Below are 285,671 nucleotides of genomic sequence, written 5' to 3'. Positions count from 1 at the left end.
GATCTCTGCATTGCCCACAGACCTCTTTTTTTCTCTCTAGTGAACAGCATTTTTGGGTCCCGCTGGCCCAGTGCAACTTGAGGTGATCTTGTGTGCTCAGGTACGTGTTTGTCCCTGGGAAGCCATCAGCTCTGGAGAGGGTCCTTGGAGTAGTGGGCAGCTCTGGGATGCCCACCTCACCTAGCAGAGCTTCTGTGCTGAATGCAGAGAGGAGGGGGCAGTCTTGCAGTAGTGGGGCTCTTGTCATATGCTGAAGCTGAAATGCCTAGAAGGACAACTTAGCTTTTCTTTATCTTCTTTTTTTCTTTTCCTTTGCCACACTTCAAATAATTTGATATTGAATATTTAAGACTGTTTTGATGCCCTCATTTCACCTCATCTGACCTTACAATCTTCAGGAGAATAACAGATGATGATGAGGATGATAATATTCTACTGGTTTACAGTACCACTTTCCGAGGCTCCACAAGCCCTTTAGCAACAGTTTCTTGTTAAGGCCTGCAAGCCATCTAAAGTAGGTTAATTTATTACTCCTGCTCTGTGTATGCTAAGAAGTTGTGACTTGTTCAAGTGAGCTGGAAGGAGAGGCAGAACTTGTGGGCCTGAACCATGGGGCATGCTTTCTCCCCAGGCCAGGAAAGAGAATCTGCCCTCTCTCAGCATTTAGCATGGCTTGTATAGCTATGTGTCCCAAGAAAGGTCTCTGCCGGGAGTAATGGAACTGAATGCATGCAGGAGATTAGGCTAAACAGGGAGGAAGGAAAGTCCCTAAGGACCTGAACAAAAAAGCTGCATATTGTAGATCACAGACTGCCAGACTTTATCAACCGAAAATCTGTGTCGACTGCTGTGAAACGGATGGTGATGGAGTGATATATAGATTAGAGGTGAGGGTGCTGAGTAGGAGGTTGGACCCCCGAGGGGAGCAAAATCCTCTAACCCTAAAATAAATGACGTCTTCCTGTCACTGGCCTGGGCACCCCTATAGGGGAGAAAAATCCTCTAACCCTAAAATAAATGAGGTCTTCCTGTCACTGGCCTAGCCACCCCTCCAGGGCTGCGGGTTCTACTTGGCTCTGGGGCTACAAACCGTCAACCTCAAGAGCCCCACACCCACACTGGATGAGAGGCAGGGGCTGCATATCTGGGGAGGAGAGGATACCCCTGGGTGCCAGAAACCCAAAGGGAACAGCAAGGCTGGGCGGAGAAGGCAGGTCGCTCATATTTTGTCTGGTATGCTGGAGGAAAGAGACAATAGATATGGGAAGAGAAGAGCAGCAACACGGTTCTCATAACTGAGCACGGAGCAATCTGTTTCTGCTCCAGCTGCAGAGCAATGATGCCTGGGCTGTGGCATCAGAGGCTGCTGCCTACCAGCCTGCTGCTGGAGATGGAGGTGCTGCCAGCTGGGTGGCTCTCCTGGGGGCTGCGTACTTGTTTTCCTTCTCTGTGACATTACATAATATGAGGTAGAAAATGTTTGTGCAGTAGCGGTATCGGTCCTTGGGGCGAGGAGGGAAAGCAAGGAGGCAGCAGATAATTTGAGGCTCTTTATTAGACCAATAAATCATATGTAATGCACTAGCTTTCATGCTGGTCCCTTATTGCTCATGTCAGCCACAGTACGTTACAAGGCAACTGAAACTTGCAGAGCATGCGCTGGCTCCCCTAAATTAAGATGGGCAGAGTCAAGCTGCACAGGGCACCGAAACACCGATGCCAGAGGCAGGACAGGGGCTCACCATGCTGGGGCATGGAGGAAAGGACAGCTTATTCTTCACAGTTCTTAGGAATAAATCCAGTGCAGCTGGAGACAGGCACTTGGCCTTGCATGAAATGTATTGTAGCAGCCCTGGTCCCCCCAGGATGAAGATGAAGCACCAGGAGTTAGTGCTAACTGAGGGACGAAGTAGTGGCTGTGGGCACCTGAAGACGGGTGGCCTTGGGCATGTTACCTAGCCTCACCAAATTATCTGCAAGCAGAGATAGCTGGAATGATATAGGAGTAAAACAACCTAGTGCCCTTGAACTTTGACTGGTGGGGAGCAGAGGGCAAGACAGATTTTCCTGGTGGCACTCCATTACAAAAATATCCTATGCCTGGCATATTTGTATTTTTGCGTTGTGGTGGAGCTTAGTCCCTGAGGCTCATTAAGCAAAATTCTCTTGGGTTTCTTGGGTACTCTGAGTGCCAGTGAGGTTGCTGAGGTGGAACGTCACCCAGTCAGAAGCAAGGACTGTGTACTCGCCTAGTCACAAGTGGGTGATTTTCCAGTTGTTTGGGGGTTTTTTTGTGGGCATTACTTGTTTGCCACATTTCACAGTTGTGTCTTATTCCATTCTAAATAATCAAATTCTGCAAAACAATTCTTTTCAGTAGTCTGCGTATATTTCCAAGTGCTTCGGAGAGCATCAGTTGGCTTACTGTTTTGTCAAATGATTTCCCTCCTCCTCCTCCTTGTCCTTTCCTCCTTTCCTCCTCCACGTTTGATTGATAGCTTATCTCTGGAGCTAGGCAAACAAAACAGAGGAGACAGATAAACTCTCCTTCCAGGTGAGTTCACACCAAGGTGGGCTTTCAGGGCATCTGAACAAACATGCTTCTCCATTAAACAACCAAATGCTCTTGAAAGGAGAACCACTGAATTGGCCAAGCACGTATTCCTGCCAGTGTGCTCGGATTTGAAACCCATCCCCAAAAAAGCTGAGCAGCTTCAAAGGAATCTAATGGCTAGAGATAAATACAAAAATCCTAACAAATACCATCCACTGTTATGAAATAGATGTTTGGAGTGGGAGGGAATTGCATGGCACGCCTGTTTTTGTGGGATCTGATTTAACTGTAAGGTCATTAATACGTTCTCTGCATCCTTGTGGACTGTTTGATGGAAGGAGTAGCTACAAGCAAATTGTAGGGTGACAGGGTGAGCCTTGCTGGCGAGAATTAGCAGCGTCAGGAGAGAAATATCGCACACCTAACTGAATTATGCATTATGCTGCAAAATCCCTAATGTCGACAAACAAATGCTATTCCCATTGTTTTGCTTGTGATGATTTGCAGCAAAAGAATTCAAATCGCATCCACACAGCAATTGTTCTGCTTTAACTAAGTCACTCTTATATAGGTGGATACACTTGTAGGGCCAAAATCTATACAGAATACTAGGTGCTTTAGGAAGATGTTAAAAAAGTATGCTGAAAACATTCTCATATGTTCAACAATAAAAAATGTTGTTGCTTTAACATGTACCCAGTGTTGCACCTTCTCCTTTTTCTCATGGGCACTATAGGCTAGATATTATCCCAGATCCTGGAAAGAGTAGTTGAAGAAGTCCATACTCAGGTGATGAAAGTGATTTGAATTCATTCTTCCATGGAATGACTTTCCTCTTTCCAAACAAAATACAAAGGTGGGAAGCAGAGCCAAACAAAAAGACATCCTCAATACAAAGGACCAGTGGGATCAGCAACTTACCCTCACCACATGACAGGACTAAGAGGATTGTGAAAATATGTGTAATAAATGGTAATAAAATTATTATTTTATTGAACACAAGATTATTAAAATTCCCTTCTATTAGATCTTGCTAGTATGTTTGCACAAGAGCAGATAACAAAGATAGCAAACAGAATCTGCTTTTATTTTCTGCTTGTTGTCTTTGCCCTGCTACCAGAAGACATGAGTCTGTTAGTATTCACGTTCCCAGTTTGAGATGCTGTGAGCATTCATATGTTCAATCTGTCCTGGGTGCTTTTAGAAAGACTTGCACTAAAGTGACGATGTAAGTTGTGCAGAATTGTCTTGCCCCTATTAACACCTTATCTTTCACAGAACAATGCTGTGTGAAAACCAAATTATTTTTTTTCTTATTTGGTGACCAAATTAAAAATTTGGACTGAAGAAAAGTGGATATCTGAGGTTTAAATTAACATTTTCTTCGTATTCTTTGGGTGTCTCTCTTTCAGAACAGAAATTTGTCTTGAAACAGCACCACTTCAAGATGTTTGGGAAAAAACTAAACAAATCAGAACATGTTTTACCAGTGAACTGCTGCACTGGAATAGTTTCTGCAAAACGGCTTTTTATTCCCCTCCCTCTCCTCCACCCCCAAGTGGAATAACCTATCTGCCTAAGGAATGTAGCCCATCCCAGCTCATGAGGTCCTTAAAGTACTGTGTTATGGAAAACAAAACATGCATATGATTAGATCAAGAGCAAGACCTCAGCCCCCTGTGCCGCTACTGCTGCCTGCCTTCCCAGCGCCTGAGCCCGAGGGCACAGGGAAGCTGGGACTTGGCTGGGAGCTGGGAGAAAATGTAGCAACCTTTCTCTTTGGGGATGGTGAGTCTGCCACAGGGCTGTCTTCACTGTGGGACTGACGGGACCCCTCTGCTGCTCTGGAGCTGCCTCAGTGGTGGCCCTGCTCTCCACAGGGAGAGTGGCTGCCAGGAGGGTGCATGCGCTGGCCCCTGGCAGGGGGCGAGGGTGTAGACAAGGTGGGAGAGTGGGGAAGGGGAGAGAAAAGAGAACTGCAGGTCTGAGGATGAATCTAAACAAAAAGGACACGGAAAGTGGAAATGATACCTTCTTGTACCCATCCCGAGGTGCTAGGGGAGCCAAGCTAACAGAAGACAGGAGAGTGTGTATCATCCAGGGGAGCTTCAGTACCATTTATTTTTTTTTTTAGCACTGCCACACAGACGACTTAAAATGAGCCTTCTGTCAGGAGGAAAGAGTTAAAACAATTTTGAGCCTTGTGGGACTCCCAATCTTAAACTGTAGCTGTTGAAGACCAGCAGAAGATGATTGTAAAGATAAGAGCAAGAGAAACATGCAAGAAGGAGCTGGTTGGAGAATCAGGCCACAGAATAATAATGACAACTCCTCCCAGGGCAAAAAAAAAGTGGGAGATAATCCCTGGACCAAGGAGTATGGAAATTTTCCAGTGCCTTTGCTGAGATAGAGAGTATCGTCAGTCTGCTTTCCTCCCTGAAAATGTGAGCATTAGCTGTTGGGATGACAGTGGAGCTGGGGGAAGCCCCTTTGCAGCTGCCCTCACAGGGCTTGGTGCAGGAGCAGAAGTGGAGTCACTTGCTCCCCTGGCATCAGGCAACAGCTAGCTGCTGGCACTCCATAGCACGGTCACTGGCTGCAGTGCAGGCAGCCGTGACTTGGCAGCCTCTCACACATGGCTGCTCCAGGTCAGAGCCGTCTCCTCTCATTTCAGCCACTTTGCAGCATGTCAGGTGTGCTGAAGGGCCGGGGTAATCCAGGTTCACTTCCCAACTTCCTACCTCAAACACTCATCTGTCCTCAGCCATCACTGCTTCAGCGAGTGCTCTGCCACATCCCTGCCACTGGGTTGCCCTGGAGCTACCCAAGGGGTTGTGCTACCAGCAGGTTCTCCAAGTGGGCAGTGATGAACTGAGGGCATGCTTCAGGTCTGTGTTTGTAAGCAGAAGGTGATTATAAGGAGTGGAGTGCTGGACCTGGTTGTTCCAGGGCAAAGTGACCTTCGTGTTCATGCTGCCCTCTTCCAAAAGTGCCAGTCCTGCAGGTGTCCCACCACAGCCTTTTCAGCTCACTTTTCAGTCCTTGAGCTGGACCCTATCTTCACCTTCTGGAAGACGATTGTTGACTCTGTAGGGAATCTGATCACATCATAAAGATTTGTGCAAGGAGTTGTGTGGCTTAAATAGGGATGCAAAATGACTGACTGCATTTATCCAGGCTGTCTCTAGATCTGATTTGTGCTGTTAAAAGCTGAGGGGTTATATGGATGTTCACATGACCCAGTGAGAGAAACTTGTCAGTCTTCTTTTAGGATCTGAACTGACTTTCCGCACCTTTCAGATGCAGCTTTAAGAACTTTATTATGGAAAGATTGGAACATGGCTCTGAGCAGAGGCAAATCTGCAGGCAGCCTTCTCCTGTGGCCACAATAAGGGGGAATCACGTCCCATTTCCCCAGGATTTGACAGGTTTGTGATTTTGGTAGCACCAGGAAAGCGAAGGAAAGCCAGTAGACCTGTGCTTGGAGGCAAAGGAAGAAGCAACCAGAGATGAGTTTTATGCAGTTCAAGGATGGAGAAGAAAGGATGACCGGAATGAGCTGCCCCCTGCTGCAGGTTGGCATGTTCATATGTGCTATTCCCTCTCCAAACTGCAGGATTCTTAGCCGCCTTGTTTTCTCATCGGGCGAAACAAACCCAAAGGGAGTGAGGCTTTCTGGATGCAAAATCTGGGTTGTGCTGGCAGACCATAGAAGTTCCTGAGATCTGCCTAGTCAGGGCCAGGAAGAGGGCAGGCACTTCAGGAAGAGGTTCCTTATCCCTGCATCATACACCAGGAACAGCATGGGATTTGTGCTTTAGCATTGGAGCAGCTAAGGTCTGGAGCTTTCAAACAAGCTTAGGGTAGCTGGCATTTGCCCCTGTGTTGTCAGCTAGGTACTAGTGCTGACTGAACATGTCAAAATCATGGGGCAATACCCTGGATTTTTTACTCCATTGCTTCTTGTTAGGAGCATTTTTTCTAGAAGTGCATGACTGATGTAGGTGACTCAGGGTCATGGTAAATGCTGGAAGGGGCAGAGTGGATGTGTTTGGAAAACGCTGGAAAGATCCGAATTGTGCATATAGCTGAGATGCTTTGATCCAGGTGCTTAGTGGAACAGCCCTCAAGGGCTGTCCCACAAAGCAGCGCAGAGCATGGATGCATATCGAGAGCCTTTTCCAGCAATCCCTTTGTGGAAAGGCTCAAACCATACAATACTTCCCTACGACTGTTATCTTGCAGCAAAGATTTGCTGTACACCACTTCCCTTTTGCAATGTGCTTTTTTTGTCTTCACAAAAGGCTTCCTTGGCAAAAGGGAGCTGCCAGCTGGCCAGATCTGGCCAAGGGGCTAACGGAAGTATTCAGCTCTATGCAGTTGCACCAGCAAAATTATGTATTCAAAGGAAAGTCATAGTTTGACTCTATTTTTTCAACATGGTTTATTACTCTAGGACCACTGCCAATGTAATTTTTTTTTAGCTGAAATGAAAAAGAATCCTAGCGTGTTCAAGTCATATACTTTGAAAGCATTCCCTCATCCTGGCTGGTACCACTGCTGATTCCCCTCTCTTCATTCTTTATGGTCCAAGTGGTCATCATCTTCTCAGCGTCACTTTCCTCCTTTCATCCCAAGCGTGGAGAGAAAGAGTGGCTTATCCATTTCATTGAGCTCTTATTTTTAAATGATGAAAGCATTTTAATTCCTGATGGCTTTAATAACATCCCTGCCTCCTTTCCTCTTTCCTTTTTTAACCACCTCTAAACCTCGGAGATGGAACTGGTTGACAGGATTCCTTTAATTATCCTCACTCCCAACACTCATGTCTTCCATAGTGCCTTCAAGGGACACCACTATGAAAGGTGCTATACACACAAGCAGTACATCCAAATTGAAGCAGAGAGCAAACCCAAAATGTCAAAAACTCCACCTTTAAAGAAATTAATAACAAATACAACCAGGCTCATTTTGTACGCCCCATTAGTCAGTAGTGCTCAGATACCATGGTGATGAGGCTCCTATGAATATTTCCACAGCAGCAAAACTGTCTTAAAGGGACCACACAGCAGCTCATATGCGCATGGACAGAATGCCTCTCCAGAGGCACCTCTTGTCCTGTACAGACTGCATGGCTGGCACCTGAGCCACACATCTAAGGAGGAAGCCAGCACCATCTGCTTTTCTTTTGCCTGTCACAAGCACCAAGAGCAACACAGCCCTGGCTTTGTGCCCATAATTCTGCGATTTGACCCCAACACATTGCTGGGGACAATGGTAGTCTACCCTTTACTGTTCAGTGGTCTCTCAAGCCAAGGAGCCAGGTGAACACTGCACATCACCCAACCCGAGCCTTCGATGGAGCACAACCAGCACAACAGCAGCTTGAAGATATAGCTCACCTGAAGCCAGACTTATGCTTGTTTATCACCCCAGGGGCAAATGTTTGAGAAGCAGGACATCACCTGATCAGGTTGTTAAGTTTTTGGGAGCTCCTGTTCACAGATCCTCCAGAACAAAAAGGAGCTGAGCAAGAGGGACTGGGAGGGAGGGGGGAAAAAACCACGCGCTAAGATGTTTAGATTGCAGTCGCCAACTTCTTCCCACGCAGCAGGAGAGCTTTGAGTTTCTTGGCCTTGATGTAACTACCACCAGAAGTTTGTTTTCACAAACCTTTCTTGTCTTGAAAGCTACAACTCACACCTCTGCACTTCATCTGAGAAGAAATGAGTAACCTTGTTATTAAGCAATGGGCAACATCACCTGGAGGGTGATTCTTCACACACCTGCTGCTGCTCAGAAATAGATGGGAAACTTCACATTGCAAAATAATTTTCAAAAGGCAGCAGCTCCAGTGGAATATGGGACATAAAAACAGATAGGAATAGTGCTGTGAAAAAAAGCTGACATAACCTTGATGCTGTGGGCCCAGCGCATGATTGCACTGAGTGTCCACATAAAGGAGCTAGAAACCACCTAGAGCTGCTCCTTTGTAAATGTTCCCAGTAGAAATTCTAGGGGTAGGAAGAAAACCATGCTATTTCTTGCCTATTCTTTAGTGCATCCCTTGCAGCAAGAACCAGAAAAGGGTGGGAACAAGAGTTTATTGGCCTTCTGCCCTCCCATGACAGAAAGGATAACGGGAGAAGATAAGGCAGAGAAGGGCCATGAGAAGGGTATGTACACGTGCCTTGTTGCCTGTTGTGAGTTTGTTCCTGGTAAAGTCCTACAGGAGCACTTAGGGTGGGGATCAAACTCATTTGGTTAAAGTATGGCAGTAGCTGGTTGGACTGACTATAACATGAGTGGCGACGAAGAGACCTTCAGCCCTATTCAGGAAACTGCTTCTCACTCACCCCGTTGCTGCAGGCGAGTCTTCTGTCTTCCCTCCCATTTCCCCAATGCATCCAGCATTCTTTCCGGCTTTCTAGCCTGCTGTTTGTACGGCAGTTTGCACAGAGTGTGTCCTGGGTGTACTTTCTTTCCCTTAATTACACTTTTTAAATGATATCTTGAGGTCCTCAATAAATGGTGGCTGTCTGGGTGCGCAAGCAGTATGGAAACTCAGTGCTAACCCCCAGGTGCTGGGGTATGTTGATAAGTTACTTGTCTGCCCTATTTACATAGAGGCTAATCAGCTCTCGGTGGAGTTTCTTTTTGATCCTTTGGCCTATCTCAAGGGAAGCGCAGCACTAACTGACAAAATATGTATATTTTGGCTTTCAGAAACTATTACACTTTGCAACTGTCACCCAGACCTTGAGCTTTTTGGTTGCCAGGGAAACATTGCGGGAGATAACCTGATCGCAGCTGCAAACTGCATCCCTTCCTCTCCTGGTACTCAACCCGTGCTTCCAGAAATGCCCTCTTTTAGCTTGGGGTATTTCATCTTTATGAAGGAGGGGACTGAAAAATAAGGTTATTTACAGCCCAGAAGATATTTCTTTCTGAAATGAAACTATCTGGTGAGATCTTGCTTTGTGGGTTTAAAGCATGTGCAAGGCAGTGGTTCAGCAGCAGAGGGTTTTGTTGTGCTCTGATAATATCAGTAGCTGCTCGAGCAACCTTGACCCTGTCCAGATAACACGAGATGGAGTCAATGGGGGTTTTGTATGATGCCAGCTCTAGGTTTGAAATATTCAGTCTCTGTGGAGCCATCAGCTCAGAGCATCACAAGCTGGAGTCAGTGCTGTATGCTCCAGATAAGATAGATGAAGCCTCCTCTCTAAGACCCACCATAAAAAGAGGCGTGCTGAGTTGTCCAGAAAGCTGTCAGGGATTGTGTGCCTTTTCTTGCAGTGAGGGAACCTCATGCTGTTTCTCTCACCAGAAACATTTCTTCTCTTCTCGTACTCTATGCAACGTGTAATCAGACAGAGATGGGATGTTGGAGACTCACTCTGAATTTCACCCTGCGCCATCCAGGGCCAAGCCAGTAGGGAAGGCAAAAGCTCATGCTGCATTGTAAGCAATAATACTACCAAGCATCCCTGCCTATTTCTCCATCTCTTGAAAAGGTACAGTGCCCTTGGATGTAGCTGGTGATGGGTTTTCTCTTGGGGTTGGACTGAGAAGAAAACAAACATGCTGGGGCCAGGCTGCTGAGTGGCTCAGGGTAAACGGGCTGTGGGTCTGCCATAGGCACTGGCAGCAGCTTTGGTGAGGGAGCAGAGAAGAAAGGCACGTGGCCCTGGAAAAGCCAGGTGTTTATCTTCCCCTTTCGGTGTGGCAGAGTGGCACTTAAAAGACACGAGATGTAGCTCTTTTTCCTGACACTCAAAGAACAGGTTGACAAGCTGCTGTCAGGGAAATGCTGTCTAACTCGCTTTCCCCCAATAATTTCCCTGGTAAAACTGCAGTGCAGTGGCATCAAATGGTGACAGAAACCGAGAGGGAATAGATATGTTTTCCGTTTTCTTTTTTTTTTTTTTTTCAAGTGTGCATCTGTATTGGGAGCCATGTGCGCATTGGTAAATCTTGCCAGTTCAAAGAATGTTTTTAGTTTTCAAATTCAACCCTTAGTGCTTCCACCTCTGCTAAAGAAACAACAAATCCTTGAAGATGCTCCCAGCTTGCATGGTATTAAAAAGACATCTTGGTTGAAGTGGAAAATAGCATCTCATGCTTTCCTTTGGGATACACGTGCAGAAAGCCCCTTTGCTACTCTTTTAGGTGATGCCGTGAAAAGTCATCTCTGCTGAGGAAAGGTAAACTGTAAGTGGAGGCAGAGGGAGAAGAGAGCTAAGATTGTAAAACTACCTTGCAAGCAGACAGCTTGTGTCCTAAATTGTGCCAAAATAACTGGAAGCAAACCTGGGAGTAGGATGGGCAGCTTTGGAAAGGTGCTGTGCATTTGGGCATCAGAGTGAAGTCTGGCTCTTGATGGACATATTATCACTCAAATCTCCCAGGAAGTTCCTTGCCCCAGCCACTATACTGAGGTGGTTGGCTGAGGTTCATTGATGGTTCCTCTCCTTATCTCTGTAAATAGAGAGGATTTCCTGGGTGCACAGGCAGAGAGAAAGAGCAAGAAGACTGCAGCTTCCCATCAGCTCTGTGCTGTGCTGCTGGTGCTTCCCCTCATCACCTGATGCTGGAGTGGACGTGTGGCTGTGTGGCTCTTCCACTCAAGCAGAAACTGAAAACTTTCCTGAAAATGGTGCATGATTCAATTTTGTTTGAAACTTTTACTCTAAGAGCCTGCATTTGCCATCCTAACTCCTGCCAGTCTTCAAAGGGTGTCCCAATAAGAGTTTTTAGAAGGGGCTTTCCTCACTTGTGTGTCTTTAATCTAAGCCCAGCAGAGCAAAGGAAGAGCTACTCGCATCCCTCAGAGCTGTAACCTTGACAGGCTGGCCAGCCCTTTGTTAATATTCAAAGCAGACTGTTTTACTGTGAGGATGGATGTAAATTGCTTTAAGGCAAATACTTAGGATTTCATTTTGCTTTCCAAAAAGTAACAGCTGCTCAGGCTACATTTGCTCAAGAGCTGGAAACCCAGTAAGGGGTTATCCGTGTGTTCTGGCTTGGGTCATTAGGATTAATCTAAGCAATTGCCTCACCCTTTACTTCAAAGGGCTTAGGTCCGTTTCACTCAAAGATGAATTTGGCCCCAGAACTTTTCTGTCTACAGGTCTGGTATTCTTTTTCACTTCCAATGCTCAAAAAAAAAAAATAAAAAAGAAAAGAAAGAAAAATCAGATGTCCTCTGGTAGAAGGACACTAGTCTCTGCATAGAGGAATTAAGGCAAAGGGACTTAAAATACATGAAATGTTGCCTTTTTTTTTTTCTTTTTTAAAAATAAACTACAACAAATTCCTTATCACTCAGTCCTTAGGAACTGCCTGAACGGAGTGGAAGAATTGATTGCATAAATGCCAGCTGCAACTCTCTTATTTTTGGTAACAAGGCATTACTAAAGGCAGATTAATTCAGTGCCATGCTCCAGTGAAATTAGCGTCCTTATGTCTGGGACTGGCTTAGGAACCCTCTGCTACCTAGCTTTTGTTTTCAGTCGTATACATGGGGAAGCTAGTAGTGGTTCAAAATGCACACCTGTAATACAGAAAGAAGTCATGAAGGTTATGCACATGTAGGTTAATTGTCAAGGGACACTGACTTCAAGTAGAGTCAGACTGTTTTCAAATGTAATCATGACATCTAAGAGGATGATGTTTGAGAGATCAGAGAGAGAAAATTATTCTCTTGCTTTGCACATCTGAATGCAGTTTGGCTACAGTCAAATTAGCTATTTCAGCCTACACTGTCAGTTTGCTCTTATCTCTCCTTCCTCTTGTTGTATTATTAATAATAATAGAAAAACAGTTAAAGAAGAGGGTAAAGACCTATCTACATGGGGCAGGGATAGAGCCACTGATTGTTTGTAAGTAATTGTGGATGGCACTAGAGTTTGAGTGTCCCTCCCATGGATGTGCTGGCCCTGGGGATGGCAGGAAGCTCTTTGCCACACTGCTGGGGTGTGTTTGAAAGGCACAACTGCTGAATTTGAGCTAACTCATTTGCTTCGTCTTCCCTGCCTGCCTTCTCCCCCCACCTCTCTTCCCTTGCACAGCTGCATTTAGTAATGAAGCTGGCAGCATCGGAAAGTCACTAGAAGTAACCCAGCTGCCTCTGTCGGTTCATGGGGAGAACGACTTTGTAGCTGCTCTCAGTCAGTCCATTAATTGCACATAATAAGGCATTTAGTGACAGAAGGATGGTTGATGAGCCTTAGCTGAAATAACAAGGGCCTGCCAAGAGCTGTGTTTCCTTTGTCAGCGAGGAGTGTGGAGCGTCCTAGAGCTGAAGTGTGAAGTTCGAGTCATGCAGGGGTAAGAGAAAAGGTACCCTGCTGCTCCCAGATCTGGAGGGCACACAGATGGCCCAGTGCTGAGCAGGGAAGCGCAGTCCTGCACACCAAAGCACTAGCATGACTTATCTGCTCTAGGGAGAGCAGGCAGTTGCATTTCCAGTTTGCATGACAGTGTTTGCCTGGTGAAAGCCATGGGGAGCTCTTTGCCTGCCAGAGGGGCAACTAGTGACTGCTGTCTGTCTGCCCACAAGAGTCTCACTTTGGCAGAGTACTGCCTTCCTCCTCACACTGCCAAGCACCTGGTGAGAGATGCGTTGCTCAAAAAGGACAGAATGTTACATCTTCATCTTTGCATGAAGGAGCAGGGCTGGATGGATAGAAACCCAGTGTGGTCTGGGAAACAGGCTCTCTAGTCACCATGCTGGTCCTATTGGGTTTGATAAGAAAATGAGTAATTGGGTCAGGGGTTAAGGGTGCTGCCCCAAGCTATTAAAGGGATGGTAGCCCAAGAGGAGGAGGAAGTGACAGGAGGATGTACTTGGCAGCTGTCCCTTGCAGGGTGGAGTGTGAGAGGTGTCATTGCAATGCAGGCAGGCTTGCGCAGGGCAGCTCAGCTCCCTCATTAATAAAGCAGCTGTTCCCACAGTAGCAAGCCATCACACCAGCCTCAGCTCCCACTGTTATGGAGCTCCCTACATATCATCGCCAGCTCAGCTCCATTGGGAAGCATGTCAAAGAGCTGTCAGGCCAGAGCCATGAAGCTCCTGTTGGTCTCAATATGGGAACCAGTAGCAACAGCATCGACGCTAGGAGAAACTGGCCCGTGGAGGTGACTGGCCTATGGCAATACCCCACAGCCAGGGAGCAGGCAGTACGTGTCTGATGACACAGACTGCTGCTGCAGTGCCTGCCTTCCCTACAGTAGGGGTCATCCTGCAAGGGGAGGCAAAAATAGCCTCCCCAAATAGCCAGCCAGACTTTGCAGTGGGTATGCAGGCAGTTCCTCAAGGCCTGCAGCTGGAGCATCCACCTCAGTTTGTGTCTGTGCAGCCACATGACTGATTGGCACATCTCTCACCTGCGGGAAGGCCTGTGCTAAGAACTGGCAGAAGGTGTTTCTTTGTCTTAACGAGCACTTGGGAATGTTAATATTTCTCCAGGCTAGTTTGCTGTTCTCCTTACCTGTTTATTTTGTTTCAACGTCTTGGTCCTGAGCAGCACTACTTCTTCTAGAGGATCTGGGCATTTCATAAAGAAATGTAAATATCACCTCTGCATGCAGAAACAGAGCTACAGCACAAGTGGTTGGTTCAAGTGCAGGTTTTCCAGGTCTGGCACAGAGCCTCACCTGATCTCCAGGAGGGAGGGCAGCATGCAGCTGCACTGCAGTTTGAAGGAAGAGAGGGAACAACAGTTTTCTGGGTCAGGATTTTGGCTCGTATAAAAGGTCCTGGGAAATGCAGAGGATTGGCAGCTCTGCTGGCTGTGAGACTTGTGTGGTGGGTATTTGATGCACCCCTTTGCTATGGTTGAAGAAGGGGATATTATCCATCCCTTTGCTCAGACATGCACAGCCTGGGTGGATTGTGGCATCTGCCCCACAAGTTGAGTGATTTTGTCCATTCCAAGTAGTCGGTGAAACTGCTGCCAACTTTATTACTATTTTTAATTGTCACTCTGTCATGACTTAGCAATCGTGCAACCTGTCTCTGTGCCTCAGGGTATCTGGCTGAGGTCTAGGTCCCTTCTTCACCAGGGCATCCCTGACAATGAGGCCAGAGCTTAGAGGCAGACAGATCCTCCATGCCACAATAACAAAGCACGATGTTTAATATGTTGCCCTGTGCATGCTTTGTCCTCTCCTGTGTTCCTCCAGGGAGAGAAGCAAAGACTTGGGCACAGCTGACAAGAGTCCCACTGCCAACAGCAATCCTTGTGCTGATGCTTCAGTGGGGAGGAGTAGGGCAGCCTTGCTTTGCCAGTGTGCATTGCTCGTTGCAAAACTGAAGGGAGCAGACATGGGCTGATGTCAGGTCCTGATCACCTGCCCACAGATTTTATTTTTTGCTCTGCTTGCCTCCACCTGTGAGGAAAGACAGAAAGATCTCCTTGTTTCTTTCTTTCTTTCTCTGCCTCCCTAAAGGGTACAGCCTCTCTCTTCTACTCACCTAGTCTAGGCAGCCTTGCTCTTATAGGACTTTTGAGATTTTGCCTTAAGCCTTTCAAAATCTGGAGACTTGAGGCATACACTGCTCATAAGAGTGAGAAGCTCTGTGGCTGGGGCCCATGAGTTTCATTTCTTTTTCCGCAGGGAAGCACATCTGCACATCACCTCACAGCATAAATCCTGGGTACATCTTAGTAGCTTTTTGGCAGGATGCAGGGAAGAGGTATGTATTTATGCACAGAAAATGCAATTTTAGCTAGCAAATTATTTCGGTTCCTTCTGAAACAGTTTTGTCAGTTGTTTTAAGGGACTTTGAAGGTTTGGGTGAAAGAGTGAGATTTGTCACACTGCTGCAGCCTGGATTCAGAGGGGAAGGTCTTGGCTCCACTTCCAATATGAGTGAAAAAAGGCAACAGGGCTGGCTTCTCCTATTCTCACATCCCGGTCCGGCTGGATGCAACATGCATCCAGTTGCATTGCAGCCATGTGGTTGGAGGTGCTTGTTTGCAAGGTAGCAATCTAACTGGTTTTCTACATTTGTACTGCCATCCTGGCTTTCCCACCTTTGCTGGGTAGAGGAAGAGCCCCCCAAATGTATGAGTGGCTAAATGAAGCTCTCAGACTCTGAGCTTTGACCATGCTCCTCCCAAAAGGGAGACGAGACATGATTGTGAATCACAAGCAGATGGGTATCATTAAAAAAAAAAAACCAACAAAAAGCAGTACCCTGCCTTAGAAACCACTTCAAAAGAGCTCTGCCATTCCTACCCCCAGCAGCATGGACTGCCAAGCAAATGGCTGTAAACTCTTGGCTCTCTCCCACTGCTCCACCTCCTGCATGCCCAAGAGGCAGGGAATGAGAGCACCGTACCCCCAGACTGCCACAATTGTACTCAGCATCCCTGTCTCCAGTGTGCTGGGACAATGGGCTGTCCTGCACTGCTTTGTGCTGCTGTAACATCTGAGTTTAAAAAAGTGAAGAATGGCCAGAACAATGTTAAATGTTCTGGAAATTCAGATCCTAATGCCAATGTTTGGAGCCCAGAGGTTCCTGGTGGGAGGCTCCTCATTGTGAGACTGGTCCATTATGGAGTGCTACCTTTTGTACAGAGAGAGTCAGAGTGAATTCCTCCAGGAAATGATCTTAATCCAATAAGTAGTTCTGACCTACTGATCAATGCTGGACCTCTGCCCTCTCACAACCATGTTGCTGGAAATGCCATTATTGAGGCAGAAGGCAACACCAACACTCTGACAGCTCTGGTCTCAGCCAAGGAGCATGAAAGGGCAAGTAAGTCTCTAGGCTTGCAGTGGCTGCACAGTCGTGGTGGCACTGAGCCACTCCTCTGGGCAAATCTTGGGGGTGCCCCCATTAATACCGGAGACAGACACTGCTGACCAAGGCTTTCCCCTCAGTTGCTCATAGTATTGCCAGACCCTGAGTGTTGTAGCTGAATATTTCTATGCCAAATGTCTGCCCTAGGCTAATTTATTTTTTTCCCTTTAAACAGAAGCTTCAGCAAAATTGGTTCAGTTGTTTCTCAGAGCGAGACTAAGGAAAAATATGTTTATAAAAAGTCTTGCTATGTTCGAGAAATGCAAGCAAATCCAGCCCCAGTGGAGACCTGCCATCAGCCCTGCACCTGCTTCCCATACAGAGTTGTGAAGTGATGCCCAGCTGGCTACCTCTGCTGCGTGCATTGCGTGCCTCTCATGTTTTGGATACTGTGAGATGCTGGGATCTCTCTTAGAATACAGGTTTGCCTGGGCATATCAAGTGTTAGGTAACAAAACTCATCACCTTGGCGTGTTGTACTACCATAACCAGTAGATAACTCTGTGTCTTAGTCTCAACTCTCTCTCTGTCTGCTCTGTATTACAAGGTTGTAGTGAAAATCAATTCATGAACCCAGATGCTGTAAGTATGATCTTGAGAGAATAGCCCACAAAGAGATTAATGAGTCTTTGGGGAGACTACTGGGCAGCATGCAGAAGGCAAGGGATATGGCTCCACGTTGACTAGCAAGGTTAAACAAATGTTATACCTGTGCATGTTAGAGACTCCCAGCCAGCCCAACTCTAAGCAGGTAGGAAACTAGTAGGGAAAAAGCATGATAATGAACCCAAGTCTGTTTCCCCTCTCTGTCTCAGGTTCTATTCTTTTACTGAGTGAGAGGAATTCAAGCTGTTTGTTCCTGGCTGTCAGACTAGCTTCTGGGCTGTTGTCTCTTATTTGGTTTTACTTGCCAGGCTCATCATAGTGATCTGTTCCTTCCTGTGTATTTCAGGACTCAACCTTATAAGCAATGCCCTCCTCTTTGTCACCAAAATATTGCATTAGCATAACCCCGGGTTCTTTTGTGTTAAGGTTGTTTAAAAAACATGGAACAAGAAAACCAGCAGGCTGAAAGGTGTTTCATTCTGTCCTCCTTTCAATGCTGCCCACCACTATCTCCTTTCTAGACAAGTTGCTACTCGTCTTCCAGTTCCTGCATTAATCCTCAGCTTTGCTGGCTTAACTGTTAATTTTCCACTATCAGATGTTTTCTGTGAAGTCCAAATAGATAAGATCTACTGCCTTGTCTTTATATGAGAAAGTATTTCACCAAAGCAGTATCATTTCTGCAGAACATGACTTAGCTCTTGTAAAACCCACCTTGCATCTTAGTTTTATGTACCTTAGTCTTCCATCTAGGCCTTCCTTTCACATGAGGTATACAAAGCTTTAGCAGTTATATGCCACTTGTTTGCACATCTATGCATCCATTACATGCTGTTCTTCAGTCTTCTGGTGCCATATCTCTCCCTTCTCCCCTACTTGATAGACCCTTTAGAAACCTCTTCTACCAACCCCTTGTTTTATTCTCAAACCTCCCTCTGATTTTTGGTCTGCAGCTTTTCTGGCTGTCCCCTTTGCCCAGCTAAGCACATCAGATTTTCACTGGAAAGGTCCAGGTCCAAGTTCTCATCCCTATCAAAGTTTGCATCTTTCCGCTTTGGTTCCCCATCCTCCTCCTCACTGAGAACTCAAGCTGGTATTTCTTTCCTTTGAGGTCAACTCTCAATTTTCTTTTTGATAAACAAAATAATTCGAGGGTTTTACATGTTGCTGGAAAACTTTGGGTTTTTTCTCCCTGGAGCGCTGAGGTCATTTGGCTCCTTTCTATATCCACTTCTTCCAGCAATCTTTTCAGAGTGTTGTCACCACATTAGAGGCGGTGAACTGGGATTTGTCTTGCTGATGCACGCCAAAGGTGTATATGACTTACTTTCTCATGATTCCCAGAGCCTATCTCCATTATCATCTTCTTGCCACAACTTTATGCTATTAGTTCATATTCTGTCACGATGTCTAAAAACCTTTGCAGAGCTCCCACTTCCGAGACACTGCATCCCTGGGAGTCTGCCTTATTCCAGGAACAACTTTCTGCAGTAAAATGCTGCTTGTTTAAGTGGGCTTTGCTTGCTGAGCTGTAGAGATTGCTTTGCATGGTTGCCCTGTGCTCCTCATTATTCACCACTTCAAATAGCTTTGTCATTTATACACTGTAACAGCACTGAGATTTGCATTTGTTCCCGGTGATGAAAATGCTGGAAAGCATCAAGCCTCAAGCAGCTCCCCAAAGAACCATGCTAGAAACACTCCCATCTGAAGATGATTCACCACTGACAATTACTTGTTGAGATCTGTCAGCCAGTGCTTAATCCAGTTAACATGTGGTTTATTGATATTATATACTGCTAATTTTTTAATCAGAATATTGTACAGTCAAATGTCAAATGCCTTACAACAGTCCTCCCTAAAGTTGACTTGGAGTCAGCCTTGGAGACAAGTGGTAGGTGTGATATGTGTCACGTAGATGTGTCATCTCAGCAGAGAAGGCCCACAAAACTATCAGAGCCAGCTGTTAAATATAATCCCATCCTCTGATTTGCCATTGGTTGAGACTTACCATGAAATTCTTGGGAACTTCATTCTACTCTAACTGGGCCTGTTGCTGCCTCAACATGTCCTGCCCCATGTCCTTCAGTGCAGAAGGAGTTTGGCTGCCCTCCAAGTGAAGCATTCCCTATCTGCCGCTTTCCTTCACGCAGCATTAGCACGTGGTCATCTTTAGTCAGGGAGCATAACTGATGTACATGCCTGTGTAGTCCCTGGGGAGAATGGACATACTGTCTGTAGTCCTCAGCTCCTCTGTCTCCAAAGGCAGTTGAATGTGTAGCCATTCATCTAACCCCCTTGTTCCTTCTGGTGTGTGCAAGGCAGAAATCTGGGCACTGGAGGAGTAAAGAGGACACTGAAGAGCGCTCAGTCCTACAGGAGATGTTCACTCTTCCCCAGGCTAAACCTCAGACTGATGAACTGAACTGAACCTTTCCTCTCTGAAAAGACCAGTGATGCCATGTGCTTCTGCCTTTCTGACTCGTGGTGAAGTCTGATGAGATCCTGTGCTGCTGGGGGATTCTGGGGGCCTGTCCCCTCCTCTCTGCATTGCCACTGGCCTCATCATAACTACAATTTAAGTCAGTTTAAGTCAGCTGGTAACATCCTATGGTGATAAACAGTAGGAGAAAAGAGTTTGTCACAAACAAATGAGCCTCAACTAACCTCATTTCCTTTTTTGACAGGATAACAATCTTAGAGGATAAATTCTCCCCTACCAGAATGTATTTATTCTCTGCCAGCCACCTCAGCAATTAGCAAAACGCTGTCCTTCCTCTTTGCTAACTTTCCAGCTACTTAAAGCAAAGACACATTCAAACCACCGTCCTCAAGTTTTGGATTTGATCCCACAAGCTTTTCCTCCACAGCCTGGTGAAGTTGTTCCCTACCCTCCCACCCTCTCCTCTGGAGATGCTCGAGACTCCCCACCACTCACAGCTGCCAAGAGCGCTGCAGTTCCATACCGTTGGGTATGCTGGGCTGTCTTGTGCTCCTTACTGGGCTGGCTGGGCAAACTTACCTAAACTCAGCCTGAAGCAAGAAATCTCTCAGATTTCTCTCCAGGTACTGTAGGGCAAGTTGGGAATGCTAAGCTGAGGTGCCATGCTAGGGAGAGAATTGCCCAAACCTTGTCCAGGAAAGGTTGTGGCAAAGGAGGATGTTGGGCACGCACACTCCTTACCTGAGCTGCTTCAGGTTATGCACTGTCTCTCCTTATAGCCCCTTGGTGATGCCTCTGGAAGAGTACTTCATCCCTGGTTTCACTGCATGTTCTTGCTATAGTTTATTGAAGACCACAGCCCAAAGTCCTCAAACCCTCTCTAGGACAGTGTAATTTGAGGGTCTTCTCAATATCCAGGACTTCTTGTGCTAGCTTAAGACACCAGTTGGGACAGAACTGGGAGCAGACTCAGCAGGACCCCTCTTCCTTCCCTAGCGCCAAAATTGCTCTTGAGAAGCGACCCCAGCTCACTGAGGAGCCACACACCCTCAATCAAAGCTTTGCATTTCATACCCTCCATTGCAGCAAGAATGGTGCTCAGAGGCATTGCAAGGTGGTTTTTTCTAGGCCAGAAGCAGACAGTCGTATGGTACAGGGTTCTAGGGCCAGGTTTCCACTCTGGGCAGTAGCTTGCAGGGAAAGCTAGCACAGGGAAGTCCCTCGTTGTCAGCTAAAACTGAGAAACATCTGCCTTAGCAGGCAAAGATGTTTGACTTTCAATGAGGAGCCAGGGCAGGACAGCATGGAGCCCACATTTGCCTGAGATCCTGTGGCAGAGCCACTGCTTGCTAGAGTAGGGAAAGCCAGGGGGGTACAGCAGCAGCAAGGAGGCTTTTCCTTACGAACCCTTACAAGATGTCTGAAGAGATTGATTCTGGGGAGCTCAGCAGCATTAAGTAAATCAGCAAGAGAATGATGTTGCTGGGGATCTTAGTGCATCCCTTGAACGTTGCTTGGTTTTGAGCCAACTTGTCACTGTCGGGCACAGAAGGTGTCTCCTTCCCCTCTGGAAGCCACAAAGGCTCAATTGTGTGCTGTGCCTCTAGCTAAGGGATCTTTGTCTCAAAAGAACTTAGGAGGCTAACTGCATGCTCCAGTAACATGCTGTTTAGCAACAGTCCAAAAGCACCTTCTCCAGTCCTCAAGTGCTGGACACGATGCTTGTCTTCTGTGATGGCCCTTTCTACAGTACCTTTGTGGAAGTAAAAGCCTGGACCCTTGCCTCCTGTTAGGTGAAAGCACCATGTATTTAAATAATTAAAAAACACTTTCCTGCATTTGTTGCTCAGCAAGGGCACAATGAAATGACACAGTTATGTGTACAGTGCTAAACGGAGCCCTTTGCCAATTTTTCCCAATTGGTCAAGGGCTCGAAGAGTGAGATTAGCAGCATTCAAAACGAAGCAAAACTCTGCTGGCATTAGGTTTTGCTACAAAGTCAAATTTGTCCATGGTTTATTTTGAGGATTTGTTAGGGTGCGTAATCTAGGCCCAGATCTACGTGGTGCTGGCAGGACTGAAATCTTCCCTGCACCATGGAGGCATACATTTCTGGTGCACTATTTGCAATGTGGTGGTCCTTCTGCGTATGGAAAATAGCAGGCTGTTTCATTGTAGGCTGACCTACTGCCTCCTAAGAGATTTACAATACTTGCCTGTCTTTCTCCAGAAGTGCTGAGCATGTACAATTCCCACTGTCTCCTTTGAGGGCAAGTTGTGGGTTTGACAGTTTAGATCCAGAATTTGGGGGATTTTTATCACGTTTAGTGACATCTGAAAAATGACAGATTAAAATACAGTTCAATCTTAACCCTGGCTGCAGATTAGCATTTTAACCAAGTTCCCACCGTGCTGGATGAATGGCATCAGAGCGCCCGCCTTATAAGAAACCACCGCTTGAGTGCAACTCTGATGCAAGAGCAGATCAATCTGCCCCTTTAGATTGCAGTTGCTCTGAAGTTTTGGACTTGTCCTGAATACAGAATTCAAAACAAAGCTTTGGAGACTTGAAAACCTGAGCAAACTGAGAATAAGGTTTGTGCAAACCCCTGTCAAACAATAAGGCATCTCCCCCTGGCTCTGAGGATTGAAATTTCCAGTGATGCTCAGGTGTGAGAGGAAGATGGTGCTTCTGTGAAGATGTTCAGTCTTGCAGCTCTGGGTTAAATGGAGGCTTTCACATAGTGCTGCATTGAAAGTTTTCCATCTATGTTTTTCTGGTGAAAGGGGATGTAAATGAACAATTTTCTCAATAAAATATCTTTACAATTCCACACATTTGTTATCGTATGTGTAACCAAAATACACCAGGTCAATTGCTTGGCAGGTATCTGGGTTTTGCTGGTTTTTGTCTGGCTCCACAGATACAACCTGGTTTTCTCAAAGCTTCTTCCTGCTATGTGTTTGCCTTGGGCTTAGATGGGTCGCCAAGGCTTTGGATTGCAAAAATCAGATCGGATGCTCCTATCTTTGTTTTTAACAACAGGGACAAACTTTACCCTTTGCAATGCCTGCAGGGCACTGAGTAATGAATGTTTATGGGAATATCGGTTAGCTTTGATGATAACTTGCCTGACCTTGCTGGGGAGAATCCCTTTTGCCCTTGCAAGACAGAGTACATCTCCATCTCTGTAGCTGCAAGTCACCTGCCTTCGAGGCGTTTCACAGCAGAGGACATGGGGAGAAGGTGTAGGCAGGGGAGGCTTTTCCTGCCTGCTTGCTCTAACCGTACAGAGATGCAAGCTGTGGTGGTTTTGTTTGCTGCTCACATGCTGCTGTGAGGATAGGCCTGGCAGTCCACAGGCTGTTAGCCATGTAAAGCTTAACCTTAAACCAGGCAAATTTCCCTGTACAGCTGGCAAAAATTTGAGCTCTATCCTGCAGCAACTGTACTGCTATCTGCTTTCAAACATGCTCCTAGCTGATGCTCGTCTTGTTGCTTCCTCTGTGTCCCTTCTCAGCCGAATGCTGCTCCTGTCCTGAATTCAGCAATACTGTCCCTTCTGCAGTGAAAACCTTTTGGTCTCCAAATGGGGAACTTGAGGTCCTCAGCCTCTGGGAGAAGGCTCTCCTCCTTGAGTCTGATGAACTGGGGACAGCCCAGCTCCTGCCTCCATATCCACTGATGTACTAAGGGCTTTTCCTGCAGAAGAAGCGAGGAAAGCCACAGGTGACTGGCAAGGGTGCTTAGGCCTCACCAGCACTAGAAGGAGCATAGTGCTTGCTGGGAGAGGAAGAGAAATACAGTGCATGCTTCCTATTCATCTCTCAAGGCAGGGCTACCAACCCATCACCTCTGCTACTTCTCTGCCTCTTCCGTCTTCTGTGTTGAGTGAGGTATATTCACAGAATGGGTAGTTCAGCGTATCTCCACATCTTCAGGGGGTCTTGGGAGGTTTCCATGGAAGAAGAGGGTTATGAACCTGGAGCCCAGTTTCTCATTCTGAGTCGCTCAAAGTCTCCCCGCTGACAGAGAAGGCAGGAACTGGTTTCAGAGACTGCATGTGTTCATTTGTCACTGGCCCCTGGGGTTTAATTTTATAATTCCTTTCAGGTGCCTTGCTTTCCCTGCCCATCTCCACAGGGCAATGTCACGCTGTACTGCTAGATACGGTAAGATCTGTGACAACAGACAACAGAGCTGTGACCTCTCTCATAGAGTCCCAGCCACTGGGCTACCCCAAAGGAACTAATCAGATAATCATAGCTGACACATGAACAAAATATTACCCTCCAAAAATGTTTCCCTTGTCATCTTCCTGCATATGTTGGTGCTCTTTGCAGTTTGTTTGTGCACAGCAGCCTGTGTACACTTTTTCTGATATGGTTTGTCTTCCTCCATTCTTCTTGCTTAGCCCTCCCTGATTGAATCTGATTGACTCTGAAGCCATTGATTATAAATAAGGTCTTAGGGGAAAGCCGGACGGGTTTAACTCTGTTTTTATGCAGCAGGCTTTGAGTTCTGGTTGGGAGCCATCAAGTATTGCTGCTATATTAAATGATGGTCAGTGATAGGAATGCAGTCATGGTTTAATACCCCAAATTGCTGCTTTTAAGTGGGCAGGTTTTGGCTTTTGGCCAGATCTCTGTGCCTCTGGCAGAATGATTCATTACCTTGTTCTGGCAAATGTATTTTCATCTGCTAGTTTAAATCTGATTTCTAGTACTCTGTGTGGTTCTCACAGCTGAGGAGTTTCCTGCCCTTTTTATCCGCCTGTTTTCTTCCAATCTAGGCTAAAATCAATACACTTAAATAAATAAAGCCATTGGGCTTGTGAGTACCTCCTGCTGTGTCAGCAACAGAAGTTAAGCCCAGTGACCAAAGATTAGTTAAGCTGTTTTCTTCTACTTTAAGTAAATTTACTGTTGTTGAGGCACACCAGAGGTGCCTGGGAGATGGCATTTCTTTGCTTGACCGCTGCAGGAAGAGTTTACCCTCTGGCACATCTGAGATCATACCTCAGCTTTCCATGGGTTACACCTGCCTTCATGAGGAAGAGTGCCAGGCTTACCCCTTAGGGTTTGCTCTGCCATTATATTTGGGGATGGATGTTTTGCAACGAGGATGTTCTGCCACTGAGTTCAAGAAGATGAATGTCACAGAGGGCAGCCCCATCCTTAAAGCACTTCCTGGGTTTAGCTTTCACTCTTCCCTGGCAGAAATGCTTTTCAGGACTGCTTCTGAGAGGGTTCTACAGTGCACAGGAGAGACTCCTTCCCACAGCTCCTGTGTGTCCTTCAGAGGGGGATGATGGCAGCAGCGTCATCCACCAGGATCTACAGGTAGCCCTTTCTTCTGAAGCCAGGGGAAGAGGTGAGGGTGGTATAAACTTGATATCTTCTCTTTCCTCCCTAATGCCAGGAGTTACCCCTCAGGCACATAGTTCAAGATGCAAAAAACTAGAGGGATGACTGCAAACAGATCTGGGATTTCTAGACCATGCCTTCGGGTTTCTGCAGCCCTGCTCTTGGGCATGGGACATGGAGAAATGAGGGTCTTGTTGGTGGGTAATGTGCCCTGCCCTGGGCTCAATGCACTGCCATGCCCCAGCCAGGGAAGATGTCAATGCAGAAGCAGACAGATCCTCCCCTGCCTTCCCAGGCAAAGGCCCCAGTTTTCCATAAAGCCCAGTAACTCAGCTTTGCACTCCATATGAAGAAGAGTGGTGGTGTTCCTGGGCCTGTCTGGTACCAGCTTCCAAATCACAGTATAAGACCTGCTCCAGAGGTCCTCCCCTGATGCAGAATCATTCTCTATGTAATAGCTGTGATAACACATTGAGGGATGAAAGGAAACTGTATTTTTGTTCATGGTGGTTTTTGGGGGGTTGTTGGTTTTTTGGAAGGGCAATTATAATATTTCAAACTAAATTGAAAATGTTAGTGGCAAACATCAAACTTTTTTTGTTCCCTCCCCACACCCAGTATGTTGCTTTGTTTTGTGTTTCATAAAAAACACCTCCCACTTTTTCTTCCTTGTCTACCCAGCTCTGGTTGCAACTCACTCTGTGGGAACAAGTAGGATGTGTTACAACCCAGCGGTTCAGCACAGGCAGAGGAATAGAAGTGCAGCATGATGCCTTCCCTCCCTCCTTGCCAATAATTGCAGGGCCTGGAAATGAAAGTGATGTGCTGTGCAGCATCGGACTCTTGGCTCAGAGGCAAGTGGGATGTCACATCCCTACTGCAATCTTGTAATTCCCTGCCATGACAGTGAGCTTGAAGTCCTTTGGTCTCACTGGGCTGGGATGCCCTCAGATGCCTGGAGTAGTGAGGGCACCATGCAGGGAGTCATGCTGTCTTTGGCAGGGCTGCCCACAGAGTTCCTCTGGAGGTGAGTATGGGTATCACAAGCTGTGCCCCAAGCTGGAGAGATGCAACAAAGTGGAAAGGAGATAGGCTCTGTTTACACACAGATACCTGTGCAGCCAGCAGCATTAGTGAGAGAAAACAGAAAAGGACATGACAGCTACACTGGGTTTTCATTAAATATTAAATTAAGTTTTCCAGAGTGTGCCTGAGCTGTTTTCAATTGTCTGTCTGACAGCAACAGAGAGAAGCCAAGTGGGTCTGGAGAACTGAAGAACCCTGGGCTTGGAGGTGCTCAGGTGCCATGATGACAGGCATCGTTGTATGCTGAGCTGCCTCCACAACCCTCTTTGCAAGCTGTCCCACCACTGGTACGACTCAAGGAGAAGAGTTACCTCTCGTGGGCACCTCCAGTGAGAGATCAGGGAAGGGAAGGGAAACAACACAAATCCTAGGGCCAGAGTGTCACCAGCCCAGGCTGAAGCAGTGATTGCAAGCAAGAGACACCTCCCTGCTAGCTACAAAATTAACCGCTCATGTACCCCTTTCTGCCAGGTTTAATACAGAGGAAATTTCCTGTGCATAGGAAATACCATACAGGTGCTGTAGTCAGTTTCGTATGTTTTCTTTCCTCTGCTTTACCCCTGCTGCAGGAGCTGTGCAGCCATGATCCAGCCTGAGCAGAGCCCTCCATGTCTCCCATCCCCACTGCTCCCCCCATGTAGCCTTGCCTTTCCTTGTGCAGGAGCTTAGCGGGGCAGCAAGAGGAATTCTCCTTAACTTGGATTGGGTTAATAAGTTAAAATGCAGAGCCTTAATCCCTGCTGCTAAATCAGAATGTAATTCAGCTTATAACCACAGCCCAATCCATGTGAATTACAATCACTTTAAATACAGCCAGGGCTAGCTGGGATTTAACAACCTCCCAAGAGATCCTGAAAATGGAAACTGGGACAGAGTGCTGCTCTGGATGAACCTGCCATCAGAGGGAGCCGAGGAAGTGGGGCAGAGGGATTTTGTTACCTATGAAGCCCCCTGGCAAGAGGCACCCATGGGTGGAACCCTTCATCCGAACACACAGCAGGGAGATGTATGTGTGACTCAGGCAAGAGCTTATCCCCACGGAGGGAAACAGAGGCTGCCAACAAACCCACAGTGCTTTTATCTTTAATTTAGGATGTTTATCTCAAGAGATTCTTCAAGCTTTAAAACAAACGTAAGGAGATCTTCGTTTGCCTGGCAGCATCTGGTCTCTGAAAGACTTGCAGTCCTGGAAGCGGGGCTGGTAGTAAGGGCTCGTTCTCTGCCTCCTTCCACGCAACTCTAACCCCGGTCAGGATGAACCTTGGTCTTCCTCTGCCTTCTCCAAGAAACCAGTAGGGAAAATGGGTCTTCCCACAGCTTGAAGCAACAGTGGGCACCTGACAAGTGGCCCCATAGGTACCTGGGAAGATATTTTACTACAACTAGCTTTCACAGTTACATTATTCAGTCCTGATGTGGAAAGAACAATTGTTCATTGTCTCCTTGCACCACCCCAGCCTGGGAAAGCAGAGATATGGGAGCAGCTGTGTCCTGCCACCACTGACCTACAGGCCTTCCTGGGAAGCCTTAGGCGGTATCTGGGAGCATGTGGATTCAAAGGCTCTGCAGAAATTGAGAGTCTTGATGGAGGCTCTCACAAGCATTGAAGTGGAAAGTCCCTGTAGGAACAAAGCATTACTCTTGAGGGCTGCTGGGCACAGCTATACAGTTCAAGGAGTCCAAGTTACAGCATTGGTGGGAAGAGGTTAGAAAATAAGATCTTCCCAGAATGGTGCCTATGTTTGGACCTTTTTTTTGACCTTTTAAGGAAGATTCTGGGGTTTTTTTATGTCACTCTTTTTTGTGGTTTCCTTATATTTCCTCTTTTACCAGTGATGAAAGGCTAGTGCTGTTGTGCTAATACCTAGCCAAAATGAGAATTCCTGGTAATTTGTCAAAGCCTTGCATGTATACTGCATAGTGTACTGAGCTGGAGAGCTTGTGAGTTTTCTGTGGGTGTGATGAGAGAATGGAAATGATTTGAGTTCTTGGGTGCTTTCCCAAACCCAAGCTAGCCAGTGTTCTATGTTTAGATATGGTTTACTTAGCATGGGTAGAGCGGCAAGGAGGGCAGAGAGTTTGCAGGCACCAGCAGAGCATAGCCAGAGTATCATGGGCTGGGATAGATCAGCAGTGGTACGACAAGGACCTTGGGGCCTCCTTCCTGAATGGTTACAGGGGCTTGCTGGGAAGTGAAAGCAGTGATGGAAAGGGCTTTGAATGGACCCCAGGGGGTACAGCTCTTTCTCCCTAAAGAGAAGCAGCATACCCTGAGGACACTTGGAGACCCTCAGACCTTTTTTTCAGAGCTCCCAGTTGAAAGTTCCTGAAGTCTTTCTTCCATGCCAGGCTGGAGCAAAGTGCAGAGCAGGACAGATGTGAAGATCTGTGCTTCCCATGCTCCAGAAAGCACGCTCTTGCAGTGGGAACTGCCTGCAGCCACACATTTTCTGACTGTGCCTTAGCACAGATCTGTCCCCACACAGAGAAATGTGGATCTAAGGTAAGCTCCCTCACAGGCCCTGAGATTTTGGGGTCTTAGGTCAACAGTGCTGGAGCAGCCCAAGACTGCTTCTGCTCCAGCTGGGGCTGGAGCAGCATTGGGATCCTGGGCTAGAAGACAGTGAACTTCCCAACTCTTCAGACAAGCTGTGTGTATAGCTCCCATCTGCACTGCTTTTGGCTCAATACAGAAATACATGATCAGCTGACGAATCTCTTGCCAGGCAGCTGGGCCAGCTTGGCCTCACAGCCATTCTTCTGACATCCTCCCTGCATCAACCAAGATGTCCACGTGCATCACAGATGCTGCCCCTCTCAGCAGCAGGATGTAAGGACTTTTGTTTAGCTAAAGGCATCTTAATATTTTGAATTTTTCCAGGGCTTTACAGGCACATTAGTTTCCCCAAAAGCTTTCAGAGAGTTTTGTGAACAGTACTCCCTCTTCTTTTGCCGGTCTTACCTGAGCAAGGCCAGGATGGCACTGCCTTGGTTTCTGAGGTAAGGATCACACCACTTGCCACCAGGGCTGCCCACTCATGCATACTGCACATCTATAAGGAAGATCTCATCTCTCTAAGGCTGAACTACCCAATGTACTCTGAAAAGGGGGTGGCCCCAAGACCTTGCCTTGCATGAAAAGGTAAATCTGACCCTGAAACTGGATATGTTTCTTAGCTTTGGCCCACTGTATTTCTTTTTTACACCAGTCCCATCAGCAGGGATCTGTCTGTAGTGAAACAGGCAGGAGGTATGATAAAGTCCCAGATAGCAGGCTGATCCCTTCAGCCATCTGCTGTCATTGCTTAATGTGATGGCCTAAGCCAGAGGGATGCAATCTCTGTGCTGGTGCCAGAGGAGGCACTAGGTAGCTTGAACTGACCATTCACACCTCCTGTATGCAATGGGCTGGGCTGGGTGTCCGCAGTAATTGCAGTAGCGCATCTCCCTACCTCAGATATGAGAGGCAATCTCCCATGGACTCACCCCAGCATGTGATGTCCCCATAGCCAAGCCAGGAAGCATAGCTGTTTCCACTTTCCAGGCTAGGATGAGAGAGGGCATGCTCAGTTCTCCCAGGAATGGTGGTATCTCAGCTTAATCAAAACATTTGCTTTTAATGGGTATGCTGCACTGACTGGAGGTTCACACTTCCTGAGGAACTTCACCATACAGGTCCTGGCAATTATTTCTTTATGAGATTGCTGCTTCTGTGCATGCCTGAAGATGCCTGGATGGAGAACAGCCTACAGCAGCCAAAGGGCAGATTTGTTGTTGGTTTTCTTTATAGGCTGCTTTGCTAAGTTGCTCATTTTAAAGTCTCTTCTTACTAGGTTTCCTCTCCGGGCATATGTTCAAGGGCACCTTTCCCATTGTGAGGCTGCCCAGCCCCACCTGCGCAGAACTCACAGCCTGGCAGCAGGCAGACTAGCTTTAGCGAGGGCATAGTACAACATCCCTATCATACAGCATGAAATTATCCCTTATCCCATGTGCTGCCATACATAATTCGGTAATGACAAAACAAGGCTTCCGAGTGCTCCTAACGAGGAATTACAACAACTATGCCATCCTTCACGCAGGCTGCAATATTGGGAACGTTAAGTATTTCATTTGGGAGTCTGGCCTCAGCTGCAGTTTCGCCCTTGCTGGCAGAGCCATAAAGGCCATCATAAAGGCTCCAGGGAGATTATCGTAAAAGAGGAGGAGGCTGGAGATAACAGGACCCATGTGTGCTCATTCCCTCTCTCTGAAGTGGAGTGACTGGAGTGACATCCCCAAAGATGACCTCGGGACCAGAGCTCACTCATCAGCAATCACACTGGTCCCTGATGATGATGAGACACGGATAGGTCCAAGACTGGATCAGGGCTGGCTTTACTCTCCTCTGCTCTGGATGTATCTCCCACCTCTGTCGATGCTCAGCACTGAGATACCATTTGAGAATAACAAATAACCAAAATGCTTTGTCAGCGTGGAAGCCCATCACGCCAACAGAGGCAGTGTTTGAAATACAGAAGCAGCATAGTTTTTGCTGAGGAACACCCCCAGAGACAAGCGGCTTCTGCATTATTAACAACGGTGCTGATGAATCCCTGTTAATGAGACGCACTCACTCAGTCAACCAGCCAGCCAGCAAAGTAGCTGTGGCCCTTCTGCTCTCAGCCCCACACTGCACTGTGTGTGTTTGAGAGCAAGAGATGACTGCTCTGGGGAGCAATTGGCAATGCTGTGCTGTAAGATTTGGCTACTTTCCCTAAAATTTGCTCATGTCCTGCCAAAATTGAACTAGATAGGCATGGAAATCCAACATTGGTTCTCTGGTGACTGTAAAAAAACAAAATAAAGTGCCGCCTTCCCAATGATACCGGCTTGTGACTAAAGAAAAAGATCTGTTCCATGGTGTATACTCTCTGCTATGTTCCACAGGGCAATGTGGTCTGTATCCTCCAGTCTGCTCTTAAACAGCTCAGCCAGGGAAACTTTCTTTTCTGGCTGAACAAATTTTGCTGTTAGGAAAACCTTCATTTTTTTAAACTCAAGTTCATCTTGCTCCATTTATCAATTCTCCTTTTGATTTCTGGATGCAATTACCTTCCTGCTGTGGTCATTATACCTCCTAGGATACTTGTATGATAGAATAGGATCTTATACACCCTTAGCTGACATCTGGCCAGGAGAGACACCTTAAACTCTTCCAGTTTTTGCTAAGTCAAACCTTCTCTGAGCTTTTCTGGCAGTATAATATTTTTCTGACAGTATAGCACATTAAATGGTGTTTAGCAGCCTATGTGGATATAGAAAGACTAGTCATCCTCCAGTGCATCATGTATACGTATCAGTGCATAGCTGAAAGGAGGTTGTAGCAAGGTGGGTGTTGGTCTCTCCTCCCAAGTAACAACTGATAGGACAAGAGGAAATGGCCTCAAGTTGTGCCAGTGGAGGTTTAGGCTAGATATTAGGAGATATTACTTCACTGAAAGGGTTTTTGTGCATTGGAACCAGCTGCTCAGAGATCTGGTTGAGTCTCCATCCCTGGAGTATTTAAAAAATGTGTGGTTCTTAGGGACATGGTTTAGTGCTGGAGTTGGCAGTGCTAAGTTAAGGGCTGGACTCAGTGATCTTAAAGGTCGTTGTCCAACCTAAAGGATTTTAAGATTCTGTGGTTCTACATAATGCTTCCACAGTCAAGCACATCATTGCCATCATGCTAACATTTTGCAAGCAGCGTAATTACCCCAGCAATGCTTTGCACTGTAGATGCTCTGATGTCTTCCAGATGTCACAGATGATGTCAAACTCGTGATATCATTGCCCAATGAAGAATGAATACGATAACCTAGTGTGTTCATGCTACGCCTTTCTGTCTGTTGATGGATTTCTCCAATGAGAACAGCGTTGAGCTCCAATTATTATCTGTGCAAGCAGAGGGCAAAGCAAAGGAGCTAAGAAGGTTGGTTAAGATCACACTGGACTAGCTGGAGTAGTTCTTTTTGTTTTTTCTGCTTTTAAAGCAGAACTTGCAAATCTTGTGAGCAGTCTGTGAAGTAAGGGCAACGTGGACCCAGTGGAGTCAGAGCAGTGAAATGAGAGGGGCAGTGGTGGGAGAGCACCAAGTCTCCCAGCAAGAATCTTACTCCCCCAAAATTATTGACAAAATGAAAAGACCGAAGCTACTCTCTTATACTTCCAGGTTTTAGGTATGTGAAAAGAAGGAATGCTAAGGTAGCCTTTAGGCCCTGATTGTGGCAGCAGACTTTTGCAGATGTTCCTCTAAGCTCACGTAAAAGGCCAAAAATCCCTAACAAAATGTTGGAACAGGTCTTGGAGATGCCTGCAGCACTGGAGATCAAACCCAGAGGTGCTTAGGTTGGAAACAGTGGGAGGTCAGAAGGTTTAGTTTGGCATCAAGGAAAGCAAAGCTGAACCTTCAGAAGGGATTGCACAAGAAAAGATACACTGAGGAGGCTACCTGTCTCCTTAGAGGCAAAATCTTATCTGCGTGTGAAGTGGTGCAGCTTTGGGTAAAACATTACTAGTGTACAAGTTGAAGAGATCAGAAGTGTAACAACTTAAAGCAGAAATGCTCGCCCCTACTGTGTGTCACCGAGGCAGTGGTGAGCACATCCTTGGAGCAGCCCAGGGCCAGTATCTTTGCAACATGGAGGGAAGAGAGCCTGAAAAAGAGACAGGAAGTCCCCAAGTGTGGGATTGGGAGATGGTGGAAAGCAGTCTTCCCTGAGCAGGAGACCAGCTTTCCTTGTCGCTTTCTGACGTTGTACTTCTAATGATAGTCTGTGCTACAGGCTGAAAGTCCTCTGCGGAACGGAAATATCTTGCTAATTGGTGGCAGCAGGTTACACTATCTAAATTTTGCAAGTCTACTGATTACACTTTAATCATCCTAAAAAAAGAATGGGTTACAGTAAAATAAGACCTATCACTGATCCCTATAGCACCCCACGAGGCACCTCCTCTACCACTCCGTCTCTCTAATTACCATTCCCCTTGTGCTGTGGTTATCCTTCCAGATTTTTGTCAGTGTGGCATAGTATCTTGAAAAGCCTCACTAAATTCCTCTTACAAGCACAATTTCACCAGAGCGGGCATGAACATGGGGCCATGCTCAGGAGGGCTGTGTTCTTTTCTCAGCTTGGCTGCTGACCCTGGGCATGATCTTCACCTCTGTAATCTAAATATTGCTGCCCACAGCCTTGTGCATCTTGTGCATCTTGTGCAGTGGGGTTGCTGCCTGCCAAGGGTCACTGTCTCTCCACTGTCCTTCTCTTCTTGTGGACATGTTCCCCAGGCCTCGCACTATGATGGTCCTCCCCTCTGGGCCAGGTCACGGTGTGGGCAAGCAACCCTAGTCTCCAGCACATCATCCCATGAGGGATGCTTGAGTCTGCCCAGGCTGTGAGGAGGTTTCGGGACCTGTGAGCCCTGCTGGTGCCTTTGCAGCTCAGTGGCAAAGCAAGCTCCAGTTGTGCCTTGCCGGCAAGGACAGTAAGCCTGCCTAAGCAAACCTTGAAGTGACAGTATGGAGCCCCTGTTTTCATTAACGTTGCTATTTCAGAAGGGAATATCTGCTGCACAGAGGTAACCCATGGCAACCATCTGCTGAACCGACGTTCCCACTGCTGGGTCTAGTGAGGGAGGGGGTAGTGTGCGTGAGATAGGGGGGCCGAGGGTGATGCAGGGGGAACCTCGTAAGTATTGAGAAGGCAACATCTCCTCCCTCTGTGTCCCTCTCCTGCTCCCACCAGCACAGAAGAATCAGAAAGTGTCTGTGAGCCCCTCCACAACCCACACAGCTGGATAATTTATGGGCAGCAGCAGTACACCATCGCTTTGTTTGCAATTTGCCTCTAAATATAGCTGTGTTTTAAAGGAGGAAGGCGAGCTCCCGCCCGCCTCTCTGCCCATGTCTCCTACTCTCTGACAAGGGGTCTCTCCTTACTGAGGACAGAAGGGGCCGTACAGGTGGTATCAACGTGGCAGTGTCCACGCAGCACCTCCTGGATCACGTGTGCTCCACGTGCCCTGCCTTGCTGGAGAAGGGAATCCACAAGACCCAAGCCTCTTCAGCTGGTGGCTGAACCCCAGCCCAACTTGGTTATGGTGTCCTGCCCAGTTGAGGCTGGTGGCTTGACTGGGTGCGTTGATCCTGACCAATGAGGGGATTGGGGTTTTTTTCTCTCCCTCTTTTTTTTTTTTCCCAAAAAGTGTACTTATTGCCTTAGTCCTAATAGAGGTGTAACACAAAGAATGATGGAACAGATTGCCTCTGGACATCACTTCAGCTGGTTAACATGCTAAGAAAAAATGCTCTTATCTCCCTGTTGTGGATGCCAGCCTCTGAAGGGAGCATAGTATGGCCTGGGCTAGGCAGAGATGCTGTAGGACACCTTAATAGGGATAGCTATGTGGGCACCTCCCAGTTCTGGGATGGGGAGCCCTTCAGCAACCATGGGGCTGCATGCTCCTCATCTGAGTTTGTGCAGGTAAACCCAGGGATCATCTCGCTGGGTTATGAGTTACCTTCACCCTTGCATTAGGGGTGCCAGTGTTGCCAACCGCAATTTTGACAGGGGCTAACACATCAAGGGTTGAACCCAGCTCCAGGGCTGATGGGAAAGTACAGAACAGCACTGAAGTGCTGACGAGGCTTTATAATAAGTAGTGAGCAGAAATAAGAACCTACTTATGTTTTAAACATAACATTAATTAATAAAGAAAAGGGTACACTGTAGGTACTAAAAGCCCTCAGATACTGAGGAGAAAAATCTCTTTCTCTTATAATTTAGAAACAAGCAGAATATTGTTCCCTAGACCTGGATGACAGCAGCTCTGTGTCACATCTTGGGAGAAGACCCCTCTGCAGTGACATGCAGACCAGCTCTGTCCCCTCAAAGAAGACCTTTCAGAAAATAAACTTAGAATAAATGGAAAAGGTCATTTTCAGACCACACCACTCCATCACATCAACGTTAATTCGTGTTAGTCTGTTACTTTGGATGAAGCCGAATGCAATGAAAAATTACTCCAAGATTCCCTGGCCCAATCTGGCAGTATACTTCAGCAAACCTATCTAATAGGTTTATTATAGTTTATTGAGCAAGTGTCAGCCCAGAGAACATCAGAACAAACACTGAAATGCTAAATGGCCTCAGGAATGATGGCATTTTGGGAAGAATTATTGTGGCAGGATGAGTAACTTAGTGTCTAGAGCCCCATGCTACCTCCAACCCTGTCAAAAGAAATAATGGCCAAATTTCCTTCTAAGCCTCATGGCCCATTGGACTAATATGTAGGGGCCAGCCCGTTCAGCACAAACAGTGCCTTCAAGTCCCCCAGCCTGGAAGATCTTTTACAGCTGCTTTTTACAAGCAGGTTATTCTCAGCATCAGAGGCCATGCTTCTGCGTCTCCTGCTACACGCCAAAGGAAATTCCCTTCTCCCAGTGTAGCAACAAATGTTACTGGGCCCCAGCCCTTGTGGGAAGATGTAAAATTTGTGTCCCTGCACTTTAGAATGCCGCAATCAAACCTGGATGGGGAAAACTTGGAAAATACTTCATTCTCCACTGAAGAAAAATCTCTAAGCCCTGTGAAACAAAACAAACCAAACAACAAAAAAGGCACTTTCAAATCTGCTTTATACAGAGACCACATTTTATTACCAGAGTTAATAACAAGGTTAGTTTACCATATCAAAATAAAAGCTAAACATCTGATTACTGTCTCTGGAAACAAGGTTAGGAAGAGAAGAAACAGCAGAAGGCTCCACCAACATCTGCCTGCAACTTTAACTCCATCCTGCCTGCCAGATCCAGATTGCTTTAATTAAAAACCTAAACAAAGTATTTATTTTAGCAACACTCTCCCTGGCAGAGGGAAGTTTCAAGAAGCCACCCCTCCTTTCTTTATAGTCCATTATTTATGTTTCTATCTTTTAAGGAGAGTTACAGAGTGAAAATAGAGTGTTGAAGGGTATCGCTGGGGATTTTACAGGGACTTCTAATGTTACAGTGCAGGTCTCCAGAATCCGCTTCTTTTACGCTAATTGAGAGTCTCTCTCTATAGAGTGGCATCGCTTCAGCCATCCGGCATTTGTAAGACTACTAATGGAGTACTTGCAAGCTTATTTGAAAACAGACGGCTCTGCTGAGAAGAGGGACTGTGCACTTCTGATTCTTCAGCCTCTGCTTCTATTTCTTCTCAAAGTGAGTCGAAGAGTAGCCATAAACTTCCATTGCCAAGTTCCTCAGCACCCTATAGCAGTTTTTCTTTTGGACCTCAGCAGAACGACTTGCAGCATGCTCTCTTAAGTGATTCCATAATAATCTGCAGAAAAATCCTGTATTTTTTTTCTCATTACAACGCCCTCTCCTCCACAATTAATGCACTATTTCCGACCCCCACAACCTGAGTTACCCTATGGCACTCCCACCGAGACCACACCAGACGTCTTAATGATGCTTCTGACTGATTCAGCCTCTGGAAGCCATCTGCCGCTGTTGTCAGGTTATAAGGAACAGAGATTTCCCTTATATTGTGTTGATGAACCAGCTGTCAGCATCAGCCTGGAGTGAGCTTTAAACTTGCAGTCCACTTCTGTGGCTGTCTCCATTCCATGAAAACTCCCTCTAGCATAGTCCCACCTATCACCTCAGGTACCATCTTTCTCCCAGCCTTTTCACGACTCTCAGCCATGCCCCAGGTCCTCACTAGCAGAGCATGTCAGCATTCAGTTTTCTGACACCTGCTTGCCCCCACCCTAGCAGGAATATAGCCCCTTTCTACAGCGCACTTTATAAACACCACTGTTCCACACCACAGCTCCTTCACAGCTCACATTGCAATCCACGGGCAGTGAGATATAAAGGCAGACCCTAACAATGTGCAATGCCACCATGATGCCGAATAGGACCATGAAATATTTACCTGCAATAGAAGACCAATGTGAGGTTCAGGGGGTGGAAACAATGTTGGCACAGTATTGATCTGGCTCTTTCAACAACTGACCACCTGTGCATTTGGGAAATTCCACTCTGACTCTCCCAGTAGCAGGGACATGGTGTGCGTGTGCTACCCAAGAGGGTATCTCTCTGCCTTGAGAAGTTTCCACTTGAAATACACCAAGATGAGGCATAGGTGTACACTAGCAGAAATGCAAAGGATGGTAGCAGCATATGCATAGCCCTATAAAAATCCCAGGTAATGAATTGGCAGGACAAACTCAAATGAGATTTGTGCTCAATATCTCTAAGGAGTGCTGCTTCTGCTCTTTGCAGAACTATGGATGCCAACAAGGGGTGTAACAGAAGTAGAAGAAATAGGAAAGAAAAAGCTTGGTGAGCTTTTCTAGGGAAGCAAAGGACAGGGACGAAGTCCAGAAGAAATCAAACATGACTATACTTTTTCCATATATGAGCGTAATGCTTAATGTTACTTGAGTGATGTGATGATAGCACAGGGGCCTGGTGACTTCTGATGCAACTCTGTGTTAACAATTAAATTAAAGTTCTTCCAGCCTTGTCTCATTATCCCTCATGTTAACAGCTAAGGGTCTTCTTCCCGTCATTCCCATTTTTTTTCCTACGGGTAAGCAGAGGAATTGTCTTTTCACCCTGTTTTAATTACAGGAGCCACATGACCCTTCCTGGAGCAGCTGTCAGATAACATACAACTGGAACATCACCAGGCCAGCAGGCTCACAGAAAATATGTAAGTAGGTTACATGGGGGTGGGGCAAACCATTAAACACAGCAGGACCCACTTAACAGAGCACCTGTTAGCAGAACAGAAAGTGGTATGAGGACAAATCGGATGGAGAGTGCAATAACTGTATGGCTTTACTCTTTCTAACAAATGCTGGCTAGGCTCAAAGAGGAGTGCATGAAGCTGGATGGTAAGGGAGGCTGGGAGAGAAGGAACCAAGGATGTTTTGGTGCTTGCTGAAGCTACTGCTCCTAATGGCTGCTTAACAAATAAATAAGAGAGCTCAAATGTACTTTTACAGCCATTGCTCTGGGCCAGCTGGCTGGAGGGCTCACATAGCTAATACATTTTCTGCTGTTGGTGGAAAGCTTTTCCTCTGCTCTAGACCTTGGAGCAGCTTGCTCCTGACCCCATCCCTCCCCCATGCAGAGCCTAAGATGGGTCCCATAGCCCTTAAATATCAGAGTGAAGAATCCCTGCCTGTATGCCCTGCTTCTGCAGATATAGGGTGGTAGTATGTGCTGGGCTACATGGCCCATCCATCTCTCTCCTCCTAGCTGGACCGGGTCCTTGCAGCTCCGACCATGCTCTGGGCTCTGTGGTGTTTCAGAGTTTCCACTGCTGTGGCCAAACCAACTCACTTCTTCAAACAGCCTGCCCTGTGCAACATGCCCAGGGCCACTGCCTGTCCTGCCCTTCACTGCAGACACCGTAGGGGTCAAGGCTATGTACCCACCAGCCCTCCTTCCCCAAAGCCCACGGAGAGCACCCCTCCAGACAGAGGCTCACCTGGAAGCTAAAGCAGCCTAATGCTGCTGCTGAAACCCACCTGGCTTTCATCTGACCTGCTTGGGTCTTTAATCTAGCAGATAAAGACCCCTAAAAAAGCAAGTGGATATTTTTGTGGAGGTTTCTTGAAGGGAAACAGGTCAAGGAAGAAGCCAGAGAGATGCCTCTGTCAGGCAGGTTTGGGGGACCTGGGCAGGCAACGTCAGCTGTTGCATGTGCGTATGCCAGAAACTGCAGATTCTGCTGGTGGCCCATGAGTGAGAACAGATTTTGCTTTTACCCACGTTGTTGTGCCCACTTGGGAGGAAAGTGTCCCCAAAGCAGAGGACAGTGGCAGCAAAGGAGGAACAACACTCTGGGTTTAGATCTAGTCTCCTTTGTAAAGAAGTGTTCAGTTTTGGGAGTTTAGGCAGATTTAATCTTTGCTCACAAAATTAATTTCAATTCTAAGTTATTAAGGGTGGTGTTTAGACATTGTGCTATACAGATTAAGGACTGCTGTATCTTTTGGAGATAGGTCCCTCTGGCCACTTGGAGAGCATCTTCGGTGTTTGACTAGCTGAGTAATGCGTTCTTTTTCTTGACCAGGCGTAAAACTGCACTTGGTTCTATTTCAATATGAGGATTTTTTCATCAAACCTTGTATTTATATAATCTGTCTGCTGACAGATATACCCAAATCAAACATCTAAATAGGATTAATGCAGGCAGCTTATTACTGACTCTTGAGGAGTACTAGGAATTACGGTTATCAACCATAACAGTGAAGTTGGGGTGTATGACCCCTACAACTTATCCTTGAAAAATACTATACAAATAGCTTCTGAACCAGTGAAAAGTCATTTCATATTCACTGAATAATAGAGAAAAGCACAAACTAAAATAGCCAGAGCTGAATATCAGAATATATTTTGGGCTCTTTCTTGGTGAGAGGAGGACTAACATAATAATAAGCGAAATAAATGCCGAGCCGTATTTAACCCCCTCAGCAGTCCAGCAAGACCAAACATAACTGTCTCAAGCTTTTTAAAGATAAAAAATTGCCTTACTACAGAGAGCGATACACTCTGTTCAGGTTTGGGTCAACTTCTCTGTTGCAAAAGAAATACTTACTTATGTCTCCTGCTCTTGGATGGGGTGCAGACTACTGGTTTCCAAAGAGGTAGGTGTGGTGATGTGTCCAGGACTCTCTATATTGGACTTATAGCTGGATGTGATAGGCTTGTACAGTTTTGTTCAGGAGAATGTGGTGCACAAGGGCATGGTAACAGATATACATTTTTCCATTCCAGATGGCTAATTCAAATTAATTCCATAGAGACAGTGTGCAAAAGTACAGTTCTTACCTCCTGGTAGTTACCAGCCGCCGTTTTGAACAGTGTTGATGAGTCCCAGTGGAGTTCTTGATGGGCAGTGTCTCCATCTTTTAAAATCATCCTTACAGACAGGTGATTATTTCCCTTATTGGCACTTTCACCTACATAAATGAGAACAGAATGGGCTGGATGATCATTCTGAACAGCAATTTATGTATGTAGTCCAATATAGCTCATATTAAGGATTAGTTCCTCTTTTATAATTGGGGCAAATTCCATCTCTGGAAGCTCTTCTTCCAAGAGAGGATGAATAATCGAAGCCATCACCTGTCTAACACCATTCAGCTGCTATTTATTTCTGACATGTTCGTGTCAGTAGAAGGCTTTCCGACCTCACAGAGATACTGGAAGATTTCATTTATACAATACTATGAGATTGTCTGATCAAAGGCATACAAGTGGAAATCATTACTGTTATTTTCAGACATGTCTTTAATCATAGACTCCCCCTATTCATTGCAATCATTGCAATTGTGAATCAGAAGTGGGTTCCCTCACCACCTGGCCACTTGGTGCTCTTCTGATCTCTGCCTGTTGCCTGTACAGTGAGATTTCTTCTGCATCCCCCTCCACCTCTCCGTGATGTAAACATGTTCACTGAAATTTGCCAGGAAAGCCTCAATTCATGTGGATTTGTTTCTGCAAACAGAGGTGATATTGAACACTCTAAATCTCCCCAACTAAGAAATGTAGATAATACTTAGAGTTGTCAATACGGGGACCATTCATGGTGCCTGACAACCTTGCTGAAATGACTGTATTCTGTCCCTTTTGGCAAAAAGTATGAAATGAGCGAGAGTTAATTAAACACAGAAATAGAAGAATTTGCACTTGTAGCTACTAAAAGGAATAAACTTGTTAATGCTCTGTCTTCTTAGCAATGTACATCTTTTTTGTCTGATGATGCACTGGGTCCCAGTGCTGTAGCAGCTTCAGAACAGAAGAAATTACATGTCTACTTTCTGTTGTTTCTATGCGATTTGGGTACCTGATATCATGATGGAGCTGGTTTATAGTCTCTCCCATAACCAATGCAAGGCTACTTTTTCTTTTCTCCCATCTCTCTTCCATCTGTAAAGACTTCGGATAGTGTGGCAGATGAGGGTGGAGCACCTGTGCAGAAAGGCCTTTGTGAGGGAGGCTCGCTAGACTAATCTGAGATCTCTGCTAGGGATCCTTCACCCACTAGGGTCAAGGAAGCCTGTCTTACTGCACTTCAGGGTTTTGTTTCAGAGGCTAGATCTTTTCTTCCCGTAAAGGTTACAAGCACACAGCGTGGGGTAGCTTTGCCTAGTAGCTCAGGTCAATCCAGCATGAAAATGGCAATGGAAATCTGGTTGGGTTTTGAGCACCGTGATTTGAGGTATTGGAAACCATTAGAGTGCTAAGAAAATGTTGATGTTGCCAGCTACGTCAAGTGACAGCACGTCTCATACAGCCCAAACAAGGAAGAGCCTCCAGCAGCTGCAGGTAATGACTCTCTTTACATGTGTTTGCCTCGTTTGTCCTAAGTTCCGTGTCTAGTACCTGTTGCTACTTTTATAAATGCCGAGGTGTTTCTCAGTTCCCATGCTAGGACATTGGTGCCTCAGGAGAACAGGAATGGGAGGTGGAGCCTTTCCATGGGAAATCATAAATTCTAGTCTGGGCCCAGGTCACCTGAAAGTTGTCATCACCTAGAATTTCAATCTACTTATATTTGCCCTGCATGATTAAATATTCATGCAAGGATATACTGCCATGCACGATGAGAATATTCAATATAACCTCACTGGAAAAACCATGATGCAGATGCAGTCAACGTCCTCCAGTTTTCTGAAATGAATTCTGTGTTTGTCAGTTGTACAGCTTCCCTCTGATGGACATCATTCTAGTCCCAGATGTCCACATGATCATCCCATTCCCAGAGATGGATTTTTTTACACACAAAACCACACAAAAAATAGCCCTCCTTATCTTGCCTGATAAGGCAAAGGGCCTAACAGGCTAAATAGCCTTCTAACTGCCAGATGTGGGTGATCCATCTGAGAATGAAGAGACTGCTTGGGAGCAGACCTTTTGCTAAGGATCACAGCAGAGCAGCTTCTAGTGCAACTAGCTGATGGCTAATATCCTTGGGGTTGGCAGCCTGGTGCTTTCAACAGCCTGAACTTCACTTAAAAAAAAATTATAGTGATTAAGTAAACACAGCTATAATGGAAATCTTTACTCTGCATATTACAAACCAAAATGGCCATGAAGGGAGCAATTATGAAATCTCAGGACTGTGGTGAGGGGAGGAATCATTTGAGCTGTGCTGTTGTTTGTTTTTGTTCATCATTTATTTCCCCAGGGAAGCTTGGCTCTGAAGCAGTCTCTGCTGCATTGAGAGATTCTTTACATTTTTGTTAACCCAGTTTTCCATCCAGTCTTCAGCAAATGGGAGCAAATATAAGGCTTTTACATAAAGTCACAAGACATGATGAACTGTCTTGGGGAAGGATTCCTAGATCCAGTTTCCAATTCCCATTATAAGTCCACAACACAAGTTGCACATCGATTGCTCTCTCTCTCTGTCCCTGTTAGTTTTCAGTGACATGACTGATTTTACAAAGGCTTGAGAGAGTAGTGAAGATAATGCAGGAGTGGCAATGTTAAAGCTGTAGTAGTAATGGGAACTGTAATGATGGTTCAGAGACTGTGGTCGTCTTTTCTTTCTGGAGATACATGATTGTTCCTAGTGGGTCTTCGGATGTGCCTGATTCAGGAAAATTATACTGTGAAGCAACACCGGGTTTTCAGCTTCAGCTGATTTTTGCTGATGTTTGTTCAAGACCAGAGGGAAATTAGCTGGTGGACTAGTTGGCTGTTACTAGAGAATTGACTGAGAAATGGAGAACACAGCAGAGAAGTAGTTGGTGAATGATGGGATGAGTGATAACCTCTAGGCAGTAAAAAGATTGATACAGCCCACAAAATCAATGCCTTTCCCAATTGTATATAATAATGCAAGTTCAGGAGCTGCTTCAGGGGCAGAAACCAACTTTGAGATCCTTGATTTGACCAATCAGGCTTAACCACAGAAAGAGGTTCTAGTGTTTCCTTTCAAGCCCTGCTAAAGCTGCAGCTCTATCAGCACAGGTGCTCAGTGCTAGAGCCAAGTGAGGTACAGACATGATAGCTAAGCAAAGCAACTGGCCACCAAATGATGATTGTTCATGTTCTCCATATGAGGACAAAAACTTATGTTAATGGCTCAGCATGTTTTAGGAATGGAGAGCAATCCACATAGACTTGAAAGAAGGGAAAATAAATGTTTGGCAATTCCTATCACATGGCAGTAAATTAACTAAGGAAGAAGAGTGTCCTGGTAAGTGTCCAGACTTTTCCCCACTGCCATGCTGACCACATCCCACAGATATGCTCTGTGAAAGAAAGGACTAACTTTCTCCTTCCCAGGTGAAACCCACTCAATTCAGGTACAAGATCTCAGAGCTGAGCTAGCTGGCTGCCAAGATAGTCTGAAACAGTAGCAAAGTGGGTGGTGTCTAGGGAAGAAGGGATCAAGTCTGGAGGAAGAGGGACTGTGGACTGAAAGGATGGACTGTGTTTGGAGGGATAGGAATAAGTACAGCAGGGTTTTGACAGCAGGCTACAGCTATTGCCTCAGCAAGCCAACCAAAGCAAGGGAACCTCACACATACATTGAAAAGGAATTGTTACTATTACTCCTATTCCAGGGTAATAATCAAACACATACCTGCAGACTGGTATGAAATCATCTCCCCTGTTCATCCTCACTTCTTCCAGAAGCCAATTAAGTCCTTCCTAAGGAGATGCTACATGTAACAGAGGCTTTTCTGAGACTGGTAATGGTTGTCAACCCAGCAATAATCATAATGAATCACACTCGGGCTCCTGTTGAGCTCATATTTTCAAAGAGATGTTGGTTCTCGATCCATTCATTAATATTAATTAGCATGGAGTCACGTTTCATTTCCCACTTATGTGTCCAACCTGCAGCATCCTTGTGTGTCCCGTGCTAATGAACCAGATGCCATTTATGGCTGGCACAAAATAATTAGCTAATAGTTTAGGATCCGTTTCTCAAGTTAGTTAAATATTTATGCCAGACGTTTTCCATTTTGGCTCCCAGCCCTCATCTAGGGATTGCAATGCAATTTAGGGAGGATATGAGAAAGTTTTCACAGTTGTATGCAGCAAGCTTTAATTATACATTCTCCATATGGATGCAAATGTTTGATGTTCTACAGATGTTGGCAATGCATTGACCACCAGGTACCAAAGTAGAAATAGCAAACTTCAGCAAGTGGATCAAAATCTAATTCTCTTGTTGTGACTGCATGTTGCATAATGTAACAATCACTCTTTCACTTCTGATCCAGCCTCTTTCACTCAGTCAGAGATCTCTGCTGCAAAATACTTCCAGGCAAATAAATAAAAAATATGGCCAGGGCTGGAGAGAGGGCACATGTGGCTTGAAAGTAACTGTAAGTCACATCCTGCATCTTCCCTAGAGCTGATTTCTGGCAGTCAGAGTGGTGTCTCCCTTTCTGAGTCTTCAGATTTTGATTGTGACATCCCCATGTCCCCAGAGGTACGTAGATCTTTTGCTTCGTTTCCTGGGAGCGTTCTCACACAACCCTGTGCTGTAACATGAAAGAGCCAAGAATATGAGCCGGGACCATGTTATGAAAAGCAGAATAGCCATGCTCAGGAATGAAACAATAACTCAGAGATGTTGCGTGGAGTGTTTCTGCCAAGCTGCTCCCTTGCTGTCAGAGGAGGTAGACGTTTGGTACAGTGCTGCATGAAGCTACAGGTCAGAGAAGCACACTGCACTGAAAATTAGCTCCAGCAAAGATGTTTACCACCCTGCTCCTCCTGACTGCTAAAGGAGGCTGGGACCAATGAGATGTTTTCAGGAAGAGTGAGGACATCCAGTGCTCCTCCAAGTTGTATAGGAGCTGGGACTCCCAGTGTTGTGTGAAGTCAAGGAGCATATTCCCCCTTCTGAACCCTCGTGTCATGCAGAGGTGTGTCTGTGTGTGTAATTCCTGCTGTGTCTCCCACTGAAGGAGCAGAGAATGAAAGTGGGAAGATGCAGGGCTGTTAACTGGATTCCTCCTAGAGAATAAGCACAAAACATCCATTCTAGTTACTACTGTACACATGAATGACATTGATATATGAGGTCCTGCTGAAGGCTGATTTTTGCTTAACTAACTTATCTTTACTGTGTCCTGACCTTCCACTCTTAGCAGCGTAGAGAGGGTTTGGTTTTGCCCGCTCAGAACCTCCAAATTATCTGCAATGTCTTGAGCACATAATTATATTGAGCTCTTCACTTAGATACCTAGGCACTTTAGCTTACTGTGCTCTCAGTCAGGTGCAATCCCTAATCCAGACATGATGGGGCTAAAGTTCTGCTGAAGCTTTCATTTTGGAGCACGTCTGGTCAGGGAAATGGTAGGGGAGGAAGTGGTAGTGCTGGCTGCCTACCTGGTGATCAGCTCTGACACAAGTATCACGCCCTCTAAACAGATAAGAGATGGCTGCCTTGTGAGCCCCATCTGGATCACGTGAAGGAGCAGAGACCCACACCTTTCCTATTTCACTTGCAACCCTCGTGCTTCTGCCTTTCAGCTTGCCTGGTTTCACAAGTAAGTAGAAATGGGCTTACTCAGTGAGTAGATGAAAAGACTTCTAAGAAATACGTGGGTGCTACAGTAGATAGTGTTGTACCCCTCTACACAGAACCTTTCCCTTCGAGTTAGCCTGTGCTTTGGTGATCCAGCCTTTATAGGCAGTTTTTTTCTTAGGGCTAAATTATGAAAACCGTGAAGGATTTCTCAAGGTTCCAGTTAAATTGCAGTTTTTGCCATTCCAATCTGCTGTTCCATCTCTGTGGGCAAAAACAACTGCATTTTCCCTGCCACTCCTTCTGTGCTGTGAAATAGCTGTCATGCTCTACCCCAGAGTTAGCTGCATTGTTGCGGGGGAAGAAATGTTTTTTCTGTCCATGCACGACACTGAATAGATAAATCTCTTGAAATGAAGAGGCAGTTATTTTGTCTTTAAGAGTGGGTAGTGGATGGAGGAAACAGAGAGGAGTCTACAGTGAGCTACAGCTTAAGAATCAGTGCAAGATATTTATTCCTTGCAGAGGCAAAAGAGAGCAGTCCCACAATTTTTCTTCTCTTAGGTCAGGAACACAGGACTGACACCACAGTAACTCACTTCTTCCATCTTGAGAGATGGCTCTAAAGGCAGCGGTTTTAAGTTATTGTACTTAATAAGGATATGAAAGACAATAAAACAACAAAATGAAACTTCTTCCCACAGCACAGCAGAAAGGGGAAAGGTTAGACAGAAGTACAAATGCCAAGTCTGAAAAGTGGAAATCAGGACTGTACTGGTTACAAGGCACTTACTCCACAAAGCTGGCCCTGAACATGACAAATGTGTTCTCTCGTTGGTTACCCACAGCTAACTCCTCTGCTACTAAAGTCTTCTGCCATGGCAAAAGTGCTCCAGTACTGCTGGGACAAGGAAGGAGGAAACCGAAGTAGTACTGGCTTAGGGATGAGACAGTCCTGTAGAGTTCATTTCATAGGGACCTTGTTTGTACACTTTAATATGTCCATCAGTAATTTGCAGGTCCTTGCTCAAAGTGTTCCTTGTGCTGGAGCACTCACCAAAACAGGGAATGATTCATAGGCAGGGCTCCTTGGGTCTGGAGAGCTATTCTCTGGTGAAGGAGGTAGTTAATAAGTAGGGAGTGCAAAAACTGTGATTGCTGATAAGGCAGCTACTTGCTTTTCCATTGCTCTGTAAACTTCAGTAAAGGTGCAAGAAAGGCATTAGACGGCTTGCTGCCCACGGCACAAGGGGTCAGGCTCTCATTTGCACTGGGGCTGACTGAAGGCCTGTTCACATTTCCACCATCCAGGCACTGTGCTTGAGGGCAGAATAGCTTTTTCAGCCCCATGACGATAATAAAGAGCTAAACTGAAGGTTTGCATGGGGTTATGTGCTTTCCCCTCTCTTCTGGAGAGTGTCTCCTCCATTCTTTCCTGAGTTGTCAAGAAGAAGGCATGGAGGGCCAAAAAAAGGAGGTGAGCAAGCAGCTCTGTAGAAAAAGTTCCTAAGTAAAGGAAAAATCCTTTCTTGCAGTCTGGTGTGAATAACACACGGTGCTCTAGTTACTGGGGGCATGGGTGAAGGGAGCTAGTGAGGATGCCAGAAAAAGAGTACAGCAGGCGTCATTGCATGGTGGTGATCTACTTTTAAGTGATACCAGAAAAACCTATTAAATATATAACCTCAGTGCCCAGAAAAATGTGTTAAGAGGTTTATTCGTGTAGGAAAAGCTTCATCTTATAAATATAGATAAGGGCTTCTTTTTTTTTCTTTCTTCTTCTTTTGGATTTTCTATACAGAAAACATATTTGGACTGTAATTTCCTTTCTGGGAAGCTATACCTAGTTATGCTACTTTCTGCCTGGCAGGACTGCAAGGTCCATGCTGCAAATGGGATAGGTCAGTGTGATGAGTCCTTCCTAACACGTATCCCACTACATCCTGTTCCAAGCCCCATCCTGCAAAATTTTATGCATATTCTGCCCTACAAGAGGGATGGTGGACTGCTGTCTGCTGAAGGTGAAGGATAGGTGTTCTTTCCAGGTTGTTCCTGCTGCTGCTGACTGACCTGTGAGGGAGGAAAAGATACACAAAATATGGAGCTGTGGGTCCCACTGTTTTAGCTTCTAGTTTTTCCTTCTCTCTCTCAATATAGGCACTTTCAATTCAGGCCATGCAGAATACCTCAGGTGGAAATACTGTCACGGAGATGAAGCAAACCTGCTATTCTTCAGGTTGCCACCTTCCTTCCCCAGCAACTCTCTTGCCTCTTTGAGAGGGTAGAATAGGACCTGTCTTAGGTCCCCAGCCACATCTACCAACAAAAGTCCAGCCACCACCTTTACGCTGAACACAAGTCAACATGTGTCTCATCTTTTACATTCATCTTCTTTAGTCCAAGAAGTTTCTTTATGGATGGCTGTCAAAAGCTGAAGCTCAGCAATGCGAACACCTGCCCATTCTTGTCAACAGTCCTCTCCACTGATGCCTTTCACAGTTTCCCCACACCACACCACAAGGCCTGCACTCAGGGCCACCATGCATCTTGTCCTTCCACTCAGGCTGCCTTTCTGTCTTCCCAACCACACAACTTTGTCTTGTATGACAATTACTGATGTGCAGTCTTCTCTAGTCATCTGCATGCTGAAATGTTTATCCAGACTCCTGACTTCTCATAAAGGGGAATGCCCTTTCCTCCAGCCTTGACAGGGGAGCTCTGCAGACACCCCTCAGCATGATATTGGACTGGGTGATCCCTCTTGTGCTTGGCTTTTTGGCTGCCTCTCATTTACCTTGACTTCCTACGTCTTCACAGCTCTTCAGCTGTTCCTGAGCTGCCATTTTCCAAACGACTTGGGAGGCATGGAGCTATACTGGCCTTCCCTTCACAGTTGTTCAAACAAACATTATTAGGTTGTATCTGTATGACCATTCTTGCTAGGGAGGGGACTTCTGTGGACATCTGCGCTACTCTGTTGTTATCGCTTCTCACATCTCCTTTAAGTTTTTGTTGTGTGTGTCTGCAAACAAGTAAACTAAATAACTGCAAATGTAGACACTCTTGTGGCTTAATCATGATGACTAATGTTGCTTCACGGCTTCTTTATGCTCCTCTATCCACATCCATCTGCTGTTGCTTTGCTTACCAATCCATAACTGTGAATCAGGACATTTCCTCTTCCCCACCCCACCTGCATGTGGACCCTGATCCATTCCTGTTGATCCTAGACACTATGACAGCTTCCAAAATCACCTCATTTCCCAGAGACAAGGTGATTCACACCTGCTGGTACAAGGAACCTTCCTTTTATGAACATTAAGGACCATCCCATGCGTGCAAATTGTGAAATAACATGATGACACCATGCTTGCATTATAACGCCGTTGTATTTTGCTGCTGAGGTGAAAGTGGAGCTAGCTTATAACCAGGTTGCAAAACTCCTGCCTTGCTCCTTCTCAGGAGCTCTCACTAGTCTGTGGCACACTTACAAAAATCCCATCTTGCTGTATTTCTACCAGAGTGCTTTGGGTATTTTTTCTCAATGGTTTGGGTTTTTTTTCTCTCATCAGTATGATGACATAAAATCTGGTCTTTCTTGGCTTTGTTGAGACCTTTCAGGTGAGGTCTTTCTCTGTGTCCATGCAGCCTGATCCAAGTGCTAGTGCAGGCACTGTGCACTCTTCCTTCTCTGGCGGGGGTTCTTGCTGGAAAATGCAGGAAACACTACAGTAAGTGTTACTTTTTCCTGCTGGGGTGGAAACCAAAGTGAAGAGGGATGCAGTAATTAGCTGATAATCTTAATGCAAGCCAGGAGAAAAGCCAGTCAGAGCACAGGGGTCATGCCGACCTGCTGCTGGGGCCGGCTGCTGACATTTCTGTTGTACCCTCTGGGGTGGCGGCTGGTGCTGGCAGACACACAGCAGATGACACTTCTTCCTCAGCTCTGGCTGCCCGTTGCAGCATTAGCTCTGGTTTGAAATGTGTGTCTACAGAGGAATTCAAACCGTGCTTGAAAGAAAACAAAGCAGAGCAAACGGCACTTCTTGAAAAGCAGCTGGTGAACTCCACTGGCTGAAGCCAGAAGCCTTTTTAGGGCAAGTGACAGTTCCCCTTCTCCCCTGGGAAGAAGGCTCTGCTACAGCTTATCTGTCAAGGGCGGTTAGCAAGGGAATCTGGCATATGTTTTACCTGAGCAACGTCTCAGATTTTCAGTTTGCAGCCCTGCTGTAAATCACATCTCCGTGTGGGCGGGATGATCTGGACGGCTCCAGCACTGCAGATGAAAACCTGTCCACACTGGCTGGACAGGGTGATTTGGCTGACAGCAAGTCAAAGCCAGCATCCCCTGGGTGTTTGTGAGGGTGCCACAAGCAGGTCTTGCCTCAAGGGAACCCATGACCTCAGTTGTCTCCTACTCTGTCCCTTGAGCTGTATTTTCCACCAGGGTAAAGTGGGAGTAAGATGATATTCCTAGGATTTGGTAACCATCTGTATCAGGGCCAGCTTTAGTCACAGCAGTTTCTTTCAGGCAGCAGATTGCTGAGGACAGCAAATCTGCGTGGCAATAAGCATCTTGCAAACCTGTTGCCTCTTCTCCCAGCTTTGCCCTGCGCCCATCTCATCTCCAGCGGCACAGCTTCTGCCAGGGCAGGAGGCAGAGTGTGGCAAGAACAGCCACAGAAGGCTGCTTGGGCTCCCTCCTCCCTCTGTGTAGAAGTGACAGGGTGCAGGGGAGGATGACACCAAGCAAGCTCTCAGCCGTGGGGAGTTATTTTTGCCTCATTCTTGAGCAGCAAATACGTGTCAACCATGTGGCAGAGCAGCTCTTCTCAGCACACAAGTGAATGGCATTGGGAAGTGAAGAATTGGCACAAAACTGTAACAGCCATTGAAGTTTCATGGGGCAGGCTCAGGCAAAAAAAGGGCTGGGAGAGGCCTGGAGAAGGATGCTCCCTTCACCTCCCCCAGGCATAATGCCTCTAGGGGTGCAAGATGTTGTCAGGTGGACAAAATACAAAGTGGTGAATAAAGCTCCCCGCTGCTCCACACAAAACCAGCGGCTTCATGGTCACAAAAGTTTCTTGTTTGCACAGACTTTAAGGGGATGACAGTAAAGAGGAGGGCGAGGGGGGTATTCCTAATTCCCCAGAAAGAGCTTTTGACTCCATTTTGGTTTAGAGGCTTAGGTTTGCTTTTGCATCTGCAGGCCTGCCTTGTCTATTGCTGCAAGGGTAGCACAGGGCAAGTTCACTGCAAGGAGAAGGGGCAGTGTTTGCTTTGCTGGTGCGTTAATTTAAATTACCTGGCTGCAGCACTAATGCACAAAACCTGTTGCCTCCCTTGGGAAACTCTGGGAGCTGAAAAGTCTGAGGCGATGAGTCATTTATAGTGTAGTAGAGAAGCCATTCATTGCCTGCACTTGTGTTGCAGGAAGGTATGTGACTGCCTGTGCTGCGTGCTTTCAGCTTGGTTTGGAAGCGAGCAAAGCCCGCCGTGTTCGAGAACGCTGGCCCCATGGAGGTGTGCTTCTTGGAGTGGGAGATGAAATGCTGAGAGAGAAAGAGAACAAGCTGGTGGAGGGGATGAATTGGGGAGCAAGTCTCAAAATTTAACATTCAGGAGCCTCAATAGAAGGTGAAACTCCTGGGCTTTCATTCCCACTGTCATGAATATTTTAGGGTTTATATAATTATTCTTAAATGTGAAATGCAAAGCATTCCTGGGAGAAAGGGCACAGTGTCCTGGACTTGTCCCTCCTAGATGAGTCCCAAATAATTTGGTTATTACATAAAAGTGACCAACACCCACAGCAAAATTCAAGCAGCTTTGCTGCTGTCTTCCAATATCAGCTGTTATCTTGCTGTCAGGCCAGTATTAAGAGAGGCATGAACTGGCTTCAATCACAGAAACGAAGGTGTGGACTCCGAAACATAATGATTACATATTTCTTCTAGAGTAACAATCAAAGTGCTTATCATATCTAACTGGATGAAAGAAATTATTTAAGATAAATGATAGCAGCTGAGAGAGCTGCATTTTTTTTTGTAGAGTTGCCCAGGAGTGATTAGAAAAAAATCCAGGCACACCCAAATTGTCTCACATTGTTAGATTGGGCCAGGAAATAGATTTTCTTTCCTCACAATGATTCTGTGGAAAAACGTGAAGTGCAACTAGAAGCGGAAAGTATTGCAGGAGGGGAGGCTAAAGGTGTATTTGGCAAAGGTGATTTTTTTTTTCCCCTTTTGCTGCTGAAACACTCGTTTGTTGGTTGCCACTGGAAAAAAAAAAAAGAAAAGTTGATAATGGAAATGTCTGTTTGCCCATTTCTCTGTGTCACTTTTCTTCACGGGGAGGGAGTAGGGAGAAAACAAATATAAACTGCCGCTCCATCAGTAATCATGAGGCTTAGAGTCAATCTTTTATGCGCTTGCCTTATTCTGGCACATGCTCAAAGCATGGAGAGATCTGAATTAACTGGCAAACATCACAAAACTGGGACTTGAGGCTGATTTCGGTGAGTAGGATTAAAAAACAGAAAAACAATGTGTTCATCCTTTGTGTACTTCAGACAGAGCCTACAGAAGCTTGGAAGGTCCCAGCAGCAGCTGCAGGCCAGGCTGGCCACAGCGCAGAGCCTACAGCAGCTTGCCGAGGAGTACCTGGGGCCTTGCTTGTGTCATCTCTGCTTAATGAGCCCTGTTCTCTTGTCACCAAAAGGCTCGGCCCCTGTAATTTGTGCATCCCCATGTCAGGACCAAGACATTTCACCACTGCAGTATAGAAGAATAGTCTTATGGACTACTTTCTGCCTGCCCTTAGCAGATGAATGATGCAACAGCTCAACTCCTCAAAACACAGCATCTGAGAATTAGATCAGGAACAAACAAAGCTTTGCGTTATTCTAGTTCTTCACCCTCGCAGATCCTGAAGTGTGCAGCAAGTTGCACTGCTGCGGCAGCTGTGTCTGGAAGGGATGTGCAGGAGGATTTCTGCAGCTTTCTGGCAGAGGTTTGAAGCCAGAGCTGACCACCAGCCCAGCCCTGCAGCACCAGCCCTCTCTCCCCTGCGCTGCCTTTGCCCCGCACCAGCAGGAGTGTTGGAGAGGTGAGAGCACTGAAGATATCTAGTCAGGTAGTTGCCTTGCTTCTGGCCACCTTCATCTTCAGAAAACAACTTTTGCTATGCACGTACTCCAAAGCTTGAAGCTGCTGCATGTTTCCTAGCGAGATGTTTCCCTAATGTAATTTCCCAAGCTAGTAGTGTAATGGTTTTCCTCGCAGATAGATGGTAACCTCAGGCAGAGTGCAGCCTCAGACATGGGGACGTTTATGAAAAAATTGGCATACTCTTCTGTCAAGCAACAGTTAAAAGAAAATCTGCAAAGGGATTAACTGCCATACACTCTGGAGCTTGCTGACAGATGTCCTGAAAATCTGGAATTTTGTCAATCTATCTTTACATGGTGTTTTTTTCTTGTTCTCTCTCCTTCTCCCTCTCCTCATCCTTCTTCTCAGGGCACAAAAATGGAGATTCCTTTACATCCATGGGACTGTTTTGGCACTGCCTTGGTGCCTCTGTTGACTGGCGTACTGGTGCTGGGGTGCAGTCTAGGCTGAGCTCGACCCCAACCCCCACTATAGTTACTCACAGATACCAGCTTCCCTGCAACGGCAGCACTGCTGCTTTGTGTCAGGGCAGTTAGGATTTTCTCTCTGTTCCAACTGCAACCTCTCTGCTCATTTTAAAAGAGCTTAAATGTTGGCCATTAAATATAAATATCTTCTTTTTCCTCTGGGTGAAACTGATGTTCAAAACTATGCAGTGTAAATAAGGCCTGGAGAAAATGTTTTAGGCAATGCTTCGGTTAAACTAAATGGCTCTGGCCATTCCTCCCCACTTGGGACCTCTAGGTATGCCTTGTGTCCTCTTCCTTTTACAGTGTGGCAATGGAGCTTTGACCTGATTGTGACCTTTCCCCAACACATCTTCAGGGCTTCAGGGAGCCAGAAGACCCAGCGTTCTGTTGATTGTGTGGCATCATCTTGGGCATATCACATAGGACATATTTTTTAAGCATTTCCTCCCACGCACACCCGTGCACACCCCCACCCCACCCCACTCACCCACCTGCGACGCTTATGAGCAATACATGCTTTTAAAATGTTTCCCAGCTCTGTCCAGTCACCAGCCTCAGGAAGGGTGTCACTCCTGCAACTGCAGTTACATCTCCCCCTCCTCTTCTTGCTCCCGCATACCTCTTTTCCTCCCATATAGGAAGGAAATCTCTCCTCCGTACTAGTGGAGGAGTCAGCAGACTCCTACCTTGCTTGGCTGAAGCCCAGTCCGCTTTTTGCTGTACTCTGTTACCACTGCCCACACAGGTTACTGCCTGCTCCAAAACCTAAAGGTTGCAAAGCTGTCTTGTGCCTTGCTCCCTCCCCTGCCTGCTGACCAGAGGAGTGGGATGAATACCCATCGGACCCAGTACTTGAGGGTCTGCAGTGTTTTGTCCTGAAGAAGGACCAGCATTCTTATTTCATGATGTACGTATGTTGCATTTCTGCCAAATCGGGGCCTCTGAGGGCCAGAAAAGAGTCTAACTTCACTCCTCGTGTGTGGATCACAGGAAGACTGTGCATATCGGGTGAGCAGTGTGTTTGAAGTCTGGATGTTGATGTCACTTCTCTTCCCTAGGGCAAAGGATACAGCTCTGGGTCACAGCTGTTTTATTACAGCAGCTTCTGGCAGCCCAGAGGTTTGGGAGACTTCTACTCTGATGGCCCTTATCCACCCAGCAGCTGCCCAGTCTCGCCTCTCACCTGAGCCACAGGCACCCATTGGTTGTACTTCTGCTAGAAAACGCAGGGCCAATAAAGTACCTGCGACCTGGTATGAGTCCGGAGCGGTTCAGCAAATGGCAACACGCAGGACTGTTTCCCCTTTGGCCCGAGAGCAAGCTCCGGCTGTTGGCCCCTACCCCTGACTGCCGAGCAAGCCCAAGCAGACTGCTGGCAGTGACTGAGCAACAAGAAAGACAGCAGTGTGGGTTGTGACCTAATGAGTATATCATCAGCATCACTTAAGTCACGCCTGTCTGCCTCTAGCTATTACAGCGATCCCTCTGCCAAAGAGCAACCGCGCAGCCGGACCAAAATGATCCAGCTGCTGCTGAGAACGGCGCTCCTGAATGACTCAGTTGTGTTGGGAGTACAAGGCAGCCCAGATCTGTCTTCCTGGAAAGCTGCTTCACAGTAACCTTGTGCTTGAAACGGTTTTGTCTTTGAAGAGACTGTGACATTCATTCCCATTCAGCCAGCATGAATGAACCACGTGGATGGACAGACGTCCACAGGGAGTCAGAGCCCCACCACAGGAGTTCGAAATGCCAGAGCCAAGCCTGAGGGAGGGCTGGCTGCCTCCCTAGGTATTGAAAGCTGCTCTGCCTGCGCCTCAGTTTCTTCACTGATGCAGGAGTGAGGCCCAGATTTTCCTCAAAAAACCAGAGGGTGTTTGTGAAGTCCTCTGAAGAAGGGCACTCTCGTGAATGCCAAGCTATTTTTATTATTGGGGTCAGGGAGGAGAACACATGCAAAGGTGATGAAGCTTTTGAAACACAGGTTCCCATTAATAGTCTTTAGCACACAGAGTTCTTATTATAATCTAATTTGACTGGAATTAGATTAATCTTATAATGCTATAATGTCATTTCCATGGTCTTTTTATATTTTTATTGTTACTATGCATTAATGCAATACCCTGCAAAAGCTCTGTGAAGAGGATGTGAATGTTTAGTGAATCTCTCATAACATTTTTGCAGGGCATTTTTATGCACCTGCTAGGCTTGTACACTTTAAAGTCACACAATGCCTGGAAATAGCAAGAATGCACACAAAATCATCTTGAATTATCTGGCTCCACTGGTGAAAGCAAAGTTCAGAGCCAAGAAACCAAGGGTCTTTTCGCAGCTCATCCCTGACCTGTTTCAGAAGCTCACCTGAATCATGCCAGTGTGTTCCTCCTTGTCTCTTCAGCTGGAGATGGAAATAATTCGTCCTTATAGGAATGTAGTGTGTCCGTGGTCTCTTGCCACTCAGCAAAGCTTTCTTGCATCACCAAACTTTAATGTTTCTTTTTTATTGAGTTTGTCCTGAAAAAAATGCTTTTTCCTGCCTCTGCCTTCTATTTTTAAATTTGCTTTTTTCCCCCTTTTGCTATTATTTATTTTTCTAGCTATACATCTTTTGAAGCATCAGAGTAAATGATCTTTATCCTGCATCCACTTAAAGATGCTGGAAGTTTACTTCAAAGTAGCTCCACAGTGCTCACTCTAACTACTAGTGGGCTTGTCTGTGAGGACTTGTAATAGGAGAGTGCACGTGAAAAATGTTAAGCAAGCTGAGTGATATTACACCCGCTGACGTTTCAGCCCTCAAATCACCTAAGAGAAAAGGCAAATAGACTGGTATTTCCTATCAACTCTTATCATCACCTCTGTTCCTTTTCCAAGTCTCATTTGAAGGCAGTCTTGATGTAATTAAAGCTTAAGGGCCAAAGCGCAAGTTTCATTTTCAGTGCAAATACAACACTAACCCTTTCTCTCCCACATGTCTCTGGTTATTTTGTTCTCTGGCCCCTCCATTCAGAAACCATTACAAAGCTGCAAATTAAACCTCCGCTCTGAAAACGGCACAGCTTAACATTATCAGCCTGCAGAAACAGAATCTGCTGGGTCACTAGGAGCTGGCTACCAACGTATCTGCCCCAAAGCCATGTTGGGAAGTGAGTCCACAGAGTAATAGAGAGCTTCTGACTTCTGCTGCATGCAGCTTCAAAGGACTTTTATTAGGTAGCTTCAGATTGTGCTGGCTTCTGCCTTTCCGTGGCATAGAAAGGTAAGGCTTCTACACTTGCATCACCAAGGCTTCATTGGGCACTTTTGGTGTAGGCAGAAGGGTCTCCTGCAAAGGGTCCTTGTGGGTCTGGAGCACTAAGAGGGTACCTCACTCCGCTATTGCTGTCACTCCTGGCCTCTTTCCTTATTTTTGTGAGCAAACAAGCAGCTTGGGGTTTCATTTCCGAAGACATTTGAACATCTGTGCCCTCGAGAAGGGCTTTCTTATTCATTTTTTATTTACAAACAATGTAACCCCCAGTCCCCAGTGTTGCCATAATTATGCATTTCAGCGTTTCCTGGATGTACTTTTGATAGATGCATTGCTGGCGTTGACACGATAGTGTTGATTGCCCGGGCAGCATCCCAAGCGCGGCAGCGGGGAGGGCTCACATCTGGCAGCCTGGCATTAGTACCAGCTCCAGATTCAGGTCTCAGCAGCGGTACAGTCACGAGTTGGTCAGAACTAGAGTTGGTTGAGCTGGTCAAAACTTAAGAGAGCCCAGCTGTTTGGTTTGCACGGGAACCAGAAGGGGCATTTATGCCATTTCCCAAGAAGACCGGTTTCCTTGGAACGCCCTTATTTTTTTTCGCTTAAAACAAAGGAACTCGGTTTACCCCCGCGCTCTACTACCACCCCAGCTTCACCCTCTCCCCCCCTACCCCACACCGCAACCTCCCCCCAACATTCCCCCCTCCTCGCCCGTCCCGGCCGCCCTCCTCTCCGCCGGGGCGGGCCGGGGGGAGGAGCTTGGCGGCGCGGAGCCAGCGCCGGGCACCCCGCGGCACCGGCGCCAACCGGGAGGACGCGGCGCCGCGATTAGCTTTGGAACTTGCGGGCTGGGGGTTATTTCTCTTGCTGCTTCGCGCGCACACGCTCAATCACTCACACTCACTCTTCCTGCTTCGTGCACACACACGCTTTTTCCTGCTGTTTCGTGCACACACACACACTCTCTTCCTGCTTCGTGCACACACAGACACACTCGCTCTTTCTTTCGCTGCTTCGTGCATACACACACTCGCTGGTTTTTGCACACACACACGCTTGCATTTTTACTTGCTGCTTCGTGCACACACACTTGCAACTTCGTGCACACACACATACACTCGCTGCTTCGTCCACACACACACTCTCGCTGTTCCGTGCACATACACTCGCTCTTCCTGCTTCGTCCACACACACTCTCTGGGTGCTCCGTGCACGCACACACACACCTCCACCCACCCCTCCCCGTCTTTTTTTTTTCCCACGCCTCGGCCGCTTCCCCCGCGCCTCCCGGGGCCGGCGGGGAGCGGAGCTGAGCGGGGAGCGGGCGGGGAGGGGAGGCGCGGCCGCCCCGCTGCGGGGGCGATGCCCCCGCCCGCCTTGGCGCCTCCCCGTGCCGGCCCCGCCGCTTTCCCTTTGTGCCGCCGGGCCCGGCGCGACGCCTGCCCCGGGAGCCGGTGCCCCGCGGCGCCCCGAGGCGGGAGGTAAGGGCAGCCGCCGCCGCCGCCCCGTGCCCCGCAGCCATGCGGACCCCGCCGCTGGGCTCCCTGCTCCTCCTCCTCGGTGAGTGCCGGCCGGGACGGGGCTGCCCTCGGGCGGGTCGGGACCCCCGGTGGGTGTCCTACCTCCCGGGAGGCCGGAGATGAGCGGCGCCTTCCCCCGGGAGTTGTCGCTGCGATGGGGGAGGTGGGAGGGAGGGAGGGGGGAGGTGTACGCGCGTGTGCTCTTCGATATTTATCTATCTATCTATATGAAATAAATCTTTATCCTGCGTGGGTTTCGCCTGCGGCAGCCTCGTGAGCATCCTCCGGGGCGTGGGAGAGGTGGGAGCGGAGGGACGGGCACCTCCGCCGGGCGCCGGTCAGTGGAGCGGCCGGCAGGGGCTGCTCCGTGCCGGGCTCGCAGGGGACTCCTACGGGCAGGGAGTTTGACGGGTCGGTGTGGAGCCTTGCACAATGAAGGCAGAGAAAACGCCCGGGGTTCAGGCAGGCTGCGGAAACAAAGTCTTCTTCTTGGTTCTCGAAGAGCGCGTTGAGATGTAGACGGAAGGCAGTCCCTGCTGTCGCGAAATGCGATTCGATTGCTTTGTGCTGTCTCTCCGAACTCCTTCTGTAGTCCCTTCTCTTTTCGTTTTGTATCCCGCGAACCATTAAACGTGTGTCTTTTGTCGCATCCCACAAGTACCTGCCCAGAGGAGAAGGGTACACGATTCTCTGAAGTCCTTTGGGACCCCACTGCTGGGTGAGAGAGATGCTGTAGTAATGCAAGAGTCCTTCCTGCAAAATCGGGAAAAGCGGGGCACAAAACATTGAAATGCCTCTTATGCTTTTTTTTTTTTTTTTTTTATTTTTTTGTGGCAGCCCATGTGCCTGGCTTAGTACTGATGAGTCGGTAGGAACATTTGTGGAAAATACAGCACAGCATCCTCGTGCTGCTTTCTGCCTGTATATGTACAGAGCAACCTCAGAGTTGTTTTGATTTGCCTTTTCATTGGTAAGATTTTTCTGCTGGCATTAATGCTGTCGAGGGAAGAAGCAGCACGGCTGACAATTTTACTGTCTTGAGAATTGTCACATACCTGCTCTGCCTATTTGGAAACATCTTTACTTGAATTGCAGTCATGCTTCCATGTCTGTGATTTGTGTGTGTGTGTGTGTGTGGTTTTTCATGCTCCCTGTCTGTCTTCAGGAAAGAGAAAGAGACATGACACTTTGAAATGGTTTTGGAGAAAGTTCAAACTTCCTTTAATCACTATCTTTCTTCCTTGGGTTCCCTGAAAAAAGCCATCTTGAAGCTAGGTTTATCCAGGGTGACTTTCTTCCATGAATACAGGCAGTCTGTTGTAGCTCACAAGATGGGTGTAGTAGACAAGCAGCAATCGCTTGCTGCCTTGGCTTCGCACACTCAGTCTCTCCAGTTGAAGAACAATAACACCATTCTGGATTAAGTCTTCCTAATATGGAGCGAGCAAACCCTTGGTTGCTTGCGCACCGCTCTGAAGCGCACAAAGCTTGATGCTGCAGTGTAGCAGCAGAGGGCATAGTCTTGCCAAAGGCTTCCCCCGTTGGTATAGAAGTGGGACCCGCTAAGTCTGCACTGTACAGATCACATCGGGGTTAACCCGGCGCCTGGCCAGCTGCCAAAGCTGCCCCAGCTCTCTGCTTGCAGGAACTGGCTTTCTGAATTTGACCTAAAACTGGATATAGCGTGCCTTCGCCCTCACCGGGAGATGAGCTGCGAGGTGTCTTCTGTCACCTGGAGAATCTGTTGCTTTTCAGAGTTCCCTACATCCTATGGATGTGCCTAGTTTGTAAAAATACTGCGCTGGCCTCCCTGCATTAAAAGTGAGGCTGGCTTCAGTGATAGGAAGCCTACCATGCATATCCTTGGAGTCAGTTTTCTTTTGGTGTTTTTCACCTTCATCTGCATTGGCCCAGCTGCTGGTTTTAACAAAGCCAGGGATGTGTGACCATGCCTCAGAGTTGAACAGAAGGGCTTTAGGTTGCTGCTTGTAGGACTCAGACATCATTTGACTTAGTGGGGAAGAAGCTGGTATAAAAAGCCCTATTTCATAAAGCAAGTCTCTAGCTGCCTGGGAAAGGACTGTTGCTTTCCAAACAAGTAATGTTAATGCTAGAATATGTGGATAAGGTACTATGGGTTGCGTATGCAGGAAAAAGAAATGCTACTCAATTTTTCCTTGCCCATTTGCAAACTCATTAGAATTGTTGAAGGAGGAGCGTGGTTATGGAAAGAGTCGATGCATGATTTAATGCATTAGCAAGCATTAACTAGCTACGAGAATCCAAGTAACTGCAAAACCAGGGTTTGAAAACTCACATCTGGCACGTGGGTGTTACATTTGTAGAACTCTGCTGGTTTTTCCCCTCTTGCTTCAGTGTTTGTTACAGGGTTCTTTAAACAAGTGGCACTCCATCACAGCAAGTACAAAATGGGAAAATAGAGCAAGTGCTGTAAATAATCCTCATGCACCGATGAGACCATTAATACTTGTGCCAGCCAGTGCTAATCCGATGTGTAGTTGCAAGATTTACCTTCTTTTTTGCAGGGATGCAAAGTCTGATACTCCTCATATTTATAGTGTAATATATAGGAAACACAATAGGCTTCTGGGGAATGGTGAATTCATTCATGTCGGTGACTGGTTTATGAATAGTTCTTCTTTTGAGTCTCCTGTAGTCTCCAGAATACCACCTGTGAATGCAATTTACAGCTCTTTGTGTTCAAACATTGCATATGTATATATGTACATAGGCTCATTACCCTTTTCCTCTCTCTATTCATGCATAGTAATTGGTGATTTATTTGCGATTCCTAGAGGGGAGTAGAGCCTTGGTAAGATCTCGAAACTGCAGCTCACTTGTATATGGCGTGTTGGAGGGAAACAATGACGCAGAGTCGACTCTTGGAGAAAGAAGGGATGCTCTTAAAGGCCTGTCTCCTGTCGAGGAATGGGTGCTGGCTGAGGAGCAGTGGTGTGCGGTTGAATGCTGCTCAAGTGTTCTGCTGTCAACCCTCCTCTTCTTCTGCTGCCTGCCTGGATGCAGGGGTTGAGGGGCTCAGTGGCTGCCATACAAGCCTCGATGTGATAGAGCTGAAAGCTGCTTGGCTGGAGGAGAACAGGCAGAGAAAAGGGCAGAGTGGGTATTTGCACACATGGGGTTTGGGATTGTTTTTGTTTACTGAAGCTAGTGGCCCAGGAATGTTACTTGCGCCTCATCTGCTCTCGATTCATTGTTAGCAACAGTGGCCAAGATTGTCCTTTCTCCATCTGTGTCCGCCTGAAGTCCTCTGCCACAAGCTTTGTTTTGCAAGCAGATTGTGTTGCCCTTACCTCTGTGTTTGCTGCTTCTGGGTCACCGTGATGTGTGGCACTGGACTTGAACTGATCCTGAGTGTGCCGGGGTGGGCTGTGGCTCTGCTGCTTTTGGGCAGTGTGTTTGACAGGGCTTCTGCAGGTGGCCCTGGCTGTTGCCTCATTTCTGCATATGATTTAGCCAGCTCTCTGGGTTTCCCGAGTGTGGTGGGAAGCTGCTGCGACCATTGGTGCCGGGCTGGCAGGCTCCACTCTTATATATCCCTAAATGTATTTCTTCGCAGGGAGACTCTCTCCCTGCAGTCTTGGCCAGACAGCCTGACATCCTGAGGCTCCTGCAAATCCTGTTTATTTACACTGGAGGTTTTGGTTTATGCGAATTGTCCTCTTTTAGTTGACCTTCCGTCAAGTTAGATGTCTTTATTAAGGCAGGTTTTATTGTAAATCGAATGTGTACTTGGAACACTTTTACCAGACCCATTATATAAACTGAAAGGCAGAATAAACAGCGCTGCAGACCACAGGGAGGGGTGCGGGGGAGAAAGGGTCATAGGAAGAGCATCACTTCTGTGTTGGGAGGCTTATTGAATTTTTTGGACCAGGAAACTGCTTTTATTTTTTAAACTTTTAACAGAAAGTTCTTTCCTCTTTGTTTCTCTTGACTTCTTTCTTAGCCCTACAAAATCAGTCATGGATTCAGCCATTGACCTAAAGATTATACAGTCTAGTATGAAGCCAGAGGTATTTTCGTTGGCTTAACTGATGACTCGGAGTTCTATAACCTGGGAGAGTACTCCTCACTATCTGGCAGTTAGCAAACTGCAGACCCTGCCCAGAAACTTAGAGCACAATAAAAATTGCCTGAAAGGAAGCTTTTCAAGCACAATTGGGTTTTCTTCTTGTTGCTAGGGTTCATCTGCTCATGATTTGACTTGTCTACTGGTATGAAGGATGTTTAGGGCCTCCAGCCAGTGACTGGAAAACTGCAGCATTTTGGTTTGCCTCTGGCTTTTAAGTTGCTAAATACTCTTTAATGATAACCTGCTAAATTGGTTTTGACTCCGTTTTTATATTGGCATATCTTTCCTAGTCATACTAAACTGTTTTAAAAATAGTTCTCTGGTCAAATGTTAGCAGGCCTTTAGCATTCGTTTCTTACCAGTTGCAGAGAGGCTAAAATGAAGCCTTTTCTGACAAAGTGGCGTTTGATGAAATTGCAAGACAAAGAAATTGGGTCTGCAGCTGCCTCCAGTGGGTCTAGGATGTCTGCATGCATATATGCTATTTCCAGCTCTGACCTGTTGCTCACCCTGTCTCCCCCAGCATACTAAAAAGATGTTTCCAATAATATAAGTTAGTAAGCTTTTTGTCATTATGAGGTTTAATTAACAAATGGCAACAAGACAAGAGGAAATCTTACCTTTCTAGCTGCTGCTAAAGTCACATTTCAATAAGCAATTTAACGTGAGTATAAAATCAAACCACCCTAGCTAAGTGATGGGAAGCTTTTCTTGACAAGGGAGAGGCTTTGACACTCGAGACGCACTGTTTCTGAATAGTACCTGCACGAATGCTGAGAGCAAGGCTGCTCCTGAAAGCAGTTACTTCAGGCTGGCTCCTGCCCACCGTGGGGAGGGGAGGGTGCATGACAAGATGCTCATGTGAGGAACTGGTTGATCTGAACATGGACGGACTTGCTTGATCTTAAAACTAACTCAGCAAGACCAGTAAATACATAGAGGGAATGGAGAGGATTGCCTGATTTGAAAGTAGATCCGTTTTTCACATGGTCCTGCAGATGTTTATGAGGGCCCAAGGGGAGCAGAGGTGCTGGGAAGGCAGGTGGCTGGAGGGCATAGTGGATTCATTTGACTGATTATCCTGGTTTGTGGTTCATGCACCAGGACCTGCGTAGCACGGGTCTGGGCTGTGCAATCAGTTGCTTGGCTCTGCTGGATCGGTTAAGCAGGTCCACTGCAGCCACTCTCTTAACTGTTACCTCCTCCTGACAGAGGATGCCTGCTCTGCTCTGTGTAGTGTTTATTCTGAAGTTTCTGACTGAAGCCACTGTCTGTACCCTCCTATGGCTTTTTCTACCTGATTTTACTCTGAACCATGGTGGTTTCTTGGTGTTTCCAGGTCCATTTCCTGCTCTTGTTGGTCAGTGTTCCACAGGGAAGGAGAAGATGTCCCACTGTTATGTGGAGGAATACGGAAAATGTGAGCCAAGTGAAAGCACTAGGAGGAGAAGGAAGGTGAATAACCCAAATGATAAGAAAAATAGATGAGAACAGGCTCTGGAGGATGGATCTTACCAAATGTCAGGCCTTCCACCACACACATAGCTTTTAAAGCGTCAAAAGTACTCACGAGTACAAAAGAAACTGAAATAGTGAACATCCACGTATGTATGTTCTCATATTTCTGAGCAATGTACTTACCACCCCTGTTGACTGACTCCTCCTTTCCTACCAAGGTTTTGATTTTATCTGGGACTCAAAACATCATCTAGCACTTCTCCCATCTCTTCTGATCTTGGCAGCCGTAGGACTTTTGCCAGTCAGGAACGGCTGAGGCTGCCACTAAAGTGCAAGAATAAGTATATTCCTATGAAGTTTCTGGCGACAAAGCTGACCCTATTGGGATGGCAGAAACCATTGGGATCCAGCTCTGTGTGCCGCAGGGCAACAGACAAGGCAGCTGCACGGCCCTTAGCACTCTGGGGTGTTACACTAATGTTACACTTTTTTTTGGTTTGATTTTTTTTGGTATTCTGGGTTTTGTTTTTCTGGCCTTCGCAAAACATCTAATGGGGGTCTGATGTCATCCTTGGTGGTGATGTTGCTCAACAGCTGTTGTGGCATTACTACTAAGTTCTGTTTTGTTTTAACCAGTGGCATGAATCTGGAATTGGTGTAGTTTACCAGGTGTTCTTTCCTCGGCAAACAAAAGTGGATAGCTCTGCTTCCAGCAGATGCGTTCCCCTCTGGAATCATTGTATTTACAGGGGAATAGAACATGCATCTGGGTTTCTTTGGAGGGTGGGGTTGATTGCTTTCTTGGTGTTTTTTCTTGCCATGCTGTATCCCTGGTTTCTCTGCCTGAGGCACGCTGTCACTTTTATGGCTTTTCGGCTTTGTATGGAAGTTCATAAGCTTGTTAAAGGGAGCAGTGAGTGCAGAGTGAGGTAGATATATTTTTCTGCAGATTCTGTAGTGCTAAATGTCTGCTCTCTTTCTAAGAGGAGCCCAGCACTGACCCAGGCTACTTTGTGAAGTGGATGGTTTCCAAAGCCTTCATAGAAATAGAGGCATGAAAATGAGCCCCACAAAAAAAAAAAAAAAAAAAAAAAAAGGTTTTGTTGGCCTCTGAGGGAAACAAGGGCTCTGATCTTTCATTACAGTGTGAGTATCCAGATATGGCTGCTTAGATGAATTACAGTTTTGACTACTTAGATGAATCTTTTTGCTTCCGTTCAGCATCATCACCAGGGACACAGGAATCTTCCCAGTTTCCTTTAAATCTCTCTGAAGCTGGAGCTGGAGCAAGAGCCACAGGAGAAGGCAGGTGCTTGTTGTCAGAAGTAGTCCTAGAAGCTCTTTACTCTGGAAAACCTGGCTGCTGGAATCTGGCACTTATTAACTCAAGTTATCCAGTACCTAGGATCTAGCCAAAGGGCTGTGGCTGGCTGCCAGGCTGAAATTACCAACCTGGGTGTCAGGCCTTGTTGGTTCTTTCTTGCAAGTTTGAAATGGAGCTCACAATGAATGTGTGTGCCAGCCTTTCTTCTAGTCATGTTTCTTCTTACAGCTTTGTAAAGTGTTCGAGGTAATTATAGTACTTACTAATATTTATTCCCTTCTAAGCAATTATCCGAATGCGTTTATCTCCGGTGTGCTTTCAAAGTGCTCTGCCCACCTCACCATATCATTTCATCTCCCTGGCTCAGCGCTTTCTGCTCCCTCCCTCCTTATACAATCCCTGGTCCTCTGCTTCTCTCTCCTCGTGAATATACTGTCAAGTTGTGCTTTCCTCTGCTGGAGGTTCCTATACCGTGTCTTCCTACTCTAATCCCATTACAGAGGAGGGATGTTCGTACCATCTTGCAGGGGATCATTGTTTAACTGCCCTGCCAGGTGCTAGGGCAATTTGCAATGAAGGACATGGATACCAAGAGAACTGCACTGGCATTGTGCCATCTCCCAGCTTTTTGCTGACTGCCTGTGGCCTGCAGACAATATCTTAAGAGCTCCTGCTGAAGGGTTTGACCTTTATGCCTGCAGTGTTATCCGGCGCCTACAGCAGGAGTCACAGCATGTAAATTCCGTGTCTTTCTTCTGACTTGTGATGTAACTGTAGGCAAGTTGCTTTGCCTCTGCTCTGGGTTCCTTAAAGAAGAGAGAGTGCCTTAAAAGGTGACATGGGATAAAAGTATGGTGTTAGGGATGAGGTTTTGCTTGCTGTTGTTAAGCAAGCAAGGCTGGGTTTTTTCTTATACATGCTGGGAGTGTAGCATGGAAGAGATTGTTATGCCCTGATTGATTTCACTCTTGGTGTTGGGAAAAGAAGAAAATTGATTTTTACTTTGAGCTCTGTGGTATTACTTACCTGCGTGAGCTCTCTTGCTTATCCTCTATGAATGGGACCAGCATCTCCTTGCCACTCTGCTATGCTTGTGGGGCATAGCCCATGTGACTATTACTTGGAGCTGCTGCGATTCATTCCAGCCGTCAGCAACACAGTTAATCTATGGGTCACTAGCATGCAAGGAGCTGTTATATCTAATCAGTCCCATGCCATGAGGCAGTCAGCAGTTAAATCTAATCCAGAGTGTGTAGCTGCCAAGTGCTTTAAGTCACCAAGCACTTGCTCCTTTCTTCTGTAAGTAAGGCAGACTTGAACGAGATCAGCTTCAGGTGCCCTGCCTGTGAGCAGCCTTGGATGCCTGTGCTGCAGAAGGAGAGAGGTTGTGCAGAGTCTGAAATGCTGCAAGCTGGGTGTAATTCTGCCTTCTCATCTTCATGTGTAGATATCAAAACACCTTCCTTTTTCCATCACAATTTGCTTTCTCCCACCCCCTTCACCTTACTTAAATGTAAGAAGTGTTCTTATGTACTGCTATTATCATTAGGGTATAGAGGGATCCTGTCTGCATTCTTTCATGTCTTTAAGTCTTACCTGAGATGCCTTGTTTTGTTTTGTTCATCTTTGTTTCTGCTGCTTTTGCATACCATCCGCTGTTCTTGATTTTTTCACTTGTGCCTGCAGTGGAACCTTCTGCCGCGCCAGATTAGCTGCTTTCTCCTCCATAGTGAGAGCTTTCCCATGGTGAGCTTGGAAGTGTACCTCCTTCCACTGCTGAAGATGGGAGAGTTGAGGCTAAAAACTTGCTTCCGACGAAGCTTCCTCTTCCGTTGTGGGGAAAGTCATGGGAGATCATCGCATTTATATTTTAAATGGAATAACTTAGCAGAAGTAAAGTTTGAAGACTTGCCAGTTGCTGTGTGCATGGGTGGGCCGTTGTTTTGTTTTGGTCTGGGTGCTCTCAGGGAGCGTGGCAGGGAACCCTTGCTGTGCTGCGACCACCACGTGAAGGAAGGGCAGCACTTTGTGCCTGGCCCTGGTGCTCAGGCTGACTTTTCAACCTTTGTAGGGGAGAAAATGGCAGTGAATGTGTGGTGGGAGGGAGGCTGGTTTCCTCCTGGGGTGGGGGGTTATTGTGTGGCCATGCTATCTGAGGCCACTGTGAGCTGTGTGGGGTGGCATAAGGCAGTCAAGGGCTCATGGGGCTGTGCTTTGGGGAGGTTTGCTGCCTCTTCTTGGAGGCCTGCCCACGCTGGGCTCATGCCACCCTGCTTCTTCTGGCTCTCATCTGGGTCACAAAGCTGTGTAGTTCAGCTTGTTGCTGTCTTTTGGCTGGCTTGTTTTGGGAGAGAATGTAGGAATGAGAGGGTTGAGTGCAAGTGAAGATGTATTGTGCATCGAATACCTAATAGCTGCTCTGGTGGATCCACTGGGATACCTTACTAAAAGCATCCTAATGATCTTGGTGTAGTGTGTTTGAGCCTTGGAAACCTGTTTGGCCAAGACTTTGTGCACTGCTCCTGGAGGAGGAGGTCTGGGCTCCCAGCAAAGGTCGGGGCAAGCAGCAGGAGCTGGCTTTTTAGAGTACCAGCAGGTACCCATCCCTCCATGAGGAAAAGCCAAAGAGGAGCCATATGCAGGGCTTTTGCATGACAGGGCACTGATTTGGGAGGTTTGGCCAAGCACTGACTACCGTTGTTACTTCGGAAATGCAGACTACCAGCGATTGCTGCTGTGTGGAGGCCAGCTAAGCCTCTAAAGAGATATAATCTGGGGAAAGGGTAATTTCCTTTATAAAGACATCTGGGTGTTGGTGGAAGAGAGGGAGATGTGCAGAGCAGCACAGCTGTAGCCAAGACCATCTGCCTCTAAGCCTGGCCACTGGCAGCACATGTGAGATGGAGAGGTGCTGGGGGATGCAACTCCCACCCCCGGCTATTGGAACAGTACATGGCTTTGCTGCTCCTGCTTCTTCTAACTATTGCTGTTGCTGAGGTGGCAACATCTACCCTCTTTCTCCAGGCAATGACAATGACCTGGAAAGGAGGTGGGCCATTTCTTGCCTACAAAGTGCTGGAAGCAAGAGTGATGTGAGAAGGGAGAGTTTGACTGCCCTGGAAGTTGTCAGTGGAGCGATGAAGACCCCTGAGGTGGATGGAGATGATGAGGAAGGGGTAGAAACCGGGGCGAGAAACAGCAGGAATTCAGTTTTCCAATATGTGATCCTAGAAGTGCTGTGGTGATCAGCATCAGTTTTTATATCGTTCTCTGTACATGGATATGAGTCTTGAGTGTGGGTAGGGTGAAGCGAGGCTTCTGGGGAAGTATGCTAACAGGAGGCCAAAAATAAATTATCAAAAGAAAGATTTGAGAAATTAACGAAGCTAAACAGATGCATGCAGCTCTAAGAAAAAGATGTCGTATTTGAAAGCGTATTTTTGAAAATCCATTTGCTTAGTCATCTCACAGATAACTTTGCTATTTTTACTATCTTTGCTCTGATGACACTTCACTGCCTATATAATGGGTTTAGCATCTGTGTTCTTTTCACGTGTACAGGCAAAATGCGTTTGCTAATGTTGAGTTGGCTTTATAGAATTTGCCGTATCTCTTGGCTATGAAATAAATAAAATACTGTTCTTAAAACTATTTTAAAGAAGCATATTGGCAGTATTTTCCTTCTAACCTATTTTTTAACCCATCTCCCGTATCTGCAATCAAATTTGAATAAAGAATATATTCCCTTGCCATTTAAAGCGTAATGAAGACCATGTCCTCAACTCCCCAAACCAGAAAAGTAGTAATGTCTGGGTTAAGCACAGTAATCTACTGGGGAATGAATGCGAGATCAAGGGAATTTGCAGATTTTTATTTCTGTGTGTTTGCAGGAACCGTGGCATTGCTAGCAGGTTGCTCACAAATGGTAACTTAGATTACCTCTCTTGCAGGCAGCAAGATTTGCATGTTGCCATTTCATTTGATCTGCAAGTGGTGATGAGAGCTGTATACTTGAATTCAGATTTTCTCAGTAGCAGTCTGCAGTCATTAGGGCAGTGCTTAGACCCCAGAGGCTTTTTCTGTGTTTTTATCCTGTTTCAGTAACTGTGTCTCTTGTTATCTTGTTCCTGAATATTTTCTCTCATAAGAGGAGACTGTTTGTTGCAGCTGTTAAACCTCAAATGTCTTGAATCTCCCTTACGGAAGAGGAGGAGGAGTTGCTGAGGTTTCTGCCTGTGTAGACTATAGAAATACCTACGTGTCTTTCACGAGTATGGAGCCAGGGGGTTATTCTTGGTGCTGTCCTGACCAGCTGATGAGTTCTGGCTGGTTCAGCCTATGATTCCATCCTTTCACTCGCTCGCTGTGTTGAAGGGATTCATTAAGGGTGCTGGAGTTTCTTTGCTTTTTGGCATGTGATGGTACTGGATGACTCTGGTTGTTATTGTCAGAGCAGTGTAGTTAGGTGGTGTCAGAGGAAATTATGGATGTTTGTTTGGTCTCCTGGCTGGATATAAGAATGCGGGTTTTAGTGAAATGTGCATTGAATAAACATTGGATAAATCTCTTAGGACAAGAGCTGCCTGAAAGCTGGCAGCCATGCCGTACATATCTTCATGGCAGCATTTTAAAAAAAACATTTGCATGAGAAGAGTTTTGCACCCTCTGTTTGGTTCCCGTCAGTTCAGTGATTTGTAGTGTTCCTCCTCGTGTTCTCTTTAAAGTCAGCCAGCCAACCTTAGGAGAGGATTATCAGAGTAAGATTCTCCAAAGCCTATATTGTCATCAGAGTTCCTTGTTCCACTTATTTCCACGGTGCCAGTGGCTAACCCGAGACCAGGTGTGACCTGTTGCTGTACTAACATGCTGGGGTTGTCCCCCAGGCTTGCTGGAGCCCCTTGATCCCGTCTCGGGATATGGATTGTGTCCGATTCACAGCACTTCACTGGGTGGCAGTGAGCGAGAGGGTTTGGCCCCAGCAGCAGCTCAGCAAGGCTGGAGCAGGTGCAGCGTGGCAGCCTGACCTCCTCTGTGTGGTTGCTGCTTTGATTGGTCACTGCTTTTGGGTGGTCGCTGCCGATATTTTCTCCTTTTTGGCTCCTGCGCAGTGGTTGGGGAGTGATATTGGGGGTCACGCTTTGCGTGTGTTTTAGTGGCGTGGGAAATGTTAATTTTTTAAGTGAAACTACAAGCACACAGCCCCAGTCTCTGTTGCAGCAGTGGTTTTGGTGGCTCTGGTTTTGTCTTGCCACCTGACATACTTGATCCCCGTGTCCCTGCAGCTGTGCACGCTTGGGCAGACCCTTGTGGCAAGGATGCTACCTTGCACACTCACAGACAGCCCTTGAAGGATGGCACCTGCAACAGCACAGCCAGCCGCCTGCCCTGTGCCTTGGCGGCCTGGGTCACCCATTCAGCATGGGCACAGCTGAGCAGACAGCTGACTTTATTACTCCATCATGGGTGCAAATGCGGCCTTGCAAAATTTATTTCAGTGCTACCGTCTCTGGCTGCAAATCACCGCCACAAGGCCCAAAGCCATTTGGGGAAGGGTCTGAAGAGCGGGCTGTGGTTGGCACAGAGTGCATGAATGGTTGCTGTGCTGTGGCTGTGACCCCCTTCCCACCTAGGTGTGGGGGGTAGTGGTGGTAGACCATGCCACGTCCCCTCCTGGGCCCAGCTCCTTGCTGCAGAAAGTGTGGGAGCTGTGTCAGGGCCACCAGTGCCCCTTGCCCACATGGCAGTACTCTGTCCCAAGTGGGTAAAACTCAGTGCCTTCTCCCTTGTGGCGTGGCCTGAGAGGGAAACCTGGGGCAGTATGCGCTGCGATCTCTTCATTCCTACTGCCACCTTGGGTTGTCCTCTCTCCTCACAGGAAGACACAAGGGATGCCATGGAAAGGAAGGAGAAGCAGGTGGCTGTGGTGAGCCTGGGAACACCTCCCCAGTCTGGGATGGCTGCAGCTTTGAGTGCTAGGGTGGCTTTTGTGTGTTTTGAGATGTTTACCAGAAACAGCCACATACCAGTGATGCCCCAGCCTTGCCTTGTAAGCTCATGAAGGACACCTAATTTTGCCTCCATGTCTGGAAGTGGTATTTCATAGCTGCCGTGGTGCGACTGTACTAGTAGGTGCTGAAGCGCAACCAGTGTCAACATGCACCTCTTGCAGTCTGCTGCAGTAAAACAAGGGGGTGGAATGGTATCAGCAGCTCCTTTGGGCTTGCTCTTCCCAGCTTCCTAGCCCTCCTCCCCCTCCTTCCCTCTTCCTTCCTCCCTTCTCCCTGGCCTTGTGCTGATCTCCTCCAGTTCTGTCATTCCCCAGCAGGTCTGGAGCCTGCACAGCATTTTGGTGTGGTTGCTATATCTGTTCAACTTGCATCAGTCAGTTGCTGTTAAGGCTTATAATCAGTGTAAAATCTCTGGGGCACAGCTATTTAGAGAAAAAAAAAACCAACACCCTTCCAGACTTGCATCAAACAAGAGTTTTATTCTCATTAATTGAATTCCTCTAGAGTCTGATAACTTCGGCATGTTGAAATCAGATAAATAAAAAGCCTCCCTCCCTGGTAGCTATGTAAGCCTTTCCTTAACTCCCTGATCAGAGGGGACTAGGCTCTGCTAAGTAAGTAGCTGAAGATCAAAACTTCTACTTACGTCTGCTCTTTGGGGAGTGTAGGCAGGAGGACACACAGTGTAGTGTATCGATAGAGGAAGGGTTTGCCTCTCCACACCCCCTTTGCTCAGTTGATGGGGAAAGATATTTTATTTAATGACAAATGCTGTTTAGTCACCCTGGGACATTTGTTCTGTGTCTAGAAACCATGACTGTGCCTTTTCCCAGATCTTCAGATAAACCTGCAGCCCTATGAAGGGGCAAGTCTGCTCTTGCTGAGGTCAGGGTGTATCACTTTTAGAGCATCTCTCAAGCCATGCACGGGTGCCGAGATGTATTGCTCTAAGAGGCAGGAGGGGGTTTGGACTTGTGCCGGAGGTGTGGTGTTGTTGAGCTGATGCTGTAATCCCAAAAAAATCCAACTTACAGCTTTTTCCAGACTCCATACATCAAGTGAGACTTGCGGTCATTAAGGGCAGGTCCCTTTCTCCATTGCATCTCTCATGTGTAGTTCTTGTGATGCTGAACGGTGGGGCCCCTCTCATTCAGTGAATGCTATTGGTTAGTCCAGAATTAGTGCTATAGGTTAGTCCTCCCTGTGCCTCGGTCACCCGTACTGTGTTGAGTTATCTGGCTTGCCAGCCAGGCTTTTGCTTGTCTTGGTTTTCAGCCAACACTGCTCTCCCCCTTCGGGGTCTCTGTGTCCCATAGCTGTTTACACCACCAATCCAGTGGCATCTGCCCCCAGCCCCTGGGAGACTTTTTCCGCCCTCTCTCCTGTCTCCTGGCCCCACCATCTGCTGCCTCTGCTCCTGCTGTCATGCAGTGGCACGCCACTGGCATGAATCCCCCGACTGCACCGACCTCACCACCTCATAGAGCACTCTTCTCTACTTTGTTCCTCATAAACGCTTTAACTTCTGCTTTACTGAATGCCACTAATGATACTTCACCCCTGAGCCTGGATAGCCCCTTCTCCACCTTCTGATTTGCTCCTCGAACTTTAGTGATTTCACAAAGAGGACTAGCATACAAATAAGGTCTTGCCTTTAGCTGGTGGTTTGCCCTGTGCCGATTGTCTTCTCCATGCTTTTCACAAAGGTAGATTTTCTAACCCTTTTGCTTGCCTTAAGGGTCCTAGCTCATTTTCTGTTATCTCTGTCATTTGCTTTCCTACTCATAGCCTCTCTCCCTCAATGCAAAGCTGCTTTATCCCCTCCTCCTTCAGCAGCTGCTCTGTCCTCTGCAAGCCCCATGGGATGCTCTGTCTGGAGCTCTTGCCTCCCAGCTCTCTGCCTGTTTAGTCTGTCTCTGTGATTTACTTTGCAAGGGTTTTCTTAATAGCCCCCATTGCTTTACATCTCAGTCGTGATCCAGCATTACCTTCCTTGCCTTAGCAATTGCCCTTGCGATAACCAGTTTTGTTCTCTTTCTGGAATGGTTTCCTCAGAGTCCTGTTGTTTTTTTTCTTTTTCCTGCCTTTCTGACAGAGCTTTTCTTACATCCTCATGAGCATACCCTGCCCAGCTGCAGGGTTTGCGTTTTCTGGGGCTTTTAGGGGCCTGTTATGTGGTGCTGTCTACCTCTTCCTACAGTCCCTTTCTCTTGCTAGTTTTATGCACTAATAAAAATTGGACTGACCTCTTTCTGCTGATGTTGGAATTTCATACTTCTGTTCAAATTAAAATCTTGACCTCTGTCTCTGGTGTATACCTATATGTACATGCATGCACCTGAGGTTTTCTGCTTAAGAAGTGTAAGCTGCGGCACTTCCTATCCATCTTTGCCTCTGAAATTTGTTCAGCTTTTTTTGTTGTTTGCTCATTCCCTTGAACTGTCAAATTAGTTCTTCCTCCTCTACCCTGCCAAATGCAAGATGCTTGTCTTCCCTTTAAAAGCCCTTCTTAGCCTTATTCTACCTTGTCTTTTCTAGCACTTTTTCCCTTTCCGTGGTTTTTGATTCCCAGCCTCTGCCTCTCCTTGGTTTTGCTCAGGCTGGGTTCTCAGGGAAAGGTGGCTTATCTCATCATTCTGCCTCGTCTGCTGCCCCTTCCTGAATAACCTGGCAACCCCTTTGGCCAATTTCACGCAAATTTTGTGGGAGTAGAGAGCTTGGAGATAAATGAGTTCCGGCAAGTCCTGTGAAGAGTAGGTAGCCAAGCTGGAGAGGGTGGGGGCAGCGGGTAGCAGTGGGTCTGCAGGAGACTCTCTTCTTCAAAGGCTCTAACAGTACGTCCAAATGACTGTGCCAGCTGTAGGAAAAGCTCCAGCTGAAGCTTGCAGTCAAATCATTAGTCTCGGAGACAGCTTCCCTCCTGATGGTGTAGGAAGCTAAGCTTCATTAAGTCTCTTGCTTTCAGGGCTGTGTGCAAAAAATGATTGCTTGGAGCCCTTTTATTTTCTTCCATGTGCTTGGGAGTAGCGTGCAGCAAGCACCTGCATCACTGCTTCACTTGATGCTTTGCCACAAGGCTTGTTAGAGACATCAGGATCTCCCAGCAGAGAAATACCACAGCACTTCTCTCGCACTACCTCACCCCTCTGATGCTCCATGGCCTCCCTGAACTCATCTGCCACCCCTGTCTTAAGATGCTGTTCCACAGTATGGCTGAGCTGGTGGAGTGTCCCAGCTGCTAATGAAAAGGGTTATTTGGCCCCCATCCCTGAACCCCAAAGAAAATTGTTCTTGCCGTCTTAGTAGAAAGAAATAAATCTTCCCTTGGGTCAGTCTTCTTTCAGCTCAATAGGAGGGTCAAGCAAAAGGAGAGCAGTCTGTATGTTGATAAGAGTAAAGCAAGTGAGAAAGCAAGACTGCTTTTTTTTTTTTTTTCCATGTAGCTAGTAGCTAGATCAGCTTCACTGCATTGTGAAACCATATTTCAAAATTTAATGTCTGGGGATGAGGGTGGTTTTGCCACTGTTTTCTCTGTAGAGGAGCTGGCACAGTATGTGCTTGGTGCTGAACTAGGGTAAATAAGGCCCTACGGCAGCAGCAGGTGGAATCCTGTTGGAGTGTCCTTCGTGAGAATGGTTGAGGTTGGAAGGAACCTCTGGAGGTTATCTAGTCCAAGCACCCTGCTCAAGCAGGGCTGTTCAATATCATATCCAGATGTCTTTTGAGTATCTCCAGGGATGGAGGCTCTACAGCCTCTCTGGGCAGCCTGTGCCAGTGTACAGTCACTCTTCAGTTTATTTAAAAAAAAAAAAATGCACAGAAAGCATTTCCTTGTGCTTTCCAGCAGATCAGTCCCCCGTGGTATATGGGGTCGATCCTCCCCAGGGAGGGGAATTGCATTTGATTGTCCTTCTTATTCATTGGTAATAGTATTGTTACGAATGAGCATAGAGGGAGCGGTTGTACTTTGCTCCCTCCCAGACTGGAAGCAATAGTAATGTAAGTGCTTCTGCATCTTTCTTTTTTTCTTTCTCTCCTTTCCAAATAGAGGAAAGCACCTGTCCTCCCATTTGAAATGGGAGCCTTGGTAATTTGGTGACAACTGCTGATAGTGCCTGTAGCATGTCAAACTAATAAACTACAGTGTATGAATTCTGACATCTTAATTAGCAATAAAAGGCAGCAGGTAGCTGAAGAATCTCCCTGGATCTGTGTCTCTTTTTTCAGGGATGGTGTCTAAGTGAATCGCAGGGGTTTTGAGAGGCAGCATCTTGCTAGTTCTTAGTGAACAGACAAGAAAACAGAAGAATTTAGGGGGGAAATGGAAACTGTCTACTGTTGTACAGCCGTGCTTTGTATTCTTGTGATCCTTAATGTGTGGGGTGGGAAAATTGTTTGAGAAATGCATGCTTTTAGCCAATACACTTGATTTTGGGGATAACTTAATTTGTTGTTTACCTGAAAGCTCTTTCTGCTGAAGATGTACAAGATGGCAGCTTTGCATTGCAAATTGGATGCCCTCACATGCTAATGGCTGTGACTGAGGAGCACAATTGTTTCTTTAGCATGCCAGAAGGAAGCGGGAGAGGTTGCTGGTGGCTGCATTCATTTCTAGATATTGCACTTCATACCCTTTTGCTTTGCCTGTCTTACAGACTGTGTGCTCAAAAGGAGGTGGGGAGCCGAGCACGTGCCTAAGGATAAAGCTGGAATGCTAGTGGAAGACGTGTGCTTTGGGAGACAGGGAGAGGTGTGCAGCAGTGCAGCTTGCCATCAGCTTTTCAAAGCTGAACAAGCATGCAAGTAAAGGTCCTAGGGAAAGTCAAGGTCCTGAACACCTAAATATCATCCTTGCTAAAGCAAGGGAAGACCTTGAGTCACTAGAAGCAAGGGGAAGGGAGCCAAATAAGCAGCTTCTGGGAGTATGGAAAGGTAGGCCAAAACAATGGAGGTGAAGGGGAGTACTTGTGTTTGCTCTCTTCCTCCGTTTGTTGCAGATAGAGAGAGTAAGAAGCTTTGCTTTCCTCAGGAAAAGCAAGTCTGAGGGAAGATAAGGAACCAAGCTTTCCATGGATCAGAAGTATTTTGAGAGACCTATTCATGAAAGAGAGGGAATTCCTTTAGTGAAAGACTGGGTAGTAAATGCTGTTTTCTTTTAGCAAGGAAGATGTGAAGGTGAGATTTGGGACTCCATGCTCTTCTCTCCTGGGAGAGTATTTTAAGCATCTCTGATATTATGAGGTGAATTACAGCAATAATACAGGCATTCGGTTGTTCAATATTAGGAGGGATTGCAGAGTATGCAGGAAAATGAAAAAGGAGCGACATTAAAACATTATTGACTGAAACAAAATGAAGTTTCTTATTGTCTGAGAGTGAGTGATCACGCAGGGAATAGCATTTGACAATTCTAAGAGTGACCCTGGCTGTTGAGCATGTAGGACCTGAAGACTAAAGAACGATAATAAAAAGAAATACAGAGGCTGCAGGGCATAATGAACTATGTCAGAAATTTCCTGCCTAGCGTTGTTGGTCGAACAATTTCATTTCCCCTCCTCCTTTTGATTGGTTGGGAACACATACCAGCTAAGAGTGCAGCGATCTGAGATGTCTGTTGATGCTCCATAGCTTTGGTACTAGCATGAGAATGCTGAATCTTTTAGAAGTCTGGTAGCAGTACTAGAGGCACTAGGGTAAATGGTGTGTCCTTACATGTATTTTTAAGAGCTAAAAGAACAGAAGGAAAAGCACACATAGAAATCTTGGGAGACTTCAATTTTTGTACAGGTCTACACTAAATCTTACAGTGGAGTACCTGTGGTTACAGCTTCAAAGCTTGGGCTGGGAAGGCAGTAATGAAGCCGTCACTACTTTTCATTTGAAAATGTAAAAGTAGGAATTGCCTTGGGCATTCAAGCAGGCCGCTGTAAATGCTGCTGTGTATTGTAGTGCATAACCAGACCTGAAACCAGCAGTAGTAATATAAGTTATTAGAGCATGTATTCAGAGGGCTGTAGGAAAGAAGAAACTCCTGAGGATAAGACACAAGGAGCAATGCAAGTTAGAAGTAGTACACGGGCAACTAAACACTTCTTGCTTGCGTATTCCTGATATAATTTGCCAGGGAGCCTCTGCTTGTGTATTTTTTGCGTAATGATAACGCTAGCGATGGTACAGTATATGAAGAACATGCTGATCTGAGAATTGGAAAAGGGCTGGGAAGGTTCAGTTCTGACCTTGGAGGAAGACAAATAGTTGATTAAAGAGATTCACAGAATGGTCTCTGTTAATAACAAAAAAGAGCCTGTGGTGCTACTGGAGCTCTCTGCCATTCTGTGGCGTTAGTCAAAACTGGAATCTCCTTTGGGGAATACGAGGATTATAGATTATAAGGAACTCTTTTTCTAGGCATATTTGCAGGAAGATAGTCAAACTATAAGCAGTAGGTGTGTTGCACAAAGGTATTTTTGCTCCAACAGTTATTGGATGATGAATCTGAACTATCAGGACAGTCATCTCAGTCTGTCCTGTGTACATGAGCACATATTGTTATTCACCTTTTGCATCAGCTACGCCTTGTTCCACCAGCTTTAAAGCTGGTGTGAAGTAAGGAGGCTGAGCATCATGAGATGCTGGGCTCGGGGACCCGTCTGAAGAACGGCTGCCCTGCCATCCTCCTCCCTTTTGTTAATAAGAGTTAATATGCTCTTTTCTCTAATCACAAGCATGTCTGTCTGGCTTCTGGACACTTGGCTCCGTCACTTTTCAAAGTAAAGCTATAGTAGGTTAAAGACTGCTTTCAGAATTTAGTGCAGCCAAGTAACCTTAAACCTCTTTCTGATGGGATGATCAAGTATGATAGTACTGTAAGAGCAGGGAAATCTCATGTACATCCCCAAGACAGGTTCATCTCCACCTGTGGTATATTCCTGAAGAAGGTAAATGTCTGTCAGAGGGAGCTGTAGTGGGAGAAACTTCAAGTCTTACAAAGCAGTCTCTCTGGTGCTTCGCTTTCCTCACTGCTGGGAAGTTAAAAATATGTCTAGCCCCCACATCCAACCTGAATCTCTGCTTTTCATGTCCAAGCCTATTGTTTCTTGTCTTCTCAGTGTTCAGCATGAGTAATAAGTTATTCCTTCATCCTTCCGGCATTTGTAGAAGTTTAAAGGTTGCAGTAATAGAGATGATCTGTGGCTCAAGAATATGCTGTTCTAAGGCAGTGTTAAAACTAGTGTATTTTAATATGCCTAATTGTAGACACAGAGGAGGAGCAGTTAGAGGAATGTGACATCCATATAGTATGAGGTTTGCTTAAAAAAAAAAAAAATCACAAGGGCAGATCACATTGAACACAGCTGTGGAATACCAATGCCGTACTGGGGAAAGTAAGGAAGTCGTCTGTCAGTATAAGGACCAGATCTGAGAAGAACCGAAGGATGAAAAATGGCTCTGATCTTGGTGAGGGGGTTGGATGTCTGACTAGATGTGTAATTATAGCAGAGGTACAAGACCTCTTTTGCTGCTAGAACTTGGGAAGCTAGTCACAGGCCAGAGCAATCTATGGTGATTAAAAGAAATGTCACCTCTTTCATATTTATTGAAAACATTTTTCTTGAAAGACAGTAAACATCTGCCATGGAAGTGAGCGGCTGTGAGACAGAGCAGCTAGCAGAGATGAGTGAGAGCAGTTGTGTTGGAAGAACAAAGAGCTTCATTGGCGGCTCCTGTCTCGTTTGCCCGTGCTTTGATATTTCCCTACTGATTGTGATATTTCCATACCAATTATTGTATAAATTGTTCCTGGCTGACCTCTCTACTTAGCCATCCTTAGTTGGTTCAGCAGTGGGAGGAATTTGAATGAGGAATGAATAGCTTTTTGAGTTGGTTCAGGAAGGACTGTCCATGTACTGGAATAGGTGGGTTGGTGGCAGGAGTGGAGGAGGGGGATAGGGGATCGGGCACCCTTGGTAGCATGATTTAAACATCAAAGCAAAAGGGTGGAGGATAGGGACAGAGTTGTTCTGCAGGTGGCTCCAGCCAGCCTTTCAGTACAGTGAACTCTATTGGCATGACAAAAAATACGTCAAGCAAAATACTGTATTTTCCCAGAATGAGGCTTCACAGTAATAAGGGGGGGTTACCACATGTTTTCTTCTGATAGCATTGTTTTTTCCATCTGGCAGCAGGTTGCAGTGTACAGAGATTGTCCCTGCTGTGGCTCGTATATGCAAAAATTAAGCTCGAACCTCATTTTGATTTGTGCACACTAACAGGAGACTTCACAGATAGCGGGTGCGTGTTGCTAGATTGTCTCCCTTTTGGTGTTGGGGCAGGATCTCCCATAGAGATTACATTAGTCTTCAGCAGATGAAGAATAAGACTGATGCTTGGGGAACTGTTTTCAGTGGCTACACAATGGTGAGCTTGGAAGAGCCTTCTTGAAACATAACACTTTTGTTGGATATCAGTCCTTGCTTTTTCCTCCAACTCCACAGCAGGGCTAAGGGGCTAGTCTTGGCAAGAGTTGTCTGCATGTTTTCCAGGAGACAGAAGGGAGAGGGGAAGGGCCATCCCTTGGGAAGCATTGTGCCTAGCGTAAGGGGGACTGAAAAGTTAATCTGAATTAAGACGGAGCATGAGCTTGGAGGATGGTACCCGTCTCTGAGCAATTTGCTGAAGCAGAGGCCTGTGCAGTGCGTTATGCTCCTGTTCGGGAGTAAGGGAATGGAAACACAGGAGAAATGTATTGCAGGGGAGCTCTGCTTGCTGGACTACAATTAATCGTGTGAGCCTTGTTAATTTTTGAAGGTGGCTAACACGGGACTTGCTGCAGCTTAAAGGCTGCTTCTACCTGCCCTGCTGTTCTCTGTGGCATGCTGCCCATGAGCTGCATGCTGTGGCATGCCCTGCAGTGCTGCAGCCCATGTTTGCTGTAGGCTGCAAGTGTATGGGCGTTGAGGGGGAAGCAGCGAATTAACAGCAGGCTAATAAAGCAGCAGCGCCCTTGGACTGGATGAAAACAGTTTCCTTGTTGTGGGCATGACATCCTTTCTTCTCCCTGTGGTCAGAGCAGGGTGCAGGTATGCCTGCTGTCTCCTGTGGCATTTGGCCAGGGCTGAAGGCACTGAGCACAGCAGGAGGAAGAGTCTGCTGGCACTTGCCTCACCTCAAACCAGACTGTGCTGTGCATTGGAGAGCAAGGGCCAGTTGGGTGGTGAGCCTGGGCTCCTGTGCCACACTTGTTCATGCCCCAGACCTGCAGGAGGGCAGCAGTTGCCACAGCCTGTGATGCACTCAGTGCTTGCACCTGCTCTTGGGTTATACATGCCTGGAGCATCTCTTAAGCTAGGAAGTAGACGCTCTTGCATAACTGCTCTTTAGCACTTGTGTCTAGATTGTCTTCATTACTGTGGACTTTCTACCAGGTCTTGTGGTCCGCTGCAGATGCTAATTTGTCATCGCCAAATAGAATTTATGCCGAGTTCCCTTCCCTGAACAAGAGCACAGGCTCCTGCTTCCATTCTGAGGGAACCAGTTCAGTTAACCACGTTCAGAGCGCAGAGACATGTTTCTAGAGAAGAAGCTGAAATGGTGCTGGGTTTAGCTTCTGTTGTAGTACAACCAGTGCATAATTTGCAGACCAGGTGTGACTCATATGGCTGAAGAGTATAGCCTACAATGACAGAGGTTGTGAGGGGGTGTGACGACAGCTGTACCAGTTCAGACTAAGTATCCTCTACTGAGCTTAGTATCCTGTCTCAAAAAGCTGTAGGCAGAGAGCTGTGCGACTTTATCTTGTTTTGGGAGCCTCCCAAACCTGATGTGATCTACCTGTTTAGTAGTCCTCTTTAAAGTACTTTTCTCACCCCCATTTTGACTCTTGTAAACTTACCATATCCACAGTATCCCTTCTCAAACATGTCTCCAAGTGTGCGAGGGGTAGCTGCAAGACTGCCTCACTTGTTATAAAACTGGATTTGACCAGTTTCGGTGGCTACCCTTGGTTTGTAAACTAGAAGAGATGATAAATGGTTGATTCTTGACCATCCTCTCCATGGCATGAGTGTTTATATAGACCTTTACTATCCTCTTAAAGTAATTTTTTTCCCAGCCCAGAGTCCTCGCCTGCTACATAGAAGCCACTTCCTAGTGCTTGTCATCATTGTTGCTTTTCTCTGACACTTTCTCAGGAGCACCTATAAATTGAACAAATAATAGTGACAACAAAAAAAATCCAAATGCGCGCTGTGTATTTGTGCAAGGGACAGGGAGAGGAGGGATCCCTCTGGAAATGTTTTCTAATAACTGTAGTCAAAAGCACAAAGTAATTGTTAAAGAAAACTTAGGATTAATATTATCAGTTATTGACAAATACAGCTTTAGACCTTTGAAGTGAAGGAAAACTGCTGTAAAGCTGCAGGAGTAGAAACATCCCCTCAAGCTGCATAATCCATTTGCTGCTCAGCACTGTCAGCCCTACACTTCTGGAAGATAGGGGAAGGTATAAAGACTTTTCTTTTAATTGCTCTCTGATGAATAGAGACTCAGAATAATATTCCTTCTAAGAACTCAAGTTTCTCCTTTAGATTAAAGGTCGACTGGAAATGATTATTGACATCTAAGCTAGCTTGATACAACTTGCTGTGGAGCTTTTGGGTGCGGTGTATCCCACACTCTCAGAGATGGGAATGTGTTTGTGCAAGAGGTTCCTCGTCACTCTTTCACTAATTTTTATTTATTCTTTTGATGTGTCAGTGCTGTGGCAGAGTTTCTGTGTGCACAGCTATCCTTTCTTTCATTACACTCATTATCCCTTGTTATAAGCCTTGAATCAACGTTCTCATATATGATTTTGCATGCCTGTTCTTCTGAAAGGGATGTGAAGGTCCACCATCTTCCCAAAGAGTGAGTGTTTGACACTTTCTGAAATGGGGAATCTTCAGAGTCTTTCAAATCAGGCACCAGTTGTGTCAAGAACACCTGAGCTCTGCATGTCTCCCCATGGAAAGGTCAGATCTTGGTCTAGTCAACTGATGTTGCAGAGAGGGTGCAGATTTTGCAAAAACAAGGTATACTTAAAAGCTGAGCTACAGCACTTCTGCTTGAGATGCCTGGCTGGCAGAGATGCTTGATACTCCTTTCTTGCCTGTAGGTTGGATGGAGAGGCATTAAAGTCCCATTTGTGATATGACAAGGGAGGCATGAATGGCCTGGTCGCTCTGATATTGTGTTTCTCCTTTTTTCACCTGTCTTTCAGAGCTGCTTCACATGACATTGGCCATGGTCTTGGAGCCTGCTGGGGAGGCTGGCATAGGGGAGGTGCAGGGACTGGGCATCTGCTGGTGTGTGGGTCCTACTTGGTCCCCTTGCTACGTGACCTTGAGTCTAATCATCCAGCTGCACCGTCCCCTCTTGTGACTATCTCCTCTTTCCCCTACGCACCTCCTGTCTCCCAGATAGGGCCTGGGAGATGGGTAACCAGCAGAAGCCTTCCTTGAGCACAGCCTGGCTGTTGTTTTGCCTGCCTTTAGCTCAAAAGGGCAGCTGGAGACAATAGCTCTCATCTGTAGGAGATAAAGATCAGGCAATGCTTCCTCCTTATCATTAGAGATTTGCTGCCTTTTGGAAAAAAGCAGATGCACAAACCTATCATTTCTTATTAATTTTAAAGTAGCTCTTGGCTCACTACCTCCTCCGTATCAGCCCTTGCATTGTCAGTAAATTATATTGGATTTGCAATTAAAAGCCAGCTGTGCCAGTGAAATACCAGCCAAATGCCACCATAACTGTCTCCTGGGTGTCCTAGGGGAGGTGTGGAGCACACAGCTCCTCCTCCAGTGAACTCTTCTCTCTCCTCAAGAGGGGAAGATAAGAGTTGAAAGTGGGATCTCAGACACATTTGCTCTCTAAGAAACGCAGTTCTTTTCTTGATACTGTGCATTTGTGGATATAGCAATTCCCAGAGCTTGAAAACTGCTGAACACCCTTCACGGTGCAAAAGTTAACTGTTGAGGAGAAAACTTGTAGCGGTGGATGTCTGTCTCGGGCAGATTGTTTTTTCTCCTTCCCATTTTCAGTTAAAAAGATTTATTGGAGAAGTATCCCTGCTTCTGCTGTGTGAGGTTTTTTTTAAGTGTTGAAAAGTCTTTGTGCCCATCTGTGCTGGGGAAGGAGTTTGTGGCGAGGTGGGGGGACAAGCACTGTGGATGTGCCACTCCCTGCCCTTCTGAAGATCCACCCCATTCAAACAACTTGATGAGCCTTTGTGTCTCACCTCTCAGAGGCTGAACAGCAACTTGTTGCAGGTTGCAGCAGAACCTCGACTTTTTTGTCTTATTTCTATGCTGGAGCTGAGCAGGGCTTTTCTGCACTGGCTTCTTCTGTCCCTCAGCTGCTTAGGCTCCTGGAGCTGGAATGGGAATCAAGGACCTCTCTGACTCTTACCTTTTTCACTTTTGGCTGGATCAGGAAGGCACAGCCATCCAACACAAGAGGGAATATGAGAGGAGAAGTGTAGAAAGTGTGTCTCTTCTGAACTTGGAGCAGGCCTCCAGGTTGTAGGGTTGTAAGCAGGGTCCCAGAAACCACTGGTAAGGGAAGAAGGAAGACCACATTAGTGTTGGCTATAAGGGCAGTGGGATTTGACCTCTGCCAAAAAAGGCTGTGTGCATCAGATCTGTACTGTGGATCCCCAGGGTCGTGATCTTGCCAGTGAGCTTTGGGAGGGTCAATACAAATCTCTGATAAAATCATGTTTTTCACCTGATTAGCTGGGAAAACTCTTCAAAGAATTCCTACATAAAAACAACACTGCATTAAAAGCCTGTGAAAGAGGGTTGTGTGCTCAGGTCAGAAATACCTGAATGAGCATTGTGTGTGCAACTTTTGATTCCTACTGCTGCATGTTTGCCTAGTGGTACAATTTTAATTATGTCACTGCGTGCAGGGTATCTGTGTGCTGTAGCAAGGCTACATGTGCATACAAAAGTTGTATTATGGGCTATCTTTAGGTGTGCAATAAAGATCTTGCTCTTCCTGCTGCTTTAAAAACAGTTCACTTGAAAGGCTGTAGTATTTGCTTTGTCCTTTGGCCTTTATGGGGTGAGAGAAGAGGATGTCTGCACCTTAGATGTGTTAGTTGTCTCTAGTGGTGTCGTTCCCCAGGATGAAGAGATTGGTACAGCAAACAGTGGGGGAGTGTTTGCCTCTGTTGTTCCTCTCCCTATGCTTTTTGAATGCTAGCTTTTCCTGTCCACCCCTTAAATCACATTGTTTCATAAAGAGTAAAAAGAAGTGTAATTTGGAGCAGCAGCAAGCTGAGCCCAAGTTAATAGTTTGAATTGCACTCCATCTGTTCAGCTGCATGGCCTGATGGATGTGCTGAACCTATTTTTCACAATTTGTCTTAAGCTGGTAAGAACCATCTCTCCTGGCTCCGGTCCAGGCTGGCTGTGGAGGCAAACTTTGTATCTGGACATCCATGTCCAGAGGCGAGGATTGAGTCAGTAATCCCCAAATGCCAGGCTACGTCTTCCACCTGCAGGTTGCTAGTTTTTGAAACTTAAATTATTCTCTAGACTTGAACATTGTTGTTGAAAATTAGAGAGGTGGATGGAAAACCCCAACCTGCACATGCACGCAGAGGATGAAATTTTTGCAAACGTGATTATGCAGGAGCGGCTTTAAATCGGCTTATTGCTGTTTCATGATGGCAAGCGAGCAGTCACAGAAGCCAGGGTGATTGGCCTCGCCATGTGCGCATGCTGCTGGTAACTCAATAACCGATGAACACCCACTGTGGTCTCGAGCCTTTGATGTAGCAACAAACAAGACAGATTGCTGTAATTTATCTGGCCCCTGGAGGGCTGTGCTGGTAATGTGCCATGAGCCCAAGGGCCAGCCATCCATAATCTGTGTAAAAATACAGCAGATCGCAGTCACCGTGCTGTGGGATTGTCTTTGTTCCGTGCTGCAAGAGTTTGCATGTGTACAATACACAGTACTAGGTCTTGATTTCCAGCTGCCAGGGGCGGTAAGTCTTAGTGTAATATGCCCACTCCCTCCATTAACTTTAATTGTTTTTGTTATATACTAAGTATACTCCTTGCAAATGGACTTGGGAAGGCAGTTCTGGAAACATGGGTTTTGCCCGTATGGTTTTACAAGTGTAACGGAGAGATTGGAGAAGGCATGTTGGGTTTGGGGGAAAAAGAATGTGGTATTATACGAGCCAAAGCTTCCTCTGGGTTTTCCATTTGTGGATGGAGGATGAGTGCTCATGCCGGTGCTGTTGAGTGGCACAGAAACCCAAGAACAGGAAGCATAGCCTCCTGGCTTGCACATGGGCCTCTCTCCTGGTGGGAGATGGTCCTGGTTGGGCTGTGCCACAGAAAAGAGGGAGTCACTGCTGAACTGGGGAGCCCCACCAGTGGCATGTGGCACTGTGGTGCTGCAGGGCAGCTACATGCCTTCTAGTGCCCTCTGGCAGCAACCCTTACCTGGGATGGCAGGATGATGGGACTGGAAAATAAGAGTAGTACTGAAAAACAAAGCCCTGTCAACTTGAGCTTTTGATTTGTTGCCGTCTGGTGCACTACCTTTTTGTGACTAGATTCTTACTGCTACAATAGAGAGGGTTTATGTTACCTTAACACCACTTTTTTTCATTGGGCTTTTTAAAACACGCTTCACTTGGGTCAGTAAGAAAGCTGCATGTGGCTGGAGGTGTTCTGTGCCCAGTGTGCCAGTTGTAAAATGGGTTGCAAGGGCTTGTCTTGCCGAGAGTGGCCATGGAAGGGGTAGGACTGGTATATCGGGGAGGGAGAGATGTGTGGGCTGCCTGCCGAGAAGTAATGCTAGGCTCCTCTCTTCCCACAGGCATGGCCTTGGCCCAGCGGCAAGTGACAGTGCAGGAAGGGCCCCTCTACCGAACAGAGGGCTCCCACATCACACTGTGGTGCAAGGTGAGCGGCTACCAGGGCCCAGCAGAGCAGAACTTCCAGTGGTCCATCTACCTGCCTTCAGCTCCTGAGCGGGAGGTGCAGATCGTCAGCACCGTCGACTCCTCCTTTCCTTACGCCATCTACACCCAGCGTGTGCGCAGCCGGGGGATCTACGTGGAACGGGTGCAGGGAGACGCCGTCCTGCTGCACATCACCGAGCTGCAGGACCGAGATGCTGGGGAGTATGAGTGCCACACGCCCAACACCGATGAGAGGTACTTTGGGAGCTACAGCGCCAAGATGAACCTTGTGGGTAAGCTGTCGTGCTAATGGCGTGGCTGGGGCAATGGGGAATCTCCCGGCTGGTGTGCAGCAGAAACCCGGGAACCTGCCATGTGTGATGTAGTCCACATAAGCCATCAGAGAAAAACACCAGTGAGAACAGGAGCAGAGAGTGAGTAGTGCAGTGATGTAAATTGTAGGAAATCACAATTTGTAGTATAGCAATGTAGGAGAAATCGGGCATTCTCCAATAATAAGACTCCTATAAAGAAGAGAAACCAGGCAGCATAGCTGGAGAGAGGAATGTGTGAAGCAGTGGCTGAAAGCAAGAGAGACATGGCACTGATTTACACAGTGGTAGGAAGGCTGCTTCAGATGGCACAAGCTGCAGAGGAGAAAGCAGTGTGCCAAAGGTGGCAAAACAGTGGAGTGCAGAATAGAGGAGCAATAACAAGCAGCATGTAAAGGGAACAGGAGAGACAGTCATCTTCAGGCTCTTACAGAGGACAGTGCTGAATGCATCCTGAAAATAGCACACTGATCAAATTGAGCTGTCTGTAGGTGAGTGTGGGGGAGTTGGTTTGTTGGTTGTTTTATCTGTGTTAGAGAAATTGAAAACACATTCTTTAAAATCTGGAGTATTTCCACAGCACCTCTCTGACTAGCTGATTTGACCTTTTCAAGCTTCAACTTGCCTTTCCATATCACAGAATGGGATTAGATTTGAAGGCTCTAGCTTGGCTAAGAGTGATCAAATAGCTTCCATCAAACTCTTTGGCTGAAGGACTCCTGAGAGAGCTCTTCTGCAGCAGATAGACCACTCCAGCAAATTTAAGCCCACAGACAGCAGGCTTACTTTCTTGATAAGCCTGCGGGTCTCAGGTTTGGAAACCACTTAGGCATTATTGAGGCATGCTAGCTGGTGGGGGTGTTGCCAGTCAGGCTGTGTTGATGTGGGAAACCTGTGAAAGAAGCCAAAGTGTGAATTTAAATCACAATAGCCCTTCTTTGGGCTGTGCTGTTGCCTGCCACTTGTGTGCACCTTGGTTCCTTCTCTTTGGAAGTGCCAGCCTAACCACTCTCCCAGGTGAAGCCCCATGGCCTGAATATAGGCACTTATTTAGTTGCCTGCTTTCCCATCCAACATTCATGAGCAGTTGGGAGGTAGGCGCCTGAATACTCTTTCCTGAATTTTTTTTTTTTTTTTTTTTTTTTAGTTCTGTGATGTCCTTTGGGTGTCCAGATTTGCTGTTCCCTCTTTAGTTTAAACAAGTCTGAGTCAGTGCTGCAACTGTAAAGTCACCTCAGGGAGTGAAACCTTTTGAAAGCCAACACCCAGTGAGAAAGAAATGCCTGGGGGCAGGGTAGGGTTGTGGCAGTTGGGGTTTGCAGCTGGGTTCCTCTGCCAGGGAGCTGCACCCCTTGGAAACCAGCCCATAAGCTTGGGTCTTTACAGAAGAGCTTTTAGAGCAAGTGAGAATACCTATGTTAGTCCCTGGTATGGTGTGGGTGAGTGTAGTGAGCTCCTCTGATGGCTGGACAATGGGAGCTCCTCTGCTGCTCTCCTCAGGGCTAGGGGTCCAGTGGCCTCCAGATTCTAACTGTAGCTCAGCACCTTCTTTGATGGCCAACCCAGGTCTTGCTGGGTAGAGATGCTTTTGCTCTGTCCTACCGTTATAACTGGCACAAGGCACATAAGATTTGGGACTCTGTAGACGCTCATGAATAGTGCTTCAAGGACACTGGCATTGGGGATGTTCACGAAAATTGATTTAAAGTAACTTTTAATGGATTAGTTAAATTGCATTGTGCCCTTTCGTGGATGATTGTGCTTAGAATTTGGGGCCCTAATTTGGTTTAGCTGAATTCATTTCCAAAAATTCACTTCAGAAGTGAATTAGGGCCATTTGCATTTTAAATGTGTGTATTACATTTATATACATTTATATTACATTTATATACATTTATAGTAATGTATATTACTACATAGGTGGTTTGTGTTGTTTAACCAAACTCTGACAGAAACTGAGTTTTCTGGAGTTCGCCCTGTGATGACCTGTAGACAACAAGTCCTTATGGAAGGCCTCCCCTCTGTCTCCCATTCATGTGATCTAGTGCTGACTTCAGCCCCATCAAACCCTGAAGTCCTATTGGGTAGATGAGCTTCTCTCTGCAGGGCTGGGCAGAGCACGTGCTTTTTTTTTTTTTCACTGGTGTTTTAGCTCTCAGCTACTGGTTGTGAGTCTTCAGGCTGGCTTTGTTGCTGCAGACAATATGCAGGAGGTACACGAGAGCTAAGTAAGAGTTACTGTTCTCATTTTCTCAAAAACAGAACCAAACTTTTTTTTTCTTTAATCCAGTTATGAATTTTTAATTGATTCATTAGATTGAGTGGCTCTTTTTTGGCAGCAGCAAAGCCTGGAGGGAGACAAGTTTGTTAGCATCTCTATTCTCTCTGTTTATGTGTGAAATGGATGGGTTTGGAGCAGTGTTGACTTTAGACTTGCTGCTCTGGGGGCTTTGAGGAGTTGTGTCCTGTGATCTGAGGGAATTGCTGAAAGAAGCGTTTTTTTCCTTTTCACACAGGACATACGGCCCTGTGATGAGGGAGCTGGGAATTTTGGGCGAGCTGGATGGAATACCAGTGCAGCAGCACAGGGGGCTGCAGTCTGCATTGGGGTATATTGGCTTGCAGCAGGGCAGCTGGGATGTGTCTGTGCTCCTGCTGTCAGGGCAGCATTGAGGACTATATATCCATCTCTCTGTGGCTGCTAAAAAAGTAGTCTTGTTAGCTCCAAATAAGTGCTTGTTGGTCTTCAAAGTACACTGCTACCCACCTCACAAACAGCAAGTGTGGTGGGTTGTCCCTCTCCCATTTTTTGGAGTCTCCACACAAGACAATGTGTGGAGACAACACTTTTTGTTCATTGAGTTCTTGGCTGGGATCTAGTACCACTCTGTGGACCTGATGTCTCTGATGGCCTGGAGTAAGAAGTATTCCCCAGGTACTCTGTGAGACTCTTGTCTTTACTGATCTGAATTTAGGCGTGCAGCACAAGCGCTAATCTCACTGAAGCCAGGAATGAGGCCAATGATGTGGTTCAAGGGCCTGCTGCTGTGGGGAAATGTGTATCAAACCTTAATGTTTTTCAATAGTCTTCACTTGCTTTAAAATTAAGTTTGTCTTTCTGTATCTTGCTGCCCTTCTTCTCATCTCCTCCTGAGCTGCATTGTTGGGAAGAATGAGTTACACCTGGGCTGCAAGATGTGTTAAGAGGAAGACTTTGGGACATCTCAGACTGAGTTACAGGTGCTGAGGGAGGCAGCAAAAATAAAGAATAGGTGCAGCCCTTCAGGATGTTGTGGAACTATGGCCTTGTGGTTGACTTATGAGAAAGGATTAGCTCAAGTACAAAGTCTGCAACTCCATTGTTTACCTTCAGAGTTCGGTTCCCCAAGACTAACATGAAATTGCTGAGGCTAGTTCATGCTTCTTTACTCAGGGTTTAAATTAAGTGCATCCTTCTCTAAACTGGCTGAAGGGAGATCCTAGATGTTAGACTTGGCTTAGACAGCTAGTTTTGAGTGAAATGAATTCTTCTACTAGTGGCCCAAAACTTGGTTGCTTTTGGAAACTTCCACTATGAGGCTCCTAATGAACTGATGGAGATTTTGGCTTTGTGGTTGAACTGAGAAGACGCTTTGGCATAATGGCGTATTAAAAAACTGGATAGATTAAGTGGGTGATTTGGGGACCGTGCTTACCTGACTGGCAATTGTATCAGGGTCCTATCCTGCTGGTTGCTGGCTGTGAGGGGTATGTTGGATGCTCCTTTGCTTTTTGCACAAGTTAAGGATAGTAAGGAATTTGCAAGTGAAGGAAAACAGCATCCCATTAACATAATGTCACCACTGGCAGGACAGCAGTATTTTCCAGATTGTCGTTGAAATTATCGCTAGTCTTGAAATATGGGCAGAAGAGGAGGTTTTGGTGCAGTAATTCAGATGGTGAAGCTGCAAGGGAGCCGTGCAGTCCAAGATGCTGGTTTGTGCTACTCGTATTGATGGGTAAATAAATTTGTGTTTTGCTGTGGGATAGAAGTGAGCGTGTGACAGTTACTTCAGAGCGCGCAAGTCACTGCAAATTTGTACTCCACTATACTTCTGCGAAAAGTTGTTTGTGTGCCTGTACCCTTTCTTAGATAACAGCAAAGAGGCCCAGGTCTAACCTCTTCAGAAGCTTCATGCTTTTATCTCAGTGGTTTTTTATCTTTGCTCCCAAAAACGTTGAGCTTTTTTCAGACTAAGTGATTTGAGGGAAGAAATCAAGCTTTGAGGCTTTTCTTAAACAGATAGTGACAGAGCAGGAGAAAGGGTTTCAAAGCACTTGAGGAGGTGGCAGCTTTTGTACTCTTTATTTTGAAGGAAGCAGCTATACAGAATCAATCCTAAACAAGATAAAGCAAAAAAATGAAAGGGATTTGAATGGTGGGAGAGACCACAATCTCCACGATACCACAGAGTGGGAAGAAGCAATTTCAGTGCAGACTTCAGAAGCAAGCAGCACTCAGGCATAGGTGTCTTGATGGCAGGCAGGAGCTGCAGTGGAGCTGGTAGTGCCTGCAGGGACAGTCATTGGTATCTCCTAGTGCTGGGCTTAGCTGAAAGAGAGGCACAGAGGATTAGCACTAGCTGGGTGCTATTCAGTGGCTACCATGTCCATCCTCTCAGCCTGGCTACACTTGTGCTCTTTGCTATTTTTCAGTGGTCTCACCCTGCCCAGGTAGGCTGCTGCCTTGGTCTCTGCCCTATTCCCCTGCGTCCTCCCTGGTTGTGACAGCTCCCAGGGTCTTGGTGTGGTTTTTTTGGCTGGCAACCTCATTGTGAAGTTTCGGCACCGTGCCAGGCCTTGGGAATGGTGGTGGGCAAGGGCGCTAGTGGGATGAAGAACCAGCTGCCTCTCTACGTGAGGTAAGTGCTGGCTGTGACTGTACTTAGTGAGGTCTCATCTCCAAATTCTGAGCTGCCCGAGTCACTTGCAGCTCTTTGCAGACCAGAACTCAGCCTGTGGGTACTTTGACTATACCTTTAAGAGCATGTCTCATAAGAGTCCTCTGTGCCCCTGAACTGTGGCATTTAACTGTGTGTCCAGCTGCAAGCCCATGACTGGGGTGGGAAGGCTAGCTGTAGGGTATCTGAGAGGCTTTGGTGGCATGAGAGATGGAAGAAAGATTGATGTAGGCCAGATGCTCAGCACTGGAAAGGAAAGAGCTGCATGTGTCTCATGCAAAAGTATTCAGGGGAAGAAAGCAGGTCTGTTTTGTTGAACTTGCAACTAAAACTCTGCAGAATCTCTCTGTGGAGAGCTGAAGGGCATAGAGCAGGCAAAATAGAAAAAAAAAATGGACTTTTATTACCCCATAGCAGCTGCTGCTGCTTGTTGCCAGCAGCTTCCCCTCTTCTTCCTCAATTGCTACCATACGTGATGTGTCTGTGCATGGAGCAGAGGGAGAAAGTCATGTCACAGGTTTGCCATGTTTGGGAGAGCACAGTCTGCTTCTGGGAACCTGAGGGGACTTAGGGCTACAGCAGTCACTTCTGTTTATGTGAGGTGCGTGGACCTCAGTGGCTGCCACTTTATTCTAGCCATCAACTGGGCTGAAGGTGGCTTTGCTTGAGGGAGGTGTCAAAGAGAGAGATAGCAATCTTGCTAACAAGTATCTCCTGGTTTTGATACAAGCCTTTCGGGGCTTTTCTTTCTATGCTATCTTTTTCTTCTTCTGAGAGACAGTAGAAAGTGTTTGTCACTGTACAAAAACAAGCAGCTTGTATCCTGGGGAAGCCAGGCTTTTTGCAGATAAGCAACAACAGGCAAAAATCAAACAAGAGGAGTTAAGACTGCCTTGAGAGGTTGCACGGGCTCAGTCTCTGAAGGGTTTCAAGGCCCAAAAGGATCAAGCCCTGAGCAGCATGGTCTGACCTTATAGCTGCCCCTGCTTGACCCTGTAGTCACACTACAGACCTCCTTGAGGTCCCTTCCACCCTGAATTGTCCTATGATCCTGTGATGAACCGCTTGGCTGCTGTACAGTAGAAACCACTATTAGGCAGCAATTTGGAAGGAGAGTGTGTAAGAAAGAGTGTAAAATGGTATATAGTGGTGTTGTCAGTGCTAAATAATGCCATAACATTGGTGATCTCAACCAGGTGAGAACAGCAAGGACTTATTGTACTTCCCCAAATTCCTTTTTCTGGCATATTTTTTGTATTTCATGTGTTTCTTATTCTTTTAGAGAGGTTGTGGAAGTTTGTTTCCATTGCTCTCTTCTGGTGTACAAAAGTAGAATTTGGAAATCCTGAGCTCAGGTGTCCTAATCTCTCCTAGGTCATCTTGGTGGCTTTGCTATCTTCATGAAGCATATGCATTTTTTATTTGGTAAGGCTGTCAGTTAACCAAAGTGAGTTCCAGGATTGGTGTTGTTGAAATTACTGCTTTGTGAATTATATTAATCTTTGCCTGTTTGGACCGTGCTTGTTGCAGTAATTAACTCCCCAGAGGAGTAAAATGTCCTTCACTTTCAAATTCCCTTTTAGATGACATTAAAAAAAAAAAAAAAAAACCAAAAACAAAAAACCTTCTCCTAGGTGGTCCTTTGCAACGAAATACAGTGTATTTTGTTCTTACTGTCCTTTACACACCTAAATCTCTTTGTAGTAGACTTGAAACAAAATATTTGACCCATACTGCTCTGCTTTTTTTCTGTTCCTGCTATGGATGGAAAGGGAGTGTTTGTCTGTTAATGGAGGAGGGATGAGGAGGGGTGAACATATTTACCTCTGGCAGTTCCTATGGAGAGAGAATTGCACCAGCAAACCAGAGTACCTGGTTTCTAATGCTGCGGAGCAGTGGGGGGCTGCAGGCACTGGGTCCTGTCGTGCTGCTGACTCGCTGCTTGTCCCTGGGTACAGAGCTTTCTGTCTCCCTCACCATTTTCCAGCTGGTAAAATTAGGGATAATAGCATACAAGCCTTTCACAAAGTCTAAGCTAAATAATTGTGAAGTGCTTTGAGCTCCTTAGATAGCGGGAGTTAGAAACAAAGGCTTATATTTCAGCCCTGCCTGGTAATGATGCTGAATAGGATTCATCTCCCATCCTGCTTAGTCATTTCTAATGTCTTGAAAGTATAGCTGCTTAAGCTCACCCAATTTTGCCATTGCAGAAGCCATGAGGCTAATAGGCACTGCTAGAGTGAGGGGGCAGGTGCGTGGGAGCCTGCTGCAGGTAGCCCTACGGCCAGGGGCTCTGGGGCTGGCAGGAGGGGCAGCTTCCTTACAGCCTGCTGTGGTTTGGGTGTGTGTTGTGAAACCAGTCCATAAGCTCTGTGCTCCTTCTAGATTTAGAACTCCTGCTTATAAGAGGAAGGCACTAAGACCCCTTATGAGGAACAGCTGGGAGACCTGATGTTGTTTAGTCTGGAGGAGAGGAGGCCAAGGGGAGACCTTATCGTCCTCTACAACTACCTGAGAGGAGGTTGTAGAAAGGTGGGTGTTGGTCTCTTCTCCCAAGTAACTTGCAATAGGACCGGAGGAAACAGACTCAAGTTCTGCCAGGGGAGGTTTAGATTGGATATTAGAAAAAAAATTCTTTACTGAAAGAGTGGTGAAGCATTGGAAGAGGCTGCCCAGGGAAGTGGTAAAGTCTCCTTCCCTGTAACTGTTCAAAAACAGTGTAGACATGGCACTTTGGGACATGGTTTAGTAGACACGACAGTGTTGGGCTGACAGTTGGAATTGATGATCTTAGAGGTCTTTTCCAGCCTTTATGATTCTGTGATTTCTATGATTCTAAATTTCCAGTCTTTTTTTTTTTTAACTCCTTTTAAAAATATTGACTTTGGTCATATACAGTCTGGCAATAAATTGCATGGGCCAGTTCTTCCTTGTGCTTTTTAAAACAGTTCTTTTGTAGATACCATTCAGGTTATATCTGGAAGCTTGTAACAGAAATCTCATACATATCCTCACATTGCTAGGCAAGGTTCACTCATTATTTTGTGTATGTTTATCTCGTCCCCTGTTGTTATATTTTCCTGCTAGACACTTCCAATTACTCCTGTTTTGTTGCAGTATGCCATCTCCTATTCTTTCCCATTGGAATCATTTGCCTGGTTTTTATTTTTTTTTATTGTTGTATTACATGACATCCGTTCTCCATCTCTGTCTGCACAGGAGAAGTGGAACCAATTCAGGCAGACCATACCAGAGAAAATGGATAATATGTTGTATATGCTTTGTCCCTTCTTACCTTTTGGTGTTTTTCTTCCGTCACCTTCCTGTCCTGTCCCTCAAAACTGCAGGCAACTGGATGGCGTGACATGCTTTACAGATGGGGCCATCATTGTGGAACTAACTCTTTCTTTTTTTCCCTGTCTACCTACCCATTTCTCAAAAAGCTGACATTAGACACATTTGGGGCACATCACTGTATTCCATACGTTTTTTCCTGCATTGTCCCTTTCGAGGTAGAGGTACTTTTTAAAATTTAACTGGTATTGGAGAAGTCTTACAATAAGAAGATGTGTTCTTTTTTTTACACGTGTCTGTACACTTGTACCTGTGCCTTGTAAGAAAAAAAAATTTATTCTAAAATGCATTTCTAAGAATGGAAATGAATACAGCCTCAGGCAATTGCACAGCCCTCTGCTTGCAAATCAAGGCTGGTCTTTAAATGAGCCCTCTCGCTTCCAGACTTTCTATGTCTCTTACTTGTCAGGAAGGGAGGTGCAGAAGCCCAAATGCTGACTTGCCTTCATACTGTAAAGAGATGCAGTGTTTTGCTTGGGTAGGTTTCTTTGCAGCACTGAGCCTGAATAGTAAAATCAGACCAGTCAGTTAAAATGATCTTTGAAAGCTAAAGCAGTCTTTCCTGCAAAAGCTCTTTTCTGAAGGCTCAGAGTCTTGCCCTCTTGTCTGCTCTCTCACTGGCTCCAGCCATGTGTGGCTCCACTCAGGCATCTCTCAGGTTGATGAGACTGTGGTGCTTGCTCTTCCCCCGAGCCTTTTGCCCCTTTGCTCTCAGTGAGGCTGGAGGCTGCGAGGCTCAAGGGTCCTCTGCTGCTCTTCAAGGAGTTACTGCAAAAGCAACTACCTGCTCAGCCCACAAACAACTTTGCTGGTCCTGCCGGCTCATCTCTCGTATGCTTTGCCAGTTCTTGGTGAAATGAGTTATCTGGTAGTCCTAAATGTGTTGTTTATTTATAGGATGCCTCTCAGTCTGTCCGTCTGGGAAGAGCTGTGGTGGTGTAGGCTGTTTGTGTAGATTGCCGTAATGCCTGGGTGTTAAGTGCTGATAGGAGGTAAATGATGCAAAGGTTTTTGAGTAGGATAGAAAAATACTTAGCCAGAGAACCTGGTGCATTTGAAAGCCAGCTCTACTGCAGGTGGATTACTTGGGACCCTGAGTTCAAATCTTAGGCCATCCTTGCTTTCCAAGAAATTGAACTTGGCGTGCGAGGGAGCTCTTTCAGGTTGGGCTGTGCTTGCTAATCATGGGAAGCAGAAGGTCATCTGGGGTAAGAAATAGTCTGATGCTACTTCCCATCCAGAATTTAACATTTCCTCGCTATGTACTTTGGGCAGCCCCCAACATCTGTTCTTCTCACCCCAAATGATTCCTTTTTCACTACATACACAACTGTGAGAAGCTCTGGAAGATGGAAAAAAAAAATAAGAGCACAAAAGAGAGAGCCAGAAGGAGCCAGTCTGGGTCAGGTGAGCAGGTGGTGAAGCCAGCAGGCTGTAAAGGGGAAGGGCAGTTGGTACCTGCCTCCTACCTCCTGTGCACAGCTTTCCAAGTGCTGCCTCCAGCCATATTGACCACTTCACTGGTAGGTGGCTGAGGGACACCCACCTTTTCCGCCTGTGCCTCCCTGCTTGTGATGGGTACTGGCAGGGCTGAGCAGCCAGCACTGCCTGGTGACTCCCTGGCACGGGGACAAGCTCCCGGACTTGCCGGCAGAGCCTGTTGGTATTTCAGGCAGCTTTGCCAGAACACCAGGTGGTACAGGAGAAGCACAAAGTGCGCAGGTTTCTCTGCTTCTGTGCCTCCAAACAGTCTCTCAGCATTAAATGGGGAAAGCTGTAACTGTGAGCGCAGCTGGTAACATATGGCACCCGTCCCCTGCCTTAGCAATTGCTCAGTGAACTCTGAAAGTGGAATACGGTCCCCGTGGCTCAAGCCAGCTGCAGTGCTGAGAAATCCTGTGATGGAGCAGCCCGTTATTCGATTAGCAGCAAAAATTTCACATTCCATGTTGCCTATTTTTCCCGCTGCCTCCCTGGGGAGGTTTTTTACTATGCTTACTCCTTCCTCCCACTCCTCTTTTTTCTTTTTAATTTGTTTCCCCTGGAGGCTTACTTTATTTGTTCTCTAGTTCCAGCCTCTTAGACTTGGTTGCTCTGCATTTCTGTCGGTCTGCTGCCCTGAGAAGCAGAGGCAGCTGTTTCTGCCACTGATGCCAATGCTTTTCTCTGAGTTGTCATGGGGAACGAGTAGGTCTGGTGGCAAATGATTGAGTCGTGGTGTAGCAGAGAGGAAGCGCTGTGCCCATTGCTGAGCCAGTCTGTTTCTGTGCCTCAAGGCTGCATGCTTGTTGTGGTATGGATGCATGTCTTTTTGTTGAAGAACTTCAAAATAAACAAAATAAAGTCAAACTGAGTACTAGTGCTCGGGCAAAACACAGAGCAGCAACAAACCCCAAAGCCCCTAGCAGCATTACCAATCATACCTCAGATAGGATGGCACAAAAGTTGAAAGCCTGCTGTTTCCATCCTGACCTCTCAGAAACATAAATAGGTCCCTCTCTGGTTTGGGGTCTTCACTTGCTAATATAGAGTGGTTGCTATTGAGAATCCTGGGAGGGGCACGTTTCTTCTGGTTTTAGGCATCAGTGGGTCCCTGCCCTGCTTCTGCAACGTGATGAGGGGATGAGAAGGGGAGAGCAACAGTTCGGTGCTCCAGAGGGAAGCTTTGCGTACCGAGGCTGCCTACCTCTTCCTCCAGCCTGAAGGCCTGGGAGTACTGGCCTTTCCCGCTCCTCTGTCTCCTGCCAGGCAATGCAGGGTTCCCATGCTACTGACCTCTGCAGCACAAGTGTTCAGCTTCATGTGCTGAGAAGGAAACTCCACCTGCCCTGGGTTAGAGCTGCCCCTTGATAGGGAAAAGCTGGGTGGAGATATTTTCCATCTTGATCCTATGGCTGTCCTGTCAGTTTAGCCCTATAACAGTTTTACAATCTTTATCTGATATAGGTTTAAGAGGATTTCCCTGGGCGCAGTGGGATTATTATAAGTCAGAGAGCAGTCTCCAGCTGATATTCTTTCAGCAAGTATTTATTTTAAGTGGGTTTAACAGTATTTAATTTTTTTTCATTTTTTTTTGCATGGGTTATAAGCAAATTGTTTACATTATCAAAGGAGTAAAGCCTGGATGAAATGAAGAAATGTATTATTGCTTTCCAGGCTGGGAGTAATGGAAGAAAAGCAGCAGCTGGAGGTGGAGAGGAAAGAAGATATAATAAAATAGTAATGTTGAGGGAAGTGTAATATTATTCCACACAGCACTGATTAGTAGTACTGCCAAACAGCTGTTTATAAATAAGCGATGTAATGGGAAGGAGAGCTGCAAGGAATGTGAGAGTGCTGCTGACGGTGCTGGCTCATCATTTGAGGAGGACATGGCTTCTGTCAACCACATATCTGCCCCCTGGGTGTACCAGAGAATGTGCTGGTGCAGCCCCTAGGATGGACCTCATTGTGGAATGGTGCTCAGTTAAGTTTACACTAACGTGCTCCTGCCAGGTTAAGGTTTTCGTTCTGCCTTCACAAAAGGAAGAGCAGTGGCACCTTTTGGCATTGGGAAAGCTGTACCTGTAGGAGAAAAGTCTCCTTTCAAGCCACATGCAGGCTGTTTCTTTATCCTGTCCCTCCCCCCCAGCAGGCTTTATTGATGGCAGACGGCTCCGGGGCTGTGCACACACATCCAGAAGTCATGCTGGCTTAGTGAGAGCTGAGAGCCGCCTTCTGGCCGCCTGTGCCCGGGCAGCATCCACAGTCCTTGGAGTATTTCAGAGGATGCTAATGGGATGGGATTAGCCGCCCCACTTGCCCTTGCCATCAACAAGGGATGTTTCTAGAGAGCCTACAAAGAGGAGCAAAGCCAGAGCTAACCAGCGAACCTGAACAAAGGCGCTTTTGAATGCGGAGAGAAGCGTGATTTCACCCTCTAGCCCTATGGAGGCAAAAGGTGGGGCTGCTCTTCTTCCCATTTAAAATCTCCTTGAGCCTCTGCCTTAAGGGATTGTCATTTTCTGAGTTGGTACTAATGGGATGGATGCCCTTCAGTGCCCCTGCTCAGTCCTGCTCCAGTTCCCTGACACTGTATTTCAACATATTGCACCCTTTAGGGCTTTATTCTGTACTGCGTACTAGTTGAAAAGATAACTTAGGGCTCTGCAAAGAAATGCTGTATCCAGAGATCCTTGCCTTGGGGAAGTGTGTCATGGCAGGCAGGGTTTTCCAGACAGGGATGCCTCTGTCTTAGGTGTGATGTGCTCTGAGTGCTTGACTTTCTCAGACATTGTTGTTCTTCATTTTTAGCTGCCTGTACGAGAGAGCAATACTTTTATAAAAACATTCCTTATTAAATGCATTTCATAACTGTAACCTGTAATGCCAGACTCACTGAGAGTGAGAAGATTTAAAGAGACCAGTTTTTCACAGCTTTCTGCTGCTGCATGGGAACAAAGGGCAGATCCCAAAGCAGTAAGTTACTTATCAGAGGGTTAATGTGAGGCTCTTGAGCCTTGCCGTCCACTGAAGAATTGCATCAGCATGTCACAGATGACCACAGGTGCTCTGACAGTATGTTGTCACATTTTGAGTGCTCTCACGTGTACTGATGCCACCTGTCCATAGACAGGACTCCTTACAAAACTGCAGGTGATGGTAGTGCACGACAAATGGCCCACCTGGCACTGCTGCTGTTAGATGGGAGCACTGGTGCAGCAACGCTAGCCTACAGGGAAGGGGAAGCTGGTGGAAAGGTGGCATTGTCAGAGCCATAAGCTGTTCATTTGGAGAAACTCAGTGCTTCAGAGGATCTCCCTTGCGGTGATTGGCATTGAGTGCACCCTCAGCGAGTTTGCAGATGACACTAAGCTGGGAGGAAGTGTCGAACTGCTGGAGGGTAGGGAGGCTCTGCAAAGGGATCTGAACAGGCTGGACTGCTGGGCCGAGACCAATGGGATGAGGTTTAACAAGGCCAAATGCCGGGTCCTGCACTTGGGGCACAACAACCCTATGCAGCACTACAGACTGGGGGAAGAATGGCTGGAGAGCTGCACAGAAGAAAAGGACCTGGGGGTGCTGGTTGACAGCCGACTGAACATGAGCCAGCAGTGTGCCCAGGTGGCCAAGAAGGCCAATGGCATCTTGGCTTGTATCAGAAATGGGGTCACCAGCAGGTCCAGGGAGGTTATTCTCCCTCTGTACTCGGCACTGGAGACCGCACCTCGAATCCTATGTTCAGTTCTGGACCCCTCACCACAAGAAGGATGTTGAGGCTCTGGAGCGTGTCCAGAGAAGAGCAACGAAGTTGGTGAAGGGGCTGGAGAACAAGTGTTGTGAGGAGCGGCTGAGAGAGCTGGGGTTGTTTAGCCTGGAGAAGAGGAGGCTGAGGGGAGACCTTATTACTCTCTACAACTACCTGAAAGGAGGTTGTGGAGAGGAGGGAGCTGGCCTCTTCTCCCAAGTGACTGAGGACAGGACAAGAGGGAATGGCCTGAAGCTCCGTCAGGGGAGGTTCAGGTTGGATATCAGAAAAAAATTCTTCACAGTAAGAGTCATTGGGCACTGGAACAGGCTGCCCAGGGAGGTGGTCGAGTCACCTTCCCTGGAGGTGTTTAAGGAACGGGTGGATGAAGTGCTGAGGGACATGGTTTAGGGAGTGTTAGGAATGGTTGGACTCGATGATCGGGTGGGTCCTTTCCAACCTTGTGATTCTGTGAGTGCTGGCCTGAAAGGCCGCCCTGATAGGGGCAGTGGCTCTGTGGCAGCACAGAGACCTGTTATGGCCACAGGGATGCTTCCAGCCTCTTCCCTTCTGCAGTGATATCTTAGGTCAGTGTGTCATCAACAGGGGATGCTGGTTAGGCCACTCCTGCAGTGCCATTGCACACGGCTTATGTATTGAGTAAAGTTAGGAGCACTCTACTCATCATCCAAAAAGCTCCACTCAAGCTCTTTGGCAGCTGAAGCCATGTAAGTATATGAGTCTATCTGGAGAACCCAGTGGTTGGTGCAGGTGGCCCTCGGGGATAAGCATCTCTTTGCATGAGGGGCTTCTGCTGAGGTCTGGAGTGCAAGGTAAACTGAGCCAAAGATGGAGCCCTTTGGCTGCGGTGTGGTTGGGAGGAATTGAGGGACTCCTGCCCTTGCTGAGGAAGGTTGTAGTAATCCCAGTGCTGGACTGGGGAACATGAAGAGGAGCGAATGGAGGTGTGCAGAGCAGAGAGTGAGCAGACTGAGGGAGACTGGAGGTGAGAGGTTTAAAATCAAGCAAAAGGTGAGGGGGAAAATGAAAGCAGGCTGAAAAGGAAGGAGGAAAGAGAGCAAGAACAGCAGCCCTGGGAAGGCGAGGGGAGGGGAAGGAGTGTGGAAGTGGCAGGTGGAAAGGCCTTGGACAGGAAGTTTTGTGTTGTGAAGAGTAGTTGGGCATGTGTGTGTGGGGGGGGGGGTTTGCAGAGATGCTGGAGCAGGGAGGGCTGCACATGGGGATGACTGCCGAAGGACTGTGGCTGGGGTGGAAGGAATGTCCTTGTTCCCTCCTGCAATGGGAGGAGGCCCCAAAGATTCTGAGACGTGAGCCTTGGCTTCCTTCTGCACATGCCTCGGAGGGAATCTTTTACCACCGTTTCCGGGTGTGCTTTAAGTGCTGTTTCAGACTCTTGACCCCAGAACAGGCTGTGGGGGTTTCAGTGCTGGGATGCAGTAATTGCCTTTGTGCTGCTCCCTCCTGCTCTTTCTTCCTCTCCCTTGCAATTGGGAAGTCGGAGGCAGCGACAGCACGCTTTGAGGAACTCCTTTTGAAGTGACTTTGTGAGTCACAGGTTCTGGTAAGCAGTGGGGAGTGTGATGCCGGTGCTTGGCACTCTCAGATCGTTTCTGCTCCCTTGTGTCTGTGGACAAAGCAGCACATGCCGCGTGCCCATCCCTGGAGACACCTGGCTTTTCAGATCTCATCTGTTTCAAGAAGCTCCTTGCCAAGGATCTGATGTGTATGGAGAGAAGGGAAGAGGAGAAACTGGGACAGCAGAGGCATGCTGGGCTGAGCAGTAGCACAGTGGCTTCGCTATCATCCATGAGGTTAGGCTTAGCCAGAACCTGTTGCTGTAGATAAGCACAGTGCCCGTTCAGGGTGCTGCTTGGGTGCTGAGTTGTCCCATGGCAGCAATGCAACGAGTTTCTGCAGGCAGCCCTGTCACAGACCATCAGTACAGCAAGATGGGCTTTTCATCTCCGGTGGTATGTTCAGGACACAGGGTACTCTGATCTGGCTAAGTCTAGCTGGATGGCTGGACGGTTTGCACTAATAAGATGCTTTAGATGACATGTGTGCCCAAGGAGCCACCCCATAACCCTTTGCTCCTTAGACCTCTTCCCAAAAGGCTAGAAGATGCTTTCCATCGCTGCTAAAGTGTAATGGTTTCAAGCCAGACACCGCAGTCCTAGTGCTATGACTTGTCCACTGAGCTGATGCCCAAAGGACCAAATGTCCTGTCTCTTATTATCTGCTGGCTGAAGTTGTCAAGACTGAAATGTAGATCCTCGTGTTTACTGCCAGGACACAATGCTGCTGCTGAGCATTTGGGGCTGCTGTCTAGAGGAGCAGGCCAGCCAGCCTACCAGTAAAACCCTGGTATGCCATCTGGAGCAGAGCCTGATTAAGCTTATGAAACCTGACAAGATCACAGCCCAAGGTGGTATTGCTGGAGGCTGCTTGACTGGGAACCATGTTCCTGCTGCAGCAGCATCAGCTTTAGGGATGTGTCACTTAAAGCCTGTCATGACACACATCTCTAGCTGTTGAGTTGGGAGCAAGTGAAAGTCTCTTGCAGTTATTTGCCTGCCAGTAGCGTGCAGGGCGGGCCCCCTTCCAAAAGAGGCACTATCTGCCTCTGCCTGCAAATGAGGAGCAGCCTCTCATGTTGCGCTGCGTGATGCCTTGTCTCAGCTTTGAACAGGTGACCACATGAACAAGCCACCAGTGGCCAGACTCTGCTCCTCCACCTCTGCAGGTGCAGTGTGACCTTTCCACCTTGGCTGGTCTGTTGTGTGTAGCCCCTCAAATTACCAGGCTTTGCAATCTGCAAAGGACATCCCCTTAGCCCTGCTACTCCTTTGTCAGGGCATGGCAGTCAGTGCCCAAGGGCACAGTGTGCTGCCTGCTGTGGGTCTGGCAGCTGGTGGAGCAGGGGCTGGTGCACAGGGCCCTGTGGCCCGCTCAGCATCGGCTAAAATAATCTCTAATGCAGTGTATCCCATGGTACAAGCTGGGTCGGAGTCTACCTGACTCACCATCTCTGCTGTAATAGCTATTGCAGGGATCTTCCTGCTGCTCGTTGTGGATCTGCATAAAACCAGAGGCTTATATTTCCTAGTAATCAGTATTTCTTTTGCACATGCTGCCCTTGTTCGTGCTGGTCAGATTTGTGTTCGTCTAGGAGAAGTAGGCACAGCAGCTTCTTAAACAGACCAGCTCTTATGCCTTTGTTTCCTTCAGTCCCACAGGGTTAATCTCCTCCTTGGCACCTGATTATTTGCTGCTGTGGGGAATGCACATGGTTTTTCTGGATGAGTGTTTGAAATTTTCATTTTACTGGCTTTAATCCCCATCTGGGAGCTGTGGTCAGGTTCCGGAGGCTGGGGCTGGATTAGTTAATACCTGAGCCCCCCCGGGAATCCGCTCCTGAGCAGCTCTGTCGCCTTTGCTTCTCCCTGCTGTGGGTAGCTCTCACGTATCTCTGAGGGAGGTAACATAGTGAACAGACCACTTCCCCCCAACAGTCATTAAGTGTTTCATGTTCCATGCGAGGACAGTGAGCGTTGGTATTACCAGCTTAGCAGCAGGCCGTCTGAGAGACAGGGATGGGGGCTCACAGAGCTGAGCGATCAGGTGAGGGATGGAGCTCCTTCTGCTCTTGCCATAGGCTCCTCTCCTCTACCTCTGAATCATGACAGGCATTGACGCAAATATCCCTATGAGCCCTCTCCCCTTCCTGCAGCCACAACTCTCTGTGCAGAGCTTCTACAGGAAACAGTGCCCAAAACTTTTCAGGCCAGTTCTTCATGTTGCTGCTGTCTCCTTCTGCCAGGAGTCCCGGGGATACCTGCAATTGCCTTTTCAGCATTCCTCTGCCACCTGGTACCACCTCTGCATTGATGCCTGCACAGGGCTGTCATACTGTCCCCTTCCCCTCTTTCAGCGCCCTTGCTGTTGTGGTGCAAGACCATTCCTGGTGGGGCTCTCTCCCCCTCCCCGTGTTACCCATTCTCCCCACAGCCCCGTGGGAAGCAGATCTGGGCTCCCTAGATCCTAGCCCCCCTGGTAAGTTATCCATTGTTTTTTAGGATGCTTGGTTTCTTCTCTTTTTCATTTTCCCCCCTCTGGGTGCTTTTGTCGGTGTGTAATTAGCTGGCACAGCACTGAGGCGTTGATCCCCGGAGTGCTCTCTCACTGACATTAGCAGCAGACGGTGACTAAAACAAAGAGACAGCTCAGCGCACGCCACACGTTCGCTTTGTACATCTCGTACTCCTCATTGCTGTTGGGAGCTGAAAAGGGATCGCAGATGTGGAATAAACGGGAGCGCTTTGAACAAGTGGCACCATAATCCCTCCCTGCCCCCGCCCCTCTACCCCGCTTTTTGCAGACATTAGTTTGATTAAAATTACATGAGCCCACACACGGGTGTATTTTATTTTATTTATTTATTTCCTCCTGGTGAGAGACCAGTTTAAGATCCACACTGTGGGAAAGCAGCCGGGGGGGTGCTGGGGAATTTGGGGTGTTTTCAAAAACTTTCCCTCTGCAAAGCTTACAGCCTGCTGCTGTGGGGCTGGTTCTACTGGCGAGACCTGCTTTTCCTGCAGGACGCTAAATGTGAGCAGCTTCATGCACGGATGTGCACGGGGCAGGCAGAGGCCCCTTGCAGTACTGGTGTGGAGCAGCAGCGCCTGGAAGGGTGGGGTAGGCTTGCTCTAGCAAATCTTCACCTGAGGCTTTCTGGGTTGCAGAGGGCATCTCTATAGCTGAGGGTGAGCATAAACTGCCAATTTAAAACCTAGCTCAATAAGAATTAAATCAAAATCGTGATAAAACAAAAATAGATGTGTTCTGTTTTCTTTTTCAGCCAGGTTTATGCACCCACATTGGCAAGAAGTAAAGTCGTCACTACCATTTGGAGCAGCCTTCTGTCTCCTCTAGAAATGGGGAGATGGCACACAGAGTTAGGAAATGACTTTGTATTCTAGTCCCATTCTGCTCTTTGCAGACACAGTATTTTTGTCAATGCTGTGGCATTGCTGTGTCAAAGCTGTCATTGGTGCGCATTTATAGGATGGGCTCTGCCTTACCTCACCTAAAGGCATGTGCGATTCATTATTTTCTTTTTTTCTGTTTTTCCCTGTTTTGGAAGAGGAAGATTACTTTTATTTCTCTTGAGGATGACTTAGTTTTAATAAAATGTTTGCAAAGTACAGTATGGCTCTCCAGCAAGGGCTTTGTTATACACCAGATGTGATTTCCTCATCTGCATCCTTGTTGTGCCTTCCTTGTGGCTCTGCATTTTTGGCCAGAAGGAGCAGCAAAAGGGGCTGTCAACTCCTGCACCTGCTTGTCCCAGAGCACTATAAGCTGTGTGCAGGTTTAATATTTCTTCTCGGGACATCAGCATATGACATGGGGCTCTGGGATGTTGGGCCGGGGGGGCTGGCATCTAGGGCACCAGATGGCTGCTCTGCCCTAAGCTCCTCCAGCTCAACCACTTTGTGGGCTGTCAGGTATGGCTTGCAAGCCCGTGTGCTCTTCAGAAGTTGGAAATCTGGTAGGAGCTGTGCCTTGCCAGCAGGAGAATGCTTCGTATCCTCCTCCCTGACCTCATTGGTGAGATGGTTGTTCATACTGTTTGGAGGATAGTAAGGATGTGTGCACTAAAAGCGCAAGACCCTGCTGAGTGCTCTGTGCAAGGGATTCAAAACCCATTGGGTCCCTACCTAAGGCAAGAGGAGCCCTTTGCAGCCCTTCTTGTCAGCTGGTGTGCAATGCAACCGTTGCCTGGTGTCCTGGCAGTAAGGCCAGCCTGTAGTGATACACCTGTATCTATCCCCTTTTAGGATGTTTGGCACTTCCCTTGGGTAGTGAGATGGAAACACACCCTGCAAGAAGCTGTGCTAGTGCCTCCTTTAGCAGGTCTTGCTGCAGGTCACAGTTCCCTGGGTTTGATGGGAGTGCCTGGATTTGATGAGTGTGGTTGCTTGCTTGCACCATGGACTGGAGATTTTAGACCAGCCAGGAGAGGTTAGCATAACAAAGTGGCAGGTGAGAGGTAGGCATTGAATTTCAATAAAACAGCATCTGGGGAATGAAATCTCCTCGCTTATAATTCAAGCTCCTGGCTCAGGCATCCCTCTTGCTTACCTTGGAGCAAATCTGCTGTAATGCATAGGAAACAGCTCAGCAACTGCAGTTCTGGCTGCCATCGAGACGGAGGCTGAGGTTTATTAAAGACCTGCAGAGCTCTGTTAAAAAAAAAAATATGATCTTATTGGACTTAATCATTACAAGTCAAATATTTGAAAAGGTAGGGGCAAGCGTTTTGCTGAAATTGGATGATCCCTTTCATATTTATGCTTGGTTATGCTTGCTCCACATGTATTTGGATGCTTGGCCGTGGGCAAGAGGGAGGTGAGGGATGAAAGGGACTTAGTACGGGGGGGGGAGATGGGAGCAGGGAGAGATGAGAAAAGAGAAGAAAGCAAAGGAAACTACTGAAGGTTAAAAATAATAACAATTAGGCTGGGGGAACCAAGAAGAAGCAGAAAAATAAAGCTGGGCCTTTGAAGAAAAAGGGGATAGACAGTGAGTCTCTTATTAAAATTTAAATGAATGAGTCTGAAGATAGACGAGGAGCCAGCAAAGAAACAATGAAAATAATAACAACCAAAAAAGTGGAAGTCAGGAAGGAGGGAAACATTTAACAGGAAAATGAGAGGTTTTCATAGGTGTATGCTGTTAAGCATGTCAGCAGAGGTGTTCCATAATCTTCTCTAATAATGTGACGGGTACTGGGGACTTTGTAAAAACAAACAAAGCCCAAATCTTGCAATTATTTTTTCAGTGAGGTGAAGTTCCCTGAGCATGTAAAGCTGTCAGTGTCCTCCTTTTGTGGACCTCCCCAGCTGTGAGTTATGACCCAGCCTTTCCTTCCCAGGGGACTATATGCCAGGAGATGATGATGATGCTGCTGCTGCTGTAAATGCAGCCTCTATTGGGTCACTGCTGGCTTTTGCTTCAGATGTGGGGAGTCTAGAGAGGCAGAGGTTCAGTGCTTGCGTGGGGTTGCACAGCAAAGGCACTCTGCACCAGACAGTGAAGGAAAGGGACTTTGATCTTACCTTCGAAAAATGCTGCCGTTCTCCACCCAAGGATGTTGGGCTGTGAGGGACTCTTTGTCATGGTTTGGTCTGTTTTGCTATGCCCCAGTGGAGGTGGTTGAGGTTTTGGGAAAGAGGGCATGTGACACTCTGCATGCTAAGGAGGAGCCAACCTCTTGTTGGGGTACTGGGAGGGTTTGTAAGATGATCACCTCTTCTGTCTGTAGTTAGGCCTGTGGCACCGTCAGGAGTTTCTTTGCTTGGTGGGATATGGCTCTGATAGATGAAGACATCAGGCTGCTCGGGGAAGGTGTGATACTGCTTGCACTTGTGTGTCACTGGGTCTTACCCTTAGACAGGCAGATGGAAGAGTATCGTTGCTCCAACCCGGTCTGACATCTTCAGCGCTGACTGACTCCGTGAGTAGCTGCACATAGCAAAATGGGGGAAAAAATGAGTTCACTGACTTTGCCTTTCCTCCTGTTTTGGTGGAGGAGTTACTTATGGTGTGCCTGACTCCCACCAAGGACAATCTTGCTGCCATATGCGCTGTGCACGCCTAGATGAGGCTATGTGTGTCAGTCTCTCTACAGAGATAAGGTCTTCAGGAGGGAGCTGGTGCTGCATAATGCAGTGGAAAGTCCTATCTCAAAACCTGTGTGAACAGCCCAGGGTTAGACCACAGTGGTCACCTTGAGCTCTAGAGGTGGAAAGCAGATGGATGACTCTTTACCTGAAAGGAAAAAGGTTGAATCTCAGGGACCTAATTGACCATAGCTTAAAATTAAAAAAAAAGAAGCAGGAGACTGGTGGAGGTGAAATTTGGGAAGGCAGTCATCACTCTTGGTCCCTGTTAGGCTGCACATCTATCCCCACAGCTCCACTACTGTGTTCAGGGTGAACGTGGTACACTGGTTGTGGGGATGTGGCTGCCACTCAGCCTGTGTTTCCAGGGTACAAACTTCCCATGGGTCATGGGACAGGTCTCCTGCATCAGACTTAACTGAAACCAATGGAAGGCCATGCTCTCAGTGTTCTCAGGGTGATGGTGTGCACCTCAGCAGCCCTATGGGTAAAAGAGGAGCATTTGTCAGCCTTCTAGGAATTTAATCCTCATATTTCTCTCATATTGGTTTGAGGCACTCTTGGGGGTTGAATTTGCATTGGTGGCATGAAAGGAATTAGCTTTTCACTTGCAACGTATGAGGCAGTGAGATTTGCATTTGTCCTGTGTGTCTCTTCCACAATCTTATTGCCCCCCACTATGTGGACACCCTTTAATTCCTTAAATTATCAAAGTAAACTGCGTGGTTTAAAGTCTGCTGCAAAACAATATTAACAGACTAGTATAAGTGGCAGCATTAGTTTAAATGAAATCACTTTTGTGGATTTTTCTGGCATAAACCAGTCCTTAATAGATCCAGAATGTCTGAGGATGATCAAGTACTCGAATAAACTTGTAATGAATTTTAAGGGGAAATAGCTTTCTGTCTCTTTTATGTTAGTCTTTTTTTCAGTGATGACTAGAAGAATGAACATTTTTCTTAAACAAGACTGTTTAGGGTTTTATTCTTTTTTTTTTTTACACCACTTCCTTGCTTGTTTATTTTGGAGACTAGTGTGCAGTGTTGCTTTATAATTCATTTTGCTAGAGTGGTGACATTTGCAAGAATGTGCCTGGGAGGACTGCTTGGAGCCTCAGGTGATGAGTTGGGAGTCTTCTCCCTTCTCTGCCAACAGGCTGCAGGTAGCAGTTCTTTCCCAAGGAAGTTTTTTTTTTCCAAGGATGCCTGTTAATAGAAACAAGCTGGGATGTGGGAGCTGCAAGAGTCCAGCTGAAGCTCCCTTCCCTTATCGATTTTCCCCCACTCTCCCTTCTGTGCTTGTCGTGATTCCACAAGTTCTTCAGCCTCCCTTGAGTCTGCTAGGGCACAGGAAACCTGAATACCTAATGTGCTCGAGCAAGGGTTTTGGAAAAAAAAAAAAAAAACCAGGCGAATTAAGGGGGAAAAAAAAATCTTTCTTGCCATTTTAATGTGCAGAAAAAGAAACAGGCTAAAGTTCTTTTCTTCTTCATTTTTGGTGGTTGTGTTTACAGGAGTTTAGCTGTGATCTGATACGGTAGCTTTTAAAACTGTTCTGCTTTGTATGTCTAGGTTACAGGGAACAAAATGCTGATAGGCAAGGAGGGAGGGCTTATGCTATCTGTGCCACAAAACAACGCTCCTGAGTCTACCTTTGGTGGGTTTTTCATTCAAGTGGATGACTGAGGCTCCCATTTTAGACAGGATAGCGTGATGATACCAGTGCTGAGTTTGGAGAAGATTTCTTTTATAAAAGAAAGAACAATAAATGTGAACAGAGGAACTAGTGAAGCTTGCTTTCCTGTGGGTTTTGCTTCATGGTTGAATTCCTAGGTGTGTAATAAAGTGCAGTTATTACTGATGCACTTGTTGATTGGGGTATCCCCATGGCTGGCTTCCAGGTGACTTCTTTGGTGTATAAGGGTTGACCAAACACTGCATTGTTCCCTGCAGAGAAATATTAATGTGTCATGGGTATCTCTTCTATTTCTCCAGCAATTCATGAAACCTGTGAGACTATTACTGAGACTACTATCCATCTCAATGTTTGTACGAGAGCTTTCGCCACTCTCAAAGCAGTAGCCACTTGCTAAAGTGGGAGATGGGCACAGACACTCAATCTGTAGTTGCATAGTCTCATTTTGTCGATGCAGACATACACCATGTCCTGCTCTTCTGTTGTTTAAGACAGAAGGGCGCTTCTGCAGAAGTGTGCAGCATGAAGTGAACCTCATGCCTGGGTGCTAAGCTGTGCACAAGGACTGTGCTGTAGCAGACTCCCAGCCTCCACAGTGGTACTAAGAGGGGATCAGCTAGTCTCCCACACTGGCTCCTTTTGTGTGGCAGGAGGAAAGCTATTAAATGGGTTGTGGGTCTTTGCACCTGCCATGAGTTAATAATATTCTCTGACCATTTGGCATTAGTGTGCTCTGCTTTTGGTAATGTAGTGGTGACTTGCATCAGCTCATTGGTCATAATTCTGCAAGCTGACCCATCTTGATTTTCAGTTCTACTTGCTTGTAAGAAAAGCCACTGGGATTAGATAGTTGTGAGTTTATTCCCCCCAAAGACAGCACAGAGTGAAGGTGATGAAAGAATAAGTATTTTATTAGAATCCAAATATGTTCTTTATTTGCATGCCATAGCTCATCTGCGTGAGAGATCTTGGGCTTTCAGACTTTACAGATGCTTGTGAGACAAGCTGTTATCATTGTGCAGGAGAAGGTCAAACAGGCCCTGAGTGAGTTCAGCCTGAGGCACAGATCAGGCAGAGCTGGTGGCACTTGTGGATGTGAAACATAGGTGGCTGAAGCTTTACTGGAAGATTTTTCCTGTTGCTTTCTCTTCTTGAAGCCATAAGTGTTTGTTGGAACAGGTTAACCTGAGGATGCCTACCAGCCAGAGACTGATACAAAACGTAAAGATGCAGGAAGATACTGTCCAAAAATACTGCTGTGGTGAGAAGCCCATCCTGCGGTCTCCTCTCTTTCAGCAGTCTCCAAGTGTTACCTTTGGGTCTTGCTCCCTTATGTTTCTTTCATAGGAGTCCAGGACATACAATGACCCCCTCTTCTTGTTAACTGATGAGAAGAGCTTCCCTGCCTCTCCTTTTGCTCTAGAGTCTCTTCAGGCTGATGCAAGTTGGTGATGCTTCCATTGTGCTGTACTTTCTTCAGTCTGCTGAGCAGGCAGCAACCAGCAGAGTATCTGCTGCTATTCCTGGGTGTGCCTTTCTTGGTGTGTCAGCCACTTAAACTCCAGAGCCTACCGCTGCTGATGGCATTCCCAAGAAGCAGCAGTGAAATGGTTCAAGCTGGTCATTTTACCATTTACCTACTAGATAGTGAATACTAGCTGGGAGGCTGGCAGCTTGCAGACCCTTTTGCTCTCGGATGCAATGGTGAAACTTGGAAAACTGAAGCTGTCTGGAGACCTGAGGACAGCAGTGTGTTGGCTGTGCTTGGCTTTCGCTCAGGGCCTTCCAGACAGTAGAAGAATTGCTATAAATAAAATCCTGGATTCTGTTGGAGTCGGTGGTATTGATCCTGCACTGAAGACATCATGAAAACTTCCTATTTACTAGTTTATTTCATGACTTATTTTCTTTACCATTTTGAGTGGGTTTTTTTAATGCACTGCTCTGATACAGTGTGTGCTTTTGGGTTAATGGTAGGTGAACCTAAAGCATCTTCTTATTTTAATGTGAGATCTGTTTCCTGAACATTTACTTTCCAATGCCTGCTGGCTTCTGCAAAGAGTTTGGTGTATCCTAGAAAACTTGGAGCATTGTGCCCTAGAAAACCTTCCTGTGTTTTGCAAGACTAGGACTTTTCCCTTTTGACTGTAACCATCAGTGGTGTGCATCTGTGCCGCTGCCTCCGAGTGAGCCATCTTCCTATGGGGGTCACTTGGTGAGCAGGACAAGCAGCCAGTGGCTGTAATCTGGAAAAAGTGTCCATCTCTTTCTGAAATGATGCTGCCATTCAGCATTTAGTGTGTGTCATGGAAGGCCACCCAGTAGCTTCTCTGCTGTTTGTCGGTTGATGTTGTGTGGACCACTCACTGCAGGGGACAAGCAAAGGTGCTCCTGGATAGTCATCGCACTTCTTCCACGTAAGAAGTGCGAGTGTCCAAGGGCCATTGAAAAAAGACTTGGAAAACGATATATATGGCAGGAACTAACTATTGAGTGATTACTTTCCACCTATCTGTCTGGTTTAGGAGCTGCTGCCTTTATTGGTGGTGAGCAAAAGGATTTCTTTGTGCACCTTGCCAAGGCAGGGCAGAACTTCATGGTGGAGAGCCATCAGTATTTCCATCAATGTGATCCTTGTTCACAGCTCTTCTCACTGCTTCAATGTCCTGTCATCTTCCTCATTTCCTTCAAGTGTAGCATGGTTTGTGGGGAAAAGTGATGTCCCCCTCTGTAAGGACATCTGTGCTCAAGCCTTGCAGACAGTGTGCCCTTTTGCCAGGAGAGCAACTTTATGGTGGCCATCTGTCATTTAGGTGATTAATCAGAGAGGTTCACAGAAATCTGAGAAAGAGTGGACTGGGAGAAGGGGGAGAAAGGAAGGGCACTATGTACTTTGAAATGCCCAGATCAATGAATATAAAAATAAATACGTTTATTAAAAGATTTCAATATAAAGATGCCAAGCAGTCTCATACAGAAAGTCAACTGGTTGTGTGTGCCAGACTAGCTTTTTCCAGGGTAGCTGTTTGCTACACTGGAGCAAGAGAACACCTTTTTTTGCATGGGCTTAAAAGCCCTTCCAACTACAGCATTTCACCTCCCTTCTTCTTATCCTCTGTCCTTCAAAATGACCACTACCAGAACTAGAGGAAGCTTGAAGCATAGAGACCTTAAAGAGGAGAGATGATGAGATGACTGTAGTCATGTGTATAAGTGACGAAATTGCAGTAGAGTAAAAAAAAAAAACAAACTTCTATCAAGAAAACAGATTTTCAGAAGTGGATGTTACCTGGCTTTGTCTGTGATACCTTGATCAGGCGGCAGAAGTCTGTCAATGGGCTGAATTTGCATTACTTCTTTTAATTTCTACTTTCATAGTCTCTGCTGCAGGAGGAGAGCAGGTGGTCCTCGTGGTTGGAGAACTTGGACTCCATCCTACAAGAGCCAGACTGTGCCTTTCATTCATCACAGGAGTGCCAGCTTTAGAATAATGACTCTGAGCTGCCAAAACCTTGTTGGAGGGAAGTAGCTTGGAGATATCCAAAAGAACCAGCATCCTTCATTCCAGCTCTCAGAAATGCCTCCAATTCATGCTGATTTCATGGCTCAGTAGATGGTTGTTGTCTGGTGAAGGTGTATCTTTGTATAATATGTTCTGAACAATTTCCATGCTGTAAACTGGACTTTTAGGGAAAGAAAAAATTTCCAGTGTGTTAGTTAGTGTGCAGGATTTTTTTGTTCTTGGATTTCAAAGCTTTTTCTCATCTACTTATTAGCCTCCCTATGTCTCTTAGTAATCTGCATGTGAAGATAATGTGTTTCTGTTCTCTCATTCCCTGTCTGTGTGTCAGGATGCCAGCATTTTCACTTTGTCTTCCCCTGGAAACTTAAGACCCAGACCTAGAGTGAACGGGAATTTGGGATGTAACAGAGAATAAAGCCTAATTCTGTGCTTCCTTCAGTACTTTGCTTGTGAGGGCTGAAATGCGCTGTTCTTGTGTGTTCAGCCATAAGGTGGGTTTTGATGGGGATGGACACAGGCTCTCCATTTGGGAGCCTTTAGATTTTTTTAGTTTAAAAAATGCTGCTCACAAAAACTGTCTCCCAAGATATGTTTATATCTTGGTCTGTGTCATCTTGGCCCAGAGGCAAAAGCAAATCCTTGCTGCTGAGCTTAAGGAGTGACCTGCCAGAAGGGGTAGTTGGGAGTTCTGATCCTGGGCTTTGCAGCTCTGAGGACAGGTCAGGTCCCAGAAGGCAGATGGGAGAAAGGCACTTGCAAGGTCTTAAAACCTTCGTTATTGCATACATGAAGGAAAAACAGCTCTCGTGCATGCTTTGACCTCCTGTGTGATCTCAGCCAAGCTCTTGAAGCAGGGGCACTAATCTTTGAAAGCAGCTCTGGTATCTCCAATGTTGCTCCTGTTCTTGTATAGCTGAAGTACAAGAAAATCCTTGAAAACTTGATTTTTGAGAAGAGCGACTCTATAAAAAGCACCACAAATGGGGGATTATGGCCTGAAATGTGTTTTGATTGTTTTGAAACACTACTATGGGACTTTTTCCCTGTTCAACTGTTTGTATTGCCGAGTTGTGCTAGGTTCAGTGAGGTAAGGCTTTTTAAAAATTGCAGAAAAGAGGATTTTTCTAAGCTGCAAATTTCTCTGACTTCTTAACTTCGGCTTCAGAGGTGTTAAACATCAAAACAGCATTGCATGCACAGCTTCAGAGGAACTCAGGTTGCATCAGATCCTCAGCTCCATGTTTGCTGTGTTTTGGGAGTTTCTTGCTTTCCCAGGCTGTCCTGCGGGCTCTGGGAGTCTGTGGCTTAGCAGGTTGCCCTGTGCTGGCTTAAGCCACAGCAAATTCCCATGTCTCTGCTCTTAGCTCACAAGTGCTGTTAAGTAAAAGGCATCAGCTTAACCCTCGATGGAAGAGGTGCGTGCTGATGTGCTCTGCCCTCGAGTTTGCAGTGGCTTAGTCTTGCGTTAAGCTGCGGTAGCTCACTGGTGGCACTCGGACTCAGTGGAAGAGCTAAACCCTCACAAAGATGAGATTGTAGAAGAGCAAGGGTGATGGAGAAGGAGGGATTTGTGAGCTGATTCACCTTGGCTTGCTGCCAGAGGGTATTGGCTTTACAGGTGAGTGGTCAATGTGGTGGTCTGAGAGCCAACTCTCACAGGATCTGTTTTGGAGGGGTTCGATGGGGTACTTGGTAGTGCTGTTCTGGGCTGTCAGCCTGGCCAGGTGTCACTGAGCAATGCACCCATGGGACCGAGGTCGCACGATGGGGAAAACGCCACGCAGAAGCCAGAGTGCAGATATCACTCTCAGCAGAACTGCAGGAGCCGGGTGGTGCTGCAGTGTGCTTGAATACCATCCAGGTCTACCTGGAGCTGCTGGTCTGCTGGATGGGGTGTGCTGCGATCACAGAGCCCTAATACAGACCCCACCAAGGAACTGTGTCTTCTCAGGCATTGGATGGCAGAGCAGGGACATCAAGGGTGTCGCAAAGCATGAGTTGTCCCACTACAGGAAAGGGGAAACCCTTGTCCTTTTAGATGTCATATCTACTACCACCTCATGCCTTTTTTTTTTAACTTGAAGGCTGGTTTGCACGCTCTTCCTTACAGAGAGCATCTGCCTCTCAGAGCACTGTTGCAATAAATGTGTGCAGGTGCAAGGGAGTACAGGTTTTCCTCTGCCACAGCTGGGAGATGGAGGTAGACGTGAGGCTCACTGTGCTCTTTTTGTGCCTCTGTGTCCCCCAGCGTCTCTGCCCCTTGGGCCGCCTGTCATCAGTGTTCTCCACCGATGCTTCGGCTAATTTTTCCTTAATGAACAAATGATGACTTTCCCTGCTGGGTGCCGCCTTGTCCTTTTACCACCCCTTTCCTCATTTTTTTTTCTCTTTTAATGAGGTCACTTGAACTTTTCCACCTAAATTAGCTGTGCTAATAACCAGATGCTCCTTGGGGTGCTTTGGGATGGGGTGGGTGGAGAGAGAAGGAGCTTGTTAGTGGGCGCCTACATTCCCTGATGCATCTTTAGTTGAGGACAGAGAGGCGATGGGGCACCAAAATAGGAGCAGTGGATGTGAATGTGCTCTTGGCATCCAGACACACTGCATCTGAAGCAGTTGAGTGAAGGGCAACAGCAGTTTTGGAGGAGCATCTGCCACTTGCCAGCAGGAGGAGGCTTGGAAAACTGCTCTGAACAGCCCTGTGCTGGTGGGTCTGAAGCCCTGAGCAAAGCCCATGGGAAAGGGGGGGGCAGGTGTCTGTTCTTCTGGAGCTAAAGTATTTATGGGCAGCTGGGAAAGCTGTGGTTCTGAGTCCATCAAGGACAAGCCAGCTGTGGCTGAGCAGGTCTGTTACCCTTGCACATCTGTTACCCTTGCAAACCTGCCATGGCCTCACAGGGGATGGGTTGCAGACGGTGCCACAAGGCATCTGCTACCAGTCTCTGTGGGTTCATGCAAGGCTCGGAAGCTGTGGGGGAGCATCACTGCCCCATGTATCTGGGGTGAGCGGCTTCGGTGCACAGCTTTAGCTGAGAAGCTCCTCTTGGAAGACATGTTGTGGAGCAGGGTCCGGAGCAGGTTGTGCAATGGGATTTACTACTGCTCAGGAAGGAGCACAGTGACAGCCTTAAACAGACATGTGGGACAGACTGGGTGTGACTAACGGAGCCTACAGCAAGCGTGAAGTTCAGGCCCTGAGTCAAAAAGCTGACCTAATTTCCAGTTTTCAAGTTTTCTTTCTGATTCTCTTTCCCCCTTTCATCTACATTATTTACTTTTTTTTTCCTGTGCCCTTTCCCACTGGCTGCATGAACTCACCCAGCTGCTTTGAGAGATGTCTGTTGGCATAATCCTTCCAGCCAGTCCTTAATGTAACAAACAAGGATACTATTGTATTCAGAGAATTTATTACTACTGCTGTGAAACAATTGCCATGCCCTCTTACTTAACTCTTCAGCCCCCCACTTGGCTCCTGCCAACTGCTGAATCAGTAACAAACTGCCCTTTTATAAAGCTGCAAGCGTGCTAACTGGGGATGTGTTATTTTATTTTATTTTATTTTATTTTATTTTATTTTATTTTCCTGCTCTTACCTCAGAATATTGTGGTGATACAATTGCAGGTGACTTCAGTGCTTTACCCTGTATTTCTTGATGGTGCAGCAACTGAAAGAGGCTTCATAGTTCAACATCTCATTTGAAATAAGGCTTAAATTTTTGCATGAGGATTAGAAGTATGTTCTAACTGCTTTTCTTTAGACTACACTGTCAGTACTGCTCACCCTTTCAGGAGCTTGCAGTGAATTCAGACTAACTCAGAAAAGTCTATGACTTCTTTTTTAATGTAGTTAAACAATTATTAGTCTTTTAGCTGTCTTTCATGTAAACCTGTCTTTAAACATACTTATTTCTCAGTACAGGTGGAGTTTTACTGAAGGAAAGCCATCCGCAAACCAGTCAGATTATTAACACTTGCTTTACGTTTTATCCATGGTACCAAGAGCCTGTTGCTATATATTGGTGGGTGAGGAAGAGGAAAGGGAAAGTTTTGCACATAAACCCCATGCATTCAGTCACTGCAGAAGTACATCTTGGTGGCGTAGGTTTGCCTCCTCAGATTCTGGTCCCAGGTAGGACCTTAGGCAGTGGGAGAATCATACAAGGAGCAACAACAGGAACACAGCTCTGCCTGCCCCAGGCTACCTGTGAGTTTTCATTTGGGACTTAAAAATAAGAGAAGTAAAGGACACTACTAGCAGCATGATCTGCTCAGCTTTCGCTTGCAAAGGTGATATCTAAGGGGCTTCGTCAGTTTTGCAGCATGATACAGCATGTGTTTTCCTCCGTGCTGAAGGCATTAGACAAGTTTTTGATTGACGAGGAAGAGCAGTGGATGGTGTGCTGCAGCAGGTATGGTTTGTCATATACAGCTAATTGCCAGGCATGAGGGTTTGAGAGGATTACATTGCTAATCTAGGTATCTTTCCTGCCTTATCACCACCCCCTTTCTCCTGCCACACGCATGCACATGTATTTGGATCTTGTAAGGAAGGGAAATCAATAGTGTAGTGGGGGAGGGATATAAGGAGCACGGCTCCATGAGAGCTTGCAGTGACTGGGAGAGGACAGGTCTGTTCCAGCTGTTTCTGTGGCATTGGGGTGGCTCTGGTAACAGACCCTCCTTCCCTGGGGTGGCATGGTTGGCCACAGGAGAGTTGGCAGATTACAGAGGCTAATAACAAAATGCTCTGTCCTCATGCTCCTGCCCACGGTGCTGCTCACGGTACCTTTTGGTACCTGCCCGTGCTCATCTCTGGAGTGGTGGCACTGGCATTGCGGTTCCTCTTGAGCAGCTTGTTTCTGTCTTGCATGCAGAACCAGAGGTATTGGCGGGGGGAGGTTCATAGTGCGCAGCTGCGATCCCTGCGGGGCAACAAGATGTCGCGGGGCAGATGGAAACATAACTCTTGCACTAATTCTTGCAAAATCCAGAACAGCATTTCTCAGCCAGAAGCAGCTCCCTAGGAGTAGGGAGTACATGTATTTGTTCTTCCTAAATGGTTCACAGTCGACACCTGGTGAGCTTCGCACTGGCCAGGTAGTATGAAGTGGGCAGTTGTGGACACAGGTAGCACTATAGGGTGCATCTAAAGCATATCAGTGAGTAAAAGCTGTAACGAAATCCAAGAGAAGAGGCTGGTGGGTTTTACTTGTCCTACAGTGGCCCTGAGGTGGTCCTGCTATGCTGGGTAGACTATGTAAGTTGTTTTACTTTTGAAGGGCCTACAGTGTAAGTAAGGCTGTCGTGGTGTTAAGTGATTTTCACAGTGGTTTTTTTACCAGCTCAAGTGAAGAAGCCTCTGGCTCCCAGCCTGATGCTTCTCCTGCATTGCTTAACAAGGAAACAGCACCTCAGGCAGGTTTCCTGTCTTGCTTGGGAGTAGATGAAATGTTGGTAGCTCTCTGGTTTGTGCCTGGCACATAAAACCTTTGATAGCCTGCCCTTTGGGTGTGGTTGAGGTTTTGGATATGCAAGGATGAACCAGAACCAGCCTGGGGTGAAGGAAGACATCTGGGTTGTCTTTGTCCACCTGAGGCAGTGTTCAGCGTAGCACCGGGAGCTGCTGGAGACAGAGCTGGTCCTGGGGCTCAAAGGAGAGCGCATTGGAGAAGTTGAGCTGTGTGCTGAGGCCAGTCTCTGCTCCCTGCTTGTTTTCTAGAAGACTGTAAGCCATTCTTTATCCTAAAGTAAATGACCTTAATTTTCCATTTGTACTTTATGTAGCTCACTCAGTGCTCATCACTTCAGATGTATGCATTTGAGGTGGGCTTGTCTGGAGCTGTGTGTGCAGGCTTCCTGAGGAAGAATGACTGTGGGCACCATCTTGGGGGAGAATCCTCAGGCTCCCCTCTCCTCCTCCTAGCAGCGGGGCCCTGGGACTCTCCCTAGCTGTGTCCCTGACACCCTCTAGTGGCATTATTTACATTTAATATCTGAGGAGCTCTCAAAACTTGGGAGTGCTTTTGAGCACCCTCTGCTTAGCAGCCCACCCACTGCTGAGTACCTGTTCCATTGCCTTGTGCAGTAACCTGCAGCTTGGGGACTAATAGGAAATGCGGTATGTCTTCCTCTTTTTTTCAGTGCTATATGTACAAGCTCAATGCTGTCAGCTGTATCCAGGGCAGACTGACTTGGGGATGGCTGTAGTACAACAGGTTTTCTCCCACCAAGTGCTTTCCAGCCACTCATCTTCCTGTGCAGCCACTCACTGCCAAGCATAACCTTGATGCTGGGAAGAGGGAAGCTCCACAGATGCCTCCAAGGGGTCATGACAGCTTCAGGGGTGAACTTGTGTTGGGGGACAAGAAGGAAGCAAGGCTGGATGCTGGGAGAAATGCAAGGCAACTGTCTGGATGGCACATTAAAAAGAGGGGAGAAACAGGCAGGAGCTGGGTAAGAAAAAGAAAACGAGGACATGTCCTGTGACATCTCTCTCAGCTCTGATTCAGGTGTGGCCCTGCTCCGTTTCACACAGTAATGACTCTCATCTAAGCTTACTCTTGCTTTCAATTGGAGCTCAGCTTGCAGAGTGCTCCCAGAAACTTTGGTGCTTCCTGTGGTGAGTGGCTGCAGGATGAGTGCAGGCAGATTGTCAGTGTGATGTCTGGCAGTGGAGCCAGGGCACAAGGGTGGACGCTATGCAAAGAGTTACTCATGTCCTGATACACAAAGTGATGTCCTTAACGCCTGAGCAAGGCGAGTGGCTTGGAAGGAAATTCTCTTCTGATAATACACGTCTTCGCATGTGGTATTGTGCCCTGGCAAGTGCCATCGCAGCATTACCCGCTTTGCTTTTCTCTCCATGGATTCCAGGTCTGATGTGCTCAAGCCTGATGGGCTAAGCTGTGTATGCAGCCCTTTTGTCTGCACAGACCAGCAGGTTCTGTGCCTTTGGGTGGTGCGTGAGTCCCAGCAGACCTGTGGCCATGCTGTGGGAGTCCCCAGTGCTCCGCAACACTCAGAATGAAATGCAAATCAGGCTTCTGAAATGAACTGTGACCCGATGCTGCGTTTGACTGCCTCTTGAGAATGATATTTTCCCCTTTCTCCTACATGCTCCCCCCAACTTTGTACACAAGGTGCATCTTACAGCATAACTAAAAAAAGTTGTCTGTGCATTGCTGGCCAAGCGCAAGAGCAGTGGTATGAAGCAGAGAGCCTTCCTGCTGGCCTGGCCAGTTCAGGGTTCTTGTCTGTCCCTCCTCACATATAATTCTTTGGAAATTGGGCTTTTATTTAGCACGCGGGTCTCCAGTCCTGCTGCTTAGGAAGGTGACATCAACTGAATGTGTGTTTATAGCAGGCTGATTTAAGATAACAGCCTGAAGGCTTTGTGCAACCCAAAAGATCTTAACTGGGAGCATCTGGTTGGCTTTTTAACCAGGAGCAAGAGGAATGCAACACAGCATGTCAAGCATTACCACAGTTAAATGACAGCCTTCAACAGCGTGCCGCTGCCTCCTGTTTTTCCTTCAGGAATGCATTTTGCAATAGCTTGCCCGTGTAGTGTAAAAGATGCTAACCCTCCAGCGAGGTTATGACCTGGAAATACGAAGTTGTGGGTCCATCTGGTGAAACAGTGCCTGTGCCAGAATAACCCACTCAAGGAACGACATAGCAAGCATTTGCGCAAGGCCCGGCCTTTGGACAGGCTTCGCAGCGTTACTCCCAGGAAGAGGGCAGCTCCACACTTGCACCCAGGCCAAGTGCCTGCCCTGTGCTCACACCGTAGAGTCACACAGGCTCCCAGAGTGAGCAGGGCACTGCCTTGTGCTCAGCCAGTGAGCAGCTGTGCTACTGAGCAGGGGTAGAGGGACACGCAGCACCCCATGGGGTACTCGGGGCTCTCAAGTCCAGGGAAGGAGGACAGGCAGGTTTTCTTCACAGATACCCGCTTTTGCCCCGTAAGCTGTTGCGCAGAGGCTGGGGTAGCAGGGAGCTCTGCCTTTGAAGCAAATCTGCAGAAAAGTTACTCCAGCAAGATGATGATCAGATTTAATTTATTTAAATAAATGTAAGAAAAGTTACAAGAGCCCATGGCTGGAGGGCGTAGAGAAAGGACTTGCACGGCTCTGGAAATTATTCAGAAAGGTTTGAAATGAGAAATTTAAATCTCATTGTGCAGATAGTGTGAACCAGCAAGATTAATTGCTGCTTGCACCACTGATTTGAGAGTTAGAGGGAAGGGAGAAAGGGGAAACAAGGTGGGCTCCGGCCATGGTCTGCCAGAGGCCATTGTCAGGGTGCAGGGGATGGGAGCCCCATGGAGAAGGATGAGGGGAAAGGAGGGAGGAGACCGCGGCTACAGAGACAATGGCCTGGGATGTAAATAGCCTTACCAGGTACTATCCCTGTCAGGGGCAGCAAATTCCCTGGGTAATGAATGCGTGGTAAAGCAAATGCTCCCATCGAGACTGGAGGTGGGAAGATCTTCCTCTTGTTTACTCCATCTCAGCATTTTTCTTTCCCCTCTTCTGCTTTTGACTTTTCTGTCATAAATAAACCCGGTGGTTGTCTTCACTGCAACTCATTGCTTTCTGTAGCCGTTCCTGAACGAAACAGATGCGTCTTTCAGCAGCTCAGCTAATTTTGTCAAACCTTTCAGTGCTGTCAATGAAACTGAACTGAGATATGTTAATTATATTCCACTGGTACGTGGCAAAACCGTGGGCATTAACAGGCTCGCTAACTCTGCCTTGTCTGCAGAGTTGGGGAGAAGGTTTGCATTCTTCTTTCCAGATGAGGTTTCATGAGACAACAAAGTCTAGAAAGGCTTCTTTTTAAGAAAGTCTATCTTCTAGTGGAATAACCTCTTGCTAAAGTTAAGATGCTTGCTAAATTCAATCAAGGTTGGGGGCCTACAATTGATTTTTATCCTGATTTTAGCAGCTGTACTTCCTTTCTTCTGGTTAATCGACTGGAAAAGTTGCCAGCAGTTATATTACCAAGTGCCTTGACATGACAGTGTCCCTGCAGCACGTGCCGGGAGGGCTGCAATTGCATTGCTGCCTTCAGAGGAGCCACAGCCTTCCAAATGCAATACCCCTTTGGTTTGGCCTGAGGGAGTGATTAAAACATGAAGCTATATAAAAAAAGGAGGGGGATCTCCTGATGTTTTTGAGAGAAGATTGAAGGAACTAAATATATTTAGCTTCGCCCCACCAGTTACTGAAGGGTGAAGATCATGCCAGGGCTAAGGAGAGGGTGAAGAATATGGGCAGGAGGGTTTCCTGAAGCATGCTGGGGGGGCACGTGATGAAGGGGAGGGCACCTGTGGCAAAATGGAATGCAGAGGTATTAAGCTGTGCTGCTCTGCAGGGTGGTTGAAAACCCTGTGAGGTCACTGGGGCCATTGAGCAGGAATTTAAGCACAGCACTGGAGTACGTTCTGCAGGTCACGATCTTTTCAAGCTGCAGGTTTTGGGGATGATTCTCCAACAAGGCTTTGGTAATACTTAGTGATTAATTACAACTGTTAAAAGAAACCTCTTCCTGTTTCTCCTTTAACACGTCTGGGCTTTAGACTCAGTGTATTTAGTGTATTTGCATTGCTAACTCTCCGGCTGTGTTTCCCTGTCCACCTTTGTTGCAGTCATCCCTGACTCGCTGCGCGTGACGGCAGTCCCACAGACGCTAAACAAAGTGGAGCACGACTCCCTGGAGCTAAAATGTGAGGTGTCCAAGAGCACAGTCCAGCACAGCCACGTCTCCATTGCCTGGTATCGGCAGCGAGGAAGCGAGGTGCCCGTGGAGGTCATCTCCCTCAGCCGTGACTTTGTCCTGCGGGCTGGCAATGTCTATGCCCAGCGGCAAGCCACGGGGGACGTTCGCTTGGATAAAGTGGGAGAGACCACCTCAAAGCTCACCATCTACAACCTTCACCCATCAGATCAGGGCGAGTTTTACTGCGAGGCGGCGGAGTGGATCCAGGACCCAGACAAATCTTGGTATGCCATGACCCGCAAGCGTTCCCAAGGTGCCATTGTCAACGTGCAAGCCACCGGTCAGTGTCTCTTCTGCCTTTTCTTGTTCGTCTGGGTGGTGGGAGGAGGTCGAAAACAGTGCTGCACGGTTGCTGGGGCTTGGCTCCTTCTTTCACTGTGTGTCCTGCTCGGGAGGGTGCTGGCAGGGTGAAGCGTCGAGGCCTGAGCACTGCCTGTGGGCAGGGCAGATGCCAGCAAATAGCAGCCTGGTGACACTGGGGCAGGAAAGGGGCCTGGGTGGCGGTCCCCATCTCCTGATGCAGCCAGCTGTCTGGGGCTGAGACAGGACCTAAAACATACATTTTAAGCACTTGGTGCTGGCACAGGTAATGAAGATTTTGGTAAATGAGGTGGTAAGAATGACACAGCAGAAAATAAAAACAAAACTTCCAGCAATGCTTCTGTATTACACGAGGTCCTTTTGCAAGTCAAAATACTTCTCCCAGAGCACAGCACAGGTTCCTGCTAAGGCTCTAAAGACCCTGCTGAGCTCTTTCTTCCTCTCTGATATCCCCAAAGGCCCTGCCTCTCAACCCTGGCTGAACAGGGGGCGACTAAGACTAGGCTCCAGCTTGCACCCTGCAGTGCGACTGGATGCTGGTGTAGCAGTAGAGCTGCTGCCAGGATTAGTGGTTAGGGAAAAGGGTTATGGCTGGGGAGACCTTGCAGCTCTTGGACCCTGGACAGCAAGCTCCGTCTCCTGCAGTGCGGCCGATCTGGATTCTCACAGCAAAAGCAAGTCCTTTGCCTCTCCACCTGCGGATACGTGTGTCCAAAGGGTGTTGACTATGCAGACAGTGACAAGTTGTAAATACCTTGCTTGAGATGTGCTGGCTATCCTGGTGTGCTTTGCCACACTGATGTGACTTTGTCTGTCTCTCCCCAGATAAAGAGTTCAGTGTCCGGCTGGAGACGGACAAGCGGACATACATCATCGGTGAGCCGGTGGAGTTTCGGTGCATCCTCGAGGCACAGAATGTCCCAGACCGTTACTTCTCCATCTCTTGGGCCTTCAACAGCTCCCTCATTGCCAGTTTGGGGCCCAATGCTGTACCGGTGCTCAACAATGAGTTTGCCCAGCGTGAGGCCCTGGGCCAGCTCAAAGTAGCCAAAGAAAGTGACAACATTTTTGTGCTGAAGATCTACCGCCTCCGCCTTGAGGACAGTGGCAAATACAACTGCCGGGTGACTGAACGGGAGAAGACCGTGACAGGGGACTTCATTGATAAGGAGAGCAAGCGGCCAAAGAACATTCCCATCACTGTCCTGCCACTTAGTAAGTAGAGATCTGCCCGTCTCTTTCTGGGCCCATTCTCTACTGGGCAGCTAGCTGGTGAGGTTTTGATTTGCGCAGGCTTCAGTAGTGGGGAGAAAGGAAGATAAGAACTTGCATGAGAAATCCCAACTGGCAAGATTATTTTTTTTATAGGAAGAGGATGGTAGGTAACGACAGATGTATATCGGGTTCATAGGTGGGGAAACATGTCCCCACCTTGGTAATGGCCCCAAGCTGGCAGTTTTGGCCGGGAGCTGAAAGTGTGTGTGACAGCCTCTGACTTGCTCCTCACACCTCTCTCCTTGCCTTGCTCTGGAGGGACATGAGTGCTCTAAAGTACTCAGCAGGCATAACGGGGAGACCGGCTTGGCCCTCTTTTATCCTGAGAGCTGCTAGGTTTCTGCAGACCATTCAGTGGCTGTATTTCAGCAGTCTTGCAAGACAGCTGTACTGGAGGAAAACAGAGTTCATGTGCTCCTCAAGCCCCAGTTTGCTCTTCAGCATGGAGCTCTGTCGTGGTCACTGTGTATCTGCCAGCCTTGGTAAAAATAACCCTGCTGGAGGCATGCCTGAATGCTTTTTATGTTCGTCAGACAAACGTGAGAAAGAAACAGTGGGGTGAGAGGAGGGACTCCACTGCATTGTTCTGTGTTTTGCTGTCTTAATCTCAGGTAGCTGTGGAATGATGAATCATGCACATGTTGCCCAGGCTACCCTGGCAATGGGCTTTGATTAAGCAAAGGGTAGCTGCAAGAGGATTTTGTGCGGTGTTTGTTTCTTATCTCTTAGGTTTGTAGGGAAATGCAGTCCTTTCCTCTAGCTTTTTTTCCCCTCCTCATTTCTCCAGAAGATATTCTGTTTCTTTTCTCTACTACCAATGTTTGGTCTCATATGCTTGGCTCTGAAAATTACTCTACCTAGAAGTCTTGCACTTGACAAATGTCTAAAATGTGGTACTTTTAGGCACAGCCACCTTTCAGCCAGATTTCTTTCTTGTCGTTTGATAAATCACCAGCTCTAGGAATGAATGTGATGATTTTTCAAGGGTGCTAAGTGTCCATAACTCCAGTGGAAGACATAAGGAGTAATCAGCACTCAGTATCTCTGAAAAACCAGCTGTAGAGCCTTGCATCTCTGGGAAGCTCAAGATACCAGGTGTATTTTTTTGATGCTACCAAACATCGATAGCTACTTCTAGTGCTGCTAGCAATGGAGGTTTGGGAGTGCTTCTCCCAAAAGCTGTTGTAGGAGTGGACATGGCAAGAGGGTGATCAGGATGGCATGAATTTGAAAGCCCAGGGAGCTGGAAGCCTTTTTTTTTTTTGACAGAGACAGTTGCATGCAGTGCATGTTGTAGCAACACAGATTCCCTCAAGTTTTGCTGAGATCCCGTCCTGGACCTGCAACCAGAAGATGCAGCAATCTTTTGTGAGCCATAGGCAGAAAGATTTTTGAGCTACGCATGCTTTGAGTGTGCCAGTCACCAGGAGCAGCTCGCTGCCCACAAGCTAGTTTTGGATATGGTCACGCACGAGGTTAAGACGTGCCTGGGCCCAAATGCGTGGGCAGTTTCCTGCACCTGGTAGAAAGCCTCTCTGGCCGGCAGCGTCCTTCTTGCAGACTGAGGAGTGGCGAGTGTGTATCATCTCCCTTGTGTGTATACGTTTCTCTCCTTAGAGACCAGCATCTCCTTGGAGATTATCAACAACGCCAGCAATGTGTTGGAGGGGGAGAGCCTGCGCTTTGGCTGCAACGTGCGCTCGGGCTTTGGGCCCCAAAGCCGCCTTTCCATCGCCTGGCATCTGGTGGACAAGCTGAACCGGCGCAGCGAAATTGTACGTCTGGATCGGGAGGGGACCCTGCAGCCAGGCCCCTCGTACGCCGAGCGCAGCAGCTACGGGGGCATCCAGGTGGAACAGGTCCGTCCTGGCTCCTTCACTCTGGAGATCTTCAACAGCATCAAGGCGGATGAGGGCCACTACGAGTGCCGGGTGGCCGAGTGGACACGGACACTGGATGGGGAGTGGCAGATGGTTGGGGAGCGTCATGCAGGCACCCCGGTGTCCATCACTGCTCTGGGTGAGTACTTGAGGCGCGGGGGCCATGGGGCCATGCTCCCTGCATGCCCAGCCCTCCCCAGGAGGTCACCTGCCAATAACCAGGACTGCTCTCAGCACTCCTGCCCTTGCTTACTGGCAAAATGGATTTACCCATCAACTCGTGCACAGGTTCCAGTAGGTTGGTGCAAAACACTTGTATGCCCCATTGTGTTTGAGTGGTGGCTGTGGCAGGACCAAAGCAAGGGTTGGCTAAGGAGAGGGTCAGTGCTTCCAACATCCTTCCAAGGAGAGAGGCTGCCAGTCCCATGACGTGTCCCCCAGCCCTGGAGCTGGACTATGGGCAGTGCAGTGGGGGTGCTGCATTGGCGGCCCATAGGCATCAAAGAAGCTTCGCCTGCCCTGGGTTAACCTTACCTCCACTCACCAAACCTGCAAAGCAAAACTCTGGGCCTCTGTTGTCCTGGCCACCAGAAACAGTGAGCATCTCTGACAGCAAAAGAAGCCTGCAGAAGACATGCGTCAGGAATGGATGGTCCCCACTGCTTCTGCAAGGAGATACTGAGCTGCTGGCCTGGGACCACAACATTGTCTATGACCGAGCCAAACTAGGACCTGGGATCATTTCAGCTGGTGCTCTGGTCTGCCAAAGAACTCCTCCATTTCAAACACAGTGAAACCACATCACTTCAGGAGAGGGCACGTAGGGCATTAGGGATTTTTCATAGAATCATAGAAGGACATTTTTCATGGATTGTGGATTAATTTGATCCCACTTAGGCTATATTAAGGCCTGGACTAGTTCCCAAAGTGCTCTGCAGGAGTCTGAAGAAGGGATGACAGGTCCTGTGAGGCTACTGGTTTGCAGAGTACCAGGGCTATAAACAATCGGGCAGCTCTACTGAAAGGTCGAAATAGAAATTTTTGAGGTTTTTGAAGGTTCCTGAGAAACTCAAGTGGAAGGTGCTAAGAAAGAGCAGGAGAGGTTTATGGCTACAGAAATTGTTAATAACAAAAAAAAATGCAGTAAATCTAGTGATACATTTCAAGTTAAGGTCTAATTGTTTGTCAGTCTGCTACAGTAAGAATTCTTTAGCTGAACCAGCACAGATGATGTTCAAACCCATAAATCTATCTACAAGGTGGTTCAGAAGCAATAGCCAGAAGAGAGATGTGCTGTCAGATAAGACCAGATGTCCCTGAACTTCTGAGGATTTCAAGTGCCTGGCAGGGACTTCAGTCCCTGGGTGTCTAGGGGAAGGAGAGAGTAGGCAGGGTAAGGAGCGACTGCTATATTCTTGTAAGGAGTTCTTGCAGAAAATCTGCCCATTTTTATGTGTGTCTTCTCTCCTTTTGTACCAAGTCCCAAAGGAAGAAGGGCCTTGGACCTAAGAGCCATGAGTGTGTTGGTTGAGCTGAGGACCTGAGAAATACACCTGGCTTTTGCACAGCAGTCAAGAGAGGTCCCTTCTTGAAGATTCTTTGCCCAAGCCAACTGGAGATTTGAACTTAGGAAGTCAGCTAGTCTTGGTGAAATTTAGTTGGCTTTCTAGGGCCTTTTCTGGGTCAGTGATGCTCTGAGCTGGGCTCAGTAATACACTTGCTGGGGAAGGAAGGCTGCTGCAGGGTCTGAAGGTAAAGGGCTTATATAGGTATGAGATGCAGCAGTCTTGCAGAGGAGACAGTCTGGGTCTCGCTCTCCTTTTCTGGGTAATCACTGAACATATTGCAAGAAGCTGTAATCCCAAAGATTGACCTGTTTTCTCAGTAATTACACGTCCCAGAGCTTCGGCATGGTGTAGCCATTGGGCTGCAGAGGCGCTTGTCAGAAGTGTGCAGATAAGGCAGTGTCTGTGCTGCGGCCAGTCTGGTCTGTGGGTTGTGGCGAGATCCTGGCTCATCTCTTGAACTTGTACTTTGAAGCTGGTGGCAGGATGAAGCTGTGTGCTGATCCAGAAGATGTTCCTGTTTCTGCGGGCACTGACTTGGCTTTACCCTGTAGCAGTGGCTGTGCTGGGTGCCAGGACAGTCAGTGCTGCAGAGGAAGGGAGAAAATATACCAGGTGGTGTGGAACACTCCATGGAGTCACCCAAGAAGGGAGCGCTTCTTGGGGTTGTCAACAATTGAAAACAAGGTCCCTACTAAATCTGCTGGACGCAGTGAAGTGATTGGAAGAGAAGAAAATATTTTCTCTCTGCAGCTCAGAAAAACTGAACAGTGGAAATGTCCTGACCCAAAACATAAGCCAGTTGACTGGGAATATGTGATCTTCAAATTACTAATAGGCTCCTGGTTTTAAACTCACCTAAACCAACAAAGCGCTAGGGTTAGGCAAGTCAAAATGTATTGACCAGCTTGCAGAGTGGTGGATGTGCAGGGATAACTGCATAAAGATGTCCTGGAGCTGTGATCTGGAAAAGAACAAAAGTCATGCAGGACTTCTCTCTTTTTCACTTGCTTCCATCCTGGGATTTTGTAACCACTGGTACCTCTCTGATGCATGAACAAAGGCTGCTACTTCTTGCTTTCCTCATCTTTCCTTCACTTGCTGCAACGAGCCACAGACCTGGGGTGGGAGACAGGGTGGGGACCCGCTGTTGGAGAGATGGATGTGAATTGTGGGGTCTGCAACCAGTCAGGCTGCTGCACTGCTGTATTTCTGTACGGGACTTTGTGCAGAGGCTGGCTGCTCACCCTCCAGGTCTCAGGCAATCTTGCTCCTGTGGGTAGAAATTGAGCACAATCCTGCTGCCACTCTAGCCAGTGGTCATGCAAGCAGTCACCACTTACGTGTGCTTTTGCCACTGCTTTTCATGCCACTTCACGATTGTAAATGTGGAGCTGGCGCAATGTGAGCAGCTGATTAATCCAGGCCTGCTACTGGATGGCCTCAAGCTTTTGCATGCTAGCAGCAAGACCTCATTAGGCAGGTATCTCTCAAAACCCTCTTCTCTCTTTCTACAGAGGCTGGTTTTGCTGTCACAGCTATCTCCCGCACCCCTGGGGTGACCTACAATGAGTCCTTCGACCTCCAGTGCATCATCAAGCCCCACTACCCATCATGGGTGCCAGTGTCGGTGACATGGCGTTTCCAGCCAGCAGGCAGCACTGAATTTCACGACCTAGTCACCTTCACACGCGATGGAGGGGTCCAGTGGGGTGACAGGTACATGGGTTTCCGGACGCGCACCGCCATTGAGAAGGCTGAGTCCAGCAACAATGTGCGCCTGAGCATCAGCAGGGCAAGCGACACGGAGGCTGGCAAGTACCAGTGTGTGGCTGAGCTCTGGAGGAAGAACTACAACAGCAGCTGGACACGGCTGGCAGACAGGACCTCCAATCTCCTGGAAATCAGAGTCCTGCGGCCAGGTGAGTGCTGAGAGGATATAAGAGGGGCTGCCTTGTGTGTTGTGTGTGTACCAGTGCTGCGGTGGTCTCTAGAGAGTGAGGATTGCTCTCATGGCTGTGACTGATGTCTCACAGTTGTGCGTGGCTAGCGCAGGACAGCTCAGCTCTTTGGCCATGGATACCGGCCTCTTTATCCACCCCTAGGGAGATGGGCCCTCTCTTTGCTCCTCGTGTGCTACTCATGGGGTTTTCTCCTGGGAGTTAAGGTGACTGCAGCTTGGTCTAGTCTAGTCTCTGGGTTGTTCTTGTGAGACGGAGGTGGCTTTCAGGTTCATCAGAGCAGACTGTCCTGGGGAAGAGAGGAAGGGGACGGGCAAACAGGATCAAAGAGGAGAGGTGCTCCCACCAAAGCCTGCATGTGCACACACACCGTAGGTGAGGTGCTGCAGCTCTTGTCTAGTAACTGGCTGCATCTCTCACTCTGCTGGAGGCATCTTCAAAAGCAGCTAGTGATCAAAGCCACCAGAAATTGAACCCATGGGTGCCCGTGCGGAGCATGTAACATCTAGGTAACAGACACCTGTCTTGGCAGGGAGAGTCAGAAAACTTACAACGTGTTTATGCTCCACGTACAGCCAGTGGAGAGAGTTAGGTGCCTTCTTTAGGCCTTGACACTGATATTTTGGTGGTGCCTTCTGTTGTCCATAAAGGCTCCAAAGATACATGGTCAGGGCAACTCTGGGCCATCACTGAGACAAGTGGTTTATTGTTGCCTCGGCCTTAGGGTTGGAGTTCATGTTTGGAGTGAGGCTTTTAGCACCTTCAGAACTCCTAGCTCAGGTCCTTGCAGCATGGTCAGTCCTCACTTCATGCTCCTGTGCAGAGGAACTCTTTCGCAGGGTCTGTCCCCTGGCTTTGTGTTCTTCCTCTCAATGGCCCTTTTCGTACTCTCCTCCACCTTCCCCAACACTGAACATGTCTTTGCAAAAGTCAGGGGATGCTGAGAACTGCAGGCACTTCGTGAGCTCTCTATCCTCTTTTTTCCCTCCCTCCCTCCCTCCCTCCCTCCCTCCTTGCCTTCATCTCCAGGTTAATCTTCTCCATTTATCTTGATTATCCTGCCTTGTAATACGTGTTTTACTGCTTGCAAGGTCAGGCTGGTGATGTTCATAATTTTAGCTTATTTCCCTAGGAAACAGCGCTAACTGAATATGGCCCCTGGAGTAATACGTTTCTTCATGGCACATCTCTGTGCGTGCATATGTGTGTGAGACAGAGAGAAAAAGAGAAATCCTTGACAACAGCTTCCAGAAGAGAGCCTCTGTGTCACAGCTCAGGGTGGCCAGGTGGACATTTAAAGGACATTTAAACCATGCTCTGACAGCAGGTTCTTCTTTACTGGAGCAGTAACTATCCAGCGATGCCTCAGCAGAACAAGTCATCTAGACCTCCACATTTTTTACTTCTCCCTATCTCCCTGCAGCTCAACAAACCACTGATACGCAAATCCTTAGTTGTCAGTCCAATAAGCCTTGCATAATGTTTGGTTTTAAGGCTCACAAGGGGATGGAGGAGAAGAAGAGGCTCTTCAGAGCATCCCCAACACCATGATTACACTCTCTCTCTGTTGTATTCCCATGTCCCAGGCAGCCTCTGAGTGTGGGTGGTTGATGTTCTCTATAAATGCAGTGCCGACAGTCGTACCAGTGACTGCTATGGTTCTCTCTGGCTTTGCCAGCTGCAGAGGGTCTTGTTGCTTGGTAATTTCCAGAGAGGATCCAGGGTGATGTGGAAGACACCTTCCTCAGTCACCTCTGAATGAACGTCTTAGTGTTACCACAGTCAGATAGTGCTGATAAAGGAGATACTGGTTTTCAGATTAATATCCAGGGCTTCTTCAAAAGGGGTCATTCAAGACCTCTGAATAATTGAAAACCTGAGAGTACTATCAGTTTGTTTGTAACTCTGTACTCACCTTCACCTGACATAGCTTCTGGCAGCTATTGGATGCTTTAGTCCTAGGGTTCTGCTTTCCTTTGCCGCTAGCTCCTACCTTGACCCATATGTCAGTGCCTTTGGGGTGAACTGTCTCCACTACCAGTTCACTAAGGGACATTAAAGAAGGCTTGTCTGGAGGTCTTCTGGCAAATTTAGCCAGCGTGTGTTTCCAGATTGTAGGGTAACTCTGGGATTCTAGTTTCCTCTTTAAGCCCTGCTCCCTGTTTCTCAGAGTGACCTTTCTATTTGACAGGTTCCAGGTGCAGACATGGCAATTGATGTTTATCAGCCTTTAAAGCATGTTCAGGTGAGAAAGGTAAAATAGTGGCTGCCTGATTGCTTCATTAATCTCTTTGCTTTGTGAAATCCAGCATCCCCAAGGGACAGGGTGTTGGAGCTTTTCCTGGTGTGTCAGTTTGCTGTTTCGGTGCTCAGGCTGTCACTCCTTGGCACTCTCGCAGTCGGTAATCTTTGTAGTTGTCATTTGTTCTGAGTGGTAACTGCAGAGGTGGCAGCGCTGGGTTTGAATTATGTGCATTTATGTAGCTGCAAAGTAATTTTATCTACAGCTATCTTGTGGCCAACAGGAAATGCTGAGGAAATGCCAGCAGCTTGAAACACTCCAGTCTCTGAAAGAAACAAGCAGTGTTTGATAAATGAAACATGTAGAAGGAGTGAGTGAGTAAGGTAATGGCAGCATTAAGCCAACTCTGAAGTTAACATCTGTTGGTGGGATGGCAGAAATGCACTACAAGGCCAGATTTGGTCTTCAAGTGTGACATTCCTGGCCCTGTAGGCATTAAAGTATTATAAAGACTGGCAATGTGAAGAACAGCCCTGTAAAGGATACTGGCTGTATGTGTGAGAGCCTACAGAGAGTTTAGGTGTCACGAGGACGTGGTGTTTATCCCTGGTGCTGCGTGAAAACTCACCAATAGCAGCAGCAGGATCTGAAGCTCCAGTATTTCTCTGTTTCATGGGTTGTTCCTTGCTGTCACACCAAGCTGGCACACACTGGGTTGCAAAGCACAGGTACAGGTATGCAGCCCCAAGTAGCTTGTGTGTGCTTTGCAGGGTGAGAGACTTGCACTGCTGAAGGGTGAGTTCTGAGTTTTAACTTCTGCAGGCTGGAGCAGAAATCCAGGCCGTTAAGGGGTGCTGTCAGACAAGATTGTGGACCACACTGGCAAGTGGATAGCCTGTGGCCATTTCATGTCCTTACAACACAGTGCTCTCCTTTCTCTTCCATCTCTTGAGCTGTCTGTTGTTTCTATCTCAGTGAGCTCATGTTGCAGCAGAGGGGAGGAACAATAAAAATATGGCTCAGTTCAGGCCAGCTGCTTCCCTGGAGCCAAAACTGGCAGGAAACCACACAGAGGAGCGCAAGTGGAGCTTGGAGCAAGGCCCAAGTGCAGGGGTTGATATTTTTCCCCACCTGCAGCCTTGTGTTTGGGGCTCCCCTTCCACTGCAGTACCTGGCCTGCCTCTGAAACCTGGTGCTTTCCAGCAACAGGACAAGAGGAAATGGCCTCAAGTTGCACCAGGGAAGGTTCAGATTAGACATTAGGAAAAATTTCTTCACCAAAAGGGTTATTAGGCACTGGAACAGCTGTCCAGGGAGGTGGTGGAGTCGCTGTCCCTGGAGGTGTTTAAAAGATGAGTAGATGGAGTGCTCAGGGATATGGTTTAGTAGTGGACAGGTACAGTTGGACCCAAAGGTCTTTTCCAACCAAGCAATTCTAAGATTCTGTAAAAAGGTGGAGTTTGCCCTGAGGGCTTACCATCCCTTTCTCTCAAAGGTTCACCACTACTTTTCCTTCTAGAGACATTGTCTTGACCTTTGAGCACTTGTTCCTTTTCCAGGTGGAGAAAATCATGCTCCATGCAAGCTTTACCAGGCTGATCTGCAAGAGATCAGTCAGGACGGATGTATCTTGTCCTTGGAGGGGACAGGTGTGGTGGCTCCTTGGCACTTGCTCATCTTGGTTTTTAGGGGAGGCAGAGGCACAGGCAGTTCCTTTTGAATCCAGGTGATTCTGAAAGCATTTGAATTTGGGCTGAGCTCTCAGCATAAGGATGTCAGCTGAGCAGTACACCCTCACTGCTCTATGCCCCCTTCCTCACACAGCGTGGAGGGGGAACAGTGCCCAGGCTCCAGATCCTGTTCAATGGAGGATGGTAGTGGATAGATGCTTGTGGGTCGAGGGGAGTAGTGGATAGATGCTTGTGGGTCGAGGGGAGATCTCAGGACTGCCAGGCAAGCTGTTTCCAGCTCCTTCTTGGATCTTGCTTCTCCCTGCCAGGTTTTCAGGGATGGAATGGCTGAGACAGGAGGTGCTGTCTGGGAGTGGCATGTGTCCATGTGGTCTTCAGTACTCAGACAAAGGCAGCAGACAGTCTCTGGCGGCACTGTGCATGATGAGGAGTGTTGCGATCTGGGCAGTCTATGATGTCTGGATAGTACTCTTTTGGCAAGGAGGCTTGAGCAGATTTGTGCTGGTGTATTAAATTGCCATTTTCCTTGTACGCATTACTGCACTTATCTTTCTCCTACAGCACAAGCAAGGGGGTGGTTCAGCAGAGCTTTGAGAGGGCCTTTGGTCTGAGTGCTGGAAAGACCTTCTGGCAAGAATAAGAATGAAAAAGCATAGCTTTCACACAAGCAGGAGGTTTTGGCAAACCTCTCCCCTCAAGCACCCACTCATTCCTTTCATACTCAGGCACAGACCTGCCCATCCTGACGTGCAGGGCACCCACTTCTCTGTTCTTGTGTGCTCTTCCCACCCCTCTGTCCTCGCATTGTCCCTTGGATGGTTCCTTCATGGCTAATCCTGGAGCGGGTGCACAAGGAGAAGCCGCGATTGCCTCTATAAATCTGCCCTTTCGCTGCTGAGTTTTTGACAGTAATGAGCATGGGAGGATGGATGGGGAGGGGTGGCGGGGGATGATAACCAACTAGACACCAGGGGTGCTGGGCTCCTTGCTGCTCTTTTGCAAGGCGGGCTGTGGCAGATTGATTGACCTGGGAGCCGTCGAGCAAACAAGGCAGTCAGGCTCTTCATTAGGGCATTAATTAGTTTCCAGGGGCTCTCCAGGGACTGCTTCATAAAGTTTGGTTTATTAGGAGCTGTCGAGTTGGAACCATTGGGGGGGGTGGAGGCTCCTCAGCTGGCCTTGAAGAAGGGAGAGACTTATGCCTGAACTTTACTTTGGAAGCAGGGTGAGTGCAGAGCGCTCTGCCACTCTTCTGCTGTCTGCAGGAAACCACCACTGACAGCAGCAGCCTGGTGGCATTGGGGTAGCAGTGGCCAGAGAAACTTAAGGAGTAGAGCAGAACACACTTACCTCTTGGTCCAAGCCCATCCCTGGCATCTGCAGAGAGACTTCTCACTACCCTGTTTGTCCTTCCTTCTGAAGCCTCAGTGATGGTTGTAACTGCACAATCTGGGGACTGTGGGAGCGTGAGGAGGGGATGAGGCAGAAGAGAACTGGAAAAACAATGCTTTATAGCGGACAGATTTTCAAACAATTGCTTAGACACTTGCAGAGGATAAGGAGAGACTTTCCCTAACAATGAAAATCAGATATTACTGTTAGTGTCTTCTGTCTCATTTCTTAGTTATCTCTGCATGCATCCTCATGGATAGATGCAAAAGATGCCTTTTCTACCGTGGGTGTCCAATGGGATGTTGATCTCTTCCAGACTCTTGAATGGAGGTTCAAACAATTGTTTTCTAGGGCCACAAAGTGCCTACTTAAACACTTGACACTATTTGCTGCTGGCAGGATCCAGCAATAAAGTTAAACAAGGAAAGCTAATGAGCTGGAAACTTCCTTACCGAAGTTGAAGTCTGGAAACTTAAGTTTGCTGCTTGCTTGATCCCAGAGTGGTTTTGCTCTGTAGAATAGCACTGTTTCCCTGCTTTACAGCTGCCTGCTCCATCTGGCAAATAGTTGTGCTCTTGCTTGAGTGATGAAGGAGTTCAAGGAGCACTCAGGAGAGACAGGAGGTGGTTCAGCAACAGCCACAACTGCAGCGCAGAGCAGTCTTTTCTCCTCTGGGTGCTCCAGGACTTGCTCCTTTCCCTTCATCATTAGTGCGGTAAGATCTGTTTTGCTGCAGAGCTACTGCTCTTTGCTATCAGCTTTCAGCATGCTGAGCAGATGAAATGAAGGGGTTCAGTGTTGCATTGACGCAAGGCAATATATCTGCATTAGTGACCCATCTGGAGCCCTTTTTCTTTTTCAGGTAGCACAGGTGGGTTTGCTTCCTCCATCTCGTACTACGGGTAGTCTCCTACCCCTGCACAATTGCTGTGCAAAACTCTGTCCCCACACTTGCCAGGTCCCTTGGGACAGCTTGCTGCCACTTCCTTGGTACGGTTACTTATCACAGAGTGGCGCTCCAAGGTACTTTTTCTCTGCACTTAGCCATCATGCCCTCCCTGCATCCTCGTCTTCTCTTTTCCATGTACCATCACTGTCACACACACCTGAAAGCCACCACTGTGGTGCATAATATACCCTCTAGTGTGTGGCTGCCGGTTTGTAAAGACAGATTTGAGGAGAGGATGCTCTCCCTGCCCTGCTCCCAGCTGGGTGCTTCCTGGCTAGCTTTGTCAAGCTGGCTGTGATGATCAGAGAGGTGCTCTGCCACATCACTCAGCTAATCAAATCTGGCCTGATGCAGGTCACATGTGGGTATTAGTGTCAGCAGAGCCGAAGCACCCAGAGTAAATGCCATCTTGATCTCACAAAAAGACCACCATATCAAAACAAATCCATTGGCAGAGGAGGGAGCTTGTGCTGGATGCGCTGCAACATTCCCAACCCCGTGCTGAGGATGCTGACATTGGCCTTGCTGGTTGGAGATGTGATTGACTTACCTCTGCCTTTGGTTTCCTATCTGGGAGCAGTGATACCTTGCTCCCCTGCAGGTTTGCCCATGAATGTTTCTCTCGGACCCAAGAATGTTGAGCTGACTGTGGTCAGCTGTGTTCAGGGTTTCCCTTGGGGCCTTAGCCTGGAAAATGCACTCAAGGATGTAACCTGAGAAGTTGGATTTTAAACATGTGAAGCATCTCGGCTGCATTTCACGAGGGTGAAGGGGCTGGGAATGCACCTAGTAGGACCCTAACCCAGCTCAGCTTGCTCTGTATGTGCCTTTTGATCTTATTGTGGGCAGTCTTGCTTTCCAGCCCCTGAACAAGACTGGCAACACCAGGAGACCTGGGCTGTGTTCAGAACATGCTGCTCTGTTCAAATTAACTCTCTTCACAGTTACTTTTTTAGGAGCAATTTTTTTCACTTTGATTTCAAAGCGCTCTCTACTTATTTCTTTGATATCTCCTGAGCTGTTTTCCACTCCTATTTGCAGCACCCTTATACAGGACCGTGGTGTCAGCCTGTTCACAGTCTGTGCACATGCAGCTTCTTTGATGTTGTCTTGAACGTCTTCTCTCCGTACACTTTAGCTACTTATAGATTCTTTATTTGCTCTCCATGGATTAAAATACTCTGCAGTGAACAATACTCAGACATTGTCTAGCTCTAAATCTTTGTGCATCCTTCATGTTCTTGACGTCCACAAAAGCAGAGTCAGCAGGGCAGCCCTTGGGGGAAGAGGGATCACTGGTGATGAGTGGGTTTCCATCCAGGTGTTGACCACCATTCTCCTTCCATGGTCCATGCATGGAGCCCCAGCCCTTCAGCTGCCTGCTGGCCTCCACAAGTAGCAGTGTTTTTCTCTTGCTGCCTTCTCTGCCTTCCAGTCAGAGCGGTACCCAGCCCAGGTGTCTCTCCCAGCATGCACGAGCAGAGCTTTGGCTGTCCATCCTTGTGCATGGGACCGGTATTATTTTTCTGGCTTCTGTATTGCATGGGATGCTTATCATCAGAATATAAAATACATATTCTCCATCAGTCCTTTGTACAGGCAGGCTATGTCCTGTTTTGTGAAGAACAGTGATGAACAGCCAGGCAGAGAAATGGTCCAGCCCCAAGTACTGTAAATTCCCTGGCTCCGGCCCTCATGAGCGTTGGTTGGATTGATGATCTGGGCATGTCTTCTCTTGGTGGGACACGTCTGGCTGAACACAGTGGCTTTGCTCTTCAATGTGAAGCTATCACCTGCATAGCCAGGTGGTACAGCAATGCCCATGTAAAGGAAACGGCTTCAGTAAGATAAAGTCAGCCATTTTTTCCTGTGACTGTTTACCTTTTGTAGTTAATATCCGTGTCAGTAGAATAAGCAAGGGCAATTTTGAACTGAATGCTTTTCCAGAATTTTAGTTCATAAGGGGCTGATTATTTTGTGGTTTCTACCTGTTCCAACATTAGTCAAAGACTAAATTCCTGGGTTCACTGAACTTGTAGTCTGCTTCCTTAGAGTTAACCGGCAGGCTGTGGACATGCTGAGCCTATGGCTCAGAATCTTTTATCTTAACATATATGCATAAAAGTTGGCTTCCAGGGCTGTCTTACTTCCTTAATTAGGAATTTGGGATGCTGTTAAAGAAAATTCCTGCAGTTTTCCCTGTCTCATGTAACAGAGAAGCACGGAGTCCAGATAATGATGGAACTGTTAGCCCATCCTGCTGTAATACTTCCTCTACCCGTAAGAAACTCAAGAAGACAATTTATTGAGAAATGACAGATGGCTCATTTTGCTTGGTTGTTCTTCCACACAGTAAATGGATTTGTCAGTTAATTTATGGAGGCAGCAGCATCATGAGCGTTTAGGGTGCAGGTGGAGCTGATCTAGCACTTGGTTGCACAGCAGGAGGTGATCCTCATCATGGACGTGTGCTGCCAGCTGCCTGGTCCTGTTTCATTTCTTGTGCCAGCATTGATCCCACTGTGTGCCAGCTCAGTTTACTAAACATGTAGAAAATTAACCCGACGGAAAGGAATAGTTAAAAGTTAGTGGAGTGAGCAAGCTCTTGGATGGATTCAATTGAGTTCTCAGGGGACTTTATCTTTGCACGGAAGGCAGCACTGACAACCTCGGGCTGGCAGGGCTGGTGTGGACAATGTCTAAAAGGTCTCGTGCTCCTGCCTGAGGTCTGTCTGGAGAGCTTGTGCTCTGGATGGCAAGAAAATGACATTTCATACCACCTTCAGCATATCATATCTCTCTCTCTCTCTCTCTCTGTGTCTTTCTCTCTTGCCCTTTGCCTGCACCTACACAAGCTTCTCAAGTATTTTTCTGACACCCTGTTAGGAAATTTGGCTATTAATGGCCAGCCTCCAGAATAGCATTAAAGTTTGTGTGTGGTGCTGCTGTATGTGTTATAACTTGCTCTTTAGGTACATTTAATTATGTTTTTCCTAATTTTCAGAGCTTTCCTTTGTTTGAATTCTTTCTGATTAGGGGTTGATTAAGTATCTCAATATGTTATTTTTTTCTTCTTTATCCTCTGTGGCTGTAACTTCGTACTGAATTTGTCTTCCAGTGATCCTATCTCTTTATTTTAATTTACAAGTGATCAGTGAGCCATATATTGTTTTCTGACAGCAGGCACAACTCATGCTGGGAATCTTTTATTCCTCCCCTCCTCTCTCTCCTGCAGAACTTTTACATTCATTTCAGGGTTTGGCAGGAAGGTTTCTGGGTTTAGGTTTGTGCTACACTTTGCTTTGGGATATATTTGTTTATTTCTTAGCTTGACCTTTAGTCCTTTTTGTCTTTCAGAGAGACTTTCTTTCTGCTTCTCAGGGAAGCTCTTGCTTTTCCCAGGGCAGAAGAATGTCCCAGCCGGTGATCTCTGGGTTTAGTCATGGCCAGACCTGGTGGTGTGGGCTTCCCAGATTTCTCCATCCCTGCAGCTATGCATACAGCCTCCTCTGTATATGCTCACATATGTATGGCTTCTGGGTTTCAAGGAGATCTTTTGGGTCACATACGCGTCCTTCCTTGAAGCCCAGCTTGGTAACCTACTAGTTTGCTAGCTGTTCCGTCGGCTACGGTGTGACATGGCTGGTAAACTCAGGTTGTCCCCTAGCTGAGCAGATGTCCTTGTCACTGCCTGCAGTCTTGATGCCATAATGCGTGGTGTGCATCGGTGGACTTGACCTGCAGCCTGTGTGTTTGGTAGGTCAGCAGTCTGACTGTGCTGGCTTTGGGGAGAGGGCAGGCATCGAGCTGCTTGGCAGTAGGTTTGGCTGGTGCAGTGCTCACCTTCTGCAGGGTTGAAGCTGGTGTGGGTTCAGATGGAGGTAGGTCCAACACAGGGTGCGAGAGGAGGTGCCCATTCTGCATTGCTATAGCATGCACCAGCAGCATTTTGAGTGCATCTAGCTGCAATTCCACGAGTTACAGTAGTACAGCATGTTTTGGGGTACACGACTGTGCTTGGGGCTCAGTTTGGGGCTGGGGGTTTTGAAATGGGGGATTGTTCATGTGAATGTGCACAGCTACTTAAATACCTTCTCACCTTGCTGCAGCGTGGGGCTGTGAGGCAAAGGAGCGTCTGTGCCTGCTGGACTATGGACTTTGCAGGAACTTGCTGAACATGGTGAAACGCAGATCACTTGGTAGTTTATTCCCAGTCTTTTTGTGTCCATAAGAGGAGGCGGGTCCCAGCTAGCTCCTAGTCTTGTACTAGGGCTGGGAGCACCCACCAGTCCGTACTACAGGAGGCATTATTTATGGCATTTGTGTAAGGAACTGTAAATTTCAGGAGGAAGCACCATGTAGTTGATTTTTAGCTAAACATAAGCAGTATGTGTAGGGAGGAAGAGACTAAAAGCAGGCAGGAATAAGCCTCTAGAACCCTGGGGCATTTGGGTGGCAGCTGGAGTGATGCCAAGGGGCATGGCCTGGGTGGGGGAAGTCATGCCTGCTCCTTCTCGTTCTGTGCAGGGTCTCTGCCCTGGCGTAGACCTCTCTGGGGGGACCATCACGCCGTCTCTCCAAGGTAGTCAGGTAGGGGAGAGCGGATTCGCATTAACAGCTTGCTTGATTGCAAGCAGACGGTACTGACCCTGCAGGGGGGAAGGGAGGAAGGTGACGTATATCCATCTAGACTAGGAGTTAGTCGGTTTGGTGGCTAGTCCAGCGACTGATCTCTATATGAGAAGGAAGCAGCATGAAAAATGAGGATTTAGCTTTATGAAATTAGTACGCTATAGAAGTTGTAGGAAGACCTACAAAGGTAGAAGAGCTCCAGCTATGGGGTTTTGATCACTGCTGCAGACAGACATATATTCTGCTTTTGTTTGCATGTCCGACCCAGAGCAGCCCACCTGCAACCGGCACCCGAGGGTTTTGGGGACAGTAGAAACTTCTGGCCTTGCTCTGAAACCAGCTCTGCTGAAGGTCAATATGGCAGGTTGGTGTTCAAAGTTGAAGCCTCAGCTTGGGAGGGGGCAGCAGCTGAGCCTTCCTCAGGAAAGAGTTAACATTGTCTCTCTTTCCCATGGAGCTGCTCTCCCAGTAATTCAATCATGTCAGCCTGTTTGCAGGCAATAATTCATTGTTATAGGAACACTACAGTAAAGTGACAAGTTAATAATGGCAGTAATAATGGCAGGCAAAGTCTAATACTATTTCCCTTTCTCTTGCTCCTGTTGCACCAGGAGCCTCCCATGTTGGCTAATGCAATTTGCAACCTTGCTAATCCAGTTTCAGGAGGAATTGTGTTCTGTTAAAAGAGAATAACAGGAGTCAGGAGCTGTGCTGCCATGTTCCTGCCATCTCTGGGGAGGCTGCCCGGGCGCTGAAAGTCTTTGTCTTTATTTTGCTGTGATTTCTATGCCACAGTTAAGACTAATGAGCAAGGTCCTCCTAGGAGCATCTCATCTTTTTCCGTTCTGTGAATGCCTTTGCTCCTCTCTGAAAGGGCTCCAACATTATCCCTTTCGAGCATTGGTTTGCTTTCAGCTAACCTTGTAAACCTGAGTCACCCACCCTTTACCATGCTGAGTCAGAAGGCTGGTGTGTATTTGCATGACTCCCTATGCCCCAGTTCCCCACGGTCATGTATGCTGGTGTCCTTGCAACACGTGTGGTGTGGTGAAGGTTTTCCAGCCCTGCTTTGTGGAAGGAAGAAAGGTTGGCAGAGGGCTGAGGACTAGTGCGTGTCTAAGCTTGTGGCAGGGCAGTGACCTGCATGACCCTTGAATCCCAGGCTGGCATCCCCAGCAAGAATTTGGGCACTGAGTGCTTTTTGGGCCCTAATGAGGGAAATCATGAGGCACTTCTGAGTTGTGACCGCAGGCTGTGTGGTCAGTTGTGTTTTTCCCAAAAGCCCAGCCAGTGCCCTTCAGGGTTGTACACTGAGGGTGTTGGGGAGAGATGGGTTCCTTGCAGGAAGGAGGCCTTAGGGCCATGCTCCTGGAGATGAGGATGTCCATGTGTGGTGCTAAACCATGTCTGGGTTCAGGTTGGGTTGGCCTCATTTCTGCTTCCCTCCGCCTACCACCTCTCAGCACAGTGAAATCCCAATGGAGGCTTTTAAAAGTAGGACGTTTCCCAGGAAAACTTTTTGCCACACTTCATCAGTTCTCTCCAGGCAAGAGCATCTTCTGGCAGAGCTCTCTCCAGAAGGCAGCGGCTTCCAAAATGGGACACCACTTCCCTGCTTCTGGTAGGGCTCCCCAGGAACTCTGTGGACTGCAAGTGGCTGTCCTGCCCGCTCCTGCACCATGGCTGCTGGCTCGTGTGAAGCTAGCTCCTTCTCTGGCCAGTGACTCCCTCTTCTACTGCATGACGGGGTTATGCATGGGGCTTTTTTGGGGGGAGGGTTTCTTCAGCTGGAATTAACATTGATATTCCTGGGACTTGGTAACAGTGGCTCCCAGGTAGGAAGTGAACTTCTGCTGTTGTATTTCCTTGCTGTCTACAACAGAAAATGATGTAAGGAGTCAGAGAGAGCATCTTTTTATCACAGCATATTTAGGTGCAGATTGCAAAGTGCTTTGGTGAAAATAAGTGTTGTAACCTCTGCTTGGTGATTAGGAAACAGAGGGGAGGGAGCAAAGTGGCTTCACCATGTCAGCAAGTCAGCAGAAAAGCTGTGAATCACATCGCTGCCTCTGTCCTCCTCCTCTGATGACTGCTTTTACTTCCCCCAAATATTTGTATAACTCTGCTTACCACATGCCCAGATTGAGGAGAGTGATTGCCTCCTTGATGATAGCAGAAAGCAGTGTAGAAACCCCCAACTATATATATCAGCTTGCAGAGCACCTAGCCATGGCGTAGCCTGCTGTGGTTATAAGGTGAGTCTCACTTGGCTCCCCAACCCCGAGGTGCAAGCTTTGAGGTCTAGAGGCTACTGCAGGTATCCTAAGACAATGTGTGTCTCCCCAGATGAGTGAAGGCGTTTTCCTTAGCTTGGGAATTATTTTAAATTCATAAACGGTTCGAGTTGGAAAGGACGTTAAAGATCATCTAGTTTCAACTCCCCTGCCATGAACAGGGATACCTTCCCCTAGGTCAGATTGCTCAAAGCCTCATCCAACCTGGTGGACAGTCTGTAAAGTGAGGTGACCAGTAAGTGTGTGGGCTCGCTGTGAATGCATAGCATCTTTGCTAGCCTTTCCACCCTGAGAGGCTAGTAATGTCCCATTGTCCTGTCCGGGCTTCAGCATGAGCCATCACCCATTTAACCTCCCAGAACTCCTCTGGCAGATGTGGCCACATGTCCTCAGCGGTGCAGGAGAGTGTGTTTCCATTCCATCAAAGAGCTGTCTTCTAGCCTGGTGCTGCCTGCAGGACCCCTGCCTGAGCACCACTGAAGAGTTTGATGCCTGCATATATTCTTCACTTGGGTTGCATGGCTTCACAGGGGCTGGGAGGCCGGGCTGGCTTAAAAAAAAAAAAATGAAGGCTGTAACCATGATTGCTGCCAGTATAAATTGAAAGCCTTAATAGCATATGTAGGGCAAATTACAGTGCATCAAGGTATGATATTCTTTTTACTGGCACCCTCCAGGGAGCCAGGAGACATTGTGGCAACGGGATTATTGTTTGCAGATGATATGCACGATAACTTCACCTAGACACATGCACCTGTTTCCCTCACTAAGCAGATGTTCAGGAGGCTGTTAAAAGAGCATCAGCCTCTTGACAACACAGGAGAAAATGCCATGTAACTGCCTGTTCAGATTGCTGTGCCCACCACCTCTGCTGCTCCATGGAGCACTGGAGCAGCCCTGCCCTGGCACATCAAAACCCAGCCCCCGGGGCAGATTGGGTCAACTCAGCATTTGAAGGCTGAGCTCTTTTCTGGTTCCCTGCCCAGGCGAATCCCCAAGCCAGGAAAGGGAGTTTCCCCCATGTCAGAAGGGTGAGGTTTGGCTGGCTCGGTGCCTAGGCTGTCAGTCTTCTTGCAATCTCACTCATGCACCAGCAGCTACAATCATTTCTGTCTCGTACAGGCATTGTTAAAAGTGGCCTGGGAAGCTGCACAGGGCATAGCGAAACCAGCATTGTGCTGGAGTAGACATACCACCAGGATGGAAAGAGATAGACTCCTTGGCATTTTGTTGTACTGGTACCATCACACTGGACCACTAACTTCAGGATTTGCTGCTTGGTTGGGTTTTATTCCTTATAAATTGTTTTTCCCAAATGCAAAATGCGCCTTTTGGAATAGTTTGTACATTTGTGAATGGTGGCTGATGGTTCCTCTTCCTCCACTGCAATGGGAGAGCAGAAGTAGGAGCAGCCCCACAAAGCTTCCTGTGTCTTGACCAGACTGCGGACAGAAGATCTCTGCTCTGCATGAAAATCATAAAATCACTAAGGTTGGAAAAGACCTCTAAGATCATCTTAATCCAACCATCAGCCCAACACCACCGTACCAATGTACTATGTCCCGAAGTGCCCTGTCTACACATTTTTTTAACACCTCTAGGGATGCTTCCCTGGGCAGCTTGTCCCAATGCTTCATTACTCTTTCAGTAAAGAATTTTTTTCTAAATTCACAAAAATGAGCAAGCAAACCAGCCTGCAACCTGAAGGTGAAGCTGCCCCAAGGTAACCTGTGTGCCACAGTGTTTCCAACTCAGCAGTTTTCAGCCTGTGGTCTGTGAAAAACATGAATTATTTCTAAAGGATAAGCAAAAGATAACAAAGGAGAGGTGGGTGTGCATTTACTGTGCAGGAGCCAGTGCCTGGACAGGGAAGCATTTGGTATTCACGGATTGGAAAAGACTGAAAATATCCTCTATAATTCTGTGGGAGGGAAGAAAACCTTGCATCTTCTGTGATGGGCCTCAGTTAGGAAAATAAGTCATGTTAGATGAGAAGTGCATTGGCAGGGGTGTCATTAGATATCATTGATACCTCTAATCTATATGAAACTTCACACACAGTGTTACGAACCTGTGCAAGTGTGTGCAGTCTAGCAAACAGAAGACCTGTAATTCCCTGTCAGGACCTGCTGCTCCAGCTGGTAGCAGCAGTAGAAGCAATCATCTCATTAGGATTTGGGGGATTCTCTGCATTCCTGAATGCTGGATGCAGTGCCTGCCAGAGAGGGCTTGGAGGACCGGAGTGCATGCTCGTAACAAGATTTCATTTCTTCCAGAGTTAATAACATTTCTTCCCCATCACGCCTACAAAAGATGTTTTCTTCCCAAGTGTCAAATGGAAATAGGAAGAGCCACACAGAGGTCATCCAAGGGCTCTTGGGTGACCTCAGGGGTCCATGCTGTTTCTACACAGTGAGAATTGCCATGGTTATGCTCCAGGAGCAAGGCCTCACTGCTTCAGTAAAATAGATCTGTTATGTTCGAGGTGTGGGTCCCTTGCCTTGAACACCAGGCTTAAAAATACTCCATTCCCGTCCTCCTCGTTTTCATCTCCTGGAGGCGATGTGGGAAGAGCACTGGGAGGGACACTTGGATCTCAGCAGCTCTGGTCTGTGCGTACCCTGACTCACTCTGTGTATGTGTGTTGATATTGAGCAACCCCGCCACACACAGCATGTGTATATACTGCATTTTAATAGATATAGGGCTACTGACTTAACATACATAGTTGCTATAGTAACAGAGGTTTCCTTAGTAACGGTTGCAGAAAATAATCCAGTACCAATTAAAAATAAACTGTTTGGAAAGGGGGCTGGGGGAGAAAGAAAACTGCTGAGAATCACCTTCCCCTTTATTGGTTCATCTCCCAGGGACTCAGAAGATTGATTCATGCTTGAAATAACCTTTCTTAAGCAACAGCGAGTCAAAAAGGTGGGACGAGTGTGGGTGAGGTGGCTCAGGCTGCTGTCCTGAAGCGAAACAAAGGGGGAGGACTGTGTCTGGGGTGCAGCAGAAATACAACAGGGTGATGCTAAATCTCTCCATTAGGTTGAAGTCACCGGGGAGGAAGATCAAGGGACTATTTCCCTCCTTTCCTCCCTGCACTGTCTGTGTGCCCTACCCATAACACAGCCATGGAGTCTTTATTAGCATACTGATTAAAGCCATGGGCAATCCAGGCTCCAGGGGGATGTCTAATGTGATACCAGGATGCCTATCAGATGCTGTGTTAGAGCAGAAAGCGTCGCTGTGGTGGGGGTTCCTCCCTCCCATTTGATGTTGTTTTCCTATGCCCATCGTTTCCCTTAGCTCCGTCGCTCATCATTTGTGCCGACAGGCATCTGAGACCCTGGGACCCAAGGGAAGCTGGATGCAAAGTGTGATGCAAAGTAAGGAGCCCATGCCTCAGTGAGAGAAAGGAGACAACATTGCTTCCTCAAAAACACAGGATGCGTGGGATGAGTTTCCAGGGTGCGGACGGGCACAGTTCCCCTGGCAGCCTTTAGTTGTTCATGCCTGTGGTGCCACACTTCAATCATGCTACTCATGCCCAGGGCTCGTGCTATCTTTCATTCAGAGATTTACCAGTTGTCAGCAAAATCGCATCACGCGACAGCAAGACAGCGTGCCCCCTTTCAGAGGGGAGCTGCCACATGAGATAGCAGGAGGCGCTGGGATTAGCTGGGCTGGAGCAGGACTAGGGTACCCAACGTTCCGACTCTTGGCCGTTGAAGATCCACCAGTTGTCAGGGAACCCTTCGTAAACCATGCCTGAGCAGCAGTGCATGCCATTGCAGGGTGCACCGGGAAGGGGTTCTTTGTGTAACGGTGCTGGGGAGAACTGGTGCCTGCCAGACCCCCTCACATGCTGCCTCTGTTCCTTGGAACCTCACTACCTCTTCTGACTATGCTCCAATGTCCTGAGTAATATGTTGTTCTTCATGCTCAGCCTTAGGGCTGCCAGATCTGGGCACTCTGCATCCTCATGTTGGAGAGGAAATGTTGATTGGACAGGAGAGGTGAAGGAGGGGAGATGGTGGCAGAGTTTCTGAAAGGAATGGTGAGTCTGGCTGTGAGACGCTCCTCTCCTCTGGTCTGTAGCTGGTGGGGCTCGAGGGCACACAGGCACAGGTGTCACAGGAGGGCGCTTCATGTCCTCCCCTGCAGATGGGTATGCCCTGGGTCAACAGGCACAGCCTGAGCACACACACTGAGCGAGGTTTTGTCTCCAGCTCCTGCAGAGAGAGAGGATTTGGAAACTGTTGCGTCTCTCTGCATGCGGGGACAAGAGCTAAAGACGCCGCCGTATCATCTTTGAGGCTGTGTGACCACTTAGCTACCTGTGTGGAAGCTGCAGTCATTCTTGGGAAGCCGAGGAAGGTGATATGCCTCTGTTTGTCTGTGGTGGACTTGGAGCTAGATCCCCTGACTGCTGAAGCAGAGCTTGATCCCTGCTGATCCTTTCTAGTCTGGCACTCTTTTCTTCTTTTCCAGTTGCACCCATATTTGCTCCCTTAGCTATTGTGTGTCTGTGGGTTACATGTCACTGAGATGGCTGGCATGTGACAGTGGGAGAGTCTCATTTACTTTGCTCTTCCTGGAAATGATTTTCTCTGGAACTGGTCAACAGCTCATTGCCGTAAGATGCAAGTAGTATAATTTCACTGTGAAAAAAACCACTGGGTTTGGGTGTAGCCTCTTGCTAAGCTTGGTGTCTTAGACCACAGTGAATTAAGAAAGGGAAGCTTTTAAAGGACAAACTGTGAAAAAGCAGCTTCTTGCTGAGGGACGCGATGGGAAGATCTGGGATTAGAGAAGATGTGCAGGGAGAGAAAAGATTTGATAAGAGAACATCTAAATGCCTTTATCCTGAGGGTCTTGTGCAAGTGGGATTCAGGCATGAGCATCCATGCCTGTAGCTGGGAAAGGACTCTTTTGTCCCTCTCAAAACAGATGAGTTTCTTTTCCATGTTAATGACTTGCCTCATCCTTGTCCATTCCTCCCTCACAGTAACCAAACTGCAGGTCAGCAAGTCGAAGCGGAGCATCACTCTGGTGGAGAACCGGCCCATCCCCCTCAACTGCTCGGTGAAATCCCAGACCAGCCCTGACTCGCACTTTGCTGTGCTGTGGTATGTCCACAAGCCATCCGATGCTGATGGCAAGCTCATCCTGAAGACCACCCACAACTCAGCCTTCGAGTATGGTACCTACGCAGAGGAGGAAGGGCTGCGGGGCCGGCTGCAATTTGAGCGCTTGGCGTCGGGAGGGCTCTTCAGCCTGACGGTGCAGCGAGCGGAGGTCCGAGACAGCGGCAGCTACTACTGCCATGTAGAGGAGTGGCTGCTCAGTCCCAATCACGCCTGGTACAAGCTGGCAGAGGAGGTGTCAGGGCGGACGGAGGTCACTGTCAAACAGCCAGGTACCACATGCCATGCCAGCAGAGTCCTCTTGATATTGGTTCTTGTGCACAACTTGTGAGCCTACCAAGCTTTTTTAGGGCAACTGGGATCCTCTGCTCTTCTTTCCACTGCAGCCTTGTCGCCCCCTCCTTGTGTCCTCATGCCTTGCACAGAGGGACGTTTTCCTGCTTTGATGTGACCCTCCTCCATTTAGTCTGGGTTCGTGTGCATTTCACTGTCCCCACATGAAGGCTGTCTGTCCCCTATGATCTGGAGAGCCACTGTATCCAGCCAGGTTTATTTATCCTCAAGAGCATCATGTAGCAAGAGTGTCGACTAGCGACCTACTGAGAGACAACTGGTGTGTGCCTGCCTGAGAAAGCATTTTTATGTTTTGCACACAGTTTAATTTTACTCTGTGCCTGTATTCTGGCAGGCGCGGGGAGCCCTGTCTCTTTTCCCTCTGTGTTATACACATGAGATGCAAGTAACAAGTTTAATGAGGTGAGGAGCTGCCTCCCAGGAAGGGAGAAATACTCTCTGCTGGTGGTTTCTGTGGCAGAGAATATCAGTAGTGAAGGTGGGCTGGTGGAGGAGCTAAAGATAGCCCCCACAAGCTGGGGACAGAGCCCTCATTTTGTGCAGAGTAGGGAGGCAGGGAGACAAACACCATCTCTGATAGCCACCCAGACCACATGTGTGCTGCTAACGCAGAGCATCAGTACTTCACGAGGAAACCTGCCTTTTCCCCGCTTGCTCCAGGTGCCTGTTTCTGGAGGACAAAATTCCTCAAGCAGGAGGGATGTACCTGGATAGCAGGGCTGGACTAGGATGCTTAATGCATTTTCTTTGTCTGGGTGTGTCTGGCTAAACACAGATCCTGTGGATGGGGGTGTGAGAGGGATATTGAGTATGATGCCTGACGCAGCTTTGCCTGGTTGCAGTTGCACGGGGAGCATGGCAGGCCGGAGCGTGCTACTCACTGCCAGTCCCAGCTCCTGGTTTCTTTCTGCAGAGTCCCGAGATGGCTGTAGGATGGTCAAGGATGGGGAAGCTGTGATCTGCCCCCTCCTTTGCATTGCCTGCCACTCTCTGGGAAGTATGGCGCCCATTGCTTGCTGCAGCAGCCATAGCAGGGAAGTCCAGACTGTGCCCCTGGAAAGAAACTGTGAAGGAGTCAGGAGTGCAAACACGTCATTTCACATAAAAGAGCTGATTACAGTCACCCCCCTGTGTATCAATGAAATTGTGGAGCAAAAACCAGGGACATTCCCAAGGCAGCAAAACACCATGTGTGACTTTGCCCTCATGCCACTTCTCGTTTCGCAGTGGTGGTTCTCTATCATTGGCTGGCCGTTCTCAACCTTGTTTTTTTCCCTTTTCCCATTGCACGATGACTTGCTAGTTGGGGTGTGACTGGGCTAATGCCCTGTCGCAGGATGAGGATAAGAAAAGATTGAGGTGTGACCTCCCTTCATAAGGTGTCTATGCACTTAGGACCCCTCAGATTCTACTGGAAGATAGTGGGTTTCCAGTTCCCTGTGCTGAATGGGGCATTGTTGGTAGCTAGCCTGAGATTTTCAGAAGACCCTAAAAAGCACAAGTCCTATTTTCTTTTCCTCCTCTTTTTTTTTTTCTCCCATCCTTTTTTATCTCCCTTTCCTCGTTTCTTTCATTGCACCCCAGGGCTGTGACCATTCAAGAAGGGCTTGTGGGTGCACAAAGGATGCTTGCAGCCCTCAATCACCTTGTGTTTCTAATGGCCTTTTCCTCTAGATAACCGTCTGCAGGTGAACCAGACCCACAAGAACATCACGGTGCTGGAGAACCAGTGGGTGACACTGGAGTGCCTGGTCAGCAGCCGGACCAGTCCCTCATCCCAGCTCTCAGTGGAGTGGTATGTCTGGCGGCCAGGCCACCCAGAGAAGGAGGCAGTGGCCCGGCTGAGCCGTCAGAGTACGCTGCGCTATGGGGACCTGGTGGTGCAGGGTGACCTGCGGAGCCGGCTACACATGGAGAGCCCATCCCCAGGTCTCTACCTCCTCTCCATCCAAAACGCTACTGTGCGGGACAGTGGTGTCTATGACTGCCGTGTGGAGGAGTGGCTCCTCGACCCCAGTGACCGGTGGTACAAGCGAGCAGAGGACCTCTCTGGACTCATCACCCTCGCTGTCAAGCAGCCAGGTGAGGAAGATCTCATGCCAACAGCTTTGAACAGCAGTCTGCCCTCTTGGACCAAACACAAGTCACCGTCTCTCTGTCCTCAACAGCAAGTCTGGACAGAGGGCAGAACCATTGCCCTACGGACCATACTAATGCCTTCTTGCATGTCTTCTTGGGTACACTCTTGCTTTTCTGGAAGGAGTGTGGAGCAAGCCCTGCAAACACAGCTAGATGGGCTTGGCATTTTGTCACCACTGCATATGTAATTTTTTTTTTTTTTCAGCACTTTTGGCTGACTCAGTAGGATAGGCTTCCAATTGTATTCATGTTTTGATTGAGAATGAGATAGAAGAAACGTATCTGTGCTTCCCAGATGTGCACTCTAGGGGCAGGATCGCTGTGTGAAAAGACGGCAGCAGAGGTGATCAAGACCCTTGCTGGTGTCCAGGCAGTTTCTCATGATGCTGCTCCGTGTTCTGCAGGTGAAGAAGTAGATGAGAGTGTGCAGCTCCAAGGGTTCATCTGTTGGCTGGGACAAGAGCTCGGGCTTCATGATAGTGCAGGAGCTGGCTGTGAAGAGCCTGCCTCTTTATGGACAAGGGCATTCTTACGGGCCTCCTGGCCACCCTCTTGCTGGTGGTAGTGGTTCAGGTAGATCCTGCTGCCTCACGCCACTGTTTTGGCTGTGCCCAAGCGTAGGAAGGCAGACATCAGGGATCGCCACAGATGCTTCATGTTCCTTCCAGGGTCTAGTAGGGGAAAAATGCTACAGAAGTTCAAACCAGGAAGGAAATTTTACATTTAAAGATTTGTAAATTGATGAGACTAGACTAGAATATTTCAGTTGAAAGGGACCTACAACGATCATCTAGTCTGACTGCCTGACGCCTTCAGGGCTGACCAAAAGCTAAAGCACATTATTAAGGGAATTACTGAAGTGCCTCTTAAACACTGTCAGGCTTGGGGCATCAACTACCTCGCTAGGAAGGCTGTTGCACTGTTTGACCACCTCTGGGTTAAGAAATGCTCCGTTGTGTCCAGTCTAAACTTCCCCTGGTGCAGCTTTGAGCCATTCCCAGGTGTCCTGTCACTTGATCCCAGGGAGAAGAGATCAGCACTGGTCTTTCCGCTTCCCCTCCTCAGGAAGCTGTAGAGAGAAATGAGGTCCCTCTTAAGCCTCTTTTTCTCCAAACTAGACTAACCCAAAGTCCTTAGCTCCTCCTTATAGGAAATGCCTTCCAGCCCCTTCACCAGCTTTCTTGCCCTCCTCTGGATTCATTCAAGGGCTTAACATCTTCGTGAATTGTGGGGCCCAAACTGCACACAGTGCTCGAGGTAAGGCTGCACTAGTGCTGAATGCAGCAGGATAATCATCTCTTTTGACCTTCTGATTGTGCCATGTTTGATGCACCTCAGGATACGGTATCTCTCTTGGCTGCCAGGGCTCACTGCTGACTCACATTGAGCCTGCTCTCCACCAGCATCCTCAGATCCCTTTTTGCAGGGCTGCCGTCCAGCCACTCCTCTCCCAGTTCATATTTGTGCACAGCCTTACGCTGTCCTGGGTGCAGAATCCAAATCCAGCATCTGAACTTGTTAAATGTCATCCCATTAATGATTGCCCAATGCTCCAGTCAATCTAGATCTCTCTGCAAAGCCTCTTTCTGTCAAAAGAGTCAACAGCACCTCCCAGATTAGTATCATCAGCAAACTTGCTAATGGCACAGTTCAACTCCTGCATCCAAATCATTTTGATAAGTATCTTGAACAGAACTGGCCCTAGAATTGAGCCCTGAGGAATACCACTGGTGATTGGTCGCCAGTCAATTGTAGCTGCATTCACTACAACCCATTCAGCCCAACCCTTCGGCCAGTTGTTCACCCAGTGCACCATGAATCCACTGATCTCACAGTTGGACACCTTGTCCAGAAGGATGTTGTGAAGGACAGTATCAAAAAGCCTTGCTTAAAATTCAGAAAAACTACATGCAGTGCCTTCCCTTAATCCAGTGGGAAAGTGACCTTATAATAGAAGGATATCAAATTAGTTAAACAGGACTTTCCCTTTGTGAACCCATGTTGACTGTGCCTGATGATAGCATTATTCCTTATATGCCTTTCAGTAGTACCCAGTGTGATCTTCTCCATAATTTTTCCAGGAACTGAGGTTAAACAATAGCTTTGTAGTTCCCTGGGTCTTCCCTCACACCCTTTTTGTAAATTGGAATAACATTGGCTAGCTTCCAGTCTGCAGGGACCTCTGCAGACTCCCAAGATCAATGACGATCAAGACGGGTCCTGCCATAACATCCGCTAGCTCCTTCAGTGCTCTGGCCCCTAGGACTTGCGAACATTCAGCTGATACAGCTGGTGCTTTACAATTTTAGTGTCCGCAAATGGAAAGTCATGGTTCCCACACCTGTGGTCCCCTGACATACAGCGCAGTGGAATTGCCCGCTCCCGTGCTTCTGAAAGGTGGATTTTAAAAACTGGCCAGCACTTGTGGACTTCTGAGCTCCCAAAAGCACATTCCCAGGGTACTCTTAAGTTTCATCTGCTCTAACAACAGCTGAGCTACAATGACAATTTAGCTTGGAAAATATAGATTGCCTGGTTTTTGAGGCATATAACTCAAGATTAAATAACTGTCTTAGAAGCTGAAAGTCAAATAACAGTTATGGTCCTCATTAGCGGGGTGCTTTCCAGCATGTGAAGCAACCCCTCTGCAAGTACCGCTGTGTTGCTTTATGCCTGCCTATTCAGGTGTCAGCCTCGTAACTCTGCAATGGAGCTGGCAAAAGGGTAAGATTCTGGAAAGGTTTCAGACGTCATTCCTGGCTGAGAAGATCTGTACTGTAAAGGAGAAGCTCTCTTGGGTGACAGAACAGCTCTTACCTGCTAGGTACTGGTTTGGAAGAGTTTGCAGGCAAATATTGCTTGAGCAGAGATTCCCCCCCCCGACAGTCCTTGTACCCTGTATGCCCACATCGTTGTAAGTGCAGTTCTTCATCCAGGCTGAGAATTGCCAGCCGTGATGGAGGGGGTAGTGAACAGCAGGGGAAATTCTTGAGTCTGGTTGTGGATTGCAGAAGGATGTGGAGTGGGAAGAAGAGGAGGAGTTGAGAGTGCACTAATTCAAGATATTTTTCTTCTGAAGAGTGCTTTGTTGTTGTTTGTTTTTCTTTCATAGCAGCCAGTACTTAACAAAATGACTAAACTTGCTTGTGCCTTGTGCCTCATTAGTGAGGATCTCCGTGCTCATCTTTCAGGACTATAATCACAAGCAAAGGTGGGGGGGAAGAATCCTCTCAGCACCTTTAGACAGCACTTCTCCTCTTGCTGCTTAACCTGCTGAGATGGGGGAGGCTTTGTGTTGGTTTTGACAAGCCATTTCCTTCCCTTTCTCTTTTTTACCTCAGCAGTCCCCAAAATCTTGGGACTCCCCTCATTCCTGTTTCTGTTCAGGAATCTTCCTAGGGAAGATGTGAACTGAAAATATTTGTGTTGCTTGTGGCCTGAAGAACTCTGGCCTTAATGTGGATTTTTCTTATGGGACCATTTAAAAAGTGTTGGGCAGGTGCTATAATGAGGAGCCTCACTGGGCATAGCAGTCCTGTGGCTAATGAGAGCTGGGGGGCAGCAGCCTCCTCCCGCAGGAGTACCTGGGATCTGCACAGGGGAGGGCCTACCCAGCTGTCTTTGCTGGATGAGAAAGCACCTCTCTCTTCAGTGAGCTATTGACTTGCCCTTCCTGCTCAGCTCCTACATTGGAAAGGGCTTTTTAATCTTTAAATGAATGCTTAGATCCAGACTGATTGTGATCCCTGGAGTATGCGTTCCCTGGCAAGATGACTAAACCAAATGTTAATTGCTCTTGAAGTCAGCCTTTAATCAACTCATCTTGGGTTCTGGCCGCTATATCTCAGTTAGGTAAAAACATCTCTTTATCCTTGCAGCAAACACTAGAGGGGAAAAAAAAAAACACAAGAAAGGGAGATTTTTGGAAGCACCCTTGCTGTGTCTGTTGTGCTGAGGACATCTCCATGGAGGAACCTCTTACCTAAATAACTTCCCAAATTGCTGGAAAAAATCCTCTCCTCTTCTCTCATACCTATTTTCAAGTCCTTTGAGCACTGTCAAAGAAATAAAAAATAACTATGGAGTGCAGTGCTCTTCGTACTAGTAGCTGGGGAGCAGTAGTATCTTGCTCCTCAGCAAACGCACAAAACCTTGGTATTTCCTAACATGTTCTTGTAGCACGTCTGGATGAGCCGCAGCAGCTTTCTCCTCTTGCACACATGCCTGTTAGTAAGTGCTACGTGGGCATGGTGGTAGCGTGGCACTTGCATCCAAGCTCCCATTTGACACTCTGCCAGGCAGTGGGCGGTGAGATGAGGATGGTGCACCTACAGGCTTGACCACAAGATACCTATGGGCCTTGGCAGGCTGCATCAAGCCTTTGGGTTTTGCTTGGATTGCCCCTTGCACCGGAGTTGTGATAGTCAGTTTGTGGGCAGGGGTGGCTTTGACGATAGTATTTCGCTCGGCACTCACCTCTCCCCTTTTGTTATCTCAGATCCCACCTTGCAGGTGGACACAGCCACTGCCAACCTGACAGTGCAGGAAAAGGAGTCCTTCCCGCTGGACTGCAGCATCTTGTCCCGCTCCAGCCCAGAGTCCCACTTTGCGGTGACGTGGTACAACCTGCGGGCCAAAGAGGTTGGTGGCCACACAGAGGACAATGAAGAGGAGGAGGAGGAGAAGGAGGCAGTGCTGAGCGTTGGCCCTGATGCCGTTTTCAGCCCCGAGGCCAGTCGCTGGGAAGGCCGCCTGCGCTTCCAGAGGCTCTCGGCAGTGCTCTTCCGTCTGACTGTGCTGCAAGCCGGTGGTGCTGACACAGGCAACTACTCATGCCATGTGGAGGAGTGGCTGGCAGACCCCAACGGTGTGTGGTACCGGCTGGCAGAGGAGGAGTCAGGGACAGTCGCCGTCCATGTGCAGGATGCAGGTGAGAAGAGGTGACAGCCTTCTTGGGGGCATCGCCCTGGCATCCTCGGTGTCTTTGGTTCAGCCAAGATGAAAAGGCCAAGGAGGGAGTGGGGTCAGGTCTCGCCTGCACCAGAGCGTATCTGTGGTGCCAGTACTTTTCAGCTCGGTGGCTTGAGGCCAGCTCTTGGCTGGACTTTTACATCTGCACTGTTCTTAGCTCTGTGCTAGGGCTGCCTGTCCCACAGCACTTACTGCCTGGTGTGTCCCAGGTCAGTGGGGGGCAGACGTTGACCTCCACACTGGGGTTTAGCCTTTCCCTTTAGGAAGCACATAGAAGGTGATTTAGCTCTACACAGGGGTACAGGCCATAGTATAAAGGTCTCCTCCTGAGCTCCTAGTAACTCCTGAAGCCACTGGATGGTCTAGAAGCCCCAGAGACAGCTGAGGTCATGACAGTTTTGAGAGCCCTTACGGGAGATACCCTGGGGTGCTCCCTCCGTGTGCCATCACTGAGAGAAATGATGATTTGCAAAGCTCCCTGCTTTATAAAATATCAGAAAATCCACACCAGGGAGGACTCTTTTTAGCACTCATGAAACTCTTGGGGAGAATAAAGCCAAACCATGCCTTGCAATAGCTTTTTCTGCTTTTCTGTTTACTGATATTGGTGTTTTTCTCAGAGCTGCACTTCCTGTACACACAGATTAATGGGCATCTGTTTTTATGTTTCTGAATAAGTTTGTAGGCCATGCGTTGTGGAGAAGCTGTGAAATGTGACCATCCTGTGTCTCTTTCTAGGCTCCACTCTGCAGTCTGTCATCTGCTCCAATGACGCACTCTTCTACTTTGTGTTCTTCTACCCCTTCCCTATCTTCGGTATCTTGATCATCACAATCCTCCTCGTGCGGTTCAAGAGCCGAAACTCTAACAAGAACTCAGAGGGCAAGAACGGGGTTCCCTTGCTGTGGATCAAAGAGCCTCACCTCAACTACTCTCCTACTTGCCTAGAGCCGCCAGTCCTCAGCATCCATCCAGGAACCATGGACTAAAGACACAGAGGTGCCCGAGGGGGATGCACAGAGACAGAAAGCAGAGACACACCAGAAACACTAAGGAATAGTGTTTTTTGTTGTTCTTGTTTCATTTTTTTCAGTGTCTGTGTGCCAGTGCAGCAGCTGAGCTCTGCAGAGTGCCCAGCCAGCAGGGATGGGAAGGTCCGAGGCTTTCTCCAGTGTCTGTGGGAACACACTCCATCACCCTGATGGACGGAAGGTCCCTGCACTTGCTGTACATAGCGGATATTCCTCTCTGATTAATTTGGCTTCCATCAGTTGCTGTCTTTTGGGCCATTACTTTTTTATTGTTGTTTCTTTTTCATTCACTCAAAGAACTGTAGGTGTCCCCTGCCCTCCAGACAGTGAGAAGTTCCCAGGGGACTCTTTGTCCTGGGACAATCTCTTTGGAAGTACATGTTTTCCAAAACAGACTATAGTTTTCCTCCTGAGACTCTGTGCCACAGTGAAGAAGATCTTACCCAAGCTGCGCTGAGCTAGCTCCTCCCTCTTCCAAAGCAAAGCCAGGTCCACTTCTGGAGGGATTAGCTGGGCTGTTGGGAGGTCCATCTCAAAGACTGGCTGTAGCCTCAGCATCTCCTTGCCTCCATCTTACTGTTCCCTCAGGAGAGGGCATTTCACCTTCTGGGAGCATCCCCAGGTCTTGGAGAGACTGGATATTCAGTGTGCTTGTGGGTATAACGAAAGCAATTTAATTTGTCTCCAGGAACTGAAGCAGGGGGATGGAAGGAGGACACCTGGGAGCCCTGACTTTGTTGGTAGCGGAGCGTTCTCTTATGGTCCAGCTTACCAGATAGGTGCTCCTCCCTGGTGTCCATGCTGTCACCTCTGATAAGGTGGGCCCCTTCTGTGCTCTGGTTGCCTGGTGACGAGTGGCTGAATCCAATTTCTGAAGACTTCAACATGACCAAAGTAATGACTCTAGAAAGCGGGAAAGGGGAAGCTCTACAGTTGAGTCCACAGCCCCTGGATGGTTCAGCCAAGGAGCCTGGTCACAGCCATACCACACGGTGGGGATGTGCAATTAACCACCACATCACGAGTTTTCCTATGGCGTACACTACTTCCCAGTGCAAGCTTGGACAAGGCAAGGAGCCTGCATCAGCACCCTTGGGTCTTCCCTGTCCCCTTGAGCCAAGAGATATCTTCTTCTGCGTGTGTGCGTGCATCTGCCGTTTTTCATTTCTGGGGCTTTAGGAGGAGAAGCCATTCCTGCATAAGCTCCCCCTCCTGGCAAAGTCACCTGCTTTTGTCATAGGCAGACGCTGTGGCAGGAAATACTGTTCTTTCTGTGAAAGATATGGCTCTTGTGAACTAAATCAGGGCTCTCTCTGTGTGGGGCACCTGAGCTGCCGTGCTCCATTATGCCAAGTACCCCTGCCCTGTGTTGTTGTAGGAAACCGCCTCCTCCCTCATATGCCCTAAGCATTATGTCTGGCAGAAGAAAATGTTTGCCAAAAACGGCCTTTTGTTGTCTTCCTTGATGTCTTCCTGCCAAATCCAGCCATTTGGTTTTTGCAGTATGGATGAAACCCAACTGGGGCGGATGAGTGCAGCCACAAGACTCACCCCGCCGCATGCACATGAGGTGCCATACCCACAGCTATCATCCTCTTCAGAAGGGTCAGACTGCTCTTTGTGAAGAGAAGGGGACCTCAGCAGATGCTCTGTAGCACTAGTCAGTTAGACCCTGATGCCTTGATGTTTCAGAGGTGGTGAAGCCTCGGGTGGTGGATCTGCACCGCACATCCTCTTTTCCAGCTGGGAAAGGACCCACATGGCTGCAGACCATGCTATGCGAGGGTATTGGAAGTCTGCCACTTCTGTATCTTCACCAGACACCAAAATGGCATTGGTTTCTTCTTCCGCTTGGAAGCCCAAATTTCACTCATCCCACTGTGAAGTCTGCCTCCACGAGTCATATCTACCTACCCCCAGCATATGCATAATATTACATTCCATATATATATATATATAATATATATACGTATGACACACCCACACGCTTGTCTTCCCTTTTTGAATAAGGGTGTCTGCAAATAGACGAGTGGGATGGGAAGTGGATGGAAATGAAGAACCAGGCGCAAACAGCAGCAACTGCAGTCAGTGGGTATTGTTTCATAAATGTAGTGTCTCCTGTACATACTGCCTCCAGGCAGGAACTGCAATTCATTTCATCTTTAAAGCAAAGAAGGAAAATTAAGTTGGCGGGAGCTGTTCTTTCCTGGAAGAGCACTGCGCTGCGTTCGAGCCACGCTCCTCCTCGCCAGCCTGTCTGCCCCCATGCAGGCTCTTCTGGAGGGCTGTCCCATGGCCCTGTCCCCCTGGGTGAAATGGGTTCCTTCCCAGCTTGGCAATTCCTGTACCAAGCCCAGGCTTTCCTGGGAAGTGGCTCCCAGGGTGGTCCCTGAATGTACCTGGCCGGTGACATTTCGCTGTTGCTCTGGCAGTGCATTGCCCAGTCTCAGACTTCTCTCTGTTTTTATAAGGCAGACTCTTCCCGTAGCGAGTTATAACATGGAGCTTTTCAAACCACTCTCTCCGCTGTAACTTTCTGTAACAATCCCAAGAAGAAAGAGAGATACCCTATCCATGCATGATGTGGAAATATGTTTGGGACTTTTTTTTAAAAAAAAAAAAAAACAAACAAACAAAAAAACTTTGTACTATGTTGCACTAAAACATGTTTTATACAACACACCTGAGAGCTGTAGTAAACTGTGTTGAAATTGTGAATCTTATTGCTGCTGGTTTTTGTCATGCTTGGGCTTTCATTACGCCTTTATGCACACTCCCTGCATAAAGGTGTGCTGAACTCCTGTCACAGTTTAGTCCCACCTGGCCAAATTCGGCAGCTAAAACTGTACAGTTGAGCATCCAGAATCCCTTCCCCCTTACCACCCCACAGGGAAAGGGAAACGAGAGTAAGAACACAGGTTGGAAACTAAACCTTCAGCTTCAATGAAATTATAACAACAATAATAATAATAATAATAATGAAAATAATTATAAAGTAATAAAATATATATGAGTTTATGAGATCATGCACCTACCCTGCCCCTCGATGACTATACATCACCACAAATGCTGCAGAGCAGACATGAGGGCATGGGTCCATGGCTAGGAGGGGGCTGGACTCAGGAACTTGATTTAGGAACGCACAGGTCGAGGATCGGGAACAACCAGACAGACGAGGTCCTTACTGGATGTTAGCCATCACAGAAGAGAGAGAGACCCTTGCGATCTCTTGCATTCATACTGAGTATGACTTACATGGGATGGAATATTGTGCTGGTCAGTTTAGAGTCGCCTGCCCTATTCGCTCCTCCTCGCAGGCGCAGCCCCTTTTCTGCCAGCTTGAGGATGGCCTTGGTCAAGTATAAGCATTGGCCTTTCTGCATACCAGTGTCCTGTGTTGTCAGATGTAGAGAACGCTGCCTCAAAAACATGCAGTTAACTTTCAGAAAAACAAAGTTACTGACAGCAACCGAGCTAGTCGCAGAATTGACTGTAATTTACCTGGAACTTCAACAACTCCTAAACCCTCTCCCCTCTTCGGGCAGCCTCTCCCAGCACCCCTATTCCCTGATGCATCAACTCTCCTTCTGCCTCGGCAGCACATCTCTCTTGCAGGCTGGAGCTTGCAGACCCCTTGCACCCTCTTGCTCTTCATACTACTCCCTCTCATCCCTTAATTCACCCCATAATAGAATGTAACATTCAACAGAAGTATGTCAGGACTCTTTATTGAATGGGATACACAGTCTTTGAAATTGCTCTGAAAGCAGTAAGTTCTTTGCTGCATCATAGTCTCGGTTTGAAGAAAAAAACATGCATTTATTTAAATTGAATTATCTATAGCAAATGTTAAGTAAATAATCTTTAGGAACGGTGATGTAAGCAGAAGAATATAGTTTGCTACAGAAGTTGTATACGTTGACATAAAATGCAAACTTTTTAATTCTCATTACCCACTTTTAACCGAAATAAGGGTTTATTTAGTAGTCTTGAACTCTCCAATTAATTGAATTAGGGAAATAACATGAGCGTTCTTACCTGTATTGCAAAAATGCTGTGAAATGGTGCAAAATGCACCAACATTGACATGCACTGACAGCGCTCGAGTTGGGTTTGGGTTTTTTCCATGCTCATTTAAAACAAAAAAGTATCCTCTGCTAAATGCTACTGTATAAGAAAACCACTGTCCCCAGACACAACTGACTGTTTGCTGTTTGCTATTATAGCTGTACCTGCTATAATACCCATGTTAAGGAGCAGAAGCTTTAGCTTTACACATGCTCAGTGCAAGATGGCAAGCAGTGTCCACAGCACTCGCTATCAGTGGTACAAGGCAGCGAGTATGGGCTAGACATCACGGTTTTGCCAGGAGCTATTTCCACCAGCCCATTTCTGAATGGCCTCTGCAGCCAAGTGTGCATCCCTGAACCCCTCTGGCATGCTCGTATGGACAGGACACTGATTTGGGGCAGCCCATGGGGGTTTTGCTGCCTGTCCTGCTGCTGGAGCATCACTGGCAATCCTACAGTGGGTGCTCCTGCTTCCTGTGAGGACCAGACCACGTGCAGCTGCCATGCTGACAAGGAGGGATGCCTCAGGGCTCAGCTGCTCAAGGGACACATGCATGGTTATGTGCTCCTATCAAACCCCCTTGTAACGTTTTTCCCTCACCCACTGCCCACAAGCCCCAAACTGCAAGCTCAAAAGTAGCCTCCCCACTGAAGCCAACACACAGAAAGAGCAAAAGCAGGGCTGGCTCTGGTTTACACTCATGCATTACTCCAAACCAAATCTGCAAAACCTTCAGTAAGCAAGGGGTGACGGGTGGGGTCAGCATGCCCCTGGGGGGCCCGGCCACCTCCCGCCTAAGCGATGCGGTACAAGTCCTTGGCCACCCGCTCCAGGCGGTTCCTGTACTCCAGGTGGGAGTAGAGGGACGGGCTGACCCCCTGGAAACCATACATGGCTCCCCACCAGCAGGCTGCAATGGCAGCGGTGGAGTCGCTGTCACCCCCATGGAAGAAAGCCCGGTGAGCCAGCTCTGCCCAGGAGTCGCCTGCACCCAGCAGCGCGTCGTAAGCAATCATGGGGGCATCGTGCCCACTGCTGCCTCCCCAGCCGCTGTAGCTGAGGGAGGTGTAGAACGAGTCTCTCTCTTCCACGCCGTAGTTGGAGGGGAAGGTGGGCAGCGAGACCCCATCTGAGATGCCTCTCTCTGCCAGGTATTTTTCCCATTTCTCTTCAAAGTAATGCCTGCAAAACAGGAGACGAGATGGATGGGCTCTAAGAGACGTCCCACGGCAGAGGCATACACCCAAGCTCCCTGCATGTGCTCCAGGCAACAGCCGAAAACATGTCATGGCAAGAGCCCTGAGCGATGGCTTGGTACAACGTCAGGCATCGCCTGTTTATCAAACTAGGGACATGATTTACAGTAAGAGGCAAAAGGACATGTTTCAGTGAGTTAAGATTTCCCCTTCCTCCAGCCACATGGGAGAAGGCAGCCCAGCACCTGCTGCTGTTGTGCAGCACAGGATTCAAAGGCTCAGAGTGAGAACTGAGTCATCCTCCTGAATGCAGAGTACCTCTGCCCCTGTAGTGTGTGTGTGCCCCTGCACACAGAGCCACACTGAATCTGCAGTCAGATTTGGTTATAACTTTCAAACTGAGCTCAGCTCTAAGCCTGTTGCTGTGCCCCAGCCTTGCTTCCCACCTTTTGTCAGATCACAGTTGCTTGAGATGACAAGCCCAGCAACCTCATACTGGATCCAAAAATGTCACGACTATGTGACTCAAAGACAATCTGAATTTCTTTTTTAAATAAGTTAGAGAGATTTTTCCCTTGGGGGACTTAACAGACTTTCTGAATTGATTTGATCCTACAGCAGGCATGTCCTGCTCTAGGAGTTTACCATAATGTGATTATTGAAGCTTAAGTAGAAACACAGCTCGCCCGCTCATACGTGAGGTTTCTTTTAACAAAAACTAGTTCTGAGAGCACAGCTCACCATTGGCCCATATTCTCCTCCACAAAGAAGCCGCTTTCCTTCACATAGACTTTTGCCCGTGGCAGCAGCTCCAGCAGCTTCTTCCCCCAGGCTGGGGGCGGCACGCGGTTCACTGCAAAAGCGGTGAAGAGGGATGAAGCCAAGGACCCCAGGTAGCCGGTGGGATGGTGGTGGGTCATTCGGCCGCTCTCAATGCTGACTTGCATAAGGGTGTCCAGCTCAGCAGGATGGCGGAAACGCAGCCCAATACACATGGAGCGCATGGCAGCTCCGCAGCCTCCCGCCTGAGGGCTGAATGGGATCCTCCAGCCATCTGGACGCCCCGGATCTAGCTTCAGTGCATTCACCTCACATGTGCCACCTGGACAGGAGCGGCAGAGCCCAAGAGAAAAAGGAAGGAAAGAAAAGAAAGAAACATAAAAATCCATCAGTAGGTGACAGGGTCACATAGCTCAGAAACCAAGGGACGACAGGCAGGATGGCAGGGAAGGAAGCATTATTCTATGTAAAGGATTCAGGCTTCCCTGTAGAAACATCAGTTGTCTGCTCAGGTACATTTCTTGCCTTAAATTGCTAGTGCATTCTGCATATTTCCAAGCAGATCTTGTAATTCCTGTTTGTGAAAATAATTTAAAAATCTAGGGGAGTAAAAACCACTCCACTGATGATTTATGTAAATTTACATTTTTATATTTATATTTAATGTTATTTAATAACTTATCTATAAAAATCTACACTATATATATATTAGCTATATTATTTACAAATATATATCAGATATTTATAAATATAGAGGAGGTTTGGAGGGCCATCAGATTGCATTGATCCCTGAGCCAAGGCATGCCTAAGTACCTCTGCATTTTTCTCCTGACGTTCGTTCATTGAACTTTTTTACAGGACTTTTCAAAGACAGTGACCCCCTGCGCTCCCAAGGAATCCTTCCCATTGCCTTGCTGATATGAAATGTTTTCCAGAGCTCCTTTGTTGCAGTTTAAGTTTGTCAGAAAGCAATGAATGTAATATCTCCCTCACCACAACATGGTCTGCGTAACTGGCTTTACTGTACTTCAGTAAGCTGAAGAACAACTGTAATAGGTCAGACCAAAGGTTTGTCCAGCTCACTAGCTCATCTCCAAACACAGTGACTAGCAGATAACTATGGAAAGACTATTAAAAATTAGGCAAGTACGATGTTTCCCCAAGAACACCTGCTTCAGTCAAAAGACAGATCCAAAATGCTGTATTCAGTAACACCCATGGGCCTAGGCACCAGAACTGCTTAGCTTGAACACATGCATTCCTTCAGTTTCCCTAGCATCCCATGGCAGAGCCATGATTTTGTTATGCAAAGCATTTCCTTTTGTTTTAAACTGCTATTTGACAATTTTCTTAATTTCCCCTTTAATTCTTACATTACAAGAAATAATGACTTTTCAAGCTCTGTGCACTCCAAGACTGTGTATTACTTCAGCTCTCTTCTTCAGTTTTCTTCTGCTCCAAGCTGACACCCGAGTCCAATTTTGCCTCTCTTCTGGTGGGAAGCCACACCATAACTCCTCCTTGCCCACCTTTATCTCTTTCATAATTCTGCTATTTACTTTAAAAGAAATCACTCTACTCCCTTCAGTGCTGTTTCTTCAGAAACTCACTTCTTAGTCCAGCACATTCATAGGATAAAGCCATCTGCAACAGCACTCCCAAACTTCAGAGCCCAGCCAGGCTGGCCAGCCAAGACTATAAAACAAGTCTTGAGAGCTAAGCCCAAATATTTGTGTACAAGGAAGAGGAAACAGGTTTGAAACATTAAATTATCTTTGATTCTCTTCTACCTTGCTTTTTTTCTTCTGGTCTTCTTTTCTGATGAAATCTTAAATACTTCTTTTCCGATGAAATTTTAAATACTTCTTTTCCGATGAAATCTTAAATACTTCTTTTCCAGCAGAAAAGATTTACCAGAAAGGTAAATCAAGGCCAGGCTTCAAGCAGCTTCATTTAAGTTTTAATGTACTGGACAACGGCAAATGTGGACGCAAAATGCTAGTCTTCTCCTAACCAGAGTGTGCCTAGTCCTCTCTCAGACACACAGCGTAACACCAGCTGTTGATATGCTCATGCACCCAAAATGAGCTTCTTTACTGTGCTGCCTAAGTGGGACAGGTAGCTGATAAACTTGCATGTGCTCTGCTGCTTTGAAGGTCAAACTAAGTAGCACAGAGTAGCAAGGAAGAAGACTGGTCTAGAAACTTCACATAGCTCTACAATTAAATTACCTTTGGTGCAATTCAATCACTGTGATCTAGGAGCTTGCTAATCACAGCTAGGTACTGCACTAAGTACTCTGTAGAGCTCTTCTCTTCTGCAGTTTCATGAATATGTTTGGCAGTAGGATTTGGTAAATGGCAGTCTGTTTTAACTGCACATGGTATTTATAGCACCCTTGTAACCGAAATACCTCCACATCCAAGCACAGCTTTAAGACCGGCTTCTGGACATGTGCTAAAAATAAATAATGGCTGGCCGCTATCAGGAATAACATCATGTGGATCCTTTTATAGTTCTGGTCTAAGTGCCTTCAGCATATTGGTTTTCTGGCAGTGTTGTTACATTATAGACTTACCAGGATGCAGCCCTCTGTGTAGTGGGAACAAGTGGACCAGCTCACCCAGACTGCTTGTCGCAAATGAAAAAGCAACTTGGTCCTGTGACTGTCGAGCTATTTGCCCCGCAAGCCTGTCAACTGAAATAAACTTTGGGAATAGAAACAGCCTATGCAAATATCCTTCATAGGAAAAAACAGGCTGCTGATCAGTGCAGCCCACAATGCCAGGCCACTTGAGCTCTCATGAACTCCCCACAGCATGACCAAGGCACAAACCAGACCTGCTATGTCACCAGCCTCACCCAGGCCGGCTGTGCTGGCACAGCAGCCTCTTGCATGACACTACCGTCACCCTTACAGAGTGAAAACTGCCGGGCTGTGTTTCTCTGCTGAAAGAAGCATTAGGTTTCTTTCACCATTTGGTGTGGGCAGCACCAGGCTCTGCTGGGACCGATCATCACTAGCCTCCAACAGAACTGCCTGGGAGTTTGCTTTTGTGAAGTCTCAAAGTGGGAATGTCTTCAGGCCCTTAAACCTCCTTTTCACGTAGTTTATTAATTCAGTGCTGGCTGTTACGTATCAAAATTGTTAAGAGGGATATCAGTATAGTTTTCAGCTTTAAGATGACTGACAGAAAACTGAGGCATTTTTTCAAAAAATCTAAATTATGCACTTATGATCTGTAATAGGACATTAAAAAGAATCTGTCCAACAAAGCTACATTTTTAAAAAGCTCTGCTTCATATGTTCCTGGTAGAACAGACCTGCTGCCTGAAAGGCAAGGGAAAGGGAAAAGAGCAAAAGGATTAGGTTAGTTTAAATCAAAATCTGCATAACAAAGGCAAAACCAACTCTGTAATCTTGCTGGGATTGTGAGAAAGGCATTTCTTCAGGACATGCTTGGGCAAGTTGAGAGCAGATAACTCAGTTCCTGATAAAAAGTGAGATTGTTCTTGCATTAACTGTAGTCAAAAGAAAATGAGGAAGATGACAAGGTTTAAACTGTAAGGAAAGACTGGTTATTTTGCAAGAACAGTTTATTTGCAGCTTTAAATCTGCACTTATTACTTTAGGAAATGACTACTCATTAGCCTGTAAATGAAAACAAATTGTGTAAAACAAACAGAATACAACAGCTAACATTCTTGTGATTGATGAAGTATTACAAGTGTTATCCTCATGCTTTTAAACAGTTAAAACATTTGAAAGCTAATTTAGGAAGATTAAGTTGAAATCATGTTGTCAGTCCTTTTTTAAAAACAGGTTTAGAAAAAAAGTGGTCTAAGAGTTTTTGAATTGGGAAATTCCATCTTGGAAATCCACCAAATCCTGGCTAGGAATCCTTTGTGCTAACAATAAGAAACTAAAAGTAACCCGAGAAGGATACTGGTGTAATAAAAGAAAAAATACAAGCAAAAAGCAGCAAGTGACAAAGGCCAACCCGAAAAAAGTTTCCAGTACAACTGAACGCTGTTTCTGGGATAGGCTCCCATTCAAACTATATTGGCTCCTCATGAGTAACAGTTGTTCGGGATCCATCAATAAACATTAAAAAGGCAAGTTAAAATCACATAGTTACAAATAATTCCACAGAAGAGGACTTGGACCAAAAGACACTGAGTGAGAGGCAACAGTTTTGAATCAGGAAGTTTCTTGGAGAGCTGTGGAGGCAGGTGTAGTTGTACCATGAAAAAAGAAATATGGCTATGCTTGTGCCACTTAATTCATTGGCTTCGGCATCTGTGACGAACAATGAATTTGGGGCTGTGGCACATCACAAAGAGCAATAATGGATACAGGGGTTAATTTGGCATTGAATTAAGACAGTGAGTTCTCTCCTGGGGCTGCATACGTGAGAGACTTTGCCATCACCACCTGGTGATTCATAAGGTTGTGGGAATTCCTTTGTCACTGCAGGTTTTGGTTTTCAGGTCTGGACTCCCTTGTGTGGGTGAGCAATGTGATTTTTCCTCACTGTTCTGTGAGAATTTCTTCTCTTTTGGGTGAAAGTTGCAGCAGCAATTTTCCATTCTCAGCCTTAAGGGCTGCAATTCTCTGGTGAGTGCTTTGGCCAGAACAGCATCACCTTGGGTTATGTTCTCAGCCAAAATCCATCTACTCTGAACTGCTGAAAGAAGTTACTGACATGCAACTTCCATCATTAGGATTTATCAATATGGCATGGAGACTTCAGACTGCAGACAGCTTTTCAGGATATGGATTAGGTATTTCCACTGCTAGTACATCAGTGGGCATGATACTCTTCAGTATCAGGATATAAGCTCCCAAATCCAAACAACTTTCCTGTGGCTGCAGCAGGAGAGCTCCAGAACACTATTGCAAGAACATTCCCAACAGAGTTCCATTTTTTCCGTGTTATTTTCCCCACTTCTCCCAAAATTTCACAACGTTATGTGTCCATAGACCCACTACAGAAGTTGCTCTCATTAGTGTCCACAGCAAGCTTACTTTAACATCCTTCACTTTCAAATGGGAACTTCTTTTGGGCATATTGCAACTCAGTTACTCACAGAAGGACTGCACCAGGTGTGCTATTATCCTTAGCTATTAATTACTAACATTTAAATGTTAGGTTCTTAATCTTTTTATCTCAGGTTTTAGTTGCTAAGCTTAGACAGCAGAGGGAAAAATAGCTTTCAGGTGCTGGTAACACTGCCAGCTGTGGTAAGTCCACCCTGGCAGACCTCATTAGCTGCGGGAACTACAAATGCTCCTTTGCCAAAACAGCACCCTCTCAAAATTCAACCTGCCAACTCCTACTATCCTGGAAACCATCATTACGCCTTCCTAAACAGTTTATTAATTAGGCTACTTCCAACAACCGAGGCTGTGTTAGAAAATAGTGATAGTTTAATTCTTTACGCAAAGGTAGAAGGACACACCAAAAAGGTAAGGAGAATAAATTCCTGCTGAGTTTCCAGTGTGGTTTACCTTGGAAACACGCAGCTCTGTCACACTGTGCTCGGTGACCCTAAGAGGAGCAATGCATGACTTGGCCTTTCACACATTTAATTTCAAACCAGAACATCCTTGATCTATTCTGGCCAATCCAAATAGGCAAGCCTAGGCAATTTCTTTTTAATGTACAGACTTTGGATAGGATGCCTGACTGTGTTTCCTGGATACTTCCCACTGCCTGAGCTACTCAAATTACTGGCCCAGCCTCAGTAGCTACAATTTGAGTTTAATTCAAGCATCCAGAAGAGGCTCGGCCATAAAGCAAAGAGCGATATGGAGACCTTGCGGAAGAATTGGGTCAGCAGGGCCACTACAGGAATAGTTCCTTCAGGAGGTACAGGAATACGTTGCATATGGTTTGGCTACTGCAGCCTATCAAGGTGCCCTTCCTGAACATTGCCACACAGTGCCAGTCCTCACTGCCTGTGACCCAAACTCAGCACCACTGTGTCTATGCAGAAAAAAGAGGGATGATGGAAGTACAAGGTTCAGAAAATACGATTGTGGCCTGACTGTCCTGGCACAGAAAGCAGACACGTGGAGATAGCCAACAGGAAACTTTGGGTTTAATAACTGTAATTCTTCCAAGCAAGGATCCTTGTGCCTTTAAATATATTTTATGTGTAATTTATTGCATTTATTATGAGAAATTACATATTAATTCTGTTTAAATGTGTTGCTTTAACACAGCATCTCTGGGCACACATTATACACAGCTGAATTTGCATTTTTCCTCCGCTGAGTATAGGAAAAGATATATCACCAGTGCAAAAGCTAGCACCCTTTCCCTGAGTTCAAGGCCAGGCCTCAACCACATCTGGAAAATTTGATAAAAGTGGGCAAAACAATATCTTTTTCATCTACTTCAGCGAAGCCCAAGCCACTTCAGTTTGCCTTAATCAGTTCTCTTTAGTTATCTTGAAACAGCATTGGAAAACTTTTGCCATTACATAAAACACAATTAACACTATAAACAGACAAATGCAGAGCTAGGGCCAGCCTCAGCTCCAAGCTGCAGGAAAGGCAGAGAGGTTAGCAGGAGGACAGCCCTGCCCAGACACCATTACAGATTGGTTACCTGGAGCTCTGCCCTCCATGTCATTCATGCACTCTTTGTAGTTCTTTGCAATCAGGGAATAGAGATGCTCTAAACTTGGCTTTTTCCCAGCAGCTACCAGGGCTTCAGCTGTGGCCAAGTGCATCACTGTATCATCACTGACTTTCCAACCTTGGATGCTGAGGTTGCCGAGTCCCCCCATCTCTGCCAGCTCTTTGTGGATGGCTGGGCCACTCCGCAGAAACTCCCATTTTCCATTGTAATAGCCCAGAGCGTCACCAACTGCACTCAACACCATCGACGCCACATACTTTTCCATTGCTTTTGGACACAATTTTTGTCCCAGGACTGCTTCAATGAAGAAAACACTATGAAGAAAAAAAAAAATAAAAAAAAAAGAAGAGAGGGATATTGAAAATAAGATCTTTCCCAGTTCAGTACAAGCTTCTACTGCTAAGCTTCAGTAGGCTGGATACCCAGCCCAGCACCCACATCTCCCTCAGAGGATATATTCCTTCAAAGGACATGCCTCCCCATCCGCCAGTGGATGCGCATCAGCTCCCAGGCAGCCCAGTCCCAGGCAAGGGCAGCTGACTTTCAGGGTGGTTGCAGTAGCCCTCATGTCCTCCCAAGGCGGCTGCAGCAACCCAAAACAACACTGCATATCATAGTGGGGTCAAATACTGAAAAGCAAGGGCAGGACAAAAGAAATGTGCACGGGTTGTGTGACTGTACCCACTATCATCACTTTCGCCGAGTGCAGCTCACAACATGTGCAAGAATAGATCGAGCACCCAGTGACTCCTACTCTAGGGATGTAAGACTGATCTGTCCATTCAAGCAGGGCCTGGCAGATGATGGAAATCATAAAATCACTAGGTTTGGAAAAGACCTCTAAGATCATCCAGTCCAATCATCAGCCAACCACCACCACGCCAACTAAACCATGTCCCAAAGTGCCACATCTACCCTTTTTTCAACACCAGGGAAGTACACTCAACCACTTCCATAGGCGGCCCGTTCCAATGCCAGAGGAGGTTTAGATTGGATATTAGCAAAAAAAGTAAAAAATAATTTTTCTAATATCCAACCTAAACCTCCTCTGGTGCAACTTGAGGCCGTTTCCTCTCAGCCTATCACTTGATACTTGGGAGAAGAGACCAAGACCTACCTCACTGCAGCCTTTCAGGAAGTTGCAGAGAGTGATAAGGTCTCCCCCAAGCCTCCTCTTCTCCAGACTAAACAGCGCCAGTTACCTCAGTGGCTCCTCCTAACACTTGTGCCCCAGACCCTTCACCAGCTTTGTCGCCCTTCTCTGGACATGCTCCACTGTCTTTCTTCTAGTAAGGAGCACAAAACTGAACATAGGATTCAAGGTGCAGCATCCCAGCACGCAGTACAGGGGGACGATCCCTTCCCTACTGCTGCTGGCCACACCATTTCTGACCCGAGCCAGATGAACAGACTCCCTGTGCAACATCTGTCCTTGTTCAATGCGCAGTGGGAGCTGCTCCAAACAGAGCTGGCTATCCCAGCAGGAATCACAGAATCATAGAATAGTTTGGGTCGGAAGGGACCTTAAAGATCACCAAGTTCCAACCCCCCTGCCATGGGCAGGGACAACCCCCACCAGACCACCAGACCAGGCTGCCCAGGGCCCCATCCAACCTGGCCTTGAACACCTCCAGGGATGGGGCAACCACAGCCTCCCTGGGCAACCTGTGCCTGTACCTCACCACACTTACTGTGAAGAAATTCCTCCTTATGCCTAGTCTAAATCTGCCCCTCTCCAGTTTATACCCCTTCCCCCTCGTCCTTTCACCACAAGCCTTTATGAACAGTCCCTCTCCAGCTTTCCTGTAGCCCCTTCAGGTACTGGAATGTCCCTATAAGGTCTCCTCTGAGCCTTCACTTCTCCAGGCTGAACAACCCCAACTCTCTCAGCCTGTCCTCGTAGGGAAGGTGCTCCAGCCCTCTGATCATCTTCGTAGCCCTCCTCTGGACCTGTTCCAACAGTTCCATATCCTTCTTATGTTGAGGATTCCAGAACTGGACACAATACTCCACATGAGGTCTCACAAGAGAGGAACAGAGAGGCAGAATCACCTCCCTCAATCTGCCGGCCTCGCTGCTTTCGATGCAGCCCAGGACACGGTTGACCACCTGGGCCGTGAGCGCGCAGTGCCGGCTCATGTCGAGCTTCTCATCGACCAGCAGCCCCAGCCCTTCTCCGCAGGGCTGCTCTCCAAGGCATCACCCCTGCCCCGTACGCACTGCCCCGCCCCAGGTGCCGCCCGCCCCTGCCGGTCCCGCCGGGGCTGCGGTGGTGTTCGGGACGTGGGACCCTGCGGGTACTCACGCCGCCAGCCCCGCTATCAGGGCCCAGGGGGGGCAGCCCTGCCTCGGGGGCGGCATGCCGGGCGCCGAGGCCGAGGCCTTCCCCTCCCCCTCCGCTTCCCGGAGCGGCGCCACCGCCCCCGGTGGGAGGAGGCTGGTCGTAGAATTATAGAATCATAGAATCACCAGGTTGGAAAGGACCCAGCGGATCATCGAGTCCAACCATTCCTAACACTCCCTTACCCATGCCCCTAAGCATTTCATCTACCCGTTCCTTAAACACCTCCAGGGAAGGCGACTCGACCCCATCCCTGGGCAGCCTCTGCCAGTGCCCGATGACTCTTTCCGTGAATTTTTTTTTCTGGTATCCAGCCTGAACCTCCCCTGGCAGAGCTACATGCCATTCCCCCTCGTCCTGTCCTCAGTCACTTGGGAGAAGAGGCCAGCTCCCTCCTCTCCACAACCTCCTTTCAGGTAGTTGTAGAGAGTAATAAGGTCTCCCCTCAGCCTCCTCTTCTCCAGGCTAAACAACCCCAGCTCTCTCAGCCGCTCCTCTTGAGACTTGTTCTCCAGCCCCTTCACCAGCTTCATTGCTCTTCTCTGGACACGCTCCAGAGCCTCAACATCCTTCTTGTAGTGAGGGACCCAGAACTGAACACAGTACTCAAGGTGTGGTCTCACCAGTGCCGACTACAGAGGGAGAATAACCTCCCTGGACCTGCTGGTCACACCGTTTCTGATACAAGCCAAGATGCCATTGGCCTTCTTGGCCATCTGGGCACACTGCTGGCTCATGTTCAGTCTGCTGTCAACCATTACCCCCAGGTCCTTCTCCTCCGTGCAGCTTTCTAGACACTCTTCCCCTAGTCTGTAGCACTGCATGGGGCTGTTGTGCCCCAAGTGCAGGACCCGGCATTTGGCCTTGTTAAACCTCATGCCATTGGTCTCAGCCCAGCAGTCCAGCCTTTTAAGGTCCCTTTGCAGAGCCTCCCTACCCTCCAGCAGATCCACGCTTCCCCCCAGCTTAGTGTCATCTGGAAACTTGCTAAGGGTGCACTCAATGCCTTCATCCAGGTCATTAATAAAGACATTGAACAGGCTGGACCCTCTCCCTAGTCCTCCTTTTCTTGTTAATGTATTTGTAGAAAGATTTTTTTATTATCTTTCACAGATTTAGCAAATTTGATTTCTAGTTGGGCCTTAGCCCTCCTGATTTTTTCCCTGCACGATCTCACTTCCTCCCTGTAGTCCACCCAAGACGCCTGTCCCTTCCTCCAAAGCTCATAGACATTCTTCTTCTTTTTGGTGCATCTCAAGATCTCCCTGCTCAACCAAGTTGGCTTTTTCCCCTCCCCGGCTCCTTTTCCGGAACACAGGGATGGCTTGCTCTTGAGCTGCTAGGATTTCGGTTTTTAAGAGCGCCCAGCCCTCGTGGGCTCCCTTGCCCTGAAGGACTGTCTCTCATGGGACTTTGCCAACCAGCCTTCAGAACAGTCCAAAGTCTGCCCTCTGGAAGTTTAATGTGACTGTTTTGCTAACCCCTTCTTTATCCCACCTAGAACTGAAAACCCTATCATCTCATGATCACTTAGTCCCAGGCATCCTCCAACTGTCACATCCCCCACAAGACCTTCTCTATTCACAAACAGCAGATCGAGGAGGGCACCCTCGCTTGTTGGTTCACTAACCAGTTGTGTGAGGAAGTTGTCTTCCATGCACTCCAGGAACCTCCTAGACTGCTTCCTTCCTGCTGTATTGTACTCCCAGCAGATATCTGGAAGATTGAAGTCACCCACGAGGACAAGAGGTAGAGATCTAGAGACTATCCCCAGCTGTTTATAGAAGAGCTCATCAGCTGCTTCTTCTTGGCTGGGTGGTCTGTAACAGACTCCCATCACAATGTCTGCCTTCTTGTGGGCTCCTCTGATTTTAACCCATAGGCACTCAGTCCCTTCCTCACCGTAATCCAGCTCAAGGGTATCAAAGCACTCTTTAACATAGAGGATTACCCCTCCTCCTTTTCTATCCTTCCTGTCCCACCTGAAGAGTTTATACCCCCCATAGCTGTACTCCAGTTATGTGAGTCATACCACCACGTTTCTGTGATGGCAACAGCATCGTAGTCTCCTTGCCCTACAACAGCTTCCAACTCCTCCTTCTTATTGCCATGCTGCGTGCATTGGTGTAAATGCACTTCAGCTGGGCTGACAAACCTTCAGCCCTCATAAAGGGAATAGAGTTCATTCCCAATTGACTGGTCCTTGGAATAACTAACTCCACAGTGCCAGTTTCATTCTTGCTGTTCCCAGCTGTACTCGCCCCCACTTGCTCTGTGGTGGTGTATTGGCGGTCCTCTCCAGCACACTATATCTCAGTTGCTGGAGTCCCACTTCCAGGCTCATTCCCGACTAGCCTGGTCTCCTCCCCCTCCCCCTTCACATCTAGTTTAAAGCTTTATTTAAGAGCCTAACTAGATTTTTAGAAAGTACTTTAGTCCCCCTAGGAGACAAGCGTGTCCCATCCCCAGTAAGAAAGCCTGGGGGTGGGTGGGTCCCTCCATGATCAAAGAATCCAAAGCCTCTCTCCTCACACCAGGCTCGGAGCCAGGCATTAATCAGCTGTTTGTCCTTGACCTCCTGTTCCATATTCCTTAGCATTGGAATGGAACTAAACACCACTTGTGCTCCAGAACCCTCTATCATTCTCCCTAGAGCCCTGAAGTCTCTCTTGATGGCTTTCAGCTTTCTGCACTGTATGTCATCATTGCCTATTTGAAATACTAGTAGGGGGTAATAATCTGTCTCCTTCACCAAGGAAGAAAGTTTACTAGCGACATCCTTTACTGATGCCCCCAGTAAGCAGCAGACCATCCTGGGGTCTGGTCTGCAGAAGGGTCCCTCGCTCCTTTTAGAAGGGAATCCCCTAAGACAATCACTCTCCTCTTTTTATTTACAGAGGATGTTTTTAAGGTCCTCTGAGAATGCCGGAGCCTAGGAAATGTTTCTAGGCTGTGGGAGCCATCTTCTTCATCCTTGGGGATAGGATCCACCTGCAGCACTTCATATTTCTTCTTCACCAGGATCTGGAGGTTTGTTGTCTGGATGGGGGGAGAAGGTTTCCTGCGCCGGACAAGAACTTGCTGCCATTCCCCATCTCTTGTTCCCCCAGCCTTGCAGTTTGCAGGTGGGAGTTGCTCAGCCGCACTAACTCCAGCAGCCTGCTGAGTTTGTGAGAGGCTGCTGCTCCAGTGATCTCTCCCTCTCACATTCCCTGATGGTCCTTAACCTATTCACCTCCTCCCTCAGCTCTGCCACCACGTGAAGGAGTCCCCCTACGTGAGCACAGCTCCCACAAGTGTAGCAGTACCAGAGGTGTGAGCTGGTGTGGGAGGGGGGCGCTGCCTACAGCCCAGGGCCTGGAGAGCTGCGTGGACCCACTGAGGCTCTGCCTGGGTGGCAACATCTATCCTGCTCGCTGTGGCACCCGGAGCAGTTTTAATCTTCTGCCTGGTAGCCACCACAGTCCACAGCCCCGTCTGACCAGCCACCAGCCCCTCCCTGAGCCTTCCTGCTCGAACTGCCCCTTTATACTAACGTGCCCCACACCTCTTTGCTACTCTCCCCCCCGCCGTGCTCCCAAGGGACCGTTTTAAATCTCCCGCGGTATCCGCCGGGACCGCCCCCTCCCGTCAGGCACCGCGCGGGACCGTCCGCTGCCGCGTATCAGGAGTTGAGCACCGCCGGCCGGGCGTCCGGTTGGGTTTTGCTAGGCTTTTCCCGTCTCAGGGAAGTGCCCACCGCCTCAGACGGCTGCCCCACCGCAGTACTCACTGTCCTGCCGCTGGATGTCGCCGAAAAAGCCCGCCCGCCGCGGACACGGCGGGTCCCGCAGCGCCGAGTGCGGGCACCTCCTCCCGGGGCTGGGGTCACGGCCGCTGGGCCGGGAGTTGGGCAAGGAACGGGGCGTTTTCTTTCGTTTTCGAGAGAGCTCGCTTTTCTTTGGCGCCTTCGGGGACACAACAGTCAACTCGGGAATGAAAATGAAGTCATAGAATCACCAGGTTGGGAAAGACCTCTTGGATCGTTGAGTCCAACCATTTTTGTCTGCCACTAAACCCTGTCCCAGAACACCTCGTCTGCCCGTTTTTTAAACACCTTCAGGGATGGTGGCTCCACCACCTCCCTGGGCAGCTGTTACAGTGGTTGACAACCCTTTCTGTGAAAATTTTTTTCCTGATGTCAAGTCTGAACCTCCCCTGGCACAGCTTGAGGCCATTCCCCCCTGTCACCTGGGAGAAGAGGCCAGCGCCCTCCACTCTACAACCTCCTTTCGGGTAGTTGCAGAGAGCAATAAGTCTCCCCTCAGCCTCCTCTTCTCAAGGCTAAACAACCTCAGTTCTCTTAGCCACTCCTCATAAGACTTGTTTTCCAGCCCCTTCACCAGCTTCGTTGCTCTTCTCTGGACATGCTCCAGAGCCTCAACATCCTTGAGCTTGTCGAGTCCAGCCATACTTGTCCACCACTAAACCATATCCCTGAGCACCTCATCTATCCATCTTTTAAACACCTCCAGGGATGAGGACTCGACCACCTCCCTGGGTAGATATTCTGGTGCTTGACCACTCTGTCGGTGAAGAAATTTTTTTGATACCTAATCTAAACCTCGCCATTTCTTCTCATCGTATCTCTTATTACTTGGGAGAAGAGAACAATGAGGTCTCTCCTGAGCCTCCTCTTCTCTAGATTAAACAGCCTCGGTTCCCTCAGCAGCTCCTCCTAACACTTGTGCCCCAGACCCTTCACCGGCTTTGTTGCCCTTCTCTGGACACGTTCCACTGTCTTTCTTCTAGTAAGGAGCAGGCAGTTGTAGAGAGCGATAAGGTCTCCCCTCAGCCTCCTTTTCTCCAGACTAAACAACCCCAGCTCTCTCAGCTGCTCCTCGTAAGACTTGTGCTCCAGACCCTCCACTGTCTTTGTTGCCACCCCACGGAAATGAAATACATTTCATTAAAAAATAAATAGAAGAGTAAAAATGAAAGGCACTTTCAACATTTCCCCTGCTTTTTTCTGTTGAAACCTGTTCATGACCCCCTCTCCTGCGTGACCCCTGCTGGGGGCAACCACCATCTGCTTGGGAGCACAGCCAGTCTGTGGCCCCACATTGGGGTCTGTGCCGCTGGGAAAATCAGGAGACCCAGGATGGCTTTCCCCAGGCTTGTTTTTTTTCTTTCCCTTCCTTTTTTGGCATTCATCCACTGCAGTCTGAGTGGAGCTTCCTGCCTTTATCAGGAGTCTGTCTACATGCCTGCCCTATCCCTCACTCCCACCTCAGCCACCAGGTGACCCCAGCTGCTTCCAAACCGACTTAGTCTTTTCTAGGTCCAGTGATGCTGCTTTATGTTTCTTCTTAAGATGCTTCATGTTGCCATTGACTTGTTTTATCCGTTATTTTTAATGATGATGGTGGTTTGGTGGCTGAGGGCATCTAGTGAATGGGCAGGGAAAGAACAGCAGCACGAAGCAGGAGGAAAATAATGGGATTACGCATGGCTCAGGTTGTGTTTTGTGGAGGCCAAACGGTCACTTGACCTGCCGTACACCAAGTCTCCACTGCCCCAGTTCACCCCAGGAAGATACCAATGTACAGAAAGGGGGGAAAAAAAATTCCCCCATGCCTGTGAGAGAAAGAGGTGAGCTGCAGTCCTGGGGGATTTCAGGGCAATCACAGATGTAGCAATGGGTCAGAGCAGAGTCCCTGGGGAATTTGGGGGCAAGTGAGAGTAGGGTGCTGGAGCAGGGCCATGGGGGATTTCATGTGGCTGAGAGCACAGGGCTGCGCAGGAGCATCCATCCTGGCACCAGCGACAGCTCAGTGTGCAGTGCCCATTCACTATCTGCTGCTCCTCTGCATCCCGCTGCTGACATCGAGTTTGAGAAGTGTCTGGTAGAGAAAATAGTAAGAGAAAAGGAAGTGGGAAAAGAAACTGCTGGTGTCTCAGCACTGCCAGTAGGGCCTGCTGACCTTTTCTGCTTCTTTGCTCGATTCTGTTTTATACAGAATGGCTCTGAATTTACTCAGGTTGACACACCGCTTAAAAGCAAAGCAGGCATTTTCTCTCCTAGGATTTGGGCCCATGAAAGGGAAAACCCTTCCCATGTTTGGCTGGCTATCTGTGAGGAAGCACTTCTGCTGCAGCCTAAAGGAGAGGGAAGTTGCAGGGTTCCCCAAAAGGACAGGAAAATGGGAGAAGACCTCTGCATCAGCACAAAGTGCCTGCAGCACTGAGATCTTTGGCTCTCATCATTTCTTCTGGGTTCCTGAGCTCTTTCAGCATCCTAAAAAACAAAACCAAGATGTGCAATGGAATTAAGTAACATCTGAGATGTGTCATAGAGAAACGTCAAGGGCTCCTCGCTGACGTATGGAGCCAGCAACAAAAAAAGAGCACTAGGATCCTGCAAACATGGGGTGGAGAGAGCTGCAGTTTTCAGGCTTGAATTCATGCATTGATCCCAAAGGGATTTTCTTGTGCAAGTCCCATGGGATGCCCACGAGGTGGGCAAGGAAAACGCTCTCTGTCAGGAAGCATCTCCATCTCTGAGGTGGTGCAGGGCAGCATTGCCCTGACTTACAACTTTCTGGGGTTTTTGCTGTATTTTTTTTAAAGAAAATTTAGGCTGCGGCAGACCAATGGCTAGGATATGCCTTCTGGAAAGTACCACCTTGGAGCAGCTCACTAATATGCCCCTGCCATGTATTGGACACTGTGGTTAGCACTCGCTTAGACTCAGAATTTTCCTTTGTATTCATCTGGAAAAAAAGGGTAATTCTTTCTGACTAAAAAAAATGTGCCTTTCTAGATAAGCCTAGGGTTGAGGGCTCCTATTCGGAGAGGCTGTGAAAGGTAGCATGGCAGCGCTGGAGCTGTGTACTGGTTCAGATTCTGTGGGACATTTCCTGACAACTATATCGGGCATTCAGGCCAAGAGCTGGAAGAAGGTGAACATTAGAAATGCATGGTGCGTCCTCTTAAATATGTCGGGAACCCTGTTCTAGATCCTACGGCTGTCCCCAAAAGGAGATTGTAAGGGAGTTCTCATTTTTCACCTCTCCTATTCTGCTCTTCCTTGCCCCCTGACTTCAAAGGTCTTTCCAAAGAATCTTCTGGGGCCCTCAGGCATGTTCATTTTCGACCAGTGCCAATCTCTTCACAGTCTCTTGTTCTTTTAATAGCACTTTTTTCTCTGTAATAACAGCAGGCATTTTTTTGAGTGGGGAATATTTCTGGGTTTACCCTAATGCTCAGTCCCCAGGTGCGTGTCTTTCTTTGTTACTCGCCAGTAAATAATAATATGTTATAACAGGGACATTCAAAACAGGGGCAGCAAATGCCACGTGAGGTCTGCTGGGGACCTGGCCAGCTCACTTCAGGGAGCCCCGGCAGCGATTACTGGTGGGACAGCCGTGCATGACCCTGCCTGCATGTGTGAGGGAGACACTCACTGCTGCGGCATCCTCAGGGCTGCTGCATGTGCCCTGGTTGGATGATTGCAGCAGGGGATTGGCATCCAGCAGCGGCGCATGCTTCTGTCTCTGTGCTTCCTTCACCCTAGGCACGGCAGGGTGTTTTCTGCCTCAGTTTCTCCAGCAACCCTTAATGGGGTGGTGACCCTCACTTGTTGCCTGACTTCTGTGGTAATGAAATGGGGGGCCCTTGCCTCCTTCCGTCCTGTCCAGGGAAGTACACTTGAAAAACAAGGCGAGAACCTTGGCTACAGACAGAGCCGGTGCCTGAAGAGAAGCCAGCTGCACAGGTGCTTTTGCCTAGACATGGAATCATACATGGGCATATTTAAGGAATATTGGGTGACATTTTGAAGGGCTTGGCTCAAGCAGGTTTTAGAGATGGCAGCAGAGGAGATGCCTTCTAGGTGACCAACTTGGTTTCAGGTAATACTGGATTTCAGCCTCTTAATCGAGAAATGGGACTTCATTGCAGAAACGTCTGCCTCTTTCTGTCCACTCTTGCCTCCTTCCACAAGAGAGGGTCTGGCTCACTTCCCAGGGCAAAAGGGAAATGGTGGAAAATTAGCATGATCTGTGCATTGTGTTGCATGCCGCTCTACTCAAGATGCTTTAAAAGTCCTCTTTAATACAGATTTTAAGGAGGAAAAAAACCCCAAAAAACAACAACGTAATTCTGCAGGGTGGCATATAAACAGGATAAGGGCTTTACCACAGAGGGAGGTACTGCAGTGCTGACTTGGAACAATCAGCAAGGTCAGTGACACAGGGAACATCTCGGTGAGCTAAGGGCTGTGGTCACCTCTCCTACATTCACATCTAGGAAAAGGAACTGCAAACTCATCTTTACTTTCTCTCCATTAGGTTTCTAGTTGGCTTGTTGGTAAATGGGAGTGTGGAGGGACAAGGACCTCCCCAGCAGGCTGCAAGTCCTGCTTTCAAGCCTGGGGATATCAGTGAAACAATCCTGGCCAGCTTCTGTGGACCTGGGGTTTGGCTCAAGCAGTGGAGCTGAGGCTCCAGGGCTAGCAGGCTGTTTGCTTCTTGATGAATGTCAATGATGATGAAAATGTCAAGTGACATTTTCATTTTCAGTTATGTGCCAGTGCTGGCACTGTGCTCCCCACCTGCAGGGTGAAGGTGTCTGCAGGCCTGCGTTGTTGTTTCTTCTGTGCTTTCTTTCCATGAGCTGCTGGCAGTTGTGTCCATGTCCTTCTTGAGTATATCGGGGAGACCAAGGGAGACCACCAGAGGGTTGTGGCGACTGCAAGCAGAGGGGCCCATCAAGCCTGCCTTATAACCAGTCTCAACTCACAGCCACCGGCAGGCTAAATTTTGAGGTTCTTGGCACCTGCCAATGAAGATAAGCCTTAGAAGGATGTAGTGGGTTAAACGTGACCAACTGCTTGGCAATGGGAGGAGGTTTCATCATGCTATAGATTTTGAAATGTTATGCTCTTCCTGCATTGCGGAAGTAGCAATGTTTAAACTGTTAAATCTACTTTCTGCTTTGAGAGCAGGTTTCTCCTTTCTATGTGAAAAGATACAGTCTGGGGAACATAATTGCAGGCTGCGCTGTAGAAAAGACGTGTCAGATGCAAGGGATGTGAAGAACAGCCACAGGAGAAGTTCATCTTTCTGGGACAGAAGAGCTCAGTGCATCTCACAGTCCTGATAGTAGCTCAGCTGAGGCTCCTCATGTTGCAGGAGCCGCCAAGTACATGCAGTTCACACAGGCAGTGTGTGCTTCCACACTAGAGCGAAGGCAAATTAACTACTGCTTAAAAAACTACTGGGATTGGGCCCCCTCAAAAACTTCTGCTGCTCCTCTTTCACTCCAGCTTTTCCTCCTGCCAGCTGCCTGCATCCACCTCCTGCTATGAGTGTCAGCCACTTGCAGTGTAAAGCCCGCTTGACCCTCCATCCTGCCAAAATAGAAGTGGGTGAAGGTGAGAGATGGTGTAAAAAAGGTAAGGGTAAGGAACAAAGCTGGGGATTAGGGTCTTCTCATTCTGCTAGCAAGTTGCAACTGTTTTCAAGCTAAGGAAATCACAGGTTGTTTACTGGCATGAGAGTTAAACTTGATTGACAAAGATGTGGAGGCACCAGCTGAGGTCTAGGGAAGCAGGCAGATGGGAATGGTGCTCAGAAATTACTGTTGTCTTGTTGGGGAGCGCTTATAGCATCAGAACTTGCCAGGCTGAAGGATGACTTTCCTCAGCTTGAATGACATAAACTGAGACTAGGCAAAATACTGGGTTTGATAGGTTAGGAAAAGCCCTGTAGTAGCTTTGAGATATTTGTTTGGGTAGTTATTTTCCACCACAGTGATTTCTCTGATGCTGAGTTGGGACCTGAGCCTTCTCTCCTTGCTGTTTCTTTTCCAGAACTCTAAAACACTGCTATTCCTAGGAGTGGCTCCTGCTTTTGGCCACATACCAAAAGAACCAAAGGGCATAAGAATTAGTGGGAAAGGGCTTATCAACAGCAAAATATGACATTTGAAATGTTACTTCTGTGTTTCATTCTTCATGAATTAGATTTCAGAGAATTGGGAAGTGCTAGTGTGTGACAGAAGAAGGAACATATGAACAAGACCAGTGAATGTTCTTTTTTATCCATTGATCTAATGTGGCTTAAAAATATCTGCCTGTTTCCTTTCTGTACTTACGCATTTTGTGTGATGCAGTTCAATGGCAACACTGATCTGGAGTTAATGCATGGAGAAGTCCTCCTGGAAGGAGGAGTGGGGAGGGGCTGCAAGAACGTCTACTGCTGGCCTCCCCTCTTCCAGCTTTGCCCTTACCCCATGTGCATACTCAGACTTGCAAGGGAACAAAGCCTTTGGAGGAGGCCACCAAAGACACTGCTGTGCTGTGGTTAGCCCTCTAGTGTGTTCCCACAATGGCCCTCATCTGGCAGAAAGGACAGGGCAAGCAATTGACGGCAACTGTGAGGCAAACGAAGCTTCTAACTGTGAAACCTCTTGCTCTTAAAACTGAGATAGCATTTCAGATCGGGGAGAAGATGGTCTGTCACTGATCTGCCAGATACATGGCTGCACAAAGCTGCAAGACAGTATAAGAGGATCTGACTTGGGGGAAAAAAAAACCAAACATATTTGATTGGTGATATGTGTCAGACCACATGTTGTCAAAAGTCAGATGAAAATTAAGAAAATCATAACTCCAAGAGACAGAGGGAGGAGTGGGAATAAGGATCCTGCCCCTACTGTAAGTCCGGTATTGTTGTGGTCCATAGCTCTCCAATGAGAGTGGCTCTGCACTACCTCTGAGCAGACACTTCTGCTTGGAGCAGAGGAGAAAATAATTCTTGCACTTTCATTCTGTATCAAAGACTCCTTCACTGTGTTCCACCACAAGCCCTCAGCAGCAGGAGCGCATGACAGCTTCTTGTTTGACATGCATGTGGCAAGAGTGTAAGCTCAGGGATCAGGCTTTGTGTCAGAGCAGGCATTTACTGAATGTGGGAAACATGTTGATCTTCAGTCTGTCAAAGCCGCCTTTCCGCTGTAGTAGCTGGGGAGCTGTAAGAGGCAGAGGAGTGTGAGATCTTTTTGCATGCTGTTCAGTCATCTGCTTGCAGTGAGACTGGTGCTTGGGAAGTGAGATGTTGCCTATCCCATCCTTGGTCTCTGGAGCCTTCTCATTTTTTCCACTGAATATCGCTGACATGTCAGCCGCTTTGATGTAACCTAGCCATGCGTGGCTTAAGTTATCTTGAGTATGATAGTGAAACCTGTGAGGCCATGCTTGGACTGACACAAATGTGTCCAGCCATAAATGAGGCTGGTATGAGCCGTGTGCTTTGGCCAAGAGGAAGCAAACCAAAAGAACTGATTGTATTCCTTGCTGAAAAAGAGGCAGTTGTATGTGTGAGTGGTGGTAGAGGGAAATGAGGGTAAGCATAATCCCCAAGTTCAGGAACTGGCATGTGAAAAAAAACCATAGTCCAGTAGTAAGGATTACTACCAGCGTAGCAAAGGTCATTGCTATCATCAAGAAACCAAGGCTGCAGACATATGTGAACTGGGATCTCCAAGAAGCCAACTAACTTGAGTTCAGTAAATGGGAAATGAGATAAAGTGTGTAATTAGTTTACCAAGGCTATCTTATGCCAGGCTATCATACTAAGTTTATTTTGGTAATTGACTATGTAGACAGGGGACTTCAGAAAGGCAGTCCTTAAGGCGCTACTGGCAAGGCCATTAAGCTGGAAAAAGAGGGGATTAATGTGAGCATTGTAAGAATTTACCTAAAGAAAGGATGTCAAGAGGTTGTGCCTCAAGGGAAGTGAGAGTAGAGTGGAAAGAGGTTATTAGTGATGCTCCTCGATGGGGTGATCTTGTTTATCCAGCAGGAAAACAGGCTCTGATCAGATTGGGTCAGATTTGAAGGGCCAGTCACTGCAGAGATTGCAGTGACTGAGGGCTTCAGCACAAGAAGAGCTGATAGCACCAAGGACTGAAATAAGATGAAATTCAGCAGCATGAAGTGTAAGCTTGTGTGTGCAGAGAGTAGGTGTAAAATATTTTGCTCCCAGCTTGATCTCTGCCATTCAGAAATTACAGGTGAAGGGGAATTTTGATTGATTGATGGTGAGTTCTGACCGTAGCATAACCGAGAAAAAGAAGATGACCATAGGTGAGATCTCCCCATTTGACTTAAAGGCAATTTGGGGTGACTATGGAGGCACAGGGACCCTGCAGTAGGCATGCAGGGTGGTTCTGGGCAGCCCTACCAGGCTGACAGAGGACAGGGCAGAGAGAACCAGGCTAGGAATAGAGATAGCTGTGTAGGGAGAGACCAAAACGGCATGGCCAGAGGTGTGCAGAGACATGGCTGCTGGGTGGGAGAAGCTCCATGGCAGTCACATCAGGGTGCTGATGCTGGGAAATACACGGTGCCAGTGTCTCACCAGGGCATGGGGACAGCAAGTCCAAGCCTGCACCTCTCTGCCGAGCCCACTACAAATCCACACTCACTCAACAGGGCTGGTGATACCGGCTGTCCACTGCTAAGTGTGCCACCTTAGCGTGGGGAGGATCTTTCCTGTGGCAGCAGGGACAGGGCTGAGTGCTCAGAACTATTCCAGACAGGTTTGCTTCAGGCTTATTTGCAAAGGTTGCTGGTGGTGCTTGCAACTTTCTAAAAGTCCTCGTCACAGTCCTGGCATGTGAAAAAAACCACAGTCCAGTGGTAAGAATTTCTACCAGAATAGCAAAGGTCTTTGCTATCATCAAGAAACCAAGGCTGCACATATCTGTAAACCAGGGCTCGGCTGTGGGATGCCAGAAAGAGAACCTGTGTATAGTTAGGCATGGGCAGCACACCTGCTGAACAGGCTGAACACAGCACCTGTGCTGTGGGATCACTTTGTCTCTTCTCATGGCTTTTCATGAGCACATTTAGATCTTGGATCTCCTTTCAGTCTTCACCCTTTCCCAGTGCCTGAAGTGGAAGACAAGATATATCAACGAAGGAGATGATTTCAACAGACAGGCTCACTTGGACCTCACAGCAAATGGATGGTGCCTCTGAAAGTAGGCATGACCAAGTGAAAGTTACTCGTGTCGCAAAGATCTGAGGATTTCCATCAAAACAGTGTGATGCCCATGTAAAGGGGAAAGTCCCATGGCTTGCACTTACAGAAAATCACTCTTAGGTTTGAAGGGAAAAGAAACAAACTAAAGCTGGACACCACATCTAGGTTTGAGATTCATATGTTTTCAGGTTTGGTTCTTGTTTTAGGCTTTGGGGGCTTTTGCTTTTGTTTGTTTTCTCCTGAACTCCCCCTCCCACCTTCAAATGTCAACCTGTCAGGTTTCTGGAATTGAGTCCTTTTGAGATTTGCTTCCCGAAAGCCCTGAATTTGCACTTCCCATGTTGCCATCTGATTTGTGTGTACACTAGAGTGATCTGTGTCTGCAGATACATCAGCAAGGACAGATACATAGCTGTTTCTAAATAAGCAAATCTGCCAAAAAGTGTTGTGTTTGGCAAGAAAAATACTCCAACATCAGGAGTGGCAAGTCTGCAGGTTGCCAGCACAGCCTTGCTACAGATGGAGGTTTTGGAGGCTTTCTGTACTGATCCCTCTACTGAGCACAAGTAAGCTGAAACCAGGTAATGCTTTTTAACGCACGTATGGGAGTATTTTTCCATAGGGTTGGAAAAAGCAGAGTCCTTAACAATGCCCTTCTCTGATCCTTTAATTTCTTATTGCAACACAGAAACGAACCAGAGCCCTGTAAGGATACAGAGGCACAACCTCAGCGCAAGGAAAAAAGCTTCTTATTTTCTTACTGGTAATCTTAGATGGATGTTTCTCTTTTTTGGTGGATTTTTTTAAATAGATCAGTCTAAACTGTATCTGGTATATAAAATTTCATCCCAGCAGAGCTAATGCTTTTCAAATGAAGCCTAACCACAACCAAAGTGGAGGATAACAATGCCTAGCAGCACTGATTACAGGTAGTGCTTTCATCTCTGCTTTTAACAGAGGGTATAATTCTGCTCTTCAGGCATGATTCCTATTGAAATCAGTGTTGCATTACATGTACAAATCTGTGTCAAAATGGTGTTCATACTTGCAAATACTGTGCTTGTCCCGATGGGGAAATGGCAGGTAGGAAACTGAGCTGCAAGGCAGCAGCATGCTCATTAACACCTCATTTATATGCTCTTAGTTGGCATGGAGGGTGATTTGCCCTAGTCAATTCTCAAAGACAGGAGAGGTCCGACCACAATGGTATGGGTGAAATTATACACAGCCGTCAGGGCTGATTCAAGAACTGGGTTTTGCCAGCAGGGACCTGCCCCTTCTTTCTGCCCTCAGACAACTAGATCCTGCTGCTGACACTGGTTCTTGGGCTCATCTGATATTCCAGTGAACTGATGCAACTCACAAAGATGGCCAAGAAAAGCAAGTTGATTTTATTTATTTTCTTTGCTGGGTTAGCATGCTGAACCAAATTCCAAGGGGGTACTGAGGGATAAGTGTTCCAGGGTGAGATCCGTCCATCTCTCTGATCAACCCTATGGAAGTAATTCTTGGGATTTTAGCAAGCTTGCATCTTAGAAACCAAGGACCATGTGAATCAATCATGGATTACTAAAATCAAAACAACACTCTGACATGCAGAACTCACTTACAGCTTGTCAGCCCTTAGTGAGAAATTCCTCAGGCTGGCAGGACAAAGGCCCAGCTGACCTCATGTAGAAGGCAGATCTAAAGAGCCATTTCTCAAACATGCTTTTTCAGACCTTGATTCATTCATTTGACACATATATTGTCATATTTGCACATCATCACAGTGACACATACATTTGAACATTTACTTGCTTACATTTAAACATTTACTTGCTTACATTTACACTATGTCAGTTTCTCGTTGTCGCTGTGGTTTTGTGATTAGGACAGCTCGAACTTCCGTGGACCTCTGCAAAACCTCTAGGACCGGAGTCCTTAGACCTTGCCTCCATGCAGTTCGTTCTGAAGCTGGCTCGGGGCTATATACTTTTTTTCCCTAGTGAATGCAAGGGTAGGCTCCATTCCCCAGGTGACACAGAGCAATGCTGTCCTATCTGGATAGGAACCAGGTTGAAAATCATCTTGTCCATGATGCAGTCACTTGTGCCAAATAGCAAAATGCCTGATTAGGCAGGCTTTTCAGGGACCTGGCTGTCCTCAGCTGCACTCCAGCACTGCTAACACCCAGAGCAGCAAGCGCAGGTGCCCTGCCTGCCAGGAGAAGCAGGGCTCCAGCAGCCTTCTGAGGCAGGAGAACAGGGCAGGGAGCATGCTGTAGACGTGCATACCATACAGAGGTTAGGCAGGTCCTTTTTCAATGTTTGGTCATTGTTGCATTTAAAACTCTTCTGTGTAATAGCACAAAAAAAGGGAAAATACAGCCCATGTGCTGCATTTCAGCAGTGTCTACCTGATCGCTCGCCTGGTGTGTCAGTCAGTGCTGCTGCATACAGTGCCACGTTCTACCCACTCTCTGTCCTGGAGCTACAGTGAGGGTAGACAGGACAAGGCCATCTCAGCCACAGTAGTGCTCCCCCCAACAGAGCTGCCATGCCTTGGCTGCCTAAGCTGCTTGTGAAACTGGACCAAGGCTCTCAGACTCTTCTGAGCCAGCAGAAGCCTACAAAGCAACCAGCACAAATAGTAACATACAGCAAAGTGCAGCCAGCAACTGAGTTTCAGCCACCCATACGCTGAAATAGCTGGTGCAAAACAAAAAAATCAGCCCATGTCTTCTTCACAACCTGCTACTGCTGAGGACTGTGACTTCCTGGCAGGGAGAGGCCTGTTCTTCTGAGGAAAAATAGTTTGTCTGCTGCTCTGTCTTCACACACTGGTATGGAAACCATGGGAGATTGGGGGTCTCCTTTCCGAGAAGATGAATCACCTCTGCTCCAAGGAAAGAGCTTTCAGGAACTACCCTGGAGGGGTGGGTGGAGTGGGTGGATAAGGGCAGCTATGACTGCCAGCTTGCACGGTGGGCAGTGATCCACTCACTCTTTCCTGTGTGGACCACGTGAGCATGCTGGACTTCTGCATGGTGGGTACACAAAGAGTGATATCTCACAACAACAGTGTACAGAGATCAGGTGAGTCCCATAGAGCAGTTTGCATGGCATTATCTGTCCAGCACCAAGAAGTGCTGCGTGCCCTAGGCATTGCTGGACTCTGCTTCCAGCTGGGCACTGTTCATGTGACACTTGTTCTGTCTCCAGCACACTTTGATAGCAGTGGGTGACTCTGCCTTGGTTTTATGATGGCAGAGTTTGGCCCTTCAGATTTCTGAGCTAAGGAATCTACGGATTTGACTAGCTGAGTGATAATGGGAAACAGACTTTCTCTGGTAGCTTGGATGTCATCTGATTGCAAAGCTCTTAGTCTTCTGAAAGGCCTGCCACAGCATACCAACCACTCTTGAACACCAGAGAGCCACTCACCTCTGGAGCATGCATCACACTGGATGGGCTGCAGAACAATGGTGCATCAAGCCTGCCCGGAACACTGTACAGGGGAAGGGGACAAATGCTGGCTCTGAACCCATCTCCCAGGTTTAAAATGGCTTTTACAGGTCCAATGAGGACTTCCTTGGGCCCAGGGTAGTGGAGGAGCACAGTACCTAGGGGATAATGCCAGAGGAGGGATCCCCAACAAACACGTGCAACCTATGCTGAACACAGGGAGAGGACTAAACCCAGCATAGGACACTGCCCTACGCTTCCTCATTCAGTTGGCCCAAACACCACTGCACATCAAATACCAAGCCCCCAAAATGGGCCATCACCCAGCAGCATCTTGGGATTAAAGTAGTTTTAAGACCTCTTGGTGAATGGGACACAAGAGAGGGAGGCTCTGTCCCATGCTCTGAGGGGCTGGTGCCATCTGGAAGTAGGTTGTACGAGTGAAATCTGCCCTTGTTTCCTGAAAGTCGTCTCCCCCGGCCCGTTTCATTTTTTTCTGTAAACAAGACCATACTTGGGCTCTAATCTGTGTTGAGATGAAGCATTTAACTTCTTCAAATCTTACCAGCTTTACAATTTGGAGGTTGGTGATGGCTAGGGGGAAAAATGAGAACGAGAAATCTCTTGAGCTGTGGGGGTTTTGTTATTGTTATTTTCCTTTGTAAGATGAAAGTGATTTTCTGTAACCTGAAACTGCTGGATTTTCCTCTTCCCCCACAGAATTTTTTCTTTTGTTATTGACATTGTGTAGGAGACAGTCTGTCTTTATGCGAATGACTTAACTTCTCAGGATGCTGGACCCTCTTTGGTAAGGCTGCTTTCTGCCCTTCTCTTACAGGATACCTCTGGTGAACAGGTAACCTCTGGTGTCAGCTGAATTTGGTTCATTACTCTGTATACCTTGTATTCCACATGCTGGTATTGGAGCCATCAAATGCTGACAGGACGAGAGGAAATGACCTCAAGTTGTGCCAAGGGAGGTTTAGATTGGATATCAGGAAAAATTTCTTCATTGAAGTGGTCATCAGGCACTGAAACAGACTGGCCAGTGAAGTGGTTGAGTCACCATCCCTCGAAGTATATAAAAGACGTGTAGATGTGGTGCTTGAGGGTATGGTTTAGTGGTGGACTTGACAGGGTTAGATTTACAGTTGGACTCTATGATCTTAAAGATCTTTTCCAGCCTAAATGATTCTATGAATCTATGAAAAAGACTTCCTTAAATGTTCCTCTGTTTTGCGATGGGATCGTTTCTCTGTCAAAGATGTTTTTAGGACATTTCTGCACCCATTTTTTGGTGATGTACATGTCTGGAAACACATCTTGTATACTTCACATTCAACCTCGACATTCAAGTTGGTCAGAGGGACTACAGGAGAAATCTAGCAGCGATATATTTGAACAGCCTTCCCTTTGAGTGTGAAGGACTTATACCACAAGTGCTGATTACTGAAATTAATTTCCTTTACATAGTGCACAGGCTGCAAAATTTCACTTGTCTTTTCTGCTTTTTTCCTAATATTTTTTTGTGAAAGCAAAGGAAAATTTTGGTGTGTGTGATGCTCTCACATCTTCCTCTTTTCCACAATTGTTTTTAGCAGAATTTAAACGCCTTTTCTTATTAAAACAAAGTTCCCTTTTCAGGCTGCCGTGCTTCTTCTACCCATTTAAACATGTTTCTGGAGCACTTTAGGTGAAATGCTGAAAGCCTATTAACGTGTGCAAGAAAACTTATTCCTATGGGGATTACTCTGTGAATTAGTGGGTTTATAGTACCTGCTACAGTGCTCACACAAAGGAATCTCTTCTGAACTGTGACTTCAATATGTATGAGTCCTTCAACTTCATTAGCATCCTAAGGATGCGTAATACTGACCAAGAATCAAGGATATTGCTTAGGGAAGCTTTAAGTGATGGAAAAATTATGACTTCCGCCTATGATCAAAGCTGAACAAAGCACTTGGCTTCTACACTCTCTCTGTTATTGCAGTCTCCTTGCAGTCACAGAGTTCTCCGAAGGAGAAGATACCAAGAGCTGTGATACCTAGAAAAAGAGAAGGAGCTCTGACTGAGAATAGCATCCGTGAGATCAGCTGCCTAGGATCTAAAACCTAGGCAGCCTTAATGAAGCAATTAGCTGCTCTGGGTTTCTCTGTGGGTAAAAAGGGTATGATGCCTCCTTGCTAGAGGCTGACAAACTCAAACACTTCACTTGAGACTGCTCATCTAAGAGCAGGTTTGAACCCCAAGCCAGAAATGCAGATGTGACTGTAACAGGCTGGAGCTTCTTTCTAGTTGTAATATGCTAATGGCGGAAATAGTAAAAAATAAAATAAAATCTTGATTTTAAAATGAAAGTAAGGCAGTAAACTGTAGAGCTATTACAGGGTTGCCTGTAGCTCTAATAATGCAGGCCCATCTGACTTGCAGAGAGGTACAGTCCTGGTTTGCCTAAAATGCTGCACAGGGACATGCAGGGACAGGAGGATGGATCACTGGCCTGAGAGCTGGGACTATAACGTGGAGAAACAGTGGATGAATGACTATAGTCATGATATTTCTCTCTTCTCCGAGTACCATGAAAGCACTTCTGTGCAAACACATGTATTTGCAAACCATGCTGGTGGCCCTGTTCAAAAATGCATGAGTAGAGTACAAACATACAGGATTTAAATCAGACCCCAAATCACCAAACACATGCACTAGAAATCCCACCACAGAGAGACACGGAGTCCCAGTCTGACTCAATGGCAAACTCATCTCTCCCGTTCAATACAGAATGACATTGTTCTCTGCAGAAAAGTTGTAACCTGTTCTTGTTTTGCCATTTGATTTCTTCATAGAATACCACCTAGTTAATTATGTTAAAATAAAATGCTGATTTGTATTACAATTACAATAAGCCTGATTCAACTCTACATCAGGTACATCTATTCCTTCTAATCCAAGGCAGCTATGATGAAGAAGATCTGGAGCAACATAGTGGCGAATCATTTCTGATAAGAAGGATATATTTGCTTTAAATCAAAGTAATTTAAATCAGCAAGCCAGAAATCTGCATTTAAATAAATTATTTTAATCTTGGATTGCACTTGCACTTTATTTTTGTTCCTTGAAGAAAATCAGGTTTTCATTGGTATGTAACCTTCTTGTTGTGATTACGACAGCTAAATATACCCCCCTGCTCTATACTGTGGTTTGTTTTATTTTGCAGGAGGCTGTACAATATCTGTACAAACCTACACCACTTAGCACGTGTTTACTTCCTTGGGCTCTTATTTACCAAGCAGGGTTTTTCTGTCTAGTATTTGCTTCAGACTGTTTTTGATTGACCAGTCGGGCTCATAAGAACTCTGCCCTTCCAGGCTTTAGAGCAAGGGCAGCTCATGCCTCTCCCCTGTGCTGCCTAGAGCCAGGGCGAGCCAGGGAACAGGGGGAAGGGGCTGGCAGTGAGTCCGTGGGCACGGGTTGGGTGCCTCGTGGAGGAGGAGGATTTGGGGCTGGGAAAGCAAGTGCTTCTTCCACACCCCCTCCACCAGGACTGACAGATTCTCCAGAGTCCATTTGGTCCTGGTGACGTGTTCAGTGGCTGCTCCCTGTCCGAGTGCTTGACCGTGACAGCTGACACATGCAGCTTATGTGGTCTTTCTTAAATTTTCTTTCTGTAATTGAACTTGATGTTTTGCTTTTTTTTAACTTCAAATACGATTGCATATAATTATTCCCGCAGTATCATCAGGTGTTTAACTTAGTTGCGTTTTAAGCACCAATTTGGGAAGCCCCACCAGAGCCAATGCTGCCTTACACTTGATACCTGCTGGCAGAGGCTTTTTCTACCCCCTCAGACTAAAACCCTCCTTGATCCTTGCTGGAGTGACAGCCAAAACATCACCAGGCTCAAAAGCAGCACCCATGCCTGTCTCTGGGTGGCAGGCGCTGCAGGCTGACGCAGGACCCACAAGGAAGCCGTGGGCGGGTGTGAGGTGACTTATGAGGCTGAGCGCACTCCCGCCTATCACACAGCCTTCTCCCTGCACCCTGACAAGGAGCGATTGCCTCGGTGGCCCTGTGGCAGGAGCTGGGTGCCTATGGCTGGGCACTGAGACCCCTGCCTCCTCCCCACTTCAGGGGGTGGCCTCGGGGCCACTCGCTCAGGAAAGCCGCAGGTACCCTGGGGCACCAAGGAGGGAACTGGGGCTGGCTGGGCTTATGCATGTTGTTTTTTTGGGGTGGCAGCAGGCAGGAAGGATAGGGGCATGGTGGCGGGTGCTGTGGCTCCTCGGATGCCATTCCCCTAACTGTGTGCCCTTCTCCCCCTGACCAGGAGCTACAGGAAGATGGCATGCCTGCCTGCCACCCCACTGGCACTGGACTTGAGGAAGTGGCTTGGGCTTGGGCTCTTCGTGCTGCTTTGCCTTCATTTAGGTAAGTAGGAGCATCCAGCGTGGGAGCATGGGGTGGAGGGGAGGCATGCTGGACCAAGTGGGAGGCAGCACCCACCTGCCCATCTCTGGGGGATAGCAGCCTGCAGGGCACTTGTTTTGGTGTCTTCTGCCAGGGATGTGACTGGGAGAACAGTTGCTTGCTAAACCTGAGTGCGGAGGAGCGAGGTGGTCACCTACCCCAGCCAGAGTGAGAGCGAGGAGGGGGTTTTTGGGGTGCCTGACATCTGCAGCGAGCAGGTGGTGCAGCCTGTCAGCCTGCAGCGTCAGTGGCAGGGCAGTTTCTGCAGCTGTTTGGATGGCTAAAAGTGAGTGTGCAGTAGGAAAAACAGGGCAGGGTGGTGGGTCTAGAGGGCTATCCTCTGCCCTGGCAGTGCAGCGCACAGCAAGGGTTTGCTCCAACAACATAATTCCCTGTCAGAAGACTGCAAGGTCTGTCCCCGTCCTTCCCCAAGGACCTGCTGCAAAGCTTGCTGAAGTCCACAAGTCCCCTCAACTTCAAGAGCCTCAGGATGAGTCTTTTTAGCTGTGTGAAATCTTAACTTTGAAACCATAGAAAACTCACCTCTCAGCTGGGATTCATTGCGGGTGCAAAATAGGTTGTGCTTATTGGCAATTTTAGTCTTTCATTGCAGCTAACGATACTCTGGAGCAAACTTGAGCTGAACTGAGGCTTTGATTAAAAATCAAGTAACACAAAATTAGGATTTTTTTTCATGCTGATGTTGTGAAACTGGGAGATATTTGATGCTGAGTTTCATTTTGAGTTTTGGTCTCAGAATCTTGAAACAAAACTTTGGGAATTTAGCAGGGATTGAATCACAGAGCTCACTTGTAAAAAAAGCAGCCGCCAAAATGCCACTCGTGAGATCTCTGCTCTCCTGTTTTCCTCCACAATCCTTCCCCTACCTATGTGCTTGTGAAACACATCAAGCACAGATGTATTTTGCCTGTACTGCAATGGGCAAACAATCCATTATGTGCAGAAATGTTTCTTTGTACTGTAAGAGCTTGTGCTATGTTATCAATGTAATTATGAGCACGCAGTAATTAGCTAATCATGTAGTTTCTCTAAAAAGGGTGCTGATTCGAAGATCAAAGATAAGCAATACTTGGGTATATGATCTGATGCATGCTAACATCTAGTACTAGAAATAGAAGCGTAATAAAAGAAAACTAGGTGTTCTTGTAGTTGTACTTTTTGATATGGCTCACTAAAGGAATCACAGTTTATCCTGTTTTCCATCTCTCCATCTCTTTCTTTAGACTCCTGCTTGTAACTTTGAAATCGCCTGCCCAGCCTCAACCAAATTTGACAGGGGGTAGAGCCAGCAGACATGTGGCATCCTTGCCCACTGCATGGACACCCCTAGGCAGCCATGGGCAGCACCCGAACAGCCAGAGCCCACATTGCTCTCAGACAACAGAAAGAGAAGGAAGCAGCTGTGAGGGGGCTATAAGGACTTTGGCGGCACTGAGGGCTTGGGAATGGGCTGGGAGGTGTGGAGAGAAGTGCCTGGGCTGGAAAACACAAAGCACAGGTCCATATGCTGGCAGGGTTGCTGAGAAGACTTGCTTCTCTGAATCCGATCAATCACAAAATTCTGGGGTTTACTTCTGCAAGAGGCGGAGTGGAAAAAAGGCTTTTTTAAAAGCATTATATCAGCTTTTGGAGCGTAATTGATAGATGCTTCCTACACAATGAGTCTGTGAAGTTCTGGTGCCTCAGGAGCAGGTTATTTGGCAGGCTGACAAGGACTGAACGTCTGATGCTCTTTCTTTCTCCCTCTGTATGCACATGTACACACCCTGCCACCTTTCTCTCCAAAACGAGATATTCCTACTTTAGTGAGCCTTGAAAATACATGCTACACTACCCACAAATGAGTAGTTTTTAAAAGCTTTACTGGGACTAGTATGCGATGCCTTCCCTAGGACACCTACAGAAACCACAAGGACCAGCTCGCAACCTTGTCATGGCAAAATGGCAAAGCCCAGAAAGGGAGTCTGCCATGACCCTGCCAGTGACTTCCCATGCGTTATTAAGTGAGTCACCAAGACCAGCGTTTATTGAACTGACCCCATGTGGGACTGGTCATGACCACATCAAGGCACAGTCAAAGCTGGCACCCAGACTCTGTGGGTACATCTTGCATCCTAGGGCTTAGCCCTGAGTATTCTGATGCTTGCACATCTCCGTTTTGTAGTGCTCCGAAAAGTCATGTAGCGTGCTAGGATGAAAGTAGGTGCTCTCCGTATGCCCTACATAAATGAAATAGTAGTCTAGAGAATGCCAGGCTGATTTTTTGCCTCATAGTAGCAGAAGGCTTTAAGAGGGCCTTAATTAAAAAGGATGATTTGAAGTTTGTTTTTAGTAGGAAATTGTGCTTTCTCAAGCTACATAGATATATTTATTTCCTTTTGATTTTAATTTTGCTGCTCTGGGGTTCACCTGCAGTGACCCACTGAAATGCTGCTGTAATTTACGGCTGCTTCTTAGACATCATCTGCTGCTGGAGACACTGGTGTGCACAACCACCCTGCTGCCTCAGCACAGAGAAAAGTGGCAGAACAGCCTTGATTGCAGCACAAACTTTTTTATTTAGAGTCTGAATGCATTGTCAGTATCACAGAATCATAGAAAAGACCTGGGTTGGAAAAGACCTTTGAGATCATCAAGCCCAACCACACCTGTCCACTGCTAAATCATATCCCTAAGCGCTTTGTCTACCTGCCTTTTATACATCTCCACGGACGGGGACTCACCACATCGCTGGGCAGCTGTTTTGGTGCTTGATAACCCATTTTGTGAAGAGATTTTTCCATGGGCTTGTTTTTCTCCTGCGATTGCACCTTCACACCTACCTACAAATATCAGGATGTTCTCAAGTCCCAGTTTGCTGTATTAAGAAAATGTTTCCAGCAATCACTCAGTATGACATTTCTCTGCTGTGTGTGTAAACATGGTGTCAGCACTAATTATGGGGCACCAGCGAGCCTGGGTTTTGTCCACAGAGTATTCCTTTTAGGCTTCCCTGGAGTCTTTTAATCCATCTGGGGACTGTTTAGTTCTTTGTTTCTTCCCAGTGGTGAAAATTTTTGGGATGTTTTGAGGAAAATCCCTGCAGCTTTTCTGAGTTATGGGAGAGTTGAGAGGACGGAGGACTGACACTGCCCTCCACATTGCGAGCAAGCATTGGCTCACAAGTAACTCATTCTGGGAATCCCCTCTTGCATTTTACTGCCACTGAAGATCTCGGAATGGAGCTGGGTTTCAGAAAGGGACAAAGAGGGTTGAGAACAAGAAATGTTCCCTGTTTTGTGACCACTCTCAAATATTGAAGTGTCTAGCAATGTGCTTTAGGTGCTTGGTGGCTAATTTCTGTGCCAGCTCTGGCATGGGTTGTGCCTAGGTCAGATTGCATGGTGGAGATGGCAGAAATTATTCTTTACGTGCCAGATTTGCCCACTTGATCACTAAATGCAAACTGAGTTTCTGCCTTATTTATCTTGCTGCCTTCAGCAGTTTCTTTTAATTTCTTTTTCTTTTTTTTTTTTTTTTTGGATGAGTTTCTGTCTCCTCCTGTTCCAGGCATGCAGAAAAGTCTTTTGTTCAAAAATAGGAGCAGTGGGACTAAGAAACTCTTTTTTTTCTCTTTCTGTCTGTCTCTATCCAGAGTGAAACTTGCTGTAACCACTTGTCTGGGGAAACAGAAACCCAACTAAAGGCTCCTGCTTTTGCCTATAGACTCTGTTTTACTTTTTCCGTAGTATTTTTTTTAAAATGAAAGAATTGTTTAGGAAAAACAATTAACAGAAAATTAAACATAGACAAGCTGTATTCCTACCTAGTCAAAATGCATTTATATGCCTGCTTACTAAGTTTGTAAAGCTATTGGTCAAACATTCCTTTCACTCACATTATTTCCTTTTCCAATTAGATCAGAATGAACCCAGATAACTCTGGTGACCTCACATTACTCTGAGGGCAACAGCTTTTTCGCATTTCTTGGATCACAGAGACATCTGTAACCTTTTTGCAATGTGAATGTCAGACAGTCCTGCCTTGAAACATGCAAAGTTTGGGGCTGAAGTTTTTACACACTGCAGTTGATTACTGGCAGAAGTTGCTACCCTATACACCCATACACCTTTCCTGCTTTTTGCTGTCTCAATTCTGAGCTAGAAGTGTGGTTTAATGGGTGGAATTAATCTGACATAAATGAAGGCTGCCACTGATGGAGTTATCCTCCTGCCTCACTTGCGATTAATTTGTTTTTTGTGGAGGTCCACTTACTTTCTTTAGCGCCAGTCTGCTTTTAAACCCAATACTGAGTTCCTCGGAGGGGGATGCAGATGAGCAGTACTGCTGAAGGGGCCGAACAGTTCATTGCCACCAAAAGATGAAATGCTCTGCTTCTGGATACGTGATCCACCTCTCCTTTGCACTAGTTCTAGTATGTGTCTGGTCCTCGGATGATCTGATTTGCCTTCCAACTTACCAGAAATTAGAAATTTTCTTTTCTTTTTTTTTTTTACACATCAGTGTGGTGTATTGAGCCACTCTCTGGAGAGATCTGCAAGGAAAGCAGTGAGAGCATGTAGAGCTAGAAGGGAACGGGGAGCCACATCCCCTCTGCTCATGTGAGGAAGGCATGAGGTCAGTGCCAGTTTGTTGTCTGGCTGTACTCCCAAGGTCAGGTCATGTTGGAGAAGAATTTCTGCTTTTCAGAGAAACTTTCCTTCCTTTTAAACATATGTTCCCTCCTATAAGCGCTGTGCGAATGTAGATGTGGTATTTTTCATGAAATGGCAAGAAAAACGTGCTGAAGGCAGCCAAGTCTGTTTCCTTGGTGAAAGGATGTTGGGTTTGTTCCTAAATAGATGAACTTTATGTTTAATTGTAGCTGTTCTGTCCCCTTGAAGGAACATCACCATCGGGAGTCTCAGGAGGTCATTTGAGAATATGTAAATCTTTCCCAACACGGAAATGCCACAGGCTTTGCTTCTGCTTTTTCACTGTTATGCTTTTAAAATATCATTGGTCCCAGGGGACTCCCTGGCTTAAAATAAAAGTGCTGACTGCTGGCTAGTGGTGGCATCTCTATCTATACTGCACTCAAAAGATGTTCACCTTCTGGCAAGCCCAGTATGCTACCATATCATATAAAAAAATTGTTAGAAAAGACCATCGAGGCAAGTCTCTGTTCACTGCTACTCTTACCATAGCAGGTACCCTGCAGTGTGGTTTTAAATGCCTGGCAGAAAAGCATTTCATCCCTGTGCCCAGGGGGAATGCTTCAGTCTGAAAGACCTGCCTGTCAGACACCGCTTTCTACCAGCCAAGAGAGCAGTTTCCTATCCTGCCCTGCCCTGTGATGTTCCCGGCTGATGCCTCCAGCAGTCCCTGCCCAAGTCTCTCATTTCACTCCCTCTGCAGCTTTCTAGCTTCTAGACACCTCTGGACTGCTTTGGTCTCATTGCCTTAGTCATCCTTCAATTAATTACCATTCGCCATGCTGCACTCTTACATAGGGCTGTTTAATCTCTCCTCCAGCCAATCCTCCAGCTGCGAGGCGATTGTCAAGGTTGTTATCAGCAGAGCCTTGTGAATTAGTGCCTGAGCAGGGACCAGGCTTTTGTAACAAGATAATGGCTGGCAGCCCTCTCCCATTGTTAGCTGTTCTGGTGGATGTTGCTTCGGCTGTGGGCAAGTAGTTTAGAAGCAAAGAAATATTGTAATTTTTCTAATTTTGAGTGGGCTTATGTGAGAAGTATCATACTTGATTTTCATGGTTACTGGGCACTTTCACCTTCTATTAGTTTCAAGAGTGGGATGGCTACTTGGGGAGCGCACAAGGCAGTGAGATGTAGCAAACACTGAAGAAAACTGAGGCCTTAAGCAGTGGGGAGGATCTCAACTCCAGGATAGCAGTATGCATGGCAGTGGTGCTGGAGGAATAGGAAAATTATCTGAGGATGTTCAGCTGGGAGATGAATATAAAGGATGTGCAAAGCCAGTGAGGTGCGGAGTGTGCAGGGGAAAAAATTAACAAATTTACTTTTGTCTTTGTGTGCGACATATCGCCCCCAACTGTCTTACACAATGGTCTTACACAACTCTCACGTCTAGTTTCTGCCCCCAAGCTGGGTAATCATAAGAGTGCAGAGCCAGTTGCAGGAATTTGATCTCAAAAGGAACTAAAATACGCAAATCCTCCAAGGGCATCCAGACTCAGGGCTCCTTGCTGCCCTTTTTTATTCTAGGGGTATCACCCACTACACGTGCTTGGAACAGAGAAAGGAGGAGGGTTCATAAAGACTCTTCCCTCTGCTTCTTTCCCCAAGTCAAAGATGTCCTGTCCCCATCGCCCCATCGCCAGTGTCCCTACTGTTATGAGTCATGGGAGATAAGTAAGCCATCTTTCCTCTCCTCCTGGAGCAACACCTGTGCAGGGGGATCTGCGGCACAGAGGAAGACCTTGAGACGTGATTCAGTCCCCATCCCACCCCCAAGTATTTTGGCACCTCATTTCCAGTTCCTTGCTTGGGTCTGACCTGGCTAGTCCCAGAAATTTACGGACTGACTTGTAAAGAGTTGTGATCTTACTCATATTATAAACAAGGCAGAATGGACATACCCAGGCTTGTCCCAGTGCTGGGCAGCAGTGACTCAGAAAGCAGTAGATCTTCATCTCAAGAAGTACAAAAACAGGAAACACGGAGCTGGGCATGGCAGGAGCAAGAGGGAGGGGTACCAGTTGGCTGGAACTGCCCCAGCACTGTAGTGAGCCCCTCTACCAAATTATTTCAGATTCGCTTTCATCTTCTCTGTTGCTAATTGCCAATCATGAAACTTTTTCATGATTAATGGAGTTTCCTTCCCTTTGAAGCCAAGTTTTTGACAGAGCTATGTCTCAATAATGGTGCTTCCTTTCATTCCCTCATCTTGCTGGGTTGCCTTGCTGGCTTTTGTGGCAAAAAAGGCAATCAAGGGGGTGAGAAATCTTCTTTCTGGTGAGCAGCAATTGAGACTGGAGAAAATAGGGCATTTGGTCAGTAACCTGCAAACGAAACCACAATCAGAGAGAGGGCTTCAGCAGGAGTACAGTGTGTTTGAGAAACTGGGCCCATATGGGACACTGACATCTGTTGAGAGTGCCCTGTGAACCACTCTGAAATTAATGTCACTGGCAGTACATCACTGCTTATCAAAGTGTGCTCAGGGAGACAAATAAGATTAATCATGTCATTTGTCACCAATAGAGCCTCAAATTGGTACTCTGCTGGAAACAAAAATGGTATTAGTGCACACCCCCAAATATGGGATGTCTTTCTGTCTATAAACACAGAAAATATGTTCTCTGGTTCTCATTGCTGCTTCATGACTTCCAGGATTTCTTCACTAAAGACTTAGCACGTGAAACAAAGCAGCGTTAAGATGGAATGAAGGCTGCTGAAGGAGTCAGGCAACAAAACACCATGGGCATATTATAATTCATTGCTAAATCAAGTAGTATAGAGCTGGGCAAAGCAAGGTTACTGTTTTGCTTAGGAGGAATGTGGCAATGTGACGATGGGAAGTGCATAAAGCCACATGAGGGGTCCTGTGCCCCTGCTATACTGCTCCAAGCAGGGCTCCCTGATGTTACAGTGTAGAAGCCAGCAGCGATTAACTTTTGCAAAAAAAACTTTTCAAACCATTTCCCTACCTCAGACCTGCCATGACATCATCATAAACTCAGATTAATCCTGTCACTTAATTGCTGCAGGCATGTTTGACTAGCGTGAGCGGGTACAGGGAAATGAGACTGAGTGGAACTGCTGCCAAATGAAGGGCGTTGTTGTTTTCCTTCGAGCTGCCTTCTCTTCTCCTCTTTCTCACCACATTTGGGATGAGTAAGGTAATATGACCTTGCAAGAGGTCACTGTGGCATGAGTGAAGCAATCTAGGTTTGCAGCTCCTTTGCTTTGCCAGAGCAGCATAGAGAAGCAGCAGGCCTGTGGTTTGTGACCAGAAGGTTGGGCTTGGGGTTGTGCAAGGGGCAGGATCGCTGCAGCTTCCTCTGCATGTTGAGACAACCCTTTGCATGCCTCTACTTGCTGGAATGGAATCTGACTAGAAGGAGTCTAGGAGGCTTGCCAGGCACTCATGCCCAGGTTAATATGCAGCCACTTAAAGTGGACAGCCAGGAGGGCCCGCTAGAACCCGCTTTTCTCTGTTTCATCCCATCTTTCTCATTGTGCTGAGTCTTTACAGTGAAATGCAGGGAAAGCAGTGTTTTACTGCACTATTGGAACAATGTCTCCACATAGAAGTTATCTGGGCATCTAATGGGGTCTTTCTGCGATCAGTTTATTCACAGGAGTCTCTTACAACACTGATTTAAATACAAAGCATTACTTCATGTATTGCAGTGTGGCGCAGGATGTTTCCTGAATTTTAACTCCATGAAAGCTTTGGGAGAATCTAATTCCTTACTGGTAAAATCACCTTGAATAAAGAAAGGACCAAGGCAGAGTGTCTAGTCCTTTAAAGATTCAGCTTTGCAGAATTTCTCAGTTTTTCAGCTGATATCTGTGTTGCTCAGAAGTCCCTGTAAATTACTGTGTTGTCCTCAAAGGATAAATCCTGCAAGTTTGGGGCAAATGTGCTATTCACAGAAAATAAGGGACCTGGGCTGCAGAATTACCCAGGACTCTTGGGTGCGTTTACCACCCTGACCCTAGCTGACTACAGCCAGGAGAAAGCCACAGCTCCACAAGACAGTGTTTTCCTCAGCTGGCTCAGTTACCAGAAGTGCCCTTGCCTGGCCACAACACGATGTGCACCTCGTCCCAGAGCTGCTCCAAGTCCTTTGTTCCAATCCATGCACAGGCAGAGAGCAAGAATGGTGTCATTGTTCCAGCAGAGCGGGAGTCCCAGGTGCATGGTCCTAGGCAAAGGCAGTGATGGCAATAATTTAAGAGTAGGGACACGAACTGCTGTTGCAAAGATAAATAGGGGATGTTGGGGTGGGGAGAGGGGGAAGCAGTGCAAGTCTGGTTTGATCCTTCTGCTTTTGGAGAGCCATCGACAATTTGCCTCATAGCTTTTTGTAGGACTGTCAATTGAAAAAGTGTGCAGATCCAATGTTTTACCTGCTTCTTACATGGGGGTAAAGGATTCCAGGCACATCAAGAAGGACCTTTCTCTTCATGTGTATTGCTTTGTGGGTTGTGTGCAAGGCAAGGTAACACCAGGTAGACCAAAAAAAAGAGAAAGCAGTTCGGAAGGGTGTGGAAATATAGAACGAAATGGAAGGAGAATGGGTTTGGGGTTCTGTTCACCAGGGACTATCTGTAGGTTTCCCCAGTCTAACACTGCTTTTCTAGAGCATTGTGAGGTCTTTTACTGACTTTTTACAGTCACATGTCTCTGCAGGACTTATGTTGCAGAGGCAATCTGCTCTCCCGTACCACACGACTGTAGGTGTGGTCAGGATAACCAAGTTCTCTGCAGCCAAAGAATTTCTGAAACACAGCTTGGGCAAGGAGTGAAGGAAATAGAGATATGGGCTCAACAGCTTTCCTGCTTGTAGAGCAAATAAGAAAAGATGGTTCCCTTTAATTAGCCTTGCTGTATGGGGCTTCTGCAGCACAGGCGTAGTTTGAATGAAACATATTTTTCTGCCTAGGGAACAGAAAGTCAGCCCTTTCATGGGTTCAGCATTGCCTCACAGTGCAGGCTTCCAGTGACGGAGGGACATCCTCACACAGCAAAGGAGTGGGTGAGCTTTGGAGTTGTAGGAAGAGGAGGGGTGTTGTTTTTTTTTCTCGAACAGTTATTAAAAATTGTTTCCACAGTGGATTCCTCCCTCACAGCCTGATTACAGAGAGCATTCAGCACAACAATTGGACAGAACTGAGTTTTCATTTTTGCTTTGCAGTTCACCTTTAAAGTGAAAGGGGACTTTTGTGGGGCTGAATGACTCTTCATGGACTTTGGTTCCTTCAGGCTTGCAGCATTCAGGTTGCAGTTTCAAGGGTGCAGAGCCTTTTAAGGATAGATGTGACATCACCAGGAGTTTCCAGCCCCTGCACATGCACTGCTGAGAAGGTTTTTGTTCTCCTTTTGGTTGCAAAGGAGGCTCTTAGGGGCAAGGCATGGATAACCTCATGCAACACATGATGCGATGTCACTCTGACATTTACTATACACCTACTCTTCCCCTATTGCCTCAAAATAAAATAGGAAATTATCTTTATCAGGTGCTACAATCCCAAAGTTTGTCTGGCTACTCTTGAGAGTCTCTCTAGCAATAGTAAGAGATGAACTGTGAGCACAAGCAAAGATGTGGCCAAGGGAAAAACATATCCACATGCACACACAAATGCATACGGACACACAGGAGGAACTTAAAGAATCACAGCCTAAACTGGGCTGCTTTTAAGGTGAACAGAAGGAAGTGCTTTTTCACACAGCATGTGATCAAACCGTGTAACTCATTGTCACAGGATGCTGTGGAAGCCAAAGATATACGTGCATTCCTGAAGGGGCAAGAAATTTCCCTGAAAGGTTGGTCAACCACTAGTGATTAAACTGCCAGCATCAGGAAATCCCTGAACTCTTGACTTCCAAAGGTTGTCAGGGCGTGGCAGTTCTTGTCCCATGCAGTGTGAAAGTATGGTTTTCTACCATTTTCTACCTTTTTGCTACCAGTTGCTGGCAGACACAGATCAGTAGGCTGAGTGGGTTCCTGGTCTGCCTCATTCTGGTTACTCGTAGTTCGCAATGCACTGTAAGGGGAAGTACAGGTAGTGGGGGAAAAAAATTTTAATCTTTCCCTTTGGAAAACCAATGAAGTGTCTTAGTGGAGGGAAACCATTTAAATGAGAAGTTGCTTGATTAATTACATATTATATTTTATTTAATTAATGCTATAACATTCCAGAGTGTTTCCGGGACTTCCTCGGTATTTTTCACTGTTATTTCCTACAGATTTAATGTAAAGTGCGCAAGTGGGACAGGGGTACGTGTAGTGCAGGGGAGGAGGTTGAAAGCTTATTTGAAGTTCTGTCCCAGGCTCTCTGTTTGGGCTGAACTTCAGCGAGCAGCCCTGCTTGCTGCCCCAAGGTCTTTGTGCGCACCGGCTGAGTATCTGCTTGTCTCCTTCCAGCACCAGCTGGAGGACTGGGAAGCACTTCATCAGGGTGTGCCTCTGGGCACAGGTCAGCATGCTGCAGGGGTCTCGCTGCCGGCTGTCCGACAGCATCACAACAGTTTGTAAGTCACCACTAAGCAAACGAGCCCCGGTGAGCAACAAGCTTGCGGCTGTTTTGTACGCTTCAGCTGAATCTGAATGTCACAGCACCACAGTCACACGCTAAGCACTGTGCTCTGTGCCCATGTACAGCATGGCTGTGGTTAGGCATTAGCAGTGACAGTAACTTGTGAGCCAGCATCAGCCAGATTTTGCTGGGGCGTGGTGGCAGTTCTTAGGCTCAGCTTTGTCAAGCGTTCAGTTCTCTCTTCAAGGCTGAGGCTTTGCACATGGATCCTCACCTCCACCGACAGTTGATGCTGCACTCTCTGCATCAGTAACAAGCCGCCTGGTCAGAGCTTTCCCATTTTCTCTCTTAGACACATTTACTAAAATACATTCTGCAAAGAAGGAAGAGGGAATTTGAATCTTGAGGCCAGCTATTTCCTTGGTTTTCTGCTCTCGGTCAGTGGTGTGCAACAGATTGGTAACCCCCCTTCACTACTGGAGATGGAGGCTAAGGTGGTGAGACTGAGGCAAGCAGGGTAAACATAGAGCAACCCAACTTTCTGGACTTACAAAGCAGGGTACACATGGATGAGCATCATCCTGAAGGTTGTACAAACCGAGATGAAAGCCCAACCACCTGCCCTGGCCTTGGTGCAGCACAGAACCATGTGTGTTAAGTCACCCTTCCAACAGCAAGAGCTCCTTGCTAGGCTGCTCCCTCACATGTCAAGTCCTGGTCCCTGCGAGTTCTTACCCAGTGGAAAGAGGAAGGAGAGTGGGAAAGCTGGGCTGATCACGGGAGCAGCGTGCATAGAAGTCAGAGTGTGAAGTGGGGGAGTTACTGCTAACCTCGTCAAAGCGGTACTTAATTTTCCCCTCAACTCGTTATTGTAGGCACATGCCTGTATCCTAGGTATGGCACCGACACAGTCTCTGGGCAGGAGTTGGGGAATGCCTGTGGTAGTTTGCAAGTAATCCCATGGGAAGCCCATGGGCCTTGGAAGATATAAATCTGTTGTAGCTAGACTAGGCAGAATTGTTCATTTGTTAATACTAGGAGGCTGATGACAGCATGGCTGTAATCTTTGTTTATCACCGTAGGGTTGCTTCTAGACTCTGAGGTCTTGAAAGCTTTGGGATTTTTTTTCTTTTACAATTAAAAAAAAACCCTTCCAAAAAAAAAACCACAAACCCCCACACTAATAGTCCACTGTGGCCCTGTTTGGCATGCACGGAACCCACCAGAGGGTGACACAAACTTTCCAAATACTGAGCTCTGAAAAGGGACAACAGAGGATGTGGCAGTTGGGGCATATATGCTTTTATCCTTTTACATGAATAATGGCAATTCTTTACCCTGAGGTGCGGTGGTTTTTACGGGGCTAGCAAAATTTCTGTTCAAGCAGGTAACCATCCTGCCTTTGCCTTCCATGCAGAAATCATGTGCCCGCTAGCTCAGGATCCCAAGTAGGACTGGGAGCATCATGTATAAGGTAGACTTTTCTCAGTGCAAAGCTAAAGTTATAAACAGATTGGTGGGTGATGAGGTACATTAGCCAGCACGGACAGAGCCGAAAGAGGTGAGCTCTGTGCAGCAGGTCCTGGCACAAGGCTGTTCTGCTTTTTCACTGACTTCTGTTTGTCCCACACCTACAGGCTATGGACTGGAAAAGAAAACAGTCAATAGTAAAGTGGGGGCGAAAGTCGGCCTTCCTTGTTGTCATGAAATTCCCAGCTCAGAGAGCCTACAGAATTACCGAGTCTACTGGCAGAAGAACACCACAGAGGTAGTGCTTGCCTACGCAGAGGGGAAGAAAATCTCCACACACAAGCGATACGAGAACAGGACAGAGATGAACACCAGCAACCTCACCCTGTTGATCTCTGCTGTGGAAATCCTGGACAACGGCTCTTACCAGTGTGTAGTTCAGCACCGCAGATCTTCACAGAACCCGGTTGTTGTGTGTGATGAGTCTCTCACCCTTTTTGTTACAGGTAGGTGGATTGCCTCTGAGCTTTAATCATGGTGTAGCAGATAGACTTTCATCAGAAAGCCTAAAAGAGTGCTGGAAGGTGTGTTAGGGCCCCTGTATTTCCATTCTAGCAGCCTCACTCCTTTCCTTTCCAAAGCTACCTCATGCACAGAAAATTTGTGTTTCCCACCATCCTCCCCTTGATACCTCTCTCTTGGGCAAGGACCTCTCCAAGAACACCTGCCGAGGTACCCCTGCTGGTGGGTACCCTAGGCCACCTCTGCCCCCTGCTGTCTTCTGGGCAAAGCAGAGACAAAGTCCTTGGTGCAGGGGAAGTGTCTGAGCTGAAAGAGAAATGGGGTGGCATTGCTTCTCTGTGGCCACAGCAGCATACCAGTCCCACTTCCAAACCCCCCGGGAGCCCAGGCTTTCTGGAGGGCTGGCCAGTTTGCCAGGCTAAACTCTGATGGAGATTTGAGGCTTTTTATCTTAAAGAAACAACTTGAGTTCCTTTGCTCAAAACGAATCTGAATCTTTTCTTGGAGGTTACAAAAAGTTCCGTTGACATTATTTTCCATTTCCACCACTGTTTTTGTGGTGGTTGGTTTCAACCAAAGGCAGAAATACTGGTGGCATAAATACACACACACACAAACACACACCATATATTTGAATACATGTAGCAGCAGAGCGTTCCAGTCGTCTTCCAGATAAGCCAGTGAATGAGCATTCCCCATCTGGAATAAGATTCGGCAGCAAAAAAAACACAAGCTCCTGAGGTTTAGCCATTGCCTTCCTGCCTGAGGGCATGGTGGGCATATATACAAGGAGACAAATTTAGTGATCTTTCTGGGAACTGATATGAAAAAAGGGAAGTGCACTGCCAGCACCCTTTCTAGCCATGAGAGCTGAGGAGTTAACTGGACGAGTGAAACAACAGATCTCTTTTCCTCACTGCAAATACTCCAGTTTCTTTCCTTCCAGAATTCCCCTTGCTGTCTTAACAGGCTACTTGTAATAATGGTGGTAGACTTCTGCTCCATTTGGAAAAGTGGGATCAGTTATTGTGGGGATCGGTAAAGGGAAATTTCATCTCACCCCTGCTGTAATCCAGCTTCTCTGAGAAAGGCAGGAAGGCGTTACCCCATGGTAACTGATCAGGGAGCTTCAGTGAAGCCAGCTGGGAGGCTTGAAGGGACTTTCTAGACTGGATGTCAATACCGTATTACTCAACAGTGAGTGGGCTGGAAGGAAATCCAAGTTTCTCCTTGTCTGCTGCTGGCCAGCCATGCAACGTTAAGCCAGTTTCTCTCACTAGTTACTCGGTAGCCCAGACAGTGGATTCCTGGTCAGCGGAAGCTGTGGAAGACACATTATGACCACAAGGCTGTCTGCCTAATCCCAGCAGTTATGTGGCCAAATGGTGAGTCAGGCAGGGAGCAATCACAGACAAAACCTTAGCTGCTCTGAAAAGGGTCATTTTGCAGCAAGCTGAGAAAGCTGCTGCAGCTCTCTGCCTGGGGTTAGTGCCCAAGGGGTTGGCCAGGATACCAGACTACAGCTGGCAGGAGTGGGAAGGAGGCTTAGGTCCCTTTGGCAGCAGCGGTGTTGGTGTGGACAGGCCCACCAGGAAGCCATGTGCTGAGTTTCTTTTTAATGACTGGTGCTTCTCTTGCTAAAGATGTAGTCCCATGGAGATTTTTTTGCAATGAGGAAGTTGCCTCAAACTGTTCCTTTTCCACCCCTTGCCGCCTCCTGCTCACCCTGTGCTGTTCATTGCAACCCATGGCCGTCCTCAGTTCTACTAATGCAACTGTGTATTGTAACATGATAACCCAGATTGGCAAAGGGAAACAGGATAAAAAGGACACCACATTTCTTCTCCTTTTTCAGTCATATTAGTCTTCTCTTCCATTTCACATGTGGCCTCAAAAACACTTACAGCAATAGATCTGACCAAATAGGAAGGCATGGAACAAGCCGTGTGGGTGGGAAACCTCTGAAAACTGTATTTGGCAATAAGAAAAAAGTCCATGTTCTGAGAGGACCTGTGCTCTGCTACACATTTTCTCAATGATTAGTCTGACTTGGTCTTGCTCTCAGCTGGGCCTTTTGGAGGAGCACTCCTGCAGAAAATGTAATTCAGCCTCTTGCTGGCCATCTCGGCTCAGAGACCAACACGTGACTCACCTCCTTTCCCAACGGAGATGGACCCTTTTCGAGCCTCTGGCTGGGAAGGAACTAACAAGGAAGGGAAGAAGAAATTGTCCACCATTGCCCATAATACAGATTTTTATTCAGTCCCTATTTTTCCTACCTATTTTATGATCCCTTCTGTTGTTCCACAAACTTCTGTATGTAGAGACAAATGGTGGCATTGAAGAGATGGGGTCATTAAGTGTGTGTACTGCCCAGTGAGCAGAAAAAGCAAAGGCCAAGGCCGTATCCAGTTAAGGCTGTGGGGAGAACTCTAAGGGATAAGAAAAGCCAAAAGAAAAAGAATGCCTGGGGTGGGAAGGGAGGAGTCTTTGCTTTGACCACAGGTGATCAGGACTGCAGCTCTTGCTGTAATCTGTCAGAATGGTAACTAAATCTTTCTTACTTCAGCTGACTTCAGTATGCCGAACATAACAGCAGAAGTATCTGCTGAGACTTGTGAATCAACTGAGATGGTGGTAAAATGTTCTTCTTATGGAGGTTTCCCTAAACCCAAAATCTCTGGAGCCATCAACAACGAGTCTGTGGTGTGGAATGCCAGCTGGGTGTCCGAGTCCAACTTCAGCCCATACAATGTCACTGGCGAACTGCGGCTCAACGTAACCAAGGAAGACAACATCACTTGTTCCGTGGAATACAGTGGCTTTGCCAAGTCCACCAGTTTGCTTCTGAGTAGGTTTTATTAATAGTTTGTTACAGAACCATTTTGTTGAATCTGAGCTGCCTTTCTCAGAAAGCAGTAAGTTTTTTGTATCTCTTCATGCAAGGATGACCCAATGATCCCACCTGTGAGCTACACAGGAAAATAGTTCAAAGGCTGTAAGACAGCAAGGGTGGGAGAGGAGAGTTGTGACGGTGACTGACATCCTACTGCTCTACTGTGAGTGACTCAGAGGGCAACTGGATGCTGTTGGATCTGGTTATGTCAGCCTCGGTGGCTCCCACCGGTTGGGGTCTCCACCATTCAGTGCCCCTTTGTACCAGTGTGGTCTTGCTGTGTGACACAGAATGGAGGCACTTGAGAAGTGTGTGTGCCTTAAAAGCCACAGGTTGCACTTAAAAAGAATTTCCTCATTTAACAAACATATTTGTTCCTGCTTCAGTGACAGAAACTGTCTGCTGGGGTCTAGCTGAAATTCTGCTTTCATACACATATTTAACATAGGGTTAACTCATACGGAAAAAAAAATCCATCACTCTCTATGGCTTAAAACTGATAACATAATAGATAAGTCTGAGCTTTGGAAAGCTTGAGGCACAAATGGAAACAGCATGAGGGAAGGCAGCACACTACAGTCCAGATGTTTTGCAGTAGAAGGGGATTTGCAAGAAAATTCTTAACACCGAAAGGATTTTTTATTATGTTGTTACCAAAAAAAGTATTGCAAAATGTCTCTGGGTCTGATGTTTTCACTGTAGAGATAAGGACACCTTCAAGGGAAACTAGAGAAGCGCTATTTTTCCTAGGGAATTGTACCTTATTCATCAAGGTACTTTATTCATTAATCTTACTAAAATCAAAGCAGCTCATGAGGAGAGGTGCCATTCAGCTTTAGGATGAATGCCCAGAAACAAGTGCCTTATGAATATTGGTTATTGCTGGATGTAGTGCATAATGTCTCTAGAGGCAGTGACAGAGGATGGTTATGAACATCATGCTACAGAGAAAAGGAGAGCAACAAAAAAAGTAATAACAGTAATACACTGTTGTCTCACAGATTCTCAGAGGAGGGTGCAATCAATAGTGACAACAGCAGTCACAACACCACCACCACCCACCTTTTTAAGATATGGAACCACTCCCATTTTGGTAGGATGGAAATGTCCCTCCAAACAAGTCTTTCATGTACACAGTGTTCCAGACGGAATATAGCCTCTCGTAAAAGGAGGAGGCAAACCTCCTATGGAGAGGAGGATTGTACAGTGGATCAGGATAGTGTCTTAAAAATTGAATGACACTTAACTGTGTCAGATGTAGATGATGAAAATTTGAATATCTATGAACAGACTAAGCCTGTCCCTCCTGTTGAATTGAAGTTGTCCTGGCCGTATCTACTCTAATGTCCAAGTGTCAGAACGGTCATCTCTGGTGGTGAATAGCCAACGGCTCCAGGCCCACTGCAACTTAACTCCGCCATAGGACTCTTTTCCTGCCATGCAGGAGGAGGTCTGTTCTAATCTGCTTAATGCATCATTCTCCATCACCTGCAAATGGGGAAAAAATTAGGCATAAATCTGGTGAAAACTGTAACAAAAATGCAGAATACCTTTGCGAAAGGAGTCTTCTAGGCATGGACTCAGACATTTCCAGCAAGCTGAAACGGTTTCTTCAAAAACAGCTTGAGTCTTTTTAAATATTGTCTGTCTCAGTCCCGTTCTGGACAAAGACCCAGCATTTCAGATTCTGTGAATGTGTTAAAAATTTCAGCACACAGCACATGTCGGGAAATGGAAGAAACTTAGGTGCCAGCTTTGTCTGTTTATTGAATAGGTAAATTTTCAGGCTGAGTGTCTGAGTTAGAACCACTTCTAACTCTCCTCACTTAAATTCAGGTACCTGCTCTAACATGAAAATGCCAGTATGTTTTCAGGCCCTTCATATTTTATTTCTTCTGCCTTAGAAAACACAAATAAGTGCATTGTTCCTACTGCACCTCCATCTTATAATGTCATCACTGCTTCAAGTATCATCATTATCATCTCCCTATTGGCTATCGCCCTAGCAGCAAGATACTTCTCAAGGCAAGGTAAGTGTAGCTCCTTTTTCAAGGAATGATCTCTTACTGCTTGTGGAGTTTCCATGTAAAATATACATTTATACTAACTATACTGACACACTACGTACTTTTGTACCTTCTACTCATTTCCTTTTTTTTTTTTTTTCCAATGCAGCATCTACTGTCACAAAATCTAAATCCAGCCTAAAACTTTCCTACATTTTGTTTGCAGGTAGCACTAGGTTTTAGGTTTGAGAATGGAGAACTGATGGGGAGTTTTGACAGCAGATCTGAGTATTTCCTAAATCAGGGGTACACAGAATTAAAGAGATTCACAAATGTCCTTTTTTATGTATTAAGATGCTTGAAGATGCTAATGATCTTAATGATAGATCCAGCTGAGCACTGACAGTCTCAAAATGAGGTGTCTCTACACATTCTACTTAAACAATCCCACAGAAAAGTCACAAAGTTGCAAAAATACATGGGGCAACAGAAAGGACTCCAGCATTACAGTGGGAGCATTACTCCCACTTCTAGGAGAACCCCAGTTAGGAGAGATGCATTTCTCTTCTTTGTGTGACCAAAACCAGCACAGGTGAGGTGTCCTGTCCCACCATATAAAGTGTTCAGGAACTTCAGACGTCTCCAGGAGTTTTTCAGTGGCAAAGGGGATCTCAGGCATCTCCAAGTTAGCTGGCAGCTGAGTAGATTTTTTGCATGTGTGGCTCAAAGAAAAATCTCATCTGTTAGTGGTTGCTCCTAATCATGTCTAAGCTGACCTAGCAAGAATGCCCCTGAAGATGTGGGTAGACATCTAATGGTTTTATAAATGGTTTTATAAAGGTTTTATTGAGAGTCAATGTGCTATCCACACTCTGTGAGCAGCTTTGAAAAGCAGTTCTGGAGAAGAGACAGCAGGCTTTGCAACATATTATAAATATCACCCAACCGAGTTCCATCAGGTTACTGGGGATGTCAAGTCTAGAGGCAAGAATCCCACACTGAGAGCACTCTACGTTCAGCCCACTTAAAACAGAAACCACCAGTTTGGACATCTTAATTAATCACAGTCAGCGTGGTATCCCATGTTGGAAAGAGGTTATTTGCTAGGAAGCAGTCTCAGTTCACTTAGTAACAGTTTTATGCTTGAAATGCTTTGTGTCTTCTGATACTTCTATTTTAACTTCAGACAAGTTCACTCCAAAGTCAGTCGTGTGGAGGTGGCATTACTGTTTTTCTTTTCATCTCCTCACCAACTACATCCCTTTGAAACCCAAAGTGACCGCCGAGTCAGGCTGGGCTAATTTTATTTCTAGTGTTTTATCACAAAGAAAGGAAGCTTTTAGAGGTTTTGGACAACTGTCTACCTCCTCATTTTCTACTCATGTGCCCCTGCGACACCAGTGCTGGTCCTCCCGTGCTGCTCCCTGGGGCTATGTCAATGGGAAAGCAGCAAGCAGGTTGAAACCAAGAAAATCACAGCTGATCACAGCCTCTGCTGTTAGCTGCATGGGTAATGAACTTCTCATTATAGAAGAAAATGAACTGGATTTGGAAGATTTGGCTCCAAACAAATATAGGCTGGAAATGAAAAGGTTCCTTGCCATTAAATTACTAAGATTCTGGAGCATTGTGAGGTAGCCTTTCACACTGAAACCAAATTACTTTTAAAGCATACCAGTGTGGTAGAATGTGATCACCTGCAACAGCACAGGACGTGGCTGCATCAGCTGGGATTGCTCTCTTGTTCCGGTTTTCCTAATACATACAGGGTGTTAGAGTCAGGTGATGTGATTTTGTACAGCCGCTTTCCAGACCGGGTGTATACTGTAAGAAACTGAAGCTAGAGCTTCAATCCAACTTCCCCGTTTACATAGTTGTCACATTTTGGTGCTGCTGTGCATTGCCACCTGTCTGGGAAGGGAAATATCTGTCCTAAGAGTATTTCCTGCTGGTGTTGCTACAGGTGTCCTTTCAAGAGCTCAGAATAGGTCTGAGAGTACCTCTGTTGTTCTGGCATATGGAAAGCTGAGTCAGGAGCTGCCTCGATGCTACAAGTGGTTTCTGAGCTCAAAAAGCCATGCTTCAAAGAGCTGAAGTGTGGGAGGGAAGAATAGAAAGATAAAACAAAACGGAAATAAGAGTTCTCAGATGTGTGATTGTGGTGGTGACCAAAACGTGTAGACTCTTTGTTGAGGTTCACAACCCCTTACTTTTAGAGACTCGCAACCTATCTATCTTTGCAGTAATTTAGGAATGGAAACTCTCTCGACTTTTTTTTGGCTCTTCCATTAATTTAACACAAAGCACCAAGAGTAGACTGAGATTAGAGGTAGCTTAAAGAATAGATTAGGATCCATGTTGTGAAATGCTATGCAAGTACAATTTGCTGTAATAGTGCAGAGATATTGAACTTGAATTATTAAAACAGAAGTCATTCATAGATGCTGAGATACTGAAGGGACTTGCTTAATCTGAACTCCTTTTAAAGCACTGAAAGAGTTGGTTGGCTGGTTCTAACACTGGTGTTCTGTTATTCACTCGGTGAATTGCATTTAGTGACATGTAACTTTTACTATTGTTTCCCTTCTGACCTTATCTTAGCATGCAGCAACCTGTCTTTGTTGCAAGCTGAGATCCTAGCCCTTTGCTAATGAAAACTGCTTTATGCATATGACACTACATAGATAACATTTATCTATAACAGACCTTTCTATCAGATCAGACTATGGCTATAGGCCAGCTGTATTCAGATGCACTGCAGAGATGAGTCCTGCCAGGGAAAAATAGAAGTAACTAGACCTAAAACATTTCTTTCCTTTAATTTCTTCTCTCTTTTCTTCCCATTCTCGTTTAAACATTACTTTGTTGAAGAAGACATTTGGATTCAGCACTTTTATGTATGGAATTCCAAATACTAATGAGGTGTCTTATTCTTCAGTCTGTTCTCGCTGTTATAAGGCTCAGGATTCAGTGGAAGAGGGTGAGAAAGAATGTATGAAGCCAGCCATGAGCCCTAAAGTGACATCTGAAGCATCATCTGTATGACCAGAACACATCTGCAGGTAGTTTTCTTCATTGTTCTTCTCTTTCCAAAAAAAGCTTCTCAAATAATATTAGGTTCTCTTACAATGTTAGTCACAAAACTACATATGGCTTTTAATATGAGTGTGTGCCATCCTTTAGGGTAAATAAAAGTGGTAGGGCCCTATTGCCAACTCAGGAACATGGTGTTTCCCAGTCAGGTAACTACAGGAATGATGCTCACGTTGCTTTGTTTGGGTTATTTCAAATTTCTAGAAATGAATCTACTGAAAAATTTCCTGGGCTGCTAAGCTGCTTTCGCCACAGAATGGGCCCTGCATGGATGATATGCAAGTTTTTGTGGCACTCATTTCCTTAATTAACGTAAATTTTTAGGGACTAAATGGGAATAAAGAGAGAGAGTGAGATGACAGAAAAGAATATTTGGCAACTTTAACTGTCGCTGTCTTCTCTGTACTTGTGTAAGGAAGCTGGTTGATACCTGAGAGGTGGCTCTGTAGCATGGTCACGATCTATCAGAATCGGCAGTGACATCCCCTGCCACTGCCCTTGTGCTCATTATATGTGTTTCCCAATTAAGAATTAGGCAATGGTTTAGTTCTTGTCCTGTTGGACTCATTTGTGAGTAGCTCATCAGAACTGTAGGTCCCGTACGTGGCTTCATTCCCTAGAGGCTATTTCTGGCTGATGCCCTGTGAGCCACGTGCCTGACCTAATGCAGAAACAGAAACACCGATGACAGAAATGAAGTATTGACCAAATGGCGGTGAGAGAGAGATGAACAACAAGAGAACAGCACCAGCTTACCCACTAAGATTAGCAATGCCAGCCCATTTCTGAGAGATCTCCATTCCCTTCAGCAGCTGGAGGAATGGAGAAGGAAAAGTTCTGCCTCTAAGACTTGCACAGGACACTTTCATGTTTTAAAAGGAATTACTTTTTTATAATGAGGTATTGTGAAGGATGGGCTGACGAAAAGTCTGGATTATCAAGGTTTTATGACTACAAAGCATTATATTAATTTTGGCTTGAAAGCTCAGCTGTGTTCAGGGCAGTGTCCTCAAAAAAAAAGCCATTTTCCAAGTTAAGAGACTTAAGGAGAGATTCACAGCTATCTGTTGTCATTCACTTCATTATCCAAGTGGCTGCATTTCCTGCTGTCCCCACAGCATGCTGAATTGCCAGGGCAATGCCATAGGGAAACAGCTGTAGAGTCCTAGAAGTCATGAATTTGCCACACTCTGTGTTGCAGTAATCTAAAAACCTAACATTTTTGAGATGGAAAGGAGTGGAAGCTATCATTCAAGCCTCTAGTCTCATTTCCAAACCTGAACACCCACTCATATTTTCCTCTGGGGAAGGCCCTATCTGGAACAGATACTATAGCCTTGGTTAGGATGAATTCTGGGGGGTTTTGTGATGGGAGTGGTGGGGTTTCACCTAATGAACAAATCCATTCTGCCACATTCGTCTCTTGTTATCAAAGTTTGCCAGGCTTTTCCCATAAGTGGCTGCTGTTTCCCAACTCTAGTGCCTGGAACAGCTTCTGCTTGTGGACAGGGGTGGAAGCTGCGCTTCCTTAGTGGCTGGATGTCATCTTGTAACTGCGTGATGCGCTGAGCTATGCCCTACGGCTGCCTAAGTAGCGTAGCGTGTTCACTAGTCAGCCTCACTTTGCAGAGGTATAGCATCTCTGTACAGCCCAAGGTTTTCACAGTAAGCATTGAGCCAGTCTGTAGCTCGCTGTAGTGCCTGTCTTGAGCTGCCTAGCTCTGAACAGCTCTGTCTTCACGGTAACACGAGCCCTCTTGTGGAAGGATATAGCAGGTGACCCCTGTTTATCTCCGCTCTGCAACATCCTGGTTTACATTTAGGATAAAGAAGAAGGTGGTGAGCGAAATCGGTAAAATCTTTTCTTTGTGTCCCTCAGGTTTCTTATCCTGTGTATTCTGCACTGCAGTTCCCACCATTTGTTGCACAGCGATGCTTATTGCATTGACCCTTCGGCTTCCCGAAAGGGGATGACAGCAGTAGAAAACTCTGCTCAAGAAGACTGACGACATAATCTCGTGTGAATGAATACAAAACCCCACCTACAGCACAGAAGCTGTGGGTGATCTCATTACAATGGGGTCGCTGGAATTCCAACTGGGAGGACCATCCACGTTTCTGCAATGGGGCAGCATCAACACATCTTCAAGAGTTTGGGATCCTTTGGCTTTGATGCTGCCTCTATGGAAACCAGTGGGCCTGCAGAACCCTAGCAGGTAGCTCACACCCACCTGCTCCTTCAGTAACGCAGAGCTGGCCTTTTTGGAGACCCCAGACCCTGACATACAATCTTAAGTGTTGCCTCCATCTTGTGACTGGGAGCAGCTAAAACTTTTGTATTCAGCCTTGCATGGGCATCTGCCAGTGCTGTTCTTTGCACTGGAGGACTTTGGATTTGGACTTTATGATTTCAGATATGTCCCCTCTCCCCTAAAGAGACAATAGCGTGCATGCTTTTCACCAAAAAAGCACCTTGAGGAGGGACTATATGCCTCATGCTTATTTTCAGTGCTATGAGACTTTTTAGGGAACGATACATACTGATGGCACACCTAACAGATAACTAATATTGCTTATCTACAGCAGTGGCAGAAGTTCTCATAATGTACTCTCCTGAAAGGATGGTACTAACCCAGGTACCGAGATACAGCTCCTCCATTAAATCATTGAGAGATACAGGAGCACATCTGACACAGCGCAGCTTGCTGCTGGTGGTGTGTGAGTGCGCACATGTGCGAGCCAATATATGCATTCCTTCCTACCTGCGCTTGTAAAGCCCCCTTTACATTTCAGTGACACTCCATAGTCCTCTCACATGTATCTACTGTAATGAAATATAACTCAGGGTCTCGCTTCATAAACATGGGTCGCTTTCGTTTGTACAGTTACCTAGGAATACTTGTTAGAGTAAGCTTTCCAGATTCTTGGGAGTCTCTCACAGCAACATAGGGATTTACTTTGCATTGAATGCTGCTGCTTTCTACCAGCGTTGTCTCTACCTAGCCAGGACTTAAAAGAAGTTCCTTACAGGATGCTAACAATGCATAGGACTCATCTGATCTGGGTGATATTCTTGCCTACTGTGTAGGAAAAAGTGGTTTCTCATTTTCAGGGGAAAAGAGGAAAAAGCCCCAAGCCCCAACAAGCTTCCCAAGTATCTCTGCGTATTAAGCCAACACAACCTTGCCCTGAGTTTGACAGGCTTGTTTTTCCCTTTCACTCTGTCCCACCGCAAGCTGTACCCATTCCCTTAGTGCTCGATCCATGTGCGTAGTTAGCAGGGCAGACCAAATTCTGAAAGCTCCGTGCTGCCCTCTTTGTGGGATGTTTTGTTGCTTGAGCCGTTTATCTTGCTAGGACTCAGCAGAGAAATAGTCTGTTCATTTCACTTTTTGTTAGCAAGTACACATTGAGGGAGAAATTGCTGGAGGAAATAGGAGGACTAAAGCAATTTATAGAGGATTGAGCTATGAGAGGCTAAAGGATCAAGTCACTAGTAAAAAATACGACAGTGCTCCCTTTCTACTCCTGCAGAGTCATGCTGCCCCATCAGATTTCTTACTGCCTTTCCATTGCACGAAGTGAAATGGGAACTTCAGAACATTCTTGTGGAGAATTTTTGACAGAGAAAAGAAGATAATGTGGGTGATAAGGAAACAATACTCTTCACACTTGCACATTCTGGTTACAAGCAGAACATAGGTGATACAGGAAGCAGTGTTTTCAAAAGGCAGCCAGACTTCACTGCAGCAGTTGATGTATGGGCAATAGTGTGTCATACTTCCAAGTTTCCTCTTCTTTCAGTCTATGCTTGCTCTTTCCAGCAGAATCTACTAGCTTCTTGAAGGCTCAACACCCTCTCTTTGTGTTTACTTTGCCGATTTTCAACATTGTGCTTCCTTCCCTATAACCATGATGCATTTCATCCTAACAAACACACCATAGCTCTGACAGTTGTACCAGCACATTTTCCCTCTGACTATCCCTTGCTCTAACTTCTGCTCTTGACTGACAATTGCACAGCCTCCTGGAGAAGAGTTTGTCTTCTGCACCATGCCAAACCTCTCTACATCACCCCAGAGTCCTATGACACTTTAAGTAACTCCTTCTAAAGGAAACAAAAAGTTTCACTGACATATATATCTAGCATCTGTTTGGTTTTATATTCTTGATAGGCAGGTTCTTTGGTTTATTTTGTTCTTAAGCACTTATACTATGAATCATGTTTTCTATTGCCTTATGCTGTATTCAGTGAATTGCACACAAATGGTTTCTGTGAGACCTTCTCAGCTTGGTATCTGGGTCTTTGTACCAGGTGAGCTGCTCTGTTTATCACGGGGTTTTTGTACATAATTCCCACCCACCCACCCCCAGGGTTTCTCTTTTAATTGTATTAAAAAATAAATTGTAAACTCAGTTTCCTTTCCTCAGTAATAAAAAAAAGTCTGTTCTGTGTGCTGGGAAGTGGTAGAACTTCTCCGTTATTCCCATGAGCCCCAGCTACCATTTTGCAGCTGCTGAAAACACACACAGTGTACTGCCAAGGCAGGCGATGCAGCTGGCAAAGCTGTAACAGGTACAGCTGGCATGGAGACACAGCTCTGTTTGGTGTGCTCAACAGCAACCACAGAACGGCACTCAGGTACCCAAGTTGTAATGTCAGTGTATCTCATGTCTGTCAGTTTGTCAGGAGTAACTGAGCCATGTAGCTATGGTGCTCCACACTCCCTTTGCAACAGATCTTCCTTTCACCTCCGAAAACAGGATTTATTTTTGAAAAAGCAAAATCTAATGTAAGCTGGTCTCACTGTATCCCTGCTACTTGTGTTACTGGTCCTTCACTTGCAGAGCAGGTAACAACTTCAGTGCCGTGCTTTTGCTGGAGGGGGTGTTTGTGAAGAACCCCTTACATTTGTATTAAAAAAATAAGCTCGGAACCAACTCTTCACTCCCCGTTTGGAAAGTGAAATACAAGAAATACAGTGAATACAAGAAATGAGGAAGTGCAGGGAACTAAATTCAGCAGGAAATGGAGCAAAAAATGGCTGCTGATCATGAGTTGAGTGTAGATGGTACTCTCTGCTTCCCCTTGCTCACGTGCAGCGTAAGGACATCTAGCAGACCTTTCTTCTTTACATGTAGAGAGAATCCGCACAACTGCTACACCTTGGCTCTGCCTACCCTCCCACGGAAGAACATGCCTGCATCAATGGTCCTAGACACAAGAAAATGAATAGTCCTTAGACATCGCATCAAATAGCCACTAAAATAGGAACGGAGAAAGGCTGAGCAATGACACAGCTAAATGTCATCAGAACAGTCGTAGAGACAAGAGAGTGGGATATTGGGTGGATATGCAACAATGAAAAAAAAAAAAAGAAGAAAAGAAAATTGAGAAATAAAAGAAAGAGAGAAAACATCACTGTGGAACCACAGTGGGCAAAATGTGACTCAGAAAGGTCCGCTACTTTGTTTTTGGAAGGGGGCAGAGGACGATAACACTACTGTCATCAAAACATGCAGAGCTTAGAACAGGAAGGAGTAGAGATATATCCATACCTCTGCTTATTCAGATCCTTCACTTGCAGAAAAGGAAAATCAAAGCTGGCCAATGACAACCCCTAAACACATATATTTCTTCAATGGAAAAATGAACTACATTGAGGAGTTTAAAAAATAAAATATTCGTGTCAGAAAACACAACACCTTGTAGGGATGCAAGCTGTGCCAAAAATCTGCTTTGGGTGGGTGGAATATGCTCTGTGCAATCGACTGTTCGTGTTTCAGTCATCAGTAATGAGCTGTAACAGAGGAAAGCATCCGACCAGTACAGACTGACTGCTCTTGTGGGAAGGAGAACCGAACTCCCTGTCTGGTTGTAATTCTCTTTAATAGGAGAAAAAAAACTCCAACAAAGAAAGGGGAAAAGAATTCTGACCTTCTGCTTTGAGGGAAATGGTGATGGGCCACCCAGCCCTTCTGGGTACAGACCATTGTTACGTTAACTTCAGCCCTCCTCTCAGGTAACAGCTATGACCAAACAGTTGATCTCTGGTACAAAATAATACTCAGAGCTGGCAGTTTCCTCACTCCTGTTTTTGTTACCGCTCAGAAAAAAGAACATCTGGCACCACCACCAGACTTTTATTGCACGCTGGTGGGATCTTAGATAGAGCTGTTCTCATGGGATACGACTCAAATATGTTTCTCTAACGCAAATACCGTACTAACATAAAATACATACCGGGCTAACATAAAGAGCTTACAGACACAGTCACCACTGCTAGATGGCTTTATTGAGAGTCTTGAACCACACTTCCCCAAAAGGTAATCCCCTGATTTCCAACCTTCAAACCAGATTAGAGGCCTTTTTATTGTTGTTAAAACTGTCCAAAGTGCCAACTCTTTCACCATCACTGCCAGAAAAAATGTCATCCTTGCTGTGTGCCCCTCAATCACACTTCTATGAAGGAACCCACAACATGTCTTTTTCAGGGTATTTCCGTATCATTCCCAGCTTCTCCACCCTCTTCCTCAATACTGATTGCAAAATACTCCAAATACTGCAGGAATCAAGTGTGTTTTTCTGCAAACAAGTGTGAAGAAACCACCATCATCAAAAACCGAATTAGTCCCAGCCTGGCAAAATCAGGTTGTGGGAGTGAAATGGTGAGAGGAGGAGAACCACTTGCTCTGGTGCTGCCTGTGTTGTGCTTTGACAGCAAGCTCTCCAGGCACTGTCTGAACAGCAGCTTTCACCAGAGCATAATCGGCATTTGGAATCAGGGTACCTTTAGAATCCAAACTATTCATAGGCTCCTTTATCTTCCATATATCTACATCACTGGGGGTTGGTAGATTCTCAGTAGTGAAATGGGTTCTAGACATGGCTCTGGGGCACTCTCACGCCCTGCCAAATCTAGATGATATTTCCTAGTCTGTATCTCCACCTTCTCAGGTGGAACAGGGTTGGCCGTTCTCCAGCTCTTGTGCAGTGATACGCACCAATGAACAACGTTTTCAGCAAAACGCTATTTCAAAACCACACAGGATATAATTCCATTCACAGAAGACTTAAATGGCCCCTTGACTGAAGACATCTGGTAGCAGAATCACAGTACTCTGTAGCTGCTTACAACAGAGATCTGGGGAAGACTCAGTGGCTCTTAGATTCCCTTGCTCTCTCAGTCTCCAGTCCTCCCTGGGTGCTGCTTTCTGTTTCACCTAAGACTTCAGTCACACCGAGCCTGGATTGCCTAATGAGAGAAGAGAGAGCAAAGTAATTTTATGCCTGTATCCTCTGACAAAGACATCACTGCAGAATCCCAACTCCTGAAAAGTTTCTTCGAGCACTGGCACTAGTTGTGACTTTTAATAAGTCACGCAAGCAGTGTCAGCCTTTTCTCCCCGAAGTCTCCAGCTATCCTCCTCATTTCCCCTTTAATAGGGATGGAAAGAAGGCAGCAATGAAGTAAAACCGAGAGTTCTGGCCTCTCTCGATTTTGGTAAAGAAATACTAATGTGCTTGCTCTGCTTGCCTTCTCAGCCTCTGCAAAAGTAAAAAACTGATGCAGAGTTCCTGGGCCAGAATAGGGCATGAATTTTTAACAAAATACCTTGTTACAAAATGAGCAGCAACATCTAAGGCTGGGAAGATTAAATCAACAGGTCTCAGACTGCTATGTGACACACACTAAAATCCAAGAGAAGAATCCAGGTTTATAACACCCAGCCTGTCACAGTTTCTTTGAATGTTTGAACCACACAGACCTAGACACACTTCTAGTCAAAGACTCAAACAGGCAGAGCTGTTCCTTACCACTCTGCTAACTTCTGTTCATACAGCTCCCTGCGCTCACGAGTTCTCTTCTCCTGCAAGCTCTCACCAGCAAGATTCTGCATTACTATTAAGAGGGCACCTGCAGGGATCCTAGAGGAGGATGCAGAAAAGGCACAAGTCATCCAGGGGACACACGACAGTAATAACTTACCAGCATCAGCAAAAGGAGCATGCGGACGCCACCACCAGATCAGTGGAGTGTAACATTCCCCAATACATCACACCATGGACTAAGGTACGCCTGTTTTATTGCCAGCCACCAAACACATCCTGTCTTCAGCTGTGACTCACTGTAGCCCCATCGACAACATATTTTGAATTTACTCATTGATGGGCACCCACAGAGCAAAGGGGTAGAAGGATTTAAGATGCTCAAATGGCCCCTGTAGATCACCTAACCCATAATTTAGACAGTCACACCTCTGCTTAGCTTCTGCCCGTCTCTGAAGGTACTTGTGTTTTCATTGATAAAGCTCCCTAGGCTGCTTCTAGGCATGCCCACAGCTGACACCATCCTGACATGCTAAATAGCACATACAAAGCTCATTCTCTTGTCCAGGCAGGATCCTCAAATTCACTTGTGAGGATATTTACAAGCCGGTACTTTGAGAAGAAATCCCAGCTCCGCTTGAAAAGTCAGGGTTCTCCTGAGTTAAGAGAAAACAAAATCATTTTTACACAAATTCCTAACCTGGGCCTGGCAGTTCCCAGGGCGTCCCCTTCGTCAGAAGGTGTAATCACAACGTCCAACACCCTTTGGGCACCATCTGGATTCTGAACTGCTACAGGAGGAGTTGCTGGTGAAGCTGAGAAGGGAGCCCACAAGCTGTGCCTTACACTCTCCTGCCTTTACCCACAGATGACACAGACGTTCAGGGGTTCTGTGTGCAACCATCAGTGACCACGACAAGGAAGGGAGACAGGACTACACTCATACTCATAGTTTCCTATTTAGCAGTAGTTAGTGTCTCCTCTAAGAAGCAAATAGCAGCAAGTAAATGTTCTATGGAGAGCACCGAGTTCTTATAACCGAGGCAGCAGCAAAACATATATCAAGAATAAAAAGAAGAAAAAGCCCAGTTTAAATGTTGGAAGAAAAGTCATCATTACGAGGCTCCAAGAGAGATACAGAAAATCCTCCAAGGCAGGAGAGGAAGGGAAGCTTCCGTAGTCCCACCTATGAGTCAAGACTTGGTGTGTGAGGCCACCACCTAACAGACACCCTTAAAGAGTAGCTGTGTCTGAATCACTCGGCAGCAGCAGTCACAACTCACCCAAATACCGTTCCAAACACAAAGCCGCCGGCCAGTCCCTGCAGGCCCAAGTGCATCCTGAAAAGGGCTCCTGTGAAGGCTAAAAACACCACAAACCCAGTGAAATCGCAAACAGCCCCCTACCAGCCATCACATACAGACAGCGGGAGCTGCTTTGCTGCATTTCTCCTCTCCGTGACCTGACATCTACTTTTAACAGAACAGAAACTGAAGTGTGGTGGACAGCAGGAAGGACCCTGACCATACAGTCAGCATAGTCTCCACACTAAAACATTGCATAAAGCTCCTCCTGCTTCAGGAAAAAACTCCCCATGAAATGCTAAGAAGTAAAAGTATCTACGAAAGTAAAACCAAACTCTCTCCAGGATGAAGCATGTTTCCCCCCTGCCCTCCCTTTTCTATTTTCTATTCAGCAACAGCTAATAATAGCAGCTGCCATGTAAGGCAGAAAAGATCAGTAAAACATGTATCCACTGCAAGGGCAATGAAGCCTGTAAAACTGAACCAGCAGACCACTTACCCAGAGCCAAAAGCAGACATGCAAAACAGTATAAAAAGAGCAGTTTACAAACAGTGCACTGAACTGCTATAAAGACTGGAAATAAGAAAAGCTTTCCCTGCTGAAGAGGTGGTTATGAGAGCAAGTTATGCATTAAGTGTTGCCTTTACCCTACACAAGCAATGTTCACCCAAAAAACTGCAGGAAGAATTTTGAAGATGAACTGGTAACCACAAAACTCCCCAACGGTTTCAGAAATGCATCAACATCTCTCCGTTACAAATAAAGGCACATGGCAGTTAAATAACAGAGCAAAGTCACAATGGCAGTCGGTAGAACAGGAAACAAAACCCAGGAGCACAGAAGTTAGAGACCTGCTCACATACAAGAGATATGGATTTCTGCTTAAGCTTTTCCATTTATGACCCTCACTTATAAAGAGAAAAGTACACAACGTTATAGCAGCCTTACCTCCTGCTGAAGCGTAATTACTGATGGTGTTTTTATTGTGGTACACAGACAGACCAGTGCTCACCACGCTGCAAAGATAAGGCACAGAACAAGTCAGGAGCAGCACATGGAAAAAGACAGGTAGCAAAACACAGCCTGTAATAAACGTGGATTTCATTAAGCCAACCTTCAGGCTGCTTTTAACTGCCTTGTTGTTCCTATGTCCAGAGGACATACGCATCAGCCACAAGTGTGTTGATTTCTGTGACTTTACTGCAGGCAGTTGCACAACCAGAAGCCAGGGAATACCAGGATTCCCAGCTCAGATCTGAGATATTCTTTCTTTTTAATTAAGGATATTTTTTTCCATTGCATATTCAAGGATAAAAGGAACTGAGCAAAGAAAACACCACACCAGCCAGCCAGTCCTGACATGTATCACCGTTACCCCTGGAAGCTGAATCCCTACGTGGGTAAGATCTTGCCTGATGTAGACGGTCCCACCACTAGAACTAAATCACACTCGTGATGTCAGCAGGGTCACCTACTCTTGCAGTCTGAGATCTCCTGCCAGGGTAGGTAGACCATCTCCTCCAAAAACATCAGTTAAGCCCCAAAACACTCTCTGTTCTCAGTTCAGTAGCAAAATCCCCACCACCACTTCAGCGAGCCTCCTTACAACACCTACAAGTCAATCATTTTCTTCCCCTCCTTCTCAAAGCTGTAACATCACTCTAGCCTTGGTACAAGGTAAAACTAAACAATGTGGTTTCAAACTGCAAAACTTGAAATTCACACAGGATGAAATCTCCAACTTGGACTTCACAGAAACAATTAACACTAAGCAGCAAATATCTCTTTTCAAAGCCTTTTACAAAGTGGTGATGAAAAACGGTGACCCTCAGTATCAATATACATTGACTAAAAGGATCAAGAACAGTCCTGAGGAGAAGGACTTGGAGGTTCTGGTGGATGAAAAGCTGGCTATGAGCTGGCAATGTGCACTCACAGCCCAGGAGGTCAACCACAACTTTGACTGCATCAGAAGAGGCAGGTCGAGAGAGAAGACTCTGCCCCTCCACTCTGCTCTGGCGAGACCTCACCTGGAGTGCTGCACCCAGCTCTGGGGCCTTCAGCACAGGAAAGATGGACCTGTTGGAGCGGGTCCAAAGGAGGGCCACAAAAATGATCAGAGGGATGGAACACTTCTATTATGAAGAAAGGCTGAAAAAGTCAGGGTTGTTCAGCCTGATGAAGAGAGCTCCGGGGAGACCTTATTGTGGCCTGTCAATACTTATAAGGGGGCCTGCAAGAATGATGAGGACAAATGTTTTAGTAGGGTCTGCTGCAACAGGACAAGGGGGAATAGTTTTAAACTAAAAGAAGAGATATTTAGACTAGATATAAGGAAGACATTTTTATTGCCCAGGGGGTGGTAGAAGCCCCATCCCTGTAAATATTCAAGGTCAGGTTGGATGGGGCTCTGAGCAACCAGTTCTAGTTAAAGACATCCCTGCTCGCTGTAAGGGGGTTGGATCAGATGATCTTTAAAGGTCCTCTCCAACCCAAACCATTCTGATTCTATAACTGCAGGGGAGACACCTGGTGGAAAAGAATGAGGTTACACACCAAGCCCAGGAAAACCTGAAGAAATCAAAAGCTCCAGGACAGAAAGCAAACAGTACACTAACTAAAGCTAAGAACAGATACTGAAAAAAAAAGGAGCCCCAAAAAAACCAAGAGAGATCAAAGAGGAAATTCAGAAAGAAACAAAAAAACCAGGGAGATGGAAATATAAAACAATGCTAGTCAATACTGCTGGTATCTTAAAAACAGAAGGGGAATTTAAACAGAACATACCTGCAGATAACAGGCAATGCAGGGTTAGGACTACATGTAAATTTACCATTTTGAATGCCAGCAAAGGAGATATTCCTAGTTTAAAACGGCTTTATTTGGAAGAGTGTACTTAGTTTGATGCTATACTGTCAGAAATGCACTGACACATCTCGGGGAGAAAATCAAGGAAGCAGAACACTATCCCTGCATTGGTTGTGTGTGCAGGAAAAATCTGAAGGCCTAAAGAGGAATACCCAAGGGGTAGTTCTTATGTTCAGTGACTGCTTAAGAATAAGATGATCATTTGCAAGCATTTGAGGATGAGAACAAAGAATTGTGAGTAGTGCTAGTGTATACAAACTAGGAGTAATGAGACATAACGAAAAGGAGAAAAATTAGCATGGGATGGAAAGCTCTTCCAGAAACAGCCAACACACTGCAAGACTCTCCCAGAGAAAAAAATGCAAAAAAAAAAAAAAAAAAAAAAAAAAAAAGAGATGAAGCAAAAGCAGAAAGAATACACCAAGTACAGGGAAGAACAGTATCCAAGTCAATAACAGCATGGATTAGATGTAAGAAACAGGGTTTTTGCAGTTTTAGTTCTTGTGTCGATTCATAACAAAATCCGAATTCTGGGATAATTATAAAAGGTTAAATCCTCTTCAAGTTCATGCCTTATCCACCAGACTCACTGCTAAGACAACTCCTTGAGCCTCTATCAATCACCAGTAGTCTCTCAAGGAGCTGTGAGCACTGCTGGCAAAAAGCTAGCACTTTCAGATAAGCCAGCTCTTCTCCCACCACCACTGGGAAATACTTACTTGAATATTGTCACAAAAGTGGTTACTCTCCAGCTCCAGCGCCAGCCATAGCGGATGAAGCCCCTGAGACCAGCCCGATGCGCAGATTGCTAGGAGGAGAGAGAATACGGATTACAGATCACAGCCCTGCTCCTCTTTGCCAGTACCACCAGCCTGCAGCAATCCAGGGTATTTGTGACAGGTCATGGGACTGATGTCACTTGGGAATGATACCTTGACACTTAGGAATTCAGTCTATCGTCTTCGGAAGAAAAGGCACTCACATTTACCCCAACCATCAACAGGAAAAACAAGAATTAATTTGAGTTTGTAACATCAATTGCTAATTCCAATCCAGTTGCTGATCTAGGGGAGGAGACAGGGAGAGCTTTCCGAGGACAGTGCAGGAGAATAGCAGAGGCGAAGAAAGGGGGGACAAACTAGAAACTAGCTCTTCATAGAAACTAGAAGCTTCATAGAAATTAAAAACATTCCAATTAATTCTATTAAAGAAAATAAATTCTCTCTTCCAGTGCTGGTGATGGAAACACTTAGCCTGGGTGCAGACACACAAGAGTCAGAAGAAGGACAGAGCAAAGCCAGGCACCAATACCTGTCACGAGTCAAATCTAAATAAAGAATGAGGCAAAATTAGGCAGAGCTTTAAAGGGGGTTTCTTCCCAATCACCCGGATAGACAATGCTTTAAGTGAATAACAAAGCCCTAAAAGTTCAGGTACATCTATAGAATGTCACAAATGTTGTGGCTTTTGTTGTGAGGTGTGGTGAGAGGCTAAAACAGTTTTAAATGGTCTTAAAATAACTCACACTAATAAGATAAGAGGACATCACCAGTTGAACACTACGCAGTGAAGTCACTCGCCAACGTACATTTAAAAGGCAAAACACTTCTCTAAACACTTTAATTAGCCATTTAACAGAATGCTAAACATTGTTACCAACTTTTTAGGTAACTAAGGACAATTTCCGTTAAGTTAACCACGCTGAATTTGGGTAACATGCAACAGCTAACTCACACGATCGCTGACAAGGCAGCCCATACATGTACACGTACAGCAAACACCTTGGCATTTCCGCCCCAAACAGTACCAAAATCTGAGACTCACTCAGAGCTGCCTGTCACATGCCTTGCTAACGCAAATCCGTTCAGTCTCCCACGGACTCTCACGTTACCGCAGACTGCGAGCTCTGACAGAAACTTCCTCTGCCACCACAGCTTTTACAAGGCACCTGGCCTCACCTGCCTGTCCATGCTCCCCCAGGAGGGTTACAGAATCACAGAATCATTAAGGTTGGAAAAGACCTCTAGGATCACCCGCTTCAACCGTCAGGCCAGCACCACCGTGCCTACTAAACAATGTCCCTAAGCATCTCACCTACACATTTTTTGAGTGCCTCTAGGGAAGAAGACTTGACCACTTCCCTGCAGGCAGCCTCTTCCAATGCTTCAGCACTCTTTCAGCAATGGCATTTTTCCTAATACCCAATCTAAACCTCCCGTGGTGCAAAATGAGGTCATACATGAGGTTCCCCAACAGGAATCCTGGCCGCTCTGCCATGTGTAACGCACCAACACCTTCCCCATTCCCCCTGAACTCGGGCTCCCAACTTGGGCTCCCCCTTTTCCAGCAGGGTTCCCGGCTTGGGCTCCCATCCACCCTGCAGAGCTCCCCTCCCATTCATCTGGGCTCCCCCTCATCCAGCGGTACTCCTTCCATCCATGTTGGCTCCTCACCATTCAGCAGGGCTCCCCCACTCCACCAGGACCCTTGGTTTGGGCTCCCCCCAATCCAGTGGGGTTCCCCCACCCATCCAGTGGGGCTTCCCCCTATCCACATCAGTTCCTTCTCATTCAGTGGGACTCCCACCACTTCACTGGGACCCCTGCCTGGGGGTGCCCTCCATCCAGCAGGATTCCTCCCCCATCCAGTGGCACTCTCCCCATTCAGTGGGGCTGCCCGCATCCCGCTGGGCTCCCCCTCCCATCCAGTGGCACTCTCCCCACTCAGAGGCACTCCCCCCAAATCCATGTCGGTTCCTTCCCATTCAGCAGGGCTCTCCCCATCCCACCGGGATCCCCGTCGCGGGCTCCCCCCCCAATCCAGCGGGGCTTCCCCTCCCATCCCGTGACACTCTGCCCCTTCAGTGGAGCTCCCCCTCACCCATATCGGCTCCTCCCTATTCAGTGGGGCTCTCCCCACCCCGCTGGCACCACCGGCTGGGAGTCCCCTCCCATCCAGTGGCGCTCCCCCCGATCCGGTGGGGCTCCCACCCTCCACCTCGGCTCTCCCCACCCCGCTGGCACCCTCGTCTCGGGCTCCCCCCCATCCCGCTGGGCTCCCCCTTCCATCCAGTGACACTCCTCTCCCCACCCAGCGGGACTCCCCCCCCCCCCCCCCCCCCCCCCCCCCCCGCTCGCACCACGGCGTCGGCGCGGTTCTGGAAGAGCTCGCCGTGGCTGCGCTGGATGAAGGCGGTGCGCGCCTGCCGGAAGGCGGGCAGCCCCCCGTACAGCCACCCCGCCAGCCCCGCCGTGAACGCCGCCTTCACGATGTTCACCGTCTCCTCGGGCAGCCGCTGCCGCTCGCTGCAACGCAAGGGCAGCGCTGGGCTGGGGCCGGGCGGGACCGGAGGGGAGTCTTCCCGCCCCTGCCCTGCCCCAGCCCGGCCCGCCCGGTGCTCACTCGCGCCGCCAGAGCTCGCGGAGCCGCTCCCAGCCGCTCTCCGGCGGCGCCGCGGGACGCCCGAACAGGGACTGCCCGCTGCTCCCCTCCGACATGGCCGCGCGGGGAAAGGCTGCGGCGCCCTCTGCTGGTGCGCCGGGGCGGCATGGCGGGGCACAGCGCCCCCTACGGCGCGGCGGGGAACGGCAGCGCAGGGCACAGCCCCCTGCTGGTACGGCGGGGCGGGGCGCGGCTGAGGCGCCCCCTGCCGGCTCGGCACAGCGCGGGGAGGACGCTGCGGCGCCCCCTGTCGGCGCGGAGGGGCGCGGCATCGCGGCGCTGTGGGCCAGCGGCTGGTCCTCTCGCCCGGGGAAGGGCTGGGTAGGACCCACAGAATGTGCAGAGCTGGAAGGGACCCACAGCGGTCATCGAGTCCAACTCCTGTCCCGACCCCAACACCCACACCCTGTGTCTGAGGGCAGTGTCCAAGTGCTTCTTGACTGTTGTCAGGCTTGGCGTCTTGACTGTTTCCCTGTTCCAGGGCTACACCACCCTCTGGGTGAAGAACCTCTTCCCAATATCGAACCTAAAGGTCCCCTGGCTCATCTTCCTGCCTTTCCCTTTGCAGCAGGTAGAAAATCAAGCCTTCATATTCCTTTGACAACAACGTTTCCACCATTTCTTTATAGACACATTCTCAGACAAACCTTATAGATAATAAACAAACTTTATGGATCCATGCACAAAGAGATTTGGGGAAAATAAACACTAGAAACACTGTAGCCTGATGAAACTTTGCACCTAACTGCAAATCTGAAAGTTACTTGGTTCCCAGCAAGCAAATAAAGCCAACCAGATGGAAGGGAGTATGGAGTGCAACAAGGATCAACAGCTGCCACTCCCGTGCCAACTGGCTGTGAGGTCTGGGAGCGCCAGGCAGAAACCAGAGACCAAGGGACTAGGGATTCCTCAAGATAAGAAGGATATGGAGCTGTTGGAACAGATCCAGATAAGGACTACAAGGATGATCAGAGGGCTGGAGCACCTCCCATAGGAGGACAGGCTGAGAGAGTTGGGGTTGTTCAGCCTGGAGAAGAGAAGGCTCTGAGGAGAGACCTTATAGTGACCTTCCAGTACCTGAAAGAGGCTACAGAAAAGCTGGAGAGGGACTGTTTACAAAGGCTTGTAGTGACAGGACCAGGGGCAATGGGTATAAACTGGAGAGGGGCAGATTTAGACTAGACACAAGGAGGAATTTCTTCACCATGAGAGTGGTGAGGCACTGGCACAGGTTGCCCAGGGAATCTGTGGCTGCCCCATCCCTGGAGGTGTTCAAGGTCAGGTTGGATGGGGCCTTGGGCAGCCTGGTCTGGTGGGAGGTGTCCCTGCCCATGGCAGGGAGGTTGGAACTGGATAATCTTTAAGGTCCCTTCCAAACCAAACTATTCTATGATTCTATGATTTCAGGAAAAATGGAGTACCTTTTTCTGCAGGTTTCCATAGGATTTTGATAACTCCAAAGTCCTAAACCACTGTCTGTCTACAAAAATGCACTGTCTAGTCTGAACAGCATGTTTCTTGTGAAAAGGAGTCCTGTTGGAAGTCATTACTTTAAAATTTTCAATCTAGAAGAAAAGTAATATGTCTGAAAATTTACTAGGTGACAGAGGGGAGTGAGCAGAGGACTTCAGCAGAGCTTTTGACACTGTCATCCACAGGATTGTCCTAGAGAAGTTGGTGGCTCATGGATTGCACTGATGCATATAAAACTGTCTGGATAGCCAGGCTCAGAGAATTGTGGTGAACAATGCTAAACCCAGTTGGCAGCTGGTCACAAGCAGTGTTCCCCAGGGCTCAGTGCTGGGGCCAGCCTTGTGTAATATCTTTATCAGTGACCTGGATGAAGGGATTGAGTGCTTCCTCATTAAGTTTGTTGATGAAACCAAACTGTGTGGGAACGTTGATCTGCTCAAGGGAAGAAAGGTTCTGCAGAATGACCTGGACAGGATGGATCAATGGGCCAAGGCCAGCTCTATGGGGTTCAACAAGGCCAAATGCTGGGTCCTGCTCTTAGGTCACAACAACCCCGTGCAGTGCTACAGGCCTGGGGAAGAGTGGCTGGAAAACTGCCTGCCAGAGGACCCCGGGGGTGCTGGTTGACAGCTGACTGAACATGAGCCAGCAGTGTGCCCACGTGGCCAAGAAAGCCAACAGCATCATGGCTTGTATCAGAAATAGTGCAGCCAGCAAGACCAGGGAAGTGATTGTGCCCCTTGTACTTGGCATGAGTGAGGTCGCACCTTGAATCCTGTGTTCAGTTTTGGACCCCTTGCTACAAGAAAGATATTGAGGCTCTGGAGCATGTCCAGAGGAGGGCAACGAAGCTGGTGAAGGGGCTGGAGATCAAGTCTTAGGAGGAGCAGCTGGGGGAACTGGGATTGCTTAGTCTGGAGAAAAGGAGGCTGAGGAAAGACCTTATCACTGTCTATAACTGAAAGGAAGTTGTAGCGAGGTGGGTGCTGGTCTCTTCTCCCAAGTATCAAGTAATAGGATGAAAAAAAAATGGCCTCAAGTTGTACCAGGGGAGGTTTAGATTGGATATTAGGAAAGATTTCTTTTTCTAAAGGAGTGGTGAAGCATTGGAACAGGCTGCCCAGGGAACTGGTGGAGTCATCATCCCTGGAGGCGTTCAAAAAACGTGTTGATGTAGCACATCAGGATATGGTTTAGTAGGCATGGTTGAGTTGGCTGATGGTTGGACCTGATGATCTTAGAAGTCTTTTCCAATCCTAATGATTCTATGATTCTAAGTTTCCAGCTACAGTGACTCGAAGATGGAAGTAGAGATAACGTGAACATTACAGAGACAGAGAAAAAACAGAAAAACATGCTTCACAGTCTTTGGGGGCAAAGCTGGGGGCTATCCAGATCTTTACTACAATTCTAACTAAGCAATGATGCAGCCAACAATACTTGGGTTTCATTTTTTATTCCAAAAGCACCTTATTAAAAAGTTTAAAAATATTATTCATAGATGTTTCAGTTTCACAAGAGTACTGCCTCTCCCTTGACTAAAAATACAAACTGTTCGATTCTTGCACAGTTTTTTTCCTCAGAAGCCAAGCCATTTCAATACCCTGGTTTGTTTCCATTGCAGGCTGGGACAACTCAGGCACCGGTGATGTAACCAGCGTGCTGCTCCAGCAACCGGCACTGGACAAACAGTTCTGACAGTTCAGGCCCTGTACCAGGGCTTAGCAGTGCTGCGAGGGCTCTGTGTGAGCGCATGTATGTATGGGCACTTGGCGTTAGTCTTCCTTGTAGTGTTTTCTTCTTCTCTAGTCCAAACTGATTGCAGAGGAGACCGTGAGCTTTTGCTCTACCATTAACATGCTGCTTCCCACGCCTTGACGCTGCTTTGTCATCAAGGGTGCTCACCTGGGAAGCAGTAGCCCTCCTGGAGTCTCATGGTGCTGCCCACGCTCTGCCTGGATGCCAGAGGAGATGCAGCTTCCTACCAGGCCTCTCTACTCCGGGGCCACAGAGCATTTTGGAAATTGCATCCCCTCTGAGCTGAGCAGCCCACAGTGGGCATAAATACAGTGAGCACAAGCAACCTGAGACTGAATTCAAAATGAGGGACGTGAGGAGTTGCTGCCACTGTGTGATTGAAGACATTCCCTCAACCAGACTGAAGGAAAAGAGAAAAAGAATCTAACAGCAGTGGGAAAGAAAAGCAAAGAGTTACCAGCCTCAAAAAAACCCAAACCAAACCAAAAATATCCCAAAAAACCCCAAAAGCAACACTATAAAGATTACAGAAGGGGATGAGAACAGAGAATCCATGAACATCTGGAAAAAAAAGAAGAGCTGACGCTACCTCTGCATATATTTTCTGAGTTCTTACGGATGCCTGGCTAGCCAACCGGGGAGAGCTTGTTAACAGGGGCTCAGTTCTGCATGGCTGTGCGTACACCCAGCTCATCTGTCAGAGGATGAACCATCTTCATCACTGTTGCCAACTGCTTGACTGTCTGCTGCTCACGCTTAGCGCTGTGGCAACATCATCATCACTGGCCACTCCCCTGTGAGGTAGGTAGTGTAACTGTGTAAGGAGCATTTGTCCTTTCAGTGGCACATGAAGGCCTCACCATCAGCCTCTAAAACCCAACATAAAGAAGCTCTAAGCTATCTAGAAAGGTTACCCCAAATCCCAGTACCTGCCTCTGTCAGAGTAACAAATATCCCAAGTGATATCACACAGGTGAGAAAACACTGACCATTTGCCAGAAAAGGGGCCTGTATCTCCCAGCTGAGTGGAGCTGGCAGTCTCTGTGCCTTGCCCATGAGTACAGAGGGATTGGCAAAAAGTCTATTAAAATTAAAAGAAAGGCTTCTCATTGACTGAACGGGATTTAGGATCATTCTGAGACAGGAAGTAACTGACTCTCAAATGCTAAGAACCCTCTTCTAGACACAAGCACAACCACTGCACTGAACAGCCATAATCCAACATTCTACCTAACATTCCCATAGTGACAGTAATACCAGGTCCCACTGTATGGGAGCAATTTCAGAGTTAGCCTACTGCTGTTCTCTGTGGTTCTAGCATAACGGATAAGAAGCCTGCGAGAAGAAAGAAGAAACACTGATCTTCAGATTTCCACAGAGATCAGTTTGAGCTGAAGAGAAAAAACAGAGAAGTCTCTACAGTTCTGTTTTCAGCTGTCCAGAAGTGATCTCACTGTAGCTCTTCCTCCTTTTCACTTTGTAAGTCAAGGCTTGGGAATATTCAGACAGTAGATGCTCCCAGTAGCAAGAGACATCCTCCATCTGCAAGTGCTCGATGATGAATTGGCGTCCCCTAGAGACACATGAGGCACAGTCAGAACCAATTTCCAGTTCCTACAAGCCTTCGGTTTTGTTTTATACGTATATCAACTTTCACTCTTCTGTGTTTCAAATGAGAAACAACACACACTGCTCTGTACAGTATATTTTAATTTCACAACTTTCATTCACGCTCACAGCTCTCACAGTTGCAGCGTTGTTGTTATTCTCAAGATGGTATTTGTTATCTGGGATAATAAATATCAGATTTCACATATCAGTTACAGTCGGAGCAGCACCGATGCATGCTGCTTCAGAAGCCAGTTGCTGCCAGCCTGGATATGTAATGCTTATAACACAGACACAGTTCCCAGGGGTCAGCTCACCTCATACTGAGACGAAAGCTCTCAACTCCTGATAGCTTTCAGTGGGGTTCCTGACACAGGTCACACCTGAACCAAAGACCTGAGCATATAATCTTGTTCTCCGGTCCCCCAGGCTTGTTACGAGTTCTCCAACCTTCCTGCTGTTACTGCAGATCACTTATACTGCACCCTATTAGTACTAGGTTGTCTTTGATAAGTAACCCCTTCAAAGCTGCACATGAAAATGCTTCGGAAGAGGATTGCCTTCTAGCCAGAAAGGAGACACAACTTACCTCTCTGAAATTTCTTGTGCTATGGCATCATTTTCCTTTGCAAACTGCAATAGCTCCCTAAAATGAAGACCAAAAAAATGCTATGAGATGACTCGCTCAACAGAGAACATTGCTCCTTGGTTGAACTGCTGCAGAAGATGCAATTAAGGATCGACAGCTGAGCGAGGGACTGGTGCTCCTCATTTCATAGCACAGAAGAAACTTGTCCTTCTCATTCGTTCCATATCAGATCTGGGCAGCATGCTGAAATCTGGGAGCTAACACGGTTTTGGTAGAGTGACAAGTTCCTCTTCCCCCTTATCCGTGCAGCACGGCCCACATGCAAATTTAAGTACCTAGCGCCTGCCCATTTCAGTGAGGGTGATGGATCTACACACCCCAGTGAAACTGTACCAAGTAATATGAGTAAAGAACTCTCTGGGGGGCAGTAATAAAGAGAAAATAACACGACTTCTAAGAGGCTTTTTTGGATGCCTAGGAGTGGAGGCACTTCTTAGCGTAGTATAAAAACCAAACCGCCTTCCCAAACCCAGCAGTGTTCCCCTGTAGCATACAATGCTCTGCAGAGCACACTCTGGGTTTCACACCTGACGTCAGAGAGGTCTGATTGGACTGGGATGTAGTGGACCCAAGGCTTCAGCTGGGGGTAGAAGAACTCCAACCATTCTTCTCCAACGTGAAAGACGAGTGAACCACATAAGAATAGGTGCTTCAACCGGAAACTGGCAGCCACTCCCCGGAAATTAAACAGATACCTTTAAAAGCATAAGCAAAGACAGGGGGCTGATCACACTTGGCTTTCTGTGAGGAAATGCACAATGAAAATGAGCACTGAGTAGCAGCTGACCTTCCCTCACAGGTAACAGCTTGGGGGGCAGTGTCTACCTCACACTGAACTATGCACCTGTCACTAAAAGGGATGACATTTATTTGAAGTTACTGACAGGAAAGGTGAGCTGATGCTAAGGACATGCTAGGTGAGTTTCTGCTGCCTGTCAAAACTGGGGGAGAAAATCAAGGCGTGAGGCTTTACCTCTGATAAAGACACCTGCTGTCGACAAAGAAAGGAGGCCTCATGGACAACTGCTGACAAGGCATGGAAGGTCACAGCATGGATGCTGATCCTGTGACTCTATACTTCAGAGACTGTTACCATGAAGAGCTTTTCCCCAATTCTCTCTTGTCTTGCAGTGAGCTTTTCTGTTCATGGTTCTGCTTTGCCACATTTATCTCAGTTGGTTGTTGTGGTCTGGGTTTTTTTCTTTTTTTTCTTTCCTTTTCCCACTGGGATTCTGCTTTAATCTGAATCTAATGGTTTCATATCAACTTGGGAATGCAACCCTAGGAGGTTAAACAGGCTAGCACACAACAGATGGACTTTGCAGATAACAAAGAATCCACAATTTTGTTTTTAGTATTTTCTGCCAAGTTAGTAAAGCAGGATTGACTGGGGGGATTTCTCTTAGCAAACTGCATCTCAGAGGGATGTTTGTTTGCTTACTTGCTTTCTTTTTAAACCCACATTTCTCCAATTATACAGCAAGCTGTTTTTCCTGTGGGTAAAACCCCTCAGTACATATAACTAATCTTTGAAGTAAAACATTTCGGACTGGGGGAAAGGGAGTTCTTCCTTTAATTATGCTATTTTGGGTGAGATGGAGATTATATATTATATATATTTTGGGTGATATGGGTATTACAGCTGAACTTGGTTCAGATTTACTCCTTGTCACTTACTGCTGAACTTATTTTGCATTCTTTGTATTACCTCAGAGCTCAAGGCAGAGATGAGGAGCTTGTTGTGTTAGGCACTCAACAAATACATGTAGAGATGTAACAAGAATAGTGGTCTGGAAGCAAGGAAATGCCTTTTTCCGATTCCAGACAGAGCTCCCGTCATCCATAACCTCAGCTAAGTCACTGAGCAGTGCTCTCAGCCAGCCAGCTACAACACCTACACTGAAGGAAGCATTGAGAAGCTTATGCTGACCCTACCAGTCCCTGGGCTATGACAGAAGTGTGTGAGAACATATCAGCCTGTACAGTACAAGGGACTTAAGAGGTATCAGAGTCAGGAAGCCTATGTGTAACAGAAGGGAGAAATCTGGGCAGTAGTCTAGGGAAATATAAAATGAGGCAAGTCAAATGCATTGGCACAAAAACACAGATCCAGCCAAATGACTGAGTTCTTGTATCAACAGATTCTAGCTGGCAGGATCATAACAAGGTAATCTTAAAGCAAAACAAAAAGCAAAACATGAGACCTACATTTTTTTACGTATATTTTTACACAGAAACCCACAAGGTTATTGCACCAAAAGCCCATCCCTGAAGCAGTTAAAAAATAAAAACCTTTGTAAATCAAAACTGCATTCTCTGAAAGAACACACAAAGTATGAATCAATAATGTATCTGCTCAACAGGTTCTCTCTTTACTATATACATCCAATAGCAACACTTGCCCCGGTAGGCATATGAAGATATGATTCCTTACTTCCTTATGTCTTCAAAGACAGGAAAGCTATCACTGTAGCATCAAAAAATAATTCTGAGCACACAGCTTGATACAGGAATATAAAGAAAAACTGATATAAAAACTTTTTGATTACAAAAAATAAAATAACATTTTCGATCTCTACGTTTATTAGTCACCTACAACCTTTGTTTTCCCCAAAGCACTTTATTTCTCCTGACCTGACAGGGGAAAGTTGACTCTGAAAGAGGCCATGCTAAGCTGCCTTCACCTGTTCACAAGCTTTCTTACCTGCATGGAGCTGGTTGCTAGAATTAGGCCTTAAAACAAAACCAAACCTTACACCATGCAAGGAAGAAATAACCCACAGCTCTTCAACAGCTTTGCTAATCAAAACTCTTACTTGTATTTGCAGTGATCAACCAGTGGAACTTCCTTTGCAGGAGGCTTCCCTAAGGTGTCCTTAAAATAGAGAGAATTAAAAAAAATCAGTAAGCTTTACATGGTGATTTTATATTTGTTTTCCTTCTCAGTTAGAAACAAAGCTGAAGTCTCAAAACCCTCCAATCGCACTTCTGAGAAAACCTTCTCTGGTGGGCTTTTAGAGGGAAACAAGGAAAAACGTTCAGTAAATTACCCACTGCCTGTAAGCAAACGCCAGCACAAGCACATTAAATGATAATGTTTAGTTGGCAGCTACAGAGTGGAAAACAGCCTGGGACAATGGACTATGTGAAACCAAGCATAACTGGATTAGCCAAGACTGTCTGAGGAGAGCCGGACTGCAGACTAAGTATGGAACTAAAAACTTACCAGCAGCTGTTATCAGAAAGTTATCAACAACCAGACCAAGAAATGGAGATGACAGAAAAAGGTTTAAAGAGACTGACAACACCACAACGCAGCTCAGGGCTAGAAAGGGAGGAGATGGCTAATTTTGCAGTAATAGAAGAGGAGGGGATTGACATAGATTAATTTTCTTATGTGTGTTGATTTTCTTGAACAAAAACTGTAGATAGAAGAAAAATGTTTGGCCTGCCATGCTCTAGAGACTCCTTCCTCTCATCCGTCAGAGAGATGCAGCCAACAACGGAACTGTAAACCTCCTCCATTCCAGAGGATCACCCTCAACTCTCCAACAACAAGATGCTCCTCAGTCATCAGAGCCATCTTGCAATGGTACCCTTTCTGGCCTGACACTCGGGAGACAGACAACACCCACCCACCTTTTCAGATTTCCAAGCCTGGTTTTTAGTGTACTCAGCATCAACGAGTTCTGGGTCTTCTCGGGACAGCAGAATGAGAGGATCTCTTTCGGGGCTCGTTCTGCAAGAGAAATGCTATCAGTAATTGCCAATCCTTATAACCCAACACAGGGTCCCAACTACAGAACTCAAGACCCCGCCTCTTTATGAGGCTGATCTCCCTGTGTGCCCAAAAAACATTATTAAGTGCTTACCATACAGTGTATTTCTGTTCAAGGGCATATTAGCAGAAGAGAATGAGTTACTTGTACCAAAATGACTTGAGGCCACATTTCTTTATTTCACTTACTAAAAATTTAATGGTGTTATTTAAGCAATTTCCAGGACAAATCAGCAGAGATGATGTTTCCTTCAGGCTTTGTCCTGATGGGTGTGAAATATTTTAACTTCCTTCTAAGTCAGAGAGAGACAAGAAATGCCAAGCATCTTCAGCGTTGACCCCTCTGACACTGATTTAAAACACTACTGATAAACAAGATTACGACATCCCTGAGACTCACTCCTCATCATCATCTCCTGAGCCAACCTAGTAAGATATCAAATCCTTCCCTACTGGGGATGAGGGAGGAACAAAGTATCAGGTTTAACATTGTTTTCAAAATGTCACTGGAGGGAGAGCAAAAATAATCTACTCTCTTATCCCCCCCCCCTCCTCAGGTAAAGCAGGAATACTTTTGATTCAGTGCCAAGCCCTTGCACAGCAAACAAAGCACTTGCTTTGGTGAGAAGCAGGCACATTAGTATCAAATCTTTAAATTTCTATCAAGCACCTGCAGTTCCCTTCACAGAAGGGAACAAGCTGGTTCCTAGTGTGACAGTTTTACTCATTATGAAATAATGTAGCAAATCCATCACAATTTCTGTTTCCAGTATTAGAGGTATTATAACAAACTAGTTGCAAACAGCAATTCTGATGGAGAATCACCCAGGGTGAAATGCTGCTGTACAAAATGTCTCACTTTCCTTAATTTTAAAAGGCACATGCTAGGATACATTTGTTTAGGTCCCTGACGTGGAAATTTACAGGCAGCTGTCACAGCATACGTTGGTAGAATCGCCTGTTACAGGAAAATATGCTCACCTGGATCCTCGGAAATATCCTTTAGAGATTTTTTTTGTCCATGGCCATTTTTCTGCAGATCTGAAAATATTGTTTATACATGGCAATAAATGAGTTAATACAACCGTGAAACAACACTCTCATCAGTTTCCACAGCATGATCTCTTTTTATGATCCTTCATTTTTGATGGAAATCACTTTCTTCATTATAGCAGGAAAAAACCAACCTCAGCCAGGTCAAATGAAACAGATCTTCCTGTGGATATCATGTTTAGGCAACACGATACACGCTGCTTCTCAGAATACCTCTGAATCAAACCGATGAATTATACACAACCCCCTCACCAAACCTCTAAAGGTATTAAAATTTACTTATAATTTTAATCCACTTTTGGTCCTTTTGCTTTAGTTCTATGCCCTTCACTGAGTACGGACAGTGCAAAATGACTATTGAGAGTTCCTAACCACAGTCCTTTCCCACTAAAAATACCCAATTTAACAGCAACAAACAAAAAACTTGCCTAGTGTTTTGCATTTAAAATACAGGGGTTCATTGTTTTCCCAAATTAACTTTTGTTTTAAATCAAGTCCTTCAAAATAGCTGTTCACATGTTTTATTTCTGTCGGTGCAGTTATCTCACTCCCTCTAGGGAACGCTTTGTTGTGCTTTTCTGTTGCACCTGGCTTGACGTGTGGGTCCTGATCCCAAAACTGACCTGTGCAGATCAAGCTTTGCCTCTGCTTATAACCCAGTGACACAGGCGCAGTTCACTAAGAAAGCAAGGAGAAGTAAATGCTTTGGACTTTCATTATAAGATATCACATTAGGCTTCAGCTATGATTAGTCCCATAGATCTTCAGATTTTAAAGAGGGAAACATTCAGCCTTGCACTCTGATGTCAAGTGATTGACAACAAGGTGGTTTTCCTTGTTATGTTTCTATGTTCACTCACTGTTGCACACTTTCTTTGTCACTTTCCAGGGGAAACAGCCCCTTATTCTGCTAATAATCAAAGATCCTGCCAAAAGAAAGACTCCCAGTGAGAAATGCTTTCTGTCTTACTCTCAGCCCAGTAATGACTCTTGATTCTTGGACACAATTCCAGGTTTCTCTATTGCACAATAATACTCAAGTAAAAGCAGATCTAAAGAAGGCTTTCCTTTAGCTTTCCAGAAGCTTATACAAACATCCTGGATCATCCCTGCAGTCAAAACCCACAGCTCCTAGAGAAGCAGTTGGAAACAATGGAAAATATTTCCATGTGTCAGAGCAGATTTCTGCAGGCAAAAGATAACTGCTACTTTATTGACAAACCCTATCCCACTAAAAATGATAGCAATCTGTCTCTGACAACATGAAGAAATGTGTATACTTTGTCCTCTGCATTCCTTACTAAATTGTTAGAAACAGAGAAGCTAATTATAACTTCTAGTTACATCATCCAAGGTTTCCATGGAGAATTCTCATACAGCAGTCAGGCTGTACATAGTTCATAAGAGGCAGCAGCAAAAGATCACAGGCCAACAAGCCTGTAGCCTTAGACTTCAACGTTGGACCAATGCTGCCCTGTGCTAGATGGGTTTTACTGTGAGTTTGTCTTCCATTAAACCTCCCCCCTCATATAATCATTTCCAAAACATACCTTCTGAGGTCCTCTCTCATGAGGTCCCAGCGCCCTAAACCTGTTGGGTAAATTGGCCAAACAGCTGGTCCTCCTTCCCAAAACGTCCAGGCAGGATACATGATATCATTGTAATCGGATGTCTTAAGAAAAGGGAGAGTAGTGTAAGAATAAGAGTGGTATCTACTTCAGTGTATTGACTGAGCCTATTAGTAATGAACATCCCTTCCAGCATTTCTGTCAGCTTTCTCCATTACTGTTCCACAAGCAGCCATGGGAGCTTTGCAGTCACCACAACATTGCTGGGGTTCATACGAAGACAGATTAATAATAAAATGTTTCAATGATTTTAAAAAAGCTACGTCTTGCTGCATGACAACATGGGACTTCCATGTTAGAAAATAACAAAAGAGGTCCAGGATAGAGCTAACTAGTAAATAGCAGACCTGAGCTCCACTCATCTTTCTATAGACTTGTGCCTGTGTGTAGCTACAAACGCTTAAATTCCCATACAATCAGAGGGAAGACCAGCACTCCAGCAAGACTAAACCATTTCATGAAACCAGACTCCAGGCCACTTCCTTGCACTAATAATAAACTTCCTATACAGTTATCCTTCTATCTGTCACCTGGAGATACTGGAGAGAGTCCAAGGCCACCGAGGTAGTTAGGAGGTTGGGGCACATAGCATATAAAGAGGGGCTGAGGAGTGGGTTTGTTCATTCACACGAATAGGAGGCTTTGGGGAATCTAAATGCTATCTTCTACTGACTCTTGGGAGAGTTCAGAGAAGACAGACTCCTTTCAGAAGTGCAGAGACAAAATGAGAAGCAACAGGCTTTGATTACAAAATGGGAAATTCCAGTTAGATATTGGGAAACATGCTTTCACTCTAACGGCATTCAAACACTGCCTACAGACACCCTGACCTCAGGGATACTCAGATCTGGGCAGGATGCAGCCTGGAGAACCCTGATCTAGCTGGTCCTGCTCTGAGTGAGGTGCTAAATCGGGTGACCACCCGAGGTCCCTTCCACCTTAAATGAGCATGTGCTTTTATTGTCTGCTCCTTCTCAGTCTTGCTATAAACAGGTGTAGATAAGAAACCATGATACCTCCACCACCACCTTAGGGTCACCCTTCTGAGATGCAGAAGAGGACAATCCTTCAATCCTTTATGCTTTCAGCCTTAGAAAGCACCCTGGACCAGCATCCTGGAGCCTTCCTAACACTGGCTGCTTAAATGCAAGCTGTCTCTCAATCACCAGGCTTCATTTAAGGATAAGGCTGAGGTTACAGTTCAGATATTGGACAACAGTGACCAGAGCACCCCCAGGGTAGGACGATGAATACGACTGCAAAGATTAAACTTCTGCAACCTGCTCTGCATCAGGGTGGGTTCTGCTGGTGAGAATTAAGTTTGTGTAATGGTCAGGAGGCAAAGCAGCTAGCTTTGCTACCACATCTGCCAGCGAACCTGGTTACTGAAGAACAGTGCCTGCAATGCTGTACTGAAATTCTAGGGAGAGTTTCAGGATGGCTGGGGACTAGGCAAAATTTATAAATCACATTATGGTTCATACTGCATGAGCTGAAGACCTGGGTTCAGAGCGAGATCCTACAAGTTAGCAGAAACAGAATAGGGCCTGAACTAGCAAAAACAAATGGTTTACTGCTCCTTTTTGAATCTTGCTGTCTGCTGGGCTTCAGCCAAGGACAGGATCACGATCAGGGTAAGGTAGTGAGGATGCAGGATTTGAGCATACACTAAGGCAATGCAAGATTAGCTGAAGGTGTAGTGATATTTTGTTGGAAAGGATGAGACACTATGCTCCAGTCAGGTTTAACCACGGGAAAGGGTGGAAAACATACAAGAGGGATCTGAAATCTGGCAGAGGAGAAGCAGATAGAAAATGCATCTCTGCATGCATGTGCATGTTTGGAGGTGAAAAAGGGATCCAGGGAAAAGGGTTCACAGGAGACAACAACATTATAGAAAAGAAGATAAGAAACACTTATCTGTGGCACTAAAAAGGAAGACTAAAATATTCAAATTAAATCAGATTAACTGTATGACAGCTGACTGATTATCAAAGAAAGTCTTTAACAATGCTGATAAACTACAGCTACAATTTTAACAGAGGCATGACAGTGATGCTGGCACATCTCCCATCCAGCTGTGCATCATTTCATTGTGGCAGAGGTACATTTTTTTACCTGGAAGAGGAGCTAACGAGGGGAAAAACTGATGTATTGAATAAATCTGCAAGTCTGTCTGCCAGAAAACTAGAAGCAAAAGGAAACATAAAAAGCGAAAAAGAGCAAGCAATTTTGACTTACAGACTATCTGTAGGGAACCATCCTCAAAAATACATTCCTAAGAAAAAGAACATACATGTCTCAGAAACGCTCAGCTTTTAAAGGTGTGCATACCTTACTGAAGGAAAAGACTGGGATAATGGGTTTCATCCACTTGGGGACCTGGGGGTAGTCTCGCACATTGATCACCATTTCCATGTCAGGGAGGCGGTTGATGATCCCCAGAAGGAAGTGCTCAACTCCACTGCATCTGCGGAGAAACAACATACGGCAAAGAGCTATAAGGACAAGACAGAATCCTGAGGTCTCTTCCAGACCTTACTCTCTGTGCAGGAGCAGAAGAGATGGTGAGACTGAGCCATACCACAATGCAGGCTGGGAACTGCCTATAGCAGCCTCTAAGCCCCACCACAATACAGACACCGACACAGCAACCTATCTTGTTAAACCTGGCCTGATCTGCACCTTTCTCTGGGATCCCACAACCAACCAACCCTTTGTACACTGGAGTGCAACAATGAGACTTACTTCTTGCTACATGTAAGCCTCATATATAATTTTCTAAGCTCTGACAAGGAAATCAGCCCTCTGAAATATTGTTGTGCTTGATGACTTTCAGCTTAGCACAGTTGGAAGCACTCCTCTCTCCCAGCTAGGGAGACGAGGCCTTCTGCACAGCTCTTACCTTGCAGGGAACAAGCAGTCCTGCTCACGATACAATTTGTTCTTAATTATTTGGTAGTGTGTCCCAAGCTTCCGGCTCACCACATCTGATATTACCTCCTTGGAAATGCCACTTCGAAAAGGAGCCAGGTCCTGCTTCCAGACACTAAAACAAAACAATCAGACATTATTATGTACAATACGGAAGATACTGTGCGTGAAACTACTGCTGTGTACAGAACGGACTTTTAGATAAACAAGCTCTGTGTATCTTCCAGGAGTTCTGCTACACGTGGCATAATGAAGAATATAATCTAAGGCATCTGGAGGAGCTGTTACTCAGAGTCAAAGATCCAAGCTTCACTCTGACTATATGTACTGTTTGCCCAAACAGAATGCCCAGCACTGGACTCTGAGGCCAAATGAACACTGAAAACTCTAGTTACTCTCCCAGAAAGCATCTTACATACCCTAGCAGGTTAAGGGCAAAAGCTTTCAACTCATTTAACCTTAGAGTTGTGAAGCCTGTGCTCTGGCTTTTCAAGGATGATGGGCCACACCAAGACCAAACACCTCACATAATGTCACACTACTGAGACATAAAAAAGAAGGTAAGAGTCTAGTCAGAATGAGTAGAATCGCCAAATAACACTGCTGCGTACAGCAAAATTCAGCCAAGGAGGAGAGCCCTATGTACAGCCTGCATTCTGTCACATCTGTGCATCACCACTGAGCTCCAGGAATGCAGTATGAAAACATAAACCTAATGTATGTAAGAGAACACAGGAGGAGGATGCAGTTTGCATAAATGTATGCTAAAGGTCCCCAGATCTAAGTGCTCAGAGCATTGAACGAACACTGTCAGACTGCAACAGCCATTGAGACATCCTCCCCACTTTCTGGTAGACACTGCAACAATGCTTTAGTTTAATGCAACACTGCTGGGGTGATCCCACTGTGAAGATGGTCAAACACTGGTACAGGTTGCCCAGAGAGGCTGTGGGGTCTCTGTTCTTTGAGATAGTCAAAACCTGCTCTGGTCACAGCCCTGGCAACCCTGCTTAAGCAGAGGGGTTATATCTGATGATCTCAAGAGGTACCATCCAACCTCCAGGGTTCTGCTGTTTTGTAATCAGTTAGAAAACTGTAAAACTATGTAAAGAATTGCCCTTGTGCAGGTGGGCTCATCTCAGGATAAGCAGTCTGGCACGGATGCAAACTTAATGACCTTGAGAACAGGAAGAAAGTTGTAGTTTTATGGCACGTCCATGTCACTGTAACCCTAAGTGACAACTGAAAGGTAGCAAAGACCAAGTTAGGACCTTCAGTCCCTGGGCACTAAGTCACAGAAAACTTAGAATGTGTTATATGGAGAAAAGTACTGGCTTTTACTGTTTTGCTGCATATTTATATAGCTCCAAATCAGCTTTCAAATTGAACCGAGTTTCTTAAGTGTCACACAGCATATGTAGTGTATGATCTTCCTGGATCCTTTTGTTATGCCTGTAACTATATCAGTGATCCTTAACAACCTTTCAATGAACTACTGCTTTCATGAAAACTAGGTTTCCAGACACATGGCAACCATAACATCGTGTTTCTATCAAGTATCATGTTCTGAAGCAAATCTGGAGGTTGTAACCACATGGGACGATGTTCTGCCCAAAGGTGGGCAGGAGATGGTGGAGTATGTGTTTAAAGATTAGGAGATGTCTTCAGGCTGTATCTGAACTGGAACCTAAGAAAAAGACTGGAAGGCTAAACTAAAAGAGACTTTTCCTTATAAGTATTTCAAAAGCAATGAAGAACTAGAACTCCAGAGTGTACAAACAGTTGCCCACTGTGACTCATCTGATATTAGAAGTTGACATAGCACTAAATCTCAGCCACAAAATGAGTGAGTGCTCTGATATTTTTTAAATAGAAGGCGTAAAGTTCAGCATCTGTGTTTCTGCATTTGGAATCCAAATCTTAAGAATATTTTGACTCTTCTCTGTATTCCCTTTTCCATTTTAAATAAAAAAAGCTGTTTAAAGGTATCAGGAAAAACTAGTCTTACAGTCCTTACCCAGGTAAGAGTGATGATCTATGCACCTGTAATAGTCTCCACGACAAAGTCAAGCTTTACCAGTGGGAAGACAAGGGAAGTTTGGTTTGGCTACATCTACGCTTGTACCGCCTACCGTGGTCTCACATCTACATATAAGTCTCTAGGTCTTTGCACTAAATCACTACAGGAAAATTAGGCAGAGTGCTGCTATTTTGCATAATGCTCCATAGTTATAAAAAAATAAACAGGACTTGTGTCTTCCTGAATGAGCTCCTCTTAGATCATACTTTGGTCACGTGAAAATCAGGCAGCTATATATCCACTGCCACTCCAATCTTCACAAGCAGTGAGCTAAACTCCCTAGAAAGAGCACTTTTCCAACTCACCCCTCCCCTGTTCCACTAGAAACCCTGTCCAACCACAGGAAGTAAGCAAATACATAGCACTGTCACACCAAACTGTCATCACACACAGATTGTGTTTGGCAACAATCTTTCCTAATCTAGTTATTTTAAAATATTTCACACATATTTGACTTCTTCCACTTCTACAAGCCCACGAGAAAGACTCGTTAGCAATGTTGCACTGAGAGAGAAGGCAAAAGTAGACCATTAATATCACCAACTGTGTACAGGTTTATTGCATGAACATACAGGAAATGCTGACATAGTGCATGTTGCTCCATCACTGAGGACAAGGAGAGAAATCAGTTTGCAGGTGCACAAACCTGTTGGGCCTATGGATGCCAACGTCTTTCACACAGCGTCATTAATAACTTCCCTCTTGCAAGCACCGTGACCCATGATAATGGCTGCAGATGTGACCCATTAAAGCCTACATATTCACTAGCTAATTCCCATCTATCAGGCAAAAGTATTCCCTCTCATAGCTTGAGGCCTGTGCAATCAAAAGGAAACCAGTCTCTCACCTTTGGTGGCAGCTGCAATTCTCCTTTACACACGGCTTATAGACTTCCACAGCTTCCTTAATTTGGTCAGTTATTGTTTTCCATTTGGCATCTAAAATATACAGAAAGGAACTCAATCTCTTCAACTACCAGAGCATGTAGCAGGAGCTGAAACAGGATTTCTGGTCCAGCTGGCAATACCAACGCACCACAGTCCCCCAACACATCCCAGTGCTGCTCTGGTCCATGCAGCTCAACTGCAGTGTGCCTAAAGCAAGTAGGGAAAGATGAGCCATGAGGGACAAGGAGAGGGGACACCCAGATGAAAGGGGATGGAGAAAAGGGGCAGTGGGTCAGGCACCCCTCAGCGGTCCCTGTGCTGGAAGGAGAGCTGGGTGGAACCTTAATAGGGGAGACCTTATTACCATGCACCACTACATGAAGGGTGTCTACCAAGAGGATGGAGGCTCCCTTTTTACAAGAAGCCACATGGAAAAGACAAGGGGTAATGGGTATCAGTTGCTCCTAGGAAGATTCCAATTGGATTCCAGAACATTTTTCACCATGAGAACAATTAAACATTGGAATAATCTCCTCATGGAAGTAGACTCCTCTACACTGGACACTACTAAGGCTCAGATTGACAGGCTGGGCCATCTCATTTATATATCACCTAAAAAGGTTGGACCAGACGATCCTAAAGGTCCGTTCCAGCCTGGCATTCTATGATTCAGGCTTGTGGGACCACTGAGGCACACAAGAGTGAAGCCAGGAGATTACTTGGAAGGACTCTCACAGCCGCACACTCAGACCTCCTCTGGGCAGTGGGTATTTTTACAGCACAGCCCCCACCTACTCTGTCTCCCCCCACGCCAGTGCCTTTACTTCCACCAAGATCCAAAACCCACGGCCCCTGCTGGGCTCTCCCCACAAGCAGCCCTTCGAGCTCTCAGCTCCTTCCAGCATCCCTTCTGGCTGGGGAACTGTCGAGGGGTGCCAGGGGAGCTGCTCAGCTGCACAGAGGGTGCGGGGCTGAGGAAGATGTGGGACAGAGGAGGAGGCGGAATAGAGGAGGAGTTGGGACAGGGGAGGAGGCAGGGGAGGATGTGGGACAGGGGTGCCTGCGGACAGGGGAGGAGGTGGGATGGGGTGGATGCGGGACGGGGGAGGAGGTGGGGAATGATGTGGGACGGGGGAGGGTTCGAGACAGGGTGGATGCGGGACAAAGGAGGGTGCGGGACAGAGGAGGATGAGGGACGAGGGAGGATGCGGGATAAAGGAGGACGCAGAACAGGGGTGGAGGCGAGACGGGAGGAGGCGGAGTAGTGGAGGAATTGGGACAGGGGAGGGTGCGGGTGAGGGGTGGATGCGGGACAGGAATGGCGCGGGACACGGTAGGGTGCGGAGAAGGTGCGGGATAGGGATGGAGGTAGGACAGGGTGGAGGTGGGACAGAGGAGGGGCCAGGTCAGGGAGGGTGCGGGACAGGCCGGGCCGGGGCCTCTCACCTGCCGCGCCCCCCGCCAGGGCGGGTCCCAGCCGGCACGCGGCAGCCGCCGCCAGCGCCCACAGCGCCAGCCCCGCGCGCCCCATCGCCGCCCCGCGCCTGTGCCCGAGCACACCGGAACGGCGGGAATGCCCCTAACAAAGATGGCGGCCGACAGCGCCGCGCTTTCTCCCCTCCCCCACTTTTGCGGGCCCCGCCCTCGCGCGTATCCGTGTATGGGGAATGGGCCGTGCCCCTAACAAAGATGGCAGCCACCTCCGCCAGCTCCGCAAAAGGATGGCGGCGCCGTCAAGAGGGCGTTGTGCCGCAGTGCTGGATGGGAGCTGTAGTTCTCGCGGCGGCTCGGTGGCGGCGGGGAGACCCGTTCGTGTCTCTATGGAAGTAAAGGCACCGAGGAGGGGCCCGCAGCGGGGGGGGGTGGGGGTGGGGTGCGCGCTGTGAAGCAGAGAGGAGAGAAGGGAGAGGGGAGAACGGAATGGAGAACGCAATGGAGAATGGAATGGAATGGAATGGGGAAGGGAAGGGAAGGGAAGGGAAGGGAAGGGAAGGGAAGGGAAGGGAAGGGAAGGGAAGGGAAGGGAAGGGAAGGGAAGGGAAGGGAAGGGAAGGGAAGGGAAGGGAAGGGAAGGGAAGAGAGAATGTCAGGCTGGAAGGGACCTCTAGGATCACCTGGTCCCCCTTTTAGGTGACATATAGTATAAATGAGGTGGCCCAGCACCCCGTCAATCTGAGCCTTAGGAGTGTCCAGTGTAGAGGAGTCTACTTCCCTGGGGAGATTATTCCAATGTTTAACTGTTCTCATAGTGGAAAAATGTTCTTCTGGAATCCAATTGAAATCTCCCAGGAGCAACTGATACCCATAACCCCTTGTCTTTCCCAAGTGACTCCTTGTAAAAAGGGAGTCTCCAACCTCTTGGTAGACACACTTTATCTACTGGTGCACTGGTGCATCTTAGTGGCCCTTCTCTGAACCCTCTCCAACCTGTCCACATTTTTTTTTTTTGTAAAGCAGAGACCAAAACTGAACGCAGTACTCCAGGTGTGGCTTGTCGCTTATCTGTATCCTGCACATCTTGCATACCTGGTGGCCCTTGCTCCCTTTGGGATTTTTGCAGGGGGAACTTCCCTGCACACCTGAATCCATGAAGCACTTTATCCAAACTCTAAGAGAGTGCTTCTTTTGCTGTCACCAAGGCCTGAGTCAATTTGATCAATTAGGATTAAGTTGTGAATCTTACCATTACAGTATAAAGGTTTAGATTGATTTTTGTATAACCTCCTCTGTGACATCAGGGATATGAACTGCAGGAAAGAAGAAAACCAGCAGGACTGAGAATTGGTGGCTGAATGCCATCAACATAACACATATGACCTTCTCTTTCCAAAATGATTTCTAAAGAATACAGTCTTCAAAACTGCCCCCGACTTAGCGTCTGGGTCAACCTTTGGGAGACAGGCTCATTAATGCAGTGCTGGACGTAGCAAGCACTATGATTAGCAGCCAAATTAATGTAGGTGGGAAAGGATAGGGCTAATCAGACACCGTCCTAACATGAATCCAGACCAGATGATCAATGTTTCTTCCCTAGGCTGAGTTTGGGAAGGCCTGTTCCCTCTTTGTGGGATCTGTATTATCAAACCATAGAATCATTGAGGTTGCAAAAGGCAGAGTCTAAGATCACCGAGTGCAGCTATCAGCCAAACACCACCATATCTACTAAACCAAGTCAACTAAAGTTTTATCTTTCCTAGCCCATATCCAACTTGGTTGGTTTGGGTTCCAGTATGAGGTGCTGTGGCTGCTTCTTAATAAGAAGGAGCAGCATTTATGTTAATTTTCTACCTGTAGAGTGAATGCTGAGTGATTAGCAACACAAGCCACCAATTCCATTTGTCATAAAGACTTTTTCTGTGTGAAACTGAATTGGTCCTCTAGGTGTTTGTAGGTTTGGGTGCAGAAATAATGACCAGAAAACAGACCAAAGAGGAAGAAGATGTGCTGAGGAGGAGTGTGAAGGTTTCCCAAGGACTGATAAATTCTGCAGGCTGGTAGTCCTGCTGACTCTTCAAGAGCTGATAAATTCTGAGTGCCAAGTGTTTGCCCAGTCTGGGCAAGGTCAGAAGTGAATGCTGATATCTACCAAGGGTTGTGCGACTGTAAGGCAGCAGCTTCTACAAGCAGACAAAGAATGCAGGATTCTGTGTACTTCTGGTGAAATAAATGACTTTGAGGGACTTTCTGAACACCTTCTTCGAAGCTGCTAGTGTGTCAGCACAACCCTCTACTGAGCGTACAGCTTGAGTTGTCCTCCAGCTGGGCAGCTGGGTGATGTACACATGAACTATGAGGGAATAAGTGAACGTTGTCTGTATTATCTGCTTTTGTTAGTAACAGCTTCATAGAGTGAAAACCTTGAGTACTTCTGGTTGTCTCATCCTAAATTCCTGTTGCACACCCAAGGAATTTTTAAGCAAATCAGAGGAATTGATCCCTGCTTTCCATCTTCTCCTATAGTCCCTCTGTTTTCCTTTTGGTTTCTGCATAAGATCTGCTTTCTTCCTTTTCCTCTACAGTCTCTTTCACAGCTGCAGTAGTCATAGATCCAAAACTGGAGGCTGGTCTGAAGACTCACCCAAAAGTGTGAACCCTAAGTAAAGTAAAAACAAAAATTGCCAATACTTTTATATATCTACCTTTGCCTCCAATGGTGTCAGTCAGCCTTAGCCATCTCTAAATGGCTAATCTGCCCGTCATTTCTTGCACAGTTTTCTGTCTTGCCTCTCAGGTTCCACACCAGATTTTCTGCTTCTTTCCTGGCTGACTGAATAGAGACATCAGTGTGCTGTTCCAACACCATTTCTGATTGTTTCTCGCAGCTCCTCACTAGTCTCCTACACAGCCGGTAGAGCCGTAGTAGTTTGCTCTGTAGCAAAGGTTATTTCGGGTGCTTTCTCTGAGGCAAAGAGTAGGAGTGGTAGTCAGCATAAATGTTTAATAGGCCCTGAGAGCTAAGACTTTAAGATGAAGATCCTTTTGAAGCTACATTTACAGCCTCTGCTCTCCCAGGCTTTGTATAATGAAAGCACTCCAGGCCACTATGGTGCGGTTTTGGCACCCACTGTAGTTCCCCCTGAGCACTTTGGATGGTTGTAAGCCTCAGAACCCCTTGACTTCCACTTCAAACACAGCCTTTGCCTCACCTTCTCTACCTTCTTAACTTCCTGCAAATCCAGAGCTCTGTGCAGGAGCATCTGGCTCTGATCTTTGATACCCTCCCTCAAACCCAGTCCCTCCCTCATCTTTTTTCTCTGCCAAATCAAGCACAAACACCCACAAATTTTCTTTCATCGTGGTCCATGTGCCTGGAGTGGAAAATCACTTGGCTGCACATCTGGTGTCTTTGCTTTACATATTCAACATAGGTTAGAAGAAAGGTGCTTGGGAAAGAGTTTGGTTCTTTAAGCTGGTTGTAAGACTGGGTTAAAGAAAACATGCTCCCTATATATTGAGTTTCTCTCAGAGCTTTGGTCTGGCATTTCTAGTCGCTACTGTCTGCCTTTGCAGGGGTGATGGTGGGGTATTTTTGCCTTTAATTCACCCTTTTGTGTTAAGCAGAAGCCCTAGGTTTTCTGAGCTCCTCAAATAATGTTGAATTTTTCACATGAAGAATGGTAATCCTACCTGCACCAAAGTTCTCCAGAAGTACGGAAAACTAGAGAAGGTTTATGTGCAACTGGAAGAGGTGGTGCTGGTGTAAAGGGAAATACCCAGACTTTATAAATGAAGCTTCCAGTACTTGTGAGGTAGCTGATGTGTAGCTTTACTTAAAGCTTTCATGCTTGATCGTCAGTGTGGTTAGGCTGCTGCAAAAGCCTTAGGTAGTCTCAAAGCTCAGCGGAGGAAGGAAGGAAGCTATACAGGGCACTGAGGTTCAAAACCGGTGATTGATGTTCTGGGTCTGAGCTGGTGAGCTCCTCATGGAGCTTCTTTTCCCTTTGGCTCTCAGCTGTGTCCTGTAACACCCAGCCCTGCAGAGGTGTTGGGCTGTGGCTGGCAGGATTCAGTAAAGCTGGCCACATCTTCAGTACCAGGCTTGGGGGTGTTTGCTGTTGAATATTCAATTATTTTATGCAAATGGGGCTAATTATTAAACTGTTACCGCAACTGGAGAACTGCAGAAGTGTAGTACAAGAATATGACACCCAGTAAGGGCTGAGGTCATGAACTAAGGCTCAGACTCTCAGAACCTGCAGAACTGCTGAGTTGGACTGGGTGAAACAAATGCAGGAGATCGCAGAGCTTTGTCTTGATGAAACCCCATCCAAGTCTACCAGTGAATGAAGTCAGTAATCCAGCCCTCAGCCCAGCCTGAGGGTTTGTGAAGGCAGTGGAAACACTGGAGGATCCAAGAAAAAGAGGGCAAGGTGTCTGTAGCTCGTCTGAGGTCAAAGTTTAAGTACTTGTGCATGCTGTGGGAGCAACACAAATCAGCCACGTCTGGTTCCTGAGAGAAGATACAAGAACGGCAATGATTTCACCCCTTGAAGAATTTGTATGTGGCAGTGATAATAGTATTATAAAGAGTTTTTCGTAGTGGCAACAGAGTGTAGCAGCCCCAGAAAGGAGGAAGGACACCTATTTGGTATGAACCATATGTGTAAGTGCACATACAAACATGGGGCCAGGAATATATTTAAGCCTTTTTATTTGAAGCCCTAAAAATGGGAAGAGGCAAATCCACCTTTCTTGGAGGAGTTAAGAAAATGTAGGACTTTTGCGCAGAAGGATGAACTGAGGGATTAAAAATCATTTACACAATCATCTGCGCAAATGGCAAACTGGAAAAGGCACAGACTTGTAAAGGTGGATCATGGAGGCATCTGGTAGATTCAGAAAGTAGAAAGCCCTTTGTCTCATCAAGACAATATTGTATTTTTGTAATTTTTTTTGGCAGTATTTGTACCCATTTGCCTCTGCAATTGAGTCACAGGGCAGCAGCACAAGATAAAATTTAGTGTATTCCTATAGAAAAGGCTTTGGCATTAGACTATGGCTGTAAAGAATTTTTAAAATCTGTTTGAGAGGCCATGTTAACTAAAACTGATCATAAATCACTTCTTACCCTTGCCAGCAGGGATCTGGCAAACACCTTCCTGCAAACGGAACGTCTCTTTCTCTAGCTACAGTTGTATAACTTGCAAATTGAATGCGAACCTGAGAAAGATTTAGTAGTTGCAGGCATACTCTCTAGAGCCTTTGACAAAAATGCTGTGGAACAAAGTCCCAGGCTAGATTATGTATATGTCAATTGGGGAAAACACAACAGAAAAACCCAGCCCTGTCGGTTCTCAAATGAAATGCGGAATTTTATTGCTAGTGGTTTGCTGAGGATGAGACACTGCAGGATGTAATTAAGGTTCTACTAGAAAATGATTTGCACAGCTTATTCTGTCCCTCTTTCAGTTTAAAACGATTTAGGTGCCACTTCTCTGAGGCATGAAGAAAACTGATCCTTGAAGTGTTGCAGGAAAATAAAGATGCAAAAAGCCATTTAGAGCCTGAAGGCAGCGTGAGACTTCTCTGCCTCCTTCAATAGTCAGAAATATAGTGAGGTTAAATGGAGGATTGTGCGCTGGTGGAAAACACTCACCCTCTAGAAGGAAGTTAACAAAGTAGGCTTGTGTCGGCTTGATGCGGGAGTCCTGAGCAGCCATTTTCATATTGCTGGGTAGTCTTCGCTGGAAGGCACTACAGCATCGTAAGGGAGCAGGTCACTTCTATCTGCTAGCGGTGGATTTCATATCCATAACAACAGTGTCTGTCGATGGACTACAGTTTAGTGCAAGCTCATGTGTACTGCAGCTAATTCCCTGTGCCCAAACCTTCCACACCGGTGGAAAGTGATGTTGAAATACTGCCAGAAAGGGGGCAGTGTCATTCTGTTGCACTTCTGGGACTGCTCAGTTGCAGCGGATAGTCACATCTGTGCTAGCAGAAACTGATATCGCACATGGGTGGTTTGATTGAGATAAGTAAACAGAAAAAGTGGAATAGAAACATGGTATGATTTTGTAGTCTGGGATTGGCAATGTTTCGCAAGTGAGATAGATGCATCGTAATAGCAAGAAACAATTACAGATAGGGTGTGCTCTGTGGAGACTTTGTGTTCACGTGTAGTTCTTGTAGGCAGTGCATACTGTGGAGAAATAGATTCATGTTTCCCGAATTCCAGAGGGCGGTGGGAGAGGGTAAATTACTGCTTTTCATGGTGTCAGGTTAGAGTAACTGCAGTCCGGAAAGGCTAGAAGTAATGGGCTCTTTTGCAAACTAACTGCAGTATGGGTTTTCTAGAGGACACAGATGACAACACGGGACATCTGGGGTAACAGATATTTATCAGGAGGAGCAGATAGCTTGTATGTACTTGCCATTGTCCTTTAATTGGTGTAGTTAAACTTGGCTCCCTAGGAGAACTTTGCGGACCTGTACCTTTCTGAAACTCTCTGAGGAGATGCCACTGTGCACTGGTTCACGCTGAATGGCACGGATCAGCTACATCACAGATAACGATTAGTGCAATGCTCTTTAGGGTTCCTGGTTAGGAGTAATTCCTAAACAATGTGGAATATGGGAGCTCTTGTGCGCTAATTCAACTGGCAACAAATGGTATGTTCATGTACAAAGTCCTCAGTGTTGAGAGGGCTCTTGTTCTTCCTGAAGTCCCAGCCTCATTGCTTCAGCTGCTTTGTTTCCTGAAAATAATCATCACTGGAGAATTGCTAGATGTTTGTGACTCCTTCGACATTAATCCATTCAAGTTGCTAAACCATTGAAGCATTGAACTGTAATTGTGAGCAGCTTTGTTCCAACTGGTTTTGGTTTTTTTCTCAGAGCTGAAAAAAAGTGATGCTTTTCCGTATCTTAGCATTGCTTGAATGTAATAGAATTTCCTTCTGCTAATAAACCAAGGTATTAAGTTTCTAATTTAGGGAAGGGATAAAATGAGTTGTGCTGTGATTTCTAATCATGGGAGAACTGTTCTAATGTGCACATGTTCAGTGTTTGTCTTATAAAAATGGTTTCTTAACAATGCCCATTGAAGCTAATTTGTAACTACACAGTGTAAACATTGATTTCTAAAGTTTTTTTAATAGATCCCCAAGCTACTTAATTATCACTTACTGACCTTTGTTTTCTAATGGTGATTAGTTTAGTTTCCTCAAACTTTGTAAGAGCTGGGTCTCAAGTGGCAGTTAGGTGGACAACTTCTTATGCCGTATCTAATAGGGTAGGAAGGTCTCAAAAGCAGTACTAGTTCATGTCTTCCCAGGAGAAGATTCTTCCCTTCCTGGTGATACCCATCTTAGCTGAACATCTAGAATATTCTTTCTGGTTCAGCTTAAGCTTGAATTAAAATTAGGGAGAAGGAAATTAAAATCAGAACTTCTATAGGTCTTAAAAAATCCTTTCTCCACTAAGCCTCATGCTTGTGGTAGGCTTCTTTCAGATCTGGCACACCTTTTGGTCTATGAACCAACTGGATTCTTCAGTAGCAATACCTGTGGGAGTTGAGGGGAGAGAGCGACCTGCTTTCTGAGAAGAATTTGCCATGAGGAAAGTCTTTAGGCTAGCTTAATCCCTACTACAGTTTCATTGACTCAGTTATCAGAGACGAGCTTCTCTTCTAGAGATTGAGTCTTCCATTGCAACTTTGCAGCCCATTACATTATTTAAATGACCAGCACATTGGCTGTAACGTTAGAGCACCACATCTTATTCTGATAAATATTCTTGTAAAGCAGATGGTTAGAGAGCAGTTCAAGGACTTGGGCACCTTGAATGATCAGTAATGTGAAAGAGGATGGTTATAGCAAAAAGTTGGTCAGTCTCTATCTGCATTTGGAAAAATAAAAGGTAAGATGCATGAAGGGAGATCAGGAAAGTTCAAGGAAATTATAGAAGTGTCATTAGAGACACCAGTGATTTTGGAAGCTTTCAAGTCCATTGCAAGCCATAAGGTACGTTCCTTATTGTGTTTGTTTTGCTGTAGACCAAACACCCATCTGTAGCAGGCACTAAGGTAGCAAGTTGAACACATGGCCACAGAATACTCTCTGCACTGCCTGTGCTACAAAAATAATAGTTGTACTTTACCTGTTACACAAACCCTACAGTTTATTAAGGGTGAATAATTACCAGCTATTGATAAGATCTGAGGAGCAAGAGATGAATGCATCCAGAAGAGATTTGAAACAGCTGGCACAGAGTTCAGCAGATGGCTTGTACTCTTCTACAGCAAACTGGGACATCTTCTTCTCACAAGACTGGAAGAATATCCTTGGGCTAGAATTGCAGGCCCTTGGACCATGTGCTGCAAGCAGCTGTGTTGTGTAGAGTACCCACAAGGCTAAAAGCACTAGGCTTATTCAGTCCTCAAAGCGAGATAAATCCTACTCCGATAACATTGTTGGTTACTGAAGTTTATTGAGAAGACTAGAAGAGAAGTAGAAAGCACGGGGAAAACTGCTAACTATAGTAAGGGGTATAAAAGAGGAAAGGTGGAGTCTAATTTTGACTCTGTGTAGGTAGAGAATTTGAGAAAGGCTTTTACTGATCAGAGGAGAGCTTCTAGAACAGACTTCTAAAAGAAGTTGTTGTTGGGTTTCTCATTACCTCCTGTCATCAGAGGGCTAGATATATTGTAAAAGGAATGCTGAGATGGTCCACCAGTGATTATAGGGTCAGAGGTGCCCACCAGTTTGAAACAAGCAGTGAAACTTTTCTTTTTGTCAATGCAGCATCACCAAAACCTCAGAAAATAGGACTGAAAGGTGCATTGAGATACTTTCTTGTCCATCTCTCTATCTGATAGCATTGCTAGCTGTATCTGTCATTCTTGACCAACATTTGCCCTCTTCTTAAAGACAAGCAGTGACAGAGCCTGCTCAGACTTGTTTGCTTATTTGGTAAGTCCAAATACTATTTTCCAATGCTGGGATTGTAACTCCTCCGTAGCTAGTCCTGCAACTGGCTACTGCATTTGAATAGCTGATTTTTCCTAAGTAACTGTAGATTTTTGCACGTCTTTTTTGAATAACATCTTTTTTTTTCCCCCAAGACCTTCTCAGATAATCCACGCTGTGTTGAATACTAAGTCCGTTTTCCAGCATGTTTGCAGACCCTCCCAGCAAGGTGCCATCTAAATGTTTAATAAGCTCAGCCCCTGTTCCTTCATTCTTGTCATTAATGAAAATATTGAATAATACAAGTTCTGGGAGAGTTCTCTACAAAAATCTTGCTTGATGCATCTCTACAGTTTGATGGAGAAGTAGCAACAACTACACTGGGTATGAAACTTCCTCTTCCCCCAACTAACGATCAAGAACAATTTGCCTTCACAGACTGTGGAATGTTCCAAGGTTAAAATCCATTATGAATAAAAGTCTCCAAAGATTGAAGAAGTGTAGAATACATCTAGGAGGAGAATTAACTCATAGATTGTAGATGATTCTTTCAGTATTTATGGCACCCTGCCAGAGAGCTACCAGGCCAAGACACCTCCTGGACTTAAAGCTGGAGTGTTATAGAAATAGTCTCTGCAGGCTGTTGAAAAGAAACTGTGGATTTGTGTCTTTTGGAACAGGTAAGACCTCTGTAGAAAGCCTGACAATTCCTTAAAGGTTTTATTTCTTTGAAAAAAAGCTCTCATGATTTGCTACTTTTCACTCTCAAGTCATACAGTGATCTCACAGTGATGGTACGTTGGTCTGTATGTAGTAGGTACTACTCAGACATACTTCTAAGGGCACTTAGACATTCAAATGACTGAGAGAAGTGCTTTAATTTTTCTAGATAATGATGCTTTTTACCATCAAGGTTTAAACTTTCCGGTATCAGAAAGAGTGTTCCGCAGATGGCAGATTATTCCAAATTTTTGTGCTGGCATTCAAAGGGACCTCAACAGGCTGCAGAAATCAGCCAATAGGAATCTCGTGAAGTTCAACAAAGGGAAGTACCAAGATCTGTCCTTGGGCAGGAATAACTCCATGCCACCAGTACAGGCTTGGGGCTGAGAGGCTGGAAAGCAGCTTTGCAGAGAAGGACCTGTGGGTCCCAGTGGATGCCAAGTTGATCATCAGCCAGCAATGCGTCCTTGTGGCAAAGGCAGTCAACAGCTCCTGGGCTGTGCAAAGAAGAACATCACCAATATGTCAAAGCAGATGATCCTTCCCCTCTGCTTATCACTGGTGAGGCACATCTGGAGTAGTGGCCAGTATTGGGCTCCCCAGTACACAACAGGCGCAAGCTACTGGAGCAAGTCCAGCAAAGGGCCAGAAAAATAATTTAAGGCTTAGAACATTTCTTATCCGGGAAAAGGCTGAGGGCGCTGGGACTGTCCAGCCAAGAGAAGAAAAACTCAGGGGGGATCTTATCAAAGTGTATAAATGCCTTTGGGAAGGGCACAGAAGACAGAGCCAGGCTATTCTCCATGGTATATAATTAAAGGGAAAGAGGCAACAGATGCAAGCTGAGACAAAGGAAGTTCTGTCTGAACAGAAAAAACACTTTTCTTTTTCCCTTTTTTTTTTTTTTTTTTAATATGATGAGGGATTGAACTTTGGAACAAAACAGGTTGTTGAGTCTCTGCCCATGAAGATATTAGCAAAACCTGACTAGATACAGCTGTAAGCATCCTGCTCTAGTTGATCTTGCTTTGACCAGGGTTGGACTATGCAATTTTCAGAGGTTCCTTCCCACCTAAATGATTTTGTGATTCTTGGGAACACTCTTACAATAAGTTCCTCCAAAGCGTACACGTGTGGCACCATCATAAACAGGGCACTGACTTGAGTTTGCACAGAAGTCCAAAGGAGGAATTTGCATTTTGATGTAAGGGAATGAGAGAAAGGTGTCTGTTCCCTGTGTCTCTCGCACTTAGCAGAGACATCTCTGCGTGTGCCAACTGATGCCAAATTTGCATTTTACACAGACTTTAACTAACTCTGGAAAGGCAAAATGAGGCAGCGAAGAAAGGTCTATGTGATATAAATGCAAACCTTTCTACAAGTACAGGTCTGGATGCATAATTAAGAATGCTCTCACTCTGTTATACACTTTATCCCTTATTATTATAGTTAATGTTTTCCTATCATTATGTTTTTAATTGCAGGCATAGACGGATATGTAAATCATCCCCAGCCTGACCTGATCATGAAGCAATTGCATTTTCTTTCCCATAATGGGAGAGGATGCAGATGAAGCCAGTGCCCCAAGCTGCGGCTCTGAGCACAAGATACCATTAGTTTCAAACAAGTTGTTTGAAAAACAGGGGATGGGGAGCTATGGACCTGCTGTGGGAATGTCCATGGGAAGAGCTGGGAGCACCTCCTGGTGAGGGACAAGACACAGCACTTGCTCCAAAGGCAGACTCCAGTTTCCATACAGGGAAACTCGCTGTCTTTATGCATTTCCACAATGTGTAGGGAGATGGAACTGGAATGAAAGACGGAGTCCACATATCAAGAAACACTTTGCTCATGCAACTCATTTCCTTTCCACATGGAACCAACCCAGAGAAGCCTCAAAAGCTAGGCTATAGGCAAACAGCATATTGGATTTTTCTGTAAAATATATCAACAGTGTGCATTTTTCTCAGCTTCTCAGGTATATCTTTTCCTGTTCTACTTCTTATTTCAACTGAGTTGTTTTCTTCCAAGTTGTACATTCTTCGTGTTCAATGCAGAGATGCTTCTGTGAATATAGTCTGTCTGACAGGCCCCTGAGTTAGAGTTAAATGCTGCTTTCTGAAGGCATTTATAGGATGCTGAGAAACAAATAATTCTTTAGTTTACAATTAAGGCAGAGATCATTACCTGTTGCTCAATCATAGAATTCCTCTTCTACATTGGGGTTTAGAACCTGGAGCTCTGCTTGTGCTTTGACTTCAGGTTGTTCTGTGACAGGACTGCTTGTGTTACCCTGTAACAATAGTAAGAAAGCAAACATTGTAAGGGATATTTTAATGTGTGCATAAAGTCTGATCAGTATTTCCATACTGCTTCTCTATATCACAGAGCAGTAGTGGTCCAATCCTTCTATACCAACATTCAATAATTCTGGACCAAATTTGAGGTCTGTCCTGTTACTGAGGTGTCGCTGGTGCTGTGGGAGGGAGAGTAGCAAAAGAGGCCGTTATATCACTGCATCTGGATGCCATACACATTTTCTCAGTGATCTGTTGTCAACAGCTGCCCTGTGTAACAGGGTGGTTTGAACTGGAATTGCAAAGTGCTGCCACGACGCAAGTCCCAGCTGCAAAGGTGTCAGCCTTGGAGTGCCACCTTCTGTGGAACTGACCTGGCTTTCCAATGGAATCCAAGATTCTCTGACAACAGCTGTCTGCTACCGTGACACCCCGACAACGTAGCATACTCTGTCTCTGTTACAACCAGCTGCTGAACTCTCTGAATCCGTGCCCTGCCACCCTTGTAGGACTTCTGCAGTAAAATAAAATGGCGTGCAAGTCTGGGGTGAAGCTGCTGGAGTTTCTCACGTTATCCCAGATCTGAGACTTCAGGAAGAAGGAAGAATTTCTTCTTCCCAGAACAGTGTTTCTCATTAGCCCTAGTTTCAGGTAAACAATTTTTGGACAAACTTATATCTTTTAGCAGGACAACAGTACCTTAAATGTGCTCCTTTTGGGGCTGCGAGCTTTGTGCATTAGTGTCTCCTGCCTTGAAAGAAGAGATGTCTGTATTGACAGGTTTATCTAGACAGTGTTGTCGTATCCATGTGGAGTAGCATACACTGAAACTTTAAAAATGTGCCAGACTCCTTGCCTTTTTTTCCTTTAAGTGGTAGGGTGTTTCTGATTTACTCTTTACTGTGCCCTCCTTGAAAGGAGGGAATGTTGTATTGCTGAAGTGGCAGCCTTGGACAAGATGTGGTATGTGATTTCTCTAACCAGCTCTGGGGTTAAGTGCCAGCATCAGGGTACTTGCCTTGCTCTCCCCTCCTGTCCTTCTTTCCCTTCCAAGCAGCTGGAAGGAAATGCTGCCCTTGTCATTAACCCATATCCATTTGGGACACTATGAGCTTCTGCATTGGTCTCCAGGAGAAATGGAAGCAGCCCCTGCTGCTGGAGTGTCTTCAGCTGCAGCCCCGCTGAGGTGCCCCTCCTGCTGCTGAAGTGTAAATCCCCAGCAGCTCTTTTAACCACCCTTCTCATACTACTTGAAAAATAACTTTCTCTTGTCATTAACACTGATCTATAGCCGCATTAATGTGTGAAATCGCTGGGTGTGAAAATGGTGTACTAACCACTACTTAATGTAATATTACCACAGTAATGTCTCTAAAAATATCTTGTCCACTTGATTGCTTTCATTGTGAACTAGAGATAATGTACCACTTACAGCTGATGATTAAAATTCATAAAGCTTTGGTTCTTAATTACAGCAACTTGCAATCAAAGTGAAATGTCAGATCCTGAATGTTGTTTATCTGTATACAAATTCGCAAAAACAAGAAAATATAAGGATCATCTACACAACAAAGCTGAGCTGCTTTGCTTTAAGGTTAAGTAAAATAAATACCCATGTGAGTATTTATTGAGACAGGTGGGAATTAGTGAGCATGATACCTTTGATGGGGTAGAACTCATCTCATTTGAAACACGTCTTCGGGAATATTGAAACATTTAAATTATGGAAGAGATTTGGAAAATATATTTATGAAGATGGAAATGTAAACTTCATAGAAAACTGTTGTGGGTGGATGGAAGTAACTGTATGATGTGCTACAAATAGAAACTTTGCACTTCGGGCTCAAGGTTAAACCAAAGATGGAGGTATTTGAAAATGCAGAGATGGATTCCTACTGCCATGGAGGAATTAGCATGGTGACTGGCAGAAGAGGCGAGGGTCCTTAGCTTCAAATGTCAAAATAACGTACCTATAGTCAACAGTGGCACTGTACAACAAAATCCCATTCTTTTGGATGCCCCTAACTCTGCATTTCCAGAGCTATGGGAGTTCTTGTTTGGTGTTTGTCATTTGTTTGTTTGTTTAAGTTAATGCTAAGCCCTGAGGTTTTACAGTTCTCTGGGATGTATCTCACCCTAAATTTACTAACACAAACTCTCAGCCCTTACTCCATATCAATGAAGCTCCCTTCCCTTGCCTTTTTCTCTGTTCTGGTATGCAAGATACAGGCATAACTAAGTGTAGACACTACAGTTCTATTCCGTTTATAGTCCTCCTAGAATTCTTGTTGTATCTGTCCATGCCAGTTTGGAAAAATCCAAACTAGAGGGAGCCAATTCATCATAACATTAGTAAAATAAAATAACGTAAGAACAATAGGATCACTTCCTTACTGAATCTGAGTAGCTCCGTTTCTTTGTTCTGACCCATTGTTTGGAAACTTTTCTAGAAAAGCTAAGGTTGTTTCCACAGGATATTCCCACTGTCTACACGCTGATTATTTTTTTGCATCCTTTTTTGCCAGTGAATTAAAAACAAATCTTTGCCTAAGTGGGAAATCAAACCTTGAAATGGTATTCATTTTCCTCGGCTTTCCACACCACCTGTCCCTTCAGGTATTACTCTCCCTGGTGATTTTGGTCATCCTTGCAGTGGCAGTGATGAGAAGAGTGCTGAATTTTAGAGCTGATCCAGTACACCCAAGTGTTATTTCCTTGGCAGTCTGTCTCATAGGCATTTGCTATTTGCCTACCTCTGTTCCAGCTACACTGGCAAACATTTTTGAAACAGGAAAACCATTTCCTATGCTGGCTGCATCATGCAACTCTGATTCACCGTGACTTATCCTGGCATGGAGTCTGTCCTGCTGGTTGTAGTGCAGCGGGGAGGATTTCTATGGCTGTAAGGCTTGGTGAGCTCCTTGGTATAAGCTCTCCTAATGTTAGCCTTAGCCATCAGCAGTTCCTAACAGCTCAGCACTGTACTACCCTGTAGCTACCAAAGTTCTCCTGCTTGGACTGCTGCTGCAGCAAAAGCCATTCTCCATGCAGATCGTCCTTCATTTGGAGTGGGCCTGTTTCCTGTGCTCTTCTGTTCTGGTTTCATGGGTGCTCAGTCACAAGTAGAGAAGAACCTTTGAGCAATGCAGAGGCAAAGTAAGTCACCTTCCCTCCCCGCTTCTGCCCCTTCACATTTTCAGGCTAACACCTTTGTTTTCGGCATGGTATGAGCTTGCTGTGATGCTAGCTCTTTACAACAGCTTCAAGAGATCTCTGACCGAGCCCTCCTTGGAGCTTCGCCCCATCCCTCTTTCAGCATATGACATGTATGTGGCACAGTCCAGGCCAAAAAGGAACATTCTCATAATTAGAGACCTCTTGACATCCCAGCCAGAAAACTAGTAGGAAATGTGCTACAAAGGTCCTGTTCTTATTTATGCTGCAGACAACTTGGCCCCTCATATCTCAATCAATGGGTGTGTAATATATTACTTCCTACAAAATCTGTAAGTTACCCATTCTTTCCAGTGCCAAGTGCATCATGTTTCATGTTGAAGTGGCTTGCAGCTGCAAGCAGCATATGTATGTACCTCCTAGTCTTCTTCCGGAGCTCCCAGTCTGCTTCCAGAGCCTCAAAAAGCTCATTTGCAGGTAACTGGGGTATCCCTCCCCTCCACGGCATTGCGCACTGTAGACATACCCTTCCCTCTCAGCTTATTTTTCAGCCTCACTCTTGGGGCTGTTCACAGTCTCTGGGAGGTTTAGGTGCCTCTCACGGGAGTTTGCAACTGTGGTGAGGATGTGAAAGGAGATGCAGTTAGCTAAGCTGTGTCTGCCTTGAGCACGGAGGTACTGATGAGTGACCCAGTTTTCACGGTGCAGTTGCAGCAAGCAGAACCTGGCACAGCAGTGTGGAGACAGGTAACTGGGAGCTGCCTGGCATAGGGAAGGAATCCAGGATTTTCTGAGCAGCTGTAGCCCACTGAGGAATGTCTCCTCGAGAGGCAACGTCTGACAGCTATCCCACTCTCATGAAACACCACATGTCGAGGAATTTAATGTGAGCACAGCGGGCCAGGTTTACATTTTGCCTGTTGCCTTTTCACACTTTCCGAATGCTGCAAAAAGGCCCAAGCGTCAAAGGGAAGGCAGCCCCTGGCAGTCGTGCTTCATGCCCCTGGAAATCCTGCAGGCTCCTGCTGCCATATGCTGCAGGTTGCTCGGGGAGGGAAAGCTCTCTTGTGCCTCTCACGTTAGCCTTTTATTCCATGTAACAGGTTCAGGGCTGGTGATGACAGCTTTGGACCTAGGGGTAATACAGTTAATTTAGATTGGGCACCTGTTGCTCCTTTGTCCTCTCTGGCTGAGGAAAGCTCTCCTTTAGATACTGTGTTCTTTGCCTGCTCTGTGAGCAAGAAATCAGACTGTGCAAAGGAGGTGAGGAGGTACAACATGTAAAAAACATGTCCTCCCACTCTCCCTTTTCCGCAGGATAGGTGATATTTGACTTCACACTCGAGGAAGCAGCTGAGAAATCCTTCAGATGGTTAAACATTTCAAGTGGTTTGAATGGATATATGTCCTAGATTTTAAAAATTTCACAGGAGTACTTGAGTTACAAAGTGGACCATTAAATGTTTGTGGAGAAGTTCTTACTCTCCTGCTACCCACATCAGAATAAATAACAGAGTAACGGAGGGGAGGGGGGAATTTCAGGGTAATGGGGATGTAAATGGGTGATGCTAGGTTTCAAAATGAATTTCTCATACTTAGGAAGGAAATGGCTCACTTGCCTGTTTTCGGTTTCCTTTGTTTCAAAGAATATTTAATTTCTGTCAAAATTTGCCATTTTGGTTTAATAGTGTTTATGTTTCGAGTGATGCTTTCTGTCCCAGAGGGCTGTGGTTCTGGTGACCCCAGGCTGAGGCTTGGGCTAACCGACAGTCACTGGGGAATCCAAAATGGAAAATTGTCAGTGCTGGTGAATTACCATGTAGTAAGTGGAAAACATGTGTTCTGGAATACATAATACTGCTCCTCAGCGATGCTTGGCTTCAGCTTCTCAATCAGCAGCACAGTTGCGAGTGATTTTTCTTTCTTTCTGCAGTGAATACGATGTTGGTGAAAGGTCCTGGCCTGACCGCCCTGGGAATTGAGCCCCATGTAAGCCCTCAGCACAGAGGCGAAGGATCCTGGCTACAGCCTGCTCTTCTCATCCGGTTTCAATGATGGAAGAGGAAATAGAGTTTATACAAAACCTAGCCCAACCCCCAGAAACATCTTGCTTTGTTTATGTTCAGAGCTAAGCCTGCGACTGTCGCTGTTTGGAAGAGCTATCCAGACATTTCTCCATCTGACTGACTTCACATCTATTCCTTGATCTCATCGAGAGATCTGGCTTTTAGCTCCCGCTCGTGACGTCCCACTTTTCTCTCTCGCACTTGCTCTGCTCTCCAGCATCTGAAAGATCCCCGTATAATGTGATTATGCAACCATGCAAATGGACATGGTTCTTTTCATTTACTGCAAACCCCGCTTCGGGTCTGCTGTTATGAAAATAAAAATGTTGGTGAGAGACGCACTGTAGAAGGTAGCAGGAAGGGAGTTTTATGTGGCTGCGTTTGAATGCTTGAAGGTGGTATTAGAGATGGAAACAGGCTATTTGAAGTAAACCGGTGTGCCACCATCTCTCCGCAGGAGCCAGCATCAGTTAATAGACTCAGACAGTTCTCCTCTGAATCCTTTCCCCCTAGGAAATGGCAGATACTCGCCTTCCTGGTTGTTTTCCTCAGCTGGAGGTCTGTCTTTTCCCCCCCCCAGCCCTGAGCTACAGGGAAATTAGCAGCCCAGATCTTCCAGGAGGCTAATTTGCACCTTCCCACTGTAAACAGGCAGTTGCCTTCTTCACTTTGCACCCAAGCGGGAGGGCCCCGGGAGGCAGCGTGCTGCTGCATCCAGTGCTCAGCCTCCCAGCACCCAGCGGACAGGGAGGAGGAGGAGAAGGAGTGAGGGAGTCCCTTACAGAGGGAGGAAAAAAAAATAATGAAAAGAATATACACAGCTTGTACTACTTGGGTAACGAATCAAGACCCCTTGGCCACCTCTGGTTATCTCTATAAGTGAAGATGCTCCTCTCCACCACCACAGGGGTAAGAGCTGTTCAGTCTTGGTGGCCTTTCTCATCACAGTGCCCATGTCCCTTGCTGGGACAGGTGCGTGCTTCATTCATGGCCCTCAACCCACGGGATGATCCCATGGATTGCCTTTGCATTACATGTGCTAGAGCAAAGGTACAGAGCAGGCTGAGCTCTGCACTGCTCTGGGCTGCAAGCTTGTGTCCGTCTTCCTCAGGCAACCCCTTCCTCACTCTCTGGTGGTGGTGCCACATTTCCTGCAAGAAACGGACACATTAGGTCTTTCCGAGTCTCTCCAGAAAAGCTGCTTTTCCATTTCAGTGCCCTTGAGGAGGGTCTTATCTATCCAAAAGTTCCCCTTACTGGGTAATTAGGGCTCCTATATCCCTCCAGTTCCCCTTAGTGGGTACTCCGGGCTCCTGTCTCCATCCAGTTCCCACTACCGGGTCTCCAGGGCTCCTGCATCCACGCAGCTCCCGTTCCTGTGTCCCCTGGGATCCTTCCCAGACCGGGGCAGCTCCTGTGCCCCAAGAAGGCGGCAGGAGAGGATCCGCCCCCTGGTTGGAGGCTCCCCCGCTGCTCGGCCGGGGCCGGCGGGGCCGGCAGGGGGCAGGCACGATCCCGCCTCCCGGGGGCGGCCGGGCCGGAGCGGGGCTGCTGCTGCCCGCGGGCGGCCCGGGGAGCCCAGGGCGGGCACCTGGCTCTGCCCCGCCCTCGCCCTCCCTTGCCTCCTTTGCTTTCTTTTTTTTTTTTAAATCTTCTTTTTCTTTTTCTTCTCCCTCCCTCTTCTTTTCTTTTCTTTTCTTTTCTTTTCTTTTCTTTTCTTTTCTTTTCTTTTCTTTTCTTTTCTTTTCTTTTCTTTTCTTTTCTTTTCTTTTCTTTTCTGTTTTATTTTTCCTTTCTTCTTTTTTCTTTTTCTTTTTCCTTTTTTCTTTTACCTTTTTTCTTTCTTCCTTTTCTTTTTCCTTTTCCTTTTTCCTTTTTTCTTTTTCTTTTTTTTATTTTTCCTTTTCATTTTTTCCTTTTCTTTTTTCTTTTTCTTTCTTTTTTCTCTTATCTTTTTCTTTTTTTTCTTTTATCTTTTATCTTTTTTCTTTTTTCTTTTATCTTTTTTCTTTTTTCTTTTCTCTTTTACTTTTTTCTTTCTTTTTTCTTTTTTTATCCTTCTTTGCTCTTCCTTCTTTTTTTCCTTTTCCCCTTTCCTTTCCTTTCCTTTCCTTTCCTTTCCTTTCCTTTCCTTTCCTTTCCTTTCCTTTCCTTTCCTTTCCTTTCCTCCTTTTTGTTTTTTCCTTTTTCATTCTCTTTTTCCTTTTTTCCCTTTCCCTCATCCCTTTTCTTTTTACACTTTCCTTTTTCTTTTTCTTTCTTTTTTCCTTCCTTTTTCCTTTTTTCTTTTCCTTTTTTCTTTTTCTTTTCTTTGTTTTCTTTTTCCTTTCTTCTTCTTCCCTCTTCCTTTTCCTTTTCCTTTTTGCTTTTTCATTTTTGTGTTTCTTTTCTTTTTCCTTACTTTCTTTTTTTTTCTTTTATTTCTTTATTTATTCTTTATTTTTTGTTCTCTCCCCCCCTCCATTTTTCCCTGTTTTCCCTTTTCTTCCCCTCTGTGGGGTGGGGATGTCATGTGGTCCTTGCTGCCTCTCCCCGCGAGCTGCATGCCGTCTCTCACTGACCTCTCTCCATTTCCTCCTGCTCCTTCTTGTCAGCTCTATGTAGCCTGGCGTGTTTCTCTGTTTCTCTCTCTGCCACGCAGCCCTCCCTCTGTGCTGCTCTCTCCGTGAAATGGAGCTGAACAATTGCACCGGAGCAGCTCTTTCTGTTCCTGCCATATGTCTGTGTGCAGAGGCACCATTTCTCTTGTGGTATTTTGAATGCATTCGTGCTGGAAATCTTTGGATGACAACAACAAAACTGTGGATTTCTGCCTGCACCTTTTTGGATCTTGGCGAGATGTGAAATCCAGCGTGAATGAGATTCGATGGATGGTTCTATTGGTATTTCAAGCTGGCTTTAGTTCAGAGTCATCTGAGATGCCCAGGCCAGATATTGATGGGAGGACCTGGGGGGGGATGGCAGAGAGAAAGCACGCATACACACACATACACACACACACACACACACACACACACACACACATTACCTGTCATCCAAGCACCAAGAAGACATAACCAGTCACTGAAGTGTCATCATCTTTTTTTTTCCTCCTTTTTCACCCTTTTCTTTTTGAGGTAGATATGGTTCTGTAATTAAAGAACCTCTAGTAATTTCCCAGTTCCTTAAATATGGAAAGACAATGCCTGCCTATGTCTGCAGGGTACCTGAAACGACAGCAGCCATAACCAGTGTACACTGCCCCATTCCCCTGCATGTGATGTTAGCTGAGGCTGTCTCTGTAGTACAGGAATCTCTCTTCTTATTCCCTGATCTGCCCCCTTGAAATGTCTACTGGAGCACCCTGTAGATCTGTCCCCTCTCATGCACAGGGAATGCACAGCCCTGTGTCTCTCCTCCTAGTGAAAAGGAGCTTTGAGGCTGGGAGTTGTACTGCCCTGTAATTAATGTACACTCAGCCTCAAATACCCAGTGACAACAACTTAAATGTCAACATTCCTAGTTAATCCCTTGCTAACAAAATATGCCTAGAAAGAGATGGCTCTGCATAATCTCCAGTGAACAAGATCTTATTTTAGCAGTACAAGCACTTGGGAGATTTCCTCGGTTTGACCAATGAAACAGAAAGATTAGCTTTGATAATCGCAGCTGTAAATGATGCGTTTGATCCCCTCAGTGAAGAAACCCACCGCATGTGGCAGAGCATACCAACCCTCCTCTGCCAAGCCCTTCTCCAGAGCAGCAGCAGGCTGGTCTTCCTGGGAGGCATCTGTATGATAAGGGATGGGATTTCTGTCCTCTGATGTTCTCTGCTCTTCTCTCTCCACAGACTCTTCCTGAATCACGTTTTCCAGCTCAAACAGCTAGCAATATTAAAAAAGGAAGTTATAGGAGGAAATTAATTTTTGTACCCTCTCCGGAGCACTGGAGCAGGGACCATAGATGTGTGGTGTTTGGGTTCCTCTCTTTATGTGTTGAGGCCATCCTCACACTTCTCCAGAGGAACCCAGGCAAACCCCGAATGGTGTTCACATCATCTCCCTGCGGCTGTTGTCAGTCTTCAGCGTAGGCGAAAGGCAGAGCATAGATGTGTGGAAGGGACCATAGATGTGTGGTGTTTAAGTTCCTCTCTTTATGTGTTGAGGCCATCCTCACACTTCTCCAGAGGAACCCAGGCAAACCCCGAATGGTGTTCACATCATCTCCCTGCGGCTGTTGTCAGTCTTCAGCGTAGGCGAAAGGCAGAGCACCCAAGGTGAGCAGATGAAGCTCCCTGCTGTTCAAAGCAGGCAGGATACTTGCATTTGCAAGGCTGGCATCTACACATGCAGGGCAGCAGCATCCCCCGCAGTAGACTGCAGAGCCAGGGCACCATTGACACAGGGTTTCTTGTCTGGGGTTCATCTCTGCCTGAGCTCCAGGCCCAGCACAAAAATGCAAAGAAGAGACAGTGGGCCATGCTTCTGCGGATCACCCTGGTTTAACACATAGTCCTTCCACCCCTTGGTTATTTGTGTCTATGTTGTCCAAGCACATATTGGGGAATTTTGTCGTTCTGCCTATGGTTTTCATTCACTGGGATCCTGCGCACCAGCGGCACCTCACAATGATAAAATGATATCCACTTCTTTCCTTTGTGTTTTATGGGGGATTTGTTCTTTTTTCCTCTTTGTCGTTTCTTTTCTGAAGGCTGCCTGAGGGGTGCTCTCCCCACCATTATTTCAGTCTTTCATTTCAGCCTGACTCTGTTCACACTCTCTTTCTCACGCCGCCTCTCTTTTATTCTGCTTTGTTCTTCCACCACCACCTTTCACCAAAGCCTCTTCCTTCCCTACTGCGTTATCTTCTAGAGATCTATTGATCTCCTTTTTCTCCATTTCTAATCTCTCTCTTCCATGATTTTCTATAATACCTTCTCAGTCTCCTTCTTTCTGGCCACCCAACACTTTCCTGTGCCTTAGCCATACCTCCCCAGCTCCCCACCATGGAAACACTCCCCTCACCTCACAGTCACTCCATGCCTGTCATATGCTTTGACTGCACAGCAACACCCCCTTTTGCAGAACTTCAGCCCTGCTCACCTTCCCTCAGTGCCCTGTGTGAACACGCCACACACCTGTGGCCACCTCTGTTGCAGACAAACAGCTACGGCTCAGGAGAGAAGCCTTCCTACAGCCTGCCCAATCCTGTACGTGCTTGTCTTCCAGCATCTCCTGCTCACAGTGGTTGGAGGCAAGCAGCTGGGCTGCCCTGCGCTTTGACCTTTCCCAGCACAGCTGAGGTCGACCTGCCCCCTTCTCTGAGTGTCCTTTCTGTAGCGTTTCATTCCACAGGAAAGTCCTTCCCCAAGGATGTGTTTGCCCTAGTATTATCTATCACTCCTCCACAGGGGCTCTTGGGGGCTGCTGTTGTTGCCCCTCTCCATCACCCCTGTCGGAGATTCACTCCTCAGCCTTGCCTGCTCCTTACCTCTGGGCCCATGAGTTCTGCTAGAGCTCCCCTTGCTGCTGGACCTCTGGACCCCAGTGAGATGGAAAAGCAAGGGCCTTGTTCAGCTTAAGTCAACGCGGAAAGATGTGATGTCTGGCTTAGGATGGGCTCCCTAATTATTTTGTAATAAGTCTAAGGTGCTTGAATCCAAACAACTGTTAGAAATGGCTTCGTGTAGCCCTGAGCCACCATCTTTACCGTCTTGCTGTGCTGAAATAAACATGCAGCACACTCGGGAGTTATCAGGAGATAACCGGATATTTCCAAAGCCTCTGTTCTTTTGCAGAACTTGTAGTGCTTCCATCTTTCCCTGCCCTTGCCTTATGCCTGACTGTCTTCCCATCTACTGTGACTGCTTTCTATTTTTACTCTCGACAAAGGGTTGTGGGCTTAGAGGTTGATCTCGTAGCTGTAGATGTAAAATGCCTGCTGCGTGGTGTTTGTAATGAAAGAACCGCTCCTGGAAATTAACTAATTCACAGACCTAACTAATTAACTCTGCAGCCACACAGAGCTGTGGAGGAGTGTCAGTGTGGTTTCATTGCCAAGGGCGCTGGGCTGGGGGAGAGGGAGAAAAGGGAGATGAGGACACCCATGTCTGTGATCCCAGCTCTTCCATAAGCCCCTGCCACTGTAAGCAAATTGTTTCCCATCCCTGTCCTGCTTCCCTATGCCCTTAGTCTCTTCTGCTCAGGGCCAGAGCTATTTCTCATTAAGTCTATTCAATGCCTTGTACAGAGAGGCCTTGACATCGGTGGGAACACTAATCGCTGCTCTTGTACAAACAATAAATAATGGAGAGACAAATAATTATGGAGCCAGATAGCTCCACATGTCAGTTTGCCCCTTTCTGGATTTTCTTCCTTTGCTATCCTTTGGGAGAACGGTCGTACGGCTTTGACGAGAGCAGGTTGATTCCTCCGTGGTGGCACCACACCCCATCTCTTCTCCTTCCCTTGGGCCCCAACCAAGTCCTACCTGGAGCCAGAAAAGAGATTCTGGCAGAAATACACTGGAAGGCGACCAGATTCTTCCACTTTAAGCAGCATAGTTTTGACATCAACCCCAACGATGTTTATAGAGTACACTGGGAGCCAGATGAGGTGGCCCATATGATTTCAAGTTTAGATGCTTGGTAGGAGAGATTTCCATCTATGCATGCTCCCACTGAGGATGAGTACATCCACGCTACCTGCCCTGGCTCACTCTCCCCTCCCCGTGTGCCACTAGAGCTCCCCAGGGAGCACTGCTGGGCACTGGTGTGGTGATTGCTGGCAGCACATGGGTGGGGTGAGCCCATTGCCCAGGGACCTTCTGAGAGACCACCAGGAGCTTCCCTGACCCACAGGAGGGTTACCTCTTTCTTCTGCCTGCCCCAGAGCAGGCAGCACAGCAATTGTAGCTCCTCCTTGCTGGCATGGTGGTTAAAGCTGCAGCTTGCTAACTAATGAGCAGCTCGGATGGGTTTCTGAGGCTTGGGGCAGCCATAAAGCAGGAACTAGGAAAACCCCACTGCACTGAGTCTCAGTGGGTTGAGGTGGTGACAGCTGGTGCTGTTTGGGATCAGGGATTGTGCTTGATGCTGTGGTTGTGTGTGCTCCCAGCTGAGGACTGAGCACTGCCGGGACCACATCCAGTGTGTGAGCATGCAGAGGCACTCAGGCTGGGGACCTAGAAATAGGAGAGGAAGAAAAATAATTCCTGTATGAGGGAAGAGAGATATTCAGCTCCTCAACTTAAGCACACCTTACCAAACGACTGCCAGGCTGTGCTTGCCGAATGTGAGCTCTGGCCACCAGGGACAATAGAGTGGGAGCTTTTCTGGTGGTTGATGGAAACTAGAGGAGAAGGCTCACAACCAGGCAGTGCTCGCTGAGAGGACACACGATGATGACTGCCAGGCCAGGAGTATGTGAATGCACATGCTGAGGCACACCCACCAGTGGGACAGGTGACAAAACATACCTGAGATCACTCTAGGGCAAAGCCTCTGGATTCTGCCCCCTAGAAACAAATCTCCTGATGTCACTCATTCCTTTGTTTGCTCCCCCTGGTTATTGCAAACATCTTGACACCGTGACGTAAAAGATGGTGCAATGATGTCCATGCTGGTGAAGAGCTGAGCTCCTGTGCCCGTGAAAGCACCACAGAGCCTGATAAGCCTTCATAGCTCAGGACTTAATCTCATGGAGTCTTTTTGAGGCTCTTTTTGAAGCTGTGCACAAAGTAGTAAGGGTGAGACATGTTACAGACGGTGCACTACTGAACTGAGGAAGCAGTACTAGTACTGGACCCAAGGTGACTCGTGTCCCACCATCTCTGCTATGCTGCTATGCTCTGAGACAGTTAGAAGTGGCAGTCAGCTCTCTGTACTGCATAGGTGTCAGTGTCACCAACACAGCAAACTGTGTGGTGCAGATTAACTTAGGACTGTGCAGATTAACTCTGGGACACTGGCGGACCTGTCATCTGTGTGAAGCGCAGCTTTCAAAAGGACTATCTTGTCACCAGGTCTCACTCCCATCACCGTAGACATGTATCTAACCGTGATTCCCAAGGACCTTCAGACCTGCCCTCAGTCTGGCAACCCTGCCCTTCTTCATAAGGATCACTCTGGTTATTGCTGTGGTTGTTGGCTATGAACCTGCAGAGAACCCGAAGACAAATGGAAGTAACTGGAGTGTTGAAAGCCTCCTCTTTGTAATTTCATGCTGCAAGACTTTATGTGTTTGTCAGAGCAGATGGTCAGAGGTCAACGATGAGGGCAGAGCCACTGCTGAGGAGATGTAAGAATTAACTCAGCAAAACCACTCTCTCTCATTCAAGACCACTTGTGCTTTCAAGTTCTGCCAGTCTACCAAGGCTCGGGATGATGTCAGTCTCACATACCCAGCTCACACATGACTCAGAGGCTGCACTCCTTTTCACACCAGATCTGCCAGAGATCTAGAGAACTAGCTACTGTGCTGGTCCTTACTGCATCCACAAGGGTAGGCTCGCGCTTTTGACCTGACAGTGCTAAGCACCGTGCATTATGCCAATCTTCGCTTGCCACCTGCTATCTCTTCAAGAACCTAGACAATCTAGATACCACCTTGTGCTGAATCGGGAGCAGGTAGACAGATGACAGCAGAGAGCCATTACTGCAGCAGAGTTTTTTTCCCAACAACTGGGGTTGTTAATTTGCCTGATAATAGAAGCAGATATTTGGGCAGGAAAAAAAAATCAGTAAAAAAGCATCAGTTTGCAGTTTGAAAATGTAATTGCCCTGCTGCCTTTACTCGTGGCACCCAGGCTCCACGCCCTTTTACGCTGGGTCCTAGCTGTGTGCCCCAGTTTTGCTAGGTTTCTTTGAACCATCATACACACAGATACATGACATTCCTCTACTTCATCTCAGTCTCTGATCTGTTGTCCTGGACTGAGCTCATCCTGCAGTATTGTACCATCTCAGGGGCTCTTAGGTGAAAAGTTGGGTGGGATCACTGGGGCTGGTGAGAGAGGACAGGACAGACCCTCCTGCAGCACAAACTGTTCACTTGTAGGTGACTCTGAATCACTCTGCTTCAGCTCTAAGAGCAACTTGGCAATTGGTTTACTGCTAGGATGTGATTGCTAGAAAACTCGTCTCTGGTTAAGTGCTATAACCTAGGCTTATCTGCCTGGGCCCATGCACTGATCTCTTCCCATCGTGCAACTGCTGCCAGTGGGATAAGTGATGTGCACACTGTGAGCACCCAAGCACAGCACCCAAAGCATGCACAGTGCTGCCCAAATCCTTGCCGCCTGGCATGACCCTGCCTCATGGAGCGTGGTGTGGGCAGTGGTGTTGGTTCTGGTCCCCTAGTGAAAGTGCTGGTCGCAGGCAGGGGGAAGGCGGCCAATGGGCTCTGGAGCGGGAGGACTGTCAGCTCCAGCCCTGGCCGTGCTGGGGGGGTGAGGGGTGTGTGTGCAGCTGCGGCATTGGGCAAGAGATGCTAATGGAAAACAGAAACAAAATTCGAACTGCATGGTAGTGAGGGAAATGTTAACAACATTACCAGCTTTGAGCTTGTAACAGCCTTGCTAGTGAAATAACTGCCGGTGAAATAACCTTCTATTCTTTTTTTTTTTTTTTTTTTTTTTTTGTTAGGACACAGAAGTTTTTCAGCTTGTTATACTGGGGCCAAGAATATTCTTCAGTGTCAACAGGATCATGGGCAAGCCAACATTTTTCCTGCTAAGCACTGCCAGAGAAGGAAAAGCAGCACATTGTATCCCCGTCCCAAGTGCTAGTCAGCAGGAGCAGCCGGTGTCCTCAGTCTGTGGGCAGGCAGAAGGTGAGGGGGAGCCCTTGCCAGGGCCGTAGCAGCTCTTGGGGCTGTGCTGCCCCTCTTTTCCAGCGGAAGTCCACAGGGCAAGCACGTTGCAAATGGCACTCTTTGGAAAGCAAAGCTGGGAGGGCTGGAGCAAGTCGTTTTTCCCCTCTGGGAAGTGGCAGAGCTCATTCTGGGTAATCATTTCATGCTGCTTGGGAGTGGTGCATAGTTTGGTTTCTCTTTGGTTGTGTTAATTGTGTGGTAAGGTGCCTAGAGCCTTCTATTGGCATCTTTATTTATTTAAATACGAATGAAGAAGGCATTAAATCAATTGTTCCTTTTTCTTTGCTCTCTCTTGTCTTATCGTTGTTCCTATCATGCGCTCTTAGCTGTACCAGGCTTTTGCTTTTTCAGCTGAATCAGGTACTATGCTAAGTGAGAGTCCCAGGCCAAATTTTCTGCAGACTCGGGGAGGCTACATTGAGGGAGCAAGCATGCCTTGTATCACTCGCTTTCCCCTACCGCTATTGCATTTATATATCAGGGTACTTCCTAACCTTGTTTGCTGACCAAAGCTTTGATCTGAGACCCCTTGCACACCTAATCCTCCTGCAATGCAAAAATCGACAGAAAGAGACTAGAATACAGTTCTCTTACCCCTTCAGTTACTCTGCCTTTCATCCGGATGGGTTAAATCTATGTCACTTGGTTGGCCCCTCTACTATTTTAACCTCTCTATCCTATAGCTAGGAGCAGAACCTAGGATTCCTGGGTTTGATCATTCTCCTGCTATGTAGCAAACAGTTTGCAACCAAATGGCAAACTATGAGTGTAAGTCCTCTCTCCTCGCCAAACTCTATAAAAGATAATTACTCCTGGAGTTCAAGTGGTGGCATGTTTTGCAAGAGATCTAGAAGTCTAGTATGCAGCCTTTCAGATAGATGATGTAATTGTGTCTATGATTATCCCCCGCCGCTCTTTTTTTTTTGTTTGCAATGATTTATTAAATTCACACATTGAAAACTTACTGGAAAACTGAGATGTCCATTTACAACCTGCCCATTGCACTGTGCCAGATATCAAAATACCTGTGTGCTGATTTGGGGTAATATGTTATGCGTATGGACTAATGCAATCATAGGCATACGGTCCTGAGGGCTGAGGAGTCTGCATCTATGATTACACAGCAGTAGCAGGACAAAGGCAGACTTGGTCCTTCCCAGAGGCACGGCCTGTACGTTGCACCACACAGAGGTCAGAGCAAGGGATGCTCTTCATTAGGGACCGAGTTCCCTCTGTTTGGAGTCTATATGTCTGCTTAAAAACTTTGACTCTTCCTTGTCTCTGGCAATATCTCCTGCAGACGCATGCTGGCCTCTCTGCTTGCCCTAAATTCTATTGTACTTACCTCATTAGTCTCCTAATGATGAGCTGACAAATGCTTTCCCTTGATTTACTGGCGGGGTTACAGGTGTGTGGAACACTTGTCAGTACCTTGCTACTACATGCCTAATTTTTCAAATGGCTGGGTGTGATAGCTTCCTTTGCAAAACATCCCAGCACATTTACCTGGTATTATTGCCCAGCTATAGGCCTTATCACATACCTGCACCCAAAGCTTCTAGAGCTATGACCTAGGATTTGCTACCCTGCTAAAAAAAATCAGGCCTTACTTGTGGGTGTTTATATATTTGGCCTTCAGATAAGGAAAAGAAGGTGGAGAAATTACATGATGGAGCAGCCCTCACAGTGTTTTTGTGTATTCTTGACCAAGGATGGTCTGGCACCCACTCTGGGGCAGGCAGCAGGGCAGTGTGCATCCCTGCTCCTCCTGCTCTTGTGAGGAGCTCCCAGCTGCTGCAGCCCACAGTGCAGGTTTGTACCCTGCCTTTCACCTCTCACCCGTTTGTCCTTTTAAACAAGAACAGGACATTTTCACTGATCAAACCCCAGAAAACGGACCTTGCCACCACCTGCATGAGCACACCACTGAGGACAGAGGTTTTGGAGCAAGGGAGCAGAGCAAGTGGAGAGGTCTCTAGGCATTGCACAGTGATGGAGTGAGAACTGCTCAGGAAGGGAGGAACATCAACATTTTGCACACACATTTCTTCAACAGTTGGGCAGAGCTCTTCTGCGCTTCTTCTGGTTGTGTTGCTAGGAGAGGAGTGCTCTGCCCTCTTTATGGCTATGAATAGCTCGCTCTTGTTTATTCAGCTCAGCTCCGCCTGCTGGTTACAACCACAACAGGCACCATCTCATTGCATGACACCACCATAAAACAATGCAACTACAACAGGAACAGTCCCTCCTCTGGCTGAGAAGACTTCAAGATACCTCTCTAGTGCACCGCTCCAGAGCTGCTGTCCTCCTCTCACCACACTCCATGGAGCATCCTCTGCCTTAAACATGAAAGTCTAAAACCAGCCAAACAGCACACTGTCACCTCCAGAAAGCAACACTGAGAGGGAAGACATGCAAAAATGAGCTCAGAAATCTGATTTGAAAATAAATGCATGATAACTTCAGGGTCCTTTTGTCCTACTCCAGTGTTAGAGCCTTTCATGAGCTACAAAAGTTACTTCTCATTTTTTAGTGAAGGCTGAGATTCTTGCATAAGCTCATGAATCCAAGATCAAGGACTTTAAGAAAAGTAACAGATGGCTTGAAAATTAGCAATAATGGGATTCTTGAGATTTTCTTCAGAATATTTTGTCTGAGGTCTGACCTGGAATGATGGATCAATGGTAATGGAATTAGGTGGGCTGTATTGACAATGGGAAAAATTAATGGGCCTGAGCAAAAGGGTCTCCAAAGTGCTGCAAAATGTGGCAAAGCACAGCATTTCAGAACATGTACTCCAAGGGGCGGTCACAGGGCAGACAGCAATCACAACTAGCCTATACATTATGAGAAGGGATGCCTGTGTAGAGGCAACCACAAAGAGCCATGCAAGTTCAAAGCAGCAGAGTGTGCACAAAAATGCCAGCTTTTAGAGCAGCCTGGGCACTCAACTGAGAAGAACAAGTACTAGGCAAGGCAGAGTAGCATAGATCAGAGGAGGTATGGAAGGTTGCTGCAAAGGTACACATGAATGACCTCTTCTTTTTCAGTATCGTGAGCTTCTACATGCGCATACTTCCCTGGACATCTAATCTTCTTCCTCCAGGGAGTTTTGTTGGGATGAAATCTGAATAGTGTGTATGTTTACACAGAGTTTCCACATGCCCATCAGGCCTTTCAGATAGCTAGGTTGCTGAATATCCAGAAGTTCAGGGTAGGTTGACTGCATGCTGGGGAGCTGAACTGCATAGCATGCATGCACTACTTCTAACAAATCCAAAAATTGTCAGACCCGCTGTGCATATGCTGTGCAGATGATCTGTATATGTGCGGTATGTGCAGTGCATTAAAAGGTATCTAGTCTACCCTGCATGTGCAGAACATCTATATGATGCAGGTGTATGTATTCCTGCTTGGAAGGCAGGATAAATTAAAGATGAGTGGTGCAGTTGCCACACCAGAAGAAAGGATGTCATTCAGAGGGACCTAGACAAGCTGGAGAAGTGGGCGTGTGTGAATCTCATGAGGTTCAACAAGGCCAAGTGCAAGGTCCTACACCTGGGTTGGGGCAATCCCTATTTTCAGTACAGGATGGGGGATGATGTGATGGAGAGCAGCCCTGCGGAGAAGTACTTGGGGTGCTGGTCGATGAAAAGCTCGACATGAGCCAGCAATGTGCGCTCGCAGGCCAGAAGGCCAACCGTACCCTGGGCTGCATTAAAACAAGCGTGGCCAGCACGGTGAGGGAGGTGATTCAGCCCCTCTATTCTGCTCTTGTGAGACTCCACCTGGAGGATTGTATCTAGTTCTGGAATTCTCAACAAAAGAAGGATATGGAATGGGTCCAGAGGAGGGCTACAAATATGATCAGAGGGCTGGAGCACCTCCCATACAAGGACAGGCTAAGCGAGTTGGGGTTGTTCAGCCTGGAGAAGAGAAGGCTCTGAGAAAACCATATAGTGACCTTCCAGTACCTGAAAGGGGCCTACAAGAAAGCTGGGGAGGGACTTTTTACAAAGGTATGGAGTGATAGGAGGAAGGGGAATGGCTTTTGATTGGAGAGGGGAAGATTTAGATTAGGTGTTAGGAATAAATTCTTCACAATCAGGGTGGTAAGGCACTGGCACAGGTTGCCCAGGGAAGGTGTGGCTGCCCTGTCCCTGGAGGTGTTCAAGGCCAGCTTGGATGGGGCCTTGGGCAGCCTGGTCTGGTGGGAGGTGTCCCTGCCCACGACAGGGGGTTTGGAACTGGATAATCTTTAAGGTCCCTTCCAACCCAAACCATTCTATGATTCTATGATTTTACACATTCTTGGTATATTCGTAAAAGAGGGAACAACTGAATGCTTCAGTGCAGTAGAGAAGGAAAATTAGGTACACTCATACATGTGAGGCTAGACTATCCTACTACATGCTACTTGCTCTGTAGCAACCATCTAAATAATATAACTGGGGTCAAGGTTGTATCATACAAGACTGTTGTATATACACATAGCGAAAAGGTGTTATGTCCTGCTCCCTGCAAAAGTCCCCCATCATATAATCTAAATTAACAAGAGTCTAAGAATGGGGCATTGTAATTCCTACTTGACAAATGATGAGCCAAATAAAAGGAAGCTCTTAGTCTCTTGAAGGACACAGGTGAATTCTAGACATCTGAGCGTAAATTAAAATCCTGCAAACCCTTGTTCAGCTCATACCCGCTGTTGGAGATGCCCAGGCCCCCCAGATTTTGTCAGTGAGGCCCCATGGCTACAGCAGCTCTATTCCACACCTACCTGGGAAAGCCTCTCACTTGACAAGACTTAAGCACAACAGCAACAGCAGGAGGAGTTGGCCATGAAACGAGTCTTTTCCTGATGGAGCAAGCCTTCGGGTTGGACTTTGCACAAGCCTCCATAGAGATTGGTTCTTCTTTTTAAGGTGCAGTGTCCAAAGGGGTTAAAGCACCCATGGAAGCAATGGAAGACCCAGCCTGCGCTGACTCCTCTGCCGCAGGGCTTTCCTGTCTGTTTCTCCCATGGACATGCTCCAGCTCCTGAGCTGCCGGCTGTTTTGGAGAGAAAGGGCATGCTCACCTCTTCTGCCAAAAGCATTATGATTTTCTTAAGAGAGCTGTGGCTTCCCTGGGCACACATACACACTGGTGAGGAAGGATCTGCAGGAATCACCAGCCTGGCTGTTTGGGGTTTCAACAGAGAGGAAGGGAAAGCCCACACTCCAGTCCACTCTCAAGCAACCACTAATGACTTCTAACTCATGTCTCTTTAACATAAAATGTGCAAACAGGCACTGGGCAAAGGGACACACGTTTTCTTTCGTACATGAAGTGCCATGAGATCAATGAGATTAAACATGTGCTTACATGCTGTCCTGAATTGTGGCCATGAGGAGAGCAATGGGAAAGTAAACAGAAGAGAAACGTTATGGAAATGAAGGAAGAAGGAAAATCCACCCTGCCAAGAGCAGCAGCTCTACTCAGCTGCAAGATGTGGCCTATCCCAGAACTGGTTAAGCACTAGGAAGTCCAAGGACTGGAAGAGAAGACCATGTCATTTTCATCAAGGTTCAAAAATGATCTGAAATTGTGAGACTTGGAGCAATGGAGAAAGGCTATCTATTGGTTGCAGCTGTTTCCAGAGAAGGTAAGTTTAGCCCTGGACTGGTTTTCCCGATTAGCAGAATGTGGGTACTGGAAATGATCAGGCTTCAAACAGTGACAATACAGAGAGGCTTTTGTTCTCCCTTAAAAGACTCAGAAATCCTATGCTGGATGTTAGGCTCAGAAGACATGCTAGAGCCTTGCTGCAAAGAGCATGCATGACTGAAGACCCTTTGCGGCCCTATGGTCTCATTGCAGACATTGTGGGAGGAGTAGTTGGATATGACGACCACTCTGCATATAGAATCATAGAATCATAGAATAGTTTGGGCTGGAAGGGACCTTAAAGATCATCTAGTTCCAATCCCACTGCCATGGGCAGGGACACCTCCCACCAGACCAGGCTGCCCAAGACCCCATCCAACCTGGCCTTGAACACCTCCAGGGACAGGGCAGCCACAGCTTCTCTGGGCAACCTGTACCAGTGCCTCACCACTCTCATCATGAACAAATTCCTCCTTATGTCTAGTCTAAGTCTGCCCCTCTCCAGTTTATACCCATTGCCTCTAGTCCTATCGCTCTAGTCCTATTGCTCCGTGCCTTTGTAAAAAGTCCCTCCCCAGCTTTCCTGTATCCCCTTCAGGTACTGGAAGGTCGCTATAAGGTCTCCTCGGAGCCTTCTCTTCTCCAGGCTGAATAATCCCAACTTTCTCACCCTGCCCTCGTATGGGAGGTGCTCCGGGAGCCAGGTATAGTCTGGCTTAGCTTTCAACAGGATGAGCGTGTCAACCATCCTTTTTTGAGGACTTGCAGTACCATGCTGTCAGTCTGTTGAGGACTGTGCCTTGTCTCTGCTTCCCGCAGCCTGCTCAGGGGGATTGACTGATACCTTTGCTCAAGGCTTTGGTGAGCATGCGCTCTACCAGCCCCCAGGTGCCTCATTGCAAATGGTTTGATTTGGTCTTCCTGCCTGTCAAACTCTAAACTGTATGTTCTTCCACATTTTTCATATTCTCCATGTTGCCTTCAGTCATAGAATCATAGACTCATTAAGGTTGGAAAAGACCTCTAAGTTCATCACCACCCTGTCCACTAAACCATGTCACAAAGTGCCACATAAACGCTTTTTTTAAAACACCTCCAGGGAAGGAGACTCCATCACTTCCCTGTGCAGCCTGTTCCAATGCTTCACCACTCTTTCACCACTCTTTCCGAGCTGGACTGAGCCAAGCCAGGAAATTTTGGAATTTTTTTCTAATAGGAATCAGAATTTTTTTCTAATATCTGATCTAAACCTCTCCTGATGCAACTTGAGGCCATTTCCTGTTGCCCTATCAGTTGTTACTTGGGAGAAGAGACATTACAATCTTGTCTCAGGTAGTCGTAGAGAGCAATAAGGTCTTCTCTCAGTCTCCTCTTCTCCAGGCTAAACAACTCCAGTTCTCTCAGCTGCTTCTCATAAGACTTGTGCTCCAGACCCTTCACCAGCTTTGTTGCCCTTCTCTGGACACGGTTCAGCACTTCAATGTTCTCCTTGTAGTGAGGGGCCCAAAACTGAACACAGGATTTGAGGTGCAGCCTCACCAGCACTGAGTACAGGGATGCAATCCCTTCCCTAGTCCTTCTGGCCACACCATTTTTGATACAACTGAGGATGCTGCTGGCCTTTGTGTCACCTGAGCACACTGCTGGCAGTCTGTTTACCCAGATCTCTTGGTACTACCCTGCACTTTCAGCTGGGAAATTTTTAAGTTTGTCTCTGATTTTCCAGCCTTCTCTCCTGGCTTCACTCTTCCCCTTCTCTTTTTCTCCCCAGTCATTCTTGGTCGCAGTCTTCCGTCCCCACTTGACCTCGGTTTCTCTTTCCTGGGAAGTGTCTCATCTGCATCTGCCCTAGTATCCAGGCTACAAATTAGCCCCGGTTAAAACTTCTCACTGAATTTCTGACTTGTATAAAAATTTTGCCTTTTGAGGGTTGGAACAACTGTAGTAGCTCTGGTTTTGGGAAGTGGCTTTTCTATTGAGCACCTGAGTTAAAAAATGTGCATTGTCCCTTCTGCTACAGGTTCAGAAGATGACCTTGAGTATGTCACTTCATCTGCTTGAATCTGTTTTACCAGTTGTTAAATTTAGATAAAAATACTTGCTTAGGTTAATAAAATGTCTTTGAGATCATTGGACAAAAAAGCTATCCAAGAGGTGATTATTATGATTATTATAATTATTTCTATTAAATGAAACCAGCTGATGCTTGTGCAACACTCTTCTGGGCTCCACAGACCTTTTTCGCTGAGACTCACAGAAAGAAAACTTCTGTTGTCCCTGGACAGGGATGTGTTTTTTGAGATTGAGTTTTGTGGTTTCGTTATGAAACGTACGACAGTCGGTCATGTGGTTTGCTTTCTGGGCCGAGTGAACCCTGCTGAACCCATGTGTAAGGCAGCACAGAGTTTAATGATTCACGACGGCTATGTTTTGGTTTAGCTTTTACTGGATGGAGGGGCACACAAACCAGAACATCCAGGGTGCCCTGTCAGCTGACCTCACTGAAAGAAGCTTTGCTCTAATCTATGTGAGCCTGGATGCAGGTGTGCAGCACGGCCTTATCGTTGGCAAGACCTTCTTTGGTTCTCCTGGGCCATCAGAGCTGGCCTTGGCTGGAGACATCCAGACTTTCCCACTGGAGAATCAGGCTCCTTTGTCCCCACTGTTTCCACCTCTGGTGGCTGCAAAAATTTTCAGGGGCCTATAAGGGCTTTATTTTTCTGATTCCTCTGGTTCAGGGTGACACCTCTCCTTGCCCTTCTCTCTCGCTGTGCTGTGAAGTGGGATCAGTGCTGCAGTATGAAGCTGATCCTGAGACCCTGCGTCTCCACCATTTGGTGTGTGAGGTTATTGGCACACTCTTGGGGCAATAGGGCAAATTCTCCACTGGCTCCTTTGCCGATGGTGACCCTCGAGGAGCCGGAGTGCAGGAAGACACAGCTAGCATTGGTGAAGACACAATTAGTGTTGGCGAAGACACAGTGTTAGCAAAGACAGAGTTGGTGTTGGTGAAGACACAGTAAGTTTCATGAAGACAGGGTTAGCATTGGCAAAGACACAGTTTGTGTTGGTGCTTGTGAGGGACTGATGCAGTGGACCTTCATTATTCCCTGTGCAGGTTTACCGCTCACTTTTCTGCCAGAGCCAGGCATGCCAGGCGAGGGAAGTGGGAGGCTGGGAACCTCCAAGGCCAGCTCAGAGCCGTGTAAAAGTGCGATCAGCGCCTGCCACTTCCCAGAGAGGCGTCGGGCTTGCTGCTGCCCCGGCAGGTGCAAGGTTACCTGCACGACCTTGGGGCAACCAGGCAAATTCCCCACTAGCTCCTATGCCGATGGCGACCTTCAAGGAGCCAGAGTGTGGGAAGACGCAGCATTGGTGAAGACACCGTTAGCATTGGTAAAGACACAGTTGGTATTGGTGCTTGTGAGAGAGCGATGCCATGGACCCGCATTATTTACTGTGCAGGTTTACTGCCCACTTTTTTGCCAGAGCCAGGCATGATGGGTAAAGGAAGCGGGAGGCTGGGAACTCCCAGGGCCAGCTCAGTGCGGAGGAAAGCAGGAGCAGCTCCTGCCATTCTTCCAGCGAGGCGAGGTTACCCATACAATCTTGAGAAAACCCAGCAAATTCTCCACCAGCTTCTCTGCCAGAGAGTGTGGGAAGACACAGTTAGCATTGGTGAAGACACAGTTTGCATTGGTGAAGACACCTTTCGTTTTGGCGCTTGCAAGAGCGTAAAGCTGTGGACCCACATTATTTACTTTGCAGATTTACTGCCTGCTTTTCTGCTGGAGCCACGCTGCCAGGTGAGGGAAGCGGGAGACTGGGAACCGCCAGGGCCAGCTCAGTGTAGGGGAAAGTGGGAGCAGCTCCTGTGGTTTTCCCAGTGAGGCACACTGGTTTCTCCCCGCCCCAGTGGTTGTGGGGTTACCCACATGACCTTGGGGCAACCTGGCAAATTCCCCACCAGTCCCTCTGCTAGTGGTGACCCTCGAGGAACCAGAGTGTGGGAAGACATAGTTGGTGTTGGTGAAGACACAGCTAGCATTGAAGACAAAATTAGTGTTGCTGAAGACACAGTTGGTGTTGGTGAAGACACTGTTAGCATTGGTGAAGACACAGTTGGCTTTGGTGCTTGGGTGGGAGTGATGCTGTGGATCCACGTTATTTACTTTACAGATTTACTTCTCACTTTTCTGCTGAAGCCAGGCATGCCAGGTGAGGGAAGCGGAATGTTGGGAACACCCAGGGCCAGCTCAGTGTTGGGGAAAAGCAGAAGCAGGTCCTGTGATTTTCCAAGTGAGGCGTGCTGGCTTCTCCCTGCCCCGGCAGGTGCCAGGTTACCCACACAACCTTGGAGCAACCAGGCAAATTCTCCACCAGCTCCTCTGCTGGTAGTGACCCTCGAGGAGCCAGAGTGTGGGAAGACACAATTAGTATTGGTGAAGACTCAGTCAGTGTTGGTGAAGACCGGGTTAGTGTTAGTGAAGACATAGTTGGCATTGGCGAATACACAATTAGTGTGGGTGAAGACACAGTTAGTGTTGGTAAAGACACTGCGTTGGTGAAGACACTGTTCGCCTTGGCGAAGACAAAATTAGTGTTGGTGAAGACATGGTTAGTGTTGGTGAAGACACAGTGTTGGCAAAGACACAATTAGTGTTGGTGAAGGCACAGTGAGTGTTGGTGAAGGCACAGCTGGCTTTGGTGCTTGCGAGGGAGCGATGCTGTGGGCCCACATTATTTACTTTGCAGGTTTACCGCTCGCTTTTCTGCTGGAGCCAGGCACACCAGGCGAGGAAAGCAGGAGGCTGGGAACCCCCAGGGCCATCTCAGCGTAGGGGAAAAGTGGGAGCAGCTCCTGTGGTTTTCCCAGAGAGGCTTGCTGGCTTCTCCCTGCCCCAGCAGTTGTGGGGT

General features: G+C 46.9%; 4 protein-coding genes across 11 annotated transcripts; 2 read left to right on the top strand and 2 right to left on the bottom strand.

Annotated features, from left to right (window-relative positions):
• Nucleotides 1-57,059: 57,059 nt before the first annotated feature.
• IGSF3 (immunoglobulin superfamily member 3) lies at nt 57,060-158,974 on the top strand. 2 transcript variants are annotated; one of them, XM_054067962.1, is made up of 10 exons: nt 57,615-57,847; nt 85,589-85,966; nt 122,103-122,513; nt 123,380-123,769; nt 125,447-125,848; nt 128,792-129,196; nt 147,447-147,857; nt 149,614-150,021; nt 154,577-155,008; nt 155,788-158,974. In XM_054067962.1, exons 1-10 carry the CDS (start codon nt 57,808-57,810, stop codon nt 156,036-156,038), a joined length of 3,528 nt encoding a protein of 1,175 aa, XP_053923937.1. In that variant the 5' UTR covers nt 57,615-57,807; the 3' UTR covers nt 156,039-158,974. The 2 variants fall into 2 exon arrangements, with proteins under 2 accessions (XP_053923933.1, XP_053923937.1); XM_054067958.1 differs by lacking the exon at nt 125,447-125,848 and having other exon boundaries at nt 57,060-57,847; nt 155,788-158,973.
• Nucleotides 158,975-159,792: 818 nt separating this feature from the next.
• On the bottom strand, nt 159,793-228,836 carry ADPRH (ADP-ribosylarginine hydrolase). 7 transcript variants are annotated; one of them, XM_054056620.1, is made up of 6 exons: nt 228,702-228,836; nt 228,439-228,604; nt 226,019-226,107; nt 223,380-223,447; nt 162,089-162,449; nt 159,793-161,333 (listed from the first exon to the last, which is right to left on the bottom strand). In XM_054056620.1, the coding sequence occupies exons 1-6, from the start codon at nt 228,794-228,796 to the stop codon at nt 160,946-160,948; spliced, it is 1,167 nt and encodes a 388-aa protein (XP_053912595.1). In that variant the 5' UTR covers nt 228,797-228,836; the 3' UTR covers nt 159,793-160,945. The 7 variants fall into 7 exon arrangements, with proteins under 7 accessions (XP_053912595.1, XP_053912602.1, XP_053912599.1 ...); XM_054056627.1 differs by lacking the exons at nt 228,439-228,604; nt 228,702-228,836 and adding an exon at nt 227,034-228,088; XM_054056624.1 differs by lacking the exons at nt 228,439-228,604; nt 228,702-228,836 and adding an exon at nt 168,745-169,091 and having other exon boundaries at nt 226,019-226,086.
• LOC104056025 (T-lymphocyte activation antigen CD80) lies at nt 191,486-218,469 on the top strand. Its single transcript, XM_054056628.1, has 7 exons — nt 191,486-191,761; nt 191,920-192,020; nt 204,946-205,284; nt 207,870-208,151; nt 210,101-210,226; nt 213,141-213,264; nt 215,175-218,469. The coding sequence occupies exons 1-6, from the start codon at nt 191,586-191,588 to the stop codon at nt 213,245-213,247; spliced, it is 1,131 nt and encodes a 376-aa protein (XP_053912603.1). The 5' UTR covers nt 191,486-191,585; the 3' UTR covers nt 213,248-213,264; nt 215,175-218,469.
• Nucleotides 228,837-232,861: 4,025 nt separating the features above from the next.
• Nucleotides 232,862-248,187, bottom strand: POGLUT1 (protein O-glucosyltransferase 1). Its single transcript, XM_054087076.1, has 11 exons — nt 248,035-248,187; nt 246,549-246,639; nt 243,593-243,736; nt 243,022-243,157; nt 240,610-240,731; nt 238,988-239,047; nt 237,868-237,967; nt 237,045-237,103; nt 234,756-234,923; nt 234,169-234,225; nt 232,862-233,544 (listed from the first exon to the last, which is right to left on the bottom strand). The coding sequence occupies exons 1-11, from the start codon at nt 248,117-248,119 to the stop codon at nt 233,388-233,390; spliced, it is 1,179 nt and encodes a 392-aa protein (XP_053943051.1). The 5' UTR covers nt 248,120-248,187; the 3' UTR covers nt 232,862-233,387.
• Between the last annotated feature and the right edge of the window lie 37,484 nt (nt 248,188-285,671).

Source organism: Cuculus canorus, chromosome 1 (genome assembly GCF_017976375.1).
Source record: "Cuculus canorus isolate bCucCan1 chromosome 1, bCucCan1.pri, whole genome shotgun sequence".
In the NCBI taxonomy this organism is placed as follows: Eukaryota; Metazoa; Chordata; class Aves; order Cuculiformes; family Cuculidae; genus Cuculus; species Cuculus canorus.
The sequence above is the reverse complement of the archived record's forward strand: the minus strand, read 5'-3'. Positions and strand labels throughout refer to the sequence as shown.

Bases quoted from the DNA above. Each gene is read 5' to 3' on its own strand.
- ADPRH (XM_054056620.1), bottom strand. From the start codon at position 228,796: ATGTCGGAGGGGAGCAGCGGGCAGTCCCTGTTCGGGCGTCCCGCGGCG. The intron at 162,450-223,379 runs GTAAGGCTGCTA...GCTCCTGTCCAG, and splicing joins TAATTACGCTTCAGCAGGAG to GTGGCACATGTGAGGTGAAT. The intron at 161,334-162,088 runs GTGAGCTGTGCT...CCTGTTTTGCAG, and splicing joins GAGGAGAATATGGGCCAATG to GCATTACTTTGAAGAGAAAT.
- POGLUT1 (XM_054087076.1), bottom strand. From the start codon at position 248,119: ATGGGGCGCGCGGGGCTGGCGCTGTGGGCGCTGGCGGCGGCTGCCGCG. The intron at 237,968-238,987 runs GTGAGCATATTT...TTTCTCTTGCAG, and splicing joins GGATATTTCCGAGGATCCAG to AACGAGCCCCGAAAGAGATC. The intron at 233,545-234,168 runs GTAAGTTGTGTC...ATGTGTCTCTAG, and splicing joins GCACAAGAAATTTCAGAGAG to GGGACGCCAATTCATCATCG.
- LOC104056025 (XM_054056628.1), top strand. From the start codon at position 191,586: ATGAGGCTGAGCGCACTCCCGCCTATCACACAGCCTTCTCCCTGCACC. The intron at 205,285-207,869 runs GTAGGTGGATTG...TTCTTACTTCAG, and splicing joins TCTCACCCTTTTTGTTACAG to CTGACTTCAGTATGCCGAAC. The intron at 208,152-210,100 runs GTAGGTTTTATT...CTTCTGCCTTAG, and splicing joins GTCCACCAGTTTGCTTCTGA to AAAACACAAATAAGTGCATT.
- IGSF3 (XM_054067962.1), top strand. From the start codon at position 57,808: ATGCGGACCCCGCCGCTGGGCTCCCTGCTCCTCCTCCTCG. The intron at 125,849-128,791 runs GTGAGTACTTGA...CTCTTTCTACAG, and splicing joins GGTGTCCATCACTGCTCTGG to AGGCTGGTTTTGCTGTCACA. The intron at 129,197-147,446 runs GTGAGTGCTGAG...CCTCCCTCACAG, and splicing joins AATCAGAGTCCTGCGGCCAG to TAACCAAACTGCAGGTCAGC.